The sequence below is a fragment of the Drosophila innubila genome (assembly GCF_004354385.1).
Source record: "Drosophila innubila isolate TH190305 chromosome 3L unlocalized genomic scaffold, UK_Dinn_1.0 0_D_3L, whole genome shotgun sequence".
NCBI classification, from domain to species: domain Eukaryota; kingdom Metazoa; phylum Arthropoda; class Insecta; order Diptera; family Drosophilidae; genus Drosophila; species Drosophila innubila.
Window position 1 is genome coordinate 13,531,907 of NW_022995376.1, and position 288,358 is coordinate 13,820,264.

The 288,358-nt window shown below is 37.8% G+C and overlaps 12 protein-coding genes across 23 annotated transcripts in view; 7 read left to right on the top strand and 5 right to left on the bottom strand.

Moving 5' to 3' along the window:
* Positions 1 to 19,530: 19,530 nt before the first annotated feature.
* Positions 19,531 to 175,123, top strand: LOC117789091 (CUGBP Elav-like family member 4). 9 transcript variants are annotated; one of them, XM_034628129.1, is made up of 13 exons: positions 19,910 to 19,969; positions 21,710 to 22,176; positions 38,623 to 38,664; positions 54,035 to 54,083; positions 98,809 to 98,943; positions 121,002 to 121,081; positions 170,219 to 170,362; positions 170,430 to 170,703; positions 170,823 to 170,921; positions 172,261 to 172,338; positions 173,898 to 174,074; positions 174,150 to 174,778; positions 175,005 to 175,123. In XM_034628129.1, exons 2-12 carry the CDS (start codon positions 22,117 to 22,119, stop codon positions 174,275 to 174,277), a joined length of 1,266 nt encoding a protein of 421 aa, XP_034484020.1. In that variant the 5' UTR covers positions 19,910 to 19,969; positions 21,710 to 22,116; the 3' UTR covers positions 174,278 to 174,778; positions 175,005 to 175,123. The 9 variants fall into 9 exon arrangements, with proteins under 9 accessions (XP_034484014.1, XP_034484020.1, XP_034484013.1 ...); XM_034628123.1 differs by lacking the exons at positions 19,910 to 19,969; positions 38,623 to 38,664 and adding an exon at positions 19,531 to 19,597; XM_034628122.1 differs by lacking the exon at positions 38,623 to 38,664.
* Positions 175,124 to 184,171: 9,048 nt separating this feature from the next.
* LOC117788331 (coiled-coil domain-containing protein 63) lies at positions 184,172 to 186,137 on the top strand. The gene is made up of 4 exons (XM_034627071.1): positions 184,172 to 184,686; positions 185,089 to 185,597; positions 185,649 to 185,823; positions 185,890 to 186,137. Exons 1-4 carry the CDS (start codon positions 184,172 to 184,174, stop codon positions 186,104 to 186,106), a joined length of 1,416 nt encoding a protein of 471 aa, XP_034482962.1. The 3' UTR covers positions 186,107 to 186,137.
* LOC117788330 lies at positions 186,133 to 191,508 on the bottom strand. Of its 3 annotated transcripts, none has more exons than XM_034627067.1 (7): positions 191,301 to 191,508; positions 190,948 to 191,172; positions 190,507 to 190,878; positions 190,102 to 190,441; positions 188,258 to 189,227; positions 187,485 to 188,185; positions 186,133 to 187,311 (listed from the first exon to the last, which is right to left on the bottom strand). In XM_034627067.1, exons 2-7 carry the CDS (start codon positions 191,169 to 191,171, stop codon positions 186,655 to 186,657), a joined length of 3,264 nt encoding a protein of 1,087 aa, XP_034482958.1. In that variant the 5' UTR covers position 191,172; positions 191,301 to 191,508; the 3' UTR covers positions 186,133 to 186,654. The 3 variants fall into 3 exon arrangements, with proteins under 3 accessions (XP_034482958.1, XP_034482960.1, XP_034482961.1); XM_034627070.1 differs by having other exon boundaries at positions 187,168 to 187,353; XM_034627069.1 differs by lacking the exon at positions 191,301 to 191,508 and having other exon boundaries at positions 190,948 to 191,240.
* Positions 191,509 to 192,217: 709 nt separating this feature from the next.
* On the bottom strand, positions 192,218 to 196,597 carry LOC117786400 (protein disulfide-isomerase). The gene is made up of 2 exons (XM_034624618.1): positions 196,321 to 196,597; positions 192,218 to 194,027 (listed from the first exon to the last, which is right to left on the bottom strand). Exons 1-2 carry the CDS (start codon positions 196,463 to 196,465, stop codon positions 192,691 to 192,693), a joined length of 1,482 nt encoding a protein of 493 aa, XP_034480509.1. The 5' UTR covers positions 196,466 to 196,597; the 3' UTR covers positions 192,218 to 192,690.
* A 427-nt stretch (positions 196,598 to 197,024) lies between these two features.
* Positions 197,025 to 198,135, bottom strand: LOC117787158 (pyroglutamyl-peptidase 1). The gene is made up of 2 exons (XM_034625604.1): positions 197,733 to 198,135; positions 197,025 to 197,672 (listed from the first exon to the last, which is right to left on the bottom strand). Exons 1-2 carry the CDS (start codon positions 197,943 to 197,945, stop codon positions 197,220 to 197,222), a joined length of 666 nt encoding a protein of 221 aa, XP_034481495.1. The 5' UTR covers positions 197,946 to 198,135; the 3' UTR covers positions 197,025 to 197,219.
* Positions 198,136 to 198,488: 353 nt separating this feature from the next.
* LOC117788158 (peroxisomal biogenesis factor 3) lies at positions 198,489 to 200,485 on the top strand. Its single transcript, XM_034626826.1, has 2 exons — positions 198,489 to 198,745; positions 198,896 to 200,485. The coding sequence occupies exon 2, from the start codon at positions 198,985 to 198,987 to the stop codon at positions 200,113 to 200,115; it is 1,131 nt and encodes a 376-aa protein (XP_034482717.1). The 5' UTR covers positions 198,489 to 198,745; positions 198,896 to 198,984; the 3' UTR covers positions 200,116 to 200,485.
* Positions 200,486 to 201,090: 605 nt separating this feature from the next.
* On the top strand, positions 201,091 to 208,818 carry LOC117789150 (glycoprotein 3-alpha-L-fucosyltransferase A). 2 transcript variants are annotated; one of them, XM_034628212.1, is made up of 6 exons: positions 204,923 to 205,061; positions 205,110 to 205,244; positions 205,354 to 205,583; positions 205,656 to 206,402; positions 206,473 to 206,656; positions 207,575 to 208,818. In XM_034628212.1, exons 3-6 carry the CDS (start codon positions 205,498 to 205,500, stop codon positions 208,088 to 208,090), a joined length of 1,533 nt encoding a protein of 510 aa, XP_034484103.1. In that variant the 5' UTR covers positions 204,923 to 205,061; positions 205,110 to 205,244; positions 205,354 to 205,497; the 3' UTR covers positions 208,091 to 208,818. The 2 variants fall into 2 exon arrangements, with proteins under 2 accessions (XP_034484102.1, XP_034484103.1); XM_034628211.1 differs by lacking the exons at positions 204,923 to 205,061; positions 205,110 to 205,244 and adding an exon at positions 201,091 to 201,313.
* Positions 208,819 to 209,411: 593 nt separating this feature from the next.
* On the bottom strand, positions 209,412 to 213,549 carry LOC117789149 (probable DNA mismatch repair protein Msh6). Its single transcript, XM_034628210.1, has 4 exons — positions 212,094 to 213,549; positions 210,421 to 212,037; positions 209,878 to 210,363; positions 209,412 to 209,818 (listed from the first exon to the last, which is right to left on the bottom strand). The coding sequence occupies exons 1-4, from the start codon at positions 213,426 to 213,428 to the stop codon at positions 209,672 to 209,674; spliced, it is 3,585 nt and encodes a 1,194-aa protein (XP_034484101.1). The 5' UTR covers positions 213,429 to 213,549; the 3' UTR covers positions 209,412 to 209,671.
* A 70-nt stretch (positions 213,550 to 213,619) lies between these two features.
* Positions 213,620 to 215,478, top strand: LOC117789151 (U4/U6 small nuclear ribonucleoprotein Prp31). The gene is made up of 3 exons (XM_034628213.1): positions 213,620 to 214,284; positions 214,343 to 214,961; positions 215,018 to 215,478. The coding sequence occupies exons 1-3, from the start codon at positions 213,722 to 213,724 to the stop codon at positions 215,345 to 215,347; spliced, it is 1,512 nt and encodes a 503-aa protein (XP_034484104.1). The 5' UTR covers positions 213,620 to 213,721; the 3' UTR covers positions 215,348 to 215,478.
* Positions 215,376 to 219,072, bottom strand: LOC117789153 (endoplasmic reticulum-Golgi intermediate compartment protein 3). Its single transcript, XM_034628214.1, has 6 exons — positions 218,869 to 219,072; positions 218,453 to 218,804; positions 217,151 to 217,310; positions 216,914 to 217,091; positions 215,691 to 215,895; positions 215,376 to 215,631 (listed from the first exon to the last, which is right to left on the bottom strand). Exons 1-6 carry the CDS (start codon positions 218,954 to 218,956, stop codon positions 215,496 to 215,498), a joined length of 1,119 nt encoding a protein of 372 aa, XP_034484105.1. The 5' UTR covers positions 218,957 to 219,072; the 3' UTR covers positions 215,376 to 215,495.
* LOC117789154 (reactive oxygen species modulator 1) lies at positions 216,143 to 216,888 on the top strand. Its single transcript, XM_034628215.1, has 2 exons — positions 216,143 to 216,524; positions 216,613 to 216,888. Exons 1-2 carry the CDS (start codon positions 216,391 to 216,393, stop codon positions 216,719 to 216,721), a joined length of 243 nt encoding a protein of 80 aa, XP_034484106.1. The 5' UTR covers positions 216,143 to 216,390; the 3' UTR covers positions 216,722 to 216,888.
* A 66,708-nt stretch (positions 219,073 to 285,780) lies between the features above and the next one.
* Positions 285,781 to 288,358, top strand: part of LOC117787922 (toll-like receptor Tollo) — a 5,537-nt gene continuing 2,959 nt past the window's right edge. Inside the window, exon 1 of the mRNA XM_034626555.1 lies at positions 285,781 to 288,358. This exon is cut by the window's right edge and continues 2,959 nt beyond it. Coding sequence (XP_034482446.1) covers positions 285,959 to 288,358 — 2,400 coding nt within the window. The 5' untranslated portion in view covers positions 285,781 to 285,958.

Below are 288,358 nucleotides of genomic sequence, written 5' to 3' on the forward strand. Positions count from 1 at the left end.
ATAAATTACTTGTAAAACTTTTCAAATACTCGTAATTCTACATGATGTTGTTGAGGTCGTCAACGCAACGCAACTCTCGTTGTAGCCCTCTCCCCCTTTCGATATTGCCCGGAGAGGCAGCGACGTTATCGTCAAACTTTACTAAACCAACATAAATACCATTTACTGCAGAAAGTTGGCAAACACACCAACAACAAGAGCAACAACAACAACAACAGTAGAGAGACAGACAGACAGACAGACAGACAGACATACGCACAGGACGCAGCTTTCATAAAAATGAGTGGATCTTGTTGAACTCAAAATGTAATCAAAACCAACCACTTTTATACCCTTTACATGAGAGGGATAACTGTAAAAAATAATTTTAATACATGACAATTTCTAAAATTAATAAAAAAGTTCTTAAGTAAGTGCACTTAGTAATTTTCTATACCAACATAGAATTTTTTAATTTTTAGACCAAATAAATATTGATTTATTTTTAATTTGAGAAAAAATAAAGATTTGATATGTTTAATGTGTAAAAATAGTTGTGTATTTTACAATAAAAAATGCTTTTTCAAAAGATATTGTCATAATTTGTACTGATTATTATGAAAACCAAGGAAACTATTTCCCTGGATAGCAAGTTGCTTTATATAGCAGTACATGCCTTACAATTCCCTGCCTAAAAGCATACCACAAAAAACTTTGAAATGTATGCATAATGTGTTGCCTGCTTTTCGGCTGCTGCTACAAAACTCTCTGCACCCATTCAAAGCAGCTTCTCCTGCTTTTAGATACTTTCCCTTTATAGTAGATGCTTCGATTTTTCTTCTAGTTTTACTGGCTACCTACACTCTAGACCTTCAGCAGCTCCACCTCCTCGTTTTGTCTGTTTGTAGCACTCTCATAGCCCGCAAACATACAACGTTTATTTTATTGACTTTTCCCACACATTGCATATGGTTCGGTCTGTTGATTGTAGCTGAGACAGTGTGTGTGTGTGTGTGTGTGTGTGTGTGTGTGTGTGTGTGTGTGTGAATGTGTGGACTTTCTAATAAGTTGCCGCTATTCGTATCGACAAGAAGCGAACAACAAACAACTGTTCATCAATACTTTTGGTCGACAAACAGAGGCCAGCTTCAGAAGTAACAACAAAGTTGTAAATTTCTGTGTCAAAGTATCTGTCTCTATCTATTTGTGTGTGTGTGTGTGTCTTCCTAGATTTTCATATTTGTATTTTGTCTTCTACCTTACGTCAGTCGACAATTTTGATATAGGGTCATTTTATATTTAGTATCAATATTTCGTATTGTATCTTGTTCGATGCCTTGTTTTGAGCCCCAAAACTTTTTTACGCATAAATAAAGTTTTGTAGGTTTGACTAAGGTTTGGTAAGGCAACTTAAGCATCCTCGATGCATCCTTAAAAGGGGCTGCTGAGCACACTTAAGCCGCTCCTGCCACTCATGCCCTGCTCCTCTGTTTCTTATATGTTTCTGTTGTATTCGGGCAGGGGAAAAGTTTTTGAACGTTTAGGGAGAGGATTGCTAAAGTAAAGGCTAAAAATAAGACTGAGGAGATTTTTTATTTGGGGACCACGTACAGTTAATTTAAATATAAGCCTGTTTGATTTCATGATCAAAATTGATGGGGTTTCAAAATCAAAACCCAAGAAACACCATACCCAAAAGAATTTCATGAAACTTGCTGGTAAATGCGGGTGCAAGCAGAATCCAAAATATAACAACTTATAAGCTTCACATTTCTACTATTATAGAATTTAAGACCGTGCTCTTATCTTTGAGTATTTTCTGTGTATTTAAATAAAAGATTTCAGCACAAATCAACAGAAAATACATTACATTTAATGCAATTATGTGTTAATCACATTATTGTGATATTTTTCCTATAAAAACAGAATAAGCATATTTATATTTTCATTATTAAGCTACGCTCTCTTATGCCTGCGGCTACCAACCCTTATTTTTTTTTTTTTTTTAACCCATAATTTGAAGAATTTTATCCTCTCAATATATATATTCAAAAGTTGCTTATCATATCTTAGTACACATACGTTATCAGTTCGTTCAATAAATGTTTCATTTCAACCCCAGCGTTAGTGACTTTCTCAATAATACACTTTGAATGGCTTACAAATTTTCAATAAGCTCACATACTTTCTGTAGTCACTGTTGCGATTTCAGGCAGCCATCCAGCCCTTTTAGCCTGTTGCGCAACCCTTTCACATACGCCCCATGCTGAGGGCTTATAAATAAAATTCAATAAAACTGAACTGTCACCAGCAGCAGCAAAGCCCTCTCCCCTTTCATTCAGCTCGTCGTCAATAATAACATTAAAACATTTTCTACATCAATGATGCATGACGTACATCAATACGTCATTCATTGCTGTGTGGCATTGCTGAGTTGGGGGCAGGATAGGATATGTTGCATACGTTTAGGCTGGCATTTTGTAAACTCCTTTTCATAAGAATGCGAAAAGCAGGCAGGCCGAACTGATTGATTTACATGCTTTGGCACGCGCGACTGGCACGACATTCGCATTGACATGGAATGCCTTTGGACAGGAGTCGATTTTAAAGCTGAAAGTATATCGAATTGCTGTTTCCACTGAGGCGCATAATGAAGCAGGATCATGGCCAAGGGGCAGGGGCAGGGACAGAGACAGGGACAGGAACTGTGGCAGGAGCGGATCTCGCATTAAATATCAATTTCGTTTATCTGTGCGCCTGTTCCTGTGCCCACTTAGTTTTATTAGACAACCACACAGCCACCAAATTGCCAACAATTTCCTTTATTACAAGTATTTTCACTCTCCGTACGTGTGTTTGTGTGTGACAGTGAGTATGTATCCTTGTGCGTGTTTGCGTGTGTGTGTGGGTGTCTGCTACGTGTTACAGCTACCAGCTGCTGCAGTAGCTTACATAAATGTGTTGCCTAGCCCATAGGCGCGCATTACTATAAATTTTTAAACATTTTACAACAACATGAGTGGAGCTGGAGACGAAGAGAGGGGTATGAGCTGGCCTACAGGTGTGCAAAAGTCTCTTTAAAACTGAGAGAAGCTACAACTTTTATGTGCTTCTTTCCCCCTTTTGCCTTTTGTGAACAATATATGTAATAATCTTGCTGCCTTTAGAAATCACAATTTTATTGACAACTCAAGTTCTTGTTGATTACTTGTGTGTGTATCTGACAGAAAACATACACAAAAACACACAACACACACACATGCACACCCTTTTAGGTTTATTAAATTTGGCAATTTCTTAGACCTGCCTACAATGTCTTTAGGTGAGTTGTCCAGAGCATCTTCTGCCCACTCAAATCCCTGGCGAGTGCGTGCCTAATGCTCTTGTCCATTTATTTTTCCTTCGTTTTTTTCTATTTCCCTTTAAATATTCTTTGGCATGGGCATGCTGACTTTAAGCCGCTGTTTGTAACGTGCTTAGAACTGGTACAGGTGTTGGACTTACTACTAATAAGAGAGCTAGATTTTCGAACTACCTAACACTTTAACTATTTATTATTTGAACTACCAAAGAAACTAATGTTACTATTTTTATGATGATTTCTAAATAAATTTCCTACATTTTTTAATTGCCAAAGAAAATTTGTGGCATACAAATAATTACTAATTTTAAAATATAATACTTGAATAGTTATCTTTTACCAAATATTATTATTATCTTAGTAGTTTACTTTAAGAGCTTATTTTGAAGCATTTGCAGAGTACTTCGACTTCGTTGGGCTGCTATTGAATTATGTATTCTGTTGGCTATGTTATTTTTTAGCTTTATTCTGACAAGCCGTTTTGAGCGAATGACTCAGGGTCGAGGGTGGACATTGGATATTGGATAGGGTAAGACGAAAATATTATTAAAAAGGTTTTTGGGTGTGCTGTCATACATTTCTCTGAGTTCGTTTGATTGATTAGCACTTGTCAAATAGCTCCATATGCATTTTTTGTCAAAATTTCTGCAATTTGAAGTGTTGACAAAGTCATTTTTCCAAAGTTTTGAAATGCACTTCTAGAATTCTGATACTAATCAAATATTGTTGACAGTCAGTCAGTCAGTCAGACAGTCAGTCAAAGAACAGCTGCAAATGTGGGAACGTTTATCAAAGTCACTGAACGAAGCACTTGGTTAAGAGGCGAAAAGGTAGAAGAAGGATTTTCCCTAGTTACTGTATTTATCTTCCTATTCTCACACGCAACTTTATAGCTATTTGCTGGGCAATTTGCAAGCTTGCTGAAACCCTGAATTTTATTTTGTACTTTCCACTGACAAACAAAGTTGTATTTGGTGAAAAAATATCTAACTCGCCTGGTAATTTATCAGTTGGCTTTAAATCTTCAAATTAGTTGTGTTTACCTTTGCAGTTCAATTTGGGCGGTTAATTTTTTGAGTCCTGTTTCCAAATAAATCATTTAATTTAGAAAATCTACCAAGAAACAATTAATGATGATATAATAAGGCTAGATAAGTCTTAATTGATATTAAAACAAAACATCCTTTTTATTCGGAATATTTAGATAATAATTCAATAGAATGCTGTTAAAGTGTCTTAAAGTTCTATAACTCTTAGCTAACTAGCTAACTTGTCTAGGAGACATCTTGAAATCTATTGGAGTTGTAGCTTTTATAATGTCTTTCACTCTATGCAACATTTTAATTTATATTTTTGGATATATTGTTAAAGAACTTTACAGTTCCTTTGCAATTTCCTTACCTGATTTGATGGGAAGGAGAGAGGAAAGAGGGAAAGGCTTAAAGGCGGTTACACCCGTAAAACTATGGCACCAACCACACAAAGGTCCTGGACGGTGGGTGGGGGAGAGAGCCTTTAACCATTTGGCACTGTGGCCAAAATTTATAAGCGCCTTGCGTCAGTTTTTGTTGCTGTTGTTATTTAATACGGAACCCCAACGCAATTGTTGTAGTTGCTATAAATAAAACAAGTTACACACTGTGAAGGTGTGGGTGTAGGTGTGTGTAGCTGTGTGTGAGTGCGGCGCACTTTATATAAACTTAGATAACAAACAGCTTGGTTATTTATTTTTCTTAATATTAACGTCAACATTCAGCGCACATGTTGCACGCACAGTCGAACCCAAAGCAACCCTACCTATGCCCCCCACAGACACAGACGTAGATAAAGTCATTTACACACACACATACACACACAGACACACACAGACACACACAGATGGAGATAGAGAGACTGTTGTAATATTTGTTGCCATCTTACAGGCGATGCGAGGTGTGCAACTAAATCACATCAACAGCGCTGGAATTTATAACTGTTTGTCTGTGCCTGCGTGTGTCTGTGTGTGTGTACCTAACTGTATCTGTTCTTGTATTTGTCTGTGTGTGTGTGTGTGTGTGTCTGTATTTATGTTAGCATCTATCTACTTAGCGTTGCTTATTTTGACTTTATTAAGCCAAAACACGTTGCATAGCAGCTAAACACGCGCGTATAAATACAACTCAAATGCCTTGACTCAGACATCCGCTCGGGGGTCTTCTTTGCTTTTGGTTTTGCACATTTGGAGCTCTGTATTGAGATCTGTTTGCGTGTGGATTCAGTATCTTGCGGTATTGGCCGAGATGCAATTTGGCGTGCAATTCACTACACAAGTACATTTGCATAGTAAATATTAAATTATTTTATGTAACGTAACATAAAATAATTTAATATTATAATATAATGTAATAACAAACTCTTTTAATCAGGGGTGTTTTAGGAATAATTGTGATTTGGTTTTTCGCAAATTTAGCTCCGAAAAATCAAAGCATTCAGTTTTCTGTTGTCAAACTTAAACGAACAGCAATTTATAGAGTATTTATTCCTTTTTAGTATTTCAATTTCTCGTTTTCATTACGTGATCAAAATAGTTGATTATCTGAAGAAAGTTTATTAAAATAAAATCATATTTTCAAATTTAAATTATAATGAATTAAACTATATTTTAAGATTCATTTGCCTTAATTTTCCTACATTCTTAGCATTCTTTCGCCTTAAGTAACTTTCACACATCTTGTTGTGTCTGCTTCTTTCTCAGTCAAGCCTTTCCTCACAGTTCTACCTCAGGCTGCACTCGAGCCGATGGCATTGGGTTCCATCCAGCCAATACACACACACACACACCTGATGGTTGTGGCTTGAAGGACACTTTCATTAATCTTGCTCACAATTCTGAGATTCTGCCGGTGCCTATCCGAAAACTCACCGAGTGCTCAACAGTTTCACACGCATCGCTGGCAGTACACGCACGCTAATTTTTCATCATCAGCGTCGAGCGGCGACAATGGCCATGTTGACGATGTTGCACAGGATCTGCTGCAGCGACTGATACTGATACTGCTACTGCTGCTGGAGCATGTGGATAATACCGAGTCTACTGTTTGTTGCGTGCGGAGCGGAGCCGGTTTTCCATTTCGCTGCGATGTGCAATTCATCAATATCATTTTATCAATTTTCACCGCTGTCCAACAAGGACACACTGCCCATCCCCATCCCCCGTCCATCTCTCTCGACTCAACTCAACTGTATATCACATTGCAATTTGTTGTCTATTTGCTGAAGGATATGCAGATTTGCCTGCGCCTCAATGCCCATTCTCCTCCTCCTCCTCCTCCCCCTCTCTCTCTCTCGATATCCCTCTCTACTGTCGTTTTTCATATGCATCGACACGTATACATATATGTATATGTATATTTTTTATGCTCGGACTATCTGACTGACATGCGTGTGTGAGTGGGCATACTGTTATATAGGCGTGTCGTATTTGCTCTCTGCCAACATTGACGTCAACGACGACGTCGACGTCGCAGTTGCAGTTGCAGTTGCAATCGCCGTCGCGTTTTGCAACTGTAATTCAATTTTAACAATTTTTCAACTGTGTTATTGACGTGACTGACGCATCGTCTGGTGATTTGTTGCTGCCACTGCTTCTGATGCCTCCTCCTCCTCCTCCTCCCCCTAAACCTCCACCTACCGTGCCCCTCGTTGCACCTTCCTCATAGGCTTCGTTCTTGTTTGTGGGTGTTTGTGCACTGTGTGGCAACTGTTTGGTCATTTGTTATTTGCGTTGATTTTTCATGGGGACATCCTCCCCATACCCCCCGTCTGATTTTCCATCCTCTCGCAAGTGTATTGCGTATCGCTTTCTATAATCAAATATTGAGCTGCAGTTTTGGTACAGTTAATTTGTACGCTCCATGTTTGGTTTATGAACTTAAATTTCACACACTCGAATGACTTTTTATAGAGAGTTAGAGAGTGAAAATACAACTCAAATATATATATATCGCTTTCGATTCCGTTCCGTCCCAAAACAACTAACTTGGTAAAAGGTTCTATTTCGGTTTTGTCATTTCGGTACTTACAAGCCTTAGATGTTGTACAATTTGACTCGATTTTTTTAAAGAAATTTCTCAGAATCTAGTTTGAACTGTGTTGATTATAAGTTAAAGGATGATTAAAAATTTTAAATTTTTGGAAATAGAAATCAATATTTAGGGTCATATATTGAACAAAATGATATTCCGCATGAAAATCGATTAAGTTTTGACAAAGTTATCAGAGTTTAAAGCTGGTCAGACTTTGGATCTAGCAACTTTACAAGACAAAATGTTGTTTAATTTTGACATGATTTCATAAAGAATAATTATAGGTCTTAGAATGAATTTGGAGGCCAAACCATGATCAAAATGACATTCCGCCTTAAAATCAGTTTAGTTTTGACAAAGTTATGACGGATTGAAGTTGGTCAGACATTGGATCTAGTGACTTTACAAGTCAAAATTTTTGTTCAATTTCCCATGATTTTTGACAAGAAAATGAAACGTCTCAGAATCAAGTTTTAAGTGTTGTTTTATACAAATTATGATATAAGGAGTTGATTAAAAGTGAAAACTTGAGAATTAAAATTTTCAATTTTGAAAATTTCAAAGGGGGTACCCTTACCATCAAAATCAAATTTTATCAAAAAATAATTTTTTTTTAGAAGTTAATAAAATTTAAATGCGGAATGAATTAAGAGGCCAAACCATGATCAAAATGACATTCCGCTTGAAAATCGATTTAGTTTTGACAAAGTTATGACGGATTGAAGTTGGTCAGACATTGGATTTAGCAACTTTACAAGTCAAAATTTTTGTTCAATTTCCCATGATTTTTTGACAAGAAAATGAAACGTCTCAGAATCAAGTTTTAAGTGTTGTTTTATACAAATTATGATATAAGGAGTTGATTAAAAGTGAAAACTTGAGATTTAAAATTTTCAATTTTGAAAATTTCATAGGGGGGACCCTTACCATCAAATTCGAATTTTATCAAAAAATAATTTTTTTTAAGAAGTTAATAAAATTTAAATGCAGAATGAATTTAGAGGCCAAACCATGATCAAAATGACCTTCCGCTTGAAAATCGGTTTAGTTTTGACAAAGTTATGACGGATTGAAGTTGGTCAGACATTGGATCTAGTGACTTTACAAGTCAAAATTTTTGGTCAATTTCCCATGATTTTTGACAAGAAAATGAAACGTCTCAGAATCAAGTTTTAAGTGTTGTTTTATACAAATTATGATATAAGGAGTTGATTAAAAGTGAAAACTTGAGATTTAAAATTTTCAATTTTGAAAATTTCAAAGGGGGTACCCTTACCATCAAAATCAAATTTTATCAAAAAATAATTTTTTTTTAGAAGTTAATAAAATTTAAATGCGGAATGAATTTAGAGGCCAAACCATGATCAAAATGACATTCCGCTTGAAAATCGATTTAGTTTTGACAAAGTTATGACGGATTGAAGTTGGTCAGACATTGGATCTAGTGACTTTACAAGTCAAAATTTTTGTTCAATTTCCCATGATTTTTGACAAGAAAATGAAACGTCTCAGAATCAAGTTTTAAGTGTTGTTTTATACAAATTATGATATAAGGAGTTGATTAAAAGTGAAAACTTGAGATTTAAAATTTTCAATTTTGAAAATTTCAAAGGGGGTACCCTTACCATCAAAATCGAATTTTATCAAAAAATAATTTTTTTTTAGAAGTTAATAAAATTTAAATGCAGAATGAATTTAGAGGCCAAACCATGATCAAAATGACCTTCCGCTTGAAAATCGGTTTAGTTTTGACAAAGTTATGACGGATTGAAGTTGGTCAGACATTGGATCTAGTGACTTTACAAGTCAAAATTTTTGGTCAATTTCCCATGATTTTTGACAAGAAAATGAAACGTCTCAGAATCAAGTTTTAAGTGTTGTTTTATACTAATTATGATATAAGGAGTTGATTAAAAGTGAAAACTTGAGATTTAAAATTTTCAATTTTGAAAATTTCATAGGGGGGACCCTTACCATCAAATTCGAATTTTATCAAAAAATAATTTTTTTTAAGAAGTTAATAAAATTTAAATGCAGAATGAATTTAGAGGCCAAACCATGATCAAAATGACATTCCGCTTTAAAATCAGTTTAGTCTTGACAAAGTTATGACGGATTGAAGTTGGTCAGACATTGGATCTAGTGACTTTACAAGTCAAAATTTTTGGTCAATTTCCCATGATTTTTGACAAGAAAATGAAACGTCTCAGAATCAAGTTTTAAGTGTTGTTTTATACAAATTATGATATAAGGAGTTGATTAAAAGTGAAAACTTAAGAATTAAAATTTTCAATTTTGAAAATTTCAAAGGGGGTACCCTTACCATCAAAATCGAATTTTAGCAAAAAATAATTTTTTTTTAGAAGTTAATAAAATTTAAATGCAGAATGAATTTAGAGGCCAAACCATGATCAAAATGACCTTCCGCTTGAAAATCGGTTTAGTTTTGACAAAGTTATGACGGATTGAAGTTGGTCAGACATTGGATCTAGTGACTTTACAAGTCAAAATTTTTGTTCAATTTCCCATGATTTTTGACAAGAAAATGAAACGTCTCAGAATCAAGTTTTAAGTGTTGTTTTATACAAATTATGATATAAGGAGTTGATTAAAAGTGAAAACTTGAGAATTAAAATTTTCAATTTTGAAAATTTCATAGGGGGGACCCTTACCATCAAATTCGAATTTTATCAAAAAATAATTTTTTTTAAGAAGTTAATAAAATTTAAATGCAGAATGAATTTAGAGGCCAAACCATGATCAAAATGACCTTCCGCTTGAAAATCGGTTTAGTTTTGACAAAGTTATGACGGATTGAAGTTGGTCAGACATTGGATTTAGCAACTTTACAAGTCAAAATTTTTGTTCAATTTCCCATGATTTTTGACAAGAAAACGAAACGTCTCAGAATCAAGTTTTAAGTGTGGTTTTATACAAATTATGATATAAGGAGTTGATTAAAAGTGAAAACTTAAGAATTAAAATTTTCAATTTTGAAAATTTCAAAGGGGGTACCCTTACCATCAAAATCAAATTTTATCAAAAAATAATTTTTTTTAAGAAGTTAATAAAATTTAAATGCAGAATGAATTTAGAGGCCAAACCATGATCAAAATGACATTCCGCTTAAAAATCGGTTAAGTTTTGTCAAAGTTATGACGGCTTGAATATGGTCAGACATTGGATTTAGTGACTTTACAAGTCAAAATTTGGACATTGGATCTTGTAACTTTACAAGTCAAAATTCAACTACCAAAACTATGATAGAATGAATACATTATACTTCATCATGAAGAGTCAATGAAATTGTATAAATACAACATGCAATGCACTGACTCGCAACAGAATTATGAAGTATTTAATGGTTGTCGCATTTTGGATTCTGTATTTAAACTAAATACCACATAATGTGAACAACTGAAAAACAAACAGCACAGCACATGACATGCCTCATTGCATGATTTGTCCAGTCAAATTTCACGCATCGCTGCTGGGCGACCTGCGTGGAGTAGAGAAGGGAAGGGAAGGGAAAGGAAAGAGTGGTTGCCAGAGAAGGTACGAATCAAAAAAAAAAAAAGAATCGAAAGCCACAACTTTGTTATACAAAATAGTGGCAATTTGTTTGACGCTGTTTGTGTTTCTGTGATTTGTGTGTGTGCCTCGAGCAATAACAGCAACAACAATGTGAGCAAGTATCTGTATATTTTTTGTGTTGCAGTTGTTGCATTGCAGCAACCGCAGAGTCAGTGCCACATGTGTCGGATGTTGCTACCCAGCTAAGAGCGAAAGAGAGAGAGAGAGAGAGAGAGAGAGTGAGAGAGAGACAGAGTTCAACAGCAGTTCAATTTCACTGACTGCCTGCCAGCTTGATGATTAGAATAATTAGCTGCCTGCCTCTGTTTTCTATCTGCCACGCATTGTGGCACGTTCCCGACGAGGCAGTCAATGCCAATCATTAGGCAGTGTTTGGTGTAAACAACGCGCCTATTAATAGACATGGCACCACGACCGGATTCCCACTCGTGGCGCGTCAGAGCGTGCAATTGTGCGTCTCGAAATCATTATGAATGATGCCTCAAAGGCACATTTCGAAATGTGTTTGCCTCCAAGTTTACGATATTTTCCCGTTAAACGGCTGATAAGCAGCTAACTGAAGGGAAAATCTCGCCAGCAAGTAGAGGGGTAAAGATAAGTACGAACTGTATTCAATTTCCAATAGGGGTAACTACGTGCAATACAGTCTAAACATACAAACAAAACTGGGGAAATTAACGGGAAAGATGGAACGTGGGGTAATTTTGAATTTGAAGTCGTAAGAAAGACATTTACAGCGGGGAAACAGAATGGAAGGACGTAAGGGAAAATAAAAGGAATTTTGGGAAATTTTCAGTGAATGAATTTACGGTTTTCCAAGTCTCTTATCAATATATGGTGATTGTTAGAAAGTTCATAAATTAAAGCAAAAAAAAAAAACAAATTTATATTGTGATTAAGTGATGGCAAACTTTGAATAAAACTCTTTAATACAGCTAATAATAATTTGAGTTGATGTTAAAATTTTAAATTTTAATTTATTGCATATCAATTTTTTATTTAATTTTAATACTTGTAAACATTTCTTATTCATTGAATACATTTTAAACATTTTCTAAAACAAATCATTTGGCATATGTCTATCATATCTACCATCATAATTAAAATATTTCCCCAGATTTGTATTTGCTTTATTTTTACCTCATGATAAGCAAGCCCCTTCAAGCGAATTCGCCACAATACACGGCGAATTCATGGCCAGCCTGACTACAACACATGCGCACTTTCCAGTGAGGCACCGAAAATTCCAGTCGAATTAAGAGCGGCGTCTCGGAAGCCGCCGAAATTCTTATTCTGATTGTTTTTTTTTTTTTTTTGGCATACTTATATACATGTATGTGTGTGTGTGAGAGTGCATATGAGAGGGGGTAAGCAAAAGAGAAATATTTTCAAAGCGAGCCGATAAAAAGGAAAAAAGGTGGCACAAACTTTTTGTGCAAAATCAGCGAAAACATGAAACGACATAAGTATGTCAAAATGCATGGAGAGATAGCAGCACACACAGATACACACGCACACAGACACAGCGATTGAGAGACGAGGACACGTACTTATATAAAAGGGCCTAGAGTACTTTTTAGTATATGTATGGTATGACTGTCTGTGTATAGGCCCCACACACACACATTCTTACACAGTCTCACGCATACACTTACTTTGTATTTGTGACGCACATAAAGCAGACGGCAGAGGAAGCAAAATGAAATGTGAAATGTTTGGTCTGCTTCTGGTTCTGGGTGCCGCCCAGATGATTTGCGCCAGTGTAGGTGCCCCAACAACAACAACAACAACAACATGCATTCTTAAGGGGAGCCTTTTGGAGCCTTATGGAGCCTTTTTCCTGATGTAGCCACGGCAACGTCAATCACACTGTCGAGTGCAAAAGGGAAAAACAACAATTTTTGCCATTGACTGTGAGAGTATGTGTGTGTGTGTGAGAAAAGCAAAACAAAACAGATAGAAGACAAATAAAAAATTTGGAAATGTTGGGCTAGGGTGGCGCAAAATACATACATATATAAACATACATGTGTTTATGTATTTTATTCCAGCAAAAAATCCATATAATTCAATGGATTGGCCAAGAGAGCAGCCAACAACACAAAATGAACACAACAAAAAGCAACCGCAGATTATGCGATGATGACAACGACAACGGGAGAGGGAGGGGATTGAGAGGCAGTGAGAGAGTGAGCGGGAAAACTGTTTGAGAGATTGTCCAGTCAGACATATTAATGACAAAATGATTATGATGACACTAACTGACTATAGAAGGCATAATATGATTAGTGTGAGTGGATGGGTGAGTGCGAGGTGAGTGTGAAGATGTAAAACAATATGTAAAACAAGCGAATTGCTTTAAATTTGGCTTAAAGCTGATAAAACTACAGCTATATAATTGAAAAAAAAAATTTAATTGGGAGATCTTTTGCAAATCGCAACAATAACAATAGCAATGAATAAAATAACATAGTAAAAGTGCATCTGAAAGCCCATAGATAATTGATAGATTATTGATAACATTTGATAGTCAATTCAAATCCATTAACACTTGACATACACTTTAAATTATTTAAATAAATGTCATTGATAAATAGTTTATTTTCATTACTATTTCAAGACATATTTCATAACTATTTAAAATATAATAATAATACAAAACTGAATATCGAAAAAAAATCATTTAAATATATCATGGATAAATTTCTCTTTATAAGATATGTAAATCCTATCTGCTTATAAAATTGTCAAGAAAAGTTGCTTGCACAAGGAATGTTTAAACTGCTGTTAAGCACTCTCCAGTGGAATTTGTGCAGAAAATGATAGTCGAGCTTTTTATTCTGATTATTGCTTTTTGTTGTAGTTGGATGGAATTGGCACCTGCTGCAATTGTCCCACACCGCCAAATGCGGGTCTCAAACACTTTCAGTTTTCTTAGCTTTGGCACTTAAATGCTTTTTTTCCGCAACAATAAAAAAGAACTCTTGCTCCATGGCACTCGCTTCGAGGAACTAAAAACGCCAACAACAGAAACCGGAATCTGAATCTGAGGAGAAGCTGGAGGCAAACCGCGCTTTGCAACCAACCGAAAGTCCCTCTCTACTGCTTTCTTCTTTCTCTCTTCTCTGCTGAGGCAAACTACCAAACGCCAAGACCAAGACCAAGACCAAGCGCCACGTTAATTAGATTTTGCGGTTTTTGTGTTGTGCAAACTTCAAAAGCAAAAGCAAAGCTCCATCGACCAAAACCAGGCTGCCAAACACCAAAATGTATGCCTTAAAAATTGTTTGTGATTCAACATAAAATTGGAATTGAAATGGCTGCGGGTCGCAGCGTCAGACAACAACAGCAAGAACAGCAATAAGAGGAACATCAGTAACAAAATCGATAAATAAAACTTTTTACAATGCGGCAACACTTTTACGCCCATTCCATTCAAGAGTCTGTGATGGCATTGAAAAACCGCCCGAAAGTATGCAGCAAGTTTTTTACGCAATTAGTGTACAATTTCTTAATTTATACGCTGTCGCCAATTTATCAACATACACACACAGAGACACTCACAGCACACAAAAACACACACACTCTAATACAGGAGCAAAAATTTCTAAGAAGAAACATTTGAGTCGTTCTGGGATCATTTGCAAACGGGGAAGATGACACGGAGAGAGTGAGAATGATAGAGAGAGAGAGAAAGGGAGGGCACAGCTAGCCAAGTGAAATATTATTATGAGTACGTGTTGGGCAGCCGCCTGTCAAGTTGAGAGGGCAAAAACCTACCCGAAATGGGAAAAGGTTGAAAGGGTTGTGCTTTGCCTCTATGTTAGCTTAACATATGCTATTTTGGCATAGTTTTTGGGCCCCAGCGATGAAATATGAAATATGAATTACTATTTATAACTTTATCAGTGAAGATGTACACTCACACTCATGCATATGCAGATGTATGTGTGTATCAGTGTGTGCTTATCAAAGCATTGAATACTGCCTTGCCTTTGGCTGAGCTTGGCTTGGCTTGGCTTGTGGCTGTTAATTAAGTTATGATGGCAAGCCGCAAACATATAGCGTTGGCATTTCTCTCCTAGTTCCTGGGCCTTGTTAGGCGGCCCGTCAGTTTATGAAATTTTCATTAATTTTCGACCACAAGAGAGTTGCTGCTGATGGTGATGTTGCTGTTGCTGTTGATGGGCCCTTCGGGCTGACAGCGGCACGAAAACTTGACGACACAGCAGTTGTAATGAAATTTGCGACATATATGACAGGCCTAGACCCCGAAACTGAACCCGTAATCAAACCCTGACTTTTAACCCCCTCAACAAAATGCGAACCCATCAAATGTGGCAAGTTAGGACAACGTCAAAAAGTATGCCATGATTTGTCGCACGTTAGTTATTGGACCAACTCTCATCATCTAACTTTCTTCTTCGCATTCGCAATCTAGTGGGCTTTCCATCTTTGAGCCCGCCCTCTTGATGGATGATGACAAATGTTGTCTGTAGTTGGAAAAAAACTTTCAGCTAATTATATGATAATCAAAATGCATCAACAGCTTTTCGCATTTCGATCTTTGTATATTGTTGTATATAAAAGACGACTGTCATTTGGATTTTAATTAGCTGACGCTTGCCCACTTAAGTAGGCTATAGATAGAAGTTGGTAATGCGTAATCATCATAACAATGGCCTGACCCTAACACATTTACAGTTCATTTTGGCCTCAGTAGCTGTTTGTGCCTTCAAGGCTAAAACGCATTGGCCTTAGCACTCGAATATAATTTAGATTTATCGCTTGATTCTCGCATAAATATCGACCATGTCATCTCTACGATGGGAACTGGGCAGGGGTTGGGGGCACGGGGGCATCATCTATTACTCTCGTACTTTTGTGTGCTCGTTGATGCATAAAAGCAATGGCTTTGAGTGCCCTGAACGGCCTAACGACTGGTAGGTAAGAGTCTAAGTAAGTATATATAACATGTAAAATCCAGAATGGCACATTCAGCTCTCAATCTGTGTGTATGCATGCGTGTGTGTGTGTGTGTGTGTATGTGCCACATGTCTGTATAGAAATTGGTTGTCAGATAATATAGAACTGTGTCAAGCAAGGTATAATGATAAATATTGTTATTGATTGCAATGTTTAAGGGGTTTTCCGTCTCAATATTGAGATTTATGCAAAAATACTGGCATAAACGTTTCATAACCGATTCACTTTTATATGAGAATTTAACAGAAATTAAAGACTTTATTATAATTGAATACTATCTAAAGATATATCTGATTTACAACTAATTCACAACTGCTTCAAACTGTGCAATACAATTTGCATAGAACTGTACAGTTGTATCTTTAAAATTGATAAGATATCATCGTCAGCATCCCGACACTGATTGTGTGTCTTAACACTCGACTGCCCCTTAACATTTTTTTCTGGGTATCGCAACAACAAAATCAACACGGCGTTTAGCACTAAGCACACAACAAGTTTTTTGGACTAGGAGACAATTTTGTGTCCCCAAAGTGCTGTCCGAAAAATTAACGCAAAATCAAAGTAAAAATGCGATAAATTGGCGTCGACAAGCGCAACAAAAAATAACACAAATGAACACAATAAAACAATAACAAAAACAAAAAAAGTCGACGGCATGGCGCGCTTTAAATGAGCGAAAATCGGTCGAGCATATCAAATTGAAAAACTCCAAGACAACGTATGGTCGGAGAGGGAGGTACTCATACCGAGTGGGGGTCTGTGTTCTGGGTCTGGGTCTGGGTCTGGTGCTGATGCGATTGTGGCGCGTGATGCTTTTTGCGTATCCTAGTGACACACAAATACATCTAAAGCGACACAGACAAGCACGCAGGCAACAACAATGCTAAAAAGCTGAAAGCAAAAAGCGCGTGGCAAAAATATACAACAACAACAACAACAAAATACATAGAATAACAGGCAACAGTAGCGGGTGAGACAGAAGACGGGGGATGAGGGAGGCATCTGAGTCGACATTGATTGCTGCTCTGGCAGGTTGTTAGGTTACTGTCTACGTGAAGGGCAACTGAACCCCCAATGAATGACTGCACTCAACTGCTCAACTGACGAGCTGACGAACTGTCGAACCGTCGAACCGTCGAACCGTCGAACCGTCGAGTTGTAGAGCTGACGAACTGACGAGATGACGAGATGACCGCCCCAGTGTCATTCTATTGTCAGCTGATGGATTGGGCATATTATCTGACAGATTAAGCGCCTGGCAACATAATTGAGCTTAATTCCAACCATATTTAAGTATATTTTGTTGCCAACATCGATTCAATAATCGTTAATTTACACTTTTTCTTATTTAGAAGTCAGAAGTTGCATTTTTAAGCTTCTAAAACTTATTCATCTTGTATAGTTTAAGTATTTTTTATATCTCAAAAATAAATCTATTCTATATAATAAGTTTACTCTGTAAATTTAATGTTTTCTAATAGAACCGTTTGATAACCGATTTATTACCGTTTCAAAATAGTCTTAAATCAATTAATCTGCGCTTTCTGATTAATTTTATAGTAGTGACTTTCATAGAAAACTTCTCAGCTTTCTGAACCAGAAATCTTTCTTTAATCGTTATACGACAATCTTGTCGTTACTTTTAAAGAAAACTGTGACAATTTCTGAGCAATAAGTAGAATTAGAAAGTGACCGAAAAAAAGAGAGAGAGAAGTGCCAACCCAATGCTTAAACCGCGCCCCTTAACATTGTGCAAATTATTTTATAGAATCTCATGTGTTGTTGTTTTTTTACCGGCTTTAAGCGACTTTATCGGCGCACTTTTTGTGTGTCGTCGTTGCCTGCAGTTGGTGTTTGTGTTGTTGTTGTAGTTGGCAAAATTGTTGCGTTTCGCATATTAATTTCTTCCTGTCTTCGTCATCATCATCATCATCATCATCATGAGTTGTTACTACATTGTGGCCAAGTTTGACTCTTTTGCCGCTCTCTTAAATTGCTCTCTTAGGCGCTCTTATTGGCGCAACCTTCCAGCCGCGTGTTTGCTACCAACAACAACAGCAAAAAATGAAAAACCATACTAATTGTATCAGTATGTGTGTAAGTGAGTGTACATATACATATGTACTTTTTGCATTAATCACACACATTTTGAGTCATGTGTGTTTCATAAATATTTTGTCTGTAGAAACTTTAGAGGCAAATTTGAAGGCATTTTCCAGTCACAACACAACACAAAATGTAAAGCAAAACAAAGCAAAAGTGCAAAATCAGGCGTAGCACATGTTTGCCATTTTCTTGCAACCCGCTAGCGCAACATTTTCAGACTTCAGCTTCATCATAACACCCCCATCCCTTCAAACATGCTCTTCGTACACTCGCTCGCTCGCTCTCTCTGTCGCTCTCACTCTCACACTCTCTGCCCCTCTCTGTCACTCGCTTGGCCAGCCAGCCAGTAAGCCCGGCACATGGCAGCCAAGCGTTCGCTCTCGCGCTCTCCCACTCAGATGCACTACGCTCAACTACACAAAACACCTTACATAGCTAAGGCGAAACTAAACTCTGGCCGACTCGCTCGCACTTATGGCGAGTGCTGTGCCTCTTGGGAGAGCGGAGAGAGCGCGGCAGAGAGTAAGATGCGCGTGCTTCGGCTACAGCCGCCTGCTCGAATCGTGTGCTCGACTCGTGACCGTCGTGTATCTGATTTTCCCTTTAGGCCTCTTGTTGTATTTTCCAGCCGTCCACCGTTTTTGGTTTGGCCAGCCCATGTGCAATGTGCCGCTATTCGTCTCATCGTTTTACCGTTTCAGTGCTCTTCGGTTGTGTTATTGTTGATGCTCTATAGAAGGTCCGACGGCTATATTACGATTGCTTTCGTCAGCAATATGTGATTGATAGACTGTTCGATTTGCTGAAACTTGTACACATGTTCTCTGTTTGATATGATCTCATAAAGTTTAGAAAATAACCACGACGAGAAAAGAGTTATAATTATTTAAATTAAACCAGTTTGTAGCGAGAACATTTTTTATAATCCTACTCCCAACACAAATAATCAAAATAATTATTATTTACTATTTGTATCGTTAACGATCTATTTTCCATTGAAAATCGAATTTTGAGATCGTACTTCCCCAATTTTGATGTGACTTTTATAAATTTGCTGGCCTGCTAGTTTCCTATTACAATAATTACTTAGTGATACATGTGTAGATCAGAGCATATTTGATTCGTAGAGCATACGTGTCCTCGCTCGTCCTTCGTGTTCGGTTGGGCATTTTGCTTGTTTTGGTTTGATATCGAACCATGCACAAGCAGACACACACATGTTCGATGCTCTCACCAATAGCCAACGCGTTGCGTTCGGTCCGTAATCGCATCGTGTGCCGAGGCCGAGGCGACCAACCCACCCACACATACACACAGGCACACATTTAGAGACAACGTGTATTTTGTTTACCGCTACTCGTTCGTTGCCGGCTGTTGCGTTCGCTGGTTCGAATTGGTCGTGCAATTTTGAGTTCGTTTGTTGTAAGTTCGTTCGCGTCACGTTCGGCCGCTCGTGTGGGCCGTTGTTGGTTGTTGGCTCGTCATTTGGGCACTTCTCGCCATTGTAAGCGCCGTCCTTTTTCAGTATGATATTGAGTTTTGTGTAGTTAAGTCGGAATATTTCGTATAATTCTTGTCGACTGTCGTGTGACATTTGTTCTTCAAACATAAATATAAATATATGAAAATATTCAAACAAAAAAATATAAATTAAAATTAACATAAATAACTAAACATAATTATAAAATTCGCTTAAATATTAAAAAATATATATATTATTATATATATAAATATATATAAATATTTATCAAACAAATTTAATAATCAAATTCGCAAACCACCCAAAACAAAACAAAAAAAAAAGTTAATAGAATTCGTTTAAACAAAACATAATTAACACAAACGAAAATAATTAAAGTTTATTATTGTTGAAATTGTAAGCATGAACAAAAGATCAAAATACAGTATTAGTTTAAGCGCTTTGGCTTGTACTGCAAATATTTAAACATATTTCCCAAGATAGATTCAAACGATTTTCCAAACACTTATTGCACAGCATTTGTAAATGTTTCTAAAATTTTTCTTACATTAGTTCCCAAAATAGACTAGCGTCTGTCTAAACGGTAAACAAACCGAAAATAATTAGAAACAAAAACAATTTGTAAACAAAAATTAATTGAGAGACGTAGTTAGATTTGCTCTTTCGAGTTTCTAATTTCTTTTATTTCATTTTTTTTTTGTGTGTGTTTAATTTATTCTACGTATACAAACTCGAAAATGGTTTCACGCTTGCAGCACACGAAAATATTTCCAATTTAAATTTGGGACAAAAAGTCAAAGGCAAAAATCAAAATGAAATCCAATTGAAACCGAACTGAAACGGAACAGAAACGTTTTTTCATTGAATTTGAATATTCCATATTGGGCATTCCATAATTTCATTTCCAGCATTTGACGATGAATTTCATTGAAATATTTCAATATTTTTCGACTAGAATATGGTTTTGTGTGTGTGTGCTCTCAATTCTCATATCTAGCAATAAGAGCATTTTGGCTACTTTAATTGAATGAATGCATTGGTTGTTTTATGATTTCGACCAAAAATCCATTGCTCTTTGCCACAAGCAGTTGTTTACTCTTTTTTTCTCTTTTTGGAAATATTTATTTCTAGTTAGGCATATAATTTTATGTTCCACTTTGATGTGTTGCCTGTCGATTGGCACTTATGGTACATTAATTTAAAGAGTAACAAATTCAAAAGACGACACTTTCTGAAATGGCTTAAAATATTTTTATGAACTGTGCAGAGTGGATACAATGTTTAAACATATTTGTGATTATTTTAAACTTAAGCTGTTGATAAGATTGACTGGGAATTGCTGGCATTCGTTCTGTCAAAATATTCCAAAAAAATTCTTATGTCTTTTCAAAAATATATCTGGAGCAATAATTATTTTGCAATTAAAAATGTTTTTAAATTGTTTAAAATGTTTCAAAAATATATTTAAACATACTGTAGAGGATTTGCAAATTCGAATATATTTTTAATTATTATCGATTTCTTATTCGAAAGTGACTTAAAATTCCTAGAAGGTTTATTGAAAAATAATAATAATAAAACATTTTTTTGCAACTTATGAGAAGCATTTCTTGAGTGTTATGTTCTGAAAGAGTTTTTTTCAAAAATGTTTTCAAAATAGTCTTCCAAAATCTCTTTCAATTTTTTGTAGCTTACAAAAATAAACATACATCTTCCAAAAAAAATAAATTCTTCATTCATTTTAAAAATTTTTAAGAATTTGAATTTAAAATTCTAAAGAACTAATTTTGAAAAGAAAAACCAATTAGCAATTAATTATTTTCATTTTACAAAAAAAAATTCGATTTGATTTTTTTCCCAACCACTATAAGAAAGTGTTGAAAAATTTATAGAAGCTAATTATTTTTATGCTGCAAATTCGAAAGTATTTCCATTTAAATGAGCACAAATTGCCAATTTTTCCATACAATCAAACACTGAAGCTTTTATTGAAAATCAAATGTTTTAAATCATTTTGCTCAACTCAAGTACGAGTCAATCGACATATCAGAACCTAAATAACTCATGCTTAAAAAAATGCTACAGCAACAACAACATTAATAAAAATAATAAAAATCATCATATATTCATTTTTAGAAAACGCAACCACAATAAATACGCGTGTGTTTAAATACTGGAAAACACAGATAAGATAAATTATATACAACACGCACACAAAAACAAAAATTATATACATTGATAAAAAACAAATCAATACAACAACGTCAAAAAATAAGAATAAAAAGCTAATCAAAAATCAAAGGAACATACAAAAAAGTATATATCCTATATCCAACTGAGAGCAACTCAAGTGCAAACAAGAAAAAAAAACGCAAAATCAAAAGTGTAAAAAAAAAAATTGAAGTAGAAAACAATTGAGCTAAATAAATTAGAAAAGAAAAACTTAAGAAAAAATCAAAAAGAAAATACGAATAAGCAAAAAGAGATTTCTCAAATTGTTATTTTCTCGCAAAGGCGCAACGTTCAAGAGCAAATCGTTCCATATGGTTCATATTATTGAATTGGTCGGCCAGCCGAAGGTTGAGTTTGCTCAACAAGTTACTGTGAGTATATTTTCGTATATATAGTAAATAAAGCTCGAGTGTGATTCTCTTTTTTCCTTCTCCCGAAAAAATTGTGAAAAAACGAATTTTTATACAAAATACAATCAAAAAGTGCGAAAGAAGAGGAGAGAGAGAGACACATACACATGCAAACGGAGAGGACCCAGACTGGGCGACAAATGATAATAAATCTTGTGTCTGTAGTCACGTAATGACAACTTAATACAAATACATGTGTCGCTTTGTGCGAGTGTATATGTGTGTGTACCGCAAAAAATTCATTTGCCCACATTCTCATTTACACATACAGATACACACAGCCAAACGCACTTTTTATTATGTTGTTTGGCTGTCGTTCTCGCTTACTCTTCCTTCTCCATCTTTTTTTTTTGTGTGACTTTGCCCAACATATTTTGACAATTAATCATTTGGGACTTTGTCGAGTGCCAGCGGCCAAAAGGAGAGGAACTCGAGGGGAAAGGACGTGCTCCAAAAATCAGCGCCATGTCTTGCTGTCTGTTCTTTGTGTAGGTCAATGTGACTTGTGTGTGTGTGTGTGTGTGTGAGTGTATCAATCTCACTGAACCTTGGCCATTAATGCCACTAAATTTTGAAGCATCAGTCGTAACAGCTGTGCTGCTGATTGTAATTGTAAAAGTAGCTGGTGGCAAATGCATTGACTCTGGCTGTGTCCTTATGGTCAAAATCCTTTCATATTCGCATTTGATTGCTTGTACAAAAGTATGCTATGACTTTGCATAAGTTCGTTTTAAGACTGTCAGATTAAAGTTGTAATCAGATTGGATGTGAAATTTCAGTTATCTATTTAAAAGGCAGATCATAATTGTAAAATAATCTTTTGTATTAATGCTCTAAATGTGGGATTAAAAAATTTATTGAGTTCATCGGAAATGTGAAATTGTGATGTCCAACACATTGATTAATATATTCAAATTTGTTTTAAAAATATTATTTTAAATAAATTCTATAAGCAATATAATAGGTTACGTTTTTAAATGCAGCATATATATATCATTTTAAGTAAAAACTTATAAATTAAAATAAGAATTTCTTTACAAATATTAAATATATCGTTCTTTATGTAATATATATTTAAAAGTTTTAATCTAAGTACAAAAAACTTGAATGTCAAGTAGAAGAGATTGACATTATATTTAAATTGTAGTGGTTAAATTTCCTTTAAAAAAATGTAGTAAAGTGTTCTAGGAAAGGCTTTACACATGAAAACAATACTTCAAATTATGGGTAGATGTTTCCAAAATAAATCTTTAATTCCATCCATCCATTCATTTAGAATTTAAGCTCGTTGATAAAATAAATGTATATATAAGTATTTATAAATGCGAATTTATTATCAAAAATTACTTGAAGCTTTTATTCAATATTGCTGCTTTATCCATTATATATTTTTAAAACTTTAACACCAATGTTTTCTTATCAAATTGAACTTAACCATATGGCAATGCTTATCTATTGATCCATTTGTATTTTGCCTGTCATGTTTTCTCATTCTTTCGGTTTTTTCTCTTTATATTCCATGTCACTGTATCCGCTCTCTCTATCTATCTATCTCTGTCTATCTACCGACTTTTTTAAAGCTAACACAAAATTTAGAAACTTAAATTCTAATCGAATTTACATACATTTCTTTTCATTTCGCTCAGTCGCTTGCTCTCTCTCTCTCTGTCTCTCAATCGCTTCCTCTCTTTATTTCACTTTCAGCTTACTGCTCTATCAATTTGTGTATGTGTGTGTGCAATAGTAGTAGTTGTTGTTGTTCCTCTTGTTACTGTTTTTGTTAGTGTAGCTGTTGTTGTTGTTGTTGTTGTTGTTGTCTGCTTGTCACCCTCTTCTTGATTTTATTACACCGCCAACGCGGCAGTCTGTTTAGTTGTCGGTCTCGGGGACTATTGCGTAAATTTCATTGTGTATTTCAGTTTTATGGTGGTTGCTTGGGTGGGTGGGTGGCTTGGGTGGTTGAGCTGGTCTTAGTTCGTATGCGAGAAGGCGGCTGAGGAGGAGGAGGAGGACGAGGAGAAGACGGGACTGTGAATGCGTGCGACGTGCGTGCGTCGACGTTGCTGTTGTTCTTTGTTGTGCTTTGTGTGTGCGTTGCCTCTGCCTGTCTATCCGACTATCTGTCTGTCGCTCCGTCTCACTGTCTCTCCGTCTGTCCTAGTGTCTTCTGTGTTTTACTTTTATCCTTGCCATGGGGATGTTCGATGTTCCATTGCGTTTGCTTATTCTAATGATGACACATGCGTTCTTCTCTTCTTCTTCTTCTTCTTCTGCTCTTTCTTCTACACTTCGCTTGCTTATTGGGTTATGTTGTTGTTCCTTCTTCCTGTTGTCCGCTCTTTCTCCTTTTTCCGCTATTCTCTCGTATTCCGCACATTGTTGTTCAATATTTTTGTGCCACTTGTTTTGAATTTTTCTACATTTTGCGCATCCTTTTTATGCTGTCATTGTTGTCCTTGTTTGTGTTGGTGTTGTTGGTGTTATTGGTGTTGTTGTTGCTATTACGTGCGCGCTAAGTTGCTCGTTAAATGCTTAAGTGGAGCAGAGTCGTTGACACAGTTTTCTCTTGCCCATTGCATTTGTATGACTCACAGCACTCACAAACAGACTCAAAAGCAAAGAAGGGGAGTTAAAAGAGACCCCGCAATTTAGACAGAGACAGAGATATAGAGGATATTGGGTAGAACTATGCAAACTGCTCTTAAAGTTTTATTTTCGTTTACGAGCAACTTTTCTTTGTTGTTGCTTTCTATGCATTTGTTAAACTTGAGTTGAGAACTGTCAAAAGGACACTGCGATGCAGGATACTTAAAGACAAAAAACCACCCAAAAAATGGCATAGAAACAGAAATGATCGTAAAGTTGATAGCAACTAAACTGCATAAAAGTTTCTATCAATGCAAAGCAAATGAAGATATCGACGTTGCAACTGTTCTTATTTGTATTCGCTACAAACTGAAAAATCCAATCTTTCAATTGCTGGATTCCTCTGTTATTATATATGGAATTTTCAATTATTTTCAATTATTGATACTTATCATAAAATATTAAGTTCCTATTCGAAAGTTTTTAAATAACAACCGAGATTACTATACTTTCTCATTTATTTTTAGCGCTCTTTAAAATTTCAAATCTTTGTTTTTTTTTGCTTGATACCCAAAAATTACTCCACATTGTATGTATTATTAACCCGATGAGAATTTTCACATTCTCCAATTACGATTTTAATTACGAAAACGAAAAGAATGCTTCTCTGTTTCTGCGGCCATAACTTGTCTTCTATCTTGTACCCTCCCATTAAATTTTCGCAAAATCGCAAGAAAGTTTTAATTTCATACCATGACGTTCCATACTTCGCACATTCATTCATTCTCGTGGTGAAGTTAAGAAGGGGCATGCTACAATATTTATGTTTATTAGCCAGGCAATTTGCCGACTTAGGCAATTACCCAGGCAACAAAAGGCGTTGGCGCTTTTTAATATTTATGCTCCGGGCTCTGCATGGAGGAGCTCTAATAATATGTAAATGCTACTCGACGGCGGCTTACAAAACAGAAGTCAAAGCATAACAACGACCACAAACCCGTTATTATTATTGTTGCATATGCCAAGGCGTTTTTGCCTGTCGTTTTGTTTTCTCAAGTAATTTGCTGGGCATGTAATTTAATAGCACGGTGGCAACTCTACACTTTTCATGCTATGGAACAGGAAATCGTTTTCAGTCTGAATGTGTGTGTGTTTGTGTGTGTGTGATTGTGACAGGAGCTGTTGACGCGCCTCAGGTGGGACACCCAGGTATGTCAACAGGCAAATTATGCCCAAGGACCGCAGACAATGAAGTCTCTGGCCTCAAGAACCCTCTCCCTGTCACTGCCTTACACCTGCCCAGGTGCCCAGTGATTAGAGAAAGCTTCTGAGCCAACAAAGGAAACACACTTGAAGGGCGATTCCTTAGAGTGCTGCAATTATGAAAGGTTACGCTAAATTGTGTGCATAATTGTTTTGGAGCCTTAACTGCTCGTAACTTAAAGGACAAAGCTCAAATACTGAATTTCATGAGCGAAAATACATAGAATAGTAGTTAAAATTGCTGTATAAGTATTGTCTCAGCTATGATAACTTGTATGCTTTAAACTCTTATCAGAGATAGATATTATCAAAGACATAAATTACAATGTATTTTTTAGAATAATATAGTATCCCTTTAAATTATTTTTAGGGTGAATAATATACTTAAATCTCGAATTAATTGATAAAACTTAATTATTTACGAAATTGGTACATGAATAAAATCGTAACAGTTCGAAAACCCAAAAGTAAATATATGAATATTATGTTTTCTTTCACAATAAGTAGTTTTTTTTTCTAGAATTTACCAATCCTTGACACTTTTTAAAAAAACATAAAAGTATTCAAATATAGGCAATACTCGCATCCATTCACAAATGATAAAACGTACCCTTATATTAAATGAGAATTCTTTTCAGTTTTTATTAATTCGTTGGCCACGCGACACGTTTCGTTGTTGAAGGTGACATTTTTATAGCTTTGTTAACAGGCGCAAGTTTGAAGCGATAGTTGTTGTTGGTATCCGAGGAAAAGTTCAACCCGCGTTTCCTGCCCATTTCTCTGTGTAACGGCAACTCAAACCCTTAGTTCTGGAGCAGACGTCTCTTTTTGTTTTGCTTGGCATGTTTAGCGTTGATTATGCTTTGTGCTGGCATAGAAAAACTCACCCCCTCTCGAACTGACGCCTTCTTAACGCGCGAAACAGCGTACTATGGAACTCGGCATTAAAATTACTTGCGTGATTAACACACACCCTCGAGCGTGTCGTTTGAAACACTGTCCATAGTCCATAGTCCATAGTCCATAGTCCATAGTCCATAGTCCATAGTCCACTGTCCCCCCAATCTATATGCTGTGTAGTTTTATCTATGGCTGCCTGCCTTAATTGTGGGTCTTCCATTTGGATATCGATTGATTTCGATTTCGATTATTTTCTTGGCTGCTGCCCAATTCAATCGGCTAATGAGGCAACTTCAAAAAGCTGCACAGCTCATTAGGCGCACCGACAAAAACTAATACATATGTATATAAGAGTATATAAGGATGTTTATCTATATACATACATATTATTTCATATAACATATATTATATTTTTATGACCTTTTGCATTCATCGTTTGCTGTTTGCCGTTTTCCTCTCGATTTGTGTTCTATTGTTTTGTTTGGTTTTGTTTATTGCCACAGCGCTTCAAAAATAGCTGCACAAATGTAAACAAAAGCGCAAAATTTTCTGACCAGCAGCTGCGTGCGTCATGTGTACAAATTTTCCAGATGCTCCATTAGTAGACTTAACCAAACGCTCTCACACGCGCTAGCTCTCTTCCTTTCTCTCTCTCTCTCTCTCTCTCTCTTTCTCTTTATCACACTTATTGCGCCTCTCTGTATATTTTCTTACTGCATCTGGCAGCGTTTTTTCCCCGTTTATAGTATATATTTTTGCCTAGCATAATTTTTAATGGCTTTGCCAAAGTGCAAAACCGCATAAAGTGGCCTTTTTTATTTGGATTGGTTTTTTTGGCTTTCCCCACATTTCCTTTTTTATTTCTCCACCCGTTCTCTGAACAATAAATTGCCGTTTATTTATGTGGCACTACAAAATGCTTGCTGCAAATCTGAATATTCGATATTTAACACTCTTTATATGCTCTTCTTTCTCCTTAATGGCATGTGATGTTAAGTTATTGTAAGGGATCAGCTCAGTTTAGTTGGGCTTATTCCAAAATAGGTCAATAAAAACAATTTCCATGATGTTCAAAAAAAGCTGCGTAGCTCACAATATATAATTTCATTTAAGAGCCAATATAATCTATTTTTAGTACACAATTAAATTACTTGAACTTTCTGCTTATTTTATTTCATTGCTAATTTAAGAAAATTTTAGCTTATTTGTTCAATGGGTATTAATTGTTTTTATAATTATTTATATATATAACAAGTACATTAAGTGTGCAATTTATCATTTTGTTCTTAAAAGTCTTATTAATTGATATTATGTATTCTATTGCTTTGCCTTTTTGCTTAACTAATTTTAAGTAAGAAACTCAGTTAAGTTCAGTCTTTGACTGATATTATAATTGATTAGGTAGTTCCGGCGAAATGACCAAACAAACCGCTAATTGTCGATAAACAACCAATAAAATACAAATTTCCCAAAAACATTTATCAAAAATAATATAAATAATAACAATAACCACACACACACACACACACATACACACACACACATACACGTCCGCACACGCACAAAATGCGACGTGAAAAACTCGGCAAAGGGGGCGATAAATAAAATGGTAAAAGGAAACTTGAATAGCGACGAACTTGAACAAACGAGTGCAAGAAAAAGTCAAAGGACGAGGGCGAGCAACGAAGAGAACATGATGATGAGAACGACGACAACAAAGTGTATGGAAAATAGTGTTTGACAGCTCATAAAAAATAATGTCGTATTCATTAAGGTTGCCAATGTAATGTGTGTGGGAAATTGTTGCTGTTGTTGGGGTTGCCAAAAGCGAAATTCATTTTATTTACGACAGGAAGCAGCCAGAAAGCAACAGAAAAAGCACTTGAAACGCACGCATGCAAAGAAAAAGGGGGTGAGCGAGAGAGAGGTAAGGGAAGTTGGGTGAAACCCCGAAAAGCATTTAATTGAAATGCAGAAGAGTGAAGAGAGTGGGAAAGCGGGAGAGCTGAAGAAGAGGCAGTGCGAGCAATAGCACGACAGAGACTGCGAGGGGAGATACGCAAAATCTAAGAAAAACGCGCCAAAACAAACAAAGCCAAATGCCATTGAAAATGTCAGACTGACAGAAATTGCACACCTCTCACTCTTCCAATCAACCTCTCTATCTCTCTCTCTCTCTCTCTGCTCAGGCAACGCAGGTGTTTTATGAGTGGCGCCAATATTTGTATTGTTGTTGCCTTTGTTGTTGTTATTCTTGCACTTGACGAAAAGTGAGTTGTTGTTGTTGTTGTTGTTGGCATTCCCTTTTTAAAGGCTTGCGTGCTAAACTTTGTTATAGTTCCCGGTTTTGTTGTTGTTGTTATTGTTGTTGTTGTTGAAGCAAGAGGTTCGCATAGTGAATAAAAATGGTGCTCTATTAGGGTGGTTCGGTTTTTAGTCACATGCAAATGCTACAAGGTGTTATACTTTATGTACATTTAATTGTGACTTATTAGGCAGTGAAGTGCCACGCTTGGCACAATATTGTACCAAATTGGAGTTGTTGGTTTGTTGATAGTGTCGTTAGCTTAATTTGGCTTTCAAGTACTTCAAGTTCTATTAATTCAGGTTGAATGCGTGTGACAACAAGGGGACACAATACGTAAGGAGCAGCTGGGTGTTCGAAAAGTGTAAAAAGGAAGGAAGAAAGGAGAAATTTTAAGAACTTTACATTTATGTCAAGAGTAATCAATAATTTTTTGTAAGAAAATTTTGTAATTTTAATACCTAAATACCTTATCTAAAAAAAAAAATTAATTCCAAGATCTTATATTTTATGTTTGAATTAAAGAATGATTATTTTTTTTTGTTTAAATTTATTAATATTAAATTTTTAATTTAAATATCTATCAATAATCAACTTTAATCATATATTAAATGGACTTTCTTTATAATATTCCACATTTGGCAGCTCTTTAGCAATGCTTTTAGTTCTCTTCTATGATAGATTGAATATTCTCCTTGTTGTTTATATGTAAGCTTGCCAAAATCTGCAATCTTTAACTATTCGGTCTTTCGACTATCGTTACACAGATATGAATGATGCATATGTATTTGTGTGTCTATGTCGAATTGTATCTGCAACTGCAACAGCAAGATACATGCGTCATGTATTTTTTATACACTCTCCGACATCATCTTTATGCTTTGACAAAATGTATGGCATTTGCATATCGCACTAGTGACAACTGCAACCACCTGCCCCTGCCTGCCCCACTCCATGCAACATTGCAACACACTACACTACACTACACCACAGCACACACTCTGGACTGTCAGTTGGCAAATTTCAGCATCAGTTCGCAGTATCCAATCTCCCCTCAGTTTTTATTTCCCAGTCTCAGCTGATGTTGCTGCTGTTGTTGCTGCTGTTGTTGTTGTTGTTGCACTTTGGCTGTTTTTCCCTTGAAAAATGCTGGAAAAGCCAACGAACTGTAACTGGACGTCGTTTCCATCAATATCAATGGGCGATTTGGGCGGCCGGGGCAACGTCATGGCACAGAACCACGGCGAATGTTGCAACTTGCAACATATGCGAGCTGCCTGCCTGCTGGCCGTGCCACGGCACATAGCATATGTCCAAACAGAGGAGGCTGTGCCGTCTACCATGGGGTGTGAGGTGAGGAGTGTGGACAGCAACAGCGCGCAATACAACGCATCATTTTTATTGTTTGTCGGCGGGCGAGCAGCAACATAACAGCAACAGCAACAACAACAGCAACATTAGCAACAACTGGCAACTGACGACGACGTCTATTGAAAATAGAAAGCAAATGCTGAAAGGCAGCAGCTACTGCAGTGTAGAAGGAAAATGGAAGGAGGCAAGGGGAGGGAAAGAGATCCGTTTCGTGCTTTTGTATTTTTGCACCGAAAATAGAAAAATGCAACTCAAAAACTCGAATGCGCATTGAAGTGGCAGCATCTAATGTAGCTGAAGTTGTTGCAACTGCAAAAGAAGGGGCAACTTGATAGGAACCAGGGAGCAGGGAGCAGGGACGACGGGTGGTAACGATAGCTTAGCAGTATTTCTAAGTTATTTAAAGTTTTCCTTTTTCATGTTTGGCAGGAGTAAGACTACATTTGAGGGAGGAAACTATTCGGATATGCACTTTGTATGGCCGTAAACTTGTTCAATGATTTCTGCATATGAGCAGATAGCTAGATAGCTAGATAGCTAGATAGATCATAGGGAGGTTAAGAGTATGACATCTGGTAGAGATTCACATCTATTGATTTTTAAAGAACTAGAAAATGAGAAGAACAAGTAAATAATAAATAAAAATTGTAGATTTATATTTGAAAACTGCGTTGCATCATCAAATGAATCTCTTCTTAGCTTAAACTCAATTTCAATCACTTGATTTTCTATTCAGATTCCATTCACAATTGCATGCCCTTTTTCAATTTGCGTCTCTCACATTGTTCACCTCATGCTGCATTGTGTGCAGTGTTGCAATCACTGCAAAAGCTCAACTGCCTTAATTTAACGCTACACGCACACGCACTGTCGCCTCTTGCAACATACTTCCCCTGCCCCTGCCCCTGCCCCAACACTACTATGTTGCCGCTAAATCGTCACTAATACGCCGACTTGTGCTCAACGTTGCGTGCCGTGTGACACTGGAGGCACCAAGTAATTCATAGAGTAGAAGTGTAGAAAAAGTGCTTAATAACTGCCACTGAAGGAGGGGGGTAGCAGCGGGAATCACATGTGAATGTCCAGCTTGCAGCAAGTTGCATGCAAATCCTAGCTCACTGTTGCACTGGGACAATGCACAATTCATTCACATTCACTGGCTCCTCCTCCTCCTCCTAGACTCCTTCTTAGCCTCATCGTTGTTGTCCTAGTCCTAGTACTCGTCCTCGTCCTCGTCATCGTCATCGTCATCGTCATCGTTGTCGGCCGACGAGTCGGCTTGCAACTCCCTTTACAATTTTTGTGATTTTATTTTATTTTTCATTTTGAAGCCGCCTTCCCTTCCTTTAGTTTGGGGTTTTTTTTTTGTGCAAGTTTGTGTAACTATTTTCCATGCGCATGGGCACTGGAGGCACCACCAGCACCACCACTAGCAGCTGCTCTAGCAGCGACTGCTGCGGCGGCGACGGCGGTGGCGGTGGCAGGACGACGAGCAGCCGGCGCCGGCAGGACAACCAACCAGAACGAGGCGCTGAGCAACTGGAGCATTGCAACTATTTATTTGTGCTAGTTGCTGCGGGTGTCTGGCATCCACAACCCTTTGCTTACCCCACCTACCTTTCTCCTTGTCCTTGTCCTGATCCCTATTCTCATCCCTCTTCCTTGCTTGTTCACTCCTTGTTGGATTTTCTATTATGCGCACGTTTATTACACGATTTTAGCACGATGACAGCAGCACCTAAAAGTGTATGCTACATTTTGTTGCATATTCTTGTTGTTGTGATTTCACACATACTTGAAATATTTTTTAAAATTTGGCAAATGGTTTAATAATTATGTGTAGTAGAGGATGATGAATAACTTATTGAATCCCGGGTAACTAACGAAGCTTACCAATTAATAATGCTCCAATATATACTTGACATTAATCCTTCAGTATGTCATACTATATACAAATTTTTCTTATACCAAAATGGGGACCTGACATTTATTGCCATAAATCTACCTGTCATAAATTTACCTGTGAATTAATCAACTTGTTGAACTTAATTCACATAATAAATAAAATTAGTTGAATGTATTGTTGAAAAGTTGAAAAGATATCTTTGAAATACTTTATATTTAATTGCTACAAAACGCACAAATTAAGCAATTCTTTGCCCTTTAGCCGGATTGATGGCGAACTGTCAATTGCTAAGCTGAACCCCAAGGAAAGTTGCAGTCAGTGCTTAACCCAGTCTATAGATGTACTTAGATTGAAAGTTGTTAGAAAGAATGAAAGAAAGAAAGGGAACCGGCACAAGCACAAGCACAACCAGAAGCTGAAGCTGAAGCTGAAGTAAAAGCAAAAGCAGAGCAGAAAGCGTTGAGAGAACGCAAAGAAAGAATGAAACTTTTTAATGATGTAAAGTACAAAGTTTTGTGTCTTGTCGTTGGGCGCAAGTAACTTGAGTAAACTTTGAGTTATGCCTTAGATGTGACGCGAAAGCGGACGCGGGACACTAGAAACGGGAAGCGGCATGGCGACGACCTCAAAACGGAGGCCAACTCAACCCTCAACCCTCAGCGCTGAGGACGACGAGGAATTCAACTTGGGACGACATCCTTTTAGCTAAATGTATCGATCGATGCGAAGTGTCGTGTCGTGTTGTGTCGTGTCGTGTCGTGTTGGTTATGTGGTTGCCTTTGACTGGTATTTTGCCGTTTGTTAAAAGTTTTCAACGCTCATTTTTATTATGACATACGCGAATACGAGTATGGCGCCCAACGTGAGGATGCGCGCGCAAATTAGTTCGGGATGAAGAGCACACACTTCCTGGGGGCGCTAATAAAATGCCAATTTGCTGCATTGAATGCCTGCTTTATTGGCAGCCATTACAACTCGTACGCATAAAAAGCCGGCCACGATTTCGACCACGCACATGCGTCAAGCAAACGGAGGGGATTTTGTAACCTGGAGTGGGTAGAGAATGGGTAAGGATGAAGTCTCCCATATACATATGTACATGTGGGACGGTTGAGTCTTTAAGACATTTTATGACGGCAACATTTACACGCATAAAATATGCATGATAAACTTTGTTGTTGCAATAAATCAGCATCAGCATCCGCATCCGCATCCGCATCAGCCGAAAAGTATGCACCGCATTTTGGGGGCAAGCTCCTTGTTTTGATGTGATTACAAAAACGTTAAAAGTTTAACATTTGATGCTTTTGGCCTGTTTGCGTGTGTTTATTTATGGCATTTTGGCAAAGGTCATAAAAAGCTGCGTGACCCAACTATAAACATTTCTGGAATCTAAACTAAAATTGCATAGCCTCGAGCCTTTTACGAGCAAGTAATGCATTTATCACATGTGAGCACTTAAATCTCATTCAGCTACATTTCCCTTACAATTCTAAATGGCACCAAAATTGATTAAAAGGTTTTACAACGAATGGAATCCAGTCCAAATATTTTTTTGCTACACAAATTTTGATGAAAATTAATTACAAAACGCAACATGACATCTTGAAAAGGATTAATAATGATGTTTTTAGCTGAAAATGTTATTCAAAGCAAATTTATAATCAAATTATATATCTCAGAATTAAAAAAAAATGATCATTTTATAATCTCTAATGACATTTCAATTTTTCGTTCAAAAGCTAACACAACACATTTTTTTAGAATATACAAAATTAGATTTCTAATATAAAAAACTTCCTTTCAGTTGAGAACGCTTTGCAGAACAAACTGCAAATGTTCTGTAGTAACTTCTTACTGTGTTTACCATTTAAAATGCTGCATAACTTGAGGCGTCGTTTGCTATCAAACAACTTAAACTGTCATTAAACTTTTGTTGTCTCTATTGAACTGAAACTTTTAAAACCCCTCAATCAGGGCACGACGCGACAATGCAAAAAAGCGGAGCCTGGTATTATAAATTGGCCCAAAACTTTTGCTTATTGTAGAGGTGCAAATGCGCCTGAAAGCAGTCAACATAAACAGACAAACAGTCAGACAGTCAGACAATGAAAGAGACAAAACTCTGGGCCAAAGTCTTCTTATGCCATTGTGTGTGTTGGTGTTTTGATGACGCTTTTGTTGCCTGCATGCATAAAATATTTATGCGCCGCGAAATATGCAACAAAAAAGTGTTTTCGCCTCTCGCTTTGTTCCTGCGTGCAACTTTTCGCACTCAAATGAAATTACGAACCAACGCCAAAAAAAAATAAAAATAAAAATATGCCCGGGAAGTTTGCTACTTAAATGTAGCGCTTTCAATTTTTTTTCCTTACAGCTATTTCTTTTTTTTTTTTATTACGCTCTGCACTTTATCAGGCATTTTGGCAAGGCTCAGTGCACGCTCGATTGCTGGCGGTGGCGGGGCGCGGTCTGAATGGGCGAGAAACTTTTCATTAATAACGATTTTCCATTAACTATCGATTGATTTTGCAACGCCGCGCCGACCCCCTTGCAGCATCCAATCCAGGAGCAACAAGGGCCACAACAATGAGGCAAAAGTAGCAAAACGAAACGCACTTCAGACAATGCCTGCAACCGGCAGCAGCAACAACAATAACAACAACAATAACAAAAATAACAACACTTGAGTCTATTTAAAACGCAAACAACAATAACACAAGGGGTTTGTGGGCATGTTGAAGGCTCATAACCGAAGCCGCCGTCGTCGCCGTCGCCGTTGCCGCCACCGACAGGAAAAACTCATTGAAAAGTTTTTCTTTTACACTTGGCGCGTTCGCGTGCAAGTTCCGCTCTTGTTTTTCTCTCTCCCATTTGCACCGCTTAGGTATATCGAAGGAGCAACTTTTTAATTTTTTATCGCACCGGAATCGTCGCATGGTTTGAAACATTTTCATTTTCTTTTTTCTTACATACGTTTACAGGGGATCCATTAAAATTCAGCAAGATTTGGCTCAGATTGTAACAGCAATTGCGCAATTTGATGTGTAATTAGTTAACTCATTTAGTTACAGTTTTCAATCAAAATTCTAAATAAAACCAAATGTAACCTCAAAAAACTCTGTTTAATTTTTTGAGAAACTTACCCATTTTTATCGGCAGATTTTTAGTAGCAATAATATTTTTAGGATTCGTTTTCGAATGTCATAATATTACAGATTTTAAGATCTTCTCCAAATAACAGCATTTTTAAGGAAAGTTTCTTTAATATATGCTTTTAAAGGGCATTTCCAATTCGTCATACTCCAGTTTTTTTTTTGATTTTCTTGTTTTCCGCTTATTTTCTATACGCGTTACAGTTATGTCTGGCTGTTGTTGTTTCGTCTATTATTTATTTTGGCTTTTGTGTAGGTCGACGGCATTGCGTTTTTTTTTTTTTACTTATTTTTATAGAGCAAGGCGCGCGAGTTACCAATATATATAAATTATTGCATAAAGTTTGGCGCTAAATTGCAAAAAGTTTCCTTTTCATTGCTGAGGCTACCGCGACGACGTCGACGCTGAGAACGACACACAATAGTCTATAAATCTTTATGGTCAACAGAGATTACATGGGCCAGGCCCAGAAACCATAAGCAAAGCCAGACCCAGCCCCAGACTCAGACTCAGACCGAGACCCATAGAGTCCAGCCTTCGATGTAGTTTATTGCCCCGTGTTGTTTAGCTTTAGCAGCTTTTTAGGCGCTGTGCGCTGTTTTGATTTGTGTACCGTGTTGTTGTGGTTTGTCGATTGTGGAGAGTGGAGTGTGCTGATTGTGGACTGGGGATACAACAGCATATGGTCATAAAAATGTGCAGAGCTCGGCAGATGCGCTGATAAATCATATTAAACCGAGAAACTATGCAATACACAATACAATATGTGAAAATGAATGCGAATGCATAAAAATGCTTTCCCAGAAATGGCAATAGCTTTAGGTGCTGTCACACACATACATATCCACACACGCAAGAATACAAACTCACACACACACACACACTTACCTCCCATTGGCTATGCAATGAATTTTTTTTTTGAAAATGTGCAAAGCATTTGGCTTATGAAATTTTTATAAAAGAAATGAATTTGATATTAGTTAAAGCGACTTGCTAACAATTTTGTATTTTATTTCTTCGCTTTAACAAACATTTTATTCAATTGATATCACAATTGATAAACAACTTGAGCAATATTTCTTTATTTGCCTTATATTTGAAGCTACCTGTACCGTCAGACAGACAATCTGGCCGTAAAGTATGCCATTAAATATATCCCAAAAATGTCTTTAATTGCGTAAATTTGGTCATTACGTGGGCGGCATTTTCGATTTACGTATTACGTATTTCGTACGACGTATTACGCTCTTTGGCTCGTAAACAACTTTGCAGGAATGTCGCCCTTGTAAGTATAAAAAAAAGTATAGCATACCGCACGGCGCATTTTACATAAAAATGCAATAAATAGCTACAGAAAACCGTTTGGAAGCTCACCAGAAATTTATGTGGTTCGAGGATCTCTCTACTCGAAACTGCTCCGTTGCTTCCTTTACTATCGTTCTTCCTTCTCCTTCTCCTTCTCCTTCTCCTTCCCCTTGCCACTGTTTGCTGTCTCCGCTGCGGCGCACTCGTAAATGTCAAATGTCGAGTTAGGGTATGGGGGAAGGCGCCTCAAAGTATGCTTATAAATTGCTCTAAATAGCAATTTTTTAAAGGTTGTAGAACCTCGCTGGCGTCCCGCAACGTCTTTTACTTCTTCCGCTTATCGTGACCGAGTCCGGGTCCGGGTCTTAGTCCGGGAACGTAGCGAGTGTCGTGTCATTTGTTCGTTTTCTTTATTAGTGTCATGTATTTTTATAGTTCAAAGGACATTTGAATGATTGAATGAACTGTGTATGTGTGCGGTAGAATGTATGGGTGTACGGGTATGTGGGTGTATGGGTGTGTGTGTGTGTGTGGCGTCCGTTGGAAAGTCCGAAAAACGAGTTGCGCGCATGATTTCATCCCTTGCAGCGTTTGTGATCGCTCGGTTTGGGTAACTCTCCCCACTTGCCACTTGCCACTCTCCACTTGCCTCTCCCCACTCTCCGTTGGCCTTTGCGTGTGGTCGCACTGGTCAGCCGCCCAGGCACGTTTCATCATGGGTTGCTTGTTGGTTTCGACTATATCAAATAACGACTATTGACTACGCCTGTCTCTCCAGTGACCTGCCCCCGTTCTGTCCATCGTCCACCGTCCATCGTCCTCTGTCCTCTGGCCTGTCGTGTCGTGTCCTGGCTCCTTATATCACTGTGTATGCACGTGTAGGGTTACACAACGCACCCTTCTCAGAGCTGCTGCTTCCACTTCTGCTCCAGCTCATGCTGCTCTGTTGCTCCTGGTTGATGTTGTTGTTGTTGTTGTTGCTATTGCCGCAGCTATTGATGATGATGTTGTTGTCGTCGTCGCCGCCGTTGACGTTGCCAATGACGAATGAAAATCAATATTTATTAGATTACTTTCGAAATTTTATACGAAAATAGAATTTTTATGACATTCTCTCTTTTTTTTTTTCTTTGGTTTTCTATCTATCTCTTTCCTTTGCTAGTTTACTTGCTCGTGTGATTGGGAACTAAATCAATTTTTTTAAAGTCTATACGGCTGTAAGGTGTGACTTTAAGCTGGAACTTGAGAGAGGACAGCATGTAGGAATTTAAGAATATTTTAAGGGAAATTAAGCCAATAAACGCAAAGGTTTAAGTCCTAATAAGGACTCAATTTCTACGATATTTAAATCAAGAAAGCATTAAAAATTTTAATTGCAATAAATTAATAAAAACTGCAATAATCTGAATATTAAGCTAAGTTAACTTCAATTTTAATTATAATTCCATTTTTTCTATAATTAGGCATTCCCCTTAATGACTTGGCTAATAACATAATCCAATTACTTCAATTTCTGTTCATTCCATAGACATTTAATATTAATGCTCTCTCTTTTACTCTCTCTTACTCTCTCTTACTCTGTCTCATCTCTTGTTTCTTTCATGTTATCTTTCAGGTAAGTTGCCATCATCCATTAATACCACCAGTCATCAAATTAGTAAGTACAGTAAACGAGCTGCTAACACTTTTATGTTCGTCTTTAAATGTATCTATAAATATATCCGAAACTGCCCAGCTATGTATATATTGTGTATATTTTACCTATGTAGGTTTATGCGTGTGAACGTGTGTCCACTGCATTTTAGTGCCCTCAGTTGACCTCGTTTGGGGCTCGTTTTTATGGCCAAGAGCCAAACCTAAAAGCGATGATGCTTCTCACGTGGCTGAAAACTAAAAGCTCCCCCGAGTGCAGGAGACAACAGTTACAATAACTAAAACAACAACAAACGGCAACTTGAGCTAGTTGTGTGGGAAGAATTGAACCACCCTCTCCGCACCCAAAACCCCCCTTAGGAGCCACTTAATTATGAAGCTGCACATGAAGTAAAACGTCATAAAGCGTCGAGTCGAGTCGAGTTGAGTTCAGTTCAGTTCTGTTCTGTTCTGTTCTTTTTCCTCTTTTTGGGGGCTATAGCAATTGCTGCCTTGGGTAGCATCATCAGTCGTCTGACTGCCCCAACCTTGTTGTTGTAGGTATTGTTGTTTTTTTTTTGTTGCTGTTGTTGCTGGTTGCTTGCTACATTTTGCAGTTAATTTTCCGTTGCTAAATAAACTGTTTATGGCATTTATGCCAAAAATTTTTGCCCAAGCCAAGCGAAGCAGAGGCACAAACCGGATGAGGAATGACGATGAATGAGGCGCCTGCTAGTTGATGCCACCACGGTGGGTGTATCACAAGCCATACGTGCTACATGTGAGTCTGTGAGTGTGTGCATGTGTGCGTGTGTGTGTATATGTGTGTGCTTGCAAGTGTGCGTGTGCCAACGCAGCGTGTAAGCATTTTTGCATAGCCGACAGACAGAAGACTTGCAGCCTGTCGCTTGCCTGTCTGCTGGCTTCGCATGCTTTTTAATTGTAATTTTTTGCATGCACAAGAGTTTGCCTGTGCCATGCCTGTGTCATTCAGGCCTTAAAGTCTGCTATGTTTAACACAAAATTTTGTTAATTAAAATTTGCAACAGAAATGGAAGCAACTCTGACATAATTATCAAAAGAGCAAACCTTAAATTGTTGCCTTTTAATGATGTTCTTGGTAAGGTATAAGCTCCATGCTTCTTCGACTTAATAACATTTTAATTCTTTATAAACAAATGTTTAACTTAGTTAGTATTTGCTATATTATCTAGATTTTTTTAATATATTTAAAACATTTTATTTATTAATATATCGAAAGAACGAAATCGTTTTGTATGACACGATATTTAAGAGAATCTTTTCTGCTCATCTTGTATGTAATTATTATCTCAAAGTAATAATAATGTTATTAAGTTAGTGTATTTAAGCTTCAACTGCTTGCCATATTCTGTCTCTTGTTTTTTTTTGGCTTACACTTATCAACTGGCAACTGATTGTTGCGTGCTCACTGACCCGTGCACACTCACACACACACACTTTCAAACATACATATATGAATTAATGAATATTTACATATTATGCAGCCAGGCGAAAACACACTCACACACCCGAAAATGAACCACTGACAATTTGGCAGTCACCGCAATCATAAAAATTTCATCCCAGCCAAAAAAAAAAAAAGAAAACCAGAAAAAAAAATGAATTTATATATGTATTTAAATGTATAGATATAACCGAATACAGGGCCCGTCCGTCAGTCGCCTCTGCGCCTCATTTAAATGCAAATTAAGAAAAACTTCTTCTGCTCTTGAAAAAAACTGTGGCCTGCTTTTAGGCTATACATTTGTATGTGTGTGTGTGTGTGTGTGTATAGGTGGAGGCGAACGCTCGTGAGAATAATTCAAGGTGATAGCTTAATTGAAATATGCTTTTAGGCGCTTTGCTCTGCGCCTCGACTCATTTTGCATACTTCAACGTCGGCTTTCACTTTGTTGTGAATTTTCCCTAGTGCCGGGTGCATATTTTATAGCGCTGCGGTCGACCACAAAGACAGACAGAGAGGCAAACCTCCAAATAATAAAAAAAACACAACAATAACAAAAAACCACTGCTGCTTAATGTTATGCAAAGTGTTTGAGCCTGCGGCGAGTAGGAACAGGAAGCTGAATACATCCGGAATCAACCTCTGGGTGCAGAAGAAGAGGCGTCATCATCTTTAATTGCTAGCCATTTCAATTCTCATTTCAACTTCAATTGACTTTCGACGTCAGCTGAAATTAAAAATCAGAATGAAAAAAAAAAAATTGAAATGGGATGGGAAATTACTTAAATAGAGCTCCAGAGCATTGAAAATTTTAAATGAAATGCTATTGGTGAAAAAAACCTGTTAATTATTTCCAAGTTAAGTCAAAATTTTGTAGGTTTTCACTATGGAGACTGTAGATTTATCAGCAAGATCAACATATAAGAATTACAATCCTCATGCAATACTTCTTAGGATTATTTTATGTACGCTTGGAGGCTTAAAACAAATTGTGGACAGTGTTAAAGCTGAAAGTAATGCCCTTAAATGGAATGGCTGTGCCCAACAGCTACTTAAATTCAATATTACGAGAAATTTGTGTGCAGAGAGCATACACAAAAATAAACCGCTTAAAATGGCTTTGAGCAGTGCAAATAGCACAAAACGCAACTAACGCATGCAAATGACAACGAGGCATACACCCACAAACACACACTCCAACACACACACTCACACACGCATACAGATGGACATATGGGTAAAATGTTTGCTTGTGTGCGCATAAGTGAAGTAGATCTTTGTAATCTCAAATGCTCAAGGCGTGCAAATATTCAATTTTAAATATGCAGCCGAAAAAACAAAAGAGGAGTATCAAACCACTTTCCTTCTCCTTCTCCCTCTCCCCCTCGCTCTCTCTCACTCTTTTCATCTCCCTGCCTCTTTCAGAATTTGTCCGACTCTGTCATAAACACAATGTCATGACAACTTTTGAAATTTGAATTTCAAAGCAAAAATGTTCTCTCATTTATTCATTTGCTCAGTCATTCATTGCCATTTATTTTATTGCTTTCCCGAAGCAAAACACACACTCATACAGGCACAAATGTGTACACTCATATATGAACAAAATTGGTACATGTCCATTTTCCTAGTATACCTCATTCCTCAGTCTCCTCCCACCCCTCTCGATGGGAAAACATACATATCTACCATCTCTAGTGAAATTCCTTGCAAGCAAAAGTCCTCGCACATCTTTTGATCTGGCAAAACTCAGGCTGTCAATAAATGGCAACGAAAGACCCAAAAATTGTATTAATTTAGATTTCATTTAGCTATGCGATGTCCTTTTGGGTCGATAGTTGGGTCCTGTATAACAACAAAACTTGCGTTTAGAGACGGCAACATTATTTTATGATCAAAGCGTAGCATACTTTTAGGCTTGTCTGTCTTTCTCTTTCTCTTTCCCTCTATCGCTCTCTCGCTCTGTCTCTCTATATCTATGTGTGTTATTTTTTGTTTTTTTTTTTGTTTTTAAACTTTAAGACGCGTCGCTTTTATGAGCTCGTAAAATTTGACTACTCCCCAGATTTCCATTCCACTTGTCTAGCTGTGTTTTTCAAGGCTTTGAGCCTTGAGCTTTGCTTTATCCCTTCGTGCCTTTCTGGTCGCTCATTAAATGCCTTGGAAAGTTGTGCAAATGTTTTCATTATCAGCTGAGAGTTTCTACATGTGCTCAGGGTGGATTCCTAATCGTAATTGTGTCTCTGTTTCTAGGTATGTAAATGTTAGGGGGTTAGTTCCTTCCCAGACCTCCCCTGAGGGTTGCAATCTGATGTTTAATTTTTGGCCATATTATTATTTTAATAAGCAATTGCCTGTCGTTGCTCAAAATACGAACACGTGTCGTAACCTAATGTAAATAGAACTTACTTTCATACTAAACTTTATGGATCTATAATTGCTTCGCATCAGCAATTTCCTCGGGGAATTCAATCTGTAACGGTGTGTGAACCCAAATTGTAGTTTATCTTTGTAAGATATCTCGTCAGAGATATCGAAAGCGACATCAAATGTATGAGTTGGGTCCAAAGTGGTCAAGCTAAGAGTGACCAGGCGTGATAATGAGCTTATTGGGTTCCAAATATTCCCTAAATAAATACCGTATTAAGCTTCCACGTGCGCAATAATTATATTGCTTTGTAGATGGAAAGATTACATTATTTTAGAAGTGAGAATGTAAGAATGTGTGTTTATTAAAAGCGAAACAAGAAGTAGACATTTAAATAGATTATTGAATAACAAAATGCAATTTTAAATGTTAACCACTACTAATACATTGTTTTTTAAGAAATTTTCAGAACTATTTAATGATATGATTTTGATATCAATGGAAATTGTATAGTAATTGAGATTTTATAAAAAAACATCTTTGCTAAATTTCCTGTTTCTCAGACAGGTTCTGTCTCATTTATATAACATTACTCAGCATGATGCAATCCTATCATCTCAGAGCTAAGCTACCCCACGAAGAGCACCACTTAAAATGTCACTCTCCAAAAGTTTATTAAATACGAATTTATAAAGCACATATGAACCCTTCTCGGAGCGATTGCGAAAAGCAAACAAAAATCAAGTTTCTCCTTTTTCCCATTGCCGCTAATGAAAGAACAACGTTTGTGTTGGGGGTCAAGTGTCAGTTCGGGGTCGGAATTGGTCTCCTTTTTGTCAAGGGGGAGCTCTTCGTTTAAGTGTTTTGCCTCTGCTCACACTTTGCCCTCTGTTTTGTCGGTATTTGGCCATAACTTGAACAAATACGCAAACATTTCAACACATTTGCCTGCGCTTTCAACTCTCTCCTCCTCGCACGAGTTTTAATTTAAGCCCACTTAACACCTCATAAAACAGGCAACGTTCTCTGTTGAGTGACTGACTGAATGACTGACTGAATGACTGAGAGACTGACATATCTGACTCTTTGTGTTTTTTGTTTCAGTTTAATATAAATTATATACATTTTAATTTTTACATTTAACTGGCAGCGTAACAACTTCCATGCAATTAGGTCGAAAGGGTTGGCCCACATACATCTGAACAAAAAATAAAAACGAAAGAAAAGCAACCCTTAACCTTGTGTTCTTGTTGTTGTTTTTGTTATAATATTCTTTGTGTTTTGTTTTTTTTTTTTTGCTGCCTACCTCTTGCTTGATTGCTACTCCTGGCAAATTAAACTTGAAAGTTGTAAAATTTCCCTTGTCATTGGCAAGGACACGTGCGTGTTTTGTAACTGCCTCCTCAACCCCTAAACACTCAACCCTCTCGTCGTGCGGCATATCTGTTAAGTGCTGCTGAGGGTATCGAGTCAAATTTGGGTAGCTCATAACTAAATAAAAGTCTGTTAGTTCCTTGAGCTTGCTTTTTGAGTGACAGCTATGTCATTGACTGGGCTAATCAAATGAATAACGAGTAGCGAGTAAATTGTAGCGAGTAAAGAAACAACGTGTTATGTGTGTAATGTATAACGTGTTCCATTCACAGCCCATAACAATTGCTGTTTATGCTGATTTTTATGCGCTACCAAGACACAGACCTGACTATGAATAAGTAAGTGAGTGTCGGGTAGGCAAGATTCAAACATTCAAATGTCCTGTGCACTGTGCTTATTTGCCATGTAATCTTAAGCGACAGGCATTTCTTTACTTATTTATGCACTCTCGCCTAAAAGCACACAATCTACACACACTCTACACACACACACACACACGCACACACAACTTAAAAATCACAATGGGGCTTTCGACTCTGGCCCTTAGATAAGCAGCCCGAGTCTGAGACCTGAGATTCAAAGTCTCTTTCTTTTTTGTATTTGTATCTTTTTCTTTATTTTGTTTTTTTTTTTTTTGGGTATCCCCTGCTTTATTTTTATGCGCTTCGTGTAAGATTTTTATTGTGTATACTCGTCGTATATGGCCGCTATCTGAAGGCTGCTATCTGCCACGTTTGCTTTTATTATTTAATGGAGCACAAAATGCATTTTACTCGCCACTGCCGTCTCTCTCAACTTTGCTGCCCCTTCACCTGCACCCCCTTGCGCTCGTAGTGCTCCTGCTGCTTATGCGTGTGGTTGGGCACACAAAATTAATAATTTATATATGAAAATGTGCGTTAAGAGCTGTGAGTCTCAGCGCGACTCGACTCCACTGGGCTCGAGTGGAGTCTGTTTGCTAAATTGCTGAAGAGAATGCGCGTTAGGCTGTTTGCCAAGGTCATAAGTAGGTCTTAAGGGTGCAAGGGGGAAGAGGGAAGTGGGAAGTGGGAGAGGAAGTGGATGTGTCGAGATTTGCTCGTCGTTGTTCGCTTCAAGTTCTCGTTTGCCCATTTCTCGTAATTTGCTTAATAAAACGCGGTTGGCATATTGCATAAAATATAAGCAAATGTTGTCCTTTTGTTTCATTCCCCTTCTACCTTCTCCATTTCTTTGCAATTTATAAATTGCAAGTCAACTCAGCAAACGATTCTTGACTCTCTCGCTCAACTCTGAACTGTCGACTGTCGCTTTTCATTTGGCGCGACTTTGATATATGCGAGTGGAGAGTGGAGAGCGTAGAGCGGAGAGAAAGAGAGGTACATGCAATGCATGGTGCTTTCTGAAGACTGCACTCAGTGTTGGCTAAATGGCAATGGAACGTGGATAAGAGAGGGTAGATGATGTGCGCATAAATTTGCAAGGCTCGAGGGAGGAGAGAAAAAGAACTCACAATGCCCTTGGGCGACTGTCAAGTGGCTAAAGCTGACAAACGGCCGTAGCCAAAGTATTTTTATGTGAGCACTCAAAATTTATGCATGAGCCTGGAGGGGAAAATGTGCGTTACCATATTATCAATTTGATTATCTAAATAAATGCTGATAAGACAGATTAGATAACTTTAATGTCAGGAAATGCATAGACAACTGTGCAGTTAAATGAATACGTCAACCGAATTATGGGTTATAATTAAAGTGTTCGTAATGAATTTGTCCAACAAATTTCGTTATATTTCATACTAATGATCTTAATTTTTGATGTAACACTTTTATACTATCAAGTTATTTAAAAAATTTAATATTAAATCAGTTCCATTTTTTCTCTCTTTTACTCTCTGTACACTTACTCTTAATCTCATTTTTTTTGTCCAGAGCAATCACTACAGGCAAAAGTGTTTTTTCAATATTATCGAAAAGTTGAATATTAAATATCATTAAATGTATATGCATCTCATTTGCATTTGCAAACTGAAATCTGCAATCGGTATTCAGCGGAAAGCACAGATGTATCTTAAAGTGTGTACACACTGGCATGACTCGAATTGCGCTGAGAAATGTGTGTGCCCGTTGCTATTTACAAATACTACAACATACTTGTACAGCAGCGTATGCAGCACACGATTTTCCAATTGAGCTCACACGTGTGTACACAGACACAGATACAGATACAGATCTATAGATGCTGATACAGATACAGATACAGATAGAGTTGCCAGTTGATGCAGTCGTGCATTCAATCGCTGCGTCGTCACCTAGACACGCGGCCAGCCCGAAATCATTTCAAGTTAATAATAAATGGAGCATCATCATCAGACATCAAACTCGTTGAACAAATACAGGAATATCCTTTTGCTCCTGCCGCCTGTTTGTCGGCCAGCCAGTCAGCCTGACAATCTCTCAGTCTCCTTGTTTGCTTGTTTGTTTGCATTGCCTGAAACGCTCTTGAAACTGGATTGTTTTCAATTCATTGTTGTTGCTGTTGTTGTTGTTATGCTGTGAGTTTTTTCAATTTGTAGACGCGCCTTTGGTCATGTAATGAGCTGCTTCTTCTAGGCGCACAAATCAATTAAAATACGTGCCAGGCATTAGAAAGGCGTCTTCCCACAGCTGACTAGGCAGTAGTATGTATGATGGGCATGTGTATCTGTATCTGTATCTGTGTCTGTGTGCACATTTATGCTTATCATGCTTATGCGTATTTCATATTGAACGTAAGTCAAGAGTCTGCCAACATGCCAACTCAATTGACAGTTGAAGGCATAGCTATAGCTTCAGTATGTATACCTACATTATACATATATACTATATGAACTGTCATCCTGTTGACAGGCAAGGTAGCCCCATACAGGACACACATGAGTGGAGATTGCTCCTGTGTTTGCGTATGCGTGTGTGTGTGTGTGTTGGCCTTAACAGACATTTTCACAGTTGAGTGCTTTGTTGAAGGAGCAGCATCTCTCTCTATCTCTCTGTCTCTTGGCCAGCTTTCGCCTTATGTAATTTATAAGCATTTCTTGCGTGCGCCCGTTTGGTATGCAACAAATATCTTGTATTGAAGCATTACATAAGCCGCTTTTCAGTGAGCAAAAAGGTATGCTTTAAACGTTGCTTTTGACTAGGCAACCAATCAATGAGTTTCCATTCATCAACTCTCCCAAAATTATGCTTTAACTTTTATCCCAAATCAGTTAACAAAGTAAAGTAGTAAGCTTTAACAAATTGCTTAAAAATAAGCAATAAGCGATCGCCAGAGAGAGTACGAATTAAAGTAGTTAAGAGAAAAATGCTTGTACCGATCTGTTGTTCTACTTTTTCTGTTTCCTGTCGTACTTTTTATCATTTCAATTCTTATCGCATATATTTTAATCAGTAATTGCTTCATCCGCTGCTTAATGGATTATTTACTATCTATATCAATATTATAAGGGTTCTTTTAAGCTTACACTTATAGTACTTTATTGTAATATTAACGAGTACTCATTCTATTCAGCTGTACAATCGTATCTAATCTCATTTCATTTGAGTTCAGCATGGCTGCCATTGTGACTCACACACGTAGGACGTTTTAAATCCATGTGAAACCTTTTCCGCTATTCAATTATACTTGCCTTCATCCCAGATCTCAACTGTGGGACACCTGTCGTGGTGCAGACCTCACACACACATTTACGCCCACTGAAACCACCCGGCTCAAAATTTATGTCTTCCGAAAACGACACTTGACTGACTTTTGTGCCCGGCCAAGTTGACACAAAAGACACAAGACACAAGTCTCAATGCGGAATGCCTCACGGCAGCAGGTTGCCATCTCCCCATGGCTGTCCATCAGCTGCTCCTGCTGCGCCCACAGAACCCGCTCCTCAAAATATGCAAATAAATTACTAATAACCTCAGAATGTAACCCTAACACGGAAAAAATAAGCAGAGTCTGTGTGAGTGCGTATGTGTGAGCCTGAGTGTATTCCTATTCATAATTCAAATTTTACGCCACAATAAACAAAAATGCCTAAAATTATGCAACACGACACATGCCGCAAATACACACACACACACACACACACACACACACACTCACACACTCGCACAATTTTGAGCTGAGTAAGTCATAAATTATGTAAATTTAATTTTACGCCCCGCATATACCAGAAATATATTGGTCTATACAGTATTAAATAAAGGCTGGGCAGCAGGCCAAGTCGACCACAAAATTGTAAAACGGCACCAAAATATATAAAAGAGACGAGAAAAATGAAAAAAAGTTGTTATTATGTAAATAATTAATGGCATGTAATTATCTAAATTTTAGACAATTAGAAAAAATTAACACAGCAGCGGCAGCAGCAGAAAGTAATATTTATGACATTTTTATTATGCGAGGCGACGAAGCAGCCAACCACCAACAAAAATACACAAAAAGCCCAAAAAAAAAAAAAGAAACAAAATAATAATAAAATAAATAAAAAGCGAAAAGAAATTTATATGGCATGTCCTTGCGTCGTGTTTCCGTTACACATTTAACGCCATTTTAACGCATGCTAATGACCCAACCGCCGCAGTTCTTGGCCATAGTATGACTGAAATGTGGTAAATACTTTTGTTTATCCATGGGTAGAAAAACAAGGTGTAGCCCTTTGAAAGGTTTGCCATTAATTAGGCGCAGTTCTTCGACAAAACAGACGTCAGACAAAAACATTAGCTCTTCTAATTTATTACCCATAGACATATGTATATATGTGTACACATTTGTACATATATATGAAGCTAATCAATATTTGGTTTTTGCCCAAAAGTAGGTAGCCAAATTGGGAATTAGCACAACAAGCTCAAAGCTTGACGCTGATGAGAACAGCAATTCCATGTGTAGGATGTCATTTCGGGCAAAACATATAATAATGTTGATTTCGCTTGCGTAATGTGGTTGTGTGTGGTTTAAAATATACAGCTTAATATTCACAGGACACTTCTTTAGGCGGTCTACAAATATTTAAAATGCGCTGTTGGGTGGTAGATTTAGCCAAAAAAAAATAAATTTTAAGTTTAGAAAAGTCAGACGTGCTACAAATATTTTTTATAATTGAATTAAATTTTATTACTTAAATACATATGTATTTTGAACTTTTAGGTGTCTTCCTTTGTCTTTATAAAATTCAAATAAAGATTTTATATAAAAAAAAATAAAATAAAATTATATTTTGGCATTTTCTTTTGTTTGCAATTACTATATATGCATGGTGAAAGCAATTGTCTGCTCTCCAAAAAAAATATGGCATTAATAAAGAATCGCGAAGAATGCCTGTGGCTGTTCAATGCCAACGGCTCAATGTATCCTTACGCTGGCAGAGACCAACTTTAATTGCCGCTTGCTAATTGCAAACACGACCATAGCGACCATTATATACAGCTGCCATATTTCATATATCAAAGATATATGTAGGTATATATATGAAAGAGAAAAGAAAATGAAGAAACTATTTGCCATTGAACGAAGCGCAGCAGCCACAACAAACGTGCAACAACGTGCGGCAAGTGGGCGATTGGGTAAGTGAAAGAGTTGAGGAGAGGCAGAGTCAAACATAAAAAGCAGCCTCGCATGTGGAGCAGTTGGAGTCACTGATTAGTATCAAAAGGATGCTGAGGATGTGGACAATGAGGATGATGATGACGACGATGATATACGTTACATAGTAGTGGTCGTAGAATAGGGCTGTTATAGTTGCGGTTGCCCTGCAGCTGCCTGCGCCCTAACAGCTGCAGTGCAAAAACTTTTGATTAAGCTACAGTTATGGCAGGTTGTTACGTCTAAGTCGGAGGGGGTGGCAGATGCCCCTAAAAGCATGCTACATGCCATTGTTTTGCTTGCTAGCTCGTTAGTTTGTTTTGCTGTTGCACGCTTGAGGCGCAACATTGTCTGCTTTTAGGTGCCTGTTGCCGTCTCCTTCGTGATGCTTTATCCTATCTAACCGTTGCCTTCTGCCAGTGACAAATTTCTCAACACAACTCTCTATCAGCAGCTGGCAGCTGCACTCCAAAAACTTTTGTACAAAACTTTGATGATTTTTGATAAATCAGAAAAATAAATATAAGATGGATACATAATAAACTGGACGAGTTGCGTTTTCAATAAGCAAACATTGCTTAGAGCATAAGATATATACAAATTATAAAGTATGAGTATTACTTTTCTATCAACAGAAAGAAACTCAATTCGAAACCATTTGTGAAACAACGAATATGATGATGTCGATAGATGATCATTATCATGGTAGTTTTGCTTTCTTTCTGACGTTGTCGTTGTGAAAAGCACAATAAAAACCGCTTTTCATGTGCCAGATTCTCTCGCTCTCTCTCTCTCTTTCTGTCTCTCTCTCTCTATATATCTCTCTTTTCAAGCTGCTGCTGCTGCTACCATAACAAAGCCATAAAACGTAGTTTTAATTGCATTTTCGTTGTTCCATTTTATGTAGTTGAGTTGGCGAATGCATAAAAACAACAAAGCGCTGACAAAACTGACCATGCAGACAGGGAAAGAGAGAGATAGACAGAGCGAGACAGAGAGAGAGAGAGAGAGGGGAGATAGGAAAGAGCTGGTTCAATAGACGGCGCCGCATTCTAATTGCAGGGAGTGCCAGGGATGTAGATGCAGATGTAGGCACTTACGGCTTGACTGGCTCTCTCACTTAGACCGTTTGGGCATCATAAACTAACGCAGTTTATGTGAGTTCATGCACCCAATACACACACACACACACACAGATACTCGCAAAGTACTCGGCAGTTTGGCACTTGGCACTTGGCACTTTTGGCATTGCATACGCGTAGGCGGCGTCGCTTGGACTAGTCCGCCATGTCATGCACGACTTGTCCAGGCGCTAAAATTTGCGGTTTAACGTTGCCACTGGCGCCTGTGACTTTCCTATGCCAATCTTCATTCCCAACACTCCACTATCCCAACTTCTGTTCCCAACTTGCTGCCTTTGCCTTTCGTCATCCGCTCAACACTTTGTCATAGAGCTAATTGTGCGCTAAGGCATCTTTCGGGCCAAGTCAAAATATTTTTAATATATTTATTTTCATTTTTTTGCTTGCCAGCAAAAGATTTAATTAACGATTTGACTTTCAAAGGCTTCACTGTGAGATGTTGGTTGGCAACATTTAAATTTCAAATGATGTGCGCTAATTACGCAGCTTCACACACACCCACACACACACATACGAAGAGAGAAACCTTTTTGCTACCCATAATTAGCAAGGCCTTTGTGCAAAAGTCCTAAAAGCTGACGAAAGAGGAACCGAAACTGAGGAGGCAATGTTAGAGTATGAGATACCTTAAAAATGTTGCTAACTTTGCAACATTCATGTGGTTACGAATTAAAGTCAGATCAAAGGCATATAAAATACTAGTTGAGTGGTTTTTGTGGCCGACAAAATTCAAGTGAGCAATAAGCTTATTAGTTTTTACTTAGACTTCATTTTATGACGCACAAATTGGTTGAGCTCTCATATTAAAGATGCTTTTATTTTGTACTTATTCAAGGCAATTAATTTGGATATTAGACTAAGAAATTTGACAACTACTTCAGTATTCGTTTGCCCCGCAAAAAAATGAAAATGTCCTTTTCCTTTTCCTGAAATTGATATTAAATTGAGCTGAATGAACGCAAAGTCAAAGCGCTTCATCTGTATGAAAAAGGACACCAGACATTTGCAGATAGTCAATCATTACAGTTTATGAATCTATCCAAAAATTAAGGTCAAAATAAATCATGGAATGAACTGGCCTGGCCCAATGAAGTACATCAAGTTCATTAACCAAAGACTGCAATCAAAAATGTACATATCATGGCTGGAAAAAGTGCACACACAGAAGCCAGACAATTATGTAGCCTCAGACTCTCAGTCTATGGACTCCGGACGAGCTAACTTCATGTGCATGTTCATTCCCGTTCAATATGGGAGAAATTCAGAGTTGTTTTTGCATGCTCCGTAGCTCCGCAACAGCTGCGGGTGCCGACGTTGATAAAGCATTCAAAAGCAGCAGGCGGCAGGCGGCAGGATGCAGTCAGCATGTTGCAAAAAGCATAGCATACAATGCAGCGCAAAGTGCATGTGCCAGACAAAGAGCCGATGATGAGAGCTGTGAACTGAGAAATAAGAGCAGAGAGCTGAGACTGCGTCTGCTTCTGCTTCTGCTTAGCTCCTCTCGCTCTGGGCGAGCATCTTGCATCGCTTGAGCCCCCGAAAACGTTTTCCAATTTATTACCCCGGCCACATCAATCATTCATCAGCCACAGACTCCGCTCTGACTCCGACTCCGACTGCGACCGAAACCCGAACGTGCGACTAAATGAACATTTTTGGTTAAACATTGGTTTAAATTTTGCGGCGTCATCGGCAGCTCCCACTCCAACAGCATTGCTCCTGCATGCTGTCACTGTCAACAACATGGCGCGGCATTGGCATCGCTGTACACAAAATCAACAAGGCTTCAGTTCATCGACCACTTAATTTATCCAGCTGAGCTTTGAGTAAAGGCAAAAGCGAATTTGTGCGACGCCAATGTACGAGTATGGTGACGAGGGGCAATGGGGCGTGGCTTGGCCTGGCCTGGGATGCCTTTGGTCAGACAGAGAAATGCACTTAATTGCCATCACGGTCGCCCAATCGTTGACTGTTTAGCTCGCTGGGGGCATTACAATTAAAAAATCAGCCAGCCAAAATAAAACACAGCATGCATTTAGGCGCACATTAAAGACCATGAGACTGGGAGTAGTCACCTCGTTGCCTCGTCGCCTCGTCACCTCGTCAGCTCCATCTCTTCATTCATTATGCATTAATGTAAATACGGTAAATGTTGTCCAATCATTAACATAATTGAATTACAAACAAGCGGGCGCCTAAATTGGGGCCTTGTTCATGCGCATGCATAAATCGCAATTTTAATTACTTGCTCGCCTAATGGATTGTGTGCTACGGTAGCAGAGATCTAGACCAACAAAAAAATGAACAGACTAGTAGGGCCATAACAGTTTAGCTGCAACTCTATTTGCAGTACACGAAATTGCCTAGAACGTTAAATATTTTACGACATGGCGCCCAACGTGAGGTTCGGTGGGCCAACCAATTGAATTTTGCAGTTAAAAGCTTCAATCATTTTCAATTGCCGCAAACTAATGGCTGATTATAAAATATGCATGCGACAAGCAAGCAGCGCCCTCTGCCGACCATTTCGCAACTAATGACAGCACCGAGACACCAGCTGTGGGTGATGAGCCCAATCTAAAGGCCGAATGACCAAAATGACACCTGCGTTATATAAAAAGCAATCATCAAATGTTCGTTGAGTGTTGGTTGATTTGGTTCGGTTTGGTTTGGTTCGGTTTGGTTTCTTCTTCTTTGGTTTTCGTTATTGATTTGCTTGGTTTTGCGGTTTTCGAATGCTGCATAAAGTCGCCAATTAAGTTTTATTTTAATGTATTTCATTTGAAAGTCTTTTAATGGCATTTTTCGTATTGCTCCCATATTACTCATTTGCCATAAACCAAAAGGTGACCACAACACGTTGCCAGTCGTCAGCCATCCAGTCACTGGCATCCTTTGGGGTTGCTTACCGGCAAAAGTTGGACGTGGATGGGCGTTAAGTGTTGCCCGCCAGTCGACATGGGTCGCATGGGTGAGATTTAAGCTTTAATGATGCATGAAGCGGCACAGGATGTGGCTGCCCAGTCGTGGGTAAAAGGCAATGAGCGCAAATGTGCAGAGAATCCACACAGAAAGACACAAATAGAGAGAGAGAGAGAGAGAGAGAGACAGAGCGAAAGAGTGAGAGAGAAGATGAAGGATGTGCTTGCATATTGAGTGGCATTTAAATGCTTAAAACCGTTCTGCTGTTCCAATGCTTGAAGGTGTTTATGAAGAATACTACATCATCGAAACATGATGATGATTGAGAAATTGAATTAAGCATTGAGACTTTTAGTGCTTGACAATGGGTAATTGACATATTTAAAAGCAGATTTGTTGGTAATTTGAACATTTTCCCACTCACACAAAATAAATGATCACAATAAGAACTCCTATTTACACTTCTTGAAAATCAATTCTAATTCAAATCATTTTCTGTCTGTTGCAGATGAACCGTGCTTTACAGCTGAAGCCAGCTGAAAATGAAAGTCGCAGCGGTAAGTAATCAAATTCCAAAGTTTTCATCGTATATAATTTGATTCTAGCATTTGGCAATTCAATTTGATGTTTACCAATCAGGTCGCCATAGGTGCCTGACTCACAAATATAATTACTTTTCTCTACTTCGTCTTCTGCACTGCCAAACACATAAAGTGCCGAAAAAACTTGACCCGTCTTTATGGAAGTTTTCCCGGGGAATGTCCTGAGCAAAAGTGCACCGCCAACGAAACTTTTTATTCACACCTTTGCTAAGTATGTGCCAAAGTGGAACCCAAACTTGAATTTTGCCCTCTACTTCTCTCTTTCAACACCTTCAACACACGTCAGCTAAAATTACGGGCGCGCTTCGATAAACTGTCAAAACTGTCTGCAAAAATTTGACATTTAGCAAAAAAACACAGAAAATTCGGAAAAAATAGAAAACACAGTATAAGTTGAATATTGGGGGAGCAGAAAAAAAATGTTGTTGGAATATAACGTTGAGCTGTCAATGGCAGGCAATAAGTGCTGGACAAGGGCACCCGGACACCCTGGTCAGGAGGCGCCATATTGTTTTTACTGGGCTCTGCCCCACAGTTGTCATGTTTCACGGTTGTTTTTGACAGCACAGGCCCCCAACCTCAATCCACTGTAACTTGGGGGAAAAAAATGGTCAAAGATTTGCATAATTTACAGAGCACTTGATTCCTTCCCTTCATTCTCTTGTATTTTTTTTTTTTTTGGGTCACTGTTTGAGTAGTTATTGGTTTGATAAACCTATTGACAAGCTCATTATGCAGCTGATGATTCTAGATACCTTTCGAAGAATTGAATAACAAAAGAAAGCAGTTGATGCAAGCACTAAACGTACGAAATATGATATTACTAAGTATGCTAAAATTTGCAGTCAATTTTCTGCTTCTTTGTAAAATATTGTGATAGTTAACAATTCGTTTAGAGAACAGACTACACACAATCGCAATGCACAAATTGTTTTGCTTTGGCAAAAAAGAGTATGCTTTAAAAATTGGGCTTGGACCCGGAGGCAGGTGGCAGCCACAAAAGTCAGTGCACTCCACGCAATCTTCGAAGACACTTTGCAGCTGGCAGCGCTTATCAAAGCAGCACAGCGCCCAAAATGTCCATTGCACAAATTGCTTGTGCACACACACAAACACACACCAACACACACACACACACATACAAAGAAAGAAAGCAAAAAGCGGGAAAACAGATGGAGAGTGGGAATGTAGCGTCATTGCTCATAATAGTCAACGTCGACGTTGGCTGTGGCAAAAACTTGACAAAGTTGATGTGTCAAATCAGCAGAAGCCGAGAGCTGAGTTGAGAGCTGAATGTAGAATGTAGAATGCTGAAAGCTGAAAGAAGAGGACAAACGAACAAACGAACAAACGAATGACCTTTAAACTTTGCCAAAGGACATGAAAGCACTAATCGTTACGTTGCTCCCTTTATTCATTCAACGTTCATTTGCCAGTTGCTTCGATTTTACTTGACTTTGCCACATCCCACCGATGCTGCCTTTACTCCAGCTCTTGGCGGCAACAATTTAAACTTTTCTAATCCGCTGGGGACTCAAACTTCAAGTTGCAGCAGTGGCAACTCGTCGGCAATCTGTCCGCACAATTGTGTAGCTTTGGATGCTGTCTTCACTAGTATTTCTGGGCAGTATCGGGACCAACACTGGCAGCAGGACCATCACCAGGCCAGGCCCATCAACGACGCAATCAAGTCGACATTTTTGTTTGTTGCTGTGTTTGTATTGCCAGCTCTTTCACACGTATGCTCTCTCTTTCTCTCTCTCTGCTGCTGCTTTTTGGCGAACAAATTTCCAAGAAATTAAAGCTCTCAACTTTTTGGCCGCTATCAGCAACGCACTTGGCAACTCAACAGCCCTACCGACTTTTGACTTTGGCTTTTGTTTGAGGGGCCCAAAAGCCTAGGCCATAATGCAATTATACAGGGACAAGTTTAATTGCTTGGTTGAGTCATCCTTCCATCTCACCTCCAAAAAAACTTGACTGCAACTTTAGTGCAGGCATCAACATGTTTTTGTCAAGCTACTTTAATCTATTTTAAATCAAATCGGGCATTAAACATATAGTTAAATAAACTTGTTGATCTTTTCATATACTTTAATGTACTTCTCTGTCTGTCTTCCATTTAATTCGACTACCTCAGCAACTACATTAATTTTAACTGAAATGCTGACCATCTCCATGCCTCAATCCCCAAAAAAAAAAAAAAATACTGAAGAAATTGTTGCCTTTTGTCTGTGTCGCATACGCAATTTTCTGTGTGCCATATCTGAAGTCTGATGACTTTCATTTCATTTGCTATGGCATACACACACATACACATATACATTTATCTTGATATTCTCTCACACACACACGCACACACACAGACACACACGCATTCATGTTTCATCATTATCAAGCTCATATTGTCGGCAGCTTCGTCTTTGTCTTCGTCTCACTTTTCTCTCCTTCTCTAAGTGTAATTTGTACTTGTCTAACACGTAATGATGTCACGTAAATTGCATACGTTGACGTTACGTTACGTTGCGTATTTTTAAACTGCACAACCGACAGTCCACAGACCAAGCAAATTGAGCAAAGAGCGCGAGCGACTTAAAGTCGAATTAATATTACTCATACGCACCATACCACGTGCAAGGAACTGACATAAACTCGCCATCACTCTCGTTTCGTCTCTCTCGCTCACTTGTTTCTTTCTCTTTTACTCTCTGGTATATGAATAAATTGTGAAATCCGTGCCATTTCCTTGAACGCAACACAGATTTATGTTTCTAACTGCGCATTAATTTCCTTACCTTTATCCTGCCTTTACCGCTGTATCTCTCCTCTCTCTCGCTCTCTTTGTGTATGGGTGTCACACGTCAGTAAATCAGCTGACTACTGCCTGCTTTCCGTCTCGCCTCATTCATCATACTTATAAATATTCATTTCCTTTGCCACGTTGGCCCCAAAAAATGATTGCAAAAGATTAAAAATCAACTCTATAGAAATATTATGTACACACACACACACACATAGAAACTTTGATAAATTACAAAGTAAATTAACAAAAGCAGACAAGCTGTGTGTGTGTTTGAGGCGATTGTTCTGTCAGCCCAGTTTCATCAATCGGTCGAGTGAAAGCGTATGTGAAAATGTGCCCATCGATTCTCTTATCGATATCGAAACAAAAACTTTGAGCGTCTCATTTTCTGGGTGCTCAGGCAGTGCTGATTATTATAGACAACGCCTCATCAAATTGAAAAGCAATGAACTATGAAACAGCTGAACGAATAGAAGGGAAACTAAACCCTAACGGCAGACAGGCAAAAGGCGCAAAACTTTCTTCTTGGTGTAGAGAGGGCAGTGCGAGAGGTTGCGGGGCGATTGGCGAAAAACTAATAATAATATAACGCAGCTTTCGCTGCAAAAACTTTTCTCATTTGTGCAGAGTTTTTTTCTTCTTCTATGCCAATTCATAGTAAGGACGCTTGTTCTGTTCACATGACTACGCATTTGAATTGTATTGGCGGCAATTTGTGTAGGCGACGTTGGCCAATTTCATTATCGACACTAAGTTTACCTGGCAATCATCCAAGAAAAACTTGGCTTATTAGCGTGCATCACAAAACGAAATGTTTATGACTCTGTACACAGCGCTCAGATCTCAGCTGCGCTCATAAGTATGCTACACATTTGGATGTATACAATAAAATAAGAAAAAGGGCGACAGAATTCAATTGAATTTATATTGCAATAGATACTTGGCGAATGGCGAATGGTTGTGGCTGGCTGAATGATGATTGGCTTCAGCTGGCAAAGCGCAAATTAAAAAATTCACCACTAATCCCAATAACAAAGCCGCACACACAAATACTGACAAAAGGCATAAATAAAGCCAGGCAGCGCCTAAAAGCAGACATCAATTTTTGCTTTTCCTTTAGCTTTGGCTTTGTCCTTCTGCTCTGTTCTGTTCTGTTCTGTTCTCGTCTTCTCGTCGTTACCACAGTTCGCAAATTCTTTAATCAGCTTAAATTCACACGTACCAAAAGCGACGTATAGCCATTGATTGGAGGCTTACAGTCCATACCCCCACCCCTGCTCTGTCCAACAATCTTTATATATTTCACTGCCTTCCCTGATCTCTCTCTCTCTCTGTTTCCTTTTGTTCTGCTCTGCGCTGCTTTTATCAAAGCCAGTTCAAAGGCGCGTATGTGTATTTAGGCTTTTATTGTTTTTGACCTTTTTTCATTCTTTTTGACAACAAAAAATCGATTTTTACTCACACACACACACACACACACACACACACACAGATAGAGATGAAGACTACGCACAAAAGAAAGAGCGTAATAGAAATGCTTGGCCAAATAAAAGTAAATCACAAGCAGCAGCCGACGCCTCATTCACAAGTTCAAATAAGCGATAATAAGTATTTATATGCCCCCGAAAAGTAGGCAGCACATTTTTTCCTTCTTCTTTTAGTTATGTATATATAGTGGAAAACAGGCTGCTAAATGCGTTTTAATGTTTTCCATCACAGCAGCTAAAAGAAACAACAACTTTTGCGTCTGGCAACGCCGTCTTAAATATTTAAGCATACTTTTAGGCAGCTGCTTGTTTTGCTTCTGCTTTTGTTTTTGTTCTCTCTCTCACGCTCTCTCTCTCTTTTCGTCTTTGTACGTAGTTTGTCTGCGCATCATTTTTCTTATGTTGTTGCTTGATTTTTTTTACGAGCGAGTGAAGCCTGTCAATTGGCTGAATGCCTCGTAAAAATGCCAGAGGCCTAGACGGAGGCACAGTCAAAGTCACAGTCACAGGCACAGGAAAGTGGCAGCCAAAAACGATTTGTAATGTTTTCTTGCCCGCACCGGAAACGGAAAAGCACACACAAATACACACAGCGTTTATATCTGTGTGTTGCTTTTAGTTTGTTATTGTTTTCTTTTTGGGTTACGGAGGGGAAGCTCGCTGTTTAGGCCTGCCAAATGTCATCATTAGCGTTTCAATTGCCATTTTAGTCCGTGACACTTGAAGCATTTGCATAAAATTCAAGTCAAGTTGTTGACATTGATGGCTGACGTTCTTTGATGTTTGCTTTTGGACAAAGCGATGCCAAACGAAGCTGAAATACCCTGCAGCTGGTTTTCTTAGAAAATAAACAGATTGTCAGATTAGAAGTAATAAAGAAAGCTTAAGGAATATTGAAATTGACACGATATTGTCTTTGGACTTGTTAAGGATATAAAGTGATCGAAATATACAGACAGAATATAATCTTAAAATTATTTTGTAAAAATAAGTGATCAATTTGGAATATTTCCAATTCCTAGCCCATCAGTTAGTGTCAAATATAATCAAATAGAAAGGAAAGGGAATTAATTGTCGCAGTTCTTTCAATTTATGTCGCGATATTTTAGCTATTTTATTGAATAGAGTCGTCGCGACTTAGCCGTGATTTAACTCGGCTCAGCTGATCCCTCACCTGGCCATCTGGACACTTACACACACACACACACACACACACACAATCAAAGATGGGGGAAAAACACTTTGCTGATCTTATCAACAGGGCAATTGTCTGACGCTTCTGTGTCTGCTTTTGTTTGCTTGCGGTGTCTTCATTTCACAAGGGGGGTGGGGATGGGGTCTGTGGCAACGATAAGCGACACGCAAACGCGAAAGTGGCATGAGTGGATCGGGGGAAGGAGGAAAGGTTTGCTGTAACAGTCCAGTACAGTCGCAGGCGGCAATCAATAGTGTCAACTGCGGCAGCTAGCGGGGCGTATGTGTAATATAAAAAGTAATTATTTCTTATACAATATGGCCACCTCCATGTGGGGCCCGGAAGGGAGGGATGGATGATAAGCATCTGGAACAGCATTTTATTGCAGGCGGCGCAATGTTTTAATTGTTTGTCGTGCCAGGGTTGCCAGGGCTGCTGTTGGCATTTCTTTTTTTTCCCATTTGCCATCCAAACAGCTCAACCATAAAAGATTGTAATCTTAATTGCATTTAGAGTGCCTTGCATTGTAGGTTAATAATCATAAATGTTATGGTAATAGTTACTACAGTTGTACATCTCTGTATGTGTGAAGTGTTTTGCTTGACTTTTCTGTTGCAACAATGTGTGCTCACCATTTGACCAGTCTCTTGAAATGCAGTTGTATAGTGGCCAGGTGCCGCTTGCAGTGCAAACTGCAATTAGACAAATTGATATTGGGGCTGTGATAAGTGCGAGGTGCGCACAATAAATTTTTAAATGCAAAAAAAAAGTACAGGAACATAAAATATTTGTTGATTCATAAGTTGATAATTAAATAATCTGAATATAACTTGAGTTAAAGTCAAGAATGAATCAGCAAGCGATTCTTTTTATCAAGATCCATCATAAGTGTCTGCCTAGTTAATTATAATTTTTAGTTTTTTTGCTTTCTATGGTTCATTCTTTAAATTTATTTAATTCCAAAGTATATTTAGTAAACAAATCCTTTCTGCTAAAGCTTTAAATGCAGTGGCTTATCTGCTGCCATACTTGATATAGTATATCAAAACATACTCGTAAACTCTGGTTTCCCACACAGCAGATATCCTTTCCCAGTTGTTGCTCTGTGTTTTGTGAGTTGCCAACACGCCAACCAGCCATATCTTCCCCCCCAGCACAGTCCTCAGCTCCTTGACTTGGTAGATTGAGCGACGTGTAAAAGAGACAGATAGCATTTTATGCGAACGTTTCGCACCCCTCGCACTCCTCGGTCGCTGCACACTCGAGCAGGCGAACACAATGAGAGAAGCTCGGGCAGCTTGCTTGGCTCATATACTTTACAAATCTTGATAGCTTAATAGCGAGTAAGACGGACGAGGGGCTAAAAAGGAAAGACATGTTTTGGCCAGCGGGCGATCTGAACCAGAAGATGGAGAAGAGTTCTGGCACATTAAAGAGAAAAAGTCAAAAAAAAAAACCAAAAAAAAAATATGAAAAGTCGTAAAAATAACAGCGGGGCAACCACAGCAACAACACCAACAAGAGCAAAACGAAACTGAAAATATAAGAAGCACAAATTTCAAGTTTTTCATATATGTTTGCCTGCCTCTCTTTTTCCTCTGAGTGTGTGCTAATTTAGGCGAAATCAATAGAACCCTTCGAACTAGGGGGGGAAAATGTCGTGCTTTGCTCTGGTTAAAATTAATGAACGTAGGTGGCGACAAAACCAACAACAACAGCTAAATTTATGTTAAGTTGAGTCACCAGCAGCGACAAAAACTATAAAAATTAACGATCTGCAAGTAATGTAGCATACTTTCTGGCGTTTGCCTCGTGAATGGGCATAAAATGCGCTCGGCTGCCTCCTCGGGCTACACCATTGTTACTAAGCATTCTCTCAGTGTTTTTCTTTTGAATGTGTAGTATTATAATGCCATTATCATTTTTATTATTGCATTTTAAATGCATTTTCATATATATTTATATATGTTGTGCCTTTCCTTTCATAATTTTTAATGCCCGGCCAGCTTACAGCTCATTAAGCAGACAACAATTTGCAGTGTCTGCTGCCAAGTTGCAGGCGTTGACAAGATTAATGTGTTCTTGACACGATCCACGTATCCATAAGAGAGTCCTGTCCTGTCACTGCCTGCCACTGTATAACAATTTTTTTGTTCAGCTTTTCTATTCTCAAAGTCGCCTCAAAGTCATGTGCACGTCTTGGAGCCACTGCTGTTAACTGCATTTAAAGTAGTTCCTAAACCAGAAAATGCCACACAACTGTTGGAACAGTCGAATGTGAGTCGAGTTGGGTCAATCACACTGCAGTCGGGGTAGCAGAGGTTTATCCATGGAAATGGATTTCTGGAGTTCAGAAGCTGAGTGAGCATTGTTATGGATAGGACAAGGCGTGAGAAGGAGCAGAAGCAGCAGCAGCAGCAGATTTGAAATTGCTTGGCATAGCAATGAAGACAGAATACTCAAGAGACGCTCGAGCATACAAGATTACAACCTGTTTACATTCTTGGTATGCTAGTGGGAAAAATAAATCAAATTAGCCTGATAAGAAAACATTTTCTAGTTTCGCATTTCAATTCCATTCAAATATTGGATGTTGGATAAATCATATTTGTGCAGTTTCAACAGTGGCAAAAAATATATAACTTACTGGGAATCGACTACAATATAGCTACAATAATATTTGGTAGTATGTTTCAAAAATACTGTTAAGATAAAGTTATAAAATCTGAAATAAATGTTTACTATAAATAGAGTTTAGAAGTTGCTAAGTCCAACCGCCAGTACGTAAGTCATATTTGTTAGTTTTAACTTCCGTTTACCATCCTTTAACCTCACAGCTCCAACAATGAGATTTTTGAATGCTTCGACATGTGAACTGCATGCATCGATTGACTCCAAAAAGCACACACATGTTTCTAGCTATTATTTAAAACAAACTTAAAGCACTGCGAATGCATTCATCCCATGGACTTTCTATACTGATTCTGATTCTGCAACGACTTTGTTGTGTGCCTGTGTATATGTTTGCTTGGGGCAAACGTGCTTGCAACAAAGCAACAACAACAACTAGTCATAGACATAGTCATAGCTGAAGCTAGAGCCATAGCCATACATCTGTCTATATAGCGAGTCATCCAGCTATCCATCTATCCATCCATCCATCCATCCATCTATGCAATGCAGCAAGTCATGCAGCGCAGCTCGCTGACCCGCTCGATGCCTTTGTCTGTCCCCCTATTGCTATCTCTCTTCAACTAACTATCTCTCTCTGTCTTTTACAATGTCTGTCCAGTTTGCATGCATTTGGCTTTACAAACAATATTTGTTGTTGTTCGCTTCACACAACAACTACATCAAACTCAGAGCTCCCAGCGAGCTTTGTCTATTTTGAATCTTCTCTTTTTCACTTTTTCCCCGCTCCTCTCTCGTGCTACTCTTTCTGGTCCTCCAAAACCACCCACACTGAAGACTAAACAAACTAATATGCTATGCTTAAAGCGTACATATTGGACTTATGCTTGTTGTTGTTAGTTGCTTGTTGTTATTTTTGATGTTGTTTGTACACAACAACCCAGAGAGAGAGGGCGAAAAGTTCATGCTCTTGCTCCTGCTTTAGGTCCAACCGTCAACAAAAGGCCTCCCGCTGCTGTCCAGTCCCTGTGCCCACCTCTTACTCCTCTTCCCGCTCTTGCTCCTGCTTTCCCTAGCTGTCATATTTTGTGCTCTCACGCTGCCTACATGACACGCCATTGTGCTGCTCCAAAGTCTCCCACAGTGACCCGCTGAGCTCTGTATAGTTGAGTTCCCGAGCTGAGCTCACGTTGACGGATCCCCTGTCCCCGCTTTTGCCCCTCAAAAACCTACGCCCCCATTGCCTGTTGTACGCTTATCATATAAATTCTTCTGGTTGCTTGTTTTTTTTTTTTCAATATTTTGTTGTTTTTGCTATTGTTGTTTTGCTCCCTGATCCTGGCCATAACAAAAAGGCTAAAAATGTTGGCTTGTTTTCTGCCTGCTATTGAAGGCTTAAGCGCCAGTCAGTCAGTCAGTCAGTCACTCGATTCACTCAGTTAGTTAGTTGAAAGGCGCTTTGAATTTTCGTCCTATGTCTGTGCTAAGCAAACAATCACACAAATACACACAAAATCAATGCCAGACAAAAACAGCAAAACAGCCTATACTGTAGTCCATCTTGACTATAGTCGAACTATTTCCTCTGTCTACCGTTATGTCTGCCTTCTATGCAGCAGCTGCAAATGCATTTTTCACTTGACTGCTGTGGAAATCGTTGCTTAAAGCTGTTGCCCAAAATGTGTTGACTGCGTTTCTAGGTGTTGACCAAAAATTATGCCAAAAAATAAAAAATAATAAATAAATAATAAAAATTTAGTATGAAATATTTTTTATATGATTTTATCTTCATAATTCATTGGCCTATATATTTTTGCTCTGTAAACATCCTGAAAATTCCTTTAAAATTGAGAATTTAATAAGACACTATTGACACATTTATTACATTTATAATTTCTCAGTTGCTCTCCAGCTTTTCCAAATATGCTATACAGCTACTAGAACAGTTTAGCAAGGCCAGTAAAAAACAAAAGTAATTAATAAATACGTTTAATAATGAGCCACAGTCTTGATGGATATAAAACACAACTGCTGCAGCACAGGCAATACTGGTATTGGACACAGACTTGGCAACACTATAAACTCATCAGCGTGATGAAAATTGCCTGAGTCAGACAACAACGACTGTCGACTATTGTCTTTAAAAGTCTATCAAAATACGCGCATGTATTTAATTAGTCGTTTAGCGTCGCCAGGACGAAAGGACGCCCGTCATATTGCTAGATAGTTAAGTACTTTATTTGGATAATTAAAAATTGCTCAATGACATAGAGAAATCTAACGAGAATGATACAAAATGAAACGATAAGTCGTCATGTGATGCGTTTCATATAAATTTGCAACGTAAAAACGAGAGTCCTGGCTGATAATTAATAACTGTAGTCAACAGCAACGTCAACGCTTTCTACTCTGCTCTGTTCGCTGCTCAGCTGAGCCCAGCCCATAAAAGTATGCTACACAATTTTCAATGCTCGACGCGCGATAAAAATGAAATTTTATGTGCTGCTTAAGGGCGTCGCTAAAGGATATTAAATTGTTACTGAGCCAAAGGGAGAGCTAGAAGCTGACATGGTTTGGTTCTGAGGGCGCTTAAAGCTGTCTCGAATATAGTTTAATTGAAAACTTGCTGTGTGACTTTCAAATGACATTCAAATGGGGAGCAAGTAACAGAAGTATGGTAGAAGAAGAACTGCAGCACATGGTAATAAAATTATGATATAGCTTATGGGACTAACGAGGGAGAGAGCGAAAGAGAGAGCGAATGAGCCACACTCACATTAAGTGCCATTGTCTGCCTGTTAACATGCTCATTACGAGGCAAAAGGCAGCAAAAACAGAGATGGAACTGAAACTCGTTCATGACTTCACTTCAATTATAATTACGTCAAACAGTGCAACAAGAAAATGTGCAACTTGAGGCAAACAACAGATAGAACTGAGACCAGACTCCAAATCAGACTCCGCATCCAACTCAGACTCAGACAGAGAATTGTCGACAATTGTGTGAGGCGCAGAGACAAACAACTTGAAAGTGAGCATTTCCTTTAATGCCCTGGCACTGCGCTTTTCCTAGTTCTTTTCAGTAGATTCTCTTATTTTTTATTTTTTTGTTTTTGTTGCCATTTTTATATTACATTACATTTGCTCCCAAAGTGCTGTCTCCGCACGTTGCAGGACGCATAACGATGATTGTCATTGTTTTTAATGCCAAAGAGTTGGTCTCTGGCAACATAATATCCCTGCCAAAGCAGAGCACAAAAACTGACTAAAGAAAACTCATAATTGCGCTCCACACAAATTGCAAGTTATGGCCAAAGTTCCACAGAGAGAAGAAAGAGGGGAAAATACATCCATACGAGTACAACTATAAGCATTCATCATGTAACTTTAGCTCTACGGCAAAGACAGGTGGGTGGATGTGGATGTAGATGTAGATGTGGTTACGAAGCTGGACAAGCTCAGGAGGAAGTTCACTGCACTTGCCAGCTGCCAAGTTGTGGAAGGTGCGAGTCGTTAAACATTGTTGTAATTTATAAAATAACTGCGATAATGAGATCAAGAGGGAAACGTAAAAAGAGACTTTATTTATTATAATTAATAAGTTTTATTTATTTATAAGATATTAAGGGTTTAGAAAAAGAACTCTTTGATACATGATTTGCTTTATGTTTTTATTAATCCTAATTTGTCTTTTTATTTGATCTTTTTTTCTCTTGTCTATAATACTAAAACTATAATATAAAATGGTTAAACCTCTTAATTGCTTTAAACTATTTATTCAAGTGTTTTTTGTGCTTTGTTCACGCGGCTATCCGCCATTTTATTGATGTCTTTTGGTCTGTACGGTGTAGCACATGACGCTGTGTATCCACATAGAGAAAGAGCAAGAGAGAGTGTAAGAGAAAGAGAGAAAGAGCGACAGACAACGTTCAACGTCCCGTTTTCAACTGCCCAAAGTCCGAGGCAGCTTTGCATTAAAGACAGTTGAACCATTTCTGGTGCTCCTCTGTTGCTGTCTCCGGGCGCGTCACTCACAACTCACTAGGAGTAGATATGATGGTGGAGACAGAGATGGACGAAGCAGCTCCGACTCCAGTTGTAATTTATTTGGGCGCTCCCCGGCAACGGTTTTCTTTATTGCTGCTGCTGCGACCGGGCCAAAACTTATTAATTTAGACTTTTTGTTCGCAAATTTGCGTCTGGGTCGTTGCCCAACTATTCACAACAAGAACAACAGCAGAGAAGAGGAAGAGTCACTGACGGCAGCCTTTGGTTTGTTGTTGGTTTTTGCTTTGCTTTGGCAACATTTATGCAAATTAGTTTTGATTGTCTCTTCTTCTCTGCCTTTGCTTCGTTGTTCCATTGCGGGATAAATGGCAGGAGGGAGGGCAGGAAATTGAAAGTTAATTTGCATGCTGCATAGTTTAAGGCGCCACACAGTTAAATACACAACAACAATAACTGTCCGACTTGCCAGTCAGAGCAGCAAACAGTCAGGGAACGTTTATTGTTATTATTATTATTATTTTTTTTTTTACTTATTTATTTCATTTTATTATTGCATTATCTTTGCACTGCACTCATATTTATTTATATCCATTGCATACGCCCATTCGCTCGCTTTATTTAATTGCACGTGCATAATTCTTCTTAAAATACAATTATTACAACGCCTGCCCAGACGGAGTTCTCTTGCAAAATTTATGTACATTTCGGTTCATTTCGGTTCACTTCGGTTCATTTCGGTTCATTTCTTATGCAGGCGGCAGCTTAAAGAATCGTTTCATGCGCATCCATTCGCCTGGGCGTATGCTACATTATTTTAACAAGTTTCCACAGCTTCCCCGAAACTACAGGACTCTTTTTGTGAAATGCGCCTTTAAGGCGCTTACTTGCATATTTATGTCACTCGCAGGAATGTGTCGCCTCTGGTCACTCTGAAAACGTTACATAAATATGAAGTGGAACTCGAGCTGTAGTCGGGGTAAAGTGGGAGGTGGATGGAAGGTTTGTTAACTTGGTTGGTTGGCTGCCTGCTCGCTCATGTGTGACAGTAGCCAGCTGGCTGTAAGACAGACAACTGTAAAGGCAGCACAATTGACAGTTTTGTTGCATAAATTTTTGTGGGGCGGCTGACTGACAGAACGAATATGGGGTGGGTGGCGGGGGTTGATCCTGGATCTGAACTGAAACTGACAGGCTTACGGCAATGATGGGAGATGGAAGATGACAGTCGGTAGTTGGAGCATTGGGTGACAAAAATGTCATATGACACTTTCCTCATACGTTGTTCGTTATTAACATAATTCTACTTTGCTTTCTCGATGATCCCATGGATTAAGTTCTCTTATTTATTACAGATTTTCGTATTATTATCATGTGATTATTCAACAAGCAATTTATCATGCGTGTCTGTAATTTCAATTGTAAGTTTCTGAACTTACGAAGACTTTAATCTCAGCTATAGTTTAATAATTTACATTAATTAATATTTAATAAATTGACTCTTATTTATAAGTTAAATATTAGAATATAATTTATTTTAAAGTATTTAAAATTCATTTCTGATTGTTTTCTGAATAATATATGGAAACATCAATTTAAATGAACACCTTACTTTACTTTATTAACTTATAGCAGCATTAAGTTCAACTTGAATGCATATTTAGTTCATCAATAACTCTGTCCATAAATCCTCACACATTCGCTTCGTTTGCTCTTGGCCAAAACGTGTTGCAAATGTCCTTCAAATGTGCTAAAAATCGACAGTTACTATTCTCGGTTGTATATGTATATATATATATATATATTTCACCCCATCCAGACGGCCCAAAATGCAGTCAACTCGTTTGTGCTGGCGAAAAATTTCACAACTAATTGAATATTTAAAACTGCCAAACCGCAATTTCAAATTTATTACCCAGTGCAGCAACCCAATGCAACCACCCAGCACAGACACACACCAAAAGTGCAGGCAGGCAGCAAAGCAGAGAGGCAGCCAACCAGTGGAGCGTCCATTCAACGGCCATTACCTTTTGGATGTGTGTGGTTCTCTGTCGCTCCTGCCTCTATCTCATTCACTCTGGCTCTTGGTCTGGGTATAAAATGTCACTTAATTGCAATTTAGTAAATTGTTTTCCATGTTGTATAACAACGGCGGCAACAAGCAACTGCCACCACGTATCCCAGAGATTCTTGTTCCTGCAAGCCACCACATGGGTGGGCAAGGAGGCGTGGCATGCAGAGAGGGGCACACATATTAAAACCATAAATTTTGCGGTGATTTATCTTAATTTAAATGTTGCAACAATGCATGCGGCTGGTTGCTGTTGCGACGTCTGTTGCCTGCCCCTTTGTTTAAATAACAAAGCAGCTAAAAGTATGCAACAATTTTTATTTTTTACCCCTACCATACACACACAGTCACTCATATGTGTTTATATTATGTTGCGCTTGCTATAGCTTTTGTATATATATATTTTTTATTTTATATTTCAACATAATATTTTTTGTACGTTTTTGGCGGCCCCTTCTCGCATGTTGTTCAGGCAGACGACTTCATGCTGTGCGCGAAAAATCAATTAAAAATTCATCAAATAATTAACAAAAGCACTGCACAGCGTAACCGGCAAGATGGGGTTAAACAATAGCATCTACTGTCGTTGTTGTTATGTCCTCGCCTCTCCAGGGAGTATTTAACTTGGCCTGCTCAGGGACGTAATTTCAATGCTGCTGCTGCCGCTGCCGCTGCTTTCATGTGTGTGTGCGACTGCGACTGCGACGCGCAAAACAAATTAAATTCAATTTAGTCAACAGCAGCAACAGCAACAAGAATTGGGAAAGAGAGAAGAGGGAAGGCAGCAGCTTCTGCAAGAAGGTGCAATTTTGATGGATTGCTTTGGCTGCCTGCCAGTCGAGAGTGCCTGTTTCTAAAGGGGGACACCAGGAGCTGGCTTCCTTGTTTGTTGCTTAGCTGCAAAGTTTACGAGCTGCTGCTGCTGCTGCTGCTGATTTTGTATGCTTGTGTGCGCAAATTTACATATGTGTACCAGTGTGCGTAAATGTGTTTGTGTGTGTATATGTTGGACTAAAGTTGCGCCCAAGTTAACGCAGCTGCATTTAAACTTTGCTCAGAAAAAATGTAGATATGTACATATATAGTATACTAGTCTATATATATATATATACTCGTACCACACACATACAAGAAATTAAAAACTTTTGCAGTAAATGGCATTAAGCATTAAACTATAGCATACTTTTGAGTGCCTCAAGTAGTTTGGAGAAAGGCAACAAACTTTATCAAATAATACACTTTTATACATACTTTTTAAAACACTTACGTAACCAACATTAAACGTACAGAAATTAATGAATAAAATTGAATTTATTGAATTTAATTATCAAAATCAATTTTAATCAGCTCGTCTTGTATTTATTGTTTGTCTTTGCACGTACGTCATTTAATTTCGTACCAAACGCAATTGTTGATGCAATTTTAAGTCAACGCAAATAAAATGCAGAATATTGTAAATATCTTTGGGGATTCTTGAATATAGATGATTTATTAGGTGTTTAATAGCCTAAATTCGTTAGATTTCCATTGGACATAAATCAAAAGTCTCTTTACGTTATTTATAAGCTATGTCTGTAACTATATCATTAATTTAATGAAAATTAAATAAATAAATCTGCCAGGTTAGTCTAAAATTTATGACATACGTTCGCCTTGTGGCTAATTAAAGAGAAATTCGTTGCCTTTCTTAAGTCAATGCTTGAGTTTAAAGTCATTTCTCTTGTCTCGAATGACAAAAACCTTTCGCTTTGGCCACAAAACAAGCAAGTCAAAATCACAAATTTCCGCTTTATAATGAATGCCTCTGACAGCGAGTGGAGAGGGTGTGGCACGCCCACATAAGGGCGTGGGTCGAAGCGATAACACTTCGTGTCGGCGACGACTGTAAACCAGTTTCAAAGTTGGCGTGACATGTCAGATTTCTGGATACTACGTGCATACGTCGGCCATTCGGACCCCAACAAGTATGCAACTTCATTTATAAAAACCCCTTTTTTTTTGTTGCCAACTGACTTTTGGCTTTTTGTAATTTATACGCGCTTTAAAGCGTCATGTCGGGCAACACCTACAAATTCTTTTTGCTTTTGTTTTGTTGGAGCTTTTGCATAACGTCAACGTCTGACAAATGTGCCATAAGCAGCAACAGTAACAAAAATAACAACAACAAAAAACCAGAAGGGCATTGAAACTTTTGCGTGCGACTTTTGGTTTTGGTTTTATTTTTGTGGCCAGCGCTTAAAAAGTTGTGGCCAAATAAATGGCCAAATTGTAGAAAATGACAAATGACCGTCAATCATGACAGGCCAGACGAGAACGTCCAGCTGTGGACTCTGTCCAGCTCTTTGGAATGGGCTGATAAGGCTAAGCGCTGTCTGCCACAGTTTCCAGTTCCCAGTTACCAGTTCCCAGTTGCCAGACAAAGAATGTTAAATGGGAAAAAGGGCACAAACACACCTGACGGTCAATGACAGTCAAAGCTCATCATTGGATTTTGGGGGTTGCTGTTGCGCCTGGCCATCTAAATGAGTGTTTTTGCCAGATAAGTTGTACAGCTCATATTTTTGTGGATTTCGCTTGGTTCTGCCGGGCATTAAACCTGTGTGGCTCAAAGTAAAATATATGACCAATGAGTTGAATAATGACAAATAGCTCGAATTGTTCAAGTCAAGATAAAATTAATAAATGTTGACGGTACATTTTCCGTGTTTAATTAGTTTTTTATATGCATTAAAATTCGAAGAATATGTTCTAAATGTATTATCTCAAGAGAGCTGACTATTTATACAAGGTTTTAAATTATGTTCGTTAGCTTGTAATTTCACAAATTATTTTAACAACATTCTGAACTAATATGAAAATATTTATTTATTATATTGTCGACAACTTTAGGGGTAAACCGAAAAAATTCGCATAAAATACTTGTCAAATTCCAAACGCAATGGGCTATGCTGCGTATACGTAATAAGTGTGCCAAAAAAAAAAAAAAACTTTCTGCCAAGAAAAATTTATTTTTTGACCCAGAACGCGGGTAAACAAAATCGTTTGGCTACAAGAATTTACAATATTAGTTTGCAATCTGACAAAGGACCACCAAATTGCTTAGACTCACAAGAAAAATCTTATCAATTCTTTTTTGTTGTAAAATGGCAAAGTTTCAGCGAGTTGTTGCCCCCCGAAGTGCCACTGTAAAATATTTTATTGAATATAATAAGCAAGGCAAACTTTGTCCAAAACGGAGGAGACAAAGTTGTAGTAGAAGATGCAGCGAGTCAGTTGTTGTTGCTGTTGCTGCCATTTAATATGAGCGCACAAACATTTCACCCGCTGCTTTGTCCTTTCTCATTGCTTTGCTTTCCCTTTGCTTTTTCCCTTTGGCTCTATTCTGCATTTATTGCATTTGCTTTTGTGCTGCTTCAGCAATATAATACCTGCGTGTGAAATAACGCAAAGTTTATGCAGCGCTGAAAACTTTGCGTTTAAATGAAAACTACAAAACATTTAAGTTTCGGGCAACAAGGCAACCAAATTTAAATGCCAAGTCCCAACTCCCCGAATGGGGGTGGCCCGACCCTTGGGGCGTTGCTGGGCACTGAAAATGAAATCTGAAATTTCAAATTTCTTTTCTTATTATTATTCTCTTTTTTTTTTGTCAAAGTTTACACTTTGTAGTCGTGTCTTTGATGCACACCGAAAAGAAAGTGTCAAATTAAATTTAAAAAGTGATTTGCACGCTTTTTTTTATTTTATCCCCACACACATTTTTTCTGCCGGTGTGTGTGTTTATTTTGTTGCTTTTTAAATGCCGCCAGGCATACGACTAAATGCCAAAGTGAAAAAACGCGATAATTTTCTTGAAAGAAAATAATTTTTATATTTTAGTTGGCCGAAATTGAATTGCCTTTGATTTAGTGTGTTTTAGCTTGCCAAAATTGTGAGTACTTTGTTATTTCGCTGACTAAGAGAAAACCATCAAGTTATACTTCAAATTCATTTTTGTCAATGTACAAAACTTCCTTTAAAGTAAAAAGCGTGTCATTTATAATGATTAATTAAAGTCGCACCAAATTGCTTACGGTGGATGCAAATCAAAGTTCCCTGGGTCTCTCTATTAAAGCAGCTGCTTGTTGTTTTTGCTTTTCGCCTGCCCGCAAGTAAACAAATAATTTCCATGCAAATATTTTACACTAATTATTTCAAATATTTTGCATACGGCGGCGTCGAAAGCAGCCACCAAAACAAATACAAGTTTTTGGAATGTCTATCCGAATGACTTTCTGTCTATCTATGTGTCTGACGGACTGGCTGCCAGGCCCCAAAAATAGTTATTTGCTCAAATTAAATATATACATTTGTGTATTTGTAGAGCGCAAATATGTGTCTGTCTTTGTGTGTGTGTTTTTCTATGAAACAAAATTATTTTATGGCGTTTGCGTTGGGTAAACATAGCAGTCAACCAGAGCTGAGGAGTCATAGTCAAAAGGCAACATGGTGAGTCACTTGACACGGTCTATGGTACAGTCTCTGCTGACAGTCTACCGAGGATATCTACAACTATACAGAATATACTTTTTTTGCATCATGTGCTGCAATTTTCCAGCCTTTGGGCACACCTTTTGTTTGGACACAAGCGTTGAAATTGATTAAGTTTGTTGCCTGCCAATGAAAAAGGCACTCAATCAAACAGCGACCGCCTAGGTAAAAAATAAAATAAAAATAAATGAATAAAAAAAAAAAGGTGCCTTTGAAAGCACACACAAAAGTGCCTAACCGAAATAAATGAATGAATGAATGAGAAGCGAATCGCATCGAATGGAAAACCCGTTTTGGTAGTGCCAATGGCCGCGTTGTATTCAAATCAAGTCAAACGAAAAAACGTTGACTTAGCACTCACACTTAGCAAGGATACACACATAAACACACACACACATGCAGAGCGCCATCTATTGACTGCGACAAGTGTCGCGGCAAACAGAGATTCTCGCGACTTGAAGCAGGTGCCCGTGAAAATGAAAATGAAAATGAAAATGGAAAAACTGTTAACAGTCTATGTGCACACCATTATCTGAGTCAAAAAACTGACTGAGTTGCAAGTGGAGCAGCTTAAGTGGTATTAAATGTGTCTGTGTGAAGCTTGAGACTCGCCATAAATAGTAACAAGCAGGCAAAGTATGACTACGCGACTACCAGGCGCCGTGTAGACTACTTAAAATAATATTATTTAATATGACAGAGAGATGAGATCTTAAAACACTCTTCGGCTTAACATAACGAGTGCATTTTTATTTTAATATTTTAGGTTGTTGTTTGGTCATATTCAGAATATATCAAAAACTTAATAATCTCTTAACAAAACCACAAATACTTAATCTTTGTTTTGTTTCTAGTTAACAAACGCTGCGACTAATTTAAATGCCTGCAGTGTAGACAGTGTGACCATGACTGTCAAGATCTTTTAATTAAAAACTATTTTGCTTGCATTTTTAGGGCCTGTGGCTCTGGGCGTGTCACCAACTTACTCCCACTCTGCCTCGTTCTTTCATTTTTCCACTCGCTGTGTCTTTGTCTGTTTTGTTTTTTACCAAAGCTTGAGTGCAAAAATTTAGCATTTTAATTTAAATTTAATGTGGGCGTGGCAGCGTGGCGTGCAACAGTTTCACTTCTCTGTCACTCTCTCTCTCTCTCTCTCTCTCTCTGTCTGTTCCTCTTTTTTAGTCATTGCATTAAGTCAAACGTAATCCGCACATGGCTCCAGCCACAAAAGGCAACAGCCAAAGCACACAGAGACAAAGCAGTCTAAATGTGTCTTCCATCTCTCTTTCCTCTTACACACTATGTGTTTTCCCCCCTTACTTTTTGACTTTATCGTTGGTTTGCTTGCTGTTGGTTTTTTGGTTAGGTCTAGTCTACTCCTAGTTGGTTCGGCTTGGGGCTTTTGTGGTCTCTGAGAGTGGGAGAGAAAGAGAAAGAGGGGGGATTGAATCGGTTTGCTTTGACTGGTTGCCCAGCAGCTGGCCCAGCGTTTCATTAAGTTATACAATTTAACGCCCTTTCAGCTGGGCAACAACGTTGTCGGAGTTCTATTTACATTTGCTTTGGGTCAAATTACACAAAATTCTACGGGTGTTGCGGCGACAAAAAGCCATTGACAGCCAGCCGGCGTCGTCTGCCAACGGCTTCGAACTGTGGCTGGACTTAGCTCTGTGCATCTGACTTTGGCTCTAGTCTTGGCTAAATAAATTTTATACAAAATGTTTACATGAGTCGACCCAACACAGTCGTTGGTAATTCAAAACTTTGCACTCTTTTGTCTTAACGCCATGGCAAATATTATTGAACTCTACTCTGAATACTTTTGGCAAACTGTTTGAAGACTTTAAAACTCTTTAAAACACTGCTGCAACATTTCCGCTTTGACAGTTAACTTCTTGTTGGACTTCTAGCAATTCTCTGACCCAATTAGCTGCCAACTGCAAAACTCTTGAGTCACCTGGTCATGGCTTTGGCTGACTTTCAAATGTGTCGCAGGCCAAAAACTTTTGTCACAGACTGTATGGCATTTCTCAGATGCCGCCCTCGTTTGCTATTATCAAATTGAATTTCGCATGCAAATTGTTTTTGGGCAGCTCTAAAAAGCTTTCAAGTTTTATGGCACGGAAATTGGTCTATTGCAAGTTTCGCTTGGTCAGGATATTGTCTCGCTTTGTATACCTACAAAGTGTACAAAAAGGGGCAGGTGGAAATCCATGCCTAATCAAGTTTAATTTTCGTATAACTATATACTTTTGTTCTACAAAATATACAGGATATCTTAAATGAGTACTATAATTTGTTGTCATCTTACATTAAGGCTTATGCCCACGTTTTGGTAGTATCTATCTGCTACACTTTTTTTGGGGCACATCGCACTAATTTCGACGAAAGGCTAATTATGATGTCTTTTACGTGCCAAGAAACGTTCAAGTGACTTCCCCAGGTTCACTTCAATATTTATTTTACTGTAAAACCCACAACCTAAAAAACTGAAACGACACGACGTCAAGTCGCCTCGACTGCCACAGAGACCCCATTCAGAATTCAAGTGGGCGTGTTTTGATGACATGCAGCCTGCTTACCTTCAGCACGTAATGCGCTGGGGGATTCGTCAGTATTAGCTACCCGGTAAAAACAATATTAATAACAGTGGCAGGCAGGCAGAGCTGGCAGGCAAGGCTTCCAGTCAGATCCCAAGCTCGTGCAGGACCATAATAATACATCAGCTGAGCCAATGCTCCCGCAAGGGTTTATACTTTCAGCATAGGACAGAGCAGAGCAGTGAGACAGACTGAAAGACAGACGGACAGACAGAGAGAGGGACAGAATAACTGACAGACATCCCCAGCAGGCAGCTAATAGTCAACGGCTTCGTTCGACTGACGAACGCTTCATTGAAAAGTTTCCAGCGTAATGGCTTTTGTTTGGCGGCATCGTACTTGGTCCTCGAGAGGGGATTGCTATTGCTCTGGCAAAGGGAAGTGGGATTGGGATAGGTGTTGGGGGGGCTGTTGCTTCTATAGCATTAAGTAATTGATTACATCTCAAGGGACTTTTAAGCAAGCCAACAGCGGACAGAATGAAAGCAACAACAAAATGAAATGGCACGCCACTATAAAGCTCATAAATTTCTATATAACTTGACTTGCCTCGGCGCAATATAACGTAAATAAATTTCGCTAAATAGTACACAAAAGCGCAAAGGCAAAAAAAAAAGAGGTAGACACCAGAGCCAAGTCGAAAATATCCAACGTACAGTCAACCTTTGCCGTGTTTTTACCATAAACAATAACCATAATTTAACCCCAGCCAAATGTGTTCGTTAATGTGGTTTGCTGGCTAGAGAAAGTTGTATGCTAAGTTTAGCCAAGATGGGAAGTCGACTGACCCCGAACTGATCTGGAAGTTGGGGTATGTCTATTTGGCAACTGAATTTATGGCCACAACATTCACAGGGCTCAGTGGTATTGTAAAAGTTAGACCAGAAATTTTGTAAATTAACGATAAATCTCTTATTAAACTGACCGCATTGCATTTCTCACAAATTTCTTCATGCGAAACTTAAATTAAATTTGATTAACCTTGTTATAATAATGAACAATTTAAGTATCTCAGGCTATCAAAATTTTCCATTTATCCATTTATTGGGAAATAATGTACGCTTAAAAAGAACAGAGATATAATTCAGTCATGAAGTATTCAGAGTATAATTGTGTTAAGAAGTCAATACTTGTAGAGCTGTGGAAATGAATACTAAAACTCCCAAAAAAATAATGCCCATGATAGTAATAAACGAAAAGCTTCGCAGTTACCTTTAACCCCAACTATATGTGGTGTATTTCAATCTTATAACATTAAGATTAACATTCCACTCGGTTTCCCACATCCAATTTTATTTCTCCCTGGCTTTCTCCATTCCCTGACCGCAATTTTCACGCGCATCATTTTTATTCTGCGTTTCACGTTTCGTTGTGGATTTTAAATTAAAAATACAGCCGTGTGCGGGCTGCGAATCTACAAGAGAAAAAAAATGTATATATAAAGAATACAAAAACAATGAAAGACAAGAAGGCAAACAACAACACAGGCATGACGCTGAGGCCCTGATCCCGACACCGTGCCACGCCCATTTGGGGGCAACCTGCCATTTTTATGGCGCCTAATTGCGCAACGCTCTCTCCCCGGATCCGCAGAACATGACTCCCGCAACCGAACCCGGACCCGGTCCCGTACCCGGACCCGGACCTAGTCTCGACCGGGCCTCGGCTGTTATAATCATAAAATTGCTTTTGTGGCATACAAACCGGTTATATTGCTCCCGTGTGATAGTCCGCCAATGTTTCCAGTTGGTTGTCTCGTTGCCGGCTCCGACTCCGCCTTCCCCTTGCCACTTGCCACATGCCACATGATTCCTGCCGCTGCTGCTTCAGCTACTGCTACTTCTTCATTTTGCGCAAATGAAAAATGTTGCGGTTTATTTTCATTTCGAGTTTTTCCACTGTGGCGCTCTAAACATAATTTGTTGCATTAATGTTGGCCACATGCATATGAAAATACAAAATAGACAAATACACACACACATAATTCTCATTCGCATATATATATACACACTCACGCACATAGTTTTTGTTTAATTTCAATGTAAATTACTTGAGCAGGGAGTCAGGAGTCGGGGGACTACAACTCCGGGGTTAGTCATAGCTTTGTGTGTGCTGTCCTAATTGCTTAGAGCCCTTGAGTTAGAAATTTTGCGCTTAATTAGAGGCAAATTGCATATGGAAAATGGTCGAGAACTGTCCAACACTGGCCATATTATGTTAAAGCATGTTTGGGGAATTATGAATTCATTCATTCAACATTAACAGCTGCGAAATCTTGAACAATAAAAACACCCTCGCTCTAATAAACGAACCACCCTCGCCATTCCAAAAGCCATTTCCGTTGTCCCTCCTTCCGCCTGTCAAGCCAATATCTTAACAATTTGCCTGACACACCATAAACCTACATTCAGTAAAACGCTAAATATCCCATAAATACTGGCCAAAAGGTAGACCGACAAGGTGGCGCCCAAGAAGGGACACATAAAAATTTGAAATAATAATGCCATTGACAAATATAAAGCCATAAATTATAAATGCGAAATACTTACTTATACACGAAATCTACTTTTCCACAAGGTAAACAAAAAACAGAGTCTCAAAAAAAAAAATAATAACCTGACAGGCTGCAGGAGGAAGTCGCGACGGGGAAAGGGAGAAGCAACAGAAACTGAAAACGTAGCAGAAAACACAAACCGCAACTTGTTATAAAATTAGTAAAATTTTCTCAGCAAACATTTACATTAACTACAAGGCAAATCCCAGTCAGGCTTTGAGGCAGTCCGCCTGTGCCTGGCACTTCAAAAGACCCATAGAAGCGTAACGAAAATATATATAAAAAAAATAAAATAAATAATAATAATAAAAAAAAAAACAAACAAAGAAGAATATTATAAAATGCGAAGCGAGGCAGCGAGGCAGCGAACACAGCCTGTCCCAAAAGTATTAAGAGAGCAAAGCAATTAAAATATGAAAATGTACAACTTTCATCTTTTTGAGCTCATTGCATAAATCATTCCGACTGCCTGAGCCCACAATTTCAGGGGTAGCACAATGGCACATTCAAAATTTACTGTGACGCTTTTTACTAATCAGCATAAGTCCCTGATAGGCACACATAGAAAGGAGAGAAAGAGAGGAATAGAGAGAGCTAGTGAGAGCATCCTGTTGCCAGGGAACAGAAAATGATTTATTTCAAATTCAACTTGTTACCTGTAGCTACTTTAATACCACTCTGATTGTGTGTTTCCAAAGTTGGGATCGTGGATTGCTCTGAGCTCTGAGCCCACTTACCAAACCCTCCAAATGACAATATAGAACATAATTATAATCATGGTGGCCGTGGTCTCAATTGTAATTACAAGGCAAACTACGTGGCGCAAATGGAAATGGCGTATGAAAAGTGTGAGGATGCGGGTTTCATCATTTTGGTAATGCCCGCGAGGCAACTCAAAAGCGTGTTTAAAATTAACATACAGCAACGCCCAATGAGACATACGAGTACCTCGGCTTTTGGAAAGGGGATTTGTACAAATGCGAGTATAGACATTTGCCGTGTCGTCTTCAATTAAAACTTTGAACAAATTGCTCGAGTGCGTCGGTTAATTGCCAGAGCAACAGAACAACTTTGGGTCGAGTTGTTGGCTGGGCTTAATGCTTAACTGGAACATTTTTTTTTTAGATTTTTCGGTAACTTGTCAATAATTTTTAAGCACATTAAAATATATAAGTAATTAATTTGTTTCCAAATCTATCTTTAAACACTTGCAGAGAATATTATATATTTTCCATGTTTTTTTTTTTGTGTTACCATTAAATGCTTAGAATTTACATATTCTGTAACAAAGAGATTTAATTTACAACTATGATTTTGTTGTAAGCTGATAACTTATAACATGTCACTAACTAACAAAATACAAATACCAAAAAAACGAAGGAAACTATAAATAAAAACAAAAAATGTTGATACTGGTGGATTGAACTATACAAATATTTGGAACAAAATAAATACACAGTATATAAAGGGGTCGAATATAGCCAGCGAGTTGTGCGTATATAAACACAAGTATAACCAATCAAAAATCCAATTAAAATTGAGGAAAATTCGATTTGCATGTAAAATATGGCATAAAAAACACTGAACAAGAGTTGAGGGAGAAAACGATATGAAGAGCAAGAACAGGAGAAGGGACACAGAAAGGAAAGCGAGGAAAACATAAAAAATATTTGCTATATGTGAAATTGAAATGCCTGCAAAAAAAAAGGGCAGTCTGACGAGCGAGATCTCGGCTTTTGATTGATATCCCCGTCTGTTGGCAGCAGGCAAAGCAGAAAACCAAGCGAAAATAAAAAAGGATGAACGTGAAAATAAATAATAAAATAAAACAAATTTTGTTACCTATAAACGTGCAGCATTTACACACAGCAAATATTATTTTTTTTTTTTTTAGTATAGTATGTGTAGTGTGTGTGTGGTGGGTATGTGGTGTATGTGGGGAGTGTGGTTGACTGTGCGTCAACTCAATCATCAACACGTTGCTCAAATACAAATAACGCCAACCGTGTGAAACTCCTCGAAGAATTTCGGGTTTTGGGAGCTGCTGGCAAAACATAAATTAATATTTTAAAGCTTTGAGCTAAATAAACTATAATTCTTAATTAAGAACTACTTAAAAACATTTAACTTAATATGCAATTTATATTTATTCTCTTTTTAGGTAAGTGTCCTTTTGGCAATTCACATTTTCCATATAGAAAACTAAGTACACAGTAAGTTTTATTATGTATTTACTAACTTTGGAAAACATTGGTTAATAATTTCAGTCTAAACTAAAAGAATCAAATGATAAATAGTCTAAAGCTGAATAAGCAATTTTTAAATATGTATAATTTATTCTTAATAGATTCAATAGAGAATTTATTCTTAAATAAAAATAACTTGTTGACTTAGTTCGATTAAAGTTTATGGTACTTAATTCTTTACCAAGTCGCTTAGATTTCTACTAAAACTTCTTTAGAAATTACCATTTAAATAGGGCAAAAGTAGGCTAAGGTACATTCATACTCAAACATGCATGAACACAAATATACATAAAAATTTAGGTAGTTATCCAATTGTAATGAAATATTTAGAATGGCATTAGAATAAGCAAGTCTATCAAAAGATTACCCTATGTCCCTAGATTCTTTATCAAAATCGTCTCTCATAATCTCTGTTATACTGCTTTGACTGTCATTTGCATTCAAACAATATTGTTAGCTACAGGGTATAGAAATCCAATTAAATTGTCAAATTATAATGCAGTTTTTCGCGCATAGAGGGCGCCACAGACAAAGGCGGGACAAAAGCTTTTTGCAGCGACTGTTGATTTAATTAGTTTATTATTCGGTTATTATATGCACATGTGTGTGTGTGTGTGTGTGTATGTTTACAAATATTCAAATTATTATTGTTTATTTGTCGTTAATAATTTGCTACACGATTTTAAACGCTGCTCAAAATTGAATTGTATACTTTTGTATACAAATTCCATAAAAAGCTGTGCATGTGTGTGTGTGTGTGTGAGTGAGTGTGCTGGAGAGTGTTAATTAATTTTGCGCTTGAAACGATGTCAGTTGCATGCAATTGGCTGCAGGCTTGCTGTGTGCTGTCGCACACTTTTAATTAGACTTCAATTTCCAATTATATAAGCTTTTACATTAATTAAATTTCCATTTTTATTTTTTCCCACTGCCCCGACACGCCCTTGTTCCATCGTGACCCGTCCCGCCGTGTTTTGCCGAAGGCAATGCCATGTAATTTGTACTGAATTAATTAGAAATGCCGACTTGGCAGTCTTCTGCCATATCAAATTAAATAAACTCTGGCACGCAAAATCAAATCAGAAGACAGCTAAGAAGGGAGCGGGGTAAGGGCAAGGAGAGAGACAGAGAACTGGCTAAAGAAATAACTCAAGGTAAATAAATAATTGAATTCATTAGGCAAATGAAAAATGCTGTCAATGCGCAGGCACACGGAAATGCCAAAGCTAAAGCCAAAGCCGAAGCCAAAGCCAATGAGTTCTTCAAGCTGGCCGAAAACATATTGACCTAAATCTGTGCTAACAATGCCTGGCAGTCTGTCAATGTCCATGTATGTCTCTCTCTCTCTCTCTATCTCTCCAACTCTCTCTTTGTCTCTGGGTTGGGAAAGGATAACAGCAGCCTGTCAAAGCTGTTAAAAACGTAAACACAAATAAAATACAATGTTTACCCTCAGAGCACATTCTGTCCCGCTCTGACCGCCCACCTTTCGTCACGCCCTTCTCGAGTTTGTTGCGCTTTTAGTGTTGCTCATTAGTGACCAAAATCGAAGAACTACAGCAACAAGAACAAGAACAAGAACAATGAGCACGACAACGAAGCTTAATCAAAAACAGAGAAACGAAGAGACGCTGTCAAAAAAAAAGAAATAGGAAAGAGAAAAAACTAACAACAATGGCGTCGACAAGCGGAAGGAGAAGCAAACAATGCGACAAAAATAATACATGTATGTACCGTGTGACGAGAGCAGGAAGAACGAATAACAACAACAATAATAATAATGAAGCGTACACACACTCACACACATATAAATACACACACATATACATTGTGGTCGCTTTAAAGGTGTGCTGCGGTTTTCATATATAACATTGTCTATCCCAGTGTGTGTGTGTGTGTGTGTGTAGATTTTTGTTAGCTTTCTGTGGCGTCATGTTAACAAAAGCATAGAAATAGGTAGAAACAGTGATAGATAGGAGTAAGGGAAAAATGGAGTAAGGCGAAGGGATGGGGGGATGGAGGGGGTACACAGTGATGGGTCGACAAGTTTTGTGTTCTGTTGGCACTTAAAGTGCGTTACGTGTTCCAAGTTTTGTCAAGTTACCAATAAAGTTTTTGTCTTTAATGAACATTGAAATGTATTGAATGAGAGAAGTAGCAGTCTAAATAAAATGAGGATTATATAAAATATAATATTATGTCACAGCAAGAGTACAGAAGATCTTGTTATATCAAATTAGATTATAATGCTATAAAAGAAAACGACAAAGTCTTAAATATTTACTCACTTGTATGAACATAATCCATTTAAAATAGTTTGCTATTATTACCGCATTGCAACACTTACTTTAAAATTTATAATATTTACAAGATTGGATAATTTTGCCTTCTATCAAATTTCCATAGCATACTTTGCAGCTGCTTGCAAATTGTTGTACTAAATTGCATTGCAGACTTACATGTGCCGCTTCTTTGCGCAAATTACCTAAACAAAACTCAGCAACAACAAAAAGAACAACAAATAAAATGGTTGCATTGCTGCACAGACGACTACCCGCTTAATTATGCAACAAATTAGGCCCAAGATGAAGGCGAAGGCGAAGGCGAAGTCGAGTTAAGGAGTCGTCATCATTTGGAGGAGTTCTCTGCTCCTATGATGAAACGAATTTATGCATTATGCATGAAAATATGCGAGGTTGTGCCTCAGCCTTTAGCTTGTAGCTTTCAGCATTTAGCTGCAACAGCAGCACGCTCCATTACACGCCAAGACGATGACGACAAACTTGCCACACACTCACACACTTGAAAACTCGCACACACACACAGAGAAGCACACATGTTTAGAGGTTGAAGTTTATTATGAAATCCCAAAACTTAAATGCATGTGCCCCCAAGTGCAGAGAGTGCACTGAGTGCCACATAGAGACTCACACACACACACACACACACACACACACATATAGAGTGAGTTATTAACACGCTTTGCCACATTTGCTGCCGAGCTAATGTGGCTTTGGTTTAGTGGCTGCCATGTGGCAAGGTTGTGAGTTGCACATGGTGGAACTGGAATTGGAACTGGAACTGGAGGCAACGTTCACTTCAGCTTCTATGCTATGCCTGTCATTATGCTAAACTAAACGCCAGCCAGTGCTACAATTTGCACTCGAACCATCCGTAAGCCTCTGTCTACCTCACTTTCTCTCTCTCTCTCACACACACACACATACACACACACACACTCTGACCGTGTCCTCTGCACGTGCTTTGCAGGTAACATTTCCGTTGCAGCTTCCGCTCTGAGCGCTTTATAATTATTTCGCCTGGCGGGCCTTCGTGCTTGGCATATGCTGCCTGTTGCCAGGATTGTCAGAACGTGTACGTGTTGCATGTGGGCAGCAGAGGCGAAGGGGGGACTTGCCACAAAGCGAGCGAGAGACAGCGCAAGAGTGAGACGGCGAGAGTTATAAGCTTCATTAAGCATATGTACAGCACGTTGTAAGCTGTGTATCTGTATATGTGTGTGTGTGTGTGTGTGTTGCATTAAGCATATTTAGCATAAGGATTTGTCATTTACGCTAAAACGCACACAGAGAGAGATAATTAAATGACGCTTGGCGAGTCAAGTGAGTTAATGAAATTTTTAAGCGCTTCGAGGCCAAAAATATTCATCTCCGTTTAAGACAGTTTTTAGATAATGAGCCGAGTTTCTAAAAGCCATTTATGAATGCAATTTAAAATGGGTTAAAAACTGCATTAAGTACATAGTTTAAAAGTAAATTTAGCCAACACTTTGATATGAATAAGCTTAATGTATAAAATTAGAAGAATAAATGTAGTTATACAAGAAAATCTTAAATAAAATAAAATACAAGATAACTAAAGTAGACTAACGTATACTTAATATTTCAAAATTTAATATTTTTTGGATTATATTTATTATTCTGGATTGAATCAATTTTACTTTACGTCGCTCGCATTCTTTCCTTTTGTCTACTATTCCGTAAACGTTAACAATTACTCAGATGCAATTACATGTTAAGCTAAACAAACTCTCAAAAATACTCTTTGTATCCCTGGCTTTACTTCTCACTTCCTTTTTCTCAAGCTTAACCAATCTAGTTAGCTTTATTTTGTGGCTTTAAAGCTTCAGATTTGCTTTGGCACCCAATTGTCTGACATTTCTATTAAAAGCCATCGCCTCACGATGTTCGCCTCAAATTGCTTTGACCTTTGCACAACAGCTGTGACTCTGCATTACATCCCCCTGCCTTGACACACACTCGGTTTGCACCCCTGTACGCACCCGTACATAACTCTTATGAGGAAGCAAAAAGGAATGAAACGAAAAGAATGAAAAATAAAACGAAACACAAATTTAACACACGAACATTAAGTCACGTTTTCGCACCATTAACCCATAAAGAACGAGCTCAGCCATGGTGTGAGAATGTAAGAGAGACGAAAGAAAGTGAGAAAGAGAGAGGGTATTAGATATTGCGAGCGTATGAGCAAGAGATTTACAAATATTGAACTTTTTGCTGGTTGCCCGCTTCTGGTTTTGCTCTTAGCTTTGAGCTTTCAAGTCGTAAAGCAGTCACGAGCATATTTTATAGATTTTAATATGCGCGCTACATAACAACCTCCCCACCCCTATTCATCTTCTGGCATCATCCCCCCGCCCATTCACTTATGCCTGATGCCCCAGCAGCCTTTTTAAATTCACGCCAAAAAGTAGGCAATGCTTTTTGGCGCCGCCGCGCCGCTCACCCTTATCAGAAAGGTCTCTGCATTTCGTTTAGTGACTTTTTTGTAGCCCTGTGACAATGTGTCAACGTGTTTCACAGTGTGCGTGTGTCTCTGTGTGTGTGTGTGATTTGGAGTGCGCAAAAAAACCCCCACTTGATAAGGGTTTATCAATGCGACACAGTAACTTAGTGATTTACTCGTGTGTGCGTAGAATTTTTTTTTAATTTTGAAAATTGAAAAAGTGACTTTTGCTTTCTCGACTCCATTTACAATGGCACAACGGCGTGTGACAAGCAGACAGCGACAGAGGCCAGAAGGGCATAAGGGCAGGAGGGTAGGAGGCTAGAGCTGAGCTACTTTGGCTCATCCATTCACAAAAGGCCTATATATAGTACTTACATATATATTTATAAGTGCGTGGGTCTTGACTTGTCTTGTGAATATTTATTGAAATATTTATTAAAGTGAGATTGAGTTTCTGTTCTGTTCAGTTCTAGGAAATAACTGTTAACATTAGCAACTGTTACGTGACTGACCCTATCATATCATGATGTCTCAATGATGTTTTTTATTTAATTACGTTTTTAGCTAAGTCAATTTTAATTCGAAGTAATACATAGTAAAATATAAAAATCGATTCAATTAAGTCTATTCTCATTTTAAATCGACAACTCAATCTGATTCAGCCTAGAAATTTAAAAATTCCATTTCTTTTCATCACTGTCTATTCTTTTGACACTTTTAAAATATCAAGTAATTTAGGAAATCTCGATATTTGTAATTCAATGTTTCATTTGCCGATTGATCCACAACTCGATTCATTTCTTTTAGATTTTAACATTTCGTTGTAAGCTCGGTTCACAGTTTGGTCTTTACATCATCAGTATTATACAATGCTTTAATAATGTTCAAAAACCTTTTGAGTTAATTTTGCAAACAAAGCATTGCTCAGCTACTGTCTCTTTCTTTCGCATTCTATACAAATTATTTTAATTGTCATTACCCTTGAATGCACTCAACACCGGGGAATCAAGTCTTGCTGCAATCTGGCAACTCAAGTTGGCAAATATAAATATGTATATGTACGAGTGTGTTCTTGTATTTGTGGATTACAAGTGTTTTTCGAACTTCCTCTTTATCCCCACAACACTTTCGCTCTATCTCCTTTACTCCATTGCACACCACAAAAATGCTGTATGCAAAAAATCGCTTTTCATCTTATGGAATCATTTCTGGCTTTCAAGGATTTCAGAGCTGGCAGCGCTTCCTGTGCTCATCACAGGGTTACCAGTAACTGCTTAAAATAAATAACAACATTGCAAATATTCGCACACATGCACACTTACACACAGGTGTACACAAACCAAATAAATTGGTTTCGTAACCGCAAAAGCCAAAAACGAACAGAAACGAAATCGATTCGGATGAGCATTCGGATTCGCAAACGGAATCGGAATCGGAATCGGAATCGAAGTGAGAGTCAGAGTCAGAGTCAGAGTCACGTCAGGCAGGCACTCACCATCAATTCAATTCAATCAGACATCAAGCATATATAGGAGTATACAATTTTCACTCGTAACACAAGAATTATACAATCAATGGATAGCAAGCAGCACATCTCTCTCTCTCTCTCTCTCTTTCTCTCTCGCTGTCTCTTGCCCACTCAGTCAGCCCCACTGTTACCCTCTCTTTTGGCATTCAAAAAGGAAATAAAATGCGGCAGGCACGTTGCAACACTATTACTTATTTGGCATCGCATTGAGACAGGCGCAGACGCTGACGCTGACGTCGACGTCGTCTGACTGAAATGAACTACGTTTGTTTGTGATTGTGTGTGTGTGTGTGTGTGTGTGGCTCAGGTGTGCAACGAGGGCAAGAGAGAGACAGAACTATAGTACGGCATAGGGGATGGGGCTCTAAAATGCAATAATCTTTCGGCGCCAACGTCGTCAGCGTTTAAACGTGACTTTTAAGCATGATGTTGTAATATTTTAACCTGACTAAGAATGCTTGTGCAGAGCATTCAGCTCAGGGGTAGGTGGACAGATGGACGAACAATGAAGGGCAGGTGGGAGCAGAAGAGCTGGCAGAACTGTTTCCATTGTTGTGTGTGTCTGAAAATTGTTACAAATGCCCCCAGCGTGCATTTTATGGCCACTGCAATAAATAAAATGTTGCAACACAGTACACACACACACACACACACACATATACATATACGGACAAACAAAAAATATATATGTGCAAATAATATGGAAGTCCTTTGCCTGAAAAGGTAGGACTAGTCCTTAGTCCAAGAACTGTTCTCCACATCGCGTTGCCAGACAAACAATAACATAAATTTTGTTAGCTATATATTTTGTGCATATGTGTGGGTGCGTGTGTGTGTGTGTGCCAAGTAATTGTGCAATATGTTTTAGAGGCTTGGCAGCATTTACAACTACTTAGGTCATACTTGGCACGGGAGGAGCTAAAGTCTTGACCACAAAGTCGAAGATGTTGTTGCCCGAAGGCTGCTTGAGGCCATAGGCGTTTATATTGGCACTTGAAAGGCTTCTTCTGACACAGATATATAGCAAAATTATTGTTTGTTAAATTGGTAAACTCTTCGATCTCTAAGACCAGATAATTGAGCTAATGAGAAAAGATTAATGGCAAAGATGGAACAAATATATCAATATTATTGAGATTAATTCTTAAGAAGTGTATACTTTGAATCGTATATTTTGATTCATTATAATCGTCCACATCATTTTAAATTCTACAGTACTTTCTTCACTTCACATGTCTTTACAAAATCAATAAAACACTTTTGTGCGTTCTTTCTTACTCAGTTGGTTAAATGTCCGTTGTATTGTTAAATGTTTTGCCTACTTTGTCAGTCATTACAATTACTTTACTATTCTGTACCATTCCTCTTCTTGTGGCACTTGTTCTTCTCTTATGTTATTTCCGTTTTTTTCTCTTCTATGCGTAATTGTAATTGCGAAAACCCAGCAGTATCTTCCCCTTACACTTTCTTCTTTCTCTTCCGCTCTCTGGTCTGTCCCAGCTTAGACAAGTTTGCTGCTAAGCCAACATAAGACCCGCAAGCGTTTCTCATAGAGAAACTGTAGAAAAGTAGAGCCAAAAACGAGAAAGGCAACAAACTAGACAACTTGTTAGTGTAGTTGTTGGTTGTTGTTGTTGTTGTTGTTTCTCTTTTCTTAACTCTAGTTGTTATTGTAGTTGTTGCTTGTGTTACTCTGTTGTTATCGTTGTGGTGTTTGTCTTAGTTAAATTCCAAAAAGCGTAACGAGCAAACGAGCAGAGCGACGTCAACTGTGGCTGCATTGAGTGCGGCTTAAGTGTTCATCGACTCAACCACACCAATACACAACAAAACTTCGCTTCTATCTTCCCCAACTCTTCCTCACCCAATATCAACCACACCCTGAAGGCTGTCAATAGTCTGCAACTGAGGCTGAGGCAGAGGCAGAGACTGAGGCTGAGGCATGTGCTGCAAGTTCAATTAATTGCGCGCAACGAGCAAACAAAATAAACAACAACAGCTACAACCACAAAAATTAAATTAAAGTAGAGCATTGGCTTCTCTCTCAGCTAAACTACGTTTATAGCACAATGACACTAACTGAAACCAGACAAAGGTGATTTTTTATCAGTACTGTAAATCAGATGTTCAGTTACAGAATAATATTTTTCAAGCTCTTTATTTGAATATCATATTTCCATTACCTTAAATGACTGTTGTGTTTTTCTTCACTAACTTTCGCAGCTCTTTTACATGTACTCTAATCCTGGATTAATACAATTCCTTTAAGAAACTTTACAACTAGTGTCATTGGCACTCAAGTAATTTCTTCATACAAGACTGGCTCATTCATTCCCTCTCTCTCTCTTTCTATCTCTTTCTCTCTGTCACTTCTACTGCTCTACCCCTTTCGGGTGTGCTTGTAAATGAATGATGTGCATTGAGAGCGCTAAAACACTTTTGTTTGCTTCAGTGTGTGTGTTTATGTGTGTGAGTGTGTGTGTGTGTGTGTGTGGGCTAGACGAAGACGTATGGTTATTGTGATGACTGTTGTTTTTGCCACCCTACCCTGGCAAATTGATAAATATTGCACAGCAACTCGCACATGCAGACACACACATACACACACACATACACACACACATACACACTCGCACACACTAATGCACACATGGCAGCACATATAAAATATAATTTAATTAAAATGTTTTATGTAAGACATGTTTATTGAAGCATTTTCTCAACTTGCCTCGCAATTTGATTGACGTCTGACTTGAGGTTGTTGTTGCTTGTTGTTTTAGTTTGTTGCTGCTGTTGTTGTTGTCGTTCATCGGTTCATTTGTTTGTTTGTGGCATTTGCTGTCAAGGTGTTAAGGTGTTTTACTACGCTTCAAACCCCAAAACGATCTTATGCATTGATTTATAAGAAGTTTGAGTTATTTGTTTAGCCAGGCAATATATTTTCAATTAGTTATGGGATTTATGTCAGTTAGTGAAGCGGTTTAGCAGAATTTAATTCTAATTATTGTACGCATCAAATCTTGATAAATAAAATTTGAAAATGCAATAAATTTCATCAAATTGTCATGTTGCCTTTTTTCCTATGTTGCCTAAAGAAAAGTTAGTTATAAATACATATATTAGTCAGTTTATATATATACATATGTCAATATATCATTTATTATATGCCGTGTGTTGTTGTCATGTAATTACAATATATATATCCTTATATAATTCCGTTCTGTCAGTTATTGAACTTTGATGCTTTTAAACGTCTGTCTTTCAAAACTTTCCCTAACAAAATTTGAGTCTTAAATAACATTTTAATTATCACAAAAAAATAAGATTTTTTGTTTTTTTATGTTTTAAAGAATTTTAAAATAAGATTTTTATATCTCAGTGTTGTTGTTTCCTTGATGTTGTACGTAAACAAAATATATACATATACAAAAAAAAAAAAAAACTATTAACTATTTATTAGCAAGACAATGCAAAAATTTATGCTCAATGTTGTGCTCTATTTACCCAAATTAAAAATGAAAATTAAATGCAATTTATTATTGTTATGACACGTAAACATTTTAAGTTGTTTGTAAAATGCGTTACTTCAAGTTCTGTTGTGCAAACAAAACAAAAGAATCTCTTAAACAATGCATTAAAAGCAAGCAACATCATTTTCACACAAGAAAAAAATAAAATAAGTTAAAACAACAACAGAGATTATAAAAATTTTATTTATTCCTTCTTTTTCTCTTTCTTTTTTCTCTCTTTTTTCGCAAACGTCAAAAATCAAACAATACGAAAAATAATACAAATATAATCTAATAAACCTACTTGCAACACAACCCGAAAATGATAACAACATTTTAGCACGCGCCTTGGCAAATGACATCAAAATGGCGGCATTGAACTAAAGACCGAAGCTGAGATACAAAATGGATGCTCTCGACGACATTACTTGGAATGTGTCAACGAATTCAAACAATAAACACACACATAAATAAAAATCTCTATTGGCCAAAATATTTCGAAATATTTGTTAACCTCAGGCTAAGTGAGTTTAGTTCAGCAAAGCGTCCATAAAAAGTACTAAAATAACCGTAAACTACTTGTGTTAATCTTTCAAAGACTTGCAGACAGAAGACTATTAAATTAGTTGAAGAGTAAATAGTTGAATATTAATACACAAGTACTGCGTAGTGATCAATTTAAAAGCATTGTTTGCAAATTCGTGCCTAATTGTAGACAGAGCTTTCTTTCTAGCTTTACACAAACATTAACCTGATCCACTGTTGAATCTAAGTACTTAGGACTGCAAAATAAACTACAGGGATATCAATTATACCAGGCCATTAAACAAATTACCTAAACGGAACTAAACAATTCAATTCGTGTGCTAATAAGTGGAGCTTTAAGCTAACCTAATAACAATTTAAAGCGACCTTAAAAACATTCGTACAAACTACAAAATCAAACATTCCAAGTGTGTATGCTCTTCAGCATACAACAGAGCGAGGTATACAAAGTTTCTAAAGTAAGCATATTATTTTAAAAATAAATAATTGTATGTGTGTTGTAACTGTTTGGAACGAGATGTGATTAATAGACAACCGGGATAAAATCTTTAACAAAGTCAAATGTATTTTTATTGTTTATCTACAAAATCCCATCGTATGCAGACAATTATCTTTATTAACATCTTAATAAATGTCACGTTTACTTCTCTACATTTGTTAATGCATTTGAAAGATATCTCCTGCTTTTTAGAGTGCAAAACTTTCCTCTTGTCTCTTGTCGAGTTAAATGGCCACACAAAAAATGCTCATAGCAGTTCTGTGGCATTTTCATTGCTGAAATTTATGTGCTCGTCTATTGCCTATTACAAGCAATCTTCAGTATCATCCCACGTCCTTTTCATGGTGCCACCCTATACCACCTCCGGCTTGTTGGGCCAAAGCGCACATAACATTCGTTGAGTTATAAAAAAATGCCGGTCATATAATTATAAAGCATACGGCATATGCGATGAGCACCCGTCGAGTTTCGAGTGAGTCCTGTGAGTCCTTCTGTCTAGCTCATAAACTTTAAATTCCACTTTATCGTGAGAGATACGCGCTCCCCTTATTATATGTATATTGTACAAATATATAAATAATATAAAAAAATGTAAAATCTGCGCACATAAAGTGACAGCCACAAAGAATCCACCCAAAAAGTGGTACGATGGGTTGACATTTCTTTTGCACTGTTTTGCAGGTCTCCTGTTCCACTTCCACTTCCTCTACACTTTCGCTTTTTTTTTTTCTCTTATTTTCAACATTTCCCGTGGACAGACATCGGACAGTTTTATGCGTTTGAAATGAAAATGCTATGTGCCATTAACATTATCCCTGACGCGTCACTACTTAAAATAAAAATTTCTATATTTTTTTATAGAACATCGGAATATGGTACGGCGGGGAACAAGACGCAGTGTTGCATGGAGAGAAAAGATGCGAGCACCTTTTGGTCGTTGGTCTTTGCTTTTATAGCCAATTTCTGGTTACCCACAGTGCAGCCAATTTCATGTCAAGCTGCAGCGCAAAATGATAATCCCGGGGTCATAAAAAAAATTTTACTTTATATTGACTTTTAGTGTGATAGTCAACGCCGGCTGTGGCTGTGGCAGTGGCAGTGGCCGCGGTTGCCGTTGCCGTTGCGACAGCGGCTGGCAAAAGACAACGCCAAGGTGCACATGAAATGTTAATGGCATGTCAAGATTGCCGACATCCATTCCACCACCACCCTCAACTGCAAGCTAAAGAGTCAGCTGCATATTTATTGCCCGGTTCTGCATGAAAGAAACCAGATTTCGATGTTCTTGCATAGTTAAGTATGTAGACTGGCACTAAGAATACTTATAAATACAATATATATTAAGCATTTCTCTAGTAGAGACTCAGGTAGAAATAACTGGCTAATTTTTATTAAAAATTCAAAATAAGTCTTGACGCCTCACGTTGGGCGCCAAATTTAAATTAAATTCTTCTTTTGCTGGCAGCTCCTGTCATCCAGTTACTTTCGCTAATTGAAACCCCCTTTTTCAAACACCCATCATATTCTCCTTGAAAATAATTTAAAGTGGTACTGTGCAATTTTGAAGATGAAGCTAAAGAGCTAAAAAAAATTCATGAGTAGCTGGAATTTCTTATAACCTTAACCCCTTCTTTGGATTCGGTCGCATCCTATTTGAGTCTCTCTGGATTCCTTTTCAATTTTCATTTGCTTGGCGCACACAAAGCCAAAGTCACACAAAAGTTGATCCTTTTCAATATTAATTAACACTTCAATACCACACTGTAGTCTGAAGACAAACTTTCGGCGCGTATTTCTGGGGTCTCTGCCGCTGACTTTTGTACAATTTCCGTTGTGCTAGCAAACAAAAACTTTGGCTTACCATGCAAAATGCCTAAAAATGCGGCCATTGAAATGTGTTCTGTGGCCCTGGCGGTCTGTCTGTCTGTCTGTCTGTCTGCTGACTGCCACGCTGTAAATACTAATTCACGCTGACACTAATTAACAATTAGGCGCATTTTAGCGCCGTTTTCGGCATGCCAATGCCAAAAGATGCTACCAAAACTCAACAAGAGTCTGCCTCTCTGAAACTCTGTAGAACTTTTGAACTACTTACAACGCTAATAACTAATTTACTTCTGAATTCAGTTGCGGCCCTCAAAGGCTTTAGCCAGAATTTGCCATGCCCATTCTTAGTCGCCTCTTACATGTCATTTGCAAAAGTCTTCGCTGTCACTGTGTCCCCAGCCTATGCTCAACTTTGCGCTTATTACTCTAAATTTCAAACTGACAAATAAACTGTGCGCTTTAAGGCCCAAAAGACACCCAAAGGATTCCATGGCGTCATAACAACAAAGCGCAAAATGAGACACGAAACATCCACACAACTCCAGTACCCCTCATCCTCATCCTCATCCGGGAAACCCCACTTGCACTTGGTGTCAACGTCTTGGGCGACGCTGACTTATCACTAGTCATATATAAACGTCAGTGTACTTTGACTCTAAGCAGGGCAGGGAAAGGGTGGGGCACAGTCCTGTCTGTTTGCAGACTTTTTGACAATTGCCACACAATTGTCTGGCGACGATGCCGGCATTCATCCACCAACTGTTTGCCCGTTGCGGGAGTCATAAAGGAAAAATTTAGCTTATTTGCTGTATAAATACTGACACCTCGACGGCTGTGCAGGGAAGAGGCTGTCAGCTTGTCAGGATGCCTCTGGATGCCTGAATGCCATGCAGACAGTCCTTGACTGCCATAAAAATACAGCCAGAGTGGTTGATAGTGCCTGCAGCAACTAAACAATTGCCATTACCCTGGCACTGACCCTGGCTCAGACAATTGGGTGTGGCAGAGTATAATATTGATAGACAGCCGTTGTAATCGAGGATTTGTCTCAGATTTCTACATAAACATAAGTTAGATATCATGCCAAATGTTGCACAATTGATTTCCTGACTCCAGTGGAAAGATACTTATTTAAATGACTAAAGAAAAACAGAGTATTTTTCTTGTACTGTTTATAAATAATAGTTCAAACTGTGACGCTGGACGACACAATGTTCAACTTCAAAGCATTTTCTGCATTCTCAAACTCAAACATTTAAATTAGTTTCATTGCCTGTCAAATGAACGTCATGAATGTGTGACACGAGTCGCTAATTACATATTAATTAGTTGGCTTTTAGTTCTGAATATCATTTAATCATCAATCATAGAGCAGGTCACAAAAATAACTACATACATATTATGATAGCAAAGAGTCAACTTCCCCTTCCAATCAATAAAGATATTCCAATTTCATGTTTCTAATTAAATTTGCATTAGTGGCAAAAAGAAACAATATCTATAGAATAAAATGCTTTCCAATAATATTATGCGACTTTTGCTCATTTCCCCATTACTCCATTTCCTGCCTAAGTAATTACAATTTCAATAATTTATTGCAAAATAAACATAGACGAATACAAAATGCATCGTGCAGAGAGGCAACTTAAAGATACAGATACAGATACTTACATAATCAACACAGATAGATATTTACTATTAAATGTGTAAGTGTGGGTGTATGTATGTATGTGTTATGCCTACTCCAATTTCAATCAATTTTTGCCAAACAAATGTTATTTGAGACATAGTAGATGAAGCCAACTGCGAAGCGTAAGACTCAATTTTCAATTAGACAGCACAGCTTTCCCATGGAAAATGCCCACAAAATAATTAATAACTTAAATATATTTGCACAGAATTTTAAGCTTTGCGAAGTTGTGTCAGCCGTCCGTCATAATCTGATTAAGAGTTTTCAAATATGAATTGGTTGCATTAGAAGCAGATTTCTCCAAGTAGATCTCAGATTACTTACTTACTTGCAGGCAGACAGACAGACAGCCAGACAGCCGGACAGCCAGACAGCGTCTATGTTTTTGGTAGTGTGCTAAGCTGTGAAAATTAATGGAGTATTTATTTGTTTGCTTAATGATTTATTAGCTGTAATTTTGTAATAAGTGGCTGGCAAACTTGAAAGCTTCGATTGCTGTAGCCACTTTAATGCAAGTAAGTAAGTAAGTAAATCTTTGCAGAAAACTATGATCCTTCAGATATCGAAAAAGTAAGGAATAAATCTGATATATAGATTGAAATAGATTTCTACATATACTCAAAACAAACCTATTCAATGCATCCACACAAATTAGTAGCTTCATCTCCTAATCTCCCAAATTAACTAGAGTTTTCTCAATTCCCCATGCTAGCATTTTCCACCTATGCAAATAATAGCATCTTCCCATAGTCCCTTAGTCCCGCTGTGTACGTTGTCGTCTGGACTGGAAGGAACTAATCCTCAGACGCTCATTAGCAACCATTAAATGTCAATTTACATGTCAATTGGCAAAAGTGCCCAGCCAAAAGGCAGCTGTAAAAATAAAAATAAAGCGAAAAGAACGAGTCGAAAGAAACGATGTGGAGCAGCTCATGAGTTTTGAGCTTTGTCAGCGACTTTGTTTTGTAATATCAACATGGTTTTTTCTCTGGTCTTTGTTGGCCATTTCTTGTATAATTTATAGACGCGACATTGCCGGGCTGGCTTTTGTACCTTTGGCTAACATTTAAAATACAATTACTTGTCTAGGGGGCACATTTCGAGCTGACTGCGCTTGAGGGTAAGTCCCAAAGATAAGCCAAAACATAACATGCAACAATTAGTGGTACCTCCACGTTGTCCTGGCTGCTGCTCTCTACTCTATGGCATGTTCGCCTGACAGACAAAAGTTGCCATGTGGTTAACTAATTTAATTTGGTATTCTTTTTTCTATTTTTGTTGGATTTTGTGCTGTCGCTGGTGCTTCTCGAGTATGAGCATCAAAGACAACGACACGTTAATGACTTCTTTTGCCTTGGCAACAGCCGAGGCATAAAATGAAATCTAAAAACTGCCATGCCAGGACACACACATGGCGCACATGACGACCAGAACAAGAACAAGAACAAGAACAAGAGGAGACCTGGGACACGAGCGACACTCAAAAGAGCCACTTAACTTGTCTATATGAGCCTAATGGCCTTTAATATTATTTTCACTGCTCTTGCTTTGCTTTTGCTTTGACTGAATGGAGCAAAAAAGGAATCACTGGAAAATTGTGTGCATTTTATGCCGTCGTCCTGTGCCATCGTCATTGTCCTGCGGCCGCCAGCACCTGTGCCTTGGTAATTGTAGAAAATTGCTGCAACGGCGACTAAACATTGTGCAAATCCTTTTTTTTTTTTCTTTGCCTTGCCTTGCCTATTCTACTCTGCTCAGCTCAGCTCGGCCTTGTCCTGTCGAGCGAATGTTGTTCTTCTCATTTTCCTCTGTGCATTTTCTTTTTCTACATTGTCTGCTTTTTGGCGCCGCAACTGTTAACAGCCAGTTGAACTATGCCATTTCATATGTACAATGGCGAGCGCCGCAAAGCATGCTGCACTATTTTTACTTCACCTTTAGTCCTTGTTACCTTTTGGGTGTGCACCACGTGCTTTACATTTTTATTAAGCTCGCCCCTTTTGAGTTTATATATATGTTCAAACCCTTTTGGCCCCACATCGTTACCTCTTGCCTTTTGGATCGCCCTTCTCTTATTCGGCGTTGTTTAGCATGCCAGTGGCGTTGTTTGGCTTATTGCACGTGCTTAGCCTCAGTTGGGCTGCTTGGGTTGAGTTGAGTAGAGTTGGGTTAAGTTCAGTTGGGCACAAATGCCATTAGGCTTACACACACACACACCCCTGCAAGACAATTGCCTGCAGGCCAGTTGAGTCTGCACGGCCGGCTAACGTGTCGTATTAGTTATTTTCTACTTCGATTGCTTTTGCCACTTTAACGCGACAACAGCACAGCAGCTGTCCTTTCAATCTCCCTTTCCTCTTTGTGTGTGTGTGCGCCAAGTGTTTTGGCAATAATTGAACGCTCAATTTTCGATATGAGACCCAATTGTGGTTGGGGTTGCAAATATGCGATAGGATTTTGTCTCTATTTACACTGTGCAGACCTTTTTGCTGAAACAAGGTGGTGTTGGTCTGCACTTATGCGCCAGAAACCCGTATTGGTATTAGATAATCAGTGTAATCAAGAACAGCAACTTAATTAACAACACAATCAAACGATTACATATTTATATTCCGAAAGATGCTTTAATAAAAGCTGGCACTTTAACATATAATTATTCCAAGAAAAACAGAAGGAGCAGATCGATGGAGTAAGGCTTCAAGTAAGATTAATTGTACGCAATCAACACAGCTTTCATGTACTTAAATGATTTCTGTATTGATTTCCACTCCCTATCTCTGAGTCTCTTTTCTCTTTTTCAAGAATCATTTCATATTTTAGTGTCGTTTGGATCATAAACACAACTTTAGCATCAATTTTACTCGTAAGCTTATTAACCCAAATTAAACTTACGACACGCTCCCTTACATTCCTTAGCTGATAATTAATTTTATTTTAAGCTATGAATCTTTGTTCTATCTATAAAAAAAATATATATATTTTTCCAAGTAGTGGCTAAAATCTTATTTACCTTTTAATGTCTATTTAAACTTGTAGCTCTGTTGTGCGTGATCAGTTTGTATGTATGTATGTCTCTATGTATGTGTGAGTGTGCGTGTGTACGTATTATGTTATATATATACTTAGCTAATTGTTATATTGTCATAAGACATTTTCCATTTTGTAAGTTGTAAGTTACATAAAACAAAAAAAAATGTGCGACAATTTTACTAAATATCACCCATTTTTATCTTCTTTTCTTTCCTTTTTATGTAACACTTGTTCGTGCTCTATATGAAAAAATATATATACTTACTTACGTATATATTAATAATTGAAATCAAAAAAAAAAAACATCAAAATTGGCAAAATTGGAAAACTGACAATTATTTTCGTTTATATCAAAATTTAATACTTTGCTTTTCAATTTAAATTTTGTAAAAACCGAACATTTTAATTCAACCCTCTCGCAACACGTAAAACCAACAAAAAAAATTATTATTACATTCCTTGGCAAATTTTAAATTGTTGCCAATGCTAAAATTTCAAAATTTTCCTAATATTCCCCACATTAATAAATGTTGTAATTGTATTTGCTCCTTTGGTGTCGAAATTCAAACCAACACCACTACCAAAAAAACAAAAATCAAAAACATAAAAATATATAACAAATTTCGTTTAATAAATGTTGTTGCTTTGTCTTATAATTTTTTTTTAAACTTAATTTCTGTATTTTTGAGCTCGTTAAAATCTTTCCAAAAATTATTATTAAAAAAACAAAAAACAAAACGAAATAAAATTAACAAAATTTTATTCAATGTGCCTGCTGCGTTCGTTACTTGTTACAAAAATCTGTTGCGTAATTTGTAACTCTGTTGCATTTACATCTTTATATATGTCACATATATACTATAACGCTCATATGGCCTGATTTTCGGTATTGTTTTATTTCCGTTTACGTTCTCTGGCAATATTCGGTAATATTCACTATATTATTTTGCACTATTGGCAATAATTCTAATGCTATGGCTTTTAAAATATGATTTTCACACATGCCACTCTTCCATTTTGCTGCCTCTTTTGATACAACAACAAACAAAAAATTAAAATGAAAAAAAAAATCAAATTAAAAACATTAAATTTAATTCGATACTCAAAACGAAAAACAACTGTTAAATTCACATCAAAAAAAAAAACGAAAAAACAACAGAGCATTTAGATCGCAAGCTGTTCGTTGGCATGCTCAGCAAACAACAAACCGAAGATGATGTTAGACAAATTTTTCATCCATTTGGCACTATAGAGGAGTGCACCATATTGCGGGGCCCGGACGGTGCTAGTAAAGGTGAGTACAATTCAGCAATCTGTTTACCTGTTATGTACTTATTTACCGACATATAAATATTATTTCGATATTACGTATACGTAACATGTTGAGCTCGATATCTGTTGTTTGCCAGTTTTCATTGTGTTGACGTGTTTTATATAGTTCTTAATATGTAGTGCTAAAATCATAACTTATGCTATTACTTTTCTTACAGTGTAATAACGTAAGTTGACTTTTTGGTTAATGAGGTTAATTTCAGATATAGTTTTTGGGATCTTAACTAAGGGGAATCGATTTTAAAACGGAGTTTTATTGTCATTTATTCTTAATGTATGTTGGTGGCACGTATCTAAAAAGGAGTTTAATTAATAATTCATTGTTTTTGGAGTCTCTTATGCTTCGGGGGTAACTGATAAGTATTTTTGGAGCCAGTGCAACTGTGCCCCATGCAACACAAAGTGCTCCATATTTAAGTAACTTGTTTTTGCTGTCAGCTTTGCTGGCTGTCAGAAGCGTTTATTTATGCAGGCAGCTTGATAAAGCCAGCAGAATTGCTGGCCGAGCAACATTTTAGCAGCTGTGCAACGAGCCAAATAATCATCACAAACATAACCATAACAATTACACAGCTTGCCACACAGTGTTGCCAGAATATCGTGGCATACACATACATACAAGCACATCTCTATACATTCGCAGATGTATAAAATAAAAATCGGGTAAACAGTTCAATTAAAGTTGTTTGCTTTTTGCACAGCGTTGTTCGCTTCACACGCTGCCCATTTGCATTTATGTGAATGTTTCTGTGTATTTGTGTGCATATTTTCACACATACATACAAACAGCAGAATAAACAACGAAGAAAGTACAAAACAAACAAAAATTGAGAAAAAAGTTGCGTTTGTTTTAATATGCAAGTAACTTTTTTAACAATAACATTTCATTTTATTATGTCAAAAGTTTTGGTTTTGCGTTTGCATATACACACAGCAAATGTCTGTGTGTGTGTGTGTGAGTGTATTTATTTTGCTTACATTTGCAACATTTGACTGCCGCTGTCGACGTCGCCTATTGTTGTATGTTAATGTTTGTTATTGTTGTTCTTTTGTTGCCGTTTATTGCTGCCATTTTGATATGCATGAAATGGCGAGAGTGGCACATATACGAGAGCGAACAGCTGGCCATTAGGGGGCGTGGCATTTAACAGCGATACTCCATAGTTCGTTTGTTTATTTTTCTGATATTTTTGTTATACTTTTTTATATGTTTTATGTTGCACATGGGCTCCATAGAAATAACAAAAAAGTTGAAATAGATTCTACAGATAAGACAAGGAAGTTATTTAAAGTCACATCAAAGTAAAGCCAAGGAAAGAATCATAATAAAAATATCAATGGAATTCTTGTAAAGTTCAACTATAATGAATCATTCTCTGGGAAATATATTTCTAATTCAATCTGCCAGTACGCAAAGTGTATTATCATGTAGCAAATTTTTAGGCGCTCATTCATTTGCTCGCTAATCCAATCATCATCCAATAGCTAAATCAAATTTCTGTCAAATTTTCCAAAGATGAACGCATAAATTTATGCAAAATCAAATACTTTACTTTTTTTTTGCTTTTCTTCAGCCTACATAAACTTGAAAAAACAGCAATAAGTAAAATTTGAAGTCGATTTTGATTCGTTTTTCGTTTTTCGTTTTTTTATTTATTATTATGAGACAAGAGAAAACTTGTCGATGTCGCCCTTCGACACAAGGAGAAGTTCAAAGCCGCGGAAACTGTCAGTTGATGTGGTCTTGTGGCCCGTGTGCTTGCGGCTGTTGTGGTCTGATGGGGTCTGATGTGGTCTGATGTGCTGTTGATGGCAATGCCAACATATCATTCTTCATTAAAATGCGCTTCAAAGTCAGTCAGTCCGTCTGGCAGTCAGTCCGTCTGGCGGGCAACCAAGTTTTTGGCGTAGTGACAGGGCGCTAGTCTTCTGTGTAAGTGCCAAAATCCATCAACGTCAATTTTTTCTCGCTGCTGCGAATTATATTCAAAGAAAATCGAGTCAAGCAATGTGGGTATGGTTGTTTGGGGGTGGTGGAAATGGTGGAAAATCAAATGTGTAAACGGCGCAAGCAAGTAATGAAGGCAAAAAGACGAGTTGACTGACTGACTGACAAACTGACGAACTGAAAATGTATGCAAATGATGATGCATGTGGCGGTAAATGTTGTGATGAGGTAACAGCAGTAGGAAAAAAGCTGTAGAGACTGTAGAATGAGTACAACAATAACAAAAATGGCTGGCATAGCCTTGAAGGTCTGAGAGACAGGCAACAGGAATAAGCGCAACCATCATGTTAAATTATGCAAATTCGATTTCAGTGAGTGAATGAAACGAAACGAAAGGAAACGAAACGAATGAAGCGGGTCGGTCGAGTCGAGTCGAGTCGACTGACTTTGAAACTTTTCCCCAACAAAACACAAAGCATGTGGTGACTTACTTGATGGGTTGACAGCAGAGGGTGAAGGGGACTGAGCCACACATGTGTTGGCAAATGCAAAAATTTTACAGCTTGTGACAAAAGCTCAGGCTCAGGCCCAGGACGTCAAACAGTCAGGCAGGCAGGCAGGCAGTCAGGCAGTCAGGCTGTGTGTGGTGACAGACTGCCAGTCAGACAGTCAGACAGTCTGGCAGACTGGCAGAGCGCCTGTGTTGGCTCATTTGATTAGAATATTCATGCATGCACTTCATTGTCATCAAGGCGAGATGCTGTCGTCCTTCCAGCCGCCACTTCCTGTCATCTCTGCAATCAACACAATTGCAGCCCATCATGAGGAGAGAGTCAACTCAGTCCCACAGTCAGTGGCATGCCACCTTCGAACCGATTCCACACTTGTCTGTTGCACTCTTTAGGCTCCTGCAACGATGGCGGTAATCAAACTTTCTATACATGAGCAACAACGGCCGTCAAGTGGCAAGTAGCAAGTGGCAAGTAGCAAGTGGCAAGGCTGCCAAGCATTTGCATAAGTAGCAGGCGCAGTTGCTGCTGCATTTCTGTGTGCAACACAACGACCAGCCGAGTCCTGTTGCTGGCAGACAGCTGGCATAAGTTGAAGTTTGGCAAGGCTTCGACTCGACACGAAACGTTGCCTGTTGCCTGATGTCCCGCTGCTTTGTTGCAGTCAGCATTGAGGTGGCTATTGAAGCATTAAGCCTAACCACTCGACGGTGTGCTGCTGTGGTGCTGTGGTGCGTACTGTCTGCCCCGCCATGCGCCTGTCATTAGGTAATTGCATCACACGCACTTACACGAATTGGCGTCAAGTGGCAAAGTGATGGGCGGACACTGATTGGCAAAGATGCTGCCCTAATTACGGACTCTTTAATCGAAATTATATAGAAGAGATATCGTTTAATTGAGTGTTGAGTTGTTTATTACAAGATGTAATGCACGCAATTAATAAAGCGATCGATAGACCAAAGTCTCATAATAAACAAATAAATACTTTTTTAAGCATGCTTCTGCTATAATCTTCTGATATTTTGAAAAACGATTGCTTATCGAATCTAGCATTCCATAATCATAAAAATCAACTACAAATGCGTTTTTTAAACTTACATTTCAAGCAATGAAAACTCCGAGTATAAATAACATTTATAAAAGAATTTATTATCTACATTTGTCGCAAAAATAAGCTATGTGTAGCATTTGAAATTTTGGAGAGCAACCTACAATGCATACATATGTATGTAAATTAAATTATAACGCTGTTCACATCAAAATTAATTTGAAATGTCTCGCTTTGTCAAATTAACTTTTAATTGGCACAAAATGCAGACTGAAGCAAGAGAAACAAGATATCCCCCCCTCCCGGAGAAGCATCTTTGTGCATCTGACACACAAAAACAAATTTCAATTAATACTCAGCTATGCACATATACACACACAGGCACTCATACAGTTGCCATCACATGCAGATGGCAATTGAAATGACAACAACAACAACAATAAAAGCAGCAGCCATAAAGTAGACTTGAATATCTCGTATATTGTCGCCGTAGTTTTGGTACCGTCGTCTATTATATCAAAAGCGCCGAAAACCCCATAAATGCCAATAATTAATGTGACATTTTCGGCGTAATTGAGGCAGTTATGCAGCACACACACACACAAACACACACACACATGGGCGTCTGTTTGTTTGTGTATGGGTTCTCAAAGCATTCCCCAAACTGGTATGGCATGCCAAGTGGCAACTGCTTGAATGCGTTGCAGTTACGCATGAGGCAAGCTAATTGAATTTTGCACATTGCCAGAGAGTCGAAAATGCGGTTCGTCGCTTGTGCAACAAACAGCTTTGTCAGCCAGTCTGACTCGGAGACAAACCAAAAGTATGCAGCATATGCATATTTTGAATCAGACTCTCTCCTTTCGCTCTCTCTCTCTCTCTCTTTGGTTGGACAGGTAAAGTCCAAAGCACATAAATTTATTGCTTGCGAAAAAAGTCAAGTAAGTAGGAGCGTAATTGCTGCGAGTGCTCTGTGCACAAAAATAAACTTTTTTAATACCTCCCAGCAGCAAACACTTTCTGCCAACTTTGCAATGACAGTTTAAGTTGTTTTTCGAGCTCCAATCTGTCCCCTCTGCCACTTTGTACCTAGCTCCATGCGCCAGTTACACTCTTGTGATCCACTTGTTGTTTGCCCAACAATTTTTACTGGCAGCGAGCGGCTTTGTGCTTTGTACTTGATAGGCACACCAGTAAAACACACTCAAACACACACACACACACAGGCACATGTATATGTGCACACAGATACTCACACGCATAAAGGTACAGCGTGAACTTGCGCTGTTGTCAACTCGCTCTCCTACATATCATCATTTCATTTCAATTTCAATTTATATGAGCAAAGTTTTATGAAGTGCATGTCATGCTGCCTGTCGTTATCTTTCTCTGTCTCTCTTTCAGTCCCTCTTGCTACATTTATTAAATTTCATTTCATTTTCATAGTGAAAATACCCAGTTCATGTTTATTTTACTCAGCACTCGACAACTGCACTAAAAGTTCTAACAAGTGCTGATTGAGTGCTGCAAAACTGTCAAACAAATCCATTAAATAAAATACAAAAAATTATACGAAACGAAATAAAATTGTTGTAAAACCCAAATTGAATTTAACGCTTATAACATGGGATTTAATTTTACATGAATAGTGCGAGATGAGTTTTGCATTTTATTTATAGTATTTTAAATAATGCTGATTGATTGTCACTCGCCTGACAGCGCAGCTGATAAATGTTTTAACATCGAAACTATAAATGGAATCTTTAGATAACGTTTAATATATTGACATGCAATTGCTGATTGTAAAAACACTGAGCCCAATTATCTTCCTTATTTCATTTTTAATTATTTTGTTGATTATTTTAAAGTGAATAAACAAATTTACAAAAAAGAATCAATAGTGAGGAATTATATTAAATTTTAAAAACAATTGAATTGCTTTTTCCGGCTATGGCAAGCTATTTCTATTTTGGTATTATGAAAACTGTAATTCGTGGCAGTTTATGCCTGAATTTTTCTTATAATATAACTTGAATTTCAAAATTAATTTTGATATGAATCCCAATTCACAATTATAGTTTGTCACGAAGTCTCTTAATATTTCAATAAATTTAGTCAATTATTAATAATTTTTAAAAGTATCGTTGCCTCAAGGCGGCACTTTACAATTTGTGGACATATAAAAAACACCCTCAGGCATCATAAAACAAGCTGTGTAATGTGCCTTAATTAAAACGAAACTCTCAAAGCATTTGCAAGGATATAAGGCCGAGGAGTGCAGTCAATACACAGCCACAAGAACTGCACATAACTATTTATTGTATGGCACTGGGAAATAAGGGAAAAGAATAACAAAAAATATTAAGAAAAATCATGGTAATAATAATAATGTAAGTTGTGGCATAAGCTCATAAGTGCCATTTAAGCCAGTCGCCCAGTTGTTGTTGCTGCTGTCAGGCCAAAAGTCCTGGCCTGACTGCAAAATGGCTCACAGTACACAGTCTGGAATTAAAGTACATATCAAAAGGCGCAACGCGAACTTTTGCCATATACCAGAAACCAAACCGAATCAGAAAACCCCGAAAACTTCGTCGTTCACAAGTTCTTTTGTGCTTGTACTTCTCTCTCTGTCTCTTACTCTTTCTTTCTCTGTCCCTCTCTGTGTGTATGTTTGAGCATTCGGCTCAGCTGTTTAATGCAGCTTAAATTTAATTGCAATGTAGTAAAAGTTTCACATATACAAAATAGAAGTCAGATCGCCCACAGTCGCAGTGCCAGGAACTAATAAATTTTTATCACACTCGACTGTGGCACAAGTGGTAGCCTTGACACAGGAATCACACGCCTTCCTGCTTAATGCTAATTAACATGCAACGCCGCCCGAAACTATGCAACACATTTCAAAGGTCAAAGCAATTAAACGTACACGCACAAACAACATCCAATTTGAGACGACAATAAGTGACAGACTCATAAAAGCCACAAAATGTCAAACTTATGCCATCCAAAAAGTAGCCATATAAATATGTTGAAAAAGTTAAGAAGGGGAAGTCTAGCTTAAGTGAAATCTGAATATTCTATACTCTAAACCGTAAAAATAAAAATATATTTCTATGACATAATTTGCGTAATAAGCAAATTATAAAAACAAACAGTTGAATAAAATGTATACATATATTTTCATTTTTGTTAATATAATAATTTTTCAGAAATTCCTACTTTGTATAAACAAATACAATGTTAATAATAGATCCAATAGTTTATACACAAATTAGTTAGAATATCTGTCTTTAATTCAAATTCAAATAAGATATTCCAATCGGGAGTTTCTTCTATTCATATTACACTTTATAAGTCCTGTCAAACATTTGACCAAATCTTCTACATATATAAGTAACACACTCTTTGAAGGTCTAAGTGGCCCTAGGAGCCCCAGCACGTAGTTGCCTCAATTTCGTTTCATTATGTGGCCAAGTGGCAGCAAGTGTGCTTTATTAACACATTTTCACCGTATGTATGTGTGAGTATATATGTTGGTGTATTATAGCAATACATGTACATAACTTTTTTAATACTAGTCATACTGGTTGGTTAGCTGGCAATGCTTTTGGCTTTAGTTGTAATAGTTTAATAAAGTAGTAAAGCTGCGGAAATTAGATTTGACCGCACACCGGCACAGGAGACCTCAGCCCAGACATTCTCCTGTGAAAACAGAAGTCTGTGGGTCCAGCTTATTTCCGCCGCAGACAAACTTTCAACAGAGAGAAAAACAAAAAAAAAGCGAAAATTATACGAGGGTTTCTCTCTTGTTTTGAGGTTTTTGCCAGCCTTGTCAATAAAAATGTCCAAAAAGTTTGTGGCCTAAGCATTAAGTAAATCTGCAAGCCGAGGCAGAGAGTTGAAAAGGGTTGCCCAAACTAGTACATATAAATAGTGATATTCCTCTATAGTCCGGCCTTCACTGTAGACTGTTGTTTATTAAAGAAACCGGTCTGGGGTTCGGGTTTGTGTTGTCTAACATATTATTTGGCTAAATTTAATTAACTTACTTGAGCGCATTTCCTTTAGCCGTTTTGCGTTGGCATTAATAAAAGATTACTGCGTGCCTTATCAGCCATGAAGTATGCCACTTTAGATATTTGTTACAGTCAGGGAGGATTATTGAAAAATTAATGCAATAAGCGCCAGAGCAACCCAGGGAAAAACTTCTACTCCCAGCTCTGTGTGAAGCTATATGTGAGAGCGGAATTGAGCGCAATTAAGTGAAAGTGAAATTGACAGCCTTGCCTGACTATAATGGATATTGATGTGCACGCACACATACACACACACACACACTCATACATACACGTTTGCTGCAAATTGTGTTTATAAACAGCTGGCGCCTGAAGGTAGGCTTTAATTTTTGTTTCTTATTTTTAATAAACGCCCTGACGGTCGGGCCTTATTAAATGTCAGAGCATGGCAAGAAAAGAAAGCCCTGCCACCTGTCAGCAGCACATATTTTGTTATTATCAGTTAGGCAGCCCAAGTGTATGGCACATACATATTCTGCAGCTCATTTTCTAGCTCATTGCCAGCCTTGGCCCGGCTCGGCTAGGACCGGGGTAAGACATGCGCTAAATTAATTTATTCCACTTTTGTTGTTAGACAATATCCTTTTGACTTGCGCGTAACGGGATACGAGACAACAAGCAGCGAACAGCTAACAGCTAACAGCAAAGCAGCAGCCGTCGCGCAGGCAGGCATTTAATGAAAATGAAAACGTCTAAAGGCATCAGCAGCCTGTGCTGCTATCCTTTTTCAAAGCCAACAAGCGCAAAGTGTAATAAAATAATATAAAACCAACAGGCTGTGGGTAGAGCTTAGCTGCGTCAAGTGTCGACAGAAAACTTGGTTGCCAGGATTTTGCCATAAAGCAAATATATATACTCTCTGATAAATAAAGCATACTCTCAAGCGGCAAAAAAACATGCCGCCTTCACAAATAAATATAAATAAATTACACAAAATAAAATGCTCCTATTCATTTATGGTTACTTAGAATATTTGAAAATCTTAAAAATGTATATCTCAACTATAACTAATTATTATTTTTTTTGTGTCTTTCTAGGTAAGTGCACAAGGCTTCATCCTTACAACGAGACACGTGCCCCACGTGCCGGTAAGCAGTTGTCTTGCAATATTGGTGTAACAAAATATTTTAAGTTGTACGCTAAATATGGAAATTATGGTAATCAATTCATTAAAGAAAGTTTCTAGTGTCGCCTGATCAATAATTTATAACAAAGAGTTCTATCTTTAACACAGAGTATTCCTTTAAGGGAAGTCAAACATAACATATAAACTGCAATGTAAAAAATACAGAACATTAAGGGAAGTTGAACTCAGTTACATATGTTATTTATTGACCATAGACCCCTATCAATATACGAAAATAACCCTTTCAGATCCCAAAGCGACTACACCACAAAAGCCACAGAAAAAAGGATCCACGCAAAACCATATTGACAGCCAACAATGCATATTAATGTGAATAAGCAGGACAAGTTTCCATAATAGCTTCCACAGACACACACACACAGATACTGACACCCTCGCATGCACACACTGAGATACACACTTGATGTGCTCTGCTGTAGGCCTATGTTTTTTGCATAATATAATGACTGGAGTCGACTCAAAGAGTTCGCATCGCTGGCCACTGGATATGCAATTTCAATAAATAATATGCTGATTGCCATGCCCAAAAAAGTATGCTATGGAAATTTCACACATGAGTGTGCAGAAACATGATTATGAGACGATGACTTCGAAGTTGCGACCGACCGACAAAATGCATTTCCCTCAAATGTCTCTCAAAAATTCATATTCATCAGCATAAGATGAAAATTGGCCCATCTAAAGTGGTTCGAGCAACCGTTTCTGTCTCTGTTTCTGTTTCTGGGCACTCAATCAAAAATCACATTTCCGTGTTGGTCGGCACCAAAAAAAATTGTGTGTGGCAGGACGATAGACTGGGCCAATCGACAGTTGCCAGTCGCTTGCGAAGCAAATGTAATTAAAATTCGATATACTTGTTTTCCCCAAAATGCCCACAGAGACTGAGATGACAGAGAGACGTTAGGGTGTGAGAGAAAGAGAAAGAGAGCAGCCCAAAGCTAAAAGCAGAGTCGAGGCCTCTGTCGAGCCATACAAACAGCCTAACAGCATCCACAACCACAACTCACTCACACAGACTCGCATGTGTGTGGAAATTGCATACATCATCATCATCTATCGGCAACAATATTTTCCAGAATTTAAACTTCAATTTAAATTTTTGGTCAGATTTGCACGTACTCAACGCTTCGTGTGTTTTTGTAATTACATGGCCATACGCAGCACACACACACACTTACACACACATGCACATTTCATGCAAATTGATGTTGCTTTTAGCACACACGAAGGGGAACCTGGTCATATGGCTCAGAAAAATAGCTGCTACTGGCGCATTTTGCTTGTTGTCTGTGCTACTTTACAGCTGCCCAACAATGAAGATTTATAAATGCAACACACCCCCACGCCCCCTACTGTCACGCCCCCAGGACACCATCTGGCAAATCTGCAACTGTCTGTCTGTCTGTCTGTCTGTCTGTCTGTCCTCTTAGCCTTTTGTCAAGTACTCTGTATGCCATAATAGCCATAAATTAGGGTAGAGCTACGATTTGGCAACAACAATAGAAAAAGAACACTTTTATACGTACATATATGAAGGAAGAGGTCATTGCTCATTGGATGATGATTGGAATCAGCCATTGAACATAGAGTTAAATATGTCGAGGTCATTTCAGTATTAAAATTAAAGCCCATGTACTTATATTAATGAGACCACCGAGACTATAATTGTATTATAGCTATTATTTTATCAAAGAAACCATTTTTTAAATTATATTTAAAATCATTTTAATAGATACTTAACTGAGAGACAATTTAGATAACTTTATACGTTTTGAAAATGAGATATTAAGATAACAACTTTAAGTTCAGAGATAACCATCATTGAAACTCACTGAGATCGTGTTTGAAATCAACTACTTAATATTCTTTTTCTTTGTTTTAAGTTTGATCTTATTTGAAACATACAAATACAGTCAGATGCGTCAGAACATTTTTTAGAAACAAATAAGCACAATATGGTTTTCACTTCTAACTTTTTAAAACATAAAGTTCATTTGATGGCTAGTAGTAACATATCCGATACTGAAAATAAATTTAACGCAAAAATAATAATGAACAAACAAAGAAAAACTTATATGAAATTGCAATGCAAAAAGTTGGTATGTCAAATTTTAATTTAATACAGTTTATGCCATTGCTGCCAACTTCAGTGGATATATTATACAAAAAATGTTGCAGATTTACTGTTTCATAATTTTTGAGTTGCTGCTGATGTTGCTGTGGCTGTGGCTGCTGCAATTTGTTGATTTATTGTATAACTTATGCCAATCACATAACGAAATATTTTTGCTTTTGCTCAAATTAAATAAGCGCCACAGAGCAGCAAAAACAACAACAACGACAACAACAACGACAACATCAACTATAGAATCGCACACTCGAGCGCATAGCGTAACAAAATTCAATATCGCTTTTAATTGCATGTTGCCCAGGCAACGTCAGCAGCAACAGCAACAGCAACAGCAACAAAAACCATAACAACTACAACAATTGACAGACATTTTAAGCCCTGTTGCAAGCTGAGCTGTTGAGTTGAGGCTGAGGTTTCAGCATGGGATAGAGTAGAGGATGGAGCGGGATTTGGAATGGATGGGTTTGTTAGCTGGTTGGGAGGCCACTTATATAAGCTACAGAGAGACTGTTGGGGCCAACCTGTAATTTAGCAAAATGTTATGTAAACTTTAAATCGAGTTATGCATTTTAATTGGTTGTTGTACAATTTGCAAGCGGCACGTTTTGTTTGCCACATCCACAGGACACGAGCGAAGCGCATATTATGCATATGGATTCATGGATCCATGTATAGAAATATGACTACCACGTTTCAATGCTGAACAACAACAACAATCACAGCAGCAACAGCAACAGCAACAACAACAATAGCAACAACAATGTTATTGCAATGCTTCACATTTTTGCGTAATGCAATTGAAATGTTTTTGAGTTTTACCAAAAATATTCTGTTCGGTTTAAAGGTTTACGCAATAAATATGCTTTTATTGGCTTATTGAATTAAGTCTAAATTCATTTGAAAATGCTTAGATAAGTCGAAGAATAAAGGAAGATCTATTAATACAAATACCATATATACAATCAAACAACGTTAAGAAAAAATTGTAATGAAAGTTTGATCTTAAAATCAAGATAAAAAATCAAATCAAAACTGCTTTTTATCAAGTAATTATATTTATCAGAGTTGTCTCTTTTCCTTCAATGCACTTTGGTTACTTCTTTTGCTTTAAACGAATTGAATGACTTCCTTTATTCAACATTGCTTTGAAAACGTCTTTAAGCCAGATACAAAGGTAGCTCCATTAAATTTCGCTTCTCCCCTTGAGGATGCATCTTAACCTATTGCAATTTTTTTTGTTGTCAGCTAAATTCAGTGCGCTTTACCTCAAAGCTGTGTGCAATGAGCATTTGTTTTGTTGGGCCCGTCAAACGCAGCCAGCCGAGGTGAACCAAGTCGAGGCATGCGGCATGTGGCATGGCATGGTAGGGCAACCACAAGGAGCGCATCTACCGCAGCTTAAACTTAATCTACCTCTTGGCTTAATTGCTGCCGCTACCTGCAAATTGCACCCAAAGGCCACCCCTCAAAGGCAACCAGACACCGATGTCGAGACGAAGTCTCTGTGAGTCTCTTCTTTGGTAGAGTGCCCACAGCGCTAACTCATTTTAATGATGCCCTCCTCTGTGTCTGTCTACCTGCTACATCGTCTTAAGTGCACCGATGTTGTCTTGCTGGCCACTGTCTCAGTATCCTGTCTCTTGTCCCAGTCTCCTGTCTCCTATTCCTGGCAATTATGGCCAAGTAGCTGTGCTTACATGTGGCCAAATTGTTGTGGTCGCCTCACGGGCGCATTAAAAATGAATAATGTGCGCGACTTGGGCGCACAATTTATGCACTGGCTTCCAACGTTAGATTGCCAGCTGCTGCTCCTAGAAACGGCTTTCTCTTCCTTGGGCTGCCCTTTTCAATCATACAAATCCATGCAATCAAATTCCGTTGCGCAATACAATTAGCTTCTCTACCTTCAGCTCAAATAAAACAAAACAAAACACAAAATACCATGCTGTATGCTTTTGGGGCGCGCACTTTATTAGGCTTACAGTGTATCCTGTTTACCTGTGTCCTGGCTGGCTTTGGCATTCTGTTGGTTACCCCCGACCCCCGACCTCCTGACCAACCCTCCCCTCCCTCCCAGCATAGCCCTTGCCTTTGCCTTGCCCTTACGCTTTGATGTTCAAGTTAAGCCCGGCTAAATTGATTTTCTTTACCGTGGTCCGGCTGCGTTCTTATTCCCTGGCCACACTCAGCAATAAACTTCAAATGAAGCGAGCCGCTATTAAGTTATGCGGCTTTATTTGCGGAGCTTTTGTGTTTTGCGCTAAATAAGTGCACAAATAAATCGGCAAAGCAGACAAAAAGTCGCAAGAAGTAAAACAATGGAAGGACACTTGGCAGTCAGGACAAGTGTGGAAAATGGTAGATACTTAAAAGCAGGAATTCTATGAAATCAGCCCCAAGAAAGCTCACAGCTAATCCGACTGGGATCAGTTAGGGAATATCTATTACTAATTTGATTCTTTGCAATATTATTTGGTATTTGTATAAACTGGGATCAATTACTAATTTTATTCTTCCGTCGATTATTAAAAAAGGGATTTAATAATATATATATTATTCTTAATATATAGTTAAAATACCATGTAGTAAATCCGAGACAAGTGAGCTAATAGCTATTTGAACTGGGATATTAATATGGCGCCCAACGTAGGGTGCACCAAAAAAAGGTTGAATTATATAATTTGGTAAATTATTTATTTTATTTTTATTTTTATTATTGTATTTATATTTAAGTATATTTTAAGTATATAGCATTCGTTGGTGGTGTAATAGAACACTCTAAATTCCATCTTAATTGTTTTCTGTTAAACTCTTACCTCTAAGGTGGATCCTCCCTACTTAAACTCGTAACGTAACCATACCACCTCTTTAAAGTGAATCTTCTTTATGTCTTCGTAACACAAACCCTTACAAGCGTAACTCTTTTACCATTTCCAATTTCACTAAGTCGCTTTAATAACACGCGTAGAGCTTTATGGCACAACCCCTGAACTCCCCACTTTGCCCTGCCCCCCTCCCTCCGCGCAAGCATTTGTATTCCCTCAAACTCTGCTCTGCGGCTTTAGTTGCATTTGACTTTGCGGTTTGACGTTGTTGCTTTGCTTGTTTTGTTGTTGTTTTTATGTACGTATTTTCATTTTTTCTTTATTGTTGTTGTTTTTGGCTGCAACACACGCAACAGCTTTTTGTTCACACTTTCGCCTGGCAAAACAATTTTCCTGCTGGCCGGGTCCCCGATTCAGCAATCCCGCCACCAGCCGAGGCAGTTGTTGCTGTTGCTGTTGCTGCCCCGCATGCATTGCGGTTTCTGTTGCATAATTATTATGTTGCGGTTGCATCCCCACCGACCCTGAGTTGATATTGTTGTTGTTGTTGTTGATGTTGTTGAAAAAGCATTTACCTTGTTTGTGGTGCGTTCAGCGCTTGGCAAAAACTGTTGTTGCCTGGGCTGAAAGCTGAAATTACTTTGGTTTGAGCGGCTTTTAAATCTTTGCTGTGCTGTGTGAGTTTATTTAGGCGGTTGATTTTTCGCTATTTTTTCATTCTTCCCCATTCACTTTTTCACATGCAATTGGTAAGCTTTAAAGCGCATTTAAAGGTGGTTGACTGAACGGTTTTGCAACGGTTGCAAACAGTATTTGTAAATGCAATAATTATTGATAGTTGATTGATACTTTAAGCAGTGAAAATATATTAAATATGAAGGCAAATTGTATTAACGATATATTAAAAAGACAATAAGGAAGTTATTTATTTTCTCATTTTTTCCCCGTTAAATATCTTTCAATCTTCATGTATCTATGGCTCTTTCAAATTGCTTCAAATTCAAAAGTCTCAGTAGGACATAAAAGGGTTAACAATCCATCGCTCAGCCTCTATTTTGGAGCTGAACTCAAACCAAAAAGCCATCATCAGCACATTCTCCATCCAATGGTCAAACAAAAAGGACACTTTTACGTATAAGTCAACGAAATAGTAAATAACAACAAAACAACAGACGACAACTGGCAACTGGCAACTGGCAACTGGTAACCAAACAAGAGCAACAAATTTTTCGGCTGCGCTTAACAAATGTTACACAAAGCGTCGTATTGGACGTCTGACTATTTGGCCAACTGGCTGGTTGACTGGTTCTGTTTCTGTTTCTGGCTCTGGCAATGGTCCTTCTGTCTGTCCTTCTGTCGAGTCCTTCTTCTTCGTCTGTTGGTGTCATTTGTTAAAGAGGCTTGTCAACATGCCTTATAACAAGCCAGCTACGGTTTTTCGACTCCAACTGTGTCGTCTGTCCTCTACGCCCGTAAAGTGGCCGGCCTGCCCGGTTCACTACTGCAGGGGCATCAGGATGTTCGTTGGCCGAGAAGAGAAATAGTCGAAAAACCCAAAAGCAATAATATTTTAGCTTTTGTTATAGGTTTTGCAGCAGCAGATCGTAGCTAACGTCTGTTTGTTTGTATTTTGTAGCATACTTTTGAGCGTTATTTGCACAGCACTTGCAGGGAAATTGTAGAGAAACTTCTTGGCTTTTCAATTTGCCACAGCCAGGGAGACATTTGTTTGTCTGTATACACAAAATATTATATTCTTAATTGGTGTTTATTGTGTGTCACACACACACACACACACACGCACACACACGCACACACACGCTCATTTAAGCTGTAAAGGCCAAAAGGCATCCACATACTTTTAGGCTGCATTACGCACTCGAGAGTGTCATAAAAATGTCAACGCTGCGCTCTGGCTAAATATTAAATTGTTCGAGCCACAACAAAAGCCATAGACAACTTGCCATTGCCTTGTTGAAATGTAATTTGCAGCTTTCCTTTTTCAGAGCAGCCTGCGGCCAGTAAATGCAATGACAATACTCAGTTCGGTTCTGGATGCTTGTCCAGCTGCTCTTTTCCTTTCTTACTCTTTTTTCAAATACTGCTCTTTTCTGTGGCTCCCAGGCAAATTTCATTCAAACAAAAAGTTTTGTATCTCTCTCTTTCCATATATGTATCTATGTATGTGTATGGGTGACTGGTAAATTGCTTATGAAATTGCAATTTGAGCTCACTCTGTATATCCTGGTCACTGATTTTTATTTAATTTCGCCTGCGGACGCCACAATATATGTATGTATGCAACAGCACACAAACTACGACATACAACAGAGCCCAAAGGGGGAAGGAGTGTGAAGAGTGCAAAATGTATCACTTTACATGAGACACACGGCATAAATTTCAACTATTTTGCATATTCAGTTCAAGTGGACAGCTCAGACAGTGAGCTAGTCCGTCAGTCCGTCAGTCAGTCAGTCAGTCAGTCAGTTTGTCAGTTCGTTGGGCAATAAAATGTATTATGAAGTGAATTTGTATGGACAGCCATTGCCCATAGAGCAGGGCTCAACTTTCCTTTTTTTTGCCAAATGTTATTAACTGTAGTTGCAAATCCTGTCCAAATCCATTGGATCATGGCCAGCTCTGTAGGCTTTCACAAAACTTTTTACCTTTTGTTTATATGCTAGCCAAAAGTTCTATTCTCCCTTCTTTGGCTCAAATCAAGAATAATGGTCCCATTGCAGATTCCAGATACGTGGTCATTGTCTCTGTGCAAGATTCTCACATACATATGAATAAAGTCCTTGTGCTCGTATGTTGTCTTTTTGATTTGTATGCAAAGTGTTAAGGTTCATGTTTGGCCAAAGAAGAGTTCAATTTCAGTTGAGGTCAAGCCGAGTCAAAAACAAAAGGGGAAGAGAAAAATTGGTTTGTTTGTGTTGCGAGTTGAGTCTATTTGCAGTTCCAGTTGGCCATATTGATAAGTTTCCGCTTTTTGTCAGCCAACTTCATTAGAGACATGCGGACAAAGTTTTTTGGGTATGGAGTTTTAGTTAGTTGTAGTTGAAGTCATCCATCGAGCTTAAAGTGAATTATGGCCAGCAGCTGAAAGTGATTGGTTTCACTAAAAATAGTAAAATATGCCAAGAAGTTGATAATTTATTTTTATACAAATTTATTTTGTCATTGCTTAACTTTATTCAGTTTTAATGTCACACAAACTGACTGTTAATGTAATGTATTTACCATTAACAGCAGTTACACTTGACATAACTAATTCGCTCTTACCAATCTTATTATTTGCCATATTGCCCGCTGCTCAGATGTGTGTTGGCCATGTTTGGTTGAGTTTATTTGATTTTTACTTTCACTGCGTCGCTCCGAAAATGTTGGGGGGCAGTGCATTCAACTGTGAGTGTCATGAGGCAAATGCAATTTGCTGAGCTGCAATTGCATCAGCAATAACAACAACAACTAGTGACAGCTTTCCCATATGGCTTTACCTTGTTGGTGTATATGTAGTTGATAGGTTGTATGTGCGTGTGTGTGTGTGTGTGGCAGGTCTCATCATAGGAACAGAGTCACATGCATCAAACAAATTCGATAGCGTTGCTTTCTGGTTACTGGCCAAGGCTGCTGCCGCATAATAAGCGTAAATGTTGGCTAACAAGATTCATGCAACACTTTTGTGCCCCGGAGCCAAACATGCAATGGCCATCAACGTGTCCTGTCCAGTTTTCAGTGCCACATACTCACACTCGACAACGACGACGACGACGACGAGAACGAGAACGACGCGACCGAATGCCAAATGGCGAATTGCGAACGAAGCTCGCTTAATGCAACATTGTTGCTCGGCTGCTGCTGCCACTGTTGTTGCCTCTGCTGCAGCTGCAGCCGCTGCTGTTGTCAGCTGCGCTGGGGCAGCAGGCAGCGATTGAAAAATCCCACTAGGGCGTTTTTAATTGGATTTTAAAATACTTGTCCCATGCAGGCAGCCAGGCCAAGGCAGAGACAGCCGGCAATGACCATAGCCATAACATGAGCAACACTTCATCCCCTTACCCTGCCACTTCCACTTCCACTTCCCCGTCCCCTTACCCTTTCCCTGACACAGTCAGCTCTGCTTAAAATGACCAACCAACCCAACAACATATCGACCAGCAGACGATGGTCAGCAGTCAGGGGCTCAACACGCTCGTTATCCTTGTTTCCTGATGCTGCTGCTACTCTATTTGTTCATGTTACTCTTGTTGTTGTTGTTGTTGTTACCCTTGTTGCTGTCGCTGTTGTTGTTGTGCACAATTTGGTTACGTGTTTGACCTGCGGCGATTTTTCATTGCATGGCCGGTTTATTTTTTCCAGAGCCCATACATTAATGGCATTGTGAAATTTGTATTGCAAATGTCACTAAGGGTCTGCCCCCTCCTGTGTCCAATGAATCCCTGCCATAAATATAATCACATGTGTTTGCTGCCAAAATCTCCTCATACAGCTTCATTTTGGTCCTTGTGTAAAAATTATTGCCTCTGTTTCAAGGTAAATCGATGTCATTCGTATAGTATACTAAAGGGTTAAAGAGCTTAGATTACATTGGAATATACAATATCCTGTTGATACAAATTAAACTTTCTAGTCTAATAAACTAGTCTAAGATTTGATGTGGTATGCATAGTTTTGTCACATTATAATATTATTTAACAGTAGAAATCTATAATTAGAAAATATGCCTAGACAACAGATTTTTGAATTTCTTCCATATTATTATTTATGAATATGGTAATGCAAATTTGTATTTTAAAAAATATACGTTAATTGGCAAGTTATAGCGTTAATGCTGATTACAACTGTCCAGTGAACAAGCGAGTGTAATTTTAATGGCAGCCTTCAACTTTGGCGTGATTATCATTAGCATATTTGATTAAAAAGTGTCATTAGGCTCGCGGAATAGTTGCTGACTCCGCTGGCAGTTGGCTGCATCATTTCATGCTTCAACAGAAGTTGCACAAGAAAAACTTGTCGCTAAAAAACTTACTCGCACTGTGCACACACACATTTTAATTTCAACTAATTGCCAAGCCAAGAGGGATACCCAGTTACAGATTTAATATGTCCTTCTGGCTTCAACTGCAACTTGTCGACGCTTAAGTAATTAAAGCGTGCACTTCGTTAGCTTTAAGGACTGCAGTCAGCTGCAGCAGCTGTCCTGCGTCCTCTCTTATGTCCTGCTGTCCTGCCTGGTTGCCTAATTGTAACAAGTGTCCGGTGTAGTGCTTGATTTGTATGTAAATTGAATTCAACGTCTTTAGATCAAAGCCAAAGTTGCCTCTTAAGCTCAGACTGGCAAGTTTACCTCTTTCCCAGCCTAATTTACTTTTAATTATTATAATGACTTGAAGTTCGACAAATTAGCCTTAATGTTAGTTAGTACGTCAGCGAAGACAAATGGCATCCAGCAAAGGTAAATAATCAAAAATGTGTCTGTAAAAAAAGTCCAGCTAAATGAGTTTATGTCCTTTTCTTGACTCAAAAGCATACAAATTAGTTTGGAAAGCCTTAAGTTTGTTCTCAGTATAATGAATGTTGAAGTACTTTAGTTGATGGCTAATCAATTGAGAAGTTGGCTTTTAACGCAAAGTGGCTCTTAAGGATTTGACTGAACTTAATGAATAGTAACAAGGAATGTACTAGACAATCAACTTAATATTATTATTAAATCTAAAATATTTTAAGCTAGTTAGTAAATGAATTTATAATTGAAATTTATTAAAATTTTTTAAAGATACTTCAAGTCTTTTATATACCTACTTCAAAAGGTTAAGAGGCCAAGTTTTTTGAAACTCATTTCAAGCATTTTTCATTGTGCTACAAAAAAGTTGAGTCATCTATTTTTTAATTTTTTTGCTATATATTAACAAAAAGCACGCAATTAACCAAGGTGTTTTAAGGATGCATAACTCACAGAGTCCCCCTGGCAAATATTTTTCTTGTTGCAAGTTATGCCAAGAAAAATAAATTTTACAGAAACAAAAGCGACTTAAAAACAAATGAAAAGAAAAGAAAAGAAAGCAGCACCCAACACAAATTACAAACAAAGGAAAAAGGGACTCAAAAAAATACACAAAACACACAAAATCAACTTTGATTTAAGTTTACAAAAATGCTTAGCAATTGCTTTGCTTTTTTAGCTTTTGTTGTTTTTGCTCGGCCTGGCATTCAACATTTTTTTCCGATGTTTTTGTTGTTCTTTTATTTCGTGTATTTTTTCACTCTGTTGATCTCTTTTTTTTTTTTGGAGTTCCTCTGTCTCTGTTGTGGATTAACAGGCAACAAAATATTTTATTTTTTATTGTTAAGCAACGCTGATTTTGACTCCCCTCCCCTCCCCACCAACTGCCTGTGCCTTGTGGAAATGTCCAACTGTTGTCTGTGCTGCGCAGGATTTTGTTGTCACTTCAACACACAAACATTCACACATACAGTTACAAAAAAGCGACATAAGAAATAACAAAAAGCGGCTGCAAAACAAAAATCCACTTGAATTTTTTACACTTTATTTTTTGTACATTTGCAACACGAAAAGCAAAAAAAAATTTTTAAAAAAAAATCCTGTTCCTGTTTGCTCGCGAAATTTGCGCTTGTCTGCCTTACGGCTTGTCAGCTCGCATGTTGCATGGTTTTAGGCGGGATTTGTTGCGCGCTCTCTCACTGCATACCACATGCCCCAAAGTCCCTTTCCTATGCCACAAAAAGTGGCAGCGGCAACTATAAAGGCAACAACAGCCGGAGCCGCAATTTAGACGCCGCCGCCTGTTGTTGAAGGCAGGGGAACTGCCTGGCAATGGGGGAATGAATGGATGTATCTTTTTTCCTTTCTGTTTGTTTGTTTGGTGTTGTTGTTGTTTCTGTTTCCTATGCTTGAGGGTCTTAATTTTCGGCATTGTTGTGTTGCCTACAGAGCAAAACAACATTCAAATGAAGGTTAAGCCCAACCTTGTCGCCAGTTGCGAGGTCAACTCCAAAGACCTTAATTAATTCCTTGGGGGTTTGCTTACTTTCTAAGTGTAAACAACGTCCGTTTGAATTTTAAAGATATTTTTAACTTAAAAAAAATTGAATCATTTATGCAAGTCTATACTTTATTATTTATTTAAAATATTTAAATTATTCAATAAATTATTAAATTATGGTTCAATAATGCTATGCATTTCCATATAATTTTATCCAAGAGATTTTGTCATTTTGCAAATTGTTTACATTGTCATTAAATTATAAATATGTATTTAAAATACAAAACCATTTTTCTCAACATGCTCTACAAATTTTAAGCATTAAAAATAATGAAAATTAAACAATTCATTTTTTATTCTTTTGTATCAATTTTCAAATTGATTTAATTACATCAAATTATAGAAAAATAGCTTTTATTAAAAATGTTATATTAAATACCAACTATAAATCTGCATGTTGAAATCTCTGTCGTTTAGTCAATTAATTCACAAATAATAATAGCATATAGTTTGATATATTTTGTATACTTTACTACATTATATAACAAATTTGAATCTTTGTTCTCTTTTCTATTAGATCTTTGATTAAAATTAAACCCACAACTTTAAAATCTCACTCAATCTGTCAAGTGGAAACTTGTTCAACACCCGAAACACATTTACCGCCCACATTTCTCCGTGTTTTTTTTATTTTATTTTTTTCAGCATTTTTGTGGTTATTGCCTGTGTATTAAATTAGCATAAATGATTTTTAATAATTATGCTCGTGAAGCGTCATTGGGGCGCCACTGTTCTGGCAATGGACACGCCCATTTGGCAGCAAGCATCAGCCCCCAAGCAGCTGGCGCTCAAATTACAAAATAATGAGCGCCAAGTGCAATGTATTTTTTGGTTTGAATTTTACATTCACCGTCCGGCCGACTATTATTTTAATATAATGGGGCTTGATGAGCGGTCTGATGTTGATGTTGATGCTCCAATTCCTTCAATGCTCAGTGGCATCCACAACCACTGTTCATCTGAGCTGAAGTTGGGTTTTCATGCAAGAGTGCACCGAGTGATTCTTATGCGAAGTTGAAAACGCTTTTTAATTGCACTTAAAATTTTATTTAAATGCCACGCACACATGTCGAGATCTGACTGACTGAATACTGTAACAATATATCGAGGGCTTTTGTCATTTTCAGATGATTCCCTCATACATTTTATGCTGCAATATTAACAATGAAATTTTATTATTATATGTATTTATAAATGAAAAACGAACTTATGACCACGTTAAACCTTTAAATATATTAATATATTTTTATTATTATTTAATTGCAGGCTGCGCTTTCGTTAAATTTGGTTCGCAACAGGAGGCTCAGTCAGCTATAAGCAACTTACACGGAAGTCAAACTATGCCGGTAAGTGCAGTTATTCAATAGACTAATTAAAATACATTTATGGTTGAATGAACGAAAACAAGGCAATACAAATCAGGTATAATTAAGTACTGTTAACTAAAAGTCACTTAGCTAAGTTCAAAATGCAGCAAGATCAAAAATGAGAATGATTTACTATTTTTGATCTTTTAGTCTGCTGTCTTCAGATACGGATTTTGTTTAAGAACTAACATGTATGGTTCATAAAAATCCATTGCTAAAAAATTGATCAAAACCCGAAATAGACAGTGTATATTATACACAATACAAATTAATAGTCCACATTGTATGAATGTGTATGCAATATAGTAATTCGAATTAAACTGATGTGTTTTCCATTCGCCACATCAATTGAATTTCAATTGGGAATGTGAGTTTCATTTTTATTTTCAGTTCGAGTTTGCAGTTGACGTTGAAGTTCTCAAATTGCTGTTGGTAGCTCTCACGCATTTATTGTGTGTGTTTGTTGGCCAAGTTAACAAATAAAAACACCAAACCTCAAATTTTTTAAGCTTTTTATTTCGTTATGTTTTTATTCGCTTTGTTGACAGGTTCACAATTTTTTTTATTATTTACCAAGGACATGCACTTGTGTGCGAATAATGCGAAACTAATGAAATTTTCAACCTGAAGTACTTAAGGTACTTTCTGTTTGTTGTTGCTGTTGTCATTCTTGTTGTTCTGTGGAAAAGTACTTAACAAACTTTATATAAGCTAGAAGTGGCAAAGGACCTAGCCTTGGATGCTTGCGCTTAAAAAATAAATTAGAATGAAATTAAATTAAATAGCGAACAGAAATGATTATTATATGTCTCTTGTGTTCCACTTCAATGGAAAATCAAGAGCGCACTCTGCTCTAATTTTCCAAAAAAAAAAAAAAAAAACCCCCAAAAAGGAAAGAAATAAATATACACAAATCGCAGCGCCAAATTGTTTGACAACCGACAAGCTAAAGCTGGAGTTTTTTCATTGTGAAACGATTTTGTGCCGTCGAGTGACTTCATTATACGGAAATTTGTAAGAAAACACCATACAACTGCATATATATCTATGTATGTATGTACTGGTACTGGTAAGAGAATACATATGGATGACAACGTAGCTTCTTCTCTCGGCCTCGTCGCGGTGCGGGAATTATTTTTTCTTGTGCGAAAATAAATGAAATTTGCATGACACTTGAGTTATTTTGCACGTAAATTGCTTCTTTTGACAAACAACACAAGCAAATACACAAAACCAGCCAACAAGCGGGTGCAGGGTGAAGAGAATAAAGAGGGGGTTGGGTGTTGGGGATATAAAGCAAACTGAAATGGTTGCCATTGTTGTATTTTTGGTGTTTACATCACTGCAGCGAACGTTTCGCATCCAAGTCAACTCTCCAGAAGAGTTCAAAGACAGAGGGCGGGACAGAGAGAGAGAGAGAGAGAGAGTACTGCGAGTTTCCTGGCTGTTGCTTTTTCTTCATCGTTCTGGCCTTATTTACCACTCAGATTGCTGCTGCTGGCTTTACGAAAGGAGAAACGAATTTTACATTTTCGGTTTGTATGCCAAGCTTGGTTACGGGCTGTAGCCATTGCTATGCGCCTCTCTATGCGCTTCTCACTCCCATCGCAATTGTTGCCCAACTCGTTGTCGCATTTAAATTCAAATTCAAATATTGTTGATGAAATTTGTTGCTTAATTTGCAATTTAAATGCGTTTTTAAACAAACGCTGCGCCATTTCCTCTTACTTCACAGCCAAAAACGAAATCATGTGTTTACTTAGGCGAAGTTCTTGATGTTAAAGATGATGGTGATGATGATGATGATGATGATGATAATGATGCTAGCTCAGTGCCGTCAACGTAATTACAAAGCACTGCTCAGCATGGTTGAAGGAATAGCAAAATCAATGCAACATGCCACAGGGCTAAACACATTTTTTACAATAACACAACTGCTTTCTGTTAACCCAAAAAGGGGAATTTCCCATTTCATTAGACATTGCGCAGCTCCCCAAAATTATATATGTATGTATAAGTAAAAACTTCAAATACATAGCCGCAAGTGAGGCACAACTACAAAACCAAAAAACAAATAAACCGAATACAACATCCCCAAATATAAATCCAATCCAAATCAGGCAAACATTTGGCCCCAGCTTAAGTCAATCTCTCAGTCTTCTTTACCCCTCCATTGATTTAGACCGTCACATTTTACAGCTGATTGCAGCCAATATACAGAAAATCAAAGCATAGCCCAAGGTGTTATGTGTGTGGGTGAGTGCTAGTCGAGTATATTTATGAAACTTTGAAATTTTATGCGAAATGTTTTTCTGTTTTTCTCAGAATTGGTTCTTTAAGAAGTTCTCTAGAAAACTATAATATCTGACGAAACCCATGCAAATATGTTTTCCCCTTACTTAGAAGACACTCTGCTTAGTTTTACTCATCTTATGATTAAAGCTGACCTCGTTGATCACACAACCATAAAACGCTGCAGGCCTAAAACCAACTGCACTTCACTCTAAATAATGCCCAAAACACGGGCCATTACAGGGTGGCCGTGTCTGACCTGCCACGCCCAGTGCGGCAACGCCCACGGCCGTACTGCTTAATGTCAGAACTAACAACGACAGCTGCAATTTTTCACCTGGGCAATTTTTAAGATGAGCAGCAGCATCAGAAGAAGTAACAAGAACGCCGCCCCCAAAAGAAGACTATGCCAAAATGTTAGGTAGCGTGAAAAAAGCGCCAAAGTATACAGTCTTTGTGTGTATGTGTGTGTGTGTGTGTGTATGTGAGAATGGTAGCCAAGGAAAATGTGTAGAGTAATTTCTGGTCGTTCTTTTTTCTTGTTGTACCATTCTTTTTTTAATTTTAAGAGCGCGTAATTTATTTTTTTACCTGCCTTCGCATTAAGCATTTTAATGTCAGTTAGTTGGGTCGAGGGGATGAGGCAGCGGAGTTTGAGGTGGAAGGGATGGGGGCATGGGGTGTGGCTGGCAAGTTGGCAGTTGTAATTGCAATTTGGCATTACGACTCTTTGCGTCCTGGTAGCCAGGTAATTAGCGCAAAACGACGCGGCAGCTGTTGTATAAAATTTTTAGTAGCTTGCACAAAAGTATGCTTCACTTTTGCTCCTGCATATATTAATTATACACCGGGCCAGAGCCAAATTGCTAAGTGCAACAACGCCAGCAACAGCAACAACAACAACAACATGAGGAGAGGAACAAAAAATTGATTGCCTACCTGCAGGCGTCAAAGTTGCCACAGCAACGGCAGCAGACAAACCGCAAGTTAATTTCAAGCTTAACAAAGTTTTCTTTTTTCGGTGCTGTTTTCTCTCTCTCTCTCTCTCTCTCTTACCACCCCTCTCCCTAACTTTTTCCTCTACCGACCCTACCCATATCTCGTTTAGCTCTCACCTCTCATCTCGGACTTGTCGGACAGGCTTGGCTTTCATGTTGATGTACCACAAAAAGCTTTTAAAAAATTTTTGATTACGCCAAACCTTAAGCAGCTTATGGACGCCACGCCCATTCCCCAGCATCGTCACCTCGCCCCTTACTTTTTTCTACAGTCCTGAACAAGAGAAACCAGCACTCATTAAAAAGGAATTTATAGTCCGTGTAGCTAGCGACAGTGTGAGTTGAGAAACCCCAACAGATCTCTGTTCCCAATGTCCAAAGTGGACAGTTTCTATTCTCTGCCCATCCATGCATTGAGTTTGTTGTTAATCCTCTGGCACTCAACATGTTATAAGTCGCTTTTAGTGCGGTTTGCAAACGTTTTCTAAATAGAAGCGCCCACAACCGTAAAAAAAAGAGAAAATATTCTAAACAACTCTATTGCAAGTCGAAGTTGAAATACTCTTATTAAACAATTACAAAACTATTATAAATAAAACATGTATTATACAAGATATTTGAATATTTTGCGATGGATTACTTGAATTTAATTTTAGAAGTTGAAAAGGCAATTAAAAGAAGTGTATTTAAACACACAAGTATTTTTATAATATCAAAAATATTCAAACTCTCAATTTATAATTTTATAATTTCGAGCTTGACTTGGAATAGATAGATATATTTAAACTTAATACTTTGTTATCAGTTGACAAACTGACTGACTAGCTGACGTATCCTGCAATTTAGTGCAGTGTATTAAAAAGTTTACAGTTGTAAACAATAATTTCGTATTCACTCAACACAACATTCGCTTTTTTCCATACATTTGCATAAGCCGCTGACGCGATTTTTTTCACCCTCTAGGTGTGTGTATGAGTGTACTGTATGTTGTGTGTGAATGCGGCTTAGAAGAGTGGGCGTTGTGGGTTGTGGGCGTGCCGGCTTGTTAATGAAAGCGCGCGCATGCATTAAAGCTGCTCTCTAAATGCTTTTGATTGGCGAAGCGCAAAAGCGCCCAGCAAAAGCAAAAATGGCCAGCAGCAGCTGCAAAGCAATCCAATCCAGTGAGGGGAACTAGAGAGTGAGGGACTGTGTTCTAGCAAATACATAAATAAATATTTAAATTACAGTCAAAGTGACACAAAAACTTAGAGCGAATTCGACTTTAACCAACGCAGAATAAATTAGGCAATTAGCATTTTTTTACTCTCTCTTTTTCCGATTCGCATTCATTTTCACTCTGATTGTTATATTTTCTGGTCAGGACACGCATTTGAAAATTGTGTTTATGTTGCAAACTAATTGGTTGCAGAAGGCAGTCAAAAATGGGTTGACTTTTACTTAGCAAAATTTGCATAGGCCAGCCTCAAACTGTTTGCTTTGGGATCAAAAATAAAACACACTTGACATTCTCTTAAATTACTCAAAGGTGGCAGTCAGCAAACTGCGAGGAAATGTGACCATGCTTCAAAGGACATCATCAAAAGTAATGCAAACTTTGCTCAGATTATACCGGACTGAAAAGCTCGGATATGCGTTACCGAGGGGAAAGCTTAATTAGACTTTTATTCACAAGTACTTCTCAAGTTTAGCTGGGAGTAAACTTTGGCAAACATAAACGAAATATTATTCCAGAAAGTACAACTACAAATTATACTTAATGCCCCTTCAAGACGGCAACTGTTCCAAATGTAAATTAAGGAATTTAATTCGAATCGAATGCTCAGTAATATTCAAATTATTTTAACAATTTCAACAATATGTAAATAAAATACCTGAGACGGAACATAAACAGTCTATTTTCTGAATAGAACGAACTATTAAATCTATTCTTTTAAGCATTTTTCTAGCAAATGAAAGTTCTTTAAGCTGCTTTCACAATATAAAGCGTTGCTTGTTTTCAATACAATGATTTTAAAATTGCTTAAATGCGCACATAAGTATGCTTTAGAGGGCGTTAAGAAGAATAAGAAAAAAAAGTAAAAATAACACAACACAACACAACACAGCATAAAAGTCCACACACTTCTGCACAACTAACAACAACAACAACAACAACTAACAACAATAAGAACAATAACGATAACAAGAACGACAGCGTCAAAACACAATCAGGCAGCCAACAGCCACCGAAGATGCGAGTTTTCTCCTGTTTTTCCATTGTTCGCAGCTGCTGCACATTAGAAATTCAACTTCGTCTACTTTTAGGCGCTGAGCAGCAGAAGCAGCAACAACGGTAACAACAACAACAACACAATGGCGTGTGAATTAAAATAGAAAAGCTGAGTCCGGGCGTCTTCTGGCCGTCATCTTGGCTTGCCAAGGTGCGAGTGCCTGGCGAGATGTGTGCGCCGCTCAAGCATAAAGGCAGACAGGCTGACAGGCAGTCAGGCACCCCCTCAGTCCACCTCCGCACACCTCTTACCACTTGCGCCATATTGGACGCCATTTTTGTCAAGTCACATTAAGCGATGCGTCGTTTGGCTCGTCTGTCCGTCTGTCCGTCTGCCTGACGAAAATTGAACGCTCCGCCAGAGCGTCGGCCAGCAGCGACGAAATTGTTGTATAAATAAAAGCATAATTGATGCGAGCTGGCAAAACAACAGCATTGAGAACGAGCAACGAAAGCAAAAACTGTAGCATAACACTCGGCGCTTGGCATATGTTGCGCCAATTCAGCCATGAGCCGCAACAAAAACAATAAAAAAAAAAATAAGTTAATGCACGCTAGACCAGTCAATGACTGACTATGTGATACCCTGCATTTAGTCAAGAAATAATTAAAGCTAGCTAGTCTCCTGGTTATTTTTTCCTAAAATGACACATCGATTTATGCCAATCTCTAGATATATTAAAGAGAAATGATTTTGAATTCACATAAATTGCCATGCATACATTTTTCACCAGATTCAACAACATTTTTTAATAAATATTATCAAACCTGTTAGATTGCTTTGGCATTACTTTTGGGCTAAAAAAGATTTGTAAAACATTTATGATCAAATAGTTAACAATGCTGTTAGAGAATTTATGTAACCTGCTTCATTTCCATCATACCTTTTCTTAACGTTTAATTCATTGCGAAGTATACAAAACAAACCGAATGCGAGCACAAAAATTTGTTTCTTTTGCATATTTTACGTTGCTGCCGCTGCTCGTTTCAGACTTGACTCAACTTGGTGGAAATGACTGGGAAAACAGGTTGGCGGTGCGCATATCATTTCTGAACGGACTTCAAATCGCATTTACGTTGGCATTGGCATTTTTCACTTATTTTACACAGATTCAGATGCTTCTTTTATTGTCCCATCCCAGTCTCATTTTATTCCATTCCCTCTTTCTCTGTGTTGTCAGCTTGCAGATTTGTTTTTTTTTATTACACATGGCGATGGGAAATTAATTTGAAATTTAAATGCGCGTTTTGGCAGCTGGGGGAATGTCTTTGATGATCGCTCTGCATCAGCACTTCGTTTGTCTTTTACGGCATGTGTTACTTCTATTTGTGTATCTGTGTGTGTGTGTGTGTCTCTGTGTTTGTATAGCATAATGAGCGAAGCGTGACAACATTTTTCATTGCATACATTTCAGGTATTGTCTTCTGGTGAACAAAACAAATATTCGCCTGAGGTATCAACAGCTGTACTTACTTAGTAATTTAATAACTTAACTTTCCATTGCTAATATTGATAATTTTATTTCTTTTTTGTTTATGTTTTTATTATTTTAAATACAGTTTATTGTCTGCATTAAATTGACAAATCTACAGACCTAGCTAACGTTTATTTAGGTTACTTGCTATATCACAACTCATTTGTTGCTGCTTAACACTTTTGTGGCGCCTCGACATATGCTACAGCAGACACGACAGAGAACATAAATCTTGTGGTATTGAGCTCTGGGGCTCCAAATCTGTAGCAACCACCGATGCCACCATTACCACCACTAAATCAATGATGTTTAGCATATTAGACACATGCACAGGGGCCAATCTACTACAAACCCCCTTCCCCCTGTACACTTGCAACGCACTCCCTCTTGATATTGATTTGGCAGCGTTGAGATTCTCTCTCAGCCTGCCATCAATTTCAATTTTGCTTCAACGACGCAAATCCAAACAGCGCCTGCCACATACAATTTTCTGGTATTGCCTGCAGACAGGCGTCTTTGTCGGGTATCCTGCCACAGTGCCGCACCCTCCCCATACTCCGCTCTCTGCTCTCTCGATCCCCTTTTACCTATAGCACCTTGCCCAAAGCCACTTTTTCGGTAAACTAATTTTCTTACTTCAATATCTTGACAGTGAAATTGGCACGACGCTGGCAAAACGCAATCAAAGCAACGCACACACACACTCACACACACACAGTTTACACACTCTTTGGCGGGTGTGAGTGTGTATTGGTATATAAATAAGCAGAGTATACTTTTAGGTGGCGATACCTTTGCTCAACTGTTTGCTATTGACATCACGTTTCGTTTAAGCCAAAACTGAACCAGTGACGCGCCCAGATCTTCATTGCATACTTTGCGGCGCTAACTGAACATAAATTTTTCGGTTTAGTCACCGGAAATTTAAGCCAAGTTGCCAAGTTGCCAAGTTGCTTATTAAAAACTTGCAATGGAAATGTGATGGAAAATTTGTCGTTGCGCAAAGTAAAAATCTCACATTTCCTAGCCACATAAAAGACAGATCGTAATGGCTGCTGTTAAAGTTTGTCTTGGACGCGGCTCATAAAAAACGCATAGCAGCTAAAAGCGCAAAACTTCCGGCTTTTTGTGTAGGAAACGAGCTGCGCTGCGTGCATCATTAAAAATGACATGGCAATGTTGCGTGCGGCAACCGAAAAAAATGTATGCAACATAAAAATGCGATGCAACTGTGGTTGTTGCCCCGTCTTTGCTTCTTCAACTTGCCAAACAGCACGTTATAAACAATTTTAATAGACTTGCTTAAGGCCAAACATTGGCACAGCCAATCCACCTAAAGGCAACCCCCAACCCTCGTTCTGCCAGCTGGCCAAGTTCTTCCTTTGACAACATTGTCGACTGTTCTGTTCGCTTCACCAGCTGCTGCTGCCTCCGCTTCTTCCATTGTCTTTTCGCATTTTTTGGTTCGTTTTTGTTCAACTCATCTCATGTTCGTTGTCTACGTGCTTCAAGCTGCAAAACTGCAAGTGGCGTCCAATGCGGCGGCTACTTAATTTAATGCACGTCTGTTTGCATAAACCCAAACCTTATTGAATCGAGCGGCGCGGCGTTCACTGCAAATGGCGGCCGCATCATCAATGTATGAGCACGTTCCACTGCCTCCAGCAACTGCAACTGCTGCAGCAGGAGAAGTTGCAGCAGCAAATGATGAGCAAACTTCAATTCAGATGCGGATGCCAGCAACGTCTGGGCATAAACTTTAATGAGGTACACGAACTGGCCAGAAATTGAATGCTGACGTGATTTGCAGCTCACGGTAAAAAAAATAAAAAATAAAGCAAGAAAAACTCTTGAAAAAGTCTGTAAAATAATACGAAATCATTAACTATAGTCTTTTTTTACCATACCATATTTAATATTTTAAAATATCAAACTAAATTAATTTAGAGGAATTTCAGGAATATTTTTTTAACTAAACAAAATTTATCAATTAAAATTTACGTCTCTGTTAAGTCGTCGATTTTTCTAATCTTTCCATCTATTAATAAAATAAAAAGACATTTTTACTATTATAAAAGTGATTCAAATTTTCAATATATTAAACAATTTTCCTTATATTAAAACTATCAGCAATTTTAAATAAAATTATTCAAACAACCGAAAACATTTCAATCTATATATAACATCAACAGAATTCTTTGCAAATAACTCGAAGCAAAAGCGAACATCTTCGATATCATTTCCAACGTAAGGATAAACATTTTATTTATAGTTGGAATTGTGTCCTTTTAGTCCTGCTTTTACCACCCGAAAAAATGTTGTCATTTTTAGGTTTTTTTGCTGTTTTTTTCCTCTGTTCTCGGAAAAGGGACAAAAGTTTTGCGGCGTTGTCTCTGCGCTGCTTGTCAAGTTTTGTTTAGTTGTTTGTTCGGTTGTCTCTGCTGTTGCTGCTACTTGGGCTGCTGCTGTTGCATACCTTTAGGCGGCACTGTGGCACTGTCAGCTGTGTTGGCTTGGCATGGCTTGGCTTGGCTTTTGTGGCATTGCTTTTAAGTTAATAGTGCTGCATATTTTGTGGCAACTACTCCCGCAGGTATTTCACATGCTTTTAAAGCTCCCCAACTATGCTGAAACCCTTTTCGTCTCGTTTTCTTTTTTTTTTTGGGGGGGGGGGACTAGTGTAGTCGCTGTTTCTTGTTGTTATTTGTGGGCACGCCTTGAAGGCTGCTTTAGATTTTTATCGCAGAGCAAAACACTTCAACTTTAAGGGCCAGCCTTTTTCCGGTCGCCTGCTTCTTTCGCCGTCTGCATTTGCCACGTTTACGTGCCAATGATGACAATTGCTTTTCTTTCTGGCCGCTGCTTCGATTTTAGCTTGGGTTTCGCCTTTGGCCCGTTTCTTATTCGGAGCTTCATTTTTTTTTTGTTTTGCACGTCGTCGTCGGTTTTTCGCCGCTTGTCTACAATTTCAATAAAATTTTATTAACGAATTCCGGCGACGGTCGACGGTCGACGGCGGCGATGACAAGGCAGCATTCGGCAGTTGTACTCATACTCGTACTTCTTGTCCATGCCCATTTTGATACCTCCAGTCAGAATGCCGAATCGATATTATTATTACAATAACAGCAGAGGCATCAGCAGCAGCAGCAACAACAACTGTAGCAATTGCCTGTCAGCATTGTACTTGTCGATTTTGCAGCTTACTTTGCTGGCATTGCATACTTTTAAGGCGCTTTGACAATTCTTTTTATCTGCGCCAGGACGACGACGACGACGCTCAAAACGTTGTGGACGAGGCAGAAGACGCGGACGTCGCTTGTTTGTTTGTCATTTACGCCCAACCCCAACACAGCTGTCTCCCAAACTTACCAACCCCCGCCCACCCCTTGGGGGTGTCAAGTTGAAAGCCCGCAGTTCAATTCTCAATGGCGCAGCAGTTTTCTTTCTTTCTAATGGCGGCATTTCCGTTTCGTAGTTGTCGCCAACGTCCCCGCCGTCTTCAAGTTCTACTTTATTTTCAGCTTTCCTTATTTTTTTTTTCTCAGCTCACCGAAAGTTGACATCAATTTTTGTTCAATTTTATTATTTTCATCTTCATTTTCACAGCGCCCGCGCTCAAATCTATAATTGTATTTATGTCAACTTTTTAAATAGATGATGTGCTTAGTGTACTTTCTCTATCTTTCTCTCACTCCCTCTCTCTCGCTCTCAAGAGAATATTTGGTATTATAATAATGACTTTGCTTTTGTGATAACGACTTACGGAAATGTTTGGGTATGTCATTAGCATTCGCCTGTTCGCCAAAAGAGAAGAAATTTGTCCCAAAACGATATTATTAATAGAGAGAAACACATCGAGAGCGAATTTATTGGGCGCCAGCCAGTGCGAGTATGCAAAATAACTGTGAAATTTATGTGCAAAGTTCTAAGTGCAATATAAATTAAAAATGTATATAGTCGTAGCATAAAGACAAAGAAAGCATCATCCTGTCGCATGAGTAATGTACAGTAAATGGAATTACTTTTAAATGATGGGAAGTAGGTAGTAAGTTCTTTTCAGTGTCTATCATACAAGAAAAGTATAAATTGAAACAATTTAAAGAGAGAAAGGCCAAGCTAAGAATTCTGTAATCAGTTCACATTTACAAAGAGATCTTTAAAGCGTTACATTTCCAAAGCTAACTAGATGAAAATGTAATTTAAAAGCTTCTAAACGTAACTGTTGAAAAGTATAATAGAAACAGGCAACAAACTATTCAAACTGCATCTTGAGTGAATCATTTATGGAGCATTTGTTGCACCTCAAAGGAGACCATAACCACAGCCTCAATTTGCCATTCTCAGATGCAATTAATGTCTATGCCCACAACTATCTCTGTAGCAACTTTTCGCTCAAGCTGTACCAACGTCGAAAAACATTTTTGACTTTCAACTTGGCCAAAAAATAAGAGCAACAACAAGAACAATGGAAACCAAAAAGTACTTGTTGTTGTACAAGAGTCCAAAAACTATCAACTGTAATCAAGTTGCCTAGCCTAAAGCCCCGACAGCACACTAAAAGCAAAAGCTGCTAAAAAGCATTAAGGCGCTGCTGCTGTTGCTTGGGGCAACAACGCTAAAAAACTATAGACGGAAGTCGGCAGACATTAGTGCCAAAAGTGCGTCACAAACAATATTTCCGTATCAGCAACAACAGCAACAACAGCAACAACAATATCAAAAGGATGCGTTGGGCATAGACTAGACACTTTTTAAGAGATTACATTTTTGGGGGGCTTAGAGTCGGCGCCCAAAACTGTGCAGAAACATTTACGGTAAGCACATGCACATACACACACTCACACACACGCACACACACGCACACACACACACATACGACAGACATATACACGACACACTCGTGAGCCGCTTGCAAACTTTTGCCAAACAACAATGGCAACAAGGGACGAGGCGAGAACTGAAACGGATAAGGGGTAGAATGAGTATGTGGAGTAAGATGAGCAAGGGAAGGGGGCGTTGAGTTAGGAGACTGCAACTAAAATAGCCAGCAGCATTTTTGCGTTTGCGTTGTTTAAACATGCGCAAAGTTCAGGGTTTGAACTTTTATCAAACATACGCCATGCCAAACGAGGCACAGCATACTTTTAGGGTTACAGTAACAGCAACATCCACAACAACAACAACAACAGCAACAACTCTATCATGCAGAACAACAAGAACAAGCTGTAGCAGAGAGCATTGAGAACGGCCATGTTAAGCAACTATCAGCGCCTGGGGCTCAGCTTGTTATTTCAGCTTGGCTCACTTCCTTGTTATGCCCGTACGATGAATAGATACCAAAAAGGACATTAAGGAAATTACCAAAAATTAGTAATATCAGAGTATAAATTACCAGAAGCAGTGTGAGTATAGGGACGCTTTTCGCCAAGTTCAAGGCACTGAAAAATCTTTTATGCAATACATTTGTATTTCCTTAAATATTAAACTTCCCATAAAGCAAGGCGAACATGTTCCACAAACTAAAAATATTTTGTAAATCTCTATATATTATTTCAAAAATATTTCAGGGAAAGATCATATAGTACACATACATTTTTTTTAATAAATATACACATTTAGTTATCAATTACTTACAGTTAATAACATTCTCTGATTTATTTTGATGTTACTTTTTGCGTTTTAAAATCAACTCAATACGCAAACGTCTAGAAAATATTGTGGGGAATAACTTATGGAGAAATTAAAATTATTTACCGCTTTACGCATTTTTGCATAGCATAAATATTTCATGAGACGGCAGCCACAAAAACTGACAGCTGTCAAAACGCGACTGTTTCCAAATGTAAAATACGAGTGTGTATAAAATGTAACATAGCATACATTTGGGCGCCTGCGGATGAGTATAAGAAATGAGGCGGAGAGTGGAGCATTAAGAGGCTGCTTTCAATTTTCATTTGGCAACTTTGGTGCGAGAAACTTGATGACTGTCAAAAGTTGTTACTGCTGTTGTTTTTTTTTTTTGGTTGTTTTCTGTGACTGACTGTGTCCCAGGCGATTAGAGACGACGCCACAAAGTATGCAACAAATAACGAAAAATTTTAACACAAAATCTTTTAATCCCAATGAACTGTAGCTGTCCATTCGAGTGCCTCGACTCGACAGCATCGTGTCCAAAACAAACGTCGCAGGCATTTACTTAATCGACAAGGGATTAGGTTGCACCACCATCTAGCAGTGGGAGACGCTAGTGGGTGGTGGGTGGTGGGTGATGGCACATAGTCCTAGAGCCAAAAAGAAGCAGCGTTTGTTATGTTTTCATTTGTGTTTCCCTCTGTTGCTGCTGCTGCTGGCCACTTTAAATTGAGAGTTATTGTCGCAAACAACTGTCTGAGCACAGGCAGAGTTCCGCAGTGGACGTGGATGAGTCCGAGGCCGAGCACCGAGCACCGAGCAACGAGCCTTGATAAGGATATATTGTGTCTCACGCAGTTGGACAGCTTTAATCTCGGTCTACGGTGTCCCGGATCCACAGCGTACGTGCTTAATTTTGTTTGCACTTTTAAGCCAGCCTCGCTTGACCCCGCACCCAACTCCAACGCCTGCAGTTAGGCTACAAAAATCACGCAGCGGGACAAAGAGCGAAGGATGCGACGATGCCAGCGGCCGCATGCGCTTGCCAAGGATTAGCGCTGATTGAAATTGCAAATGAAAATTTATTTTTACTGCGTACTTCTTCTACCCCCGCCCTCTGCCTTGGCCCTGCCACAAATGGTTGCCAATGTTAGTTTTGTACAGCTCATGGAAAATCGACAGCACAGTGAGCGGAAGGCAGGAGTAAAAGTGAACCCCCCAATCCATCCCCTTTGGGTCAAAGCGCATTGTATTAAAATTTAATTGAGTAACTGACATTTTATTTTTGTATAATTAAATAAAGCCCCAGCTTAGCGTTTGATTTTAATTTGTGCGACATTTGTCTGCTGGCTGCTCTGTCACAGCAATTGGCCGTGCCACGCCCACATTGGGGAGGCTAGGGAGGCTCCATTGATTGCAGCTCCATTATTTTGCCATTAAATTTGTTTATATAAATATTAATGTGGCGCGCTGAACTGGCCGCAGGATTAGTTGCAAAAATTATGTTAAGTTCACATTTTTTCCGTATGATAAGCCTAGGCGCTGGTGTTGCCACATAATTTATTGGCCAGCTATTTGAGCCCAGTTGCGCAGCTGTATCCACGTCCTAGACATTGTTGGCCATCAAGGGCTTAACAAATTGATTGGCCAACAATAAGAGACAGAGAACGAGAAATTTGCCGGTCTCTGAACAATATGGAAATTAATTTAATGCGCCGACAGCAGCTAATCGAAAACAAAACCAACAATTCACCATAAAAAAAATACAGGTATTAATCTGTCTGCAATTGTCTAAAAAGTGCCAATTATTAAGTATATATTGAATGTTGAATAAGTTTTGAAAATGAGCAATGTGAGAGAATATAGCTAATTATCCTTTAAATATTTTTATTTTTTTATAGACAAATAGCCCAATCATTGATATATCTGCAGTATCCAAATAATTTGAGTTTATTCGCTGTTTATAATTATAAATACTTTTAGTTTAAATCACAAATATTTTTATTTTTATATATTTTGTTCTATATTTTGAACTAATTATAAATATTTTTTTTATAGAAATCAAACTTTGATGTTAATTTAAATTTATTTGAAGATTTAAATATTACGTATTTTAATCCAAAGTCTCAAATCATTAGGTAATATTAGAAAACCATAAAATTTTTGTAATTATTTTTTTTTTTAACGGTAGTAAATAATTTCATGGTTCGGTTCATGATCCGGTTTGCAGCCTTGGTTTAAATGATATTCAAGTATATTTATAATATTTCAAAGTTATTAAGCAATAAATTAATTAATATGAAAGTAAAGCCAAAAGGAGATTTTCAACTCAATTTACAGCCCAGAGCGCTGTGCTGATTAAGAAACTAATTTAAAGGGGCATTCTCATTAACTCATTCGACTGTTTGCCGTATGGATAACATTACAAAGTAATGTTGAGCATTTGCTGTGCTGTAACCCCAATGCTAAGCAAATATTAGCCATGTTCATCGTTTGTTGAGCGTTGCCCACTTTTTTAATAATAAAAATTTCATTATTTTAACAAACAGTGAGCGCAAAAATTATTAGCACATACAGCAGCGGAAGCACGAAGGGACCGTCCGCTAAGGGCGGCGACTTATAATGTTTTTAATTAAAAAATCCTTTGGTCAAGCAATTACGAGCTACATTAAAACAAACACAACGTTGAACGTTGTAGGGGAGCCACATTATTAACAGGAATACGAGTTTGAGTACGAGTACGAGTACAAGTATAATAACAAGCAAAGTAAAGCTTTCATCTCGCATTTTGTCGGTCCAAAAGCTGACCTAAGTAAATATTAATAAAACATATTAATAAAACGGAAACTGGGACGCCGAACCCGACAGCTATTTGCATATAATTCCTGTAGTGCTCGAAATATTTGCATATATAAGCGCATGCGAGCTTAAGACAATTTTGAAATAATTCCATAGCTTTAAATGCTTCTTAAGCCAGGGCAGCTGAGAGGAAGGCAAGAGGGGCAGGCAATACGCATATCTCATGTGGCCATTATTTAAGTTACCGGCCACACCTTTAAATGACTTTACTTGAATTTATTGCATACTTTTAGGCGCGCTGTCATTACAATTAAGCCCTAAAACGCACAAAGTGTGAGCAACAATCGTCCATTTCCAAGGCTTACTTAAAAATTACATAAATTTTGCTTTATTGTATGCGAGGTGGAGAGGCGTTCTAAGCCTAAGCCTCAGATCAGATCTTTGGCAACAAAACCCCATACATAAAGTATGCAATTAAATTTTCACTTAAACGATTATCACATAAATCCAGAGGCCAAGCCAAACGTGTTTGCATTTAAATTAAAAGAGCCATTTTTCTTCGACACGGCAGCAATGAGAGTGTGTGTTTGTGTGTGAGTGTGCATGTAAGGGGTTGGGGATGGGGGATGGTGCTGAAGTAACCACAAAGAACCCGCCCACCTTATGATAACGCCATTACTGAAGCAGGACCACGTATGCTTCATGTGGCTGGCAGTTATCTGCCTTGAACCGCAAACGCCTAGCACGTAGACACACACACACACACACACACATATATATATATATACATACATGTAGCATCACACATAGCAAGTGAATGTGAAAGGCGAACCCGTTGTATATATTTGCTTATGTTAATTGCCGTTGAATCCATTTCCATTAAGATGCAAGTCCTGCCACTGACGATAATGCCACACCCACAGCCTCACACACACACACACACACTGCGGCATAATTGCCAACAGGCTGTAAGTGTAAGGGTAGCGCCCCTGAAAGTATGCCTTGACCACGCCAATGTTAAGCTTCGTCCAAAGCCTTCCTGCGTCCCGCTGTTGCTTTTCAATATGCACAGCAATATCCTTTGGCAAACACACAGAGACCGAGGCCGGGACCAGTGCTACAGTCATAGCCATAATATTATACAATAACAAAAAAGCATAGCATACCAAGTAGCGCTCTAATGTCAACCCTGCGTCCTTCTTAACTCTCGCCTATCCTTTCTGTGTCCTTTCTCTTGGCTCTTCAGCAACTCCGGCGACTGGTACGTGCTCTTACATATTAGTAAACTTCATAATTTTTAATTGATACATTAAATTTCGTGCAAATATTAGCAGAGTTGCCGAGTATCCGAGTTGCCGACTTGCCGAGTGCCTGTGACATTGCATACTTTGGGGCTGCGTCTTAAGTGACAGCTTAACGATGTAAAGCTCAGTTTATTATGCTTGGCGGGAGCCATTGGGTTTTGCCCCGGGATTATCAAGAAGCCACTAAGTTTTTTCTTCTGCCTGCTTTTAAAATTTCTTTTCGGTGACTCTAAAAAGTAGACAGCGTTTTTGTTTGATCTACCATCATCTTTTAGCCGAATTTTCGCCCTGAAAAGTTTGGCAATAATTTTGCGCATTTTAAGCCTAGGCCATCAATCTAATCCCGGCCATGTTTGTGTGGGTAGCGAATAAAAGGACATTTTGATTGCTTACAGCTTATTTAATGCTAATAGGCGCCTTGCAGTAGGCGACAGTTTTCAAATTGTTGGGTTTATTGCCTTTGTAAATAGTTTTCACAAAGTGGAATTTTTTATTAATATTTATTGTGAGTTTAGGTTTTCAATTTATATATTTTGTTGTATGTTTACTTAATTATGTTAATTGGTATGTTTCCAGAATTTCTTATTAATAGGTACAAATGTCATTTAATATATTATAAATTCTAGAAAGATTGAATATAACATGCTTTTTACTTGGCATCGTCTTGTAGGAAAATAGGCGCTGCCTAAAAGTAGGCAACACTTTGGATACACTTTTAGCTGTTTGCTTACATTTAGTCCCGTCTACAGGCAGCACTCAAAAGCAATTTTTGGCATTGACTTACCGCTCGTACAACGACTTGAGTTTTTTGCTCAATTTTTTGCGATCTTTATACGTTTTTTTCGACACTCAGGCGGCATCAGAAGCATCGCAACGCTTGGCACTCAACCGCAAATGCATTTCAACGTAAAGTTTTTGAACAAATATTTGCACAACTTGCAGGCTGGCTGACAGGACAAGACCAGGGAGAGGCGGGGAGGGGCGGTGAGTGGCAGGGAGGCAAGGGTAGCAACTACACGGTTCATTCTTTTTGTTTTATGCACCGGCATTCAAACAATGCGCAGCCAGGCGAACTGTGCAAGGAGGCAGCAGTCCAGGAACCTGGCCCCGTGCTAGCCAGCCATAAAATGAGCAACGGTGCGCCATGCGGTATGCAACAGTTTTTTTTTTCTTATCTGTGTCTGTGTCGGAATCTCTGTGTGTGTGTGTGTGTGTGTGGGAGTACGCGCCTTTCATATTTGCGCCTAGAAGCAGAAGAGGCAGCAGCAGCAGCGGCAGCGGCAGCTGCAAGGCAAACAAATGGCACAAAAATGTATTTGCAACTGTAGTGAAATTGCCGTTCCACTTGCCCCACCTTGTGCCTTTTTGCTGGGCAACTCTATAAATGAATGTCCTTTTGATTTTGTTCAACGAGCCTAGCGAGTGACTCAATTCAGCGGCTCAGTTCCGGTTTGGCCTTTGTTTTGGCCCAGCATTCTCTTCAGCCCAGTGTGTGGCCACGCCCACAAAGGACCGTCTTCTGCTTTTATATACATATATTTCCTGGCCCTGGGTCGCATGTGTGCGCGTCTTGCAATTGTACTCCAGTTGTTGTTGTTGTTGTGCTCGGCGTAGGAATGTTTTAATTTGTTTTCCTATCCGCTTCGCTCGCTTCTTTTTATTGCTTTGCCACAGGCTTCGTTTGATTGTTTGTGCTTGTTGCCTGCTGCCTGCTGCCACTTGTTTTATTTCATATTCTTCTTTTTTTTTGCTTCTCTCATTTTTGCATTCATGACACGACACACACGCCCTCAAGTATGCTATGGCTTTTCCGTTTTCCGTTTGCCATTTGATATTTGTCGCTGTGGCTGACATAAAATATGAGCACATTTTTGCAATGATGATTAATTGAAGTGTCATAATATTGTAAGAATTTTCATTGTTTTCATTCAACCAAGAAACCATTTAATTAAAACATTTTATCCAACTATTTCTCATCTCTCTCCCTCTTTCTGTTCTTTTCTTGCAGGTAAGTGAAGTCGTGCAGAGTAAAAAGAACTAGAGAGTAAGTCCTTTTGCCTAATGAACAAATCTACTGCTGCTAAACCACACTCTCTGTTCTATGTCTTGTGTATTTAATTACAAAGCAACTATCTTTCAATTATTTACACCTGCAACAAAAACCAACAGCAGACACGTGCCCCAAACTGCCAGTTCTTCCATCTACAGTTCTCCAGCTCTCCAGCTCCATCTCTGTCTTTGGGTTTGTCTGCCTTCAATTGCGTTGCACTTCTTGGCGAGCCAAAACAAAATATATATCCGCTCTTTACATTGATTGCCCCCAAAAACTTGCCCACGTAACAGATAGCCAAGCCCGGAGGCACTCACTTACTTTCGCCCACTTGACGACCGCGCCCACTTTCGATAATTAATTGCAGACATCAGTTGCAGCAGTGACTGTGGTAGTGGAGACGGGGGGGACAGAAGGGAGGCAGCAATGAAGCATGCCATCAATTTGTCTCACTATTGTAGCATACTTTTAGGTGCGCTGGCAATTGTTTTGCAGACAGCCAGACAACTGTAGTGAACCGAAACAAACTGAACTGAACCAAACCGATTCGAACTGAACTGAACTGAAGTGAAGTGCAATTACAAATGCAACTCAAGTGGCAGCCACACAGCGCTACAACCAGCAAAAAAATACAAATAAAAAAGGACGATTTAACTACAACTTCAAGGCGAAGTGTAAAAGAAACTACGCGACGCTTGTAGAAATGCTATTAGTTTTGGGAGTCTAACGCAGGCAAATTTAAAAAAGTAAAAACAAAATATGGTGCACACAGAAGTAGCTAAAATAGGGGACTAAGCAACAGTAAAAAAATTTTCTTTGACAAACAAGGCTAAAAATAAATGACAACACTGAAATTTGAAAGTAACTGAACAAAAAATATTATGATTAACATCATATTGACACTAAATGAAGAGCGTGCAAAATTTCTTTTTATTAATCAAATGTACGGTCTTATGATTTTTACATGTAAAACTTATTCAGCACCAGCCGTAAACCACAAAAAAGTCAATATGAAGAACTTAAATTAGATGTTTGCCACACACAACCCCTAAAAAGTAGCCAACAAAATAAATAGTAATTAATAAAAGCTCAAAGTTCCACTTGAATGGTGGAAAGTAAAGCCACAGACAGAGCATAGACCACATGCACTTTCGCTCTCAAGAGCAAGACAAAGTTGCCACACTTCATCCTCCTCTTCCTCTTAGTTTTCACCTTTTGTACAGTATTTAGCGCGGTTTTTAAAAGCTTAAACGTGTTGAGGATACGCACACTATATCCATCTTTTTCCCACTCTCTATCTTCTCGCTATCTGTTCTGCTACACCTTGAAATTAAGTTGGAATTTCAAATTACCCACACACTAACACATGCACACACAGTGAGACGCGCAAAAACGTAGTCTACTTTTGTGCGCTCGCGGAATTTAATTAAAAGAATTGTAAATGTTTTGCTGCTGCTTATATTGTTGTTATTGTTGTTATAGTTGTTGCTGCTCTTAGCAGCGCTGGGTAATTAAAGTCACTTGGCATTTGAAATAGCGCACACACAGTAAATAAATGCAAGTAGAGCTCATAAGGCGCGTTGGCCCCTAAAAGTATGCAATGACTAATTGCATTTTATGAATATTGCATTCGCCCCCGTGACGGGACCAAAAAGATAAATGGCCAACCAAACGCCACCGTTAGCCAGCGTTTGCCTCCCTTGCCAGCTATCGCAGTCGCAGCTGTCTGATTCTTGTCTCAAAAGTCACTGCCCCACCCAGCACTTGTATTGCCCCTGAGACCAGTGCATTAAATTAATGAAAGATATACTATATATATATATATAAATGTGTGGGAGTGTGTAGCCAGTTGGTAAACCCTTTTTCCAATAAATGCCAAATTAATTAAAAAATACAGCGCAAAGGCAAACGCCGGGCCAAAAGTAAAGAAAGCCAACTCAAGCAACCCAAAAAACTTGAGACACACAATGAACAATTTTTTTACTTTCTTTTTTTTTAGCTTTTCTTTTCTTTTCATTATATCGTATCTATGTGATGTTGTTTTTTTTTTTATTTAATTTTTTTTTTTTTGCTGAGCGCGCGTTCAACTTAAAAGTGTTAATTAAAAATTGTTTCACAGTTTAGCTGCGAAAATGAAAATTGAAAAAGGGCCTGAGCCAGAGAGCTAACCAAAGCTTCATATTTTTTTTTGCCATCCTTGTCCTATTTTTCTTCCTTTTTTTCATTAGCCGCTTCAATTTCAGTCAGCGTCCAAGTGTATTTATCTTAGCCCGCCAAACTTGTAGCTATAGATGTAACTTCACTGCACACAGCCCCGGAAACTTGGCCATATCACGACATTGCCCCGACTACAACTACATCTGCTTCTTAAAGTGCCCCAGCGAGTTTTCCAGCTAACTCGCTCAGCCGGCTTTTGTCTTGGGCTCTGTCCCAAATTGCATCGCCATGCAGCTTGTTAACACAAGTTGAACCGTTGAATGTTGCAGTTCTCTGGTCTCTGTAGGAGCTCCAAAGGATCTGCTCTGGGTATCTGCATCTTCGTAGTAATTGCACACACTTAAACCGCTTCGCTAGTCGTTTGATGGCCCTGGCTAAGCAATTGTTAGACAATTAGGTTTATTCTCCTGCTTTTTTTACTTCTTTTCTTATTTGGCTAACGGAAAAGGTAAAGTGGAAGAGTAGTAATTGAGATTTTTAAGAAATCAGGACATTTTTCTACGAGAAGATTTATCAAATATATATATATGGATGATATTTTTTAAAAATATTTAAAAAAACGAAGGAAGATTTTGTTAAAGTAAACGTAAAATATTCTGAAATTATATTCTGTCTCAAAAGTGATGGTAGTAAAAATATATCAAATTCACAAATCAATGCGATTTAAACACTGTTCTCATTTATGATCACCCTCTCTTTGTTTCCCTATACCACTCTTTCTCGTAGTCGTAGTCGTTCTTCAGAACATTTTTTCAAATCATTCAAAAATAAACGCAATCCTTTGCTCAACCAGCTGCGTTGCAAGTTGCTATTTGAGTTTCTTATTAAAGGCCTGAGTCCAAAATAAAAAAAAAAAAAGAGTTATAGCTACAGCTCTTGAGGCAACAGCTCCAACTGGTTGGTGGCTCCACATCCGGATTCTAGGACGGAATGTTTGTCTTGCACTGCTGCGTGTTTCTAATTTTGCGCGTTTCGCTTGTTCTAATTGAAAGCCGCGTCGTGTGTTGTCCTGTGTACTTTGCCAGCGTGTGTGAGTGTGTGTGTGAGTGTGTGTGAGGCTGTCTGTCTTGTGTTTGTCTTAACATTTATACCCTTCCCCTGCTTCGCATTTGCCAAGTGCAGAGCACTTCCAATTTCCTCTCTGGCTGTTATACATACTTGTAGATAAATAATTTACTTTTTGTGCGCACTAAAGCACAAACAAACACAAGGGCGGCGAAAGGGGGAACGACAGCAACTAAAAGCGACAATGTCGGCGTATCTCATACAACAGCACAGCAAATATTTATAAGTCTACAAACATATATACATATACACATAACTGTATATATATTTGCTTATAATGTAACAGTCAACAACAACAGCAATTTTTCTGTTGTACTGTGTTGTGTTGTGTTGTTGATTTTGCGCCAAACCAATCTTTGCACATGGAACCCTTTTTGCTCGTCCAATAAACCACCCCTCGTTTTATCCCTCCCATAGGAAGGGTTTCCAAATTTGGGCCCTTGAGCCCCAAAGAATATACAACTCAGTTTTCTTTGCTTTTACATTTTTCTTTTTACTTTTGGTTTTAGGCGCAGCGAAAAATTAAAAATCAAGTTTGCTACAAAATTTTGTTCGGTGACCCCGCGGTTGCCCTTGAGCAATGACCTTGCGGGCAATATGGGCGTGGGCTGGCCACTCGCTGTTGTTATTGCCCAGTAAACTATGCGACGACAAACTATGCAAATGTTGCACACGCAAAACACAACAAGAAAAACTTGAAAAAAAAAAAAAAGTGGCAAAAATTCCAGAGCATAATTTATGGCGCTTGTGCATAGTTTTTTGTCAGCACTGACAATTTGCCCTGTTGTAAAAGCGTGTGATTTGTCTTTGGTTGCAACTTTAGCCAGAGAGAGAGAGAGAGAGAATGAGAGAGAGACAGAGTGACAGAGTAAGGGAGGAAGAATGCGAGATAACAAAAACGTAGACGAAACGAGGGGAATGCTGTCCCTGCGGTGGTTTTGGCTGGCAAATGTCAACAGCAGACGACGTCCAGGCTCACAGGCTCCAAAAACGCCTGTCGCACTTTTGACGAAATAGACAAATTTGCGTTTTGCTGCAACAAAATGCCCCGAAACGGCAGCGGCAGTGACTGCGGCTGCGGCTGTGGCTGCGGCAGAAGGACCAAGAGTCCATGTCCTGGCACGGCACATGCATTTGCATGCAATAAATCATATACAGAGAGACAGCAACAATAACAACGACACAACAGTACCAACAACAACGTTTACTGCTCAAATAGCAACATACACATGCACACACACATACACACATCACACATACACTCACATACCCACACTGACAAAAACAATGTTGCGGCAAAAAACTTTTGCTGTTGTTTTGTCTACGTACGCTCACTTTTCCTTTACCATTTGCCCCTCGCATTTTCTTTATGTTTTCTTTTTGTCACTTGCCTGACAAATACATAAATTTGCCAAAAATGTCGCCGCCTTTCACAAATTTGAAACTGGCAATTGGAATTCAGCGCATTCTACACACAATTTCCACCTCAACTCACATTTGGAGTTCTAAACAAAAAAAGAACGCAAAAAAAAAACAATTGCTGACGTCTCCTCATGGTCATAAATCATATGGAAGAGGTGTTAAATTTGCCAACGCCTACACCCTTTATCTGGGCAGATCTCATCAATTTCACTGCATTTGTGATTTCCATGTCAAGTGAAAGTGTTGGTCATATCACTTGACAGACGTATAAAATGCCTTGGCATGGGAAGATCTTTCAATTGAATATTAAATCTATTTTTAGATAAATTGCTTGGTTTAAGGCAAGAAAGAAATGCTGTAAATAGACAGAAATGATCAATTTTTGTTTATTTAGAATAAAGTAAACTTTAGTATTGATTTAAAATTAAAAATTGAATTTTTATTTTAAGTGCATTTACATTTTATTGTCATTTCCTGAATTTCAATTAAAAAAAGATTAAAGTATTTTGGAAAATTTCACAATTTATTAAATTTTCAACGTCTACTCGAAATATATTCCCAATTGGTCTAGGACAGGAGTGCTAAGTAGTGGCATGCAACGAATGCTGCAACATTGTCTGATTTGGTTGCATCCATTTCTTTTAGTAGCTGCGCAATTTTTCATGCTTGCGTTAAATTAAGCAAAAGCATAACAGAAACAACAAAAACAACAACAAGAAAATGCACATTTTTTGTGTCGTTGCATCTACAATACCAAATAACAACAAAAATAAAAGTGCAGATACATAATTCACATGCCAAAACAGCACGAAATGTTTTGCATAGCCAGCCCCTTGCTGCGTGCTGCGTGTTTGCAGCATGATGGGCGTGGCAGACGACAACAAAGTGGAAGCCATTAAATTTCATGCAAGCAACTAGTAAAAAAAGCAACACATATCTGCCACGCCCACGCGCTTGCACCAACAAAATGAGTTTGCACTTTGTTATGCAAAAAACGCAGCGTCAATAGCGTGAGATGAAGGGATGCAAGTGAAGGAGGGGGCATGAAGGAGCGCCTTGCTTCACCTGCAATGTTGCACCTTAAGGAATGTCTGGCAAGAAGAGAGAAAAAAAAAAGAGAAAGGATGAATGGCAGAAAAACAACGAAATAAACAGGGAGGCATAAGAAATGCTGCTGAGACAGACGCAAACTTTGCATGTTTTTCATATTTATCCTGGCAGCAAAGTCGTCGGCGCATTCCAGACATAAGCAGAGCGACAGGTTCGCAATCCTGTCCTGTTCCACCGTGTCCTGTCCTGCATCGTATGCCTCGTCATAGGGGCCACAAGCAATAGGGTTAAATATGGGATGCGTGTGTGCAAATTACTTAGAGCCCAGAGTGTCAGAATGCCAGCTTCCTGACTACAGTCGTGTCTTGAAATATTTGTGCTGCTTTATTTATGGCACACACACACACACACACACACACACACACACACACACATATATATATACACAGCGGCTATTCTACTGTCTCTTCCTTTCTTACAGTGTCAGGTGTCAGTGGCGGAAGTTATGAAAATACTTTGTAAACATTTCCTATTTCTATTAGCGTCCTAGCATACTGAAATTCCACCTGTCTCCCTTCTGCGAACACCTGCAACTCACAACAGTGCAATGTGGCCTTCAAAAACTATGCAACAATGTTTGTTAGACAGCAAACGAAAAACTTTTTGGCCATAAGTGTTTCGCACACAACCTTAAAAAGTATCTTACGAATGTGTCTCTCTGTGTAACTGTGCATGGCAGGCCCTAAAAAGTATCTTTTACCTTATCGACGCTGCGCGTTGAACCCGCGGCTATGGGGGCCATAAATTATATTTTTTGAAGTTAACAGTTTCAAGGAGCATAACAACAACAACTACAACAAGAACGACAAAACAAAAAAACTTTGTGGCAGTTATTACCAAGTGTTTTGTCGTCGCAGTCTACGAAGTCTCCTGAGTCTCAACTGTTACACACACACACACACACACACACTGCACATATCAGTAAACATTTTTGCGACTTTAGAACGACTTTGAAGCGCACCTGAAACAAAGTTTCCATAGCTCCCTTCCTATCTCAACTTTAGCTGCGCTTTTTCAATGCCATCTTCTTTCTTTTATTTTTTATTTTTTTTTTTGAGAAAAGGATCTTTAATTATTTGGTGATAAATGATGACATTTGAGTGGGCGAAAAGAAACTTGCAAAGCTTTTAGGGATTTTCGCCTAGACTACTCACACATTTTGTATTGTCTGCACACTTCATTAGCACCTGGCCGTGAGTGGGGACTTACAACTTGAGCTGCTGCACAAAGAAACACAGTTACACAATTGCCACAACTCCTTACTCAGCCGTAATCTTGACAAGCCGAACATGAAAATATTAGTACATGTCCTCGGCAAACATCAGCTGACAATGACAAGGCAGCAGAAACAAACAACAGGACCGAAAAACAATAGACCAAGTTGCCTCTGTCCTTACCATTCCGAGCTAACTACTTAAAAGCGCTTTAAACTGGAAACAGGCTCAACGAGCGTCTTGGCCAAACAAAGACGCTTGATGCCTGTCTACTGTCTCCTGTCGTCTGTCGTCTTGGTCCTGTTGCCTGTCCTCTGTGCTCTGTGAGGGGGGGGACACATAACTTGGACGCTGTCGTCCTTCGCGTCGATGATTGATGATGGCATGTGACACTAATGGTGATTGTTGCTATTTCATCACACATAGGGGTAAGGCAACCAGAATAGAGAAGAAGACCAAGAAGCGGGACATAGCAGCTAGTGCACCTGCACCTGAGCTGGCGCCTCAAAGCTTTCCACACTTTTTTTACTGTCATCTCGAACAAATTTTTAATATATATTGTTAGCTCCTTTTGCGCCTTTTTGTTATACTTTGGCTTGGGTTTGGTTTGGTTTAATTTTACATTTTAATAGGGTTTTATGTGCACGCCTAAAACTATGCAACATGATTTATGATGTGCCACGACATAACCCTGAACAATTACTCAAATTTCATATTTCTCGCTCTTTATTTAGCGAGTGGCCAAATCAACAGGACCCATGGTCTGGGCTAGGTAGAGAGAGTAGGGATTACCGAAGGTTTTCAGCTAGATTAAATATTTTCTAGGTGTCCCCTAGGCATTTGATTAATGTACAAAGCGGCTTCAAGTTGTGCACTCAAGTAAATCTCAAATTAGTGCACGCCTGACAAAAGCGACTTAAGCAAAAGCTTAGCAAAAAAATGTTTAAAAATCATTTACAATTTAATTTTAAATATTTGTAATATTTTAGCTGAGTCTTATTTAAAAATTTACACATAAATTGTATAATTAAGTCAGTTTAAGGTATGTCAGTCCAGCTTAAAGCTTCCTATTTGCAAAAATTTCTTATTTTAATTTGGCCTTCTAAATTATTTAATACACATTTAATACGCTTTGAATGCAAAGCGACAGAACAATTGATAATTAACTTATTGAGAGCATGACTGGGCATTAAAATTCCATAATTTTATAGAAAAAATGCATACAAGCGGAAATTGTATTCAAGCATTAGCAACAGAAATACAGAAAGTACATTTAATGTAATTTGGCATTTATTTATGCATTTTCATTAAAACAAATAAACAAGAAATTATTATAATAATCAAGCGCTCACGATGAAAATGACAGCCAAATCATTTTCAACAGCAATGCAAATTGAACAAACAGCACATAAAATTGATGAGTCGCTTATTTAATCAAGGTTGAAATGCATTTATATTTTTATACGCACTGATGAAATTGGAAATTGGAGGGTAAAGATTAAGGCAATAATATTGCGGATTATATAACGAATATAATAATGATATAAAATAAAATACCAAAACTAAAAGCATAACTTACATCCATATAGATATAAATGTAGATATTGTAATGAATCAAACTCCACTTGTGTTTCTACAATTGCAGGCTCTGAGAACGGAAATGATTTCCAATAATAATATTGACAGTGAAACTATTCTAATGTATGTTTTAGTCTCTGTGCTACCAACAATAAGTATAGCTATTTGTGAAACAATAGTTTTAGTTGTTCGTGGTTTTATTGCCACTTAATTTTTTCATAACAATCGAAATGATGATTGTGTGTGTGTTCCTTAATGGATTTCAACTCGCGCTGCTTGCGGCTATTGCATTTTAATTAAAAATCAAAAATAATTAGCTATTTGTTTAATTACATGAAAATCATTTGCGCCATTAATATTAATTCGAAATCTATATGCACTTTTGTCTGTCTTGCATTATTTATTTACATTTCAAACATGTGTCAACATGCCCGCTGGCCAAAATGTATGCAAATAATATAAATGAAAGCTCTGATAAAAATATATATATATTGCAAATACCATAAATACACGTTCCCATAAATACATGCATACACACACTTATAGGCACACAAATAAATAGTATATTTCATAGATATGTAGATAGTATACGCTTGATGAGTTATGTATATTCGCGCCAGCTCATAAATGCATATTTAATTACAAAATTAATTAACACGAAATACAACTAAGGCAAAAACTGCGCGGAAAATAATAAAAATAATACATATTAAATAATAACCAATATTATTATTATGTCCACGGGCAACGAAGCGTTAAGATATTAAAGACAAATAGATAGTATTTGATTTTTTCTTTATTTGCATAGTTTTATAATTATAATTCTATTAAAACAAACATTTATAGACAGTAAACTCATTTAAAGGCAATCTGGCGTAAAAATATGAAATAATTAACAAAATTAGCCATAAACTGAATTTTATTTGATTTTAAATGAAAGAGTTACTAAAAGGCTTACAAATTTTTAATAAAAAATATTAAAGTATAAATGCTTTCAGTGTAAGAAATAATCTCAATATGTGGTATTTTTTAAATCCAAATACTATTACAAAGAATGTTCTTTAATCTTGGAATAAACTGAATTGTATGATCTGCTTTAATGAGAAAATAAATAACAAGTTTTTTGATGCTTTCAAGCAGTGCCAATGACATTTTATATTAATTTGCTTCTAAGTTCTATCCATGGACTTTGCAACAAATTAATCCAATAAACACAGACTTGTTGTCATTCATCTATGTCCCTATACCTCTAATAACAACTTACATTTCCCTGGGCCAAATGTGCTTCAATCAATTTTAATTTAATTAATTTTGCCATACAACCCTAAGAAGCTACAACTTCACAACAAACAAACAAACAAATAAGCAAACAACCGCACACACCTATAATCAAATGCTTAAGCATCAAAGTTTTTTCCAGTAATTTGTGCCACAGCACACACTTAAACCGAAATGAGTTAATATTTGGACTGGCATGTAACTTGATGCCCCACCTCATGCCACACCCCGCACCCCGCACTGTAACCCGCATCCACACCCGCAGCTAAACCAAGTTGTATGCCCCAGGCAAATATCACTTACTTATGTTTAGTTGTTGCTAATAACTTTTGCAGGCCGAGAGCTGTGGCGCCTGCTGTTAATGACACAACCGCAAACAAAGTGCACACACACACACACACACACACACACATGAAGATATAGTGATCGAGCATGGGATGGGAGGAGAGTGAAGGGGAAAGGGGAAAGGGGTGGCTTGTTGTGTAATGGCAAAGCTCATTAGCTTTGCAGGCAAACAAGTTTTAAAGCATGCATTTAGGCGCGCTGCGGCTTGACAGGCTCCCTGGCATATGTAAGAGAAGTTCTACACTATGCCTGCAGCCAAGTGTGTGTGTGTGTGTGTGTGTGTGTGTGTGTGTGTTGACACAACAATTAAAAGCATTTAAAATAAAGCATAGCCTAGCAATAGGCACGCTGCCAGCCACATGCGTTCTGCGGCCTCTGCGGCTTCAGCAAATGCATAAATTGTACACGCGCGCAACAGTCGATGTGTGTGTGTATGTATGAATGTATGCCTGAGTGAATGTGTGTGTGCGTGTATGCATGTATAGTCTCACTAATTACCATGTCTTTAGCTTTGGCATGGCTTATGCCATTGGCACTCAGAGTTGTTGACGTTGTAGTTGTTAACGCCTTTTGTGTCGGGCATAATAACTGCGTTATTAAACTTCAACTTTTACTAAAAAAAAGTTCATTTATTATGTGACTAAACATTTAATATTAGATTTAAAAAAAATTGTTTGTAAAATATAACAAGTTTTTAATAAACATAAAATTGGATTATGTTAAGTGATATAGAAAATTGACAATCTTATAGACATGTACAATGTCTAATGGAAATTCCAAAAATCTTTTTAAATAGCGCTGCCAATTTATTAAATAAATATTGCCAGAATTTTAATTACTTAACGATAGTAAATAGTTTTGTGTAAATAATTATTTTATTTTATTTAGTTTATTAACATGATTGTTTTCTTGAATTTCTTTAAGTAAAGTGTATTCCAGCTTCGACTTTAATGTACAAGTTTCATTAGCCAGTCGTTGTTATTGCTAATGCCAAAACCAAATGCTGAACAGCCTTAATTATGGCCTGTCGAAGTACTTTGCCCCACCCCGTTTCGACCACAACCTAAATTGCTCGCGGGCATTTGGCATTTGCCAGTTAAACTAGTTTGTTAGCTGCATTAAATTTCGCCATGACAAACAACAAATTTCACTTCAAACAAAAGACAAATTGCTACAGGGGCCAAGACATTTTTCTCTATCAGTCGCCAACAATCTTACAAGCGTGCTTAACTCAGCGTCAAGTGTTTGCCAAAGGAGCTGCATGAAAAAAGTTCCAAGTTGTTGAATTTTCCTAGCTGACTGCTAAATTGCAAACACATGCTGCACACAAAAAGAACTCCAAGGACAATGGACAACAGCGACAGCGACAGCGACAATGGCCAAGTTAAATCAGGCGTGAAATCAAGCAGGTGTTTCAATTTTTACCAAATTGACTTGCCTTTACCTGACTGTCTCTCTATCTACTCGTATTTGGAACCTGACTGCCTTCAGTCAGACTTGCCTTTGACAGTTGTCTGGTTGTCTTTTGATAAATTGTTCATGTCATTGTTGTTTTATTTCTGTTGGTCGTTGTCAGCTCGTCTCATTAAAACGATTATTATGCATTGCATTTCTGATTATAAAACCAAATTAAAACTTATTTATGCATTGCCTCGCACGATATATATATGATAAAAATAATCATTATTATTATTGCTATTATGCGTGGCATATAATTTTTCATATTTAATGTCTCACTCACTGTGTACGTAAGAAGATGACTGGCACAATAATTTTAATGTAAAAATTATATAAAAACAAAAAGATTATGCACACAGTAAAAAAAATAAAATTAATTATATAAAAATGCACGTACATATATATACAAAATAATAATAATAATAATAGCAATAATCTGGTCATACATGGTGGGAAACGCATTGATTTCGATGGTCAATAAATGGGTAATTATTATAGAATTATTTTTTTAAAAATTACACACAATAACAATGCATTATATGAGCATAGATTCAGTTACAGGTGAAGTTAATTGAAAGCGTGTAAACAAGTTAAATAAAAATTGAAATATATAGCGAAATTTCAAAAATAAATTATTGTTAAAGATTTTAGATTTATTCAAAATTTTTCAGTTCTTAATTTGATAAAAATCTATTTCATGAATAATATTTGCATCAAATTAAATATTAATATTAGTTAAACTTATAAAAACTAGTAATAATAAATTGTATAAAATTAAATTATAAAAAGTATTAAAATTAAATTCTCATTACATTTAACTTTGGATGAAGATTTCGTTGAAATCCAATTAAATATGCAAAAAAAAAATAGACTGTATATGTTAAAATGGACAGAAGTGTTTCATATATGCCAATTTGCCGCTTTCTGTTTCCTTCCCCAGACAGATTTTATTGTTGTTTTTTATTTATTTTTTTTTATTTTATTCTTTGTTGTTGTTGTGTTGTATATTATGTCAAGCATAAATTGGCATTTCAACTGGATTTGCATGTTAATTAAAATGGTACACGCACGGACAGTTGAAAACAAATGCAGAGACAAGAGCATTAAAGCACCCAATAACGCCTAGTGATAGTCATGGTACGAGTATATTCGTACTCGTAATCGCACTCGAACTGGTACAGGGAGTAATGCAGTCTGGCACTACAACGCTTAACAGCTGACCGAACATTGTAAGCCTTTTGTGGCGCCTGGGATGGCAGTACTCGTATTGGCCCGGCTTGTCCAGATCGATGTCAGGCCAGCCTGGCACTTCACTCACTACTCACTACTCAATGCTTGAGGCGGCACTGGGCGCATTTCATTTTGAACTCTATTTACTTAAGTGTTCGCCTGCAAGTGGAAAAATGCAGAGACGAAGCAACAACAATCAAGCTGATGGATGCCGGCAATGAAACGGGAACGGGAACGGGAACAGGCAGAGGGGAGGGAGAAGGGAGTACTCAAATGCGACCCGACCAACGACCTACACTTGACTTAACCAGCATTGTCGATTGCATTGCAAGGAGTTGGCGGGAGTGGCAGAGGCAGAACACGCCCACAAAACTGCATGTTGGCATCGTCAACGCCTACTTGCTTTTGGGGCGAGACTTTAATGATGATTTCCTTGGCTCTTAAGTCGTTTAAACAGCGACCCGATGACGTCGTTGCACCACTGACGAGTGCCTTTTTTGTGTCTGACTATGATACGCGGGCGGGCGGAGTTTGCTTTTTTATTGCTTCAGCTTCAGCTTCAGCTACAGCTACAGCCGCTACTCTTTCCCTCTCTCCAAGACTGACTGTCTGCCTGACTGCCTAGAGTGACTGCGTCTGCTGCTTTCATGTGCATTATGAAGCACTCGTCTTTTCCCTCTTCATCTTCCTCTTCTTCTACTACTTCTGCTGCTTCTTCGTCGCTCTCTTGAGCTGCTTTAAGCACTTGACTTTGCCTAGAGTGCAGCCCAAGGAAACTCCAACGCACCCAGAACTCACCTCCGTCGCCTTAGTGCCTTAAACCATGTTGGTTTAAAGATTTTTCGCTGCTGATGGAATTATGACAAGTGCCTTGGACGAGTGCCGTGCGCATAGTCGTAAAGTTCAATATTTTTATAGCATACTTTGGCTCTCCAGCATTTCTTCAATATCAATAATGCCTAAAAGCAACTGCAAACTACTGTCAATTTTTGCGATATGTTCATGAGCAAAATAATATGATCCATATACATATACATAAAAATGTTTCAACAGCAAGTATAATTGCATTTTTCCAAAAAAAAAATTCCTGTCAGCTCTATTAAAACTGTAACCACACATTCTTTACTCCAAAAAATTAATTCATTTGGTTTTGCAACTCGTATTGTAAATAATTACTGCATACTTTTCAGCGCATCACATCTAATTCCATTAGAAACGTAAAGTATGCAATAGAAAATTAAATAGCCCAACTTTCAAATATTTATCAACAGTGTAATAAATATTTGTTCCGTTTGTTTAATTTATGTCTCTATAGAATTTTAAAATTTATTATAATCAGAAGCAGCCGTCTGGGCCGGGACGCCTGTCAACGATTGTCTGGTCACACTCCCCGCCTCCCCCCGATCCGCCTATCATTTAATTGACATATTTAAAATATTAAACTGCAACCGTGTGCGAAAATTTGTTGTTTGCCCGTTAGACATTTGTTATTTGTTCCCTAGTCCCAGCGCCGTTTTGTGTGCAATTATTAATTTTTAATCAAGTAAATAACTGTGCACACACACTTACACTTACACACTGGCACACACACCAACGCACACGTGTCGACGGCACTCCAACCGCATTGTGCGTGATTTCCGCTTTTGGTTTCCACAAGGCCAAAATCAAACAAAAAAAATAAAACAATACAAAAAACTGCTACAGTGAGTTGGAAAATTTTGATAAAGCTGTAGTTAATATTTAAGTCTAATCAATAAATAATAAAAAAATAAAATATAATATAAAATCGGACACCTAAATAAGCCAAGCAATTTCAAACCATTCTTGAATATTGTTTTTTACTTTGAGAGAATTTTTAGGTTAAAGCCTGTGAATTTAATAAATACATTTTCAGCATCATTTCCATTCGCTGGCCCATCTGGTGTTATTAATTAAATTACGCTCAAAAGTATGATAACAAAAACGCGCTTAGAACCGACAGCAATAATACACAACTATTGAAATTTTTTGTTGCTAGTGAAAATTTATTATCAGTGACTGGATAGACAGACAGAGAGCACACAAAACTCGTTGACAAAAATTAATAATAAAGTAAAAGCCGCAGGATATTTACACTCCACTCGATTGCAGGCTGTCCCCATATGTGTGTGTGTGTGTGTGTGTGTGTGTTCTGTGTGCTTGACATTGCAATTTTGCTCTCAGGCGAATTGAAAATTAGTTTGCATCTCTCTATTTTTTTTTGCAGTGATTTTTTGACAAAATTAGTTGACTGTTTATCGCAAAACATTCGCTTTGCGCACTGTTTGTTCAATCGTAAAATACGCTGATTTTGTAGCATAATGTGATCAGTCATTTTATTATTTCATTGAAACTCTTAAATGCCCCAAAAGGTAAATACATGTCCACGATGAGATAGAAAAGTAAAGTTCAACTTTTAACAGACGATTCAGTTTACAAAGTTGAATGTTTTGCGAAAAGGTTCACTTTTGATTTATAATTAGCAAAATGCACATAGATGTGTTGTTCTTGAACATAAGTAAAAGTATCTCTGTTTAAAAAATAATATGTTTATATTTCATTTGCAAACACAAAAAATAATGTGCCAACTATTGAATCATTTATTGATCTCACTTGTGGATTTCATAACCCCTAAAGATATGTCAAATTTTGAGAATCAAACTTTGTGACTGGCGACTTGGTTTATTCCGTTTGACGTGCCTAAAAGCATTGCTTTAAAATGCAAAATGCCGAAAAAGTTTAAAGTTCTGTTTGGCAATTAGGATATGCTTCATTGGCTGCCAAAAGGTACGACTGCATAACGTACGAATGTGTGTATTTGACTTGGCCTTACCTCACCTCTGTTCTTGTCTCTCTCACTCTCTTCCTCTCTCTCTTCGTCTGTGCTTCACAGTGCTGGCAGTCTTAAGCATTCTTTGCCATATAAATGCTTGCTTTGTCATTCGTTCCGAGTCATTTCATTTTCACTTTGTTGTTGCCTCAGTTACCAGTCCTTGCAATGCCATTTGCTGCCGTTTCCACTGGCTCTGTTCCATAGTTCCAGCTCACTAGTTACCCATGGCACTGCCTTAAAATGACAAACAACATTTGGCAGCTCCCCTTGGCCCTGCCCAGCTGTTTGAAAGCGAAAAATGTTTTTCCCTCGCACACACAACTAGCGAGGGGTAGAGGAAGTGATTTGAAGGGAAGACGCGCGTACATGCCATTGCACAATCATTGGATTCCGAAACATTTCTAGAATATTTAATAAGAAAACTGAAAATCGTTGAAATGCCAGCAACACTCATAATATCATCGCAGCCCAGTCAGTTTTGCTCCTCGTCGCCATCTTCTTGGAGTTGGCATTACCTCCATTTTCCAACATCAGTTCCTGTTTCCTCTAGTCAAAGTCTAGGTCGTCTCTCTGTGTCTATGTGTGTGTTTGTGTGCGTGTCGCCGCCCCTACAATTTGTGCCAATGCATTTGCTAGATAAAAGGCTAAGGTCAAAGACAATATTGAAATGCCAATTGAACTTTTTGCTATTATTAAAATTTTACTGGCTTCCCATTAAGCTCCAACTGCGAGTTCAATGGGATGCCCTTAAAATAAAGGCTATTACAAGAGCAGCATTGTTTTAGGCTGGCCAAAATGATTGGGTAATTGATTTTGTTGTGGTAAAATAAAATGGGAAATAACCAATTGAAATGTTGCTGACGTAAGATTGAAGTATTTAATTTTACTCAAACCAATTTTAAATTAAAATAAAACTTGTCTTCAGTCTCTATAAATAAGGTTTTACAATTTATGATAACCAAATTCACTTTTATACCAAATTTATGACTAAACCGCTTAAGGCACAAATCTTGCAATTTCCCCAACGTATTCAATAATAATTGAATCAATTCTGTACCCTCTTTAGATTGTCTAACTCTTCAGTCTCAGTCTCAGTCTCAGACTAACCTGCTGCCCTTAGTCATAAATTTAGACAACGCTCGCAAATCCACTTAAAATTCAACTTACTCATATCTATTCTCTCTTCTGCTTTTCTTTATCTTTCCAGGTATGTACTACAAATTTGCATAACAGTAGCAAAAAAGAAACCCTTTTGGGCATCCTTTGTGTAAGTGCAGTGGTCCATCTTCCATACTCAGTTCCAATCTCCATGCAATCTATGCACTAGACACTGAGAAATTTGTATAGCTTATTATTAATAACTTTGGGGTGGCCGAGAGATCAAGTAGCTAAATCTTGAGAAGCATTTAAGCAGCATGTCAGAAACAAAACACAAAAAATGGTCGACATTGACAGTGATTACAAGCTAAAAGTATGAAAAACAGTAAAAACTACTTAAGCACAAAAAATAACAAAAGAATAAGACAAACCAAAGGAAAAACAGCAGGCAGAGTAGCCAGAACCCAATCCGCCAAAGACAGTATACAGTACTGAGTAGACAGTAGACAAATTTTTTGCATAAACACAGACGACAAAGCCAACTAGGAGCTGCACTTAAAACAAGAGCCAGCATAGAGGAAGGGACTATAGGGAACTAGGACTAGGACAGACCAGAACCGGCCAACCCAAGCCAAATCGAAGCCAAGCGAAAGTCATCGAAGCTCAGATGCCCGAAGAAATTCTTTTTCCATTTCTCCTCGTTTTGTTCGTTTTTTTTTTTTTGCTTGCTTCTGTCTTGATGTGAGATGCGAATTTTTCAATAAGTGCGACGGGACGGCCAAGGGACACGTATAATAATTTCGGGCGGGCAGGAACGCTGACGAGAGGATGAGCTGCGGATGAGGATGAGGATAAAGATGGAGGCGACGCGTCGTTTAAAATATGCCGGATTGTTGGGTCTTGGCTAGCGTCAGGAAGCATACAAGTAGAACGGCTCAAAATGCAAAGTAGACGACATCCGCTTTGAGATTGGATGACGTTCGTACCCTTACCCTTGCCCCTACCCGTAGCCGTAGCCGTAGTCCTTGCATCGTCAAGTATTAAAAGCAAATAAGTAATAAAAATAATAATGGAGCATTTTTACCATTTTTGCTCCAACGAAAGCAAAAAAAAAAAAAAGGATAAGCATCTTAGCGCAATTTCTTGCTGCCTTCTCAATATAACAAAAGGTCCTTGCGCTCGGGCAAATGTGCCGAAAATGAAGAGTGTGAGGACGAGGAAAGAGAAGGTAGAAGACGCAGCTCAGCTGCTGGACTCTCTTGTACTCTGGCCTGAAACGGGCCATGCTGCTGTTTTGTCCTTTATTTCCATTTATTTCATTCGGGTTCTTTTTTTTTACTATCTTACTCTTTCCTTTTGCTGCTCTCATATTTCTGGCAATGCGCGTCCCTAAAGGACAACAACGTAAATGCAGGAAATTTGAATGGACGAGCGCAGTGAATGAAATTTGCAAATATTTTTCAAAAATTGAACTTTTCTGGCAAATTTTTTGCGTCCGCCGGCTGTCCAGGAGTGAAGGGCAGTTAAGGGCGGCACAAAATGGGTTGGTTGGGGCTAGCTTGGAAAAAAGGACTGCCGGCTGGCGGTTTATGAATATAAGTGAAGAAAATTGATTTGAAGTACTTTGAAGTGCAAAAACGCGTAGCGCCGAATCAGTGAAGAATGCTTTGGCATATTATTTCGTTTTCGTTTTGCCTCCCAATCGGACAGTTTTTTCAGACTTTTCTACATTCTCATTTTTTTGTTTTGTTATTTTTTTTTTTTTTTTTTTTTTGCTATGCAACTTTTGTTATGATAAGCAAGTCAAGCAGAAGCTGCATATTCCAAGGGACATTGGACAGGAGCAGAGCAGAAGTTTAAGCTGGTGAGCTTTTGCTTGGGCAAATTTAAATAAAGTTACCAACTGCAACTGGTAAGGATTCGAATAATGAAATGCATTGAAAATTTGTTTTTATTTGAGTTTTAAACCCTCCCGAAATCATGCAAATCATGAGCAATTAAGTGAGCATTAGGTTACTGTATTATCTAAAGACTATAAGCAAAATAAAATGTCTTACAAGTCTGTTCTGGTTTTCAACTGCCGCTAGATATTTCGAAAGTGAATATATTTAACCTGATCCTTTATAATTTTTAAGATTTAATTAAATTTTAGTTGGTAAATTGAAGTCCGATAAGGTAAAAAACAAACAATATAAAATAATTGACTTAAATGCAACATCAAAAATACATTTTTTTAAGTTCCTTAAAATTAAAAAGAATACTGGAACAGATAAAATAATTAGTAGCTTTATGTGTCAATTTATTTCACTTAAATTAAACCTTTTGTTTATAATTTAGTATGAATCACTTTACAGATTTTATTCATTATTTTAACGAACAAAAATCTACAAAAGATAACCAGCTAAGCGTGACTTCAGTTAGTGAGAATCAGTTTAAAACGTTAATTTAGCTGTCAAGCATTTAGTTTAGTCAGAATGGCATAGAACTCATAACTTTAAGACAGTCTCATAACTTAAAGAGTCTTTAAGATATCGTCAGTACTTTAAAGCAAGTACTAGTTAATATAGTTCGAATTAATTACACCAATTCATAAGTAATTCATCTTCTAGCAATCAAGATCAAACAGTGACTGATAAGAGAACGCGATCGCAGTTTGTTTTCGTAAGCTGCAGTGACTAACTGAAAAAACACAAGACCAGTTGAGTAACTTTTTAGGCTTTATGCAACTTAACGGCAACACTTCAGATTGTGGAGGCTCAGCTTCAAACAGACAACAAAGGAACATGTGACTGTATAAATTGCCTAGAAAACTACGTACTACCGACTGTCGTCTATCATTTCCGCTAGCAATTTGTGTGGTGGAAACTTTTCGTCTTTTCGAGAAGGAACAAGGAGTGAGTGAAAGGAGAGGAGGTGAGGTAAAAAATTGTCAAAATATAAACCGCCATGAAGACTATTCGTCTGGCAGGTAAGCGAGTCGAATGCCGTCTTGACGATACTCGTTTATCAGCGCAGAGTTTTCTAAAGTAAAACGTTTCACGCCAACGCCTAGAAATATGCGATTGCCAGGACAGACTGTCAGACAGTCAGACAGCCAGACAGCCAGACAGCCAGACTCTGTGCTGCCATTTTGGGGCAAATATATTCATTGCAAGATTTGTAGGCAGTGGGTGGAGTTGCTAAGCGGTTTTTGCATATGCAACTCCTTTTGCCACGATATGTGTCTCGTTCCGATTCGTATGGGGCACACTGGAGACTCTGGCAGAGACTTATGCTTGAATTGCAAATAGTTAGAAAAGATTTGCCATGATTTTCATGTTACTTTCCTTTCTTTCTTTGTGGTGGGCAATGCAATTTTTCTTTTTTTGGCCAAAGCGATTTGTGCTTACTGCATTTGGGCGGCACCAAACAGATGCACAGATTTCGAATGATTAAATTAAGGCAGACAGAGAATGATATACGGAAAGAGAGAGAGAGAGAGAGAGTGAAGTCTGGCAGATATTTTGATGTCTTTCGCTGGGGTTTTAAACTCAGGCATTAAATGAAATGTTATATAACAATCAGAAATCAACGCAAATGCAGCAAATAAAAATATATAAAACATTTGTGGCCATTTGCCCGTTGGCAATTTGCTCTGGTACAACACACGCACACACACATGCACACACATTAGTGTGCAATTTGGCCAAATGTCGCCAACGTGGCAGCCTGTCCCGGCTCTTTCCAACACTGTACGCTCCGTCCGCTCCGTCCCAATGTCCGACAGTCCAACTGTCGCACTGTTGCCGGTTCGCCCCAAAAACTTTCACAATATTTCCGCAAAACAAATTGCGCGTAAAAATGGCAATGCAATTTTTGGTCGTTTGTTGCGGCGGCCGTTGCCAAATGGACGCCATGTTGCATCCACATATGTTCCTGCCTCATTCCCATGCGTCGACCCATTTGGCCATGTTCCACAGCTTCCCTTCCGCCTCTCTCTTGGTCTCTCTTGTGCGTGCTTGCTGCATGGTTACAGTAATGTTTGCCCAATTGAATTTAATAATATTTTCATTTGGATTTTAGTTTTTAGTTTTCCCAAAAATATTTTTGTGCAATTTTCACTAGAAACGCAAAAATTGCAACTGTGTCCTTATGCCAATCGCCTGATCCTGGCCCTGTGCCTGTGCCTGCAACTGACGTGTCCTTTGAAATGTTGTTGCTGTTTGTGGCTTCAAATTGGCACGAAACTGGTCAGCACATTGAACACCACATGGCAGTATTGAAACTCATTCGCCTGGTTATTGAGCTAATTGGATCTGGAGGCGCGTGTTGTGTGGCCAATTTTGTTTATTATGTTGTTTCATTAGCTGCGACTATTTCAGGCCACAACGTGTAAAAGGGCCCAAATAATAAGCTAGTGCTTAATTTTGGGCATGTGAGAATCGCATAGGAGAGACGTAATTTAAATAAGTGCATGACGGCTATTTAATCGTTGTTGTGAGCTGAAGCCTTAAAATAAATCAATAGTATAGTCAGGGGTTATTTTAATAAGTAAATACTCAGATTTCCGATCTTTTATAATTTATTCAGTCTTAACCGGGCGGCGTCTCTTCAAAAAGTGACGCTTGCTCCATTTCAGCTAACTCTTATTCACGCCAGAGGGCGCTTCTTAGTAATCGATAAATGATTAATTCTATTTACAGTGCGATAAATATAATTAATAAATAACACTATTTACAATATAATACAGTCCTACATACTACTTATGACTACGTGTGCTAAATATTACTACAATAGACTAATCACGGGATTTAACCAATAAATAATGTTAGATACTTTTAGAGAAGTTGATATGGAGTTTTTTTTTAACTCGTTACATTATTCAATAAGCGAAAGAATCACTCCAGAGAAGTTAATTTAAGAAAAGCTCATTGGTATTTTCCATTGTTGAGTTTTCTTAATATAAACATTTTATTTCATAGTATTCGCACGTTTAACTCGCTGCAGAGGTGATTTTAGTATGCGAATCACTCGGGGATTATCACCCAACCAAATAAAGTTCACCCGTTTTCCCGAACGTAGACTAAAGGGCACTTACCGCTGTTGTGCTTATCCCACAGCCGACAAAAACAACTATCACATCAACAGCTCGTAAAACCAAAGCAGCAAATTAAACTGCACACCATAAAAAGCCAACGAGTTGCCAGAGAAACAAGGAGAAGCAAGGGAGAGAGAGAGAGAGAGAAAAGGGGTGCTGGACTGCTGAAGGGAAGCTGAAGAACTGACCGCTGCTGCCCATTACACTGACCATAAATATAATATTTGATAATTTTATTAACAATTTCGACTGTAAATTGTTTACGACTGCGAAATGCAAGTCATACTTGTAGCTGTTGCTGCTTTTTAGGCGTCTGCAAGTACTTTTTATACGAGCTCAAACTGAAAATGAAATATTCATTTTGCACACTCCCAGCAGATCTCCCTCTCGCTCGCTCTGCTTCCCTCTCTTTCCCATGTCTTGCTGTTGTGGAGAGTCGTAAATTAAATTTGGCCTGGCAACATTCTGTTCAATCAAGCACAAAAAACGCAGCAGACAGTCAGAAAGAGCTCAGCATCCTTGCTATCCTTAGCCATAGTTTAGGTTTATGTTTTTTTTTTTCTGTTCTGTTCTGTTCGTTTCCTGTTTTTGCCCCTTGTTTTCCAGTTGTAAACTGTGTGAACGCACTTTGATTTTAAGTGCATTAGAGGCCGAGTCCTAGGTCCTTGCCGCCACTAAATTCAATTTGTTGCAATGCTATGCTAAAATCAGATCCAAAAAACTTTGTGCACACTTTTCCGACATTAAATTTATGAAATTGTCCGCTTCCTTCGATGCATACGAGTACTCGAAACTCAATCATGCTTGCATGTAATATCCTGCCTGCCTGCCTGCCTGCCGTGAGTCGAGTCCTTTGCCGGTGTTGGGCCAACCATTTACTTGAATAAACTGTGTGGTCCTGGCGACATTTATACCCATAACAACAAGAACAACAACAACAACAACTACAGCAATGATAACAAAATACCAAGTTCATGGTATGTGCTCAACTCCCAGTTGGAGTTCTCTTCCTCTCTTCTTATGCCGCTCTCTCCTCCATTTCCTTTCTCTGTCTTTGGCTGCGGCCAGAGAACTATGCAAGACAAGTGCAACAAGGCATGCGAAGGCCAGATACGACAAAATGGAGGGCGTTACTTGGGAATTGTCGAGTCCAAGCCGTCTTCCAAGTCAACTACAAGTACAACTTACGTTTAAACTTTTCTGCCACATTCTTGGCATATCTTCGTGTGTGTCGCCTGTTGATTGCTTATTAGAATGCCTCTTAAAGCTATGGAAATACACTACATTTATGCACAACCAAGAAAAAACAGTTGACAATGCCTTTGAATATTTGTAAAGTAAATTATTTTAGTATTTAATTTGTTGCTGCATTAGTGAAATATACTTTAATACAGTACAAATACTTTCATATATATAGACATTAAGTTTATTTATTTTAGTTATTTATTAAAAAAAAAAAGTAAAAAATCAATGCAAATGTATATACAAAAAAATGTAGTGTTGACAAAGCATCTGAATATGTAAAATTTGTTGTATATTGGTATATTTTTTTGCAAAAAAAATATCTATATTTTTAAAACACTTCAATATTATTTATTTTAGTTATTTATTTAAAAGCTTTGCTTCAATACATTCTTAGATTTACTTTTCATCCACAATGAAATTGACAAGCCTGTCGACAGTAATTTAAATTAAATTAAACTGCAATATCGGTAGCTCATCGTTAAAAAAATCTCAAACAGCTGAAACACTAACAAAAGATTGTATAAAACCTGATAGTTTCTTAGTCAAGTTTGCTGAGACTGGCGCTTTTAATTCTTTTACTTATGTTTAAGTGCTTTTCTCTCACTTTTCTTTTGACATATTTTCGAGGTCTTTTGATTGTTTGTTAGGCCGTCCTTTTTAAAGCTGTATGTATAGGAACTCTCAGCGCTTAATTGAATTAAATTGCTGGCTGTGGCAAAAAGCAAAGTAAATTAAATAAGTTTTTCATTTTGGCCACGGACAAGTTGCATTGTCAACGCCGTTGTCGTCGTCCTTCTGCTCCTTTCTCGTCCTTTTTCGCGCTTTTTGCTTGCCCGCATTTTACGCTTCGCCTGCGGCTCCATTTGGCTGCCTTTTGATGCCGCACTCCGAGCCGGGGCCAAATGCAATGAGCCAAAAGTTGTTTAATGTATGCAACGCCTGTCTGCCTCGTCTGTCTATCTGTCGGTCGGTCTGTCGGTCTGTCTGTCTGTCTGTCGATCCGCCAGAGTTGCCACGGCCTGCCCAGCGCTGCGGTTAACAACGCGTCGCAACTTTGGCCCCAAAGTAAGTAACTTTTCGCATAGTACGTAAATTTTTTGCCGTCTCCGGCTAATGCATAGCATACTTTTAGGTAGCTTAATGGCATTTTACACTAATTTGACTTGCAGTCGTAGTTCTTTAATATTATTTTTTTTCTTTTGCTTTCGATGGTGTGATTTATTTGGCGGAAAAGATTACTTACTCGGCTTGCGGTTTATGTGGTGCTTTTGAGTTGACTTTCCCTCCATTCTGTCCAATTCACGTTTTGTTTTGACGCTGCGCGGTTAGAAGACTCTCTGCCCCTTTGCACTCCGCTGAGTGGTCTGGACTCGGCCGACGGGTCGACTGTTTGTTGGACTCGAGACTGAAGCTGACAGCAAAATTAAAATCTGAAAATGAATTTGTAATTAGTTTTACTGCTACTTTTGCCCACTTTACTGTAAGTTCTACAACTGTTATTGAGAGTTTGAGTTTTACTTCTCCTTTTTTTTTTTTTTTTGGTCTTCTAAATGGAAATTAATTGAAAAAGTCGTTGCCAGTTGTTCGGCGTTTGTCATTGCCATTGATTCTAGTATAAATAATGAAAATAGGTTGATCGCGCTTTTCAGTAGGTAAAAGATAAATGGTAATTGCAAATTTAGAATATTCATTATTAGCATTTAAATTAGAATTATTGGTATTTTTTATTTGTATTCATAAATCATTTCTAAAGCAAATATGGACGTCAACAGTTTATCTTAAACATATTAAAGCTTGAAATAGAAACTGAAACAATATAACACTATTAAGCTTGTCAATTGCATTTTTAGCCACCGATTTTCGCAACATAAATCCATTTAGCTTAAAATTAATGCGTGCGAGTTTTTTTTGGCAATATATAAAACAAGCAGGAATAAATAAATATAAAGCAGACGACTGGTAAATACCCTGCTCAGGTCTGAAGTCTAAAGAGGACATAACAGCGTTATACCCTTTTGTGTACCGCTTTTTAATGGGTGCAGAGTACAAAAAAAGATGAAATATTTTACTGTCGCTGCTTTAATTGATATATAAAAATGGTTGGCCATTAAACAAATGCTCGCCAGGCATTCAGGCCAATTCATTTAGCAATTAAAACAAGCTGCGGCCGGCCGCCGGGTGCTTAAAAAATAAATACAAAATTTTTCGCATCAAAAATAAACTATTAAATGCAAATCAGACAAATATATATAAATATATAAATGTATGCGCATATATATAATCCATTTGTTAAAACCATTTGCCGCCAATTTGTTTGCTGGTTTGCTCGATATATTCTTTTTTTTTTTTAATATTATTTATATTATTTGTATTTCCTTTTTTTTTTTGGTGTTGCAAATTGAGAGAGAAATATGTTGTCCTTTTAGGCGTTGACAAATCGACGCTCGCAGTAGCAGTAGCTGGTTGCACAAAAAGCGGCGTCGAGGCGGGAATAATAATTTTTTGGCACGACTCTGCCATGTTAACATGTCCCCAGACACGTAAAGGACTCGAGCCAGGACACCCGGAACGTTGCATACACGCCAGTTTATTATATGTTTGTGGATGTCCTGGCTGCCTGCATTTCAGCGCCCCTGTAATCGTTTGGTTTGGCATAAAGCGAACAGAACGGGGCACAAAGGAGAGGAGTACGCAGTACGGTCCCGGGTTGGAGTTCAGAGCTTGCGGCTTGTAGCCGCCATTAGTGAACACGGCAACACACGACTGCCACGACTGTGATTACACCCGTGTTTGGATCCCCATATACAGTAGAGCCCCAATAGAGCCCAACAGCCAACAGGTTTATCATGTGCACTCGTTGCTGCTGCCTGTGTTGGATTCTTGTTCTGTGCCTGCATTTGCATTTAAATATAACTACGTGCGCGGCTTTTGAGCGGCTGGCAGACAAATTACTTTTTAAATGCACTGTAAGCCTTCAATTGTAATTGGCCAAAACGTCGTTTGGGCTCACTACAGCTTTTGGTCTCGTCGTGCGGTTTGAAACTTTGCCAAAAAATGGCCCAAAGCTTGGGAAAAACTTTGAGCAACGCGCATTAAAAAACAATAAAGAGAAAAAAAAAATATATATATATATAGATGTATATATTGCCAAGTGCCAAAAAGGGGAGCGCCTCATGCCGCCAGCTAAGCGAAAGAGCAAGAGGCCCAAGCTAATGGCGTCACGTTTGCAGGACCGTGCCGCAAAGCAAGTGGCATGCAACATGCGATTGCTGCCAAAAGTGCCGCCTGGCACAAGTCCAGGACTGAGGACGGCCTCCAGTTAGTAGTTTGGCTTGTTAGTTGCCTCTTGCCAAACGACGAACGACGAGCGACAGACAGACGGCATGTGGCAAGTGGCAAGTGGCAGCCTGCTGCCTGCTGCCTGTTGCATTCAACACAGCCAGTAGTCCTCTGATTGTGCCTGGGGCGTGCTCCTTTGCTTCAGTGTCGTGTTGAATTTTTCATTTCATTTGGCGCAGCAATTCACTTGAATGCGAATTTCGTGTCGTCGTCTTCAGGAAACGGAAGTGCCAGCCAAACAACTGCACACATAGCATATAATAAACGTTTATATTGACTTCGCTGACTTACAATCGCCTCTCCCCCTTTGCACAGCAACAGAAAGACAGGCATAATTTCCTAGTATCCCTGCCATATTCCGGGTTTTTTAGTTTGTCCTCTGTGGTTGGCCAACAAATTGGCAACCGCCCACCACAAGACATGCGACGCAGGATTATAAGGCTGTCAAATTGACGTTAATGAATTAATTTATGAGCTTTTGTGGCTTGTAACATATATGAATGCCTGTTGCACTCTGTGTGTGTTGCCAGCTTGAAGAGCGACACTAATTACTAAAGGTGGTATGGGAAATAATTCGAAATAGAAAAGATTAACGAGCAAAAGTTGATCAATTTGATTGTTTTGAATTGGATTACAATTGCCAATCATTCAATTGAGAAATTAAGTGATCAAATGAAAGCTTAAATTATATGTTACTCAAACTGGAGTAATAAATTCTTAAAGTCGCACAAGAATTTAATAAACTCAGAGCAAATCTGCTTAAATGTGGTAAACTTGTGTTTTACACTATTTTTTTTTAAGAGAATTAAATATTTAAAAGATGTTGTGTTTTAACGGAGGTTTTTAGAGCTACAGTTTAAAGTGAAATTTTGAAAATTTTAAATGTGGATTTCTAACAATATATATTTCTACAGTAATCATATTAATAGGGAATAGAATGGGTTTCTAACAATATATATTGTAGTAATATTTAGCACACGTATTCATAAGTAGTATGTAAGACTGTATTATATTGTAAATAGTGTTATTTATTAATTATATTTATCGCACTGTAAATATAATTAATCATTTATCGATTACTAAGAAGCGCCCTCTAGCGTGAAAAAGAGTTAGCTAAAATGGAGCAAGCGTCACTTTTTGAAGAGACGCCGACCGGTTAAGACTGTATAAATTATAAAAGATCGGAAATCTGAGTATTTACTTATTAAAATAACACCTGACTATAATATTTAGAAATAGAACTCTGCAAGCTTGAAAACTTTGTGTTTGTATATACCAAAAGAACTCTTGATAAAACTCTTGATTATAGTTTAATAACTTCCGCTCCTACTAGAGGATCTGCCTGTACAGCACTCACTTTCCATTCCCTATATAATTGGGAGACCCTACCACTTGAATGCATATAATGCCTGCAATTTGTCCATTGCAACATGTCGAAAGATTTACAAGGACAACGACAGCGACAACGACAGCGACAAGGACAACAACATTGTCGCTCAGCAGTCAGATTGGGGCACGTTCTGTAGACTGGCACTAAAACGCCTAATGACGTTTACACGGCCAACATAATTACAGTAATAATGTGGCTGACTCTCGACGTTGACGGCGACGTGCAACAGCAATGATGGTGATGACATTAGCGAGGTGTCAGGCGACAATTTAACGAGACGATGTTGTCGAGGATATGTGGAGGAAGCGTTGCATATGCGCGAAAAGGATTCGCCTTTTGTGTGTGGCACATGCAACAGTCGCAACAGTTTCACGGCAATAACAACAGCTGCTTGCAACAAAGCACATTCGTCACGAAATGAGGCAACACCAACAATACGAACAACAGCAACAAAGCAACTCGTGCGTGTGTTGGCCACCATTTTGTATGCTTTTAAATTAGCCAAAGTGTGAAAGTGTCATGTTTCGAAATATGAAATTAACAGCAACAAGCAGCAAGGATAAGAGAGAGCGCAGGACACGCAGGACGAACACTCGTTGAGGCCTCTGCATGTAAGGGTGCCTCAGCGTATGTGTATGTGTATGTGAATATATATGTATACATATGTGTTGATGGCATCCTGCTGCTGTTGTTGATATGCTGTAATTTGTTGGCGAAAATTGAAAGGAAGTGCACTTCAATTAATGTCTGTTGTTGTTGCACTCGTTGTAAAATTGCCAGCCAAAAATTCATGAAAAGACTCCGAAAATTCTTTAAAGTGGCTTCAATTAAATTGTTGGTCAGAAAGAAAATCTCTTTAATGTTTCTATCGAATCGAATTAATTGATGAATATTAGAAATTTACCTATCAATTTAAATAAATTTTATTTAAATACTAAAAGGATAAAAAGAAAATAAATAGTTTACTAGTTGAAAAGAAAAGCTCAGTTTAATTATTATTTACTATATTTTTAATTATTATTAATATTTATAAACGGAAATTAATGATGTTTCATGTTCTTTAAGTCCAAACGTATATCAGATTAATTTTTTTGTATATATAAGCTCGAGCTCGAGTTACTTCGAAACATTTTCTGCTCATAAACATTTTCGCATGATGCAATAACGTTGTTCATAGTCGAATGTTTGGTGGTAGCTCATTAAAACTCATTACACAGCCAGGTTAGGGATGCTCACCTATATTCTGGGCATCACTCTGAGATGGGGGAATACTTATATAGTTTCATATTGCTCGGAGCCGTGTCTCCCCTCCGCTGCTCGGGGGTTGCTTGGCTTCACTTCGTTTCATGACCTTTTGCATAAGCTTGAGTTTCATATTTCATTAATTAAAATTGTGTGCAAGGCGAATAACTATGTACATGGAGCACCTGTTTTGGCTATAGTCTCATTAACAAGAAGCTCACACACACTTACACACAAAGGCAGACAGAAAGTGTGCTCCTAAAATTATGCAACATAATATCATTGTTACTTTGATTAATGATTTGCAAAATCATAAAAGCTCCCATGCTACTGCCAGCCATTCCGATTTCCATTCAGCAATGGTTTCCTATTACAAAAACAGCCAACTCATCTGCAAAACGTCTTAATTATAACAAAACAAAATGCCCAGGCACATGAAATGTTGTCGTCGCTTCAATTGTCATGAACTGGCTGCTGAGTAGGCGGGGGGGAAGTGTAGAGGAAGTGCGAAATGTGAAGCGGCCATTATTATGCTAATTAATTGACATCAAAGCAAGCAAGGCGACAGCAGTGGGAAGGTGACAGAGGCCTAGGCGATGTCTTTGTTGCAATATCCCCAATGTTTCAAAATCAATGACAGTCGACAATAGATAACATTACGTTTGAGAGTAGATGGAGTAGATGGTATAATGAGGGTGGGGGCAACTTTGTTCTATTATAGAGCAAGCACACAGCTTGTAAGCCGATTTCAATGGAAATGCAAATTGAAGTGCGTTGCCAATTATTTTGTTATTTACGAGCATATTTTTGCCATTTTGTTGTTGTTTTATAACAAAAGCATTGAAAATATAATATAATATGATAATAATAAGCAAGACTGCCTCTTATAACAAAAGCACAGCATGCCAGGGGGGTGACAACTCTGGCACACACTCAGGTAAAAAGACAAAAGATGTCGTCAAATGACAAGGTACAAAATAATGGCCTGTAATAGGATTTCCGTGCACACTGAGGCTTTGCCTCTCTGTTCGATTCTCCTCAGCTCGGCTCGGAAACGGAAAAGCCGCCTATAAATATGCAATGCCACTCACTCACTTAAGTATTTTCCCCTTTATTTGGCTTTTGTCTTGCAGGGTGCATCCTCCAGCCTGGTTGTCAAATACGCCGACACGGAGAAGGAGCGACAAATAAGACGCATGCAGCAAATGGCCGGTCATATGAACCTATTGAATCCTTTTGTCTTTAATCAATTTGGACCATACGGCGCCTACGCACAGGTAAGCAGCTATTCCCCTTTTCCTCTTTGGCATTATATATATATATATGTATATTCATCAACAACAGCAACAACAGCAAGCGGCTCTGATGGCCGCCGCGGCCACAGCACCTGGCTCGGCAGCTGCCTACATGAATCCAATGGCCGCATTGGCAACTCAAATACCTCATGGCCTAAATGGCACCGGACAGCCGCCGTCTCTGCCATCGCCGACGATGCCCAACTTCAACATGGGCGCCAATACGCCCAATGGTCAACCAGGTGGCGCCGCAGCAGCCGCTGCTGCCGCTTCAGTTGCGGATGGTGTCTTCACGAATGGCATTCCACAAACGGCATTCCCACGTGAGTATCCCATCCCCAATAAATATAATGATTTTCATTTTATTAAAATTATATTAAAATATATTCTGATTAAAAATATATATAATTAACCTAACCAAATGTTCTTGTATTCAAACCAGATCCGCTGCATCTGACCATACCACCACAAGGTTTGCCAAATGGCGATGCTGCTGCACTGCAACATGCCTTCCCTGGTTTGCCACCATTTCCAGGAGTTGGTAAGTTTCCAAGCTCAGACTAGTCTAGGTTCCGTATACCTTATGAAATAGATAAAGAAAACTATTTATTATAAATGTGCTCCCTCCAAAAGAACAAGAAATTAAACAAAATGTTAGAGTACAAGTTCCCCAGGCACTAAATTTATCATTTTAAAATTCACATAAATTGCGAAATTAATACGTCATCATTAGGCGAACATACCATACACCGTCCCCTCTATCTCTCAATCTATATCTCTATCTCTCACTTACATGTTGTTTCATTCATTGACATGTCATAGAGTCTCTCATTATAATTAGTAACCAGATCTGTTATTTTCATCGTCATAAGCATATTTCCGCTATGTGGCAGGCAAATATATATGTAAAGGAAAAAACAATAACAACAGAATAAACCGCTCAATCATTCATAATTGTTTTTATTAAAATAATTAATAAATGTTGTGTCATGCCATAAATATATATTGTTAGTAAAGTGTTATATATAACTCTAACTTCTACATATATATACAAAAATATTTCTTTTGTTTTTAAAAGGATTAGAGAATTTGTTTCAAAAATTTTGCAGTAATCCAATTCAACACTGACTGTTTAAAACGCTTCTCTTGAAAGGAGAAGACACATAAGAACTACTGCCACAGTTTGAAACAATTCTTTACTTCTTTCGATGGATTTTCAGTTACAATTTGTTTTGTTATTGTTTGTTCTAATTTTATGTTTGATTTTTAAGGAACATCGTATTTTCAAATATGTTGTTCAATGTTAAACTTTTAACATTTCTTTGCAAAAGTAAAATATAAAATTGGTACAAATATCTATTAAGGAAAAATATAATTAATATGATTTCTGAAAGGTTTAAAACGTTACAAATATCTTTCTTAGTGTTTGATTTATTCAAAAAACCCAGTTGCTCCTCCGACTGGTAATTCTCCTAATTATACTTTCCCATTTCACTTGATTGCAATTTTTCCCTTTTATAGGCATTAAATTAAATTGTTTTTCTTATATATCATATGAAAGTTTAAAAACATTCCTAATGACTTTCATAATGTTTGATTTATTGAGGAAAACCAGTTGCCCCTTTGACTGGTTAACCGCGTTATATAATTGTATTTTTATACTCTTATTTGGAAGTAAAAATTAATAAAATTCTATGTCTACATTTTTTATTTCTTTATATATGAATCAATATTTTCTTCTTGTTTTTATTATACTTACAAATAGTTTAACTAAACTTAATAAGAATTATATACGTATACTTAATTGTTGTGTTGTCTTTATAAATGTTTCGGAATTTGTGTAAAAACAAAAAAACAAAAATTATTTATATATAACGCAGCCTTTCCCGCCGTCTATGGACAGTTTCCACAAGCTTTACCACCTCCCCTAGCGGCGGTTGCACCCACTCAGCGTGAAGGTAAGCTTTTCATTATTGTTTTTCAGTTTTTCTTTTTAGTTCCGTTTCCACTCTGTCTCTCTCTTTATCTGTCTCTCTCTTTGTTAGTTCTGTAACTGAATATTGTATTTGATTTTTGGATATGAATGGCAACACAAAAAACTCATACAAATCTCCGGGTTTTTTGTAATAGAATTTTTTAACAACACTTACACATAAAAAAAACACACATGCATATCTATATATATTATTCTCACATACACCAACAAAGACAATTCATGAGTCGATCTAGAAATTTCGGTTATTTAATTTTGTTTATTTTTTAATTTTGGAGAAAGTATTTAAACTAAAAGGCCATAAAAATTAATTACTTGTATACTTTTTATTTGTAACTCTTTCTTATCTTTTGACGCACTTTTTACCTTCCCTTTGCAAGAATGTAAAAAACAAGGGGTTGCAAAAAGCAAAGGCGTAAATCGTTTTTAATGGCTGCATTTAAAGGCATTTTATGTGAGATCGTAAAAGTTGCATATAAACTGCTTAAAATCACATAAAAACCGTCGGCGTATATTCAAGATATTTGGACGGTTGGTGTTACGGGATGGGGTTATGGGGGGTCCAGCACATGGAAAATCATAAAATTTTATGTTACTTTGTTTCGCCTGTTTTATTTATTGTTTTCTCTTTCATTCATTGACTCAGTTCTATTTACTTCTCAAATTGTTTGAAACGTTGATGAGACAAGATACAAGCACTCCTTTAATAAGGCGTATATATATAATGTCTATATATACATTTTTATATTATAGTCAGCTATATACATGTACCTATGTGTCTGTGTCTATATCTCTCTAGCTATCTCTATCTTTATCTGTGTATATGTACTTGTATCTAACCCTAATCCTAACATGTTTTTAACGTGTTTTTCTTTTTTTAAATATCTGTTGCGCGTAGTAAAATTGTTAATTGTGTTTTCAATTAATTAATTAAAATTAGTAATTACCCTGCATGAAACACATTGAACATGAAACATGAAACTCGGCTTATGCTGAACTCATATCATACGATTAAGTTACTCAATATCAAAATGGGGCTGCTGAACAAAGAAAAGAACAATCTTAATATCAATATGAATTCAATACGAATTTCTACCCTAAGCTTATACCTTAAGTACTTATTGATATAATTTTAGAACTGGTAGCTCATTAAGCAATCTAGAATACGAGTATATCTACATATCTTTTAGACTATGCAAGTGCATTTGTTACTGTTAGTTTTTTTGTTATTGTTTACGTTTTTTTTTCTATTGCCTATTCTCATTTTATTTTTTCGTTTTTCAGACTTATGCAACGAATTAGTTTTAGTTAAATCGTCTACAAAATCAGCCACAAAACACGAGACACAAATTTAAAAAAAAAAAAAAAAAAAATAAACATATATAATCTCAGAAAATAATACGAAAAAGAAAAATCCATCCAAAAAACTGCAGACAAACTCATAAAGTTCTAACTTATGATTTAGCTCATCGTTTAATTTATTTTCTCTACTTTGTTTCTTTTCTTGTAATGTCTTCTTTTAAGATTTTCTGATGTTCCCAGGATGCTCTATATCTGGTCCGGAGGGCTGCAATCTATTCATCTATCATTTGCCGCAAGAGTTTGGTGATGCAGAGTTAATGCAAATGTTCCTGCCATTTGGCAATGTGATCAGCTCCAAGGTCTTCATCGATCGTGCTACCAATCAGAGCAAATGTTTCGGTAAACCAAACATATAACTATTGTATTTAATACTTTGATGTCATTTGCTAACACCTGTTATTGTTCATTTTATAGGTTTTGTTTCATTTGATAACCCCACCAGCGCTCAAGCGGCCATTCAGGCCATGAATGGCTTCCAGATTGGCATGAAAAGACTGAAAGTTCAATTGAAGCGGCCAAAGGATGCCAGTCGACCTTATTAACAATCGGAGTTCCTCAAGCGTAACTTACATCAACAACAACAACAACAACAACAACAATTACAACATAATGCGACAACAACTACAGCTTCAGTAGCAACAAGAGGCGAACCGACAGCAGCAACAACAACTACAACTAATCTTTGCAACAGATTTAGGCCACAATTAACCAACGATCGTAACACAAATTCTAATTCAATACCCTACACTTTTGCCAGTTGGCGCAGCGGTACCTATTGTTATCGCTATAGCGCCAATAGCAATAGTAACAACAGCATCAGCAATAATAACAACACTAACAACATAAGCAGCGGCAACAACAACCACAACAACAGCAACAACATTAACTTCAACATCAGAAGCGACAACAATAATTCGTACACGAATGAAAATAATAACTATTCCAAAGTTGAGCTGGTCGAAAAACTGTTCTTGTGGCAACAACAAAAGCGAAAAGTTTAGCAGCAACAACAAAAGAACCATCATGAATCAACTTTTTAAAGGGTGAGGTCAAACATTACAAAAATTAAGGATTAATTTAACAGCAAATATTGAATCAGTATCAAATCAAATGTAATGCCATAAGTTGTTGTTAAACAGAAACATTTTATACCTATTTTCATTAGTCTTCAAAATTCACATCAGCGTTTTGAGCATTATATTTGACTGTTTGCCTTCGATCTTTGATCTTTGATCAGCAGAAGTTACAATAATATATTATAAATTTCAGATGAACTTCAGCAATGGAAAGCGAAACTAAGTCCCAGCATTAAAATTATACACATATCCATATTTATGGATGAACAAAAAACACTAAAAAATGGTAAACAAAAAATGTATTAAAAAAAAACCAAAAAAAAATACTTTAGAGCTGAAATTTAAATAGATATAGTATATATATATATATATATATATATATATATATATATATATATATATATATATATACAAAGCAAGAACATACATGCAACTAAATATATAGTATATATGTATATATACAGGCAGCTGAGAACAGTACTTAAATAATAGAAAAGAAAAAAAATTAAGAAACACAAAAAAAAATTTTGCCAAAATAACGATTATATATATATATATATAGGCGTATATATATTTATAGAGCAAGCAACAAACAATGATATTGATAGTTTTGTTAGAAACAAAAGAGCAAAAAACAACAAGTGCACACACATACAGCTACATACACCTACATACATACACAAACTTGAGACAAAAACTGACTGGTAAGAGACCAAAATTATCTGGGTTTTCAATAAAAACTAAAAAAATGGAATAATAATTAAAAATTAAAAACAAAAACCAAAAAAAAAGCAGTAACCATTTTTTATACAATATTAAAAATTGGTCACGGGAATTTATTAAAATTAAACTGAAATATAAATAAATAAATAGAAAAAGAGAGAATAAATCACACGCTGCTAGAAAAAATAAAGTTAAAACTAAAAAATAAAATACACAACACAAGGGAGAAAGATGAAAAATTAATAGAAAACTATCAAATCTGAATCTGTTAATTGGATTAAATGACAACAAAAATTATGCATATTAGTTTGCAGGTGGAAAATAGTTATTGATGGAGAGTAGAATTATGATGATGACGAAGTCGATGATGATATGTAGCTCTGCAACTTTTTAGCATTTAGAAATAAGCAAAATGGCAAAGGATTATATATACATAAATATATATATATATAAATAAAGTATATAAATTAACACAAAAATTCGAATTTAATTAATTTTAAGGAAATTATAAAAAGTAAATTTAGCACTAGGTGAAAGCAGCAAGCAAATTAATATGCGATATGCTTCGAGAAGTATACTTAAGTCAAAATTAAAGAACCACACAAGGTTTTTGCGTAGCCTGCAAGAAACAAGAAAAAATATCATTTTTTACAACATTTAAATGAAAAAATTAATATAATATTGAATTTGTTAAAACTAAATATTGAGGGAAATAAGCTAACTATAAACCGGAAACATCGGAAAATAAAGGGCAAATTAAATGCTGTCATTTTGTTGCCCTAAAAAACAAATACAAATTTCTAAAACAAAATATTTTCAGTTAAGAAAAAGCACGTTCTTGTTTTGAGTTTAATCTAATGAACAAATAAAAATCGTAAACGATTTTATAGCATTAAAACATTTTTTAAAAAATCAAACAACAAACTTAACACTTAAACTTAGCTGCTTGCAACAAAAACAAATACAGGTACTTACAAATATACATACACATATATGGTATATGTATATTATATATATACATATATGAGCAAAGGTATAAGCTACAAATGAAAATTTTGCTATGAAAGTATATATACATATATATATATATAATATATAAATATATGACAGACAACTGAACATTTTGGCCACTTATTTTCACGAGCTCCTCCAATACACCCCGATAAAAACCAAATATGAAACTATCTATTAAAACAATGATAAAGTTGACCATAGCGCGCCCTAGTCCTAACTAACCAAACTAAATGCGAATAGCAACAACATTAACATAAAGATCAACAAAATTATGAAAGTATTAACAAATAACATTAAATGCATATGCATAAACTATTATTATTATTGATAACATATGCATATATTAACTAAATTAGCATTTTTTATAAAAAGGTAAAACAATTTTTAGCAAAACTAGAAAATTCAACACTGAAATTTTTATATATATATATTTCAGCTCTTTTGCCTTTTATTTAACACAAACTCATACTAACACACACACTGATACACAGCAAGCAAATCTAACTTAAAATGTCACATAATGAAAATATTTAACGAACAAAAAATGAAAGCCGTAATCCAACAATTTATTCAACTGCAATCGGTTGATTCAAATCATTAAACAATTTGACTTTGTCTTTAAAGAGAAAAGAAAAATATTTTAAAAAAAGAATATATATACATATATCTGTACAAAATGAAGTGAAAGATTGTCAAATCTACAGCTAAATATGCCAAAAATGAACATAAGAGAAGATGGAAGAAAAATATTCAAATGTAACAATTATTTAGAGTATGTATAGAGAAAACAAGAAGGAAAATTATGTTTAGCGCCTAGTTTGTGGGTTTGAAGCAGAACTTGCGACACATATTTGATACTAATGATAAACACAATTAATTATTAAATAATAATTAGTATATATATAAAATTAAAAAGTAAATATATATAAATATATATATACATATATATATATATATATAATATAAAATATATAAGAATATTTAAGGATTAAACAAATTGTTATCAAAGTTAAAGTTAGTTTTGTTACCAGTGCAATATATACTTTTGTGCAAATACTTAACTTATTTTTGAGTTGTCACAACCCTAGTTTCAAATCAAATGTCACCACATGAAAGAAGAATAAACCAATAAAAAATTGAAAAACCTAATAAAAAACATTGCCAGTTATCCAGAAAGTTATAGGACAGTATTAAATACATTGCAGTTTGGCCAATAGAATCAGATTAGATTGAACTATCCTATAGAACAAGTATTTACTTATAACGCTATGTGGCCTAGCTTAAAGCTAACGTACTCTCGAATATATAACTACAAAAATTAATTTCTATTTACTTTAATTAATTTTTATTTACAAAGTGTTTAGCTAATATCTTGTAAATAGAATAAACGAAGCCCCCCATACAAAATGCATGGAATGAACACAGCAACCAAATGCATTATATACACAAAATACTTACATTTAACTTTATACATTAAACATAAACATACATTTACATACGAAAACATATATATATATATATATATGCAAAATTATCAATTGATTTTAGTGATTATTCCGTAGTTGAACAAGTCGAATAACTACAATGCCCCAATTTTGACAGCTTCTAAATGCTAATCTAGATTTTTACTAGAGCAATACACTCCCACACCTAGACACATGGACACCCATAATTACACATACTCTCACTATATGTATTTACGATCCTGTATGAATCGATCTAGTCAAATTCAAGTTAATTATTGCATAAAAAAAACTTTAAATAAAGTCAAACTATTGAGATAATAATAAATTATTATTATTATTATTATTATTATTACTAATTATGATTTTTTGTATTAAAAATACGAACAAGTATTTAAACTAAATATATGAAAACAAATTATTATTATTATCATTATTATTCTATGCTATTATACAAAACGTTTTAGACTATATATACACAACATTTAAATAAAATACAAAACCAAAATAAAAATTTAGTGCAAAAAACTGATTTTGGCAAAATTATGCAAATTATATATTCCAAAAAAATTTAAAACAAAATACACATATATACTAAATTATCAATACATATTATTATTTCTAATGCGTAACAACAATAAAAATAAACCGATGATGAAATAAAAGCGATCAACAAATTGACAAATACAAAATACAACAAAAAAACTTGTTTTATTTTAATTATTTAATTATATTTCAAGTGTGAGGATGTGGCTTATGAATTGGCAAAGCTTTGAGTAACGGATCGGACCTACAGACCTACGGACTCATAATTTGGCGCATTATACTCCATAATTTCCCATGTCTAAATAATTTTTGGTTGTTCTCATTAATAAATTAAAAACAAAACAAAAAATACAAAAGGGCTGTGACTTGAACGTTAAAAAAAATTATGGATCAAAAATCAAATTAATTACTTTTATTTTGTTTTGGATTTCGTTAATTTCGTTTTGCTTAGTAACAGAACAAAAAACATTTAATAAAAAATTAAACTTTTAATTTTCTAATGCGGTGATAACAAGAAACCAAAAAGCCAAATCAAAATTAATGCATACAAGTTACATAATTAATAATCAATAAAAAAAAATTAAATAATAATTAATGCTAACATTGAGCGGTTAATTTAAATTCGAAATGAAATGTGATGCAAAATGTTAAATAAACAAAAAAAAAAAAACATATGTCGAATTGAAATTATTAAAAATAAAAACAATTGTACCTTGAGCATAAAGCATAATAATTGGAACTAAAAAAAAAAGAAAACCATTATGCTAGGCACAACCTATGTAAAGATTCGCCAGGTTTCGCCCCAATTCGATGAAATGCTAGCAAATAGCAAACCACAAGAAGATTTCAAATTGGCACTTGCATTTGCAAATTTTGCCAAAATACAGTTTAGTGCTCAATTTCCCAAACGATTTTCATTTTTATAAAGACCTTCAGCGCGTTTTTACACATAAATAAACAAGCAAATACAAAGCACATCATATCAAAATATATACAACGCGTATATTGTAGAACTTTATAACTATTGTTTTCCAATGCAAAGGATTCACAATTTAGAGATCTATAGGACACCCCTCCAAAATGTTAGTTGTAGAACAGAAACTATAAAATTGAAGTTGCAAAATAATTATTTCATTCTTAACTGATAATTTTCATATTTCATTATGCATATTTTAGATTTGTTTTGCTTTCAGTTAAATTTTTGCAGTTTAAAATTTACGAAAGTGAAAAGGACAAAAAAGCAAATTTAAGATTAAGCATTGTATATTTACTAAAAGAAAATGAAGTCTCTTATCGATGATCGTTCCTTAAACTTAAATCATAAGATTTACATGAATACTTACTCATAGTGGCTGCGCTATGATACATAAACTTAGTCCTATAAATAAAGTATTTTTATTAAGAGGACATTCTTATAGAATGTATATATAATTTATAGACGATAACTAAAAATCAACTAACCAACTTATTAATTAATTAGTTAATTACTCGATGCTAGTTATTGGCACGGCTAGCCAGAGTAGTGAATGAAGCTTACAACACTAATACAAACAACAAACCAAACAAACCAACAACAACCAAAAAACACATGAGTCCAAGTTTAGAACTTAATAATCAAAAATATATTTAGATACACTTTTCTGCAGGTATTAATCTCAAAAAGTTATACTTAACAAAATTACAGTATGATAAACGATGATAACTAAAAAAAAATTAACGATAGAACTAGAGCAAGGCACATTAAATGACCCCACCATAACCATGGACTACTAAATTTCATACACTAGTTTTTTATACACAACAACTAACCACTATCAACTTACAACCAACAACCAAAAAAAAAAAAACAACAACACATTTAGATACACAAACACAGTTAAATGGGCCCAATTAGAAGGGGACATAATGGCCCTACAAATTGAGGGAGGGGTGCATATCTTTTTTGGTAGGCCTAGAACATTTTGCCTTGATAGCATTTGGTTTTATTTTAATCTAAACACGAATAACTTATAGGATACAGGGTAAAACATGCAATTAATAATAATACTAATAATATTAAATATAATAATAGTAATCATATAAAATAAAAAATAATAATTTCAATATACTTATTATGCATATGTACATGTATATTACATATTGTTTTTGGTTCAACTATTTTCCTTAAGCTTTTGCACTAAATATTTTATTTTAAATTTTGTAGCTTGAAACTTCTTGAAAGCTTTGCATTAAACTAGAATCGGCTTGAATAGTTCTTTAGAGCAGCAAATGGGCATATTTGGGATAGAAGTGCAGTCCTAAGAAAGTATACATATATATATTTATGTATATAAATATTTATATATATATATATATACATAAGTATTAAGGATCAGAACAACAACAACAAACAGCAACAATAATTGGCGGCGCTTGTAAGAAAGCTCAGAAAGTGCATTTAAAAAAAATTATGGAATAAAAAATTTTTAAACAACAAATATATATTAATCGAAATGAAAATCTAGTCATATTTATATAGGCGATGAATTATATATTATACTATTATTATGACAATTATTATTATTAACATAAAAATAATGCAAAGATTTATTAGCGAGCTAAGTTCAAGAAGCATTGTAAACAAAATTTGCAACTATGCAAATGATATGCGATAAAATTCTGATGAATTTATTGAAATGAAATTTAACAAAACGAGAGAAAAGGAAAGTATAGAAGAAAAGGCCCAAGTTATTTTTTGTAGATAAAAATGTTATCTTTTAAAACTTAGCCAAATATTAGATACTGATACAAATGCACAGTTGCTAAATAATTCAGTTTGAGGGGAGGCTATGTGTAAAAAACAAAAGATCAAAGCGAATTTATATTGTAAATAGGTAAACACAAAGCCCTATGCTACTTATCTAAGAGGGTTTAATAAATACAAATTATTAATTATTTAAAAATAGATGCTAGTCTAGTACTTATATAAAATACACTCTCGATCTTAAATACCCATTGATACACGTCAACTTTTGAGTGTTTTTCCTGTTGCGTTCAATGATTAGATCCCAAATACAACACAGCTTCTTCTAGTACACACACTTATTACTTTATGTTTAGAAATCCGTCCGTACTTAGCATTATGCACTAACACACTTACACAAACATACCAAAAACACACACAAACTGAGAAATATGAGTTTGATCGAAAATTCTACAAATCAAGTTACAAAGCGGAAGAATTGCTCAGAGTATTGTAGGATCTATCAAGGTAGCAAATGTAACGAGGTTATCTTACAATTCTCAGACTATTTGCCTTTAAATCTAATTTGCATAGCAGTTAGCCCTACTTACACACACATTCACACATAAAAATTTACAATCAATTGATATTAAAAAAAACAACAGATTAACTATTATTTCAGATTTATGAAGAGCACCTTTAAAGAAAACAATAAGAAATTTAGCAGCAAAAAGATGCCTAACGCCATATAAACATAAGAAAAAAAAATTGCACATAGAATTTGTAGCATAAATTTAAAGCCAGTGAAGTTATTTCAGAAGTTCAGAAGTTCATTCCTTTTATAAAAAAATTTTATGGAAAACATTAAATACTCCATGCATTGTTTTAAAAGATTTTCAAGCAACACTTTAAGAAAGAAACAAAACATTATAATCAACACAGCAAAATTAAATATTAAATGTAAAATGGTTTCAAAATCATAAAAGATAACAAACAAATAAAAACACAACAAAAATTAATAAAATTAGTAATGAAAGTAAAAATCTATTTCTAAACATTTAAATCAAAGTTTAAAATATTTTTTAATCAGTGCAAGATTTTCAAATATGTATTTTTAAAGCACAAGAAATTCTTATTATCTTTCTCAGCACGATTGAAAAGTTTTCATTCATTGAACGCATGTTCGTCATTTTAATAATTTTGATAATAAAATTTCTTTAGTTTACATCGAAATGCACCAGGTATCCTAATAGTATCAGAATCACAATCCAATCAGATACTTGAACTTATTATCATTGACAGTCAGACAGATTATTATAACACATTAAGCATGCACTCATGCACAAGTAAATACACACTAGTAAATACTTATATTACAAAAATTTATATTTATACATTATACACATGCATACACGTACATATAAAACGCAGAAGTAAACTAATAGACAATGTAGTTGGCAATGGAAATGCAAATACATAGAGCAGATACATAAGAAAGCAGACATTGAATAAAATAATTTAAAATAGCAAAGAAAAGGTCTTTATATTAACTATATAAATATACTATACATATGTGTATATTAAATACATTTAATAAATAATAACAAATCAATGGCGAAGTGTGTAAAATTTGTGCATTCGTTCATGAAAACAAAAGGATGAAAGTAAACACCGAAAAACATTAAAAATATATCTATAAATATATATATATATATATATATATACATACATATATATATATATAAACTCAATTTAATTTTTCGCTCAACACTGCGAAAGATTTTTGAAGTCACACGTTTAAAGCTAACAAAGGAACTATTAATTAATATTGAGAAAAAAAAGCAAATAACACGAAACTATGCAAAAAATATTTTAATATTTAAAAGGCGTGAAAATGCATTAAAAAATCTAGTTTACACCTTATTTATATGCCATACAAGAACATACATAAATAAACCTAAACATATTTATAAGTATATACACAACAACTACAAATACAAAATACAAAAAACAATAACAATAACAATGATTAAATGATTAGAGCCAGAGAAACAACTACTTACATGCATACTTATACATATATACTAGTGAATATAAATATTATTTGCGCCTTTTCTCAACTTGTTTATTTATTTCTATAATTTATTTAGTAATGAACGAGAAGCGACAGCAGTTAGGCCAAGATGCGCGGTATAAGCTAACAAACCTAACAATAATATAAAGAAATATATATATACACATATATATTTAATATAATATAAATATCAAGAAGCGTTTAGGCTAAATTTAGCCGGTTTTCAAAAGGCGAACATGTAAATTTTGTTTCGTTTGCCAAGCTGGGCGTCGTATATGGGCGACATATGGAGAATAATATGATAAAAGAGGAGCAGAAAATTGAACGAAAATGGAAAAGAATAAGAGAAAAGTAAACCAAGTTATAATGACAACAATTAAATTATTATTAAAAAATAATTATTATACAACTTATGCAAATGTAATAAGTGGCAGAAAAATTAAATAAACAGGAAAAAAACTGGCAAGTTTAATACAAAAAAAAAACAAATAAGAAAAAAAAATATGAAAAACCAAAGTGGTAAAATTACAAAAATGCAGAAAAAATATATATTATATATACTTTATAGACATTTAAACAGGAAATTAAAAACAAAAGTCGAAGAACAAACTAAAAAATAAAGTTACAAATAATAAACTTTTACCATAAAAATATCAACAAAAAAATAAAGTTTGTTTTATTTGAGATGGCTCTAAATTTCAGTTTTAGCATTCATCGCATCTGGCAACGCTGCAAAACCGTTGCCAAGTAACGGTATTCGCTCTAGCAACAGTGTTATTTACTGTTAACAAGAAGAAAAGTAAGCAGTTTTACTTAAGATGTCCGACCAACTTGACCAATTGGCAACTGCAGAGCTGCAGCGTTTGCAGCGTCAGCATCGTTCCCTCCAGCTGGATCTACGTGGACTCCTCGAAGAGAAGGCGAAGCGACTCAAAAAACAAAATCACATGATCAACGTCCTGCAGTTGGAGCATGAGAAACTGAAGGACGAAATCAGGACCTTGGAAGGCGGCACTCATGCACGCAAAAACACCAATAAGGAGAGACATCTGGGAACCTTGCAAAAGCAACAAACCGAATTGCAAAGGGTGTTACAGGGCGAACGAACTAATCTGTGGGAGCTAGAAGGTCACATTAGGAAAATGGAAAAGGAAATCGACGCTTTACGTCGCAACGAGGTGCCCGACAATTGCTACAAAGACACCATTTGTAAGGTTCAAAAGAGCGTGGTCAAATTGGAAAACCGACTCGATGTGGTTAACAAAAAATGTAGCGATGTTCTCACTGAGAATAGCAAAATGCGGGATGCCATTAATCATATGCTTCAAGATCGGTAAGATACAGATATTGCTAGCAGCTTGGGATACATATAAGAGTTGGGATATTAATTAGAAGCATGATTTAATGATATTGATTTAGATTCTACAATACAAGCCTTTTAGCTGTTCAAAGAAGCTGGACGTTTATGCGCATATTTAGAATATTTCATATATTACTTTAAATATCCATCGGCACAAAATATGATATCAGAAATAATGAGGCTTGAATATGCTTTTGTCACTGGACTTTTACTTCATTTAGCGGTCTTTCTTTTTAATAGTCACAGCCCTGCGATTTCTAGAGAGTCTTGACCAAAATGTTTTTTAATTAAACTCACCATGGAATTTGTGTCTTTGCCCACATAACGATCGATTTCTAATAAATCATGTTTAATTTTACTTAATCTTTAACAAAGCGCCAACTTTAATGATATGTGGCAGTCAATGGTTACCCAATTCAATGACGGGAAAAAGCTTATAATGGATTTGATTGATCAATCAACACTGGCGTTTGATCAACGTCAGGAGCTGTGTACAAAACTCTCAGTACTGAAGGATCGAAATGAGAATGATAAGGTTATGCATATACAGGAAATGCGAGAAATGCAGCGTCGATTGGAGCACGATGCGAAGTTGCAAAAGTTCTTTGATATTAAGGGACAAAAGCGAATGAATCCTGAGTTGGAACAACGTGAGCTAGACAAGAAACAGAATCAAAAGGAAAACTATGAGCGACAGATCTTTGAATATAAGGAGATTATCGAAAGGATAAAACAATTATATGGCGAGGATGACACTGAACGATTGGTGGCACAGTTCAAGCGCCAAGAAGACGAAAACTTTGCACTTTTTAACTATGTAAACGAGCTAAGTCACGAGGTTGAGGTACTTAATGATACAACACAGGAATTAACTGATGAAATTGGTATGTAAAAAGAGAATTTGAATTATTTATTACAATAAGTTGCCTTTTAAGAGCGTCAAAAATCGGAGCAAACAGAAAAGGAACTCAAACTTAAAACAGAAGCTTTGGATTATTTAAATGATGAGAAGGCGCGCATTGAACAACTGGCCAAGGAGACCAGCGAGAAGAAAAAGAATCTCAGCAATCGATTACAGCAGCTACTCAAGGGAATTGAAGACATATTCAAGTAAGTTTTTTGTAAATCTGATTATATACAAAGAGTTCCAACTCTTAAGATTTTAATCATTCCCAGATTATTGGCCTGTGATGATGCACCAATACTGAATGTCCTCAGCTCCAAGACCTTCCTGACTGTGCACAATGTGAAGTTATTCATTGGAGTCATTGAACGTCGCGTGAATCTAATAATTAGCACGATTAACATTGAGGACAACTCCAACAGGATATTGGCCAGAAAAGATCGTGTTCCCAAATTTAATATACGCGAGTCAGCTAAAATAAAACATTAAATTTAAGAAATTACATGGCATACGAATTCATCAGAAAAAAATATGTTTTTATTCATTTCACTTAGATTATAATGCACGTATTTTATCTGTATAATTGTGGCTAATTTCATATTCTACTCTTAAATACTATTGCATTGGGTTTTCAGGGTATCAAAATTATATTGAATTGCAACTTCCATAATATATTTGTAACGATAAATAAATATTGTGTATGTATCATATATACAATAAAGAACTTTAAGTTTCGGCAAATACTATGCACAAATATGAGAAAATAATAATACAGTCCAACAATTGCTTAAAATACGAGTACTCTTATAATTTACTTTGTATACAATAAGAAAGTTTTAGGTTTCGCAATTACTATGCATAAATAAGAGAAATTAATATTAAAGTTCAACAATTGCTTACACATGAAATTATTTTATGATATATTACATTATTATTTATAAGAGGCTTCATTAAAATATCAACAAAAAATAAAGAGATACATGCATTTGTATTTATATAGTTTACATTTAAATTCCACATTCTATCAGTTTCTTATCTTACGGTTCGGGAGCAAATTCTTCGTTAGCCAAAGCTACTGGTACGGGCGTCGTCACATCACGACTTTCGCCATTGAGCAAATATACAGGAACATTACTGGTGGCCAGTTCAATCTCATGTGCAACCATGGCACTGCTTTGCTCGGTCTCTGGACTGGACGTCGGCAATTGAGTTATTTGCTTAACAACCGCATCTTGCTCAACGCAGCATTCACCATTGACGGAAAGCGTCACATAAGCAGCAATACCATTATCTTGTTCGGTTTGACTAGGATCCGAAAAAAAAGCAGCAGGAACATAGGCAAGAACAGACGATGTAGTTGACACTGAAGACTGGGCAGTATCAGCTGCTTGAGAGTGGTCAGTAGTTAAAGCATTTTCAGATCCTGAAGCAGAAGCAGAAGTTATGGCAGGACTAGCAGGAGGTACAGAAGCAGTTGTTGCTGATGCGGACGGTTCTACTTTCAACGTATCAGAGGAGGAAATAGATTGTTCTGGTTCAGGTTGGCTAAGATCGGCGAGATTGTCAGAAAAGGGAGCTGCTGCTGCTTCCAACTTCCTCTTACACGATTTTTTTAATCGTGTCCATCGATGACCCTTCCGACGCCGCCCCCCTTTCCAAAAACCTTTCGCTGGTTGACTCAAGCTTGGCTGTTCCTGTAAATGGAATGCTCATGAATAGAGATGTGTTGTTTCGTTCTGAAAAAGTTCGAATGAACGGGTCATTAAGATGAGTAAATGAACATATTTAATCATTCATGTACTATATCGTTCATTTTGCATTTGGTCAGTTGAAAGTGATCAGAATAATCTCGGGTTGTCGCACTTACCACAGTGTTCTCGTCAACATATCTGTGCGGTATTATCAGTTCTTTAACGTGAATACGTTTCAGTCTCACAACCGGATCAAATTTTGGTAAGATCGCCGCCTTTGTCTGTTCCTCCATAGCATAATTTGTAATGATTGTCATGTCGCTCTCTAGCTTATCAATGTGTTGTCGTAGCTTTGCATTTAATGTGATTAATCTCTTGATCTTTTGTCGATTTTGAATCTCAACATTTCTATGACTTGGCTTTGGCTGTGTCTTTCTCTTTTCTTTCATTTTAATGCGTTGCAGCTCAAGGATTTTATTACAGAAACGAACGTGCTCCTTGGAAGTATCAGTAAACTTGCGACGATTAAATTTATAGCTGCTTGATTCAGCTTGCAATCGATTAATATCAATATCCAGGCTGCAGACAGGTTTTCCATGAAGTATTGTACCACTCGAACTGTGAGTTGATGCAGGAGGTGTGGGCAGTGAACGTTGTTGAGCACGCGACTGAAGACTTCTTGGTTGTGGGGTTGGTGTGCCACTTGAAGCATTACTTGTCGTGGGCGTAAGCTGTGTTGTCGGTGTGATACAAGGTCTTTTAGTTGGAGCCAGTCGCTTGCGACAACCGCCCGACGACAACGATTGGGTAGTCCTTTTATCACAGTACTTCTTGTCTTCCAGTTTGCTAAACATACGCTGTCCCGCTTGTAAATGTTCTATAAAAAAACAAATGCTCAAGTTAAAATCTTGAAAATAGATTGACGGTAATTGACAATAATTGTGTGTACCTTTACGTCCCAACCACTTAAGAGTTTCAACGTGATCCATCGATGAGGTTGGTGTCAGCGGTATAGGCGTTGTATTATACAAATCTCTGTAAGGTTTTATTGATGGCTTAATAGATCTGTGGGATTTTCTCAACTGGGCACTTCTCGAGGCACTCAAATGCTCTGCACTGAAGGTGACCTGCTTCTTAATCATCGACGCCTCGCTGCTGTTGCTATTACGACTAGATGGCTGCTGGCAGTGGTGATTGTTTCCAATTGACTTGATCGTCTTGTCTCTATTGCTGCTTGAGCCCGCTGAGATCAGATCGGTGGCTTTCATGTTGAGGTCATCAGAGTAGAACCTGCAGGTGGATATGGCATCGTCGTCAAAGCTCAAACGTTGATGTTGTTGTTGATGTTGATCCTCCTTCTGATCTGCCGTTTGAACACATTGATCGACAAGGTGCGGTGGCGTCTGTGTTGTGGACACAAGATGCAGACTGTCACGACGACAGCTGTAGCTGTTGACTATACGAGGCATCGTGTAGGTCTCTGTGCTGTTGGTGGCCGGGGCAGCTACGTTGGTTGCGCTGCTTGTGGCACGTTGATACGTCCGTAAGTTGCTAGGAAAGATACGGGTTATGGGCACATAATCATCTTCAACAGTCGCCGAGGCTTCGTTAGAGCTCGAGGCATTGCCGTCGACATTGGCGGGCACACTAAAATGGAGCGAGAACATTTCCTCGTCATCGTCCGACTCACAGATATCAACGACTTCGCGCGTGCTATCAATGCCACGGTACAAGGCCGTCACGCGCCTTACAGGCTCCAAGAGAATTGCATTCTCGCACAGCACTTTCAAAAAGTCGGGCGGATCCGGAGCTGGTGGCGGCAGCGGTGTTATCGGCAATGTTATCGCTGCAGCAGCCATTGTGCTGGCCAATACCAAACCTGATTCCGCAGCTTCTTTCTCCTCGTCAGAGTCGAATATCTTGGGAGAAATAGAATGTATTAATAAAGTTCAGCCACATTTCAGATTTAAATTGTTTTAATTCATAATCAGCTAAGATTGTAGTCATTTTATGGACTGCTGAAACGCGCCAACCCTCACCTATAACGCGACTAACTGCGCCGGTGAAGGCATCTGCGCGATCCGCAAGCCCAAAATCAGACCTTTTACTAAAACATCATGACGGATTCACATAGTTATAGACTAGTTTCTAAGTTCAATTTAGTAACGGGAGCTAGTTATGATACCTTAGGGACTAGACAAGTTTATATCGTCGTCGAGCACTTTTAAATAAAGTTTTCTCAAAAGGTTAAAATTGGTGCAAGTAAAAGGGTGGAGAAAACCATCCGTTTCTGATTATATAAATAAAAATTTATTCCTTATCGCAGAGCAATAAATTAAAACCTTTTATTTTTAGATAGAATATCTGAGAGCATGTAGTAAATAATTCAATTATCAAACTACTTGAATTTCTGACCTACGATAAGATTTAGATGATAAGCATTTGACTGACAGATTAGGAAGAAAGATTGTATACTCGAGTTTGTTAAGAAAACTTTCTTTACAATAATTCTCTATAGATTTGGTAACAATAAAAAAGTGAAAAGGGAAAGTCTTTGGTCGTGACCCCGACTATAGGATACCCATTACATACTTTTAGGCGCTTGCATCAATAATAAAAAAATAAATATGTTTGATATTGTCAGAGGAGACTCCTTCTCCCTGTTACATACATTCCAACGAATACAGTATACCCTTTCACTTATATTTTCAGTAACTCAAACAATTTCTATAACTATGTTTTAAAGAGCGACATCACGTAGAGTGAAAAGTTGGAAAATAAACAGGAACTCACCAAATCATTTGACTGCGCCTGTGATCGATTGTCAATCCTGCTTGCCGCACGTAATCCTGTGCAAGCCTGTTGCACATTCAGATGCTCCAGAATGCAACGTGTGGCCGTTCTGGATGCACCATAGTCGGGCAGATGATTAATGTAGACAGAGTTGAAAGGAAGTGTGGATGACGGTCGCATAAATTTCGCTGCAAATTCAATAATCCGCTGTCTTGTTGCCTCATCGCGTTCCAGGCGTTGCCAGCAATAAAATATGATAATATATTCGATGTATATTTTATCGGGCAGCTCGATCTGAGTAAAGAAACTCGACGGCATGGACCATTGTGGAAAGAGGCGGCTGAAATAAGTAGGCACACATTAATATTATATAGAGAGAGAAATGTTAAAGAATTTGAGGGTCACCTGTACAATACTGAGATAATGTTTGCCTGGCCAAAGACCTTGGGTATTGCGACTAGCGTCAGCAGTGTGTATTCCTTGTGTGCACCGCATCCAACATCCGCATCCTCCACATACAAGCCGAGTGTGCTGCTAATGCGCTCCAGGATACACCGATGATTTTCGACCCGATCTTGAGCGGCACACAGTTCACAGGCAATATAAATGGCAACAATGAAGCAAATGCGCTGACGATAAACCACCGAGTTGTCCACGTTGCTGCTGTGGCGTTGTTGCACAGTGTAAATCTGATCCGTCAGGGCGATAATATTCCGCGCCAATTTGCGGCACAAGAGCGGAGAGTTTTGTGCGTTCTCGAATTCCTCGCGTATGGCACTGTGAGGATTGAGGAAGAGATACGCTTTATTAGAGATAAGGATTCATATTTAGATCATATTCACTTACCACTCGAATTGTCTGAGCAGACCATTCATAAGCTTGTTGAAGCTCTCGTCGTGAATGGCGGCAATCACTCTATAAATATAACGACGCGTCTCATTTAGTTGCACAAATTCCGGCATCGCTGCCGCCGTCGTCGCCACTGTTGTTGTTGTCGCTGCGCCGCCGGCAGCGGCAGCGACAGTTTCATCAACATTTATGCAGTTATTTCGTGCTGTGCTGCTCATCATTCTGCAACGCAATTTAAATGTCGTAAATAAAGATATTTTGGCATTTTGTTAAGTGAAAGTCCCGTTAGCATGCTTAGCCCTATACACACACACTCGCACACACACACACACACACATGCATGCACGTACCCACAAAACGATAACTGTAATGCAGAAGCGGCGCGCTCGCAATGCACGCTCACACCTCACATTTACCAGCTGCACACTGGCCAACAACAAATGCACAATGTTTTTGTTGTGTTTTGCACATATAATTACATTATTTGTTTATTTTGTGCAATACAATTTTCGTATTTTTGCTTTTTGGCTTTGAGCTGCGCGAATGTGTTGACTACCACTGTTGCCAACTTAGCTATTATATAGCTATTTCTGGCTATTTTCAGAATTCGTTGGCTAGAAAAATTTCAAATTTGCTACTAGCTAAAAATCTAGCTATTTTAAATATATATTCAGCAATGTTTTGCTATTAATATTTTTGGTTAAACTGTGCAAATCTGCTCACAATAACAAATTTAGATGCTCTCCAGACAGAAACAGCCCTAAAAAGTTGTCAGCACTGGTGTGAAAGATTGCCAACCGGTGCAAGGGCTGCCACCCTGCAAAATTGCCCGATCTGGTTTGATTTTTTGTACTTAAGAAAACAAGTACATTTCCGAACTTGGTTGTTTTTAATTTTTGTACTTAATTTTTTCTAGAATTTTTTAAATTTTTCCATAATTTTTTTTAGTTTTGTTGATTTTTCGATATTATTTTTTATTTTTTATCAAAATCGCATCAACTTTCATGAAATTTTCCAGTGCGGCCACACGCGGTTAATAACGCGCTCAAATTAATACTGATTCAGTATTTTTTAATTACCATCTGATGTACCAGAAAAGTCTGGTATATTTGCAGTACTGCACACTTTCGAAAATTGATAGCTGCGCGCGCTTTTCAAATAAATTCAAATACGTTATAAATGCAAGTGTAAAAACTGTCTCTATTGTATGTAATTAAAAACAAACTCAGTGTTCAAATAATTAAATACAAAATACATGTTTTTCGAGTGTTTTTAATGTTGTTACCAACTTTATTTGTTAAGTCCTTAATCAGTTCTTTCTCAATGCTTCTACAAATTCCAAATAGAAAACTTAAAAAAAGATTACATATATTAAAAAATTTATCGATTTTCATTTTCGGTTACAACTTCAATAAAACTGAATTCTAGGCTACGCAAATCACACAATAAAACGCGGCCAATAAGGCACTGCCAAAATGCTCCGCGCTTTAATGCGATGAATGAGCGTGAAATTGCGTTGCAATCACAACAAAATCATGCTATTTTTTAGGCAAACAAATTAGGATTTGAAATTAGCCACGGCCAGGACTGGGAGCAATGACAAAAACTCATTGGAATTGGATCCTTGGCCGAAGACAAGAATAAACTACAGAATGTACGTTGCTGTTTGTTTTTGTTTGTAAGTGTGTGTGTGTGTTGTTGTTATTGTTGGATTTTTGTTGTTATATAGATGTTGTTAATTTACAACTCGTCCTTCTTGGGCGCCGCCTCCTCCTCTTCGGCCTCCTCAGCGGGCTCGGCATCGGCAACCTCACCGTTGGCATCGAGGAACTTGACGAAATCGTCCAAAGTCCTGTCCAGATTGTAGTCGATGACCTTGTTGTCCTCCTTGCGGAAGTATTTGATGGTGGGGAAGGATGAGATCTTGATGTTCTCCAGCTCGTTGGCAGTGGAGTCCATCTTGGCAATCACAATGTCGGCATTATCCTTGTACTTCTCGGCCAGCTGATCGTAGATGGGTGCCAGCTGCTTGCAGTGACCGCACCATGGGGCATAGAACTCAACCAGAACAGACTTGCTCTTGTCCAAGGCAACATCCTCGAAATTGCTGGAGACGAGCACCTTGACGGGCTGCTTATCCCAATCCTCGGGCAATTCCTGGGACAACAGATGCTGCTTCAGTTTGCCATCGAGGAACTTCTTGAGGAAAGCTTCAATGGTCTCGGCAGACAGATCGCTAGACTCGGGCTTGTACTTGGCCATATCCTCCTCCAACTTGATCAGACGAATGGTGGGAACCTCCTCCTTGTTCATGCCGAAGAATTCAAAGATGCGAGTGTGATCTTCCTCATCGGATGAGATGGTCACGAACAGAATCTCTTCACGGTACTTCTTGGCGATCTCCTTCAATGGATCAACATGGGCCTCAATGTGGCCAGCCTCCTTGGACACGAAGAACAGCAGATGAGACTTGATGGAACCACCGAAGATCTTGGCAGCCGACTCATGGTTGAAGTCAACAATCAGAGGCAGAGACTGAACCTGGGCGAATTTCTTGAGATTCTCCTCGTTCAGCTCGCCATCAAACACGGATTTCTTCTCATCGAAGGGCTTGAAGAGAACGACGCCATTGTCCTTGGCTTCGTATTTGGCAATAACATCAGCGTTGCTGCTAACACCAAAGACAAAGGAGTCCAAAGCGTTGGCTGCCTTGGTGAAGATCTTAGCCTCCTCGGATTCCACATCCTTGAAGAAACCAATGATCGCGATCTCATTATCCTTCAGGAACTGCTCGGCCTCATCCACGCTGGTCAAGTCCTTGGCCGGTGGACCAGTCTTCTTGGTCACCCACGAAATAATATCGGCGGCCTGACGTCCACCATTGTACTCGACAGGCGATCCGCTGCGGAAGAACTTGAGCGTAGGATAGCCACGGACCTGGTACTGTTCGGCCAGTTCACCCTCAACGGTGGCATCTACCTTGGCAAGCTTAATGGGAGATTCCTTCTCGGCCAGTTGCTGGGCAGCCTTGGCATACTCGGGAGCCAGAGCCTTGCAATGTCCACACCAGGGTGCATCTGTAAAGGACAAGAGAATGGATGCAATTTAGAACATGAATGATCATTATGTAGATATTTACTGAGGATAGAACAGAGTGCTTAAAACGATTTCCTATAAGAATATAAGATAAATAATGCCAAGTATTTTAAAATCTGGAAACACAAATTTGGAAATAAAAACTAAGAAGCATATAAAAATTAGAATTTAGATTTGAAAATTAGAAATAAAGTTAGCAACTTATAATTAAAAAAGAAATTTTGGTAATCAAAATATTGAAAAAAAGATCAAGAGACTTTAAAACCAAAAGAAGTTTTTAAACAATCATTTGATTCTTCATGAAATATATTTATATATTTTTATTTATATATATATTTAGATTCTAGAATCAATATGTGCTACATTTTGATATTCTACCTCAATCAACTAATAGTGGATAAAGTCAAGGTTGGTTTTTCATAAATTTGTACTGATTTTTAAATCTAACAATATTATATTAGGAATTCATATAGGTTACCGTTTTAACGTTGTTATTTTCAATGCTATTTAAAATTAATAAACCGTAAGATACTCGATTTTAAATCTGAAGCTAATGCGAAATAATATAAAATGTTACGGATAACAAATAAAAATAAATGACACCTGCTACTAACTATCAAAGTTCATGTGTATTTACTTTGTCTATTTGTTGTATTCCCTTTTTTTAACGAGTCGTTCACTTGGAAATGTTAATTGTCAAAAAAAGTAGACGTTGGCGGGAAAGTTGGAGGGTTTTAACGGATATTATTATTCACGCTAGATTTATCATGGAGCAGCAGCTGTTTGACATTATGCAAATTCCACGTGTTGATTTCTTAAGCGCTGCAATTTTAAGCGCATACACACACACATACACAGAGCCAAGTATGCAAGTGTGAGAGAGAGATAGGAATAATGACATAATGAGAGTTGACAACGTCTTCGTCTTGCACTCTTATCGCCGGCTTAAGCTGACGTGGCCTTGGCATATGGTCAAATGAGCGTGAATCTCCAGCAGATAAGATTCGCTGGGGCATTATCTGAGCCAATTCAAGTACCGTACATATGTATGTACCTTGCTGACGTTGCAAACACACAATCGTATTGCAAACGTAGCGAAAACATCAAAAGTGCTACCGTAAACAAACCAGGGCCAGGGCCGCCATATTGCCGCATATTACCGTTGTTGAGCACGCACCAACAACAACAGAAACAAAAACAACAATAATAATGTATGTATGTTAAAAAAAAAAGAGAAACAAAGCACGAGCATAAAAAAAGAGTTGAATGAACTTGTGGTGCGCAGACGCGAGAGCATTAAGCGGCGAACAGCGTACAAAAGGGCAAAATAGAATAGAAAGCAGTGAAAGAGAGACAGATGAATTCTTGACTGCGACTGAGACTGAGAAACAACCAGCAAAAAGTTGTTTAGCTAACCCACTTTCAAAGCGACAGTTGCTTGGCAACTTTTTTGTTCTAAACTGAAATTGATGAAGCGGATGTAGACAACTAAGAAAGCAAGTAGGCGATATAAGACCACGCCCCGGGACAAAAGGCAAGCGGCGATGCACAACTTATTGATAAAAGTGAAACATATGGAAATAGAATTCGTTTGCGGTCTTATCTTAGTCTCAAGACGCCGCCGCACGGCACCCAAGAAGTGTAAATAGATAAGAGCCCAATACCCAAAAACAATTGACCCTGTGGAGAAATGTGTCGAAGAATTATCTTCCCTCGTTTTAATGACGCGCGACATTTGCTCTTTGTAGCCGCCTTAGCACTTTAACATTTAGGAACTTATGCGCAACAAATGCTCACACCAAGATTTGTATGTATAGATTTGTTTGCTCGCTTGCGCACTCAGGTGCTGGAGTAGTAGGTGCAAAAGAGATGGTCACATTCCAAGAGAGCGTAACGCCAAGCGTAGCGTTAGTATATAAAGAGAGCGAGAGAGAGAAAGCAGTTTCCGCACAATCATCGATATGCGATGTACGATAAAATAGAAAAACAAAAACGTATACAAATGGATTTTCTCTCACTGCATAAAACTCTTTTCTCTCTTCCCGCTTTGCTGAGCCGAAGGAAGCTTGGGGACAAGCAACAACAATTCCACTGGTGTCTGAACTGCCACGCAGACATATTTCATTTCAGAGCATCTCGCGTTGGCTTGCTCAGAAAAGACCACGTAGCCATAACGCCAAATACATGAATCACCCAATAGCGGCAGCGACTAAGCGGCCGGCACGGCACCTTTATTTATGTTAATTACGTTGCAAAATTTAAGTAAATACTTACAGAATTCGACGAGCACAAATTCATTATCGGCAATCACTTGTTTGAAGTTGTCCACGGTCGCTACAATGACACCCTCCTCCAGTTTAATTTCAGAAGCCGCCACGTAGGACGCCGCGGCGAGCAGTGCACAGATTAGGAATTTCATCGCGGGCACTTAGTATATATATATATATAGTATATAAATGCTTATTTGTAGGTGTATAGGACACAGACACACACAAGAACAACTCCAAAGTTGTCCACCGCACGAGTTGCAAGCTAAAATCCAAATGAAATCGCTTATGTTCGATTGAAAGAATGAAAGGCTGTCTACTCAGAGTAGTGGTGGGTGGCTCTTAGAGATGGGCGATATTTACGTCACTGTTACTTATCACAAAGAAATTCTCGATGCGGTAACAAGTCACTGCATCACATATCGTTTTTTCTATTTTGTTATTATTCTGATTTAAAATATTTAATTTTAAAATGAATAGAAGAAGTGTGTAACTTTTTTGCAATAAAGAATACTGAAGAATATTGCAGTCTTGGTCACTGTTACTTGTCACCGATATTTTGTTTGTAACTGTCACAGTTGTCGCCCTATCGTAATGTAATTTCACTAGACGATGTTTAAAATTTACCGATAGACATGTTCGCGCGCAAGTGTGGCCCATCTCTATAGTGCAGATAATTTCCAATTTGTTTAAAATAAAATTTGTTTACCAAACAAACAATGCAGATGGCACGTGTAAAGATGTTCAAATAAGAATTGTTTAAATCGTAATCGTATTATGACAGGTGAACCCTATAAATAGAATATCAGCTATAACAATAATCGCATTTATTTTAATTTTAACAATTCAGGAAAATACTGAACAATACAAATGCATCGAAGATTGTTGTCTGTTTTCGTGCGAACTTCACGGACAATCACAGGCGGCCAATTGTTGTACACATTGTTCAATTATCTTATGGACAATATCTGCAGTTTGTACCGTGCTAAAGGGCTTATCAATAGGAGGAACATGGACAAACAGGCTTCGTTTGCAATCCGCGTCCAATGACTTCAAATATATATAACCACAGAGGAAGTCACCAACATTTTTGGATACTCTCGTTGCCTCCAGAGCCTTATCATTTACGGTTTGTGCTGGAGCCACGCAATCTTTACAAGTTGCATTTACGGCATCCACAATCTTATCAACATTTAATCCAGTTCGCAAAACATTTGCCTTTGCATTGTGAGGTAGACAGCAACTGGAGTTGTCTAAATACTGACCCGCATTATCGGGACGTCGAAATTGATGATTATAGGCGAGTTTCTCAACGCACACGCACTTGGCAATCCCAGAAACGCCGACATGCACGACCAACTGTAGCGAATGAATGATGTCAGCGGTGATTTGTATTTGTATTAATTATTTAATGCTTGCCTCTGGCTGCCGCTGCCAAATATCTGCGACTGCCTCATCAACGGCCGCGTATTCCACAGGTACCATTCGTTTCTCCAACTGATACTCTGTGCCCTCGTAGGTTAGCGTTTCGGGCAACAGCTGTACAGCCTCCCAGCTGGCATTGACCTCCTCATGACCCAGAAATGGACCGAAACCTGTGACCAGAATCAGTTTGCGTTCTAACGACGACATTGTAAACACTGCCGCCCACTAAATCAGAGCGTAATTGAGAGCTTTCGATGGCGCAATCGATAAATCGAAGAGTTGTGTTTCGTTCACAATAAGTTCAAATGAATGGGTAATCAAAATATAATCTTATTATTAGATTTGCTTAAACGAAATCAAAATCTGTTTCACAAATAGCCCGAATCAGAAATAAAATTAAACTTAAACTGATCAACTGACGAAATGAACGACGTAATTAAGAAATTATTCAATAAGTTCATTTGCTTATTTTAATAACAGGTTCACTTAAACGATTTGATCAACGCCGGCTCCGGTAGCCGGGGCGCTTAATTCAAATGTGAGCGTATGTTTAGTTCATTTCTAAATAATTTTGCAATATATTATTATTTTAATGAAAACGTGACAAAATACTAACGAAATTTTAGCTTCAATATTTCGAATGATGACCACAAGAGATCATTTGAAAAATGGAATAAATATGATCTAAAACATATTTTTAGGTCTGGCAACGCTAAATATTTGGGTACCTTTTCAGTCAGGTGGCAATGTCTCACAATTACCCTCATACAGCAATCGAAATCACAAAGAAATTAACAACAAAACGGAGTATGCTGGCTTAAATGGAGTAACACTTAGAATAAGCATATTAACAATACATTCCGCGCGTGCTAACTGCACGAAAACACATCCATAAAACGCCGACGAATCCGCAGAAAGTTTAAAACCGAAATCAATAAATAATAGTCAAAAATCATTTAAAGCTGCTGCAATTGAAACATTTAAATAGATATATTGACTGCGAATTTGTGAGTATTTTGAGGGAATTAAGCTAATCTAATCTGTGCTGGCCAAAGTCAACGACGTGGTTCCCACACACACGCACAAACACACACACAGATTCAGATATGTATATTTGAACTTTGTACATTAAGTATTCATCGAATTTTGTATTGCAGTTGCCGGCAGCTGTCGCTTTTCCCAAGCAGCACTCGATTTGAACTTTAAAAGTGGAACGTTGAGTGGGAGTGAGAAGGAGGGTCGCATCATGTTGTCTCGCCTGCAAGAATTCCTGTCACGCCATCGCCGTAAATTCATTGTGACTGGGGTGCTGGTGGGAGGCACCATCTATGCGGCACGATATGCCCAGCGCAAGCTGGTGGAGTATCAGGAGCGGCAGGCGCGTGAGTTCTTCGAGCGCACTCGGCGGATGCATCACTTTGAGTCGACGGAACGCACCTGCAACCAGGTGATACTCGGCATGGGGGAGGAGATGTGCCAGGCGGTGTTGCATGAGTGCAGCACGGACGAGTTGCTGGAACAGCTGCGTCAGAATCCCAGCAACAAACTGGAGCTGTGGGAGCAAATGAAAATTATATCGTTCACGCGACTTGCCACATTTGTGTATGCCTCATCGATGCTGGTGATGGCGTTGCGTGTCCAGCTCAATCTCCTGGGCGGCTACATCTATCGGGACATTATGACGGAGCAGCGTCAAATCACCGACGAACTGAAGCAGCAGTACTTGTCCCTCATACGACACTTCATCACGGATGATGGCATCCGGGATCTTGCGAGATTCATACGCAGCAAAGTCGTGGAGGTCATGAAGTCGATGCCACTAACACGCCAACTGACGCTGGCGGATACAGAGCAAATCTTCTGGTCACTCCAAATGGCCATCAATGGCGACACACGACACGATCCCAACTCCAAGATGACCAAGTATCTGCTGCCCGATCTCAGTCGACTGCAGCAGAGATCGAACTGCTCGCCGCTGCTGCAACAGATGTATAACGAAACGCTGGACATGCTGGAGAGCGAGGATTGCATTGGTGTGTGTGTGCACAATGTGAGTCGCGGCTTTGTGCTCAGCTGTGATGCGATTGCCGAGTCCATGGGAGAGACACTGCAGCATTTGGCGCCGGGTGAACTGCAGCAGCAGCAACCCCTAAACGGCCAAAACAATCCAAGCAACAACAACAATCTGCTTAACGTCAATACGGTGCTGTTGGCGTTGGCCAAACTCATACCCATCATCAGTGGACTCACCTCCCACGGCTACGACAGCGCTGCCAGGCCGCACAATCTGCCGACGCAGCTGCTCAGCTTCTATGTGGTGTCGGAGAAGTCCAAAATGCTGGGGGCCAATGTTTACGAGACCTTCAGCTCCGGCTAGGAGCGACTATACATACACATAAAAATAGACTAGGATTAAGACTATGTTATAGACGTGTATTTTTAATGAGGAACAAATTCGATCTTTCGTAAACATTGCATGTATGTATGTCTATTAGGCCTAGCTTGGATAAGAGTATTTTATTGGATATATGCAGAATCTAGCAAATGGTTTGGCATAATCTATCAAACGTAACATACAAAATAAGCAAACGTAATAAATGTAAATGGAAAAGTGGTAAAAAATAATATATTTTCGAAAATTCATCCAGCTAAAATACAAATAATAAAATAGATAACTGGTGGGCAGCTATTTTTCAAATTATATGTAACAAGTCAGATGACAAAGTAATTAAACATTCTAATTGAAAGTGTAGTGTTCGTTCATTTAGCAAAGACACAAACCAAGCGATGGGGTGGCAATAAAAACAGCCCTAGTTGTTGATAAGGCGCGCTGCCAACGCCAGCTGTCGACGTCTTAGCCGCGGCGTCGCGTCCCGTCGCTCTGCTTGTTTATTTTATTGCTCATTCCCAGCGTCGCTCCAGCTCTCTGTCTCTCTTTCTTGAAATGGTCTCTCCCCTCTTCAGTTAGAGGAAAAGAGCGAAAGCAGTGCATGCGCATTGTATGCCAAACGAAAGGCAAGCACAGCTAAATTCATGCTACATTTTAAATAATTTTAAACCATCTTTTGGGCGCAGTCGAAAGAGTAATTAAATTTTTGGGAATTTTTAATGATGTATATAAACCTCTATATGTTTATCATGCACAATATTCAAAACATCTGACATTGTCGGCACTCACCGAATGGCTGTTTGCCAATAAGTATGTAAACCGCTCTCAGCATTTAAATCACATTGCCTCTATCTCTCTCGCGTGCTCTCTTTGCAATGTTACTCTCTCTGCGTGTGGTATTACTGCGGCTGCTGCTGCCCAGCTGTCTGGCAGGAGTCTAATTATTATGTACATTGACGGAGCAGTTGCAAAAGTTACGTGAAAACGTAAAGGACAAACGACGCGCCTAGTTCTAGTGTCCGCTGCGTGTTTGTGTGAGTGTTATTCTCTGTGTGTGCAAAAAAGAAAAACAACATCAAAAATGTGCAGAAACGTGCAAAAATTTATTAAATTAAGCAAAATTCAAAGCGTGTTTTAAATAAAAGCCAAAATCTTGCACTCCACAAAAACAACGTCAATAAATTGTGTAAGTTGAGGTTTCAAATAAAAAAATTCTATAAAAAGTGGACGGTTTTTTTTTTGCTGCCGATGCTGTTGTTATCGACGTGGGGTTAAAAGTGTCTTTAACCCGTAACCTTTAATGTTAAACTAGAGCTTTATTGATTAAGACAAAGCATCGAAGCAGCAAATCAAATATCAAAACGAAAAAAAAAATAAAAACATTAACGTAACATACACGCACACATGAGACAGACAGACATTGCGTGAGTTTACCGTTAGCTCCTGCCATCATAGGGGGATGAGAAGGGGAGGAGTGTCAAGAAGTGTTGAGCAAAAGCTTAAAAGAAACTTGAACAAAACTCAGAATGCAAGTGACAAAATTATAATCATTAATATTATTTAAAGCACTTGTTTTTCGATGAAAAAATATGAAATAATAATTAAACTTCAAAATTAAGTATAAAAACAAAATATTACTCTTAATACAAATAAAAAAGAAGGTTATTTTTCAAATTTTAAAATAAAAATTATTTTTCAATTTTGTAATACTAAAAAACACTTATATTATAGGTATGTGTAAATAAAAATAGAAATTAAAATGTATCTTTTTTCATATTTTTTATTGAAAAATAAAAGGTCAAATTAATTTTGATAAGAACTTTAAAAATATGGTTAGTTTATTTTCATTGATAATTTAAAATTGTTTACTTTCCTTTACTACTTCTACAAAATTAACATTTTGTGCTGTTTGTTGAATTTAAATATATTAATAAATATATCTGATGTTGAAAGAGTTGATAGCGGTATAGTGGGAAAGGGTTCAATAAATTGTTCGTAAAACGTGTTCAAAGCTCTGTGAAATAAGCTAAAAATGTCACAATTTTACTACTAAGACCGCAATAAAAAAAATTATACATGAACTAACAAGCCTAAAATAACAGAGACCCTTGTGTAACTCCTGCTCTACCTCATACTACTCTTTTTCCTCATCCCGTCATTTTTATTTTTCTCCTCCTTGAGCTTACGTGTTTCTGTTTCAAGTGAGGAAGTCAAGTGTATCAACGTGCAAAGTATAGACAACAATGGAACAGATACACGTAGTCCTTGTGCCCGAGCAGCCCCTACAAAATTTATGAAAACAATACATGCAAGTCAAGAGTTGCCATCCTATAGGCATATTGACATACTAAATGCATAGGATCAAGTGCCTTGACAATAGGCCACAACACTACAACTAAATATACATAAATATATAAATTGAGGAAGCCCTAGATGTGGGTGTGAGTAAGTAGGGGCTTTTGAGGCGTTGGTATGTTATTATAAGGGTTGGGGTGAGTAAAAGGACTAATGGGAAAAGGAACGACAATACACGTTAATTTTCGACCGAAGTGACAATTAGATTTATAAAGTACTATGGAAGTAGAATTTTAGCACGTTTGCCAAACTTTCAGATTCCGTATTCCACTCTTTTTTTTTATTTTTCACTGTTTTGGCATTTTATTTTATTTATTATCAAATAGTAAAGTTCATTTAAACTTAATATTTAGTTTTTTTTTATCGTTCTGTCTATTTTGCTTGATTCTTCGAAAAATATGTTTTGTTTTCTATTTGATATAACTATATACTCATTGCCATATGCAAATATATAATAAACCATGTTTTTCCTCAAACAAGTAACGAAACTAGCTTTTAATTATACAACTTGTGAGTCTACAATCTAGATGTGTACATTAAAACTGGCGAACAATTTAAGCAAAAACAATATAATGAAGTTGTATTTTTGCTATCACATGCCAAATGTCGATAAGCCACTCACATGAGTTGCAGAGCTACACAATTATATTTACGCTTTTCCAGCATATTAAAGTTTTCGTTATACCATTTAAGAGCTGATAAAATGCCACATAAATTACATTAGTTTTTATCTACAATAATAAATGTTTAATAGGTTTAATGATAAGGTTGAATCCTTATTAAATAGGCTATAAATACAATACGTAAATATTGTTTGTTCCGATTTTGATTTAAATTCCTGCTTGAATGCATTCAGAGAAATTGAAAAAAACACTCTTAAGATTTATTAACCCACTTGGAATTTAACTGAATCGATCACATTGCCCAAGTTTACTGTATGAAGTAAATAATCAACTAATAACACGTCGACATATACTATTACCTATTATATGCATGTGGCCAAAAGCAATATTCTTATATCTATCAACCACTATGAAACAGGAATCATCCTTACACACGCTCACACACACACACACACACACACACTAAAGACGGTTGTGTTTGTATATGTGTAGGCTTGCATTGCTTTGAATGCACATGCTACTAAAGTCCTACTTTTGCAACATGAATGAATGGCTATAACTACATTTTTTATGAGAGTTGAGTTGGCTGGAAGACCGCTGCCTGGTTTACTTGACTGGACTGTCACAACCGTCAAAAACTGCGATAGTCAGACAGCTTGAATGTGCGACAAGCACGAGCTGCCTCCCTTTTCCTCCCACTCTCACTGCTTATACACGCAGAGTAGCGCGTGGGCTCTGCCACAACAACCCCTAAGACGAATTGCAAACCCAACTCAATCCGAGGGCTAACATCCTTGCAACTGCAGGCTAGAGCACACAGTGAACCTCAAAAGAATATGTAAAATAGTTCCGTAAATGACGTATGATGGATAGATTGGTGGATGGATGGAATTATGGATGTATGGACAACTTGAGTGTGTTGCTTGCTACTTGGGGTTGTCCTGTGATTAGTTGAACGCCTCAGTTTGTCTATGCGTCTATAATGAAGCCAGGATAAGCTATTCGTAAGTCCGTATCCGGGCACAGTCATCATACTCAGCAGTAATTAGATGCCTGTGGGCCAGCTCATAAAGCCACTCGCCGTTTGCTTTGACTTTATCTATCCATGCTTCTTTTTATTGCGCATACGCCCCATTGTTTTATTTGGCACATTTCCTCCAGGCAATCGTCAGCAACAACTTAAACAATAACAACAACTGTTTGAAAATGGACCTAAGTTGCAGAAAATTGTAAATAAATTGCGTGAAACATAGTGTACAAAACGTACAAATACTGATTAAATGAATGCACCTCGCAATACCCTGTAAAAAACAAAAAACTCTTTATTGGAAAGTATATTTAATAATAATATTTAATATTTAATCCGTTGATTATTTGAAGATTTGAAGAATTATTTATGTAATTATTTCTGTTGACAATTGATTTATTTATTTATCTTTCAAATGATAAATAAAAGTTTGTAATCAGAGACTTATTATAATTGGCACAACCTTTTTCTTCGATTTTTTTCAACTTCCATTACACATAGTTTTTATTGACCTTAACATTAAATTAACCAAAAATTTAAGGCAATTCCTAAGCATGTAAAAACAAAGCAACTTTAAGGATCAAATGATTTTGTTTTCAAAGAAAGCTTCTCACTAATTTTACAGTCCAAATTGGATACACCTGCAACTTCAGCGAAAAGTTTTTCATGTGTGGAAATTACTATGACGAATGTGCGAAATTTTCAACTAAACTGTGTACACTTAAGACACTCCCCGGTTTCTGTCAGTTTCACGAACTTGTCAACAATATTCCACGGAGCAGACTTACAAATAAGAACGTGTTACACATGAATATTAAAGAACAGCATTATCAGAACGCTTGCAAAACGCCCCCTAGAAATGTGTAATAATTTTCGTAGATAACATGACGCTATAAAGTTAATGAAGCGGCGTCAAGCCCCATCCATGAGTACGTATGTTCGGTTATAGAGTTAAACCTATTCTGTTTGGAGCTCAGTTTTCCATGTGAACGCAAGCGAATAGCAAGCTGTCAACAAAAATAGATTATCAACAGCGGCAGCAGCAGAACTCGAATTCGAAGTGGAATTCCAACAAACAATTTTTATAAAATAAAAGAGATAATTAACATTGGGTAATTATATGTGTTTTTAGTTCAAATTATCGATTTTATCGTTATGCATATGTAAAGAGAATTTTTTATAGTTTGTAATGCTATTTATTTCGATTTGAATATTTTACAGCAAAATGAGCAAACTAAGCTGAGCCGGTAGCAAGTGAGAGATCCATACCCTTTGTGGAATATACCTAGAGAAAGAGAGAGTGGTAGATTGAGAGAGAGAGAGAGAGAAAAGAAGAGCCTGAGAGAACATAGAACCTTATTCAGAATGCGAAGGCCAAAAATATCGCTGAAAAAGTATTTCTATTTTACGTTAATTTGTGCGCTGTTGTTGATCTTTGGTTTCAATCTCAAGTGAGTAACATTAATAATTAAGGTCTTCAAATTTGTCGTTAGCTTATCGAGAATTTCATTTCCACCTGACAGAGAATATGAGATATGGAAGACGAAAATAACGCGACCTATCTTGACACCTTCCCAACAACAACAACAGCAACAGCAACAACAACAACAGCAGCTACAACAGCGGCAACATGACTTTGCCAGAGATACAAATGAGCTAAAAAGTTGGGAACTGGATGAAACCACGGCGGCATATGAATCAGCGCCACCTGCTTCACCTGTCGCTGCAGCGGACCAGGAGCCGCAGCTGGAGGTGGAGGAGGAGTCAGCGGCGGAAAAGCGCTTGGAACCGGCAGCCACAGCCAAACCGTGGTTCTTCCGGAATGGAGAGTATTATCCAAAGCCGGCGAAGACGTTTAGCAATCGCAAGGCACGGAAATTACATGCCCCCCGACTGTTTCCACACCAGGATCCGCACAGTGATCGTGTGGTAAATCAGCTGATGTATGTGCCACATAATTACGAACAGATCAAGGCAAGTGGGAAACTGAAAACCATCCTGCTCTACAATGGACTGGGTCCTTGGAATGTGAAAAAGGGGCGGGAGGTCTTTCTGCGCTCCAAGTGCCCTGTGGACACCTGTGAACTGACTGCCAATCGGGATCTGGCCAGCGTGGCCGATATGATACTCTACAAGGATAACTACATACCCACAGGCATACGCCGGCCCAGCAATCATAAGCAAGTCACAATGATGTACTACTTGGAATGTCCATATCACACGCAAAATGTCAAAGTTCCGGATGCCATCAACTGGACGGCCACCTACAGGTGAGTAGAAATGAGTGGCTAATCCCATTAAACCAACTTTATAACCATTAATCTACTTATTTAATTGTAGACGAGACAGCACTGTTATGGCTCCCTATGAGAAATGGCAATATTACGATACGAAGGTGCAGCAATTGGAACAGGATCATAACTATGCCCTCAATAAGACCAAGAAGGTCGCCTGGTTTGTCTCCAACTGTGGTGCACGCAATGGTCGACTGCAGTACGCCCATGAGCTACAGAAACATATTGAGGTAAATACTTTATTACACTTTGTAGATAAACTCAGAGATAGATTTTTCATTACAGTACAAAGATAATTTGAAAATTAAAAATTAATGGCTAATTTTTGAAATGCCTCAGCTAACGAACTGAAAGGCATTTTTACGTAAAATATATACAAATTAATGCCAAGTTCTTAAGCTATCTAAGGTTAAAATTAACTTAAATTCCGTGCATTTTTTTTATTTACACAAAATTATTTATACATAGACAATATCTGCATTCAATTAAAAAGTTCTCGAGGCATTGAAAACAATTAAAATTCTCGTCAAGCACCACATTTAATTTAGCCGGAATATTGAATAATATTTCTCCCAATTTATCACATTTTTTCATTATCAATGTCTAAATTCTTTTATGAAATAAACTATCTCCTTATATCTTCAATTGTTGTTGTAAACTTTAATATAATAATTATCACTTATTATTTGCATTTATCCAGAATTTATTATAGCTTTACAGTTTTACACAGTCTCTTATATTATTTTATTATTTTATTTTCTCCCAATTTATCACATTTTTTCATTATCAATGTCTAAATTCTTTTGTGAAATAAACTATCTCCGTTACTTACTTAAATCTTCAATTGTTGTTGTTAACTATAATATAAAAATTATCACTTATTATTTGCATTTATCCAGAATTTATTATAGCTTTACACAGTCTTTTATTTTAATTATTTAAATAATATGCTTTCTCAAGATACTCATATGTTACGAGTATTTTAGATGTTTATTCGCATTCTGTATCCATTTATTTTTACCAATCTTGTCTAAGCTTTAATATTTAAGAACTGCCCTTTGAGATATCAGATTTGCATATTGATTTTATGAAACTTTGTTAAGCTTATATTTTTACTCATTTAATATTTCTCTGCTTCGATCGATCAGGTGGACATTTATGGTGCCTGTGGCAATTACAAGTGTCCTCGGAGCACCGCGGATAAGTGTTTCGATATACTCGATAATGACTACAAGTTCTATTTGGCATTCGAGAATTCCAATTGCAAGGATTACATAACAGAGAAGTTCTTTGTGAATGCTCTCAATCGCAAGGTATTACCGATAGTAATGGGTGCTCGGCCCGAGGACTACGAGGTGAGTGCACCACGCCGATCCTACATACACATCGATGAGTTCGCCTCACCCAAAGAGTTGGCCGAGTATCTGCACATACTCGACAAGGACGACGAGCTGTATAACTCGTACTTCAAGTGGAAGGGCACCGGTGAGTTCATCAACACGTACTACTGGTGCCGGGTATGCTCGACTCTCCACAACGAGGAGCAGCTGCGTAAGCCCACCTGGTACACCGATGTCAATGATTGGTGGCGAGGCGTGGGAGTTTGCACGTCGGGATCATGGCGTAACTTGAGAGCCCGCAAGGATGTGATCAGCGATGATTGAGATGGGGCTGTTGTCCAGATAGTGGACGGCGCTGGCGTCATAACATAATCAAAAATCAATATATGTGGCTATAATGTTGTTGTTTTTTGTAGGTATGTTTGTACTATGTGTAAAAATTCGCTTCGTTTTACCGAAGATTCGGTCAAATCCGAAGTTAACTTAAATGTTTTGTAGCTAGAACTAAGAGCAACCCGTCGCTTCAAATTAAGTGTGTTATATATCAAACGAATATATAGCATGGCCAAAGTCAATAATCAAACAAGCATGGAGCAATTACCTCGGCGTAAATCGGGGAATATTCAAATATGTATGTATGCTCCTTCCATGGATCGAAAGATCCATTTCTGGAAAGCCCACATCACAAAGAAGCGCAAAGAAACTAGCCTATAGACTAAAGATCCATTGCAGATCATTGTAACATATACAATACCAAATATATAAGTAATTCTAGACTAGTTATACAAAATAAATTATATACTTATTTAGTTGTTTAATAAAAAGCAAGTCCAATTTAGCGCTTAGGCAGACTATGAAGGAACACGCACACAAAGATACAGACACAGTGACACACAAAAGTAAATGTTCAGTAGCATTATTACATAGCTTATATAGTCAAGCTATGTATATACTTATACCTATATACGAGTATATTATAAATCGTTTTGTAAGCATTTTTGTAAGCAACCAATTTAAGTAATAACTAAATTTCTTTTTCGGCAAGCTTAAATTAATTTCCGAATCTATTACTTTGCTCTTTAGTTGAATCAATAGCAATACTATATAGACATATATAGCTGTAGCTGTAAACGCACAAATTGCGCAGTTGTTACGCTGCAACAACAACATTCCTATTTTTATACACTTGCAAAGAGTATTATAATTTTATAACAAAAACATAATGTATAAAATACCCAGCCAAATATTGTCTGTGTAAAGAAAACAAGACAAACTTGTTTAAATTTTATCAACCTCTTTGTATGCTTTTAGCTGGGGTATCATCAATAAAGCTAGGGTATCTCATCTTCGGCATTCCGAAGTTCAATCTGCAATAATATTATTATTGTATTCAATATATGTACTACTCCTATTATTTTAGTTTTTGCAATCAGTAATGTGGATAATTGTTAATTTTAGTTGTGAAATTGTATTAAACTGTGTGTTTTTACAATTCTTAGCAATATTTATTGAATATCGTTTAATTTGTAAGCATTTAATAATATCATATGTGTGTATTTTGATTGTGAATTTAATTAATTTTTAATTTTTACTGTGATACAAAAATAAACAATGGCAACAAACACAACAAATGGCAAACAATTGATCAAAGATTCATTATGCTTTTTTCAATATGATTCTTATATTTAACAAATAATGTTTAAGTGAAAATACTGCATATAATTCAACAATCTATGGCATTCCAATGGCAACGTATACGTAATATGTTAAAACTAAGTACAAAAAAAAAATCATTCGGAACATTTAAGACAACAAATTGCACAAATATTTAAACAGTTGACGAAAATATTTGTTTAAATGTTGTTAAGCCTCGAGCTGATCTTAGGTAATAATTGGCTTGATCGTTCAGACGTGACACATTCTCAACTGCTGCAGCAAATCCTTCAAGTTGTTCAATTTCATTTGCTTCTTGTCAACGTCTCCACTCGAAGCTGCCACAATCTTGGCTGTTATTTTGCGTTGCAGAGCAATGGCCTCCACTTTCTTGGATAGCTGCAGTTTAGGAATAAGTATTGCAGTTAAAAATATAATTATTTAGTTGGACAACTTACCTCGTAGGCACGTTTGATAATGCCCTGTGGCATGCCGGCCAATTTGGCTGCATTGAAGCCATAGGATTTGGGACAGGCACCCGCCGTATATTTGTAAAGGAATGTGACTGTTTCCTGCGTGGGATCCGTGTTGTCCTCGTTCTCCACCATACAGGCCATGTGACCCAGTGTAATTCTCTTATCCGCATGAAAGAAATCAATCAGATTGTGATAATGCGTGGAGAATAAGGTGCGACACTTGAGATTGGCCAGAAAATTGACCACAGAGGCGGCAATAGCGGTGCCATCATATGTGGCTGTGCCACGTCCCAATTCATCCAGCAGCACCAGGGAATGCGATGTGGCATGCTTCAAAATAAGCGACGTTTCATTGAGCTCCACCAAAAAGGTGCTGTGACCGGCTAGAATATCGTCCTGTGCACCCAACCGGGTGAAGATGCGATCCACCAGCGAAAGGCGGCAACTGGCAGCAGGTATATGGGCTCCCTTAAAGCAATAAGACTCTTTGATTTAAAGGACTCTTTTAATTTACAAGCTACTTACAATCTGTGCCATAATAACCAGCAAGCCAACCTGTCGCATCAAGGTGCTCTTGCCACCCATGTTTGGTCCGGTGAGCAGCGACAGCGGTGCCTCAGAGGCAGTGCCCAACTGCAGACCATTGGGTATGTAGGTGGAGGCATTCACACAGGGATGATAGCCCTCTTCCAGCTCTATGAAGGGTTGTGCCTGTGCCGAGGCCAGCTCTGGCACACAGATGACCAGCTGCTGGCGTGCGTATTCCGCCAGGGAGGCCAACACATCCAGTGTGGACACACAGTCAATGCATTGCTTCCATTGCTCGTAGTGATTGGAGAACTTTTCGAAGAGGCGACGCGCCAGATCCTTGAGCACAATGTTGCGCGCATCCTCCGCCTGCTGCATGTCCTTGAGCAGTGCCTTTGTCTCCGCCGTGGTGTAGCGACGTGCCGGCTTCTTGCCCTTCACCTGACCCTCCAGCGCATAGGACTTGTTCGCCTTGTGGGCATGTGTTTCGGGCACTTCCAACTGATAGCGTTTCTTGTCCGAGCCAAAGTAGATGACACGGCAACCAAAGTGACGCTCCTGCTCAATTAGATAGGTCTTTAGGCGCTGTTCAATGTCGGCAATCCGCTCCTGCACTTCATCATAGTCCGCATCAATGCCAGGCTGTGGTGCAACCACTCCCGTCTTGTCAGCTGCATCATGATCAAAAGCGTTCTCAAAGAACTTTAGCTGCTTGCTGAGATCAGGAAAACTGCCTCCTTCTTCGCCTGGCAACTGAGTCAAGCGCTTCAGCAGCGACGTTTCGGATCCTCGGAACATAGAAGGCAACTTCATCAACGTTTCGAAACCCTTCAAGATGGCCATGAAGCTGCGTAGCTTCTGTTTGTTGTACAGCTTCTCCTCGAAGAGAATGGCCCGTGAGTCTGGATGATCTGCCTGGGAAATGCGCTTGTTTCCGAACAGATGGATTTGCGCCAAGTGGCGCTCAAAGTCCGGCATGGGCGCCAGCAATGCGCGCAGCTCTTGAAGCTCATCGGGACGACGCAGGAGTTCGCCAATTGCCTCCTGTCTCTCCCGTATGACTGACAAATCGCAGCTGGGAGCGCAGAGCCAATGATGAAGTAGTCGCTTCCCAAATTTGGTGCAGCAATGATCCAGCGTGGACATTAGCGAATGTTCTTCACCAATAATGCGCAGATTGGACAATGTGGTGGCATCCAGTACCATGTGTGAGCGACGCAATGTAGCAATCACAGCTGAGGGAATATTCTCTGCCTGCTGCTCATCAGGTGGAACATAAAGCTGATAACGCGCCATGGGCAGCACTTTAGGCTCCAGCTTACACTTGGCTATATAGTGAATGCACTGACCAAGCGCCTTCAGTGCCAGCTTGAAGGGATCGGCGGGTGTGAGTCCCAAGTGATCCGTGTCCGACTGCATGCTGCGCAACACAAGCGGCCAATTGTCCTCAGCTCCAGTGCCTGCATAGTAACGTTCCGCCAGCAACTTGAGCGTCTTCTCAGCGCTGCAGAGTTGTGCTCCGGAACTGGGCAGCTGCTCCTTGAGTATGCCGCCCAGCACAGTGCGCAGGATTTGCTGTGTACGCAAACTCAGCGCGGATTTCTCATGGAGTAGCTAAGAATAAGGATTAATATGAGTATGCTGCTGATAAGGCGTCGAGTTGGACTCACCAGGACGGGCATGTGATGGGAGAGCAGAGTCAACAGACGTGAGCAGCTCTTGTCATCTTTAAATTCGCCCACATGGAAGTCACCAATGGAGGTGTCTATAAAGCAGATGCCATACTTGCTGTTGCTGCCCTCATCGTGCTCCACCAGTGCCAGCATATAATTGGGCTGATGATTGGGTCTAATGGCACACTGGGAGCCAAACACTTGAGTACCACGATCCGTAATCTGGCAAATCTCACGGGCCACAACCTTGTCGAATTTTGTGGGTTTAATGCGTTTGCAACGCTCCGTCATCATGTCCGGAGTCTCTGTTTGCTCCACACGCGCCACTTTATAGCCCCTGTCTATCAATATGGAGGACATCTTATCGAAGGAGATTTCTGGGAAGCCAGAGTGCGCGAATTCACCACGCATATAGGTGAATCCCAGCTCGTTAACGCCCACGTCGGCATCGCCGTGATACAGCTCATAGAACTTGCCCACCTTGAAGAAGAGCACGCAATCAAAGTTGTCCGACTTGAGAATCCACCATTGACGCACTCCGGGCGACAATCCATTGAGAAACTTCTCGGGCACATGCAGCGTACTCTTGTCGTAGTCAGGATGATCCGGTCGCCTGCCAGCCTTGTCCTTAATCTTGTCGGGCTGCAGGAATTCCAGCTTCTGATGTGGCCAGACAACAGGCTCATCCAAATTGGATGTGACAGTCACAATATCATCGTAGGCAGCATCCTTCTTAGCATTACTCTGCAGCTGCTGCAGCTTCTCCAGAAATGTGCCACCTGCTGCCAAGACAGGTTCATCCAATTTGGCCTTTTTGCTGGCGGGCTCATTGTTATTGTTGTTGTTGTTGATGTGGTTTTTGGCTGACTTCTTGCGATGCTTCTTTGGCGTGGGTTCCTCCTCAGTTTCGCTCTCTTCCTTTTCTTCCTCGCCACTCTCGCTCTCTTCACTTGCGGCCGCATCCTTCTCATTTGGCTCATAGTCCGAACCATCCTCAGAGAAGTCCGTCTCCGACTTTGATTCGTATTCCTCGTCGCTCTCCGATTCGGGAACCACAATTCGCTTGCGCTTGCGTTTGCCAATCTTATCCTCTATGTCACTGTCCTCATCAGCAGGAGACTCGGAGACAGCCAGCTTGCGCTTGGCTGCCGGCTTCGATTCAGTTTCCTTCTTTATTTCCTTGGATTTTCCAATCTGTAGATTTTCCTTCTGAGCTTCGTTTGCAATGCTGGGCGTGAGTTTCTTTTTGTCTATTGCCGGTGATTTGGCAAAGTAATTAAACAATGTATTTGTTGGCGTGCCGCCAGCACTAGTATTCAATTTCTTCGACATTATTGAAGTGCGACGTCGAGTTCAGAAACTACTAATACCCGAAACCCGAGGACGCCAAAAATCTGCGCCAAAATCGAGCGGCAATTTCCGCAATGTGACGTTGCCACCTAGCAGGAAAAAGCTGCCAGTTATTTTAACGTTGCCAAATCTAAAAACTATAACAGAGAATTAAGACTAGATGGCAGCACTCGCAACAAAAACAGCTGTAGCGTCTGGAAAACGTTTGTTTACAACGAAAACGAGCAGAGAAAAACTAATTAACGCCGGTAACTTGCTAAAATTAAGTGTTTAAAATGTCGCTAGCTGATGAGTTACTTGCTGATCTCGAAGAGGACAATGACAATGACATTGACGATGCCGAAATGGCCGACGCCGACGAGGTGGAGCAGGCGACGCTTACCAACGAGCTGGCCGAGAAGCTGTTGAAGCCGACGCCAAACCTGATGGAAGTGGATGTGACGGTTCAATCCGTACGGGAACTCTGTAAACTGCGCGACTCGGATCGACTGCAGAACACATTGAAGCAGATCGAGCACTATGCCAGTCGGCAGCGCAGTGCCGCCGAAATGTTGGGCAGCGTGGAATCCGATCCGGAATATTGTCTAATTGTGGATGCGAATGCAATCGCCGTGGATGTGGACAACGAGATATCCATAGTACACAAGTTCACCAAGGAGAAGTATCAGAAACGGTTCCCTGAGCTCGACTCGCTGATTGTGGGCGAAATTGAGTATCTGCTGGCTGTCAAGGAGCTGGGCAATGATCTGGACCAGGTCAAGAACAATGAGAAGCTGCAGGCCATACTGACACAGGCCACCATTATGATTGTCTCGGTGACAGCATCCACCACACAGGGGCAAGTCTTATTATTCACTTGTCTTTCATTTATTTAATAATCTTTAATCCCATTTTAGAACCATGTTAACGGCCGCAGAGAAGGCCAAGATCGATGAGGCCTGTGAAATGGCCATTGAGCTGAACAACTACAAGTCAAAGATCTATGAGTATGTCGAGAGTCGAATGACATTTATAGCACCCAATCTATCCATGATTGTGGGTGCCTCCACGGCCGCCAAGCTGCTGGGCATCGCCGGCGGATTGACCAAGCTATCCAAAATGCCCGCCTGCAATGTGCAGGTGCTGGGCTCCCAGAAGAAGACTCTCTCGGGCTTCTCACAGACCCAAATGTTGCCACACACAGGCTACGTGTATTACTCACAGATTGTGCAGGACACGGCGCCAGATCTGCGACGCAAGGCAGCTCGTCTGGTGGCTGCCAAATCGGTGCTGGCTGCTCGTGTGGACGCTTGTCACGAGAGCGTGCATGGTGAGATCGGGTTGAAGTTCAAGGAAGACATTGAAAAGAAGCTGGACAAGCTGCAGGAGCCGCCACCGGTGAAGTTCATCAAGCCGCTGCCCAAGCCCATCGAGGGCAGCAAGAAGAAACGTGGTGGCAAGCGGGTGCGCAAGATGAAGGAACGTTACGCCTTGACCGAGTTCCGTAAGCAGGCGAATCGCATGAATTTTGGCGATGTAAGTAGAGTTATTCCTTTATACCTTATCAACAAATTAATATAATCAATTTTCAGATCGAGGAGGACGCCTATCAGGGCGACTTGGGTTACTCCCGCGGCACAATTGGCAAAACGGGCACCGGTCGCATTCGATTGCCGCAGCTGGATGAGAAGACAAAGGTTCGCATCAGCAAGACGCTGCAGAAAAATCTACAGAAGCAACAGGTCTACGGCGGCAACACAACTGTGAAGCGTCAAATCTCCGGCACAGCATCCAGCGTGGCATTTACCCCGTTGCAGGGTCTGGAAATTGTGAATCCACAAGCAGCAGAAAGATCCCAAACCGAAGCCAAATATTTCTCAAACACATCCGGCTTTTTATCCGTGGGCAAGCGCACGACCTAAAGCTGTTTCGAATCAACGATTCCGTTTCTTATAAATATAAGCACTTTATTTAGAGATTTGTCTGGCATTGTGAAAAATTCGCTGCACTATGGAATGAGTTAGGACTAATAAAGCTGGAGAGATTCTTGAAATAGTCCGAAATGATTTGCTAACTGAGTTTTCCCACCTCCAGTTTGCGTTGAATAGCTTCCCAGGAGTTGTTCAAGAGCACGGCCAGAATGCCCGCCACGGTAAAGACACCTCCAATGATTGAGCAACAATTTGTGGCAAAGTGGCCAAAGGAGCTAAAATATAATAAAAAAAAAATTACTAAAGTAAATTATTAGGTGTAATAGTTAATTACCTGTGTCTCTCGGCATATTTAACCATTAACGGGGACAGCTCGTAGCTGAAGAAGATTCCTGGCATGCCGCGTTCTCGATCCATTAAATCCTTGCGATGGCGGGTGACCGAAAACTGATTGGTATATATGGGTTGACCATCGCTGTGACGTTCATAGAGTGTCGGCACAATTTTTAAATAATAGTTAAACATCTCGCTCTTGGACTCTAAAAGAAATATAACAAAAAGTACATGAATTAATTAAATTATTGAGTAATAAGTTGAAATATATGTTAAACAAATTTTATAATGAACTATCAAAAAAAAAAATTAATAAATAAAGTGAAATAAGTGTGAAAGATAGTCAAGTATTACATTTTTCAAAGTTAAGCGCCAATTTGAAAGTGTCATTCGACTATAAAAGGCAGATAGGCACATTAGCGCCATCTAGCAACATTTGAATGAACATTGGCAACAGAGTTGCTTTGGCACACATGCCAGGTTTTTGACAGCCAACAAACAGGCTGGCAGACAAAATTGTTTTTGGAGTCGGCACCGATAAAACCTAAAATTGTAGTTTTTAGGAAAATTTGGACAACGCACGTCAAAAAAAAAAAATAAGCGAATACGGCGCAAATAAGAACTTGGCGCACTGCTCACATTTCTTGTTATCTTTTAATCACACACACACACGGCGAGTCGCAGAGGAGAATCCATAGAAAATGCCGTTGCCGAGCGGTTCCTTCTCACAGCAGGGTGGTCCCACATGCTTTGATAAGATGAAGACTGGCTTCACCATTGGCTTCTGTGTGGGCATGGCCAGCGGTGCTCTCTTTGGTGGCTTCTCAGCACTCCGGTGAGTTGGTGGAGTATGACGCAAGCATCGCTCTTTTGGGAGATTATGTAATTGCCGGCTAAACTATTGAAATTATTCTTAACTCTAGATATGGACTGCGAGGACGCGAGCTCATTAACAATGTGGGCAAAGTGATGATACAAGGCGGGGGCACTTTTGGCACCTTCATGGCCATTGGCACGGGCATACGTTGCTGAAAGTTCCCAACTTCGATGGCATTTTGGTTAATGAGACTAACTAAACTAAAATCACTACCCCATCCCCCTCCAGATCCAACTAAAAATAAGTTATCGAGTTATGTTAAAATGCATATGCTGTTAAAATTATGCTATAAGTTATTGCAATAGACGAGTTGTTAAGCCAATTTATAGTCTGACCTTTGAACTTACCATCAACATCCACACGGAGACCATCCAATGGATGCGTCTTGGCGAATTCAATCTTCTCGCCAAATGACAGATGGTTTATGGTATGGGAAAGCTTGACATTTGTGAACTGAAAGTCGTGTATGTGAAACTGACGAATCGAGAAACTTTTGCCGGGTGCAAAGTGGAAGCTGCCTGCCATCTGACAAAAATACACAAATCATGAATTAACAATTTGGATGAGCTTGTTTTGTGACTTACCCGATTCACTTCCAGGTGACCCTGTATGCGACAGCCCTCTTTAAAGGCGTCCTCGTCGGTCCGCTTGTATTTTCCCTTGCATTGCTCGATTTTGTCCACCTGCATGTTCCATTTCCGTAGGCGATAGGCGTCCAAAACATCCTCGCAAGTGTTGCAGCAGCTGAAAGACGTAAGATTGTTGAGCATCATTATAATAATAATTATTATACAATTCAATGTTAGGAATTCCAAGGGCTTAAATAACCAGTTTGATACAAAAAACTAGCTTAAAAGTTATTAATAGAGAGAAATTTCCTATTCAAGAGCGCCAAGAAAAGCGAAACCAACTGAAAATCTAATTCTCCATACATGTTTTGGGAGTTTTTCGGTTGGTTTCGATTTCTGTCTCACCCCTGATATATTGTATAAAGCTAATACGAAAATCGGTTTAGTGATTATTAAATGAAATTTAAACATAATTGAAATTCTTTGTATTATAAAATTAGGGTCTTTAGATTTTTAAAACTATAAATTTAAACATTCATTAACAACTTAAAGTTGCATTTAACCTTTTTAAATTCTGGTATCTTAATATTTCTTAACGAGCTAAACTAACTTTTGGGCATCCCTGGACACTAAAAAATCTCTGTCTTAAATTATGCTGGATCATATAATCCATAGAATCAAACCAAAACAAATATAGGGTACGGTTTCGGGATGTACGGTACGGCAATCAATTTTGAAACATTTTAAAATGCTAAGATGTCGATTTATAATAAGTATGACATCAAAATAAATAGCTAGACCTAGAGCAAAAAAATGTTTATATAACGAATTTTAAAATCTTTATATGCATAATGAATTTAGAGGCCAAATCATGATCAAAATGTCATGCCGCTTGAAATTCGGTTCAGTTTTGATAAAATTATGACAGTTGGAAGTTGGACAACTATTTGACCTAGCAACTTTACCACAACCGTACCGGTACAAACGTCTCGGTATTCTTTTCTTGACAGAGAATTTTCATTCGGTTTCGGTTTCAGTTCCGGTATTAAAAATAAAATGGTTAGTTTCGGTTAACGGTGTTATTCCCTGATATAAGCTGTTTAATATTTCCTTCATTAAAATGTTTCATAAGTTCACTAACACTATGTTATTTTGTTGCCCTTAATGTATTTTCTACTGAGAATATATTAATATTCTTAAAATTCATTCATTCAATTATTTTTTTTTTTAAATAGCTAGTTATGTAGCTAATAGTATTACTTCCAATTGGCAAACCTAGCAACTTAACAGCTGAAATGGCAACACTGGTATACTCACTGCGTGGAATTGTGCTCTGCACCGTAGCAACTCCCACATGTTGTGTTCTTGTTGGGCGGTGAAACGGCAACAATTTCCTTGATGGGAGTCTCCTTTAGCGGCTCGCCGTTAAGGTCTAAGCGATGCTTGAACACATCGTGATCCACTCGCAGGTGTGTGTCACCCGAGGAGTCCATTGCATCCAGCGATATATAATTGCAGGCCAAGTTGTGCAACGTGACATCCAAATTGATTCGCAGCTTGTGACCGCGTGTCGTGTCCACATACAGCTCCTCATTCAGTGTGGGCTTCATGTAGTTGAGGAACTCCAGAAATATAAGCAGGCTTATAATGCTTGTACTTATAATAGTAACTATGCCCGAAAACCGAATGTTTATTTATTTGTTTAGTTTGTATACAAAATACACAAAACTTACCGGCAGCACCGCCCACAGTGCGTACACTAAAATCATCTAGTGTGCGTGGATACGCGTCCAGCCGACGCAAAACATCAGCGAACTTCATTTCACAATTACAAAAAGAAACAATTGGACATGAAATTATTGTAATAAACACTAGTTTACATTATTTGTTAGAAGCGGTTAGAGATTTAGCAAAGTGACGTGGTGGGTAATCAGCTGCAGAACGCAACAAAAAAGAAAACAAATGTGAAGGTTGCCTCCTCACTCGCAGTGCTGCCATACAGCTTAAAATTAGTTGTGAATGCTAGCTGCGTTGCCATATCAACAAAAATAGGTTTTCTTTTGCGCGTTTTTGAATTTGTTTGAATTTTTTTTTTATAACTATGCTAAAACGCAAGTAATCTTGTATTTTTAACCAATAAATAAATGATTTAGTGCGATTGATTAAAAAATATCACATCAACTCTGAGTTTTGTAAGATTCGAGTAATATACAGTGTATAATAATACTTTCGTACAGAGTCAATTTTTAACTTTGTTGGCTTATTAAATTAAATTAAACAAAATATAAATGTAATTGCAGTGTCTTAAATTATTTACATTTACATTTTTTCCATATTTTTAGTCTGACACTCCTTCAAATATTTAAACTGTCATAACTTTGTAAAATCTTAACTGACTTCCTTGCGCAATGTCAATTTTATCATTATTTGGCCTCTATTTTGATTCTGCATAAAAATTGGGAAATGAAATTTTTGTCTATTACTGTTCAATTTTTCCGCTTATTCCGCTTGATATTTAAAAAAGGTAATGATCAATAAAACTCAAAATTTGTAACTCAGTGTATTATTTGCCGATTGATCGACAATTCGATTCCGTTTTCCAATTTTTACATTTTGATTTAAAGCTTAAAAGTTTGGATTTACATCACTACTCTAGATCCAATACTTCAAATGCATATTGCTAATGGTGAGTGGAATCCCTCATGTGTCCGCTGCGCCATCTTGTAGCTTAATTAAGAAAGCGACCCGGCAACATAGGAAACCACCTACTCTATACGCCCGTGGGACTAGGACATATTGTTTAATAGTGTTGTCATGTCTTGAGGCTGTGGTTACGCATACATTAGGCAAAGTCTACATGCCACGCCCACCAAGCCGGTGGTATGGTCCACAAGACCGCGTCTAATTTTATAATACATGTTAAACAGATGAAAGGTTAATTGAATGGAACCACAGCTTCGACAGGCCATGCAGCGCTTAGCTTTTAAGGGTTGTTGTTATTGCCGCTGCCCAACAACAACAACAGCAATAACAAATAACAGTAACAACAATAAGAGAGGGAGTATTAGGGCAGCCAGGGGATTTTGGTTAAAGTTAAAAGTTTGTGCTTAAATATAAATCACCAATGGCTTGTCGGCTGACTGAAGACTAACCCCACATAAGCGTGGGTCGATTCTAAGATACGGTTACGCATACCGCGAATTTGTGTAATTAGCAATTAAGCTTAAGTCCGCAAAAGCAGCAATGGACCCGCTTTTTCCTTGACCCTTCTTTTTCTTCTGCTTATTCTCTGCGTCTCTCGTTTCATGCTGAAACTTGAAAGCTTTTTGAATTTACTTTGTCGAGTAATCCAAAATCAGGCACGGCACCAGATGACAAAGATTAGCTGCGTGCAATTTTTCTTCATTCTGTCGACCGGCCAGGCATTAAGGTAGGGTATTCCAATTGTAAGCAACTGGATCTTACGGGTAAATTTTAAGATAAGCAAGGTTAAAAGTAATAAGACACTGTAGTCGGTGGCAGATCAAATGGTTTCCAAATGTTGTGGTTAATGTTTAATGTTGCCTAATTAAAATTAATAAATGAAGATGTGCAGGATTATCATCTAATCTACGATTCGTAGAAAATATCCAGTTTAAATTACACACTTTTACAATATTATAAAAATGAAAAGGGGAATTAGAACTTAAAATCAAGTCAGAGAACTAAAATTGGTATTTACCAATTGGTGATTAATTCAATTGAATAACAAATTTTCAGAATCTTTAAATAAAATGTATTCTGTCGCCATTTTTCCATTAATTTTCATAATCCCAGTGATTTCATTTCAATATATTTATGCTTGCTTTGTGCTTAGTCAACATAGGGTATTTGAACTTTGTCATGTCACCATCTCTTGCTTTTAACTGGCTGCTTATCTGGCGTGCTATCGTCAGCCGTACTAATTTGCATTTCTAACCATTTCGTTCTAACCAATTCGCGTCGTTTCTCATTTGAAACAATGAACCCAAGAACAAGAAGAACAACGAGAGTCATTGTGCTCTATACGGACAATAAAAGCCAAAAGACCCAGACAAAGAGTGAACGAGGAGGGGAGAAAGCTAGAGGTAGAAAGAGAGTGTAAGAAACTTGGCAACTGTATAGCAGAAAAGAACTTGGCGTAAAGCAGCTTAAGCAATCAGGACCTCCTAATGGATATTGACACTTTAATGCTCATGCCCACCGACTACTCCTCCAGAGTCTGGAGGAGACCGTGCAGATGTCGTCCTGAGATTTGCTTCGGTTTCTCTTCATTCATTCTTTCTTTCTTATTTTTTGTTTTATGCGGTATTTTATTCTTTAAACAAAAATTGCAGTGCCGAAATTAATTATAGAGCCGCTTGGCCATATTTAATTAAACGTGGACATTTTAAACTTGCCCTTCCCTTCTTCAACCCTCTCTGAATGGTAGCTGGAGCTGACCAAAAGGCGTAATTAATTAGTAAAGACGTGCCAAATAATTGCGGCAAAAGTAACTTTTCTTTTTGGTTTGATTTCTTTATTTCTTGGTCAAAGAATGTTTCAATTACGTGTATTACATGGCACTACCGAGAACGGGACTGAAATGTATTCTAAAAATGGGGGAGCAGTTGGAGAGACGGCTGCCAAAGTTTTTTTTTGCCACTCTGCTCAGGTGCAAATTAATTAAATTAGCAGGCTTCACTTTAGCGTGCAATTTACCAAAGTGTCGCACTAAGACTTGAAATATTTTACCAAATGGATGATACAGCTTCATACTACCCTTAACCCCCTATTTCTTTTTCCTACATTTTTTTTTGCATAGTCGAAAAACCCCACTCACTTCCGCACTAAAACCCAGAAACGTCATTTCCGACAAATTAGCCCAGTCAACTAGCAACATTTGTGCCTGTATTTCTATATATTTATATTCGTTTTCGTATTTCAACTGCCAGCAGCAACTAACAAGCGACTCGGCCACGTTTTGAACATATTTCCTGTTTTAGACCAAATATGTTGCCATTGGCAATTGAACATCGCGATGTATCGTTGAAAATATTCAACCAACAAAAGTTTCAACTACATTTCGTTAGTTTAAAAAATTAGGGCAATTAAAGTGGCAAAAAACGTAAACCACAAATTAAATTTTCGTAATTTATCGATTAAGTTTAATTTGAAATTTTACTCTTTATATATTTAATACATTTCGAATAACGCAACATAAGGTTTTTGCGAATCAAAAGCACTTTTTGAATATCACTAATACTTTTTTTCAATTCTCTAATAATTATTTTATTATTCAAAAAATGAATTGGTTTATTATTTGATTTACATTATGTTAAGTGATTGAACATCAAAACTGAAGGTACTTTTTTCATACTTAAATGTCGATTCACTTGGAAAAAAACTTAAACTCAACATTTTACTTTTAATGAGGACCTATAGCTTGTTCTATGATAATTGTTTACAATATAATGATACGTATTATGATTTTACATCATAATTATCCCCTATGATCTTATCGCAAAATGCTTGCCCATTTCATGTTTATTCCTTTTGTTTCTTCAGCCGTCTATTAAAATAGGTTTCCCCTTTAAAGGGTATTAAATATTGAAAATTATGTGGTTAGTCTGTTAGTACGACCCTCTAGTTGTTGCTATGCTATCGCTATCACTGATCTAAACTTAAATAAAAGCTTTACCCACCTGTCTGTAATTGTCACATACATAAACACTTTTATTTCGAATGCAGTGCGTAATGTTCCTATTAATTGCTTGACATTTCTTCTGGCGTTATTAATTGGCCACGCGCATTAATTGCATCTGTAATTCGTTATAATTAGTGTAAATTATGTGCTCATACCATGAGGAACAAGTTCAAGAGAAAATGTAAACCTTTGTTTTTCTTTTTTTCGCGATGTGGGTATTTTTTAAACTCATTAACTATAATGATCCTATTACAAGTCTGGCAACTGCATGCATGCAATGCTTTGGCGAAGTTTCTTTAACTGGTAATACAATATTTCAATTTTAATTTATTTTTTATTTTGTTATAATATATAATTGAAAGTTTAAATCTTTAATGTCAACATAATTTGTACAGAACAACATTCAATGTATTTTATAGTCAATGCCTTGCCTTAGGTATTACTTGTTGCGTTTAGAAAAAAATGCAAATATTACGACAACTGTCATTTTACTTCACTTCAAAGATAACGGCACCTTGGGCAAAGTTTTTACTACTATTTGCGTTTGGCTTTGGGAGTTTGTTGTCTTACTAATTGCGACTTCATTGATGTTTAGTAATTTTATTTGTGTAGTGAAATCGATTGCACAATTGTGCCAGTTACCTGCAGCGGAATTTCATATGTTGCAACTGCACTATGAACTTCACGTAATGGGGAATAGTTATAAAATAAATGAAGATATAAAATACGCATATGAATAACGTAAGAGGGGAGTCTAGTTTAATAAGGTATTAACTCTGTTTGAAAATGCGCCTCAGTTGAACTTTTTCCACTCAGTTATGAAAACTACACATGTTGTTAAACTAATAATGATACTAATGGTACTAATGATATGCATGAATTAATTTTTTCCCTACTACGTAATACCGATTTTTACTACACTTTTATTTCAAGCGATAAAAAAGTGTAAAAAATGTGGAGGTGATAAAATTTAATTAATAAAATTAGGCTCATTTACAGCATTGATGGTCTTTTAAAATATGATTTTTAAAAACCTCATTTTGAGTTAGTGCGTGTAAAGAATCGTGTAAAACTTAAGATCTTTTATGTTATGGTAAAAATAAAATGATTTTAAAAATGTTACGAGCTTTAATGGGCTTTTTAATTATAATTCCACTGCTACACAATTTCTTTTAGATTATCCTGTGAATATGCTATTTAAAATTTTTTTGATTAATGCCATTCTAAAGTGTTAAATATCAGCTAATATCATTGCAAATGAAATATTTTCAATTTTAGAAGTATCAAAGTAATTTGATTGGATTTTGTCGGCTGTACAGTTAGTTTATGAATGGGGTGAAGGGAGAAATTGAGTGTGAGAAGTCAAACTGTTGACTCTTTTGTGAAGGCTTTTTATTTGTGAACGGAGAGGCAAGAATGGGAAACGGAAGAGTAGAGGGGAGTCATGGTCACGTCAGCCAAAATGTATTTTATTTTTTATTCTGACTTCTTTTGTTGTTGTTGTTGTTGTTGTACTGCCCTTTGCTGCTGCAGCAACACGAAAAATTATTTACATAAATATCCGCGCTGTCAATTGTGTGTTGTGGCATGTAAAGTGACAGAAGCACACAAAATGGCGCCGTTGTTGCTGTTGTTGCAGCCTCTGCTTCTGCCTCTGATGCTGCTGCTGTTGCTGCTACTTCTGCCTATGGCGCTGCCAGCAATGTTGCACGTACGTGACTGCACACTTTTTTGCTGCGTTTTTACGAGTGTGCAAATGGGGCGTGGCTATCAAATGCAAATGTGCGATTGTCTGCGTGTGTGTGTGTGTATGTGTGTGTGTGTTTGTTAGTGTTGGCATGTGCGTGTGGGAGTGACGGGATGCGGTGGCAGTCAGACGTCAACGTTATGGCTGCCAAAGTTTTCAATTTTCCACTTAATTGCTTTCAATTAAGCAAAGAGTCCTCTTTAGTCCCGTACACAACACAGAGAGTAGATGGCCCAGTATACGAAAACCCCTGCAGCGTTGACCGTTATGTCCGTTCAATTAAATTACACACTAAAGCGGCATGTCCTTAGTCCTGCCTGTCGCACGTCAACCCTCAGCTGCCTCCAAGCACATCCACTTTCCGCATTGTGTTATCATTGTCAAGAAGATGCAACGCCCACATCCTTCGTATTGCAACATTTTTGCACAGCAAACCACTGTGGTCAAAATACGCACAATTTTGTACTAGCATGCTGTTCTTAGAAAATTAAAGATGTATTTTATTTTAAAGCAAATATCAGTTATAATACTAATAGCCTTCCAGGGATTTTACTATATATTTTTTTGATCGAATAGAAAATTTTATCACATTAAAGCGTCTGAAATTAAGCAGCTTTTGTACTTAGTTTAAAATGTGTCAAACATGTTCTAAAAAAAATTAATACATCAGATTTTCGAATAATTTTACTTTATTTTATTAAAATAGCACTTTACTCGAAGTCACTCAGTGGAGTCATTGTGACTGCTGAGAAGTGAGATACAGAATTCAAATTCCAAAGCTCTAGCAACTTTTTTTTAATGTTTAAAAATTATTTTTAAATAAAATAAAACTAATTATTGTAAAAATTAAAAAAAAATTATACATTTTGAAGACTTAGAACTATTTTATGTACTTCAAAAATAATTTAAGCGATTTACATTACATTTACATGCTGAACGGAGAAATACTAAATATTAGTTTTGACATAATTTTCATATTTTGTGAACATTTTTCAGTGTGTTTACACGAATATAATTTTTTTTCGTTCAATAGAATTTTATTGCTTAAACTTAAATGATTTATACTCTGATTAATTTTGTATATATTTTTTCTGATATTTCCCACTGTGCTGCTCTTAACGCTCGACTTTCAACGTGCGTCGCATCTACTGTGCGTTGGATTGTTTGTTGGTTTGTTGGTTTGTTTGTTTATTTTGCTGCGTGTTTTTGACAGTAAGCAGTTTGTGTGCGCCTTGATTGTTGCACTTGCCTGGCCAAAGGTCAGGTCCGACGTGCGTGCGGAGAGGGCAACAAATAAACAAACATTAACCTGGTCTAAAGTGGAGGCCACCAGCAGCAACACTAACATCACCAACAACAACAACAGCAGCGGCAGCAGCAGCAGCAGCGATGTGGCATCAACGGCAGCGGCAACTCTTTTGAGCTCGCTTCTGACTCGGATTCTGTCTCTGTTTTGGGCTTTTCCATTGCACAATATGCAAAAGAGCATGTAATGTGTCTGACTGTGTCTGAAAGCAGCAGCAGCAACAACAACTACAACAGCTACAACAACTACAACAACTGGTCTGTGTGGTCAACTAATGCCACAGAATTGCTCTCACGTTGCCCAGGTGGACTTTTCGCCGCCTTTACAAAGGATATTTTAATTACATTTACGCATATTGTGAAATTGAATAAAGCCATGGCCAGGAGTGCCAAGAGTATGGACTTGCGGCAACTAAGAGATATATAGTATGTTTATTGTGGGGTGGAATTTCACTTAAGCTGCAATGTAAACAAGTGAAAAGCATTACTTGGGCAGACGCAAAGCCCTCTAAAGGCCTAGGCCAGGTACTACTTGTATTATACCATATATATATTATATGACACGAATTGCCACTGTGTGCATATCATTTTGTGCTTCATTATGATTACATCAGCTGAATTGTGCATTATATTATTGCTCTCTTAGCATCCAATCAAATATACGACCGAGTTGTAGGATGAAAGGTCTGCTAAGCTTTGGTTGTAAGCTCTAACAATGGTTACTTGCTCATTATGCAACTAAATTACAAATATATCATATCGGATGTGATGTCATTGCTTTCTTAAAGTTTGGCAAAAGAATATATTTTGGCAATATAAATTAGTGATGTAAAAGTACATAAAATGACACTTAGATTCAATTATGAAAAAATTAAATGAATGAAAAGCAACAAAATTTTTATAGAAGCTCAAACAGAAAACTAAAGAATGTACTATAGATAGTCTTAAATTTAATAAAATAATGTGAAATTAATTCTTTATAGTGATATATACATTAAAGATAGTCTTTCAAATGAATTAGTTGTTATTGTTAATTATAAAATTCATATAAAAAGCAATACAAATAGAAGCGGAAACAGAAAACTAAAGAATGTACTATAGATAGTCTTAAATTTAATAAAATAATGAGAAATTAATTCTTTATAGAGATATATACATTAAAGACAGTCTTTTAAATGAATTAGTTGTTATTGTTAATTATAAAATTCATATAAAAATCAATACAAATAGAAGCGGAAACAGAAAACTAAAGAATGTACTATATATTGTCTTAATTTTAATTAATGTGAAATTAATTCCTTATAGAGAAATATACATTAAAGATAGTCTTTTAAATGAATTAGTTATTATTGTTAATTAAAAAATTCATATAAAAAGCCACACAATTTTTATAGAAGCTGAAACAGAAAACTTAAGCATGTACTATAGATAGTCTAAATTATAATTAAATAATGTGAAATTAATTCTTTTTAGAGAAATATACATTAAAGATAGTCTTTTAAATGAATTAGTTATTATGGTTAATTACAAAAATTGCTATAAGTGTGCTCGTAAACAGTTCGAATTTTCCTTTTCAATGTGAAATTAAATGTTGCTCAACAAATATCTCAGCCGGCTCATTGGTGACTACTATTTATAAGGTATAGGAGCAATTGTAGTTACTAGTTAATACACAAATTCCGTACATGTATTTGCTAATGCGTAGGTAGGACACATCTCAGCATTCAGCACTCAGCACTGTCCATTGGGGGTCCAAGATAGCCCACTCCACACCTACATGGCGCACAGCAGTTGGCCAATCCGTACCAAGGCAATCGCTATATACTTAAGCTTTGTCTCAGTCTCAAACGCTTTTCCAATCCCAATCCCAGGCCTTGCTTCAGGTCCAGGCAAGAGCAAAAGCAAAAGCAAAAGCAAAGCCTAATCGAACACGTTTCATATGACTGCGGCGCTAAAGATTACATTTTAATCTCTGTGGCGCCCCCCTCCGAATGCGGCGTCATGCAACTAATCAATGCCTCGTACTTGATTTTAACTTGCTTGTAATTGGGCAACGATGAAGATTGGCGCTAGAAGTTTGGATCTCACAGCTCTTGGCGTCGACAGGCGGTCATGGAGGAGCGCAGCGTAGCTTGGCGATAAATGTCCGAAAAAAATTCCAGACGCGTACACAGAGCGCTCGCTCTACGTTGCTCGGCGCGGTGTGAAATTACCGTTTAATGAAAAAGCTCTGCAGCCCCGAAGCCCCGATAGCAGCTAGTCACCAAGCCACCCAACTAACTAACAGATACCGATACACAGATACAGATACAGATACAGATACAGCTGTAGATACAGATACAGCTGGACTCGCGTAGGTAGTCAGATATTTTTGCTGAAATGCTAGAAATTGCCACCGCTGCCAACGCTGCACAGCACGTGACAAGGTGAAATAAAATGAGAAGCTATCAGCGGACAGCGGCAACAGCAGTGGCTGAGACCGTAGAAATGCCAATGCCCCAGGTTGAGTTGTTGTTTAAGCCGCTGCTGTTGTTGGACTAGTGCAGTTACGAGCTACAAGATACAACATCTTATTAGTTTGTACTGCGAGAATGTTTACATTGGGTTGCAGCAACTGCAACTGCAACTGCAACAGCAGCAGTAGCAATTGCACCTGTATACAGGTGGATTTGCATAGCATTTAGCAGCTTTTGAGCTGCGTTCTAGTGTTTTCATGTAATCCGTTTGGCAGTAAGCTACCGGCGATTGCTCTGCCACATGCATCACTGGACAGAGCACTTCAAACTATTTTGACATTCAATTTATAACTATTTTACAGAAACACTAAAGCAGACGAATACTATAAGTACTATATACTATAAGTAGATCCTGTTGTTCAGTGACTGATTGAAGTGCTGATGTTGCTATTTTAAGAACTTCAAATTTATTAACGGACTGTAAAGTGGTTTTAGTATAGAACAAGTCTTTAAACAGTGCTAATTAGTAGGTACTAAACTAGTATGCACTTTGAGCTTTTGTAGTTAGTTACAGCTCATAAGCTGTCCTTTTTATGTTGTAATGCTGGCAATTATTTTAGTTAAGGCTAAAAAACTATATAATTTTATTTTATTTCATTATTTTCTCATTTGTTTTCGGTTTACATTAAGTTTTTAAGCTTTTAAAATTATTTGTTAGAAATATTTCTTACTTTTTAGAGAGGTATGCATTTATTAATATTGCTTTTCCTTTTATAAATCTACAGTATAAATAAATATAGCAAATAAATAAATAAAAAAATAAAAAAATTTGAATGAAAGTTATGATTCTTTTTTCTTAGTCTATTTAATATAAATATTTTTTAGTCTACAGTTATTTTTAGATAGTTAGCGCAGTAAGTTAGGGCTAATTAGTTGGTCAGTGTTGGAAAGTGGGTTTAGCTCATAACAATTTATTTTAAAGTGCTCAATTAGTTAGCATTGACTAGGCCAAGCCTAGTTAAAACCTTACTGCAGTTTTGAGGGGTTGTCATTTTTAGAAGTTTTAATTAGCAGCAGGCGGAACATGAGTTGCAGTAGTTTATTGTTAGCTACTGCAGGTCTTAGACACTTCAAGTAGCTTATTGCAAAGCAACTTATTTCAACACGTATAGTTAGTTAGTGGCAAGGCAATGACTGTTGAAAATTTGCTAGTTAAATGTAGTAATTTATAATTAGCAAATAAGTGAACAAAAGTTGTAGATAGATTATTGTTTTTAGATGTTACCAACCTTCAGTTGAGTTCAGTAAGTAACTGTTGACATTATAGTGCAGTTTATTAGCATATACTAGTATCCAGCTGGGTTTATAACTCACTTGCACTTCCTGCTGCTGCTGCTGTAACTGAAGGCATTGCGAATGCATTACTGCACTGGCCGAAACCCTATTAACCTTTGAAATTTCGAATGTTAACTAGAAACGGCAGGGGTGCTTGCTTAGCTGCTTGCTCTTAACTTGGCCCGTTGGCCGTTTCTTAGCCAAATGCTGTCGCACTTTGCACAATTTACGTGCACATAAATTACCATTAATTAAATATTTCTGCGCTAATGCCGACGACGAACGACCAGGGTAATCACTGCACCTTTTGGCCAGCAGCTACTGGCCCGAGCCGTAAAGCGACCGACAAGTGACACCAACCGACACCAACACCAACACCGACAACGACAACGACACTGACACTGACACCAATACAACTAAACACGTTCATTAGGCTTAATGTAGCAACGAGAGAGCGAAAGAGTAAGAGCGAGTTGAGCAGGCTGAAAGCCAACGATGCGAACCGGGCCAAGACGTTTGCATATGACAAACGCGGCTTGAAAGCAACGCTGCGCAGGCGCGTGGCCAGGTTGAAGGGATACTCCTTACTATACAGTGAGTGCCTTAAATTTATGGAATTATGAATAATATTTTAAGAGGGCCCCGAGGGCGGCCACCGGGCAGCAGCCTTGCAACAACTGGCAACAACAACAACTACAACAACTGGCAGCAAGATCGGAAGAACGGCCAGTTAGTTCTGCTGGCTGATTGCCTCGGACGGTGACGAATCGATTGATGTCTCGTTTTGAGTTATCACGTCGCTTGTCTTCAAAAACTTTAACAAGCCATATAGGAATGAAATTATACACACACACACACACACAGATACACATTGTATCTTCATCTGTAGCTGTAGCTATATCTGTATCTTCAACTGTAGCTTGTCGTGCGCTGCATTTTTGATGAAAATCACTTATAATCCCATCAACATTCCCATGACTTGGATAGGCCCCGTTGGGCCTCCCTCAAAAACCAATTGAAAGTTAATGCCTTGTATAGTAGACTTGACTCTGCTGCTGTTGTTGTTGTTGCTGCTGTTGCTGCTGTTGTTGTTGTTATTGTTTATTTGTTGTTCGCTCATTCGTTCGTTTGCTTTTTATTGATGATGTCTTTGTTTATGTGTGTTGTCGCATTGTTTGTTGTTGTCGTTGGACGCGCTTCAGCAATTTGTTGTTATATATATCAAAAACCAAAACACATCAAACGCCAAACGAAGCCAGCGAACAGAAGAGAATAGAGCACAGAGCCAGCAGCGAGCACTAAATAATTACCAAACAACATCCGGTGCCTCGGGAGGACATAAGACGGCTGTCGGTTGCCCCTCTGTCACCCCTCTTCTTCCCTCCCTCTTCTGGCATGGTAGCATTGCGCCCCATTCTCGTTGTTTTGAGTTGACAAAGTGTTCCACTTAATATCGCATGACGCCTCGAATCGTGGCATTGAGAATGAGCGAGCTACTCAACTGATTTTTATTTTGAATGCTCGAATTATATTTATAGAGGTGCTATGGGATATGCTGATTAACAGGATTATCATAAAGGAAACTCGAATATAGATTTGAGTTTCTATATTTTTATTTTAGCTAAACCACAGGAAGCATATTATAAAGATAGACCCATATTTATATTCCCAGCAATACGTTGTATAATGTTCTTGATTCTACGATATTTGTTAAAGAATTTGATGCAATTTAAAGGAATAAGTTTAGTATTAAACTTTATTTTTTTAATATAAAAATTGATTTTTACTCTTATATTTCGTTAAAACAAATTAAATAATTGTTAAATTTCAATTTTTATTTACAACTCCTAGTATAATTATTATTTTAAATTGTTAATATAAAAATGAAAATTAAAAGATAATTCCAAATTAAAATAAATTAATTTTCTTAACTTTATCTTTATACAACTGAAATTATCTTAAATCCAGTAAGATTTCTGTATTCAAATAAAGCGAGAATAAAAAATTAATATCAAGAATTATTACAACCCCATCGCTGATTAACTGAATCTCATGTACTCATCAAATATTGACATTTAGCCAACAACTTAGTGAGAGCTGCTAATTGCGAACAACATAATAACTATTTAGGCATATCAGTAAAGAGTTCGCATTTTATGGCATTTGTCACGCCCACTTTTTGGCTATATATGTGTTTGACAACAAATTGTAGTGCTGCATGCCACAAAAAGCCGCTCATTCCAAATATGTACGCCCCTGTTTTGTTGACATTTTGCCATATGATTTCCATAAGCTGCCACGGCTGCCATAGACAAGTAGCTACCCCCATCTCCACGCCTTGTCCCCTTTGCCCCTTTTCAATTCACTCGCAATTACATTGACACACTCACAGACACACTAACACACACTCACACAAACACAGACACGCACACTCGCACACACATGTTGCTTATTTTAAGTTATAACATAGCATCCAACAAATCCCCAACACCGCAACGCACTTAGCGTTGACTGCGGCAACAACGTCTCTGCCGGCGTCTGCGTCTGCGTCTGCGTCAGCGTCAGCGTCAGGCATCGTCAGAGTTGCCAGCTTGCAGTGACAATTGTCAATGAGGTTTCCGTAATAAATTTTCGTCTTTTGGTTGTCTCTCCCCACCAAAGCGACACGTCTGTGTGTGTGTGTGTGTGTGTGTGTGTGTGTCTGGTTGCATGCAACGCTGTGGCAACATTGGGGCAACGGCTCGTTTGCTACGCCACGCGGATTTGGTGTCGCCGCTTTTTATGAGGATCAGCTGCAGTTGTGGCCATATAAAATATACAAGAAGCCTTAAATTGATCTTTAAAATGCCGCTAAAGTAATACTCTAGTATTGCAGTCATAAATACTCACGCTATATGAAGCACATAAATACAATTCAGAACCGATTGGTTATAGCATTAATATAATAGATATATATGGGTTAACTTGAAGGAGTGCAGTTAATTGGTGATCATTTTTATGACAGCACTATGATGATAAATTTTTATAATTTGATGAATAATGTGGCTAACGGGAATAATTTAAAATTTAAAACAGTTAGTTTAATTGCAGAATATGTCAATTATTTTAATACAAATATTTAACATAGTTTATTGACTTTTATTTAATAAATTATTGCACAAAAATAATATTTGTCGCCTTTTTTTTTTTAATAGTAAATAAATATAATTTAAATTCTTTATTTTCTATACCATGTTAAAATACTGTGTTGGCATAATTCCCGAGATTTGTCAGCCATGTAAATCTGAATTAAATGAAGTGAAACAATGCTGTTGAATTATGAAATCATTCTAAAATTAGTATAGTAGTTTAAATGGTATTTTTATTTTAGATTGTATAGTTTTATAATTGTATTTTTTAATAACTCTATGCATAACTTCGTATTTCAGCTAATAATATGAAAGCTAATAATATGAAAACTCAACAGATTTGCAGCTTTAAAGACTTAGCTAAAGTACTCATTGTGGGTTACTTAAAAAAGAAGAAACCGATGCGCTTGTTGATGGCTGAGGGAGGAAAATCTTTTAATATGCAAAATTCACAGCATTAATTACACTTGCCGTTGTTGTCTTTGAAGCAGCTAACAACATGGCAGGGACTCAGCTACAGATACAGACACAGGCACAGATACAGACACAGAGACAGACTCAGGCAGTGTCTCCATCATCGTCAGTGTTGCAGTCCGCGTTGTAGTTGCAGTTGTCCGTCCTCTTGGCGTTCCCAATGCGGATAACATTTCCCACTCAATTACCTTGACGCTGCGCCCGCCGAGGCATAAATCATTTACCATAAAAACGTCGTCTTGTCTACACTTTTCCTTTTCGTATGCCAAAAATACTATATAAGCGAACCGCTTACGAAACACTTGAAACATGAATCGGTTCGGGTATCGGGAATAGCATCGAGTAGGGAGGGTTGGCAGAGTATAGGTGGAAGGATTGTTGAGAGGGGATTGCGTTGCCTCCATTCAATAATCGTCAAACAGTTGCGAGATTTTTGAGTGCGCTGTTCCATGTTCCAATGTCTATTTTTGGGCGTCGCACGTTTTAGCTCGACTCTTATTTTGGATAAATGTCTGCGAGCCGTAGACGAGGCATTCATAAATTCCCATGTGAGTGTTGAAAAGTTGCCGACCAAGCAAGGCAGCCAAAAGCCACTAAACTCAATCGTTGAATGTTTGTGCCACAAATTGTTGGCATGTCGCATGGCTCCCTCCCCCAATCCTCTGGTCCTCCTTTAATCGCCCCTGGGCGCTGATTTTGCAAGTCGCACTCGTAATTCAATCAATTAATATCATTATTTGACTACGAGCAAATATGTTTGTTTGTCTATTCGAGTGGCGTTGCCACTGCTGTTGCAATTAATTATAATAATTAGAATTTAACAAGCCTCCAACAACAACTTGTTGTACATGTTGTTGTTGCTGTTGTTCGACATTCCTGCCCAGCTGTTTGTCTTCCATTATCATTTTTTGTTCGAGGGGAGACCCATCGATTTTTATTTTATTTTTTTTTTATTGTTGTTTGTGGTGGAGCTGCCTCAAATTGCGTTTACTGCCAAAGGTCACAAATTTTTACCGTGTGGCATCCAATTCCCCTCGTACTCGTGTGTCTGGGATGGATCCTCCTCTATGTGAAGGAGGAGTCTTCACTTGGGAATTCCGTTGAGTAGTTTGTTTTGTTTGTTCTTATTGGCGTGAATTTATGGTGGGAAACAAGTAGCTCTCAATTTTGTTGTTTATAAATATATTATAAGTAAACAATGGCCATGGAGATGTGAAAAATGTGTTCTTAATAAAGATGCTAATAGCCTGGAGCATCAATGATGCATTTCAAAGATTTGGTAAAGGGGTCTCAGCATATCAATTACCCTAATGCTTGGTAGTAGCTGCAATAATCCCTAGTGTATTAGATGCCAGCTTGTATTAGCTCCTGAGTAAAATTAGTCTAAATACGAGTGTGTGCGGAAAAGTAATGGAAGACTGTGGACCGATTAAAAAGTAGAATCTCAGCAGAATTAAAAACCTATTTATTTAGAGAAAAAACTCTGGGAGAAAATAAGTCTGATCATTAATAATGGATTATATCGTTGACACTTTCTGACATATATATTATTTTTAGCAAAATAAATAGTAAAGATACAGTTGCTTTTCTGAGAAGTTGAGACAATTGGAAACTCTCTGATTTTATTGATAATATGTTATACTTGAATCAAATTAAAACCTTTCCCTAAATAATACCATTAAGGTACGCGTTTAGTAACAAAAATGCTGTATTTTTAGCAGACCTTTGAGTTCGAAATCTTGCTTAAGTTTTCTTTAATAGTTCCTAAAACTCCGACCCAGTTATCAGTACATAATTAAAGGCTCCTGTAATCGCTGCATGAACTACAATTACGAATATCTCTCGTTCTTCGATCTTCGGTTAGATATAAGCAGTTGCTTGAAGAGTATAATGACCATTTTCAAATAACGTAAACGGTTGATTGATATCAATCTAAATAGGCTCAAGGATTCTTGCGTTGATGTATACTGGGAATACTTAAGCCATTAGGATTTCATTAGAAGATTACAGCTGTCAATTTGATAATGATCTGCCTCAATCAAAAAACATTAAAAGGAGAACTCAAATAAGAACCCAAAGCCTTGTAACTCGTTAAGTGTTTTGATGTATCCGTAATTGTGTTGTAGATTCACTTAATGAGAGAAGAACGAGTGGAAATAGCAGATGAGTAAAAGCAGAAGAAACTCGCTTCTAACTGATGACGAACTCTCACTTAACTGTTTTAGCCGTTTGCTTGTTTGCCATGAAGGTAATCATAAACTGTTTTGAAAAGGGACCAGACCAGCACAGACCCGGAACAGCTGGCACACTCGTGTTGTAGATCAACTCAGAAGAGGGCAGTCCATGTCATAGGCAACGCCCTTGCATAATGATCATTTTCATTTTAGAGAGTTGCTTCGTTCCAGAAAGCATAACTTATAAAGTTAACTGCCATTAACATGTCCCAGTGTTGTCAATGGGCGACTTCCGCACCGACGAAGGTGACAACTATGAGAAGGAGCTACACCAAATACTGGACAGCGAGGACAGCGAGGGTAAGAAGATGTAGAAGAAGCATAAGCAGAAGAAATCAAGCCATATGTTCAGTGAAAACGACAAACACTAAAACTTAAAAACAGGCCGCGCTAAAAGCAAAATTCGATTCTTGCCATTTTCACTGACTAACAAACAACCGTTGTCGAGCTGTTTCAGAACTCAAAGTGGGAATGGGACTGAGACTGGAACTGAGACTGGGACTGAGACTGTTGAGTTGGAGTTAAAGTTGGACACAGTGCCAAAGTCGTTGCATGTTTCTTACTTGATTTTCTGCTATAAATTAAAGGACTTTAATGACACTTTGGACGATGGCGGCAACGATCGCAGCGAATTCGAATTGTTTGCTGAAAGTACGCATAACAGAGCAAGAGACCAAGCAAGGCCAACACTAATACCAACACCATGACAAAGACGACTTGAGGCATTCATGGGTGCGAAAATGCCACGCAATGGACAAGCCAACAACACAGCATACGAGTAGCATTGTATGACCAATAGAATGCGATGTTACCCCAACTCCCAGTTGTTCTCTCTCTCTTTCTCTGTCTCGCAGTGACTGCAGGAAATTCATTAAGTGTATTTATTGCTTCGATTAAGATGGACACTTCTCACCTGCACTGGGTTTAAAATCGACTGCGACTCCAACTCGAACTGGACCTTGGGCTTGGCTCCAACTTTGGCTTGGACTCCGTGTCAGACTTGGTGCGGTTCGTTTTGGTTTGGTTTGAATTGGTTTTTCGACTTTGCCTGGTATTGTACATAAATTTTGGTCTCGCACAATGTTTACACAATGTCCTCGTCGCTCTTTTTCTTTTTCTTTTTTTTTTAGTTTGGCATCGCAAAAATATGCAGATGAAATCACCAAAACATCATGCGTTGATAATTAAGGCAAAGAATTCAAACTGACGCTGTCGCCTTTAGTCGCATTTGCCTGCCACAACTCGAGTCCCTTGTGACACAAAATCCAATTCAATCTTTTCACTTTAATGGATTTTGATGTTATACTTGGGATATACCATACACGTATGTCGTCTATACGGATGGCTGATGGAGGGACAGTACCACTTAAGATGCCTTGCAAAGAGAGAAAATATAAATATAAATTCATTCAATAAACGTTTATGTCAGGATCATTAACAGCACCGTTACATTAAGCAGTCTTTCGATTAATTAAATTAAATTAATCGGCATTCAGATACACTTTGTTTGTATCATGTCTCTTGTGAATCAATTTAATATTCTGCTATGTGTATATGTATTGTATGTACTTATTTATAAGCCTGCCAATTTACAGCCTGATGATTATATAGTGAGTACCCTGTTGCAGTAAAATGTGATATATAAATATATAATAAATTTTTCAAATAGAATGTTTGACAGATTTTATTATTCAGTTGGAACTTTTCGCTAATCTAGAGCATTCCTAAATTTATTTCAAAACATTTAATGCTCAAGCTATCCTGAAAAGTGTTGCTCCAACTGGTTTAGAATGTCAGATCAGTTATCGCCTTCAATGGAGTGTGGCTTATTCTTCAAAAGATGTTTGCAGTCGTATCTCTTGAGTCTTAACAATTTTAAAATTCGTAATAAGCAGCTATAAAATAATAATCACCAATAAAGCTCGAAGAAAAATATAAAATGCTGAATACTCGCTAACAATGTCATAATAATGCCGAAAGGATAAACATTTTACAGAAGTGAATACGTATAGATGAGATGATTGTTAAACGAGACTTTGGTAATCTTTTAAGGGATTGTTAAATGTAACAGTTTAAAGGGCATTATGCCTGGTCAGGGTCCAGTTGTATCGTGTCTTTTTAGTTAGTACCCTTTTTGCCATTTGCCAATGTCTTCTTCTTGCCCCTTTTCATTGGCAATTCTTTAATGTGCCTGTTGTTGGTTTTATGACTCAGCGGCTGATGCAGCAGTAAATTTTAACTTGCAATTGTTTTAATTGTTCGGGCCCGTCGTGCTCGCATATTTATGGCATAACGGAAATGAGTTAATAACAAAGTACAAGCAGAGCCCAGAGTCAAGTCCGGCCAGATTTAATACCTGACAGGGATAAACGTTTTGTTGTTGGTCATGTTACCCTCTCACGTCTCGTTTGCCCCATCTCTCTCTTTTCTTCTCCAATCCCCATACACCAATCTCATTGGCTTGTTAGTTGGGAGTATGTGCGGTATACAAGGGGTGGAGAAGGGGTGGAGAAGGGGGTCCTGGGCGTGTGGCGTTGTCATTTAAATGAAATTACTGTCAGATTTTACAGAAATAAAATCTCGAAATTGCGTCTGTTTTATGTACTACACTCCGTCTCCATCACATTCTATGGTTGCCCCCAACTCCAAAGATTGACCACGTTGCGTATCTCCGAGTTGTGCACAACATAAAAATTTATGACTATGCATTGGACAGCATAATTTCGTGTGGACTTTCAAATGTTTTAACTGTGGGATTGAAAACGCTTTCGCGTGCCTGGATGAGAGATAAGCTTGGTTTCAACCGGACACAGATTTCAGTAGGATTTCAGTCATGGATAATGTTGAATAACAGAATTCAGATGATGGCATTTTCAGAGTGGAAGCTATAGAGGCAAGAATATTTATTATATGAATACAAAATCTAAACATATTCTATGAAAATGCAGTTTTCTTTTATGCATATGCAGGGGAACTTTTACTTATGAATAATGAACAAATTTGAAGTGAAAATTTTAAATCGTATTAAATCAATTTTAAATTCTGCTTAAATAAGAGAAATTAAAGTATTAATATGATGAAATACATAGACTTCAGAGTCAATGTCAATTCTAACAAACTTGGTTTTAATAAATGATTTTTGTTTAATTTATTACATTCAATTTTTACTATCGGCAATTGAATCTTTAACTTGTAATCAACTTTGTTTTCTAATCAGTGCAATAACTGCTTAGCATATTTTCTTTGTAAAGGTAAAGATAAATAAATAAAAAGTATTTTAAAAACTTGTATTATGAAAATTTGATTGAAATTCTTGATATAAAGACAGCTGCCAGCTGTTTGGGATACAAATATTTTATTCAGCTGTTTTGTTTCATCTGGTTTAAAATTTTAAAAATAATAATACGATAAGTCCAAATACGTTTTATAGAAGACGAGACAGGCAATGGAGTTATATTCACAAAAAACTGTTCATTTCCATCTTGTCTGTAGAAAACTTTGGGTTCTTAAGACTAATTATCTCAGCCTACCTTAGCTATTGAACAAACCACTATATCATTCTTTATAGCTTTTTAACATGTGTCCCTAACTTCAGTGTATGCAGAATATTCTATTGTACTCTTCTCAGCGCTTCTCAGTAATAAATTGCTGTAAGCATAAGACTAATTATATCTTTTATGAGCTATTGTTAGATTTGACATTAGCCATTGTCTACCTGTAAGACATGCATATCTCAATCTCAATCTCAATCTCAATCAGAGCGACTTCTATGTGAGCTTTTCGAGCATAGAAGCTGGCTTAGGGCCAAGTTAAGCTGAATGGGAAGCAGTATTAACTGCTTACAAGCATTACACAATTGGACATAAGCCCACAATCGGACCACGTTTCATATTGAGTTGTTATTGCTGGTTTGTGGGGCATTAAACAAATCCATTGGCGGGACAACCACACGCAAATCTTGATTGAATCAACTTAATTTAGATCAGAACTCAGTGATTCGTGCGGTCGTAAAAAGCGCGACATATTGGTCCACGACTTATCACACGTGTATGTTACCCCACCCACACACACACACACACACACACACACACACACACACACACTTGGTACATAGTGCATACCACTGACCCACCGACCTGTACTGTAACTGTAACGGTAACAACTCGTGCCATGACTCGTGCTCTGCTTTTGGCCTGGTCTGGTCTGGTATGATGTGGTCTGGTTCCCGTGTCTGTAAACTTTTATGACACGTGCATTTGCTGAACCGGCGGCGTTCCGTGTCCAGCAACAAATAACACTGGGCACCGAGAGTTGTTTAATAATAATAAAAACAAATGAAAGAGCACGTAGTTGGCCAACAATAGTAAAGGAACTGAAAGAATGGAAGAATTAGGAGGGGACAGAGTCGCGTTGAGTGTCGGTCTCCTATGTGCTGGGAATGCCATTTTGCATGTTGCTATAACTATTCCCGTTGTTGTTGTCGCTGTTGCTGTTGGTGTTGGTGTGACAAAGCAGCAACCAATTACCAAATACGAAAAATGACAACTTGCAACAGCACACAAAACAAAACCAAAACGAAACAAACAAAACAAAGCACAAAGCACTAAAAGCCAACACAAGACAAAACAACAAAAAAATAGAAAAAAGGCGAAATATGTTTCGAACAACGGACAACAACAACAACCACAACAACGAAGTGCAAAACTCCAACCGCAGCTCCAAACATTATCCTGTGCCACCAATTTGATTTGATAGTTGCACAGCCGATGTCCGAGCTGTGCCGCTGTCTGCACCCCTCTCCCTCTCACTCTCTGCCACTGCCTCTGTCTCACTGCCTGCAGCAATTGACACGTTAGCTTGGAGCTTGGCAGCAGTTGGCACTACAACGGCCAGAGCAGACATTCAGCTGGCTTGTTTTACGAGCATGTTGCACCTATCCAACTATCCAACACAAACCTATCTACCTACCTACAAACATATAACAAATACATATCCACACTCACATCCACATACGTAAACGTAAACGTAGACATATGTACATGTATTTGTTGGTACGTGATTTCATCAAACGTAACAACACAACGACCTAAAGAATTTCGTATTGAATGCAAAAATTGTGCAAACTCGTGAATACAAAATGCTTTCAACTTGCGTGGGCCAAAAAGAAATCCAAACTTGCAAAGAACTAACAGTTATAATGCCCTGTACTCGTAACAAAATTACCAAAATAGGATATCATCATATTGTGTAAAATGTAGAAAGTAACTATATAAACTCGATTGAGTTATCTGTAGATATTTAAATAGCTTTAAATACAATTTGTTAGTTAGTTAGCTTTATTTTCCCTTAACCAATGCCAAAGGCTAAAATGTTATGACTTGTTATCTGAACAGCTTGTATTTCTAAAATATATCTCAATAAGCTCGTATAATCAACACAAAAATAATCGATTATATTCAGCAGAGCAAGAATATTAGCTGAGTTTCAAAAAAGGTTATATTCCGCAACTTACAATAATTTTATTTTCATTATTTTCTAGTTATTTTTAATTTAAACTTTCTTTCTTTTATCTAAAAATTTCACAACTATCGCTTTTTATTTAAAAAAAATCCATACAACATTTTTCCATACGTACTTTACATATCAATACAGGGTATTGCATAGTTTGGTAATTGCGACTGGGAATACTCGTATTCTTAGTTGTTATTTGTTGCCACCGTTATCTCTGCCACACTTTCCCCCTACCCCACTGTCTCACTATCCGAAAATTTTAAATGAAATCAGAGCCAAACGCCAAACCAACGATGACCAATTTCTGGCCAGTGGCAAACTGAATTATATTTTGAGTGGTTTTTCAACTGAGACTCTGCCGCACACACACACATACACACACACATTTGTACATACACATTGTTTTGATGTGTGTGTTTTGATGTTGTCAAGCAATTACAAATGTTGTGCCAATGCCGTAATAGAAATTTAGCTAGTTTTACCAGCATTTATCGTTCATTTAGTTCTTCCCAGACTGAATTGCTGTCTGAATGGCAATTAAATTCGAGCTTATATGGTATTTGTGATGAACGCCATTCGCCAGGGGAAAACAGTAGAAAATTATGAGTATTCAGGTTTATTATCCTAAGACAAATGAGATATAGTAAGGAAGCTACTAAGTGAAGCATGCATTTTCGCCCCTTTACACTATATTTATTCTAAATTTGATGAGCTGAAACAAATATCCGCTAAGCATAGTGATAATTCCAATCTGAAAAACTCTTTAACGGCTCTGCAGCTTAAAAAAACTTTACACCGCTCGGCTTAAAATATTTCTCATTTATAACAATAAAAGTAAAAGTAAGCTATAACATTTTAATTGGATATTATACAGAGTATTTGACAGTCTAGTACTTTTGGCTTGCTGATTCACTTTTCTTTCCTTTTTTTTTTTTGAGTATTATTTAATGACCTCATAAACGTTTAATCTGTGGTATGCCATCCAAATTTAGTATCTATTCCAAGCCAATCGATACAAACAATTCTTGTGCGAAATTATTGCCATTATTTGTGATTTTGCTGGTAGTATCAACGATCCGCTGTTTAGCTACCTGTAAACACATTTATGCCTATGCCCCCCACGGTCAATTTTTAGAGCTGCAGTTGGATGGGTGTAAAAATACCAAGACATGCTTAAACTGAAACTTCATTTGCGATGCGATGGTTGCTCTCTAGAGGCTGAAGTCGTTACACTTTTTATGAGCACCGCAAATCGCATTAGTTAATCCGACAGATACACATGAGAACTTTGCAACGTGCAACGTGCTACGTGAATGACTGTGGCAACTATAGCCTCTCCATGTGTATGATAATTTCATTGAATTCGTTCTTATACCCTGTATGTAAGGCTGGTTGAAAGGTGAGATCATTGCAGTCGAGTGTGCTCAACTATTAAATACCAATCAATTAGTTAAAAATTTGACAGGGATGCATTCAGGATTGCAGACTGTCTTTTAAGATTTAAAATTACTATAATTGTTATAATACAATATATAGAAAATAATACAATAATAATAATAATTTCAAACAAGGCTGCAAGCCGGTTCTGAACCTAACCTCGAAGAACCGGTTAGGTTTGGGTTTTTAAGCAGCTTGAACCGGATCATGAACCGAGCTCTTAAAATTATTCACTTTGCGAACCCGAACCTAAACCGAACCGCTTTCTAAAATAAAAGGTTCGGTTCGGAAAAAAAAATTACATAAATTTTATGGTTTTCTAATATTAAGAAATTATTTGAGACTTCGGATTAATATAAGTCATATTGAAATCTTCAAATAAATTTAAATTGTCATCAAAATTTGATATCTTAAATAAAAAAATTTGGTTCAGAATTTAGAAAAAAATTTATAACACTAAAAAGATTTTTTTGCATAAAATAGAACCAAGTTTCGAACCCAAACCTTGGGTTCAGGGGGAATATAAACCATTTCGCGAACTGAACCGATGTCTTGCTCTATGGTTCGAACCGCCGAACCGAACCTTTAACCAAATTTTAGAGGTTTGCAGCCTTGATTTCAAATACAAGAGTAATCTTTCTCTATATTACGTTAGGTAACTATTTCAATTTACCGAAATGCTTTCAAAACTAACTAATCAGCCACTTAGATTCTACAGGGTATCTTAGAGGTTAGAAGTTAAAGTTAATGTTAATGTTAATGGTAGCTGCATCTCGGCTTATTTAACTATTTACCACTTCCTTCACACATGGCAGCAGCTGGAGTACCAATGGATATAGTCGATGGTTTCAGCTGATTTATTGTTTGTCATACGGCTTGAAATTGCGCTTTAAATTTTGCGCTCGCTACGAGTTGCAGCAATTACATGTCCATGGCTTTGGCCACAAGGCCCAGTCACTTGCATTGTTATCTTTTGCATGGTTTGGAGTCCCTGGTAGCCCCCATACCCATAACCCCCTCCATCCCAAACCCCCTCGTTTTTGCCCGGCTATTGACTATTTTTTTTCGCGCTTAAGTTGTCGTCGTCGTTATATTCCTTCCTGTCTGTAGAAGCAGTCGTCAGTCGCTGAATTCCAAAGCCGGTCGTCGTTCCTGTGATTTATAAAAGCACAGAAGGTAGAATGATTCTTCGACAAACGTAGCGTTGGGCCCAAAAGAATTTGCAGCTACACAGATACAGATACAGATACAGATGCAGATACACTGACACTAACACCAACACACATATACAGTCACATCAGGCAAGAAACATGAAGAAGCTTTTAACGAACTCTTTTCATTTGTACTCATACTCATACTCATACTCGTACTCGTTCTCGGCTATGATGACAAGGTTGCTTATTTTATTTTTTGTCTTTCTTCTCTTTCTCTCTCTCTCTCTCGCTGTATGTGTGTGTTTCTTTCATTTTTTTGTTGTTGCATTGCAGGTTCTGTTGTTGTTTTTGCTTTATGCATATGTATCGTCTGGGATCGCTTGAAGCAGCGGCTTCGATTTGGTTTTTGTATTAAAATTTTGCTAAACAAAAGTGTATGCAGCAACAGGACAAGAGAGAAAGACAATCAGAGAAAGAGAGAGAGAGAGAGAGACAGGCAGGAAAGAGAACTGGCTATGGCAGTGACTTTGCTGGCTGTCTCCACACACAGACATCGGAAGCCTCCGGTTGAAGAAGTGATGACAACAACGACGTATGAGCACCCGAGTTTGTGCCGCATTTAAATTTCAAATTGGTTCGTTAACATTAAGTTAACATATCTGCTAATTGCTGATTGCCAAAGTCGCTCGCAGTGCAGAAACCGAACAGACAACAGAGACCGAACCCCAACCCCAACCCAATGTCGAACCGAACCGAACTCGATGCCTCAGCCTCAGTGTCAGCAACAGCATCAGAGTCACAGTCGGAAGAGTCAAAACCCGGCAGCTACTTGCTACCAATGTAGTCTGGCCTGTATCTTGATGCCTCTGTGCAGGCAGCGGCAGCATCCACAAGCAACAACCACAACAACAACCACAACAACAGCAACAGCAACAACTACAGTAACAACTATTGCAACAAGCAGTGCAACAACAGCAAGTGTGGGGCAGGTAAGAGCTACGTACGAGCCTTGCATATTGCAGTTTGTTGCAACGCTGCTGCGTATCTAATAGATACACGCAGCAACAACAACAACAACAACAGCAGCAACATCTCGTTGCATGCTGAGGCCTTTCCTTCTGCCTTTCTTATGGAAATTTGATGTTGTTGCAAAAGTTAAGTTCATTAAGTGTTAGTATTTGAACCTCTGGCTGACAGTCGTTTGCCTTGCCATCGATACAATCTCTGCCTCTGCCGCTGCCGCTGCCTCAGTCTCTGCCTCTGCCGATGACTTTGCATCGCTGAACAAATTCAAGTGTTTTGGCAAATGGCTGTGTCTGAGGTGGGTCTCACACACACATACACACATACCGATACACATAAACACTTGCTAACGCAGTGCAGACACCTTTGATAAGCTGGCAGGGCCTCACAGTTAACCAATTTGGAGCACACGCCCCTTGCGTTAGGCACAACAAAATATTGTATCGCATCGCAGATGAGCTGACAGAAAGGCCCCCAAGGTAAATATTGTGAAGTGAAGTGGCTGCCAAGGCGTTGCTTGGTTGCATGGTTGGGGCAAGGCCATCATGCGACTATGCACTATGCAAGCTGATGAATTGAGCATTGAACTAATTGTATTGAAGCTATCCTATTCTTGGTATTAAAAGCTGCTAGCTCAGCTTACTTTGATTCTTGGCTCTACTACCACAAGGCGGATAGGTTAGTTGAAGAGCTACTTCACAGATTGTTGGTGATGTGAATGGCTGCAAAGAAATTTTAGCCCAGCTCTTTCTGCATTATTCTATGATAGCTGCAACTTTACAAACATAATTAAACTTTTAGATATAAAATGTACTCGTGCATATTTTGTTTTATAAGATTTTCTGAATATTTAAAATTTATACAAAATCATTTTTATTTGGCTGTCATCCAATTAAACAAATCGTTTTTATTTTGTGCTAAGATACTCTTAGATCTCATGATTTACTTATAATAACTGTTAATTAGAAACACTATTTTATTTTTCCAAGGTAATGAGTGAATCTAAAATGACTTCATACATACTTGGAATACATGTCGCCTCAGATATTTAAAAAAATTCGCAGTAAATGATTATTCACCCACATATGTTACTTATTTATAGCTGTATTTGTTTGATTGCATCAACAATATAGTAATAGTTAAACAAGTTTATGATCAATGTAGGTTTATTACGTAATTCCCACAATGTCTTATAAGACCCAATGCATAAACTCGTATCTACTTTAATTATTTACATAGTTATTCATTTTCATTTTATTGTCAATACGAAGCGTCGCTTATTTTTAATTAGAATAGCAGTCGTGTGACCGCATTTTCCACTTTCCCAACTTCTTGAAGACCATTAAATAAAATAAAATTAAAGAAGAGACAGAGAAAGAGACAGGGACAGATTGACAGAGTGTAAGTGAGAGAGAGAGAGAATAAACACTTACTCACTGCAATTGCATACGAAAAGAATTCCCCAACTCGTTAGGCTGAGCTGTCAGTCAGTTGCAGTGGCAACTGTCTGTGGCAATGGCAGTTACTTCGTCCGTTCCATCCATTATCATTATTGGTTAATCATCGCCGGCAATGCCATAACATTAAAAGTAAACAGCACATTTCAAACGGGTTTTTATCAACAAGCGAGCGTCTGCTTTAATCAGCTAAAGTTGCCACTTCCCTCTCTCTCTCTCTCTCGCTCTCTCTCTACCCTGTACCTGCCACTGATACTTCAACCCATTTCTTAACTCTATGCAAGTCCAGTTAGAGAGTCACACGGATTAGCAAGCAGCCTATTTTGAAATTAATTACTAAAACGTAATTTGAATAAAACTTTGTTGGTGGCAAATCTCTTGAAAACGAAGTCGCAGATGAAACGATTTAAGTGTACGACTACGTAATTTGATTTTCCCTGGAATCGTAAATTAATTTTTTTCCGTAAATCTTCTCAGACCCTGTCCCCGTTGTATCTCTCTCTCTCTCTCATTTTGTACATACAAAGTAGTTTTTTTGGCCGCGGTCGCGTATAAACCATCAGATTTCGATATAATCGTAAATTTTCGCCAGGCGCAGAGCACACCAAACCAAATGAAACCAAAATAATACAAAAAAAAAAAGAAAAAAAGTCACAAAGAGTCGACGGCAATAAAATAGCTGAGCGGAGTCAAGTCAAGTCGACTCCACTCGAGATTCGACTCTTGAGTCGCCAGTTGAAGGCGAAAATGTGATTAAGTTGCGCGCAAAATCCAATTTTTATAACTGCAGAATCACTTGGCTTTTTTTCCCTCCCCCACTTGGTGCCTGCAACGGCAACAGCAACAGGGGCAGCAGTGGCAACTGAGGCAACTGAGGCAGAGGCAGCAACGAGCTGCCGCCATTTGGGCTAAGGCGAATTGAGTCCGCTGCTCGTAAGATGCTTGGCAGGGCAATAATCATAAATTTAGACAACAACAACGGCGAATCGGCGAAACGAGGCAACGTTCAACGCTCCACGTTCAACGGTGGCACCGCGGCAAATCGGGGTTAGGGGAGGGCAACCCGCTAACCGGCTAACCGGCAGCCGCCACATATGTATTTGTGCGCCAACAGTAGGCAGACAGTTAGCCGAGCAAACGGATACCCAGCTCCAGTGAGTGCCATGTATGTGCTCCATGTGCTCCATGCTCTATGCTCCCAGCCTGGTTACCACTCCAACACACCAGTAACCAGTAACCAGTCACCAGTCTCCAGTCTCCAGTCGCACGCCGCTGATCCGTTCTCGTCGTCTGCTGGTTTTGGGGGTCGTTCTAAGCAAACAAATGCTTAAAGCATAAAATATTGATATACATTTTTTGTTGGTGGCTTTTTTTTTGGAGCTGTCTCTGTGGCAGCTACAATCGATGTTCGGTTTTGCCATTCCCCATTATGAAGTTGTCTTTTTATTTGATTTTAAATTGTTTATTGCTTTGCATATTTCATAATTCTTGTTCGTTTTTCTTTATTTTTCGCCAATTCTTGGCCTTGGGCCTGAGGAGCAGAGGATGTGTGTGGCAGATTCATCAGTATGTGTGTGTGTGTGTGCCCCTGTTATCCAATTGGAACAGATTGGTGGATATTGAACGATCTTCGAAGTAAAAACTTAGCATTGATGTTACTCTTTATTCGATTGAAAATTGGGCAAGAATTAAAAGTTCTTTTCTGTGTTGACAGACTATAGTTTTATTGAATCTAAAATACAAATAAAAGGCTCATAGCTTAATATTCATCACTTAGCAAATTTTCTAATGAAAATATTATATATAAAAGCAAATCTTGTACTCTTCCTGTATATAATGCTAATCGCCTTTCTCACTCTTCGTGATACATTCGTCACTAGCGTAGACTGCCGTCATCGGTAATGAACCTGATATAATAAAATTAATTAAAAATAAATAGTAAACGCTTTTAGCACTATATAATTTAATGTGTATTAACACAAAATTTGTTAAAGGAACTCGACTAGCAGATACCCTATTCCTAAAAAAAAAATAATTAGTTCGTGGAGTCCAATTTATGTCATTGTATAAATAACTTTTTCATCTTTTATAGATTTATTCCGAAATTTAAAAGCTTAAGTTTTTAATAATATAAATTTTGTATTATTGTATTCGTCTTTATTTTTCTTGTTATAAGATAATAATTATTTCAATATTATATATATAACTTAAACTATTTTTAAAATTTAATACTTTCTGTTAAAATAATTCCTTTATCTATTTGGATTTATTTTTATCCAGTGTGCAGTAGAAATAGTTTAGGTCGAAGATAATTCTTGTGTGCGTTAGACATTTTGGGACAAGGGTATAAAAAGTGAAATATGTGTAATATAAAAATAATCCAATAAGGAAGTGTTTTAAACATTTAAGTACGTGTCAGATGTGTGTGCGAATGCTTAATATTCACGTTAGGTGCTGGAAGAACAAGCCTTAGAAATGTGATTACGTTACGAGTGTTACCAACAGTTTGAGCTTAAGTTTGTGCAATCGATAAAACGTTCGTGTTTAGAGGTTTTACGATTAGTAATGCGATAGTTATAGCTGCCATATATTAGATTGCCAGTTACCATGTAGAATCGTGAGAATAGCAAACTTAACGGTTTATGCAAAACTTGGCCCTTCGTCTAGAGACACATACATACGTACATTTATATATGTAATTCCCCATGCCAATTAGCATGCACCAAAAGTGCAAGGCAATAGCATTTGCAAGAAGACATTACGAGGTATTATATTGGTAACTCGCCACGCATTGTTAAGCGGAGGCCCGGGGAATGATGGCCAACCATTTAAATGAAGTTACGTCCACTTCAGGCACTTTTCTGGCCATGTAATTGAATTGTGTCTGTGTCTGTGTTAGTGTCAGTGAGTGAGTGTAAACATAAAATTAGTTTTCATGGCGTTAAAAAACGCGTTGGCCAGTCAACAATTTCCAACGAAAAAAATTCAATTTAATGCATTTTCGAGTCTTAAGTCTGTGTCTCTTTTTTTTTTTTTTTTTTTGTTTGTCTTTTGTTTTTATAGCTGCTCGGCGGGCGCATAAAAGGTTATCGGCATTTAAAAGGGCAAACTCCGAGTATAAAAAAAAAGTCTGTCCAGCCATTATATGGCATTATATATTGGAGGAGCGTTTATAGGGCCAAAGTGCGTGCAGAGCCGCGTAATTGGAACAATGATAGGCGACTTGAACAAGTGCATCCCACAAAATGCTACAGTACTTTTTAACTACATTATTTACATTTTTATTTTAAATTTTTCTTTGCCTATTTAAATTTTTTTTGTATTATTTTGTGGGCGTATGAGATTAGAGATTGCGTGACAGGTCCAAGGGCAAAGTCAGAAATGCTCATAAATATATTTCATAATTGGCCAAATGCCTCGCTGACCAATTATGATAATTGCATAATTTTCGTTCTAAACAAGCCAAAATAATCATACGCAGACAAGAACTCATAAGCTCATATGACAGCGCTATAAATCTACACTGAGCGAAAATTTATAGATAATAGTTCATTAAAAATTGCCAACTTTTTAAATTAATTATATATATAATTTTTCAAATTATTTTTTCAGAATGAAGTGAACATAATATTCAAAATAGTAAAATGTTATAAAGTATGAAATTGATAATGTTTAAATTAGTAAGTAAGTACATGTGTATTTGATTTATTTATTAAGCTCAAAATATGTTGAAATAATGTTTTAAAATGTTGTATCCTTAGTTTTTAAAAATATATATCGTTAAAATGATATATAATCTTACAACACATTTTACAAAGTGAATTATAATTGAATAATTTGATCACACTGCTAACTCAATCAAGTCAACGCTTTCTCTCTGTGTATATAACTATAGCTAAATTTATATGTTTACTGTTGGATTTATGACTCAAGACGCCGGCGCAGACGCAGCAGCCACAATCGCCGCCAGCTCAGGTTCAGGTTTAGGTTGCTTTGGCTTTGGCTTTGGGTTCGGGTTTGGGTTCGGGTTACCATCGCGTCCAGGAAACAATTATCAACATGCTTGTTTTGGGGGGACGCTCGACACGGAAGCGGCAGCGAGGTCCGATGGCCACCAGGTTTTTGGGGAGCGGGAGCGAATGCGCTTAGCCTGCGGCCGTTGTGCTGCGCATGCGTTTAATTTGCTACGACCGAGGGTAACGGCAGCCTCAGTTCCAACAGCCAACAGTCAACAGTCAACAGCCTGAATTTCAGTTTCATTTTGGGACAGCGAAAATGAGCGAGAGGCGGTTGATTCAAATTAGCCACGTCTTCAAAAATATCAAGCAACAAACAATGGAATGAGCAGGCGGTAACCCAGAGGCGTTTACCAGGCCGTCTCAAGCCGAGCAACCAACCAACCAACCAACCAACCAACCAAGCAGCCAACCAACCAACCAGGCGACTCCAAACGAGCCACGACTCAAAGTCGGACTCTGGCATTGCCTGGCTAGTTGGCCGATCTGTCCGTTCCGTCTTCCTATATGTGCATATGCGTTTCACTCGCTGATTATAGGGTCGAAATTGCCGGGTTCAACAAGATTATTAATGTGCGCCTTGTTGTTGTTGTTGTTTTTTTTTTTTTGAGCAACTGGAACTTTGGTAGTGGCATGCAACCCCGGACGGAATCGAAACTGAAACCCCAAATAACTTTTGAGACATGTTACTCTTTAACTTTTGTTTGTTTAACGTGTCTGCAAATTAAATACCAACAACAGCATTGACAACAAACAAATTAAATGGAAATGGCAGTTGGAATGGATTTGGGAATGCGATGGGGCATGGGAATTATAGTGGGGCTTGGTTATGGAGACCTGAAAACTACACCCACACAACAAAATCGAAGTCGTGTGCGAAAATAATGTTATAAATATGTTGTTGTCCAGATTGGGGGCTGCGTAGGCCGGCGCTCTCTCGATCTGTCCCGGTTAGGGCTTTAAAACAACAACAACAACAACAGCAACAGAAAACAAACAACGAAATGAAAAAAAAAAAAATGTTGTCTGTTCTCGGTTTTTGAGATACATGGGTTTGTTGCTGACATATCCGCAATGTGGCAGCAACATTATATAAATTGACATTGACAGTTGACATTTGTGGTACATAAATATTAGCCAGGGCTCTCGGCCTGGCATACATCAACATCAACATCAACAGCCTCAGCTTTAGCCACAACATCAGCCACAGCAATCAGCAGGCGGCAACTTACTTATAGACTGACCAGCCTCTGTTAACCAGCTTGCTTTCTTTGTGTTCGGATCTCATGTTATTGTCTCTTTTTTATTATTTGTTTTTTTTTTTTTGGGATTTTGAGTTAATTTGTTGTTGATAGGTTGACATTTTCAATTGGGGCATGCAGCACTCACTGCATGAGGTAGCCACAACTGGCAATTGGGTTATGCATCTTGGCTTAGATGTCAGTATCATTCATTCAATTGTGGCTTATACAAAAAATATTTATGTCTAATTGGAGTGAAAACTAATTGAATAAAGCAATCTTCAATATTTTGTGGAATTTCTGTAACTCGATCTTTTCTCATAAAAACATTGGTAATAGAGAGAAACTTGTGCAATTATTTTTATGCTACTGTGTTATATTTTTGAAAATAAGTTAAAAGCCTTCTGTTGAATTAATGCTATTATTGTTTGTGCCATTTGCATTTGTTCTTATATTTAATTAAATAAAATGTATATCATACAAAGCATATATTCACTTAATAATTCTTAATATTTGGAATAATGTTCATTTAATTTCCTATCTACTTCCCAAATAATTCTTATTTATTTATTTTAAGCACGTTTTATATAGATCCATTTTTAACGAATTGTTTTCCAAATCTTTAAATTATTTTTTCCAGATACTCTTTGTAATCTTCCAGAAATGTCTTAATTGTTTTTGATTTTATGAGTTTTAGCTAAGGAAATAAAATGGTTTGTTTTAATTTCAACATTTTTAATACTTTAGAGGAATTCTATTTATATTCATTAAAACTAGGGCACTTCAAAAATCTCCTCGATATGCTGCTCTATTTAATTTGTTTCCCATTCTTTAACATTAATTAACTAATTTACTTCAACTTAGACATATGATTATTTTGGGGAAAGTAATATTATTTATTATTTCTTTATATATATAAATAATATGATGTCGTACTCCTAATTTTGATTCGTTGCCCCAAACAGAGAATTTCTTCGCATGCAAAAAATCGGTTTAATAGTACGCTATGGATTAACTCATTGAGCAGATATAGTGTATTTAAAAGATACTCTCTGAAAGTATTTTTAATGAATCCCATATCGTGAATAGGTCTGCTTCTGATTTCGTTCAAGACAATATATTATCAGAAGCATCTGTTGCTCCATCTGCCATTCCAGTGTGTGCTCATTAAAGTCTTTCCCTTGCACTCAAATTTCAATTTGGAGCTCAATCTTCCCATGGCAGTTTCTATACCAAAATGTACCCACCTTTCTTGAGCCCCGTCAGTTGGTACGGTTGGACACATAAACAAGTCGACTTTAATGCTTCCTTTCGTAGCCGAAGACGAAGAATGCAGCAACACTTTTATTGATTCGGCAAGTAAATCAAACCATTGCAGCACATACTTTGAGATACCCTCGGGCTAATTAGTATGCCCGCTCATGCCTGCATATAAGCAGGCTAGCGATGATGATGAGCCGACCTGCATGCCAAAAGGATTCATTCGAATGTCCCAATGATGCTCCCAAATGTGAAATCAAAATCAAGGCACAGCCAGTCAAAGTGTCTGGGACTGGGACTGGAAGTTGCTAAGGGTTTGTGTCTGGGCCAGGTTGTGTTTTCGGTTTTAGTTGTGGGATTGGGACTGGGACCGGGATTCCTTTGCAGACATTGTGTCTATGGCATAAATATGTTAATTGTATGGGACCCAGGCGGTCTTATCGATGTGGCGACGCATGTAGTCCATTACTCAAACACTTTTCTGATCCTTAACCCCACCATGATACAAATATACATGCACACACATAGAACCCGCAGCAGACGCTCTGGAACCGTTCCCGAAATTCATCTTTCATGTGCCGGCGCAGGAAAACATGTGCGGGAATCGAAATGGGCGGGGTGTGTCAACGGGTCAGCAATGGAAACTCAATTTGATTTCACTTTAGATAACAATCAATCGGTTCGATGCTTCGCTGCGCTCTACACAGAGATGCGCGCATGTTAACCCGAAAAAAACTCAACAGAAAAAAAAAAATAACAAAAAAAAAAAAAAAAAATAGAAACTAAAACGGAAAAAAAATAAAGTAAAATTTATTTAAATGAGCAAGGTTATGGTAGAGCAGTTCGCAGTACGACACCTTGCCCCAGAGCACGCACATTGCATGCAACGCTACAGCGCACAGCAATAACAACAATAGCAACAACAACAACGCGAACAACGCGAACAACGACAGCAACAAGGAATAACAACAAAAATAACAATGGAACATAATGTTATAACCCATCCAGGCAGTGAAAGAGTTGAAGAGTTAAGGTTGCAGAGGTGTTTCTGAAATTGTCTCTGTGCCTCCGAATCGACTGGCATTTTTATGTTGTTTTTGTTGTTGCCTCTTTTGTTGTTATTTTGAACTTGTTTCGTATCGTAAATTCAATAATTTTGACATTTTATTGCATTTTTATTGCGTTTGTGACATCATTAAACGTTTTTATGACTCTTCTTTGCCGCTTTTTGTGCCTGAACTTTGGCTGCGTTCTTTATAAATACATGTACTCTTTATACTCCATTTACAGAGTACTTTCGACTTGCCGCAAAATATGTTTCATCAGCCTGATGAAGATACTTTAACAAAACTTCTTGATTTACAATATTAACATATTTACTTTTGTATTAAATGAGATTATTATTATTATTAGTATTTATTTCATTCAAAAATAGCTGCCTTTATTAAACTAGCTTGTTTTGTTATTAAATTGTTTAACAAAGTTTTTGTTTAGAAAGAGTATTAATGTTTCGTATTTTACAATCATCCCGACGAATATGCTGAACTTATGCTGTGTGTTTTGTGATCATTCTATTGGCTTGGTTCTTGTTCTTGTCAATAATAAAAGCCCATCTTTTTCCCATTCGGCTGCATATTAAATGTGTGTGAGTGTGAGTGTGTGTTTGTTGTGTGTGCATCTTGCGCGACCTTTTGGCCATGGCCCTTTCGCTAACAGCCATGAAATTAGATGCGACTCTTGCAACTTGTCCGTGAGTCGTTCGCTTCTTCTGCGCACATGTGACCCAAAAGGGTTCTCCGTGCTGGAGGTCAACATGATGGCCCATTGGAAAGTAAAATTTGAAACTTAATTACCTGGCTCCGGAAAGTTTCTTGTAACAAACCAGCTGACAGTTGGGCTACACCCGCGCAGTTGAGACGCAGTCCAACGATTGGGGTTCCGAGCGGGGTCTAATGGCTAATGGGTAATGGGTAATGGGTAATAGCTTTCAATGCTCTTCGATTTTCTCATGTGTAAAATTGCCGTTGTTGTTGTTGTTGTTGTGTTTTGTTAATTTGTTTAATTGTCTTGCATATTTTGTCTGACTGCACTTCATCTGCCGAGTCATGTGAATGTGAACAACTTGTGCGGTGTTGAACGCAATGAACCCTAAAAATGCACGCACATCCGTCTTAGAAACCGAACCAAACATTTTTTACATGACCTGACCCATTGTGTTGTTGCATTAACTGACTTTGACTTGATGTCTATTCAAAATAGTTAGCTGTATGCACCTCCTGTGGGTTCCATTGTGCCTATTAATGAAATGCTCTATTCCCAAAAAAAATCAGGTGTACACTCAGTTCGAAACGCTAATGAAACTTTACAAAAGAAAACTTTTTCTTTGTACATTTTCTTAGGCAACATTTTTGAACGTTTTCTTTGATTTAAGTTGAGCTGAGTTGATCGTGTCCTCACGGTTGGAGACATCGCCTCGTCTTGGTCGCTTTTGTGTTGAGCTGTGAAAAGACGAACAACAGCAACAACGGCAATAGGAACTACAACAAGCGGCTTAAATGGCGCTTTTTTTTATAGAGGGGCAAGGAGAGTTCAGGGCCTTGAACAATGGCCAAAAAGGTTTACCATGCGTTACAAAGTGCACTATGAGAAACAATGGTACAAAGCAATGAATGACTAACAGACAAACTTCATTTGATATGGTAATTTACAGCGTTTGAAAATGTGCTTATATGTCAAATTTCTGTTGGAAACTAACATAAATATTATAGAATCACACGCTCAAATCTTGTCTTTTTTTTCGATAACATGTACTTGTTGTAAATTAAACTACGTCTAAGGCATTAAAAGACATCTTATTATCAAACCAAGATCCAGAGGGAAATATTTTTTTTTACGAAATTAATTAATGCAGATTGAATTTAAATTGAATTTGGGCCAAACCATAATCAAAATGACATTCCGCTTGAAAATCGGTTAAGTTTTTTCAAAGTTATGACAGTTCGAAGATGGTCAAGCCTCTAACCTAGCAACTTTACAAGTCAAAATTTTGTCTAATTTCGACATGATTTTTTACAGAAAAATGAAAGGTCTCAGAATCAAGTTTGAAGAGCTGTTTTATACTAATATCGATACAAGGAGTTGATTAAAAGTAAAAACTTGAGATTTAAAATTTTGAGTTTTCGAAATTTCAAAGGGGGGACCCTTACCATCATCGTGGAACCATAGCTATAATAGTCGAAAAATAATCAAATTATTAAAATGAACAAAATTTGAATGCAGATTAAATTTAGAGGCCAAACCATAATCAAAATGACATTCCGCTTGAAAATCGGTTAAGTTTTGCCGAAGTTATGACAGTTCGAAGTTGGTCAAGCCTCTGACCTTGCACCTTTACAAGTCAAAATTTTGTCTAATTTCGACATGATTTTTTACAGAAAAATGAAAGGTCTCAGAATCAAGTTTGAAGAGCTGTTTTATACTAATATCGATATAAGGAGTTGATTAAAAGTAAAAACTTGAGATTTAAAATTTTGAATTTTCAAAATTTCAAAGGGGGGACCCTTACCATCATCGTGGAACCATAGCTATAATAGTCGAAAAATAATCAAATTATTAAAATGAACAAAATTTGAATGCAGATTGAATTTAGAGGCCAAACCATAATCAAAATGACATTCCGCTTGAAAATCGGTTAAGTTTTGCCGAAGTTATGACAGTTCGAAGTTGGTCAAGCCTCTGACCTTGCACCTTTACAAGTCAAAATTTTGTCTAATTTCGACATGATTTTTTACAGAAAATGAAAGGTCTCAGAATCAAGTTTGAAGAGCTGTTTTATACTAATATCGATATAAGGAGTTGATTAAAAGTAAAAACTTGAGATTTAAAATTTTGAGTTTTCGATTTTTCAAAGGGGGGACCCTTACCATCATCGTGGAACCATAGCTATAATAGTCGAAAAATAATAAAATTTTGAAAATGAACAAAATTTGAATGCAGATTGAATTAAGAGGCCAAACCATAATCAAAATGACATTCTGCTTGAAAATCGGTTAAGTTTTGCCGAAGTTATGACAGTTCGAAGTTGGTGAAGCCTCTGACCTTGCACCTTTACAAGTCAAAATTTTGTCTAATTTCGACATGATTTTTTACAGAAAAATGAAAGGTCTCAGAATCAAGTTTGAAGAGCTGTTTTATACTAATATCGATATAAGGAGTTGATTAAAAGTAAAAACTTGGGATTTAAAATTTTGAGTTTTCGAAATTTCAAAGGGGGGACCCTTACCATCATCGTGGAACCATAGCTATAATAGTCGAAAAATAATCAAATTATTAAAATGAACAAAATTTGAATGCAGATTGAATTAAGAGGCCAAACCATAATCAAAATGACATTCCGCTTGAAAATCGGCTAAGTTTTGCCAAAGTTATGACAGTTCGAAGTTGGTCAAGCGACTGACCTAGCAACTTTACAAGTCAAAATGTTCGTTCAGAAAACATTCAAATATATTTGTGCCTATTAATTATTCTAATATGGTAAAAAAAATGTACTTTGTTTTTTATTACATTTGAAGTATGCACATTTGTAGTTAACATTAACGAACCATATAGTATTCGAAATTTTTAGCCAACTAGTTAAATTTATGCATATCTGTAGATTTTTGACTACCCCCTCCCATTGTACAACCCCTGCGTTGATCTAATTAAAACGACACCTTTTACAGATATATGCATTAATTTTCGAGCTTTTTATCATTTGTCAGTGAAATTGAACAAATTAATAAATTTTTCATGTGCATGATATGCGTTAATGTGGACAGTTGAGTGAAAAATTAGACAGTTGCGTCTCCAACTCCCCATGCAACCCCTAGGGACCCCTATAACTATGCTAATTATGTGAGATACAGAACTAGGCTTTAATAAAAATGTTATAATAATTCAGTTTGAGGAATTTATTGACCTGCTGGTCGACTTGTCAGGTCTGGTCGAGTTGTAACCTGAAAGGCTGCACATGCTCAATGGGCGACATGTGACGGTGACGGCTATGATGATGTCGAATGAGGACAACGGTGGTGTTACGGGGGTTACTTTTGTTACTTTTTGGACCACAGACAAGACACGCAACCACATGGAACCGAACTTGTAGCCGAACTCAGAATCGGACAGGCTGTATAAATTTAATTTAGTCGGTCGGCTGTTTGCGCCTAACAATTAAAAGGCAAACTTCAACTAGAAACAATTTTCAAGATGAATACCAGAAGATAAGAGGCGGGCACCGAGGGTCGCTCTGGCATTTACGCATGGCATGCAGTTGACGCCCGGTTCGGAGTTGGGTTCGAGCTAGGGCTTCGGTTCAAACTATGCGCCGGCGTCTCTGTCTTTCGCCGAGTGACACAGCAAATGGTAATGGGCATGCGTGTGAGCTGTGCGGTTCCTTTTTCTCTCCACCTTCCTGGCGCAAAATGTTAATAAAAATCATTTAGACAAAAAAGCAAAAAAACAAAAAAATAATAAAGGAATGAAAAAAAAAAATAATACACCTATAAATAGAGGTAGGTGCATTCAAATAGTGTGTGAGACCATTTCTCAGCTCGTTTCTTAAGCGTTTCAAATTTTCCGAATTATAAAAAGAGGAAAAAGAAATAATGTTTGGCCATGGAATATTAATTTGGGGCAAGCAGGTAAGGTTGAGAGCGCGACGGTGGGACGTACGGATATGTAAATGAATTCGTTTGAACGTTAATGAGTTGAAAAACGCCTCCTGTCTTTGTTTCTGGTTCTGTTCGTAGGGCCACCGCTACTGAAATTCACTTCACTTCAATATTAATTAAAGAAAAAGATTTCGTTGTTCGTTTGTTCTTCATTTGCCAGTTGCCAGTTTCTTTTCTATATACTCGTCGTATGTATATTTATATTTCTGCTACTCATTCTCAGTCTTCAGCCTTTTATTTCCTTTAATTAATCATATGCAATTTGCCGTCTGCTCGACTTGAAGTTGCTCTTTGGCTCGATGTTGGAGTCGGAGTCGGAGTCTGGCTCTGGCTCTGGGTCTGTTACCAGGCTGTTGATCCACTTAATTATTTAGCAATTTATTCTCACAATTGTTAACAATTTTTTTCCGCTTTGCACGTTTTGCGTAGCTTGGTAGCTCGTATCTTATTGTTTCTGTTGGTTTTATTTATTTTTTTTCTAGGGGATTGGTCTTAGTTTTTGTTTTGCCATTAAACTAATGAAATAGGAGAAACTGTTTATGCTGATAAGACAAAACTATTAACTTTTTCTCACTCACTCCTGGCTTATTTTTTATGTTTTTTGGCAATTAAACTGTAATTAATGATTGTCTGGGAGTGTGTGTGGCATTCGTCGGTTGGTCTACCATGGAGTTGATATGGAGCCTGGTGTGCGATTAATCAAGATCAATTAAAAAGAGTTCAAATATTGAACTTAAATCGTTTCATGAAAATAGCGTAACAGGCGTGAGATAGAAATTTAGAATGTGCCGTTAGCATGCAACGGAAATGACGTGATAGGCAACGTTACGTATTACACATACGTACGTGTATTACGTAATAAGTGTAAGCTGCAGTTGTTGAAGAAGTTAAAATGATTAAGGATTTCATTTACTTAAAAATATCTACTATAAAAAAAAAATTGGTTTGCTTATTTCTTTATTAAAATATTTATCACACTTAAAATCTAAACTAACTTTAGAAAATAACGTAAAGTAAGCTCAAATCTTGCTAACAAATTTTTGAAACCCATCTTTAAGCCGACAAAGGCGATAATAGGCCATAAATAATATCATACGATCGACCAATATATAAAATGTTCCTATTAATATTGCACAAAAACCCCGAAAATCAATCAATTTGGAATTTTATTGGTGCTATTGTTGTTCTCGTTGATTTTGTTGGCAGATTCAATTGCCATTAAATTAATTAATCGACTTTGAAATTGTCGTTTCAACTGTTTATCACTTATTAAAAATCTATTCAAATTGAACAAAACATGAAAACCCAAACAAAATACATAACAAAGACAAAAGGCGGTCACATAAATTTATAATGTCTCAGCGAACGACTAAAATCATAAAATTTATATTGATATTTGGCAAATAAATTTAACTAAAACATCGTCTCTTGTCATTTCAGTTGTAGCTCCACTTTCGGCTAAAGTTTCAAAAAGGTTAGTTAGTTTCAGTTCCAGTTCAGTTCCACTTGAATTTTGTTGTTGTTGAGCTCGCGAGTTTTTGAGCCCAGTTTAGATGCTTGACAGTGATAAGCAGGGGGCGATGCTGATGGCGTTGGCCACACGCATTAATTTTGCGTTGCTTTCATTTAACAAATAATAAAAACACAACAGCAACAACAACAACATCATTGTGCAAAAGAAAAATGTTTTGTGGGATTGCGTTGGTTCTCCGAAGTTGGCACCGGGAATCGTCTCCGTCTGCGTCTACGTCTCCGCCTCAGTCTTCGTGTCTGGTCAATTCTGGTCTTTGGGGCAGGCAGCGCTAAAAACTCGGACACGCCACATTCGCATTCACAACGGGCCTCCAAGTAGGATTTCAACTTGGAATTGCCTCGCATGACTCTACTCAGTGCTGTTGTTGTTATTGTTGTTTGTTGAAGCTGCCTGGGTTTTGTCTTATGAGTTTTCTGACGCACGATGACGTTTAAATTTCAAATGATTGATTCCCCGCTGGCAAAAACTTTGATTAAAGCCGCAGCAGCGCCAGGCACGCCCAGTTGACTTGAGTTGAATTTTTTTTTTTCGTTTTTTTTTTTTACAAGATAGCAGCAGCCTAGCCAACTGGCTAACTGCCTAACTGGCCAACTGGTTGTAAACAAGCCAACTGCCAGGCCTACTATTTGCGTGCTTAAATATTTTAATTAAGAAGAAAAAAAATACAAATAAATATAAATAAAAGAACAGCTAACAACGAAGCAACGTTCAAAATATTTTGGTGGCTCTCTTTGGCGTGTTTTAATTGCAGTTTACATGTCTATTAACAAGCCAACGAGTTGTTGCTGTTGCTTTTGCAATTGCTGGTTACTTTTGTACAACGACTTTTTAGTTTTTAATTGCAACTGTCAGCATATGTGGGTAGCGGTAATTGACGCGTCTGAAATAAGTTGTCAAAATGCTAAAAGTAACGCCCATGCCCCGCACACAACCGGCATACCCTCTCACAAGCACGTACATACATACCCCGCATACCAACACATGGGGTGACCCGACTCGTAAATGCATCAATAAAAGTGTTATCGTTAATCAATTAGAGATTGTCAACCGCACAGCAGACTCACAAAGCTCTCAAATTACGCCAGCTGTCAGGTGTTTTATGACAAAATACCTGAGAACCGCATTAAAAAATCAACAAAATAACGACATAAAAAAGATTTAAACGAAAATTCACACGTTAACGTGTCATGCGAAACTCGTCTGTGAAATATTGCCAAAAATGATGCCAATATAATTTTCATTGCCTGCAATTGGTTACATGCGACATACATAAGTGTTGACTGCTTGATTTATGATTATTTTTCATTTGCATTTTTAAACAAATGCTAATTATTATTATGCGGTGAACAAAATTGTAGTAGCTTAAGTTTTGCAAAAAAAATCTATGGACATGATTATGTTTTTAATGCGGTGTCAATACAAAGGAATGCATAGAGTTGGAACACGGTAACTGACATAAGAAATACAATTACCAATACTTACTATGATTCAATATATATTTGTTTAAGGTATATTTTTGCCCAATACGTAAGACTGTCATCTTTAAAATGTGACAAATTTGTTTATACCTTCATTGATATTGTCGCATTCAACATTGTTATTAATCATTGCATGTATTTAAATGATATATAACACCGCATCTAAAGCTTTAGTCTAGCTCATTCAGTTACTATATTTTAATGACTTTTATTTTAAATGTAATTTGTTGCAATTTTTTGACAGTCATTCTACTTTCCATTAGTTTGAGCTGAAAATAAGGTGTTCCTAATTTAAATAACTTAAAGTATTTTGTGTTTTTCAGCCTTTGACATGTTGTTGTTTGAGATCGAATTTCTTTAAGCATTTTAAATATGTATTTGTGTTCTATTTTTGAATTTTATTATTTTGTTGGCCAAAATGTGCTTACACTTTACACACCAAAGAGTTACACACGATCTCGACAAAGCGTTGTTCAAAATTACCAAAAATATTTCAAAATTACCAATAAAAATTCTCGGTTATCTTCAATTAATATTATTACGAAATACCGTCGGTTGAAAATATTGCTCATAAAATGTATGAAATTCATATTATTATCGCTTATAAAACATGCCGCCGTTTGTCATCAAGGCCACCTTGCAACGACAGCAACAACAACAACAACAACAGCAGCTCTGACAATGGCAACAACAACGAGAAAGACAACCGCAAAGACAACGGCAACGGGTTAATGGATAATGTTTTTGGTGGCTACCACAGACGCAGTCGCAGTTCGGGAATGAGGTGCGAGACGCGAGGTTGTTGGTATCGTCACCAAAAAAAAGAAGAAAAATTAAATATAAAGGGGAAGAGGTAGATGGAGTTGGAGAAAAGAGTCGTCTTGGTTTAGTCATTGGGGCTGCTGTTGGCCACCGACTGCGCCCCTTCGCAGCAGCAACTTCACAACTTTGCGCGCTTATCTTAATTGTTGCTCGCATATTAATTTCGTACCTGCTGTGCTGACAAGCAGCGAACCAGTCAACCAGCCAACCAAAGAGCTAACCAGGCCAACCTGGACAACCTGGACAACCTGACCAAAGTTACCGCTTATTGGGTTCGCTACGGCAACTGCAGACGCTTCGTTATCACGTCTCTGTCCCCGTTTGTCTCCAGCTCTATATTCAATCTCACAGCTCCAATGTTGCTCTCATTGACGCTTCTTGTCGCTGTCGCTGTCGCTGATGTTGATGTCTGTCTCGTCTCTCGTCTGTCGTCTGTCGCCTGTCGTCTCTCGTCCATCGTTTGTCTTTCAGTCTCTTTTATTGTTGACAAATTAATAGATTGTGCTGTCCATATTAACACGTTTACGTGTTGCGCTTCCTTCCGGCCACAATGCGCATTAAAAATGTATAAACTTTGGAGGCCCGCGGTCTGATTAGTATTGATATGGATGTGTCCAATGTTGATACGTCTGCATTTTATGGCACACTCGCACACAATTTATTCGTAAGCTGATTTTAATTAACACAAGCCGCTCAATCGGCTCAAGCAGCCGGCCGGTGTGTGATAAGCTTACGACTTACCAGCCAAGTTAACCGGAAGCTGCCAATGCTATGTGTGTTGACATTGTGGGGTTTGGTCTGGAGGCCGTTAAAAAAGTGCAGCTTGCCGCTTTGCTAGTTGCCACAGATTAAAGCAACGGATCAGATAAGCATACTTAATGATTGATTACGACCAGGTGATAAGCAAGTTGATTGCCAAACGGGCCACAAACCCAAATGTGTGAAAGTTGACGTCGATTTATCGTTCACTTATCGCATGGACACTGAAATCTGATAATGATGATGAGCTTGCCTAATGAATTTCTTATGGTCAACAACAAGATGAAACGGCCTAAAAATGGTGTGAGCATATTTTGCAATCATAGAAACGAAATTCCTATAGCAAGAGCCATGTTATTGGGTTGATCAACGGCTTAACGGATCTTTTAAGATACTGCACTTCACAGCTGCAAAAAAAATAAAATTTGAAGTAAAAACTTCAAGAAATGCTACAGTAAGAACCAAGATTGACAATAAGAATTAAAATATCTAGTGTTAAAGGATTGGTAATCATAAAAATTGTGTCTATTTAATATATACTGTACAAAGCAATAAAATTTGCTTTGCTTTTTTGCTATCAAGTAAATTAGTAAATCATTTGAAATGACATTGTAATAAATATGCTGTAAGATTTAATTAAAAATATATTACCAATCAGATGGAGAAGACTATAAACAGTGTTTATTAAACACCTGTTTTAATGAAGTTTACTCTTTAGTGGTTCCAAGTTTAATTTCCGACTTAACAGCCTTTAAGAAGTCTGCTTAAATGAGTTTTATCTCTATTGTTTTAGCCGTCAATTAGAAGTATAAGATAGCTAATAAAAGTTGCAATGCTACAATACGAAAAAAGTCAGCAGTATAAAAAAAATTGCGATCCAATTGTAAGTGCATAAGCTTACAATTAATGAACTTGAACTAATTAAAATGAATTAAAATTTATTTTTTTGTGATCCAATTGTAAGTACATAAACTTAAAATTAATGTTCTTAAACTAATTAAAATGAAATTGAATCTAAATTAATTTTTTTTTGTTATTTAAAATATATATGAAACCTGAAGGCGTATTTAAATTATTCGATGTTATAAAATATGACAATATATATTTTTTTGTTGCCACAAAATTGAAATATTTTTTTTTAAATCAAAATTAATATCGAAATGCTTATATTTATTTAATATTAATTATTTAAGCGTATAGCTAATTTGACTTGCACAACCAGGAAGTTTAAAATAGCAGGGGAAATTAAAATTGAAATTCCATAGATAGGCTTAAAGTATATTTTTGACATTTCTCATGTTCAGCGACGATCCTTCATCATCGTTCATATGATATGTAGATAATAGGTTTTGGTTGCATCAACATAATAGCAACAGAGACGGCAGCAACAACAGCAACAACAAGAGTTAATCTGCTCTAACCTTCAACCTTTCGCTAGAGCTGAGCAATCAGTAATCAACAACAACAGCAACAGCAACAATAACAGGGGGCTGGCAATATTGCATCCGCCCCCGCTGCCCGTTTGGCCCTTCACTCAGCTGTTCAACACCTTTGGCTGCTGCAGTATGTTGCAGCTGCCTTTTCCAACTGGGGAACTTGCAAGCGACTAGAGAGACAGGCCGCCAAGAGTGTAGACAACTTAAATCAAAGTGCTAATTTTAAAATAACAACCCTGAAGACAGCCTAAACACACAGGCGCAACAACAGCAACAACAACAACAACGACAACAGCAACATCAACAACGGCAACAGCAAAGTCATATTGGAAAAACGTTTACGCGAAACTGCTTAACTGCTTAACTAGCTGGCAACAACAACAGCAACAGCAACAGCAACAAAGGCAGCCCCACAATTGAAAAGACAAGATGAACGGCACGAAACAGGATGTTGGAACGTGGAGTTCGAAATTTGCAAAAACGGCGCTGGGATGAGAGAAAAAGAGACCTCTGTGGAGAGTCTTGCTCAGAGTCGTTTCCAGCTAAAGCGTTGGACTTTGAGTTATCGCACAGATATTAATTTGAGCTGCCGCTGATGGTTTGAGGGTTCTTCGGGCTTCCAAAAATGTATCTTCGCACATTCGCAGCTCGTTCGTTCATTCTAATTGACGAAAAATCACTAAGACAACAGAGAGTGGATGAGAGAGAGACAGATGAGAGGGAGTGTGTCCAGATCTCGATTCCAAACTGAGCCCTTCACTCTGCTGGAAATGCGATGCGACGCGTCGCTTCGTAATTGTTTGCACATATTTCTGAAACACCAAAGCTGCCATTTGCCCATTGCCGGCGTTGTTGATTCTTTGGGTTCCTTCTGGGTCCACACCGAGTTCCATGGTTCCTTGGTATGCGCTTCGTTCTTAGAAAATTGCCGTCCTCATTGAAATGAAATGACGTTTGGATCGTTTGCGAAGCTCTGGAAAAAACCAACAATCGAAACGATTTTCGGTGATTTTCGCATTGAAATATCTCGCGTTGTCCGGTGCGAAAAATGCCAAGAGTTGGGTTTTATTATTTAAAAAACCTTTTTTATGTATATATATATATATGTATTCTCGTATATAAACAATAAAAGGCATATTTGTTTGCGCTGTGGACATTGGTCTGGGCAGCACTTGATTTATTATTGGGTAACAATTCATATGCCTTTATTGATATTTTTCAATTCCTGTACGTCTCTGAGCGTGTGAGACACAATAAATTTTGAAATAAATTGGATTTCGCAGTTTTAATCAGCAAAAGGGCAGCGCCTGATGAGACTCCAAAAACAACAACAATACAAGAAAAGGCAACAGTCCTGAGACCTTCAGACTTTACTTTAGCTCTGGGACTTCAGCTTCAGCCTCGCTTTGGCAACGTTGACGCCATAGCGCTGACAGACTGGGTTAGGGATTGAGATCGGAATCGGGACGGGAATAAAATCGAGTATGGAACTGCAGCTGAAGTTGAAGTTGGAAACGTCGCCTAGGCATGCGGGGCCACTTAAACGGTGTGCAAAAACCAAATACCAGCAATCAAATTAAATCAAATCAAAGACGAATTAAATGTACTCTAACTCGAATAATTTTGATGGCTTAAGAGAGAGATTGCTTAAAACAATAATACTTTAAAGTGTTCATATATGTTATGTTGAATGAAATTTACTTAAAACTTTGTGAGTTTTTATTTTGCAAGTTTTTAAAATAATAACCCACATGTTTTTAATATTGTTTGATTACAAACTGACAGCAGTACTACAACATTTTCGAACATTTAATAAAATCTAAATTTTGTATTATTTTGAAATATTTTATATACATTTTTCAACTGAAGTTTTATATAAAGTGAAATGATATTGTAATGGGATTAAATTACAGTTTATATGTATATAAATTAATTTAATTTCATTTAACCTTTACTATTTGCACAATAATAGCTTATAAATTAAATTTTATAAAGAGTATTCGTAAGCTAAATAATATTTTAGTGATTTAATTTTTCGCTAATTTTACTTTAATGGATATTAATTTATTTTATTTAAAATTTTATATAGAGTTTAATGATATTGTAACAGAATAGGATTTAATACAGCTTATATTTATATAAATTAATTTAATTTTATTTAACCTTTACTATTTACACAATAATAACTATATAAATGTAATATTATAAATTGTATTCGTCAGCTAAATAATATTTTAGTGATTTAATTTTTTCGTTAATTTTGCTTAAATGGATATTAATTTATTTAATTTAAAACCAACTACATCAACTACGTGACCAACTGCACTTCAAACTAATTATACCCGAATTGCTGAATTTTATAAAAAGCATAAAAAGAAAAGTGCGTTTTGTGTTGTCTTCGGACTAAACCAGGGACAGTGCCAGGGCCGTGGGTTTTTGGTGCAAGCCAAAGTGTAAAAATATGCTGCCAATGTTGCAATTTATTTATTTATTTTTCTTCATTTTTTTGTTGTTGTTGTACACCGTTGCTGTGGTCGCTGATGTTGTTGTTGTTGCTGTTGTTGTTGTGTCTGGTTGAGCACAAAAATGTACAACCAACACGAAGAACCCATTGGACGTCGGCTACGTGTGCACATTGTTTATTTCACACACTTATTGGCCCGCAGGCGCTACTGTGCGCTCCCCTCTCTCTCTCTCTCTCTCTCGCTCTTTTCCTCTCTCTCTCTCTATCATCTTCAGCTCCATCTCCAGCCATAGTTTCAGCTCCAGCTCCAGCTTCACAGACTGACTGCAATTGGCTTGTCTTGTCTTGTCGTACGTTTTCCAGCTAAGATTGGCGACGCCATGTAGTTAACGCGTTCGCACTTTTTTTTAACCCTCACTGCCTTCCTGCCTGCTCCATGGATGGGCTCGTGTCCAGTCCATTGAGTTTTCATGCCACGCAACCGCAACGCAGCGAAATTGGCTAAAAATGACACTCGTTTTCACTCGAGGGGACACTGACCATTGGTAGAAAGAGGGGGGAAAGAGAGGGGGGAGCATATGCGACAGAAGCTGCTGCTTATGCATATATAGAAGGTATATATTGAGGTGGGTTTGGGCATGATTTCTGATTGGCCATAAACACACAAAAGTATTGAGTTTTATCAGCTGCGGGCTATATGGGGAGCTAAAGCTGGATTCCTACCCTCGCTCCCCCCCCTCCACTGTTCCTCTTTGGCATCGACCAAATCGAAAATTGCTTTTGATAACCGGGCGCGGATTGAAGGCTGAAAAGTGGTTTTTAGCTTGCGGTTCACATTTGACAAAGCAATTGATGAGCCTCTTAAATTGGCTAAGTTTTCAGATATAGATTGTAAACTCATGTGCTACATGGATAAATAAATTTTATGGCAAATCATATTGCCATAATAATAGTCTGCAAACACTTCGGACATCTAATCAACACACTGGAATTTCGATAACTGACATTTAAATAGAGGTTAAGCAATCTCGCAGCAGTATAAATAACCCAACTATCCAGAGGTTAACAACCGTCATATGAATTCAGATATCAACTCAAACTATGCATTGAATATCTGTATACTATCTAATAAATTACTCTGTAATTCGAAACGTTTAATCAATGACCGAAATGTAGAATTATAATTTGGCCAATGAAAATTATGGCTTAATTTATTATTAGTTGCCCTGGCCAATTGCTGCCAGATTTAATATCAAAGTTGTGTAAATCAGTTCGACAGCAAATTGAGTACATATTTTACTTTAATTAATATAATTTAATATTAGACTGCAAAAGAAAAAATCATTAAAAGCCTTTAAAGCGATTTTGATTCTAAATTTAATTTAATATTTCATATATAAAAGTTAAGATATTGAAGTGTAATAAAATCGACAGATTAATATGCTTTTCATCTCATTTTCTTTCGTATTCTATTCTAAAAAAAATAATCAATTTCCTAACTTCTGCTGTTTATATTTTCTCTGTTTCTCGAAATCTTTTATCGTTTTTTGCTTGCTCTCTGCCTTTCTCTCTCTTTGTCTCTCATACAATTATATAGTAATGCTATTAATCATCACTCATAGCAATCAATTCTCTAACTGATGATGATCTTCCTTTTGTTACTTTACTTCCTCTGTCCTCTCTTGAACCCTTTTCTTTTTAATTTTCCTCAGTGTAAATATTATCCACGCTTGTTTTGAAAACCCACAATTAACGTGAAGTTCTATTATATCTTTATTTAACGTTTCTTTATCAGCATTTAACCCGACTAACATGAAAAACATGACAGTTTTTCCCCCAACGTCCGAGTGTGCAAAATGGTAAAAACAAAAGGCATTTCTTGGCAACACCATCGATTTATGGGTAGGTGTTTTTGCTTTAAGTGAGATCTGGCAGTTAAACCCTTTCTTAGGGCCAGAGGTATTTATGAGTAGTTAGCAATTTCGGTGGCAGGGATTAAGATTAAAACTTGGTGCTACATCAAATGGGTGTGAAAAACGCAAATTACAAAGAATTTCGAGTGCGGCAACATGGGCTGGTTGGTTGGCTGGCTAACTGGCTGGTTAGTTGGCTGGAATGAATGTGGCAGGCAATGTAACGTGGCCCTGCAGCAAGCAACAGGAAACTGGCCACATAGTTGAGGCAGACGACTGACTGAAAGGCTGACAGATAGACAGACGGACAGATGGACAGACGGACAGACGGACAGATGGACAGTTGGACAGTTGGAGGGACGAGTCGACTAACTAACTAAGGGCGTGTCGGGCAAGTCGAGTCGTCAGTCGTGTAACTTTGAAATATGTTGAACGCGCTGCGATAACTGCCCAGGTAAGTTGCAACTAGCAACTTGCTATTAGCTACTTGCAACTAGCAAGCTGGCAAACTGGCAAGCTGGCAAACTGGGCGATTGCCTGGCTGGCTGTCCTGGGCAAATGCATATGCATATTTTATGCCATTTAAGCGGCATTTATGCAGCTTCGCGTGTTGACAAAAGTTGTTGGCTGCTCGTAACTCAATCTCAATATTTCAGGCAACCGAATCGAGCCGAACGTTACATTAAAACGTGACTTTGACAGTAGCAGTTTGGCTTGACAACAACAACAACAGCAGCAACAAGAACAACAACAACATGCAACACGTACGTGAGCCAACACATAGACTGAGTGAATGTAAATGCATTGAGGCATCTCCCATTCCATTTCATACCATTCCAGGCAGTCTCATCGATGCAACCATGTGACATTCGTTAAGAAAAATATGTGTCATGGTGCAAAAGGGAGGGAAGAAGAAGCTTGTTGCCTGATCTATTGGTTTTTGCGTGGCAACCGTTTTTACAAAACCGCAACATATTTTCGTGGCCTCCAAGAACACGGCCTAAAGTCATCCGGCCCCCTTGCCCCTTGCCCCTTGCCCCTTGCCCCTTCCGCTAACCGCTGGCCACACTTCTTGGCTGATTGCATGCATATTAGCCATAGCCATCAGACGGAGACAGCGACCAAAACTGCCGTCGATCTGCGTTCTAAGCCGAGTCCCCGTCTCCCCCGTTTCCCCCTTTCATAAGCTCGTCTCACTCTTTTAGCATATTCTTGCTACCCTTTTGTTGTTGGCCTGACCGTGGCAAGAACAAGACACGATTTTTAAAACGAAATCCATGTTTTGCGCTTTACTTAGTTACCACCGAGAGGATTACTCCGAGTGGATCGCACTTTTTCTACTTCTTCTACTTCTTCTTCTTCTTATTCTTCTTGTATTTGACAGTGCCTCCATCTTGCACTTTATTCACTTCCATCCACTTCATCGACATCATCGACTTGTCGAGCTTCGCTCCTTAGCGTTATTTATAAAACATGTTCGAAATGCAAACTATGCGACACGACGAAGCCTCCAATGCCCTTTACACAAGTGCCGCATAGCACAGATTGCTGACAGATTATTCCATTTTTTCTCATTTGGTCACCCCCTTGTGCCCCCTTTTTCCTCGCATTTCCATTTTCTTGCAACACGCTCATAATGTAAAGCTCATCTGATTTATATGCAGCATTTTTTAATTAACACAGCTCCAACGAGTTGAGAGTTTGACAAATTTCGCTTTTTATTCCTAAGAAGATTTTTATAAAATATCATGTAATATCTGTATTTTTTGATTCTAATTTATGATTGTTGATTGATTTACCAAATGACTAAAAATATATTTTAGTTCTTCAACTCTCAATTTTTAAGTTCAGGCTGATCTTTAATATTGATACAATTTTTAAATTGGAGTTGACATTTTAAATTTTAAATATTATCTGAAATATGTTGAATTTGACATTTTTTTAGTCTAAAGTGACGTTTTCAAGTGTCTTTAATTTCTTTGGCTTATGTACCATCTTAAAAATATGTATAATTATTAAATTAAATTATTAATAATTACACTAAATTAAAAAAAATCACATTTATTAATAACAGATATATTTTGTTTAATTTACAAAAACGAATCTGAAAGAAGTTTCTGAAATATCAAACCAGAGAAGTTCACAATCTTCGAATAATGATTTATAAATTCAATGTAAGGTTATAAACAGAAAAGTATTTGAGTTTCAATAAGTGAATACCTTCTAAGTGAATTAAAGTCATAGGCCCTCAAAAATATCTCATTTTTTGCACACTGTTTGGCATCAATTGATTTGAGTACTTAACTAGATCTTCCACGGTGAAAACGAAGTCGAACTCAGAGCTCACGACATTCCTCGATGGCTAGGTGAACCCTTTATTAAAAAACAATTGTACCTCTTGAATTATAGCTGTTTGCTGGAATGGGATGCTGTGGGGGTAATCGTTGCCAACATAACAATTCCATCGTTGGACTCAACCACTGCTAAAGGGCATATCTGAAAAGGAACCTAGACTAACTATGAGCTACACACATTTTTGCATATGTTTTCGGCCCAAAAACCTTAAGGCAGTTTAGGGAACAATACAAAAACGACTGTCTGACTGTCCGACTGTCTGACTGTCAATGTGCGTAACAATTAAATCGTGTAGCTTCTTCTTTTCGAGTGTGTGTGTGTGTGTGTGTGTGTGTTTGTGTAGCACACAATTTGCAATTGATCGGAAGGAGGCAAGAGCATTTAGCTGAATGCCCCATTGCGTGGCCATGCACCTAACTTCATCACGATCCGCGACATGAAAATAGTTGCACTCCACTGAGGCTGAGACTGTTTGGTTCTCTAAGCAGGCGGCCAGAGCGCCGGCAATGGGCCACAGAGTGGGAAGCGTCACATCACGAAGTCGACGCCAACGCCAACAACGCCACCGTCATCGTCATCGTCATCGCCAACTACATTGGCATTGCTATAGCCACCAGGTTAGAGAGTCGCAGTCGCAGTCGTAGTCGTAGCTGCCGATGCAGTGAGTCGACCAATGCAATGTCGATGTGGACTGACTCGCTTTGCATATTTAGCAACACATTCCCGATGGTCGTAACGAAAAACGGTTTCATTGTTGCCGACGCCGCCGACAACAACATAAAAGCCTGCGCTCCTTTAGCTGGCCAACAGACCAACAACAGGCCAACACACACACACACAGACACAGTTAATAACAATCGACACACACAGCGAGCGAAAGAGAGAACACACAGACCCCAAACGAGACCAGAGACCAGAGACCAGACCAGGCCGAGACCAACCGACAAGAAAATAAGTTGAATAAAATTATTGTGAACACGTCTCGTTGATTTATTGTGAAATCGCGCATGAGTAATGATCGCATATTTGGGTATACTTGTTGGCTTGTTGCTGGTGCTTGCTAGTGACTATAGTGGTATTAGTGGTGCTGCTGCTGCTGCCGCTGCTGTTGCCGTTGGAGAGAAGGTCGATCGATTGGTCGGTCCTCCATAGTCCGTAAACTGGGTACAGTTTTTGGTTATTGCTCATTTTCGTATCGATCCGTAGCTCTCGCTCGATGTTTACATTTGCCGGTCTCCTATTGTTGCTCTAAATGGCAGCGAATGAGTCGAAACTTTTTTTTCTTTTCCCCACCAATGTTGTTTGTTGCTGTTGCTGTTGTTATTCTTCTTCTTCATCGGTATTATAATCCAAAAACAGCACCGACACACACAACACGGACACAGGAGGCTGCCTGGCATAATAAAACATGATGATGGGCCACTCGCTGTTTGTGGCTCGCTTTGGGCTCGTTGGTTATCTAATCGGCTTTTATAATTGGGAACCAACGAGCCGCAGATTCAGCGCGATCATTGTGTAACAATTAAGGTATAGAATCAACACTACACAACAGCGCAATGGACCCTGCTAACAAACTTTTCAATACACCATACACTATACTCATCAACAGGGTTTACTGACTCCCTCGAGAGCATTCTCTAAGAATACGTAAGCATGATGAATTTGCAGAAACTAAAACTTAAATTAATATGCTGTAGCAGGTTCTTCTTCTGTAAATATACAGTTTTCTTTTGTATATTATTCATTGTTGTTTTGGGGGAATTTGGATGATAAAAGATTTGTAAAATCGGCCAATCAGAGCATGTAAGGAATTTTCGGTATGGTTGGAAAATTTCTTAATCTATATTGAGGCATTTTGATATTATAGGTTTCTTTCGAATATTGCATTATAAATATTTAAGATTCTTAACAAACGCTGAATCGGTTTTACGCGGAAAATAATTTCTAATTAGTCTATAAACTATTCAAATAGTTATCGCAGATTTTATAGTTAATTGTGATATATTTCTTATGCACATTTAGCCTTTTTGTAAACGAGATTTTAAATTCCTTAGAGGTTTGCTTGACTTTCAAAATATGTAATATTTTTGATGTTGTTGTTAAAAGAAATTTAAATTAATAATGTTGATCGTACAAAATCATATATTTTATTGTTGCATTATTATTATGTTATATTAAATTGTTGCGACCTATCTCTAAATGAATTTATATTTTTTATTTTTTCAGTTAACTTATATATTGTTTTCATAAATACAATTCTTTTGAAGAAAACATTAAAATACCTCAAACAATTGAAAGTCTTTTAATAAAAAATACTTTCAGAGAGTGAAAAATGTTTAGTTGCACCTCCTCTCATTATTCACCGAGTAAAAATAAATGTAGAAAAAAAGGCAAATATAAGAAAGAGGAGAAAAAACACTTTAAATCATTTTTGTTGCACAGTGATAACGATGAGAGGAGCTGTTGAGGGCCTAAAATGGTAAATGGTAAAAATATCTTGAAGTACGCAGTTGTAGGCATCGAAAATTGATGATCGCGTGCCAAATGTGCATGTTTATAAACATATTTCTCTCTCTCTCTCTGAGTGTATGGCATGGTCTGTCCATTGGGATGATCTTGCATTTGATCAGTCGCTTTGTTGATTGCTTGAAACTTGTGTCCATGCAATAAAACACTCAAAATGCCAACTTTATTTTGGGTCAAAGCCGGCCAGACACGCAACGTTGCCTGTCTCTTGTGTCTGGGATTGGGACGCTAAAAGTAACATTGAGAACGACTCTCAGATAAACTTTTGGCTGACTCGCCCCTCGTCTCGCAATACTACAACTAATACAAAAATCATCTGCGGGTTTTCTTAAATTTGTGAGCCAATTTGGCGTTGCGTTTGACCTTTTCCAAGAAGCACTTTTATATATATATTTCTCTCACAGCTCAGCTGAACTTAAATTGACTCTACCTTTAAAAAAAAAAACCAAAAAACCTGTAGAAAATGGGTTATATTCGTATTCGTTTTCGTATGAGGTATAAAAATTCCAATGACCGAACCGAGGCGACTACCAACTGTGCATTTGGCGGAACTTTGCGCCACATGCGTCGTATATCTTTGACACAATCCGTGGCGCCCACCCGTTGTGCTCTCGAGGGCAACCTTTTCACTCTTTCTCCCCATTCCCGTCACCCCTACCCCAAAGAAAAGTCGCGACCGTTGTTCAGATTAAATTAATTTATAATGAACGAAATTATTAGAGGCAACCGGCGGTGTCAATGGTCTGCACTGGTCACTAGCCATAAGAACTCTTAGCTCTCAGCCACATAGCACATGGCACAAAAGATTCAACAGTTCCAACTCTAGCATCAGATCTTTACAAGGGCGTTACCCAAGTAGTTAGAGAGACCCGAGAGAAACCCGTCTGCTGGCATTCCCTTCCGACTGGATTAATGGCCGCGCTGACAGTGAAAATCCTGCGGTTATAACTTTTATAGCCCATCGTCTCCACTTTAAAATGGTTGCTGTAGCAATTAGAGTGTGCTGCACGTAGAAGGGTTTCTTTTTTTTTTTTTTTTGTATTACACATTCGTCATTTGGGTGAGATCATAAAAGATTTTCCTAGGAATTTGACAGGCCTCTAAACTCCGAGGGTTATAACAACTCGCAAGTGCCGCGGCTCATTAGTTTCCGCCGTAGTGCGTGGGTTGAGCTCGTCTTCGAGTCGAACAGGGATAAGCTTAAGCTACTGAACAGCATTATCGTTGGATTTTCTGGAGGTTTGCCAGTCCTAATTACATGTGAGAACGTAAAATGCATCGCATCATTGCCAGTTCAATTTGTGGCTCTTACCAAGAATGGATTTAGACTGAATTCCGTGCTAAAATCAACAAACAGTTAAGACAAGGACATAGATTAGTATTGAAATACTCTACAATATCAGATTTATAAGCCAAATAAGTACTTTTGAAAGGAGCTTGGAACTTCTGTGTATGGTGGGATCAATGAATGTCTTAGAACATATTTTGTGTATTATTAAAATAGAATTCACTAAAAGATACTCTTATGACATTGTCAAGTGCAGATATTTGCTAGAATGGGATTATAAATGAACTTCTTAGAATAGAAGAAGATTGAAAGATACTCAACAATGCTTATAAATATGAAAGATAGAAAATCTTTAGTTTGAATATTTCAAATTTTTTGTAAATAGAATATTGTTAAATTTATAGTGCTTTTATTTAAAATATGAACACTCACCTTAACCTTTTTTGGCTGACTAAGATTTGACTAATTAACTATACACTCTACCAAATTGTATTCACTTTCAACATCTGCTAATTAAAGACCAGAGAAATTGATTATTATATTAATGTAATTATCAAATTCTTACAAGTCAATTAAATATACCTTTGTCATTAAGAAGAAACCCAACAACATTCATTCACTTTTCGAAATGAACTTTTCAAGTTGTCAGAAATTCGATCACTTCCTCTAGCAGCTGATAATGGAACTGATATTTCAACAGACGAAGCAAAAGAAGAAGAAGAAGAAACGCTGTCGTTGAACTCGGCAAGAGACGTTGCTGAAATCATGGTTTGACTTTCCTAGAATGCCCACACACAGCACCACATGTACATTGTGCTGATGGGAAGCCACAATATTTCCAGCACAAATATGATTAATTTTGGGGTTTTTGTTGCAGACATCGAGCTGTCTATAAGTCATGCCTTTTGCAATTGGCTTGGAACACGTGTTCCGAGCGTTCTCTCTCACTTGCTCTTCTTCTCTCTCAATATATCTTCCTTTCTCTCTATGTTCTCTGTGCTGGAATTCTCTAAATCGCAGCTTTCACTCATGCGTGGCACGGTCTGTGTTGTGAGTACGGGAAATGAGCATGCGCAAACGCAAATGTTGCATGGCCAAGTTGGGATACACTCGACAGCAAAGCAGAGGGAATAGCAAAGCAACAACACAACGCGAACAACGAAACAACAACAGCAGCAACCATGTACATGACATAGTGCCTGTCGTCTCATTAGGATTAGACCCACGTTATTTAATTGCATGTTAGGGATTCCAGCTTATTTATAATGAGTTAGTTAAATACACACGCACTCAAACTAGGCAATGTGAATGAGACGAAGTCCCTGAACTGAGACTTGGGCTGAGAGATTGGAAGCCTGGTCTATGCTCTTTTGACTGGCATTGCAGGCGTTGCTGCTGTCCGCTGCCAGGGAGCGAATGATTAATGATCAAAGCGCGCGTTAGGCGGGTCCACTATTATCTACCTTCTCTCTCTCTCTCTGTCTGTCTGTCTGTCACAGTCTCTCCCTTTACATACTTATCTCCCTTTGCACTAGCTCTCATGTTGGTTTTTCGTGAATTTATTTACAAATAAAATTATAGCTTCGCCTTGCATAGCCAACAACAACAGCTGCAGCAGCAGCAGCCACACCAACAACAACAAGAACAACGACTTAACTGGCCATTTAAACACCCCATAAACAATTTGCCATAATTTCGAGCAGCGTCAACATCGTTGACGACGACGACGACGACGAAGTCGGCGCTTCCTCATTACAAAATGACGGCAAATTGCAATTTTCGTTGAACGTTGAGTGGAGCCCACATGCCGCATGCCGCATGCCGCTGTAGCAGTAGCAGCAGTAGCAATATCTATAGCTCTGCCAGATCCCAGCTCCAACTTCAGCTGCAGCTTCAGTAGCTTCAGTAGCCCATGAACGACGCTGTGACAATCAACGCGCACGTCCCGCCTGATGATGTGATGTGATCTGATGTGATGAGTGCGTCTATCATATCGTCAACGTGCGTTGTCGTCGTTGTCGTCATTCTCAACCTCAAACTCGTCCTCATCGTCATCGTCGTCGTCGTCGTCGTCACTGTCAACGACAACATCATCATGCAGTCGCAATCGCTGCAGTTGCCTTGATCTTGATCAGCTTCTCTTGAGCTGAGGCTCATCATCGTCGTCATCGAAATTGTCATGTCACGAAAGTTGGCTCCCAGCTGCTAAAACAGCTAAAGCTGCTCAACGGAGCTATGGTTTACCAATAACAACAACACCACCACCAACAACAACACCAACACCAACAACAACAACAGCAAGAAGCAGGCGGCGGCGTCTTCGAGCTTTATTGTGGCATTTGCGAAAACCCTTTGGCCAATGGGGTATGATAACTTTGTCATTAAGTGTGTGCGATGCACAGCAATTAAGCATTTTACGATATGATACACAACAACATACACAACTTTAGATGCACTAAATTATCCAAGCAACAATCGAGTCAATTTACTTATCACACAAATACATTACGACTTCATCAAGTTACACTGAGAGAAAATGCTACACAAATAAAAAGTAAAGCTTTCTGAAAATGTAATTTCGAGCGGAGTCAAGCAATTTGATATTAAAATGTAAATTGATATACAAGCTTTTCTACTTTTAAATAACTTTATTTATATTGAATTTTGTATTTAAAAGTTAATATATTCTAAGAATATATGGCATCTATAAAATAATTTTAATACAAAATCACAATTTTTTGGTTTCTGTGTACGTTCAATTCCTTTAAGATTAGCCTCCATATCTATACGTGTTTTTGATTCAAAACCTAAAACAATTTCCGATTTAAGAACTGCTAAAAAAATTACGTTTTAAGAAAAAAAGTTTGTAGGAAATCTTTTATTATTTTGTTTTTTTTTTTTTTCATTTTCTAATCTTTTTTACACTCGAGTTTTTAGAAATAAATTTTTTAAACATTACAAGATATTATGATAATTATCATATAATCATTAACAAAAATTAAAATTATCTGAATTGAATTAGACAACAATTGTGAAGATTTTGATTAAAATTTTACCGCCTTGTTGTCATTAGAGTGTATAAATTATTCGTTATACAGCTGGAACTTGATTCACTTGTTGTAATTGTTGCGGCAACTGTTGATATTGCTGCTGGTCTTGAGATTTTGTGGCTTAAATGCCTTTTAAATGCAGCTCCCCACGGGAATATGTTGCCGCCAGTCTGACTGAGTGCTTGTTGTTGCTGTTGTTGTTGTTGTTGTTGCTGATGTTGCTGATGTTGTTGTTGTTGCTGCTGTTGACATTGTGATCAACGATAGCGGCCTGACAACTGATGGCAATCACTTGTCGCGCTTCAGATCATCCGCCTGTTGCCTCTGCCTGTTGCTTGTTGCACGTTGAATGTTTGATATTGAATGTTTGTTAATGTTGTTGCTGTTGTTGTTGTTGCTGCTGTTGCTGAATGTTGCCCATGGCTTGACACAGATTTGTTGGCCAAAGTTGGCGACAACGTCGTCGCCTTTTTAGGCCCAGGCGTCTAAGTTGCAGCCAACTTGTTGCTACGAATGGCTGCCCCTTTTTGTGCCAATTGACAATTGACGCAACATCAAAACTGTCTAATTAAAAACATTGCCCGCAATGCGTAACTGAAATCGATGAGTCGATGGCGAATGCCGATTGCCGACAAAGCATTTGACTTTATGACATTTGAAATGAGTGAACAACATGGCAAATAGAAAGAGATAGCTGCCAGCACACACTTTGCTATTTATTTTGTAATTTTTCTCAGCATTTTTCTTCTTTCTTTTCAGTTGTGTGCTGGTTAAATTATGGACTCGCGTAGCCAGAAAAAAAAATAAGGAAAGAAACAACAATGATTCGTATAAATTGGAAACATTAAAAAAGCAATCAAAAATGTTCGGGCCAAGGCAACAACACAACTATACAACCACACAAAAGAGATGCGGTCCGGTCCCGGGTCAGTTTAACCTGCGCTGGCGTGTTAACCTGCTGCTGCCTCTCCACGCAACAGTTGAAATTTCAGATACTCCATGGTTACTCCATGGTCCATGCAGCTTCACACGACTGCTGGCCGAGGGAGGGGCAGCGGGGCAGAGAGTACTCGATTGAACAGCGATCGAGATCGGGGTACAAGTTGAAGATCTTTAGTCTATGCGGGGTACTGCAACCTCACTCAAACTGAGCTGCGACGCGTTGACTGACTGATATGAGGCAACAATAACAACAGCTACAACAACTACAACAACAGCAATAACATTTCACATCAACAACAACAACAACAACTGTCTGTCGATTGTTAATCAGTTAGATATAAAACAAAATACAGCAAAGGAATCAAACTCGAATCTCTGCGCGTATCTACGACATGTTAATGATGTTTCTTATACTTTTTTTATTTTCTTTTTTTTTTTTTGGTGTTAGATAAAAAAAAAGAAGAGAGTAAGATAGAGGGTGAAGAAGAAAACAAATACCAAACTGAAACAAAAAGAATGTTTTGAAAAACGTTTGGCCCACGTTTCCTAGAAGTCCAACATCGGCCCAGAGAAGAGACCTCAGAGACTCGGTGCGCTCTATTGATGTTATTTATGTGAAATGTCTGTGAAATTATTACCCTTTTTTGGGCTAGAAATTTATTTGATTCGACTGTGTTTTACTCGCTTTTAATTAGCAGTCGAAACAAAAAAAAAAGTTCACAATCCGAAATAGACAGAAGACAGAAGAGATAGACAGATGCATAGATATAAGTAGTGTGTAGATGGAGAGGGAGATAGAAATCGTGAGCTGAAAGAACAAACATGGTAATTTAATCTGTGATCCGTTTCTTGATTTCGATCTTGATTCACTTTGAGCACTCATCAACTAGTGTGTCTATGGAACTTTAAAAAGTGATTCAGTCAGTTGATCGTTTCGATATACGAGTATTTCTCTCAATCTTCTCATTCTTAGTTATCTATCGTTAACAGTTTTGACGCTGTTTTGTTTACTTTTGATTGCATTTAGTTGCAAATTGATGACATATTAGTGAGATATAGTGCACTTTAAAAATTGGGATCCGCTCATTATTTAAGATTGTGGGTAGATTAGTTGCCTAGCTGATTAGATGAGTGCTTAGGTCTTTCGGCTATTTGGGTCACTCTTGTTCTGAATCTTCTAAAGAAAAATCGAAACTAGGCATTTCACTTTGTTTTATATGCATATAGTGTGAAATTTCGTTTAACTAAGTATTTGTGGTCTTTAAAAATAGAAGAATCTGATTGGGGCTTAATTTAAATTAGTAATGTTTAATTTATAGCGTTTACTTTTGTAATTAACCGATAGTTTTTCATTATCGCTTTAGGAATTTGTCGACTGAACCTAATTTTGCAAAAAATAATTGTGCTGTTTGCTCGTATCACGCATAGCTAATCTAATAAATATATATATTTTTTTAATTCTTCACATAATATTTTTGTCTACTGATCTCATCATTTTGATCTGTCTGTCAGTCTTTAAATGGCGACAAGTTAATAGAATCGAATGGTTGAAATTAAAGAACTCTTTCTTATATAGCGACTTTACATAATGCAAATAGACATAGATGTACACATATAAGAGTGAGTTTACTCATAACTATGTATAGTCTTTATTCATGCCCATTTCCTGTGTGTGAGTGACTTGTGGTGAACCCTTTGTTAATTGTGAATGAATTGAATACCATTAAGACATATTTGCCATTCAGGTTGTATTTAGCAAGTGAATCAGTTCTATAATTTGACTAATTCTAATGGATAGAAATGAATCAGCTTTGGTTTTCTTATGTTAATTTTTAAGTGCGTTACGCCCAGACAATATCGTCATGGACTGCCTTTGCCAGTCCGATCCATCTATAAGAATAAGAATGAGTCGAGCTAGGGCGTTTCATTATTATTAACCGCGTTTTGCATAAGTTGATGGTCGTCAGTTTGTGGTATGGTCAGACGGATCAAGGTTGTTTGCTGTTGTTGCTGTCGTTGTTTGTTCATCAAATTATATGGAGCTACCAGTTGAGCTACTCGCTGTATCCTGTGCCTTGGCTCCTGTGCTCCTGCCTCTGGCAGAACCAGCTAACAATTGGCCCAAAACAAAACAACAAAAGAGCCCAGTAGACAGCGAGTACGAATACGAGTATAGAAATGCATGACTGAGACTGACTGTAAGTCTGAATTCACTGTTCGAGCTGTCTGTTTGTCCATGTCGTCTCAACGCGTCTTCTGACAACGCGTCTTTCTCTCTCTCTCGCTCTCTCTTTGTCGATGTGCGTCCAGTTGGAACGCAAAAAAGCCAAGAGCCAACAGACAACAGGCAACAGGCAACTGAGTCGTGCTGCCAAGTTTTTGAGAGCGCATTGTAGGTAAACACTCGCGCCTAAAAATATCTATAAGCTCTTGTCGTGCAACAACTTGGGCAACCACTTTGCAGGCAACCATTGAGACTGGAGTCGCCGTTGAGGCAGCTGCAACGCGTTTCGATTAGTTGCCACGGCGGCTGTCTGTCAGTCTGCCAGTCTGTCAGTCAGCCAGTCTTTCAGTCTTTCAGTCTTCCAGTCAGCCAGTCAGTCAGGGCCTCAAGACCAGACAAAAAGCGACGCTGTCTTGTTAATTTTTTGAGCTATTTATTTTGATGTTTTCGCTTTTACGCTCTCGTTAAGTCGCGCCAGACGACGCAATGCCAAACCGACAGCAACTCTGGCAAAATACAAACAATAAAAGTATGTAAAGAACTAAACAAAATACTTAAAAAAAAATTAAATAAACCAACATAAAATATAATAAGATTTGCTGACCAACAACACTGAGAATCTGAATGCGAATGCGAATGCTCAGGGTGCTGCTGTCTTTAGTTTAGTGTGTATGTGTGCTGAGTATCTGTGTGCAACGTTGCAGCACGAGATGGTTAAAAAGATATGCATACGAAATTGGAAATGCTAATTAATATGTTTTGCACAGGCAGATACGATGTGATACAATGTGAGAGAACTGCAAGTGAATCTGTTTACATAAGCGTTAACTGCACACCCACCAGATACTACACACACTCACACACTCAAACACACACACACAGGCAGTTACTCTGGCAATACACAGACAAATTAAATTAATTTTTATTAGGCGTCAAGCCATAAAGAACATAAAGAACAGCTGAGCCAAGCCGACCGCCATCTGAAGCTGAAACTGAATGAATGGCAAGCTCACATGACAACGCTTTATAATTAAGAACAATGCCGAGTTATTCAAATAGACAGAGAAAGAGCAACAGCTGAAGTGAAAGAGAGAGAGAGAGAGAGGGGCAGAAAGTCTGTATTGAGATAGAGTTGTAAAAACTCATTCATTTACTCACTCGTCGTCTCATGGACTGATGAATGCCATTGCTATGACACATATTAATTGAAATTACGAATTTTTCTTTTTTTAATCATCACAGGAAATCCCTACTTATAGCGAGGCGTGTACTTAATATAACAACTCATAGCGAACTGATTTAAAAAAAAATTCCTTTCTAATTAATTGAAAATGAATATAATTTGTCAAGTATTATTTAGAATAGCATTATATAGGAAAAGATTTCTCAGCTGTGTCATTCTACATTTCTTTGGTTGTGAGAGTAAAATTGTTTGATTGTAATGTTATATTATTAAAAGATTTTCAAAAATATAGAGTTTACCCTTTAAATTAGCATTGATTAGAGTTACTTGATGCATTTAAGCACCCATTTAGCGGGTTCAATATTAAATTTTAGCACTTTCTTATGAAATAATTAGACACTTTTTTCACTTCTTTCTGACATAACAGTATAAATTAAACACTTTTATAATTTAAACTCATCCTAAGTCGAGTAAATATGTATCATAATTCATTATGTCACAACTGAGAGTTTTATGGTATGAATATCGAATATCTATTCGAATATATAAGAATTGATTAATAAAATTTTTGAGCTAACTTGAAGATCGAAACTCAATCTAAAGTTCTTGCTTTCTTAAATCAGATATTCTAACAATTACATGCAACAAAAAGATTTCTGCAACCGGTTGAATAATGTGATAGTATCTTATCTTACAGGTTCGTTTTCAGGAGATTATTAAAATAGACACTCAACTGGCGAAAATAGACAATTTTAGGGTTGTCTATGGATTTCGATTGTATTAAAATTCGCTGGGGCGTTCATTGTCATTGATAAAGAGCAAAAGCAATTACAATACGCCGAAAAAATTTTCGCAAGCAGCGGCAGCTGGTAAAGTATCTGCAGATAATATGACTCATAATGTGAGTGGAAATGGGTCTGGGAAGGGGCACTGAGACGGGAACTGAGACTATGAGCAATGTGCACCTACAATACGAATAGCAGCAACACTGGGGTCTTGGTTGGGCAACAATAAAGCCCAAGACAAGCGAAACCGATTACAAAGAAAAATAATTTGCGCAAATTGTGAACTGAGAGTGAGAGGGAGGAAGGAAGAGAGGAAAAGAACTGAGAATAATAGCAGTGATCCGTCATCGAGACAAATGTTACTGAACTCAACTAATCTAATCTAATCAAATCAAATCAAATCAGAGCCAGACGCCCGTATATGGTTACCTTGCCCGTAGGATCTGACATTGTGCGGAGATTGTGCAATGTAAAGGCCTTAGCCTAATTTTGTTGTAGCACTTCCTGGCTTACACCCAACTGGCCTGATCGATCGATAAAATGCACAAAAGAAGGCACCAAAAGAAGCAGGAACAAACAATTGAGAACGGCTCTGCTGCTGGCTCTTGTAACAAAATCCTAGCCAAAAGATACCGAGTGAAATGTACCTGAGAACGAACATACGAACATGCCGAAGATGTTTGCACACGGTCAACTTTCAACAATTTGTAGGCTACCTGCAGTTGGTGTGGGTTTTCCTGAGAACAGGCTGAGAAGGTCCAGATCAAGACTCTGGTTGCTAACAGGCTGGCTGACAGATACGCATCGCTTGAACCGAGAAGAGAGCTGGAACTGCGACTGCGACTGGGTGCCGGGTGATGTGTTTGGTTAATCAGCAGCACCTGTCGGGGCAACGGCGTCAACAGGTACACAAACTACAAATATGTTGGGAAAGTTTGAAAGTGTATTTAAAGTCATATGGAGCGATCATGCAAACAGATCAGCCTCCGTTTCATTTTGTTCCAAAATCAAAATGAGTAAGCGCGTTGGGCAAACAAAGCAGCAACAGATCGACAGTTCAACAGTTTAACAGTTTGCCAGTTCGTCAGTTCGTCAGTGCGTCAGTTTGCCAGCTTGCAAGCTTGGCTGATTGACCAGCCGGTCAAGTCCGAGAGTGATCAACGATCAGCGATCAGTCGATGGTGGGAAGGGGGGCAGAGAGTCCAGCAACTGCTCTCATAAATCAAGAAAAATCAGTCAATTTTTTATGTGTGTACGTACGGCGCGTATATCAAACTGACATTGCCTGAATTAACAATTGATTTCAATAATTTTTTATTATTATTTTTTCTCTCGTCGCTTAAGCCGACGCTGCAGATCACACGGTCGCTCTCACGCTCCCTCTTCAACGCTCACACTCAATTCTTGTCTGAGTAATTCAGCGCTATGCTCTCATTGTTGTTTCACTCTCACGCTTAGTCGCTGAATATGAATCTCACTCAATTTGACTTTGGCTCATTTGGATCAAAGGAAACTCGTCTAACCGGTATGACGAGTGTCAATGTCTCATTGAAAATTGTTCGCTTGGCGTTGACGCTCAACGAAACAGACAAGGGAGACACACAGTGCACAGTGGAACGAAATGTTGCATGAACTAGGCAGGTTCCAAATTAATTGACCCATACATCTCATATTTTCTGATTTAACTTTGGATACAGAGTATTTTTATAGGAAAAATAAACCAATTTATATTTCCGTACAATTTAAAAAATGCAAAATTCAGTTTGATAAACACACTATAAACATATAAATACAAAATTTTAATATAGAGAATTAGTATATTATGATTGTACAATAGGCTTTTATAATTCTAGTACATGCAACTATTAGATAAACTAATAGAATTTCTTTATCACAATTTATATGCTTATCTTTGAGTTCTTCATTGACAAATCCAGCTCGAAATGAAGCTTCGGATATCACCTGCTTATCTTTCGATCTCACTTCCTCTTTTTGGCTCATATTAAAGTCAGAGCACTTCCTACTCTCACACGCAATCTGTATCGCCTTTTCTCAGCCCACACTCGCACACAAACAAACACGCAGACCTAGAACATTGTCAATACTCAGCCCACTGTGCATTGCACCTCTATTGTGCGTTGCGTTTGCATTGCATACTCGCAGTGCTGTTGTTTGTTTTGCTCACCCATCGCTCTCCCTCTCTCACCTCTCTCACCTCTCTCTCTCAACGCTCACAGTCTTTGTGTGCGTGTTCATTGAGTGCTCGCCCAGAGGCATAATTTGAGTGAAACGAGAATCCACTCAATGTTCAGCGTTCGGATCTCAGTGGCACTTGCTGCTCTCTGGCGTTCGCTGAGTGTGATCAGTTTTTGAGTTGACTTCGAGCTGAGCGCACGCGTTGTCGGTTAAACGAAACGAGACGCAGTCGCAGTCGCATTCACAGTCGCGTAATGAATAGTCGAGTGCTCGAAAGTTATTCGAAAAATATTTATCAAAGCTAAAAACCATCGCAATCGCACCCCCCACTTGGATTACGGTCAGCGCGAATGAGCAAAGAAACAAGAAAATTGAATTAAAAATAACAACAAATATATGTACGAAAATACAACAGAGAAGAAAGAAAAATCAAATAAAAAATAGCCAAAGTGCTGTTATTTTATATGGTGTGTGTGTGTGGTGTGTTTTATTATTATTACACGCTCTTGTGGATTGTGCAAACATCTCAATAAAAGATATTCAAAATATCCACAAAATGGGCTGCAAATAACGAGAAAGTGCAGACCCCAAAACGAAATCCAAATCGAAACCAACCCATAAGAAGAACAACAACTACAGGGATATCTAGCTAGCTAGTTAGCTAGAAAAAAGCTAAATATGCTGGCTAGCCACATGCTCTACGTCCTCATTGCCAGCTGTGTCATGCCCATTTTTGGGGCGGCGCTGAGCAAAACGGTGTTGTACCAGGCTCCCGACGAATGCCGCTGGTCCGGCGGCGGGGAGCACGACATCACCTTGGTCTGTCATCTGCGCACGATCAACTCGGAGCTGGAGAACACAAACTTCAGTGTGATTCAGCCGCATAACACAGTCCGATTGCGTCTGGAGTGCAACGATGCGTTGTTCTTCCAGAGCAGCCTAAGTCCGGACAGTTTTCGATCTCTGGTGGAACTGAGGGATCTAACCATCGAGTACTGTAAGCTGGGAAATCTCACCGAGGGCTCATTTCGTGGCCTGCACGAGTTGAGGAATCTAACAATACGCACACACAATGGTGACTGGTCCACGATGTCACTGGAGATGGCATCGAATAGTTTCGTGGAGTTCAGACAGCTGGAGCGCTTGGATTTGAGCCTAAACAACATTTGGCTTATACCGGATGGCATGGTCTGTCCGCTGAAGTCGTTGCAACATCTGAATGCATCGTACAACAAAATCCAAGACATCAGCAACTTTTACTTTAGCGCCTCGCTGAGCTCGAGGAAGTCGCGAGTTTGCGGCTCAACGCTGCAATCTCTGGACCTGAGTGCCAACAAAATGGTCAGTCTGCCGTCGGCCATGTTATCGGCATTGGTGCGTCTGACCCACTTGAATATGGCACGCAATAGCATGAGCTTTCTGGCGGATCGGGCATTCGAGGGTCTCATATCGCTGCGTGTGGTGGATCTGTCGGCGAACCGCTTGACCTCACTGCCCCCAGAGCTCTTTGCCGAGACGAAGCAGCTGCAGGAGATTTATCTGAAGAACAATTCCATTAATGTACTGGCGCCTGGAATCTTTGGTGAACTCGCCGAGCTGCTAGTGCTTGATTTGGCCAACAACGAACTCAACTCGCAGTGGATAAATGTGGCCACATTTGTGGGCCTAAAGCAGCTAGTCATGTTGGATCTGTCGGCGAATAAGATAAGTCGCCTTGAAGCCCACATCTTTCGCCCTTTGGCCAGTTTGCAGATACTGAAGCTGGAGGAGAATTATATTGATCAACTACCCGCTGGCATATTTGCCGATCTCAGCAATCTTCACACGCTCATTTTGTCCAATAATCGGATCTCGGTGATTGAACAACGCACCCTGCAGGGTCTTCACAATCTGCAGGTGCTCTCTCTGGACTATAACCGCTTGGCCAGGTTAGATCAGCGTGCTCTGGTCAACTGTAGTCAACTGCAAGATCTGCATCTCAATGATAACAAACTGCAGTCAGTACCGGAGGCATTGGCACATGTTCCGCTGCTGAAGACTCTGGACGTCGGAGAGAATATGATTAGTCAGATAGAGAATACAAGCATAACTCAACTGGAGAATCTGTACGGACTAAGAATGACGGAGAATTCACTGACGCACATTCGTCGAGGAGTCTTCGATCGCATGAGTTCCCTGCAAATACTAAATCTGTCGGGGAATAAACTAAAGTCCATTGATGCTGGAGCCTTACAAAAGAATACTCAACTGCAGGCCATAAGATTGGATGGTAATCAACTGAAGAGTATCGCGGGATTGTTCACAGAGCTGCCGAATCTTGTGTGGTTGAATATCTCGGGTAATCGGCTGGAGAAATTCGATTACTCGCATATACCGAACGGTCTGCAGTGGTTGGATGTGCGTGCCAATCGGATAACCCAGTTGGGCAACTACTTTGAGATTGAGAGCGAGCTGAGCCTGAGCACCTTCGATGCCAGCTACAATTTGCTGTCGGAGATCACGGCCAGCTCGATACCGAACAGTGTAGAGGTGCTCTATCTGAACGACAATCTGATAAGCAAGATACAGCCCTATACGTTCTTCAAGAAGCCCAATCTCACACGCGTCGATCTCATACGCAACAAGCTGACCACGCTGGAGCCGAATGCATTGAGGCTGTCGCCCATTGCCGAGGATCGCGAGATACCCGAGTTCTACATTGGCCACAATGCCTACCAATGCGATTGCAATCTCGATTGGCTGCAGAAGATCAATCGGGAGTCACGCACGCAGCCGCAGCTCATGGATCTCGATCAGATCTATTGCAAATTGTCTTATGCACGCGGCGCCACGCACGTCTCCCTCATCGAGGCCAAGTCCAATGACTTTCTATGCAAATACGAATCGCATTGCTTTGCTCTGTGCCATTGCTGTGACTTCCAGGCCTGCGACTGCAAAATGGAGTGTCCCGATCGTTGTGCCTGCTATCACGATCAGTCCTGGACCTCCAATGTTGTCGACTGCAGTCGCGCCACCTACGATCGTGCTCTGCCCTCGCACATACCCATGGATGCCACGCAATTGTATCTCGATGGTAAT

What these genes read in the sequence shown, in the direction of transcription:
- LOC117789153 (XM_034628214.1), bottom strand. Translation starts at nt 218,956, where the DNA reads ATGAAGTTCGCTGATGTTTTGCGTCGGCTGGACGCGTATCCACGCACA. An exon ending in GCAGAGCACAATTCCACGCA is followed by an intron (nt 217,311 to 218,452) that starts GTGAGTATACCA and finishes TACGTCTTTCAG; the next exon opens with CTGCTGCAACACTTGCGAGG. An exon ending in TCTCCGTGTGGATGTTGATG is followed by an intron (nt 215,896 to 216,913) that starts GTAAGTTCAAAG and finishes TATTTCTTTTAG; the next exon opens with AGTCCAAGAGCGAGATGTTT.
- LOC117789091 (XM_034628129.1), top strand. Translation starts at nt 22,117, where the DNA reads ATGGTTCATATTATTGAATTGGTCGGCCAGCCGAAGGTTGAGTTTGCT. An exon ending in TGAAAATGAAAGTCGCAGCG is followed by an intron (nt 54,084 to 98,808) that starts GTAAGTAATCAA and finishes AAAAAACAACAG; the next exon opens with AGCATTTAGATCGCAAGCTG. An exon ending in GCCACCATTTCCAGGAGTTG is followed by an intron (nt 170,922 to 172,260) that starts GTAAGTTTCCAA and finishes TATATAACGCAG; the next exon opens with CCTTTCCCGCCGTCTATGGA.
- LOC117789154 (XM_034628215.1), top strand. Translation starts at nt 216,391, where the DNA reads ATGCCGTTGCCGAGCGGTTCCTTCTCACAGCAGGGTGGTCCCACATGC. An exon ending in GGTGGCTTCTCAGCACTCCG is followed by an intron (nt 216,525 to 216,612) that starts GTGAGTTGGTGG and finishes TCTTAACTCTAG; the next exon opens with ATATGGACTGCGAGGACGCG.
- LOC117788330 (XM_034627067.1), bottom strand. Translation starts at nt 191,171, where the DNA reads ATGATGAGCAGCACAGCACGAAATAACTGCATAAATGTTGATGAAACT. An exon ending in CTGCTCAGACAATTCGAGTG is followed by an intron (nt 190,879 to 190,947) that starts GTAAGTGAATAT and finishes CAATCCTCACAG; the next exon opens with TGCCATACGCGAGGAATTCG. An exon ending in ATGTTGACGAGAACACTGTG is followed by an intron (nt 187,312 to 187,484) that starts GTAAGTGCGACA and finishes TTCCATTTACAG; the next exon opens with GAACAGCCAAGCTTGAGTCA.
- LOC117787158 (XM_034625604.1), bottom strand. Translation starts at nt 197,945, where the DNA reads ATGTCGTCGTTAGAACGCAAACTGATTCTGGTCACAGGTTTCGGTCCA. An exon ending in TTTGGCAGCGGCAGCCAGAG is followed by an intron (nt 197,673 to 197,732) that starts GCAAGCATTAAA and finishes CATTCGCTACAG; the next exon opens with TTGGTCGTGCATGTCGGCGT.
- LOC117788158 (XM_034626826.1), top strand. Translation starts at nt 198,985, where the DNA reads ATGTTGTCTCGCCTGCAAGAATTCCTGTCACGCCATCGCCGTAAATTC.
- LOC117786400 (XM_034624618.1), bottom strand. Translation starts at nt 196,465, where the DNA reads ATGAAATTCCTAATCTGTGCACTGCTCGCCGCGGCGTCCTACGTGGCG. An exon ending in ATTTGTGCTCGTCGAATTCT is followed by an intron (nt 194,028 to 196,320) that starts GTAAGTATTTAC and finishes TGTCCTTTACAG; the next exon opens with ATGCACCCTGGTGTGGACAT.
- LOC117789151 (XM_034628213.1), top strand. Translation starts at nt 213,722, where the DNA reads ATGTCGCTAGCTGATGAGTTACTTGCTGATCTCGAAGAGGACAATGAC. An exon ending in ACAGCATCCACCACACAGGG is followed by an intron (nt 214,285 to 214,342) that starts GCAAGTCTTATT and finishes ATCCCATTTTAG; the next exon opens with AACCATGTTAACGGCCGCAG. An exon ending in ATCGCATGAATTTTGGCGAT is followed by an intron (nt 214,962 to 215,017) that starts GTAAGTAGAGTT and finishes ATCAATTTTCAG; the next exon opens with ATCGAGGAGGACGCCTATCA.
- LOC117789149 (XM_034628210.1), bottom strand. Translation starts at nt 213,428, where the DNA reads ATGTCGAAGAAATTGAATACTAGTGCTGGCGGCACGCCAACAAATACA. An exon ending in TGGTTATTATGGCACAGATT is followed by an intron (nt 210,364 to 210,420) that starts GTAAGTAGCTTG and finishes TATTGCTTTAAG; the next exon opens with GGAGCCCATATACCTGCTGC. An exon ending in TTATCAAACGTGCCTACGAG is followed by an intron (nt 209,819 to 209,877) that starts GTAAGTTGTCCA and finishes CCTAAACTGCAG; the next exon opens with CTATCCAAGAAAGTGGAGGC.
- LOC117789150 (XM_034628211.1), top strand. Translation starts at nt 205,498, where the DNA reads ATGCGAAGGCCAAAAATATCGCTGAAAAAGTATTTCTATTTTACGTTA. An exon ending in ATCTTTGGTTTCAATCTCAA is followed by an intron (nt 205,584 to 205,655) that starts GTGAGTAACATT and finishes TCCACCTGACAG; the next exon opens with AGAATATGAGATATGGAAGA. An exon ending in AACTGGACGGCCACCTACAG is followed by an intron (nt 206,403 to 206,472) that starts GTGAGTAGAAAT and finishes ATTTAATTGTAG; the next exon opens with ACGAGACAGCACTGTTATGG.
- LOC117788331 (XM_034627071.1), top strand. Translation starts at nt 184,172, where the DNA reads ATGTCCGACCAACTTGACCAATTGGCAACTGCAGAGCTGCAGCGTTTG. An exon ending in AATCATATGCTTCAAGATCG is followed by an intron (nt 184,687 to 185,088) that starts GTAAGATACAGA and finishes TCTTTAACAAAG; the next exon opens with CGCCAACTTTAATGATATGT. An exon ending in GGAATTAACTGATGAAATTG is followed by an intron (nt 185,598 to 185,648) that starts GTATGTAAAAAG and finishes TTGCCTTTTAAG; the next exon opens with AGCGTCAAAAATCGGAGCAA.